Source organism: Hyaloscypha bicolor (assembly GCF_002865645.1).
Source record: "Hyaloscypha bicolor E unplaced genomic scaffold K444scaffold_60, whole genome shotgun sequence".
Lineage (NCBI taxonomy): Eukaryota > Fungi > Ascomycota > Leotiomycetes > Helotiales > Hyaloscyphaceae > Hyaloscypha > Hyaloscypha bicolor.
In genome coordinates this window covers 710,401-950,832 of record NW_020194562.1, presented here as the reverse complement: position 1 = coordinate 950,832, position 240,432 = coordinate 710,401, and the positions used below count along the sequence as shown (strand labels likewise).

The following is a 240,432-nucleotide window of genomic DNA, read 5'->3' as shown; positions in this document are numbered from 1 at the left end:
ATTATAAATATATTTTATATAAATCTCTCTTAAGATTTAGGAGAAATCTATTATATAGAAAATATTATTTATAACTAGTATAAAAATATAATAAAAAAGAATTTATATTTATATAATTATAGGCTAAATAAAAGGCTAAGAAATATATAGGAAATAGTAGAAAGCTTTAGTATTCCTAAAATAAATAATATATAAGAAACTTAGGCTTAAGTTTTAGTATTTCTTATATAACTAGTTTTTTAACTTAGTAGTCCGACTATATAATAGTATTATATAGACAAGTTTAGGGCCACTTTACTAAAATTATTAATTAGTAGTCTTATATAAGCTCTAGGGCTAATTAATAATTTTATTCTAAACTTGTCTCAAATAAGTTTAAAATTAAAGGAAATATATTATATAATAAAGGCCCTAGCTAAAATCATATAACTTAATTAGTAAAGAGTTTTAACTAAATATATAAATTAGATACGGACTTTTTATAAACCCTTTATAAATAATATAAGAAGGAAAATAGCCTATAAGTATATAAAGTTATTTATAAATAAATTAAAAACTAAATAAGATCTTATAATATTTCTAGATATACTATATTACTTATATAATTTATATTAGGAAATAAAAAAATATAAAGCCCTATTTATAAGATAACTCATAAGGCTATTATATAAAACTAGCTATAAGAAAAAACTCGTAATTATAAATCCACTTTTACTATCTCAAATAACTAGCCTTATAATTTATTAATAATTATTATAAAAGATAAAACAAGTAAAAACTACTTATAAAAAAATATAAAAGATAATTACTAATCTATAAACTAGAGCTTAATTCATAAAATTATCTATAACTAGCTATTAAAATTACTATCTAGTAACTATATCTGAATTAAGAATCTTCTAAAGCTATATATTAATATCTATAACCTATTATAAAGCCCTTTTTATAAATAGAGATTTCATAAAAATATTACGAGTATACTAATCTTAAATTATAGCCTAAAGAAAAATAGACCTAGTAAATAAATATTTTATAAGATCTCTAGAAATAATTCTATAATTTCAGGATTTGCCTTATTTATATTAGCCAAATCTATTATAAAATATATCTATTTCTGGCTAGGAAATATATCCAGGATTATTTAGTTAAGCTTATAAACTATATTATTTAGGATTAATAAGATTACTTATTTACTAAAGGCCTAGTAATTATATAGGGCCTATAAAAGTTGCTCTTATAAGTAAATATAATTAATTAGGTCTATAACTAACTAGATATATAGAATAAAAGACAAGAGTATAATCTATTTATTTAAAAACAAGTTATATAATAAATTACTAATCTAGTTTATAAAATCCTACTTAAATAAATTATTATAAACCCGTATATTAATCTATAATAATAACTAATAAAGCTATAGCTAGATCTATATCTACTATAAGTAGGCCCGTACTATATTAGCCTGCAAATTATATAAAACTACTAGTAAAATCTAGATAAAGTTCTCTCTAAGAATTACAAGTATTTCTCTAAAGAAAATATTATTTATAATTAATTATAAATTAACTATTAGCTAGTATATTATCTTAAAGTAATATTTATATTATATAAGTATCTTATTTCAGATAATTAGGTCTATAGAATATAAGAAAGCCCCGAGCTAGCTAGTCTTAGTAATTATATTTATAAATAATTTATTAAGCTTAAATAAAATCCGGAATTAGAAATAAGACATATATTTATCTAGAAAAAGAAAAGCTATAATACCTATTAATATTATATATAGAATTATCTTATTTTAGCTATAGTAATAGTAATAGAAAGTCTTATAAAGAAATGTTTTACTAGTTCTACTAGGGCCTTATAAATAGAAATAAGTAGTCTATAAATTATTTATAATTATTACTATAATTATCTAAAAGCAAGAGTACTAATCTATATTTAGCTAGGCTTATATTATAATTACTAGTAATGTCTTATAAGTATAATTAACTTATAAATTAGCTATATAATAGCTTATAATCTAGTTAAAGATATTTTTAGGTAAAGTAATATTTATAAGTATTTACTAGAGATTTATAAAACTAAGACTAAATAAAAAGAGGCTATAATTATAATAAAAATTAACTAAGAATAGTAGGAAATTAATTAACGGGTTATAAGCTAGCTTATAGGCCAAATTATTACAGAAATACTTCTTATACTAGTCCCAGATTACTTATATATTTATAATTAGTTATTAGTAAATATTTATAAGAAAAAATATTTATAAACTATAGCTAATTATTAATAAAATAGCCTTATTAAAATACTAGAACTATTTCTAATTATTTTCTACTAAGCTATAAGTAATATAAATAATATAATATATGAAATAATAAATACTCTTAATTAAATAGAGCTTATTAAAGAACTATAGACTATATATAATTATTAGTAAAAGCTATAAATAGAACTATTTATCTAAAACCGGACTATAATAATAAATATAGCTAATATTATATTCTTACTTATAGGGCTTCTATATTCGGGTTTTAGTAACTTATATAAAGTATTATAAAAACTCGTAATAAAAATACTAGTAATTATTCTTATATATTATATTATATTTAAAAAAAGCTATTAAAGTTAAATAAGTATTTATAGCCTAGTTTGCGATTTACTTAAATAAGAGATTATTTATAAAGCAAATTATATATTATTTAGGGAAGTAAATTACTAAGTACTAAATTAGGGGAAATTTCTAATATATTAGATATTTAAATAAGTACTAAAAAGCCTCTATAAGGCCTATATACTAAGCTTAAAAATATTAGATAATCTTATTATTTATTCCTGAGACTATAATAATTATATAGTTTATTTCTTTATAAATATACTTATAAATATACTTAATTACTTATATAGAAATATAAATCTTAATATTAATATAAAAATAGAACTTCTAAAGAAAATACGAGTTATATAAAATAACCTAATAATTATTATAAATAATTTCCTAGTCTAGAAAGCCTGGTTTATAAACTATAAATATATAACTATTATTCTAGTACTAGTATTCAGGATATTTATTCTTATAAATAATTATTATAATTATAAATATCTTAGGAAACTTCTTCTAATATATAAGTAAGGCTATAAGTATCTTATAAACTATATATAAGGCTTTTGGATTATTTTTAAGGCCATATAGTCTATAAGATATCTAACTAGTTATTATAGTTATAAGTTTACTTATAGGATTCTATAATAGATCTAAGAGCTTAGTATAAATAACTTTATTAACTAAATCGGGAATTAAAAAAACGGCTTTTTTCCTAAGAAATAAGAATAGATATATATATAGAAAGCTATATTTCTAATACTTAATTATATATATATAGCCTATATATAATCCAAAAAAGTAATTTTTTAGGTCTATAAATAGCTTTCTTACTTTTAATATAAAGATCTAATAAAGGAAATCCGAATAGTTAATAGCTTATTATTTATTTAAGAGGTAATCTATAATCTTAGACTAATATAAATTAGTTATAAAAATAATAAAAAAGCTTAGCTTACTAAAATATTATATAATAGCTATTAAGTCTTAAAAGAGCTATTATATAAAGTAATTATTACTTATAAAGCTTAATAAGAAAATAAAGTAATAGCTAATATTACTTATATAAATATTTTTATAAATTAGAGTATTTATAAATTCTATATATATATTTATATAAATATTTTACTAGTATAAATAAAGCTAATTAAGTAAAATAATCTTATAAGTAATATATATATTAATAATATATTACTAAAAAAAATAGCTAGTATAAAAAAATAGGAAAAAAGCTAAATAAATATAAAAATAATATTAATAAAAGACTTATTACTCTAGCTATATTTACTAATAAGTCTTATTATAGTCCTATAATTATAAACTATAATACTAGCCCGGGTTATTATATAGGAAAAATAAGATATAATAAAATAATATATATATTATATATATTTATAAATACTTATAGCCTATCTTATAAACTATAAGTACTAGATTATAGTAGCTTATATTTATATACTTATTTAGGATAAGAGCTATAATCTTATTACTTATTAGGAGATTCTTATAATAATAATTAGTATCTGGCTTAAGAATTAAGTATATTTACAAGTTAAGTAAGATCCGGAAATTAGTTTACTAGCTTATAAGATATTTATAGGCTATCTTATAAACTATAATAAATGGATTATAATTCGTAAGTATATTTATAAGCTATAAAAGAACTATATAATCTAAGTAAGGAAAGTTAGTAGCCCGTATATTAGTTATAAAGAGCGAATTATAAAAAAAGAGCTATATAAAGAAGAATTTAGTATATAAAATAGGCTATAATAGGCCTTAGAAATAAAAAAGCTTATTATAAATCTAAAAGTACTAGATTCTATAAAAGAAGTTAATCCGGGTATTTTTCTTATAACTAATTAATATAAAAGTAAAAATATAATTATATACCCGGATATTTATCTAGAAGGCCTAGTAAAGTAAGTTATTATTTATAAAGAGGTAAGAAAAATATAAAGGAAGCTTATAAATTAAAGAAAGTATTATATTACTCTTTTTATAATAGGCCTTAAAATAATTATTTATATAGCCAAAATAAAGGGCTTTATAAGCTATATAATAACCTATAAGCAAACTAGTTATATATATAAGAGCTAGCCAGAAGCGGGAAAGGAAAGCAGGAGGCCATATAGTAGGTAGGTTAGTAGGAGGGTTCTCTATAATATAAACTAGAGCCATAATAGATAATTAATAGATTCGTTACTAGTACTATAGGGCTAGCTCGTCTATAGAGATATTCGTAATTAACTATTATTATTACCGGGAGATAGGAAGGGTATTTGGATCGAGTTATTATAAGGCAGGGTACCGCTAGGTATAATTAGTAATATTTCGGGCCTATTAACTAGTTAATTAAGCCAGAAAAAGGAAAGGATATAAACTCAATAGTAAAAGCAAGTTTTATATAGCTTAGCCCGCTCTATAATAAAGTCAGAAGCAGGCCGGTTTTGCCTATAGGAAGTATAAAAGCGGGGAGGATCCATAGTAATAAAGAGAAGAAAGAGAGAAGAGTAATATAAGGTCAGGGTTTCTTTTCTTAGTGCCTTCTACGGAACCACTAGCTTTAGATTTTCCCCCGAGCTTTAAAAAATTATAATAAAAGCCCCTCGCATCTCAGAACTACTAAAATATAGAGAAAGGTACTCGAGTATTCTCTCTATAATCCTAAGCTAAGCTCTAAGGATTTAGACGTAATCGCGTTCCGATGCGCGATTCCCTAGAAGGGGGCGATTCTGGTATTCCTCACGTGACCAGTTTTTTTCCAGGAGCCCCGAGAGCCAACCGCTTAAGGGTGGTCCAAACGTACGATAATATAAAGAAGTGACGAGCTTACCCCCAACTTCACTCTGCGCTAACGTTAGTCGCGGCCCGAACCGCGACCTGACAGCAGCGGCCGAAAGCACGCGGTTACCGTGGAAGGAGCGAAATCGGAAGTAGTCTTAGCGACGCATGGTTGCCTTGTCAGGCTTCAGAGTCTACTTAGCTAGTTTCTCTCTCTATTCTCAATCCACACCCTTACATCCCCTCTTGATTCCAGAGATTTTCTGTTACAGCTTATTTTGGGGGCCAGGAGAAACAGCCTGCTGACTCTCCACCGGACAGCAGATGAACCTAGAACAGGATCCATATCGGGAAGGCAGGTCTATCTTAGAGAAGTGTTTGCACCGAGTCAGTTCTGGATTGTCATTGGACTTAAAGGTATCTCTTGCTCTCCACAACTTCAAAACTTAGTAGAGTAAGATGAGGGATGATGGTTGAGAACTCAGACGAGAATAGCTAGCTGCAGTTAGAATCACTGAGCTGTCAAGTTGCATGTTATCCCATGGAGTTACTCTAATTTCTCATACCTGTTGAAAGGTATAAAGAGTTCTGTCTTCGGTAGAACATCTTTCATTCTCTAATATCCATCAAACACCGAGATCATTTCTATCACTTTTCGATAGCCTCTCAATAGTGAAGATTTCTACCCTTTTCTCCTTTCCACCTGCGCTTTAGCCAGTCAAGTAACCTACAACATGACCCACAGCGGCGTTGATGTCCCCGTCGTCATGAAGGAATTGCATTGGATGGACAGAAAAAAGCATCTCAATAATTCCGCTCCGCAATCGAAACGGTCAGGTCCGATTAGTACAACCACGAACTGGGCAGGCGCAATCCAGAATTCGCCCGTCGCAGGATTTCCTTACCATCATTGCTGACTGGAGAGTGCCTGGAATTTACCCTCCTCCAGGTACAAGTGCACTAACCGGAGGCGAGACCTACTACTTGGTTGAGTGGGTTGGCATTGGTAGTGACTGCGGAACAATTATCCAGGCAGGAACCGGCCAAGCATTGACTGAGAATGGCCTGGGGCAAATTGCCTGGTGGGAATGGTTTCCAGACAACGCCATTACGACCATCAACATGCCAGGTGGGTGCATATAGAATTCGCACTGCCTTCTCGCTAGGAGTTAAATGCTCCCGATAGCCGCGCGACCGGAGATTAGCACACTTAGGCAAGACGGGTGAGTAGAGGTGAGACGAGGGACTTGGCACAAGAAGGCTGGTGAGGCCTGGCGAGGGTGGGTGAGGGCGGGTGAGGATGGATGAGGTTGAGGTGAAGCGAGGGTGAGTAGAGCGGCGAGATGTCACGTGCGAAGTGGCTTGGCGCACCCGCAATGTGAGGTGACGAATGGCGCGATACAACAGCTATACAGATACACAAGGAATCGCTGGTTGCACGTCCGCTCCTACATATTATACTAGCCTCACTGTTAACTCCGCATAGATACAACGAATCTGTACAGCTTGGAGAACGATATCTCAAATTCGACTCTCAGCAACTCCTGAAGGCGGCAGTCTCGGCGGTCTCAAATGAGGGTGCTCGGTATTGTACGTCCCTGTAAGAGCTGAGTATCGTACTCTTTGCTGATTTTGATTCCAGGCACGAGAGTTCTCAAGTGTCGTGAAGGACTCAACAATAAGGCTTACATACTCACCATGGACAACGGCTCCGAACTCTTTGCAAAGCTTCCGAATCCAATCGCCGGGCCTGCTTTCTATACAACAGCATCAGAAGTAGCTACTCGCCAATTCGTCAGTTCACTCACCACCCAAGAATCTGTGCCAAATCCCGACTTTGGTACAACTAGCTACGCGATGCATTGAATATCCCTACGCCGCGAATTATTGCCTGGTGTGCCGATTGAAACAATCCAGTCGGGGCAGAATATATTCTGGAGGAGAAGGCTCCGGGAAGGCCACTTGGAAGCCTATGGTATCAGTGGCCGATGCACTCCCGACTTGACATCATACGGCAGATTGTGGATATAGAGCAGAAGCTTGCTGCGACGACTTTTACAAAATCAGGCTGCATCTACTTCAAGGATGACGTCCCGGCGAATTTGTCCAGCGAGCTGGAGGTCATGACTGGTGTGCAAATCCACTCCTCGGTACTTGAGCCGTTCGAAATAGGCCCGCTAGTCTCGAGCGAGCTCTGGCGTGGCAAAAGAGCTGGTATGAACATGCATAGAGGGCCATGTGAGTGCGCTCTATTGAACTATCTTGTTTCTCTTATTCTGACAGCACAGATAATGAGCCGCTTGAGTTTGTGGGAGCCATGGCTGCAAACGCAAAGCGTTATATCACAACGCACGCCCGTCCTCGCATGAACTACCACCGATCCCTCACCGAACCCGAGTTACCTGAAGAAGTTCTCGATCTGCTAAACCGTTATCTCCGTCTCTCTTCATCTATGGTTCCTCCCCTGGGAACGGTTGACACACACTCACCCACACTTTGGCACCCAGACCTTCATCTTGACAATGTTTTTGTTGACCCGGACTCGAAGAAAATTACCCGCATAATTGATTGGCAATCAGCTTCCGTTATGCCTTTTTTCTACCAATGCGGCGTCGCTCGAATGTTTCTGTGTCCATGGCCAATTGCAAATGAGAATACCATACCGAAACTTCCTGACAACTATGACACCCTCGAAGCAGACGAGCAAGAAAAAATCGAAGCAGACCACAAGACCGAAGTCTCCTTCGTCTGTTACAAAGGCTTGACACAGCGGGAGAATCCAAGGCATTGGGCTGCCCTCCAATTACAAAAGCAAGGTCTCGAAGTGCGAACGCAACCATCACGCCTAGTTGTTAGAGTATGGGAGGACCACGATGTGTTCTTCCTTCGAAGGGCGCTGCTGGAAATAATTGGACAATGGGAGGACCTCTGTCCAGACGCTGGACCTTGTCCAGTGAGCTTCACCGAGCAGGAGTTGAAACTGCATGAGATCGAGGAAGACAGTCTGAGCGATGCTGCGGAAATAATGAGATTGTTTCGAGATAATTGGGGACTACCTGCAGATGGGATGGTGGAGCCCAGTAGGTTCGATGAAATCCGCACCGCTGTGGATGAGCCTAGGGACTCCTTTATTTCCGGGGCTGAGGAAGATGCGGAGAAAGCGGCGAAGATATGGCCGTATCAAGATCAGGATACGGACGTCTAGATGGCATATTGACGCAATGGTGTGCTGAGAGAGACGTCGTATGCCCTCAAATCTTAACGCTCAAATCAAGGGTTATAATATACTAGCTTATACTACTATTGAAAAATCTAACTTAAGATTTTTAAAGAGCTTAGGTAGCCAATTACAAGTCGTCAATACCCCTGCCCCAATCGACGCCCCCATCCCCCCCCCCCCCCCCCGGGGGGGGGGGAGGATTCGTTTTAGTTTTTCCCCTATTTCCTCCGCTGGAAGTAATATAGTAGTCGCGACGTTAAGTCCGACTATTATATTCAGGAAATTCCGCGTGTCATATTGCGCTCTGGCGTAAACATCCTTAGTATGCCAACACCCCTACAATGTAGATTAGAGACTGATCCGAGTTTAATAAAAGCGCCGAAGAGCTATTCGTCGTAAAACCTATTCAGAGTGCTTTCTTCCCCCGCCATAGAAAATGAAATATACAAGGAAGATAAAAAGGGGAAGTACCATCAGTGATTGGTTAGAAAACCGGACGACGGCATGACGTAATCCGACTCCACACCTCGGAACTTCACGTGGCTTTCCCCAGACGCGACTCTCTTCACTGTTTCAGAAACACAACTCCTCGACCGTTTGTCAATAATTTAGTACGTTCCAACTCTCGAGTGTATATATACAATATATACGGACTGCACCTACGAACTTGAGCCCTTTCCAGCTTCAGGATCCCCATCAAAGGCCAAGAGGCCACGGTTGCAACGCGCCACGGGAAAAGGGGCAACCGCATTCACTTGGTGTCAGGGTCATGAGGTTCAAGCCAGGATCGCTGCAGAATGTCCCCCACCAGCCCTCGTCCCAGTATTGATGAGAAGATCGCCGGAGGAGACGAATCCTACGATCTTGAAGCTCAAACCCGAAGCTATGAGGGCCTCAGTTCCACATCAGTCATCGATACCTCGTCACGCTCCTTTCTCGACAGACTGGAAGAGTCACCCGTGATCCAGAAATTCCTCGGCTACCCAGCCCCAGGCTCTCTAGAATTAAAGTCGACATCATGGCTAGATGGCGTCCGAGGAGTGGCCGCTCTGGGAGTTTATATCTTCCACGCAATGGGCCTCTGGGCATCCCTCGTCCCCGCCTGGCACGCGGATACACACCAAAACAATATCTTTCAGCTTCCTCTCATTAGAACGATCTTCGTCTCTGGCGGGGCAGCGGTGGCAGTCTTCTTCGCTGTCTCTGGCTATGTCCTCACCTACAAGTCTTTGAAATGGATGCGAACAGGCAAGAAGGACAAAATCTACCCCGCCGTCGCCTCTTCGATGTTCCGTCGTGGCTTCAGATTGTATCTCCCACCTGTGGTCCTCACATTCTGCGAAATGATAGCCACCCGCTTTGGCTTCACGCCCCCGTTAAACTTCTCGTTCGTGGCGGAGCCGACTCTTTCAGCGCAGTTTGTGGACTGGCTAAAAGATATGCACGGCTTCATAAATCCCTTGTATACCTTTCAAAAGGCGATGCAAGGAATCATCGTTCATCCGAAGTATGACGCCGTGCTGTGGACCATCCCCATTGAGTTCTGGGGTTCCTTTGTGCTGTACACCCTCTTACTTCTCCTGGTACGGATCCCAAGCAACCGCCTTCGAATGCTGTCGGTCGCTATATATGCCATCTTCTCCCTGCAAATGGGGAGCTGGAACATCTTCTGCTTCTCCTCCGGCATGTTGATCGCGGATTTCAACCTTGACCAAGAGGAGAGCAACACTATTCCGTCGCTTGACCGTCCTTCGAGATTCAGACTCATCTGGACAACCATCTTCGCAGTCGCGTTCTACGCCGCAGGGTTTCCAACCTTGGTATACGATGAAGCGAAGCAGAATCCTATGCCAGGTTTCGAGGTCCTAAGAGCAATCATCCCGATGAGCTTGGCTATGGAAGACCACTCCCGCTTCATCTGGTCACTCTCCGGCGTCGCTCTTCTCGCCTCCATATCTCAGCTCCCTATCAAAGGCATGTTCGAAACGAACTTCTGCCAATATCTAGGCAAGATCTCGTTCTCATTGTACCTGGTCCACGAGTTTTGTTTGATTCTCTTTGGTTTGAGGTTTTCGGAATTATTGATGGCAGTCACTGGAGTGGTACCGAAGAGCGGAACACTGGTCTATTGGATAGTTTGTGCAGTTTGGTTTTGGGCCTTTACGGCCATTGTTTGGGCACTCGCTGCCCAGGTGGAGAAGCGGGTTGACGCGCCGAGTGTGAGGTTTGCCAGGGTGCTGGAGAGGAGGTGTTTGAAGGTGTATAAAAATCTGTGGTGATTGTATAATAGAGTATAGACTTGTCAAGTTCTTTGTTGATCAGAGGTGTGTGGTTGAGTACGGAATATCCGCACGGCTGCCAGAGTCCATTTGGATATCCGAGTGTATCCGGAACTTGCATGTTCCCAGGAGCTCGGAGTATCATTTGTTCTTAAACAATTTTTCCCCAGCAGAATGGGCAAGTGCTACCCGCCGAGAATTTTGTTAAATGTTTCAGATTAAAAAAGGGAATGTTGTCCCGTTGTTGATTCGAGAATCATGGTCGTTAGCTTGAGAGTTCAACGCCCCGCTTCTGGCAAACTACTGTCATTTTCCAAGTAGACACCCTCTTTAGAGCTTTCAAAATAGACACGGCTCCCAAATCTCTTTGTACGCAATATTCCAAATTATATCTTGTTATATTAATATAAGCCTGCCCGAAAATAAAAGAGGAGCTATACAAGAATGAGGGAATATGTCACCTCACGTGATACCAAAGTTGATTCGATCTCAGAGGGCGATATAATCCCATCTTCTGTTATTCCCGAGGAAGCTCTGCTAGGAGGACTGTTGAACCGGTTTGCCGCCCCTGGGGAACACTCAGGCTGTCATCAAAGCTATTGCACTTTTCGACCCAGCTGCCAGCTTAACGTCAAATTAGGGCCTGTTTCGCACGGGCTCACGCAAGTTGGATACCGGATATTAGTAATATCGAACTCTAGCGTTCAACGCTCGATATTGAACGCTGGTATCGGTATAATTTAGACCCGTTTCTCAAGTCGTAGATACTCAGTATCCACTTGTAATTACGGGGCGTACAAACTAATCTCCGCTAGCCTATTGAGCCTCTTCTTCAGCCCCCTAATCTCCCCCTTCTAATTGAAACCTCTTGATTTATTAATCGCTTCCTTCTTTTGTAATCATTAAACTTAATTCAACTATAGTACGTACACGGAAAACTACAAATGCGAAAGCCCCAAATACCGTCGAACCAACTAGCTTCTCCATAATCTGGCCAGATAAACTAGAGACTGTACTAATTAATATTATGTAACGTTATATCGAGGGAGGGAAGCTGGCAGATAACGTCTTCAAAAAGATCGATTTTGTATCTATGGCAGTGGAATTACAGCCCGTTTACGTCTCCCTTAATATTAGTCCTGCTACTAATATTATTACCGGTTTGCAGATTAAAGGAAAGATCGAATGGGTACGTACTTTCCTGGTTCTATAATATTTTACTAATAAATTATATATCTAGTTCAAGAAGAAATACAAGCTATGGTTCGCACTTAAGGCTTTGACTGGTTTCAGATGGAAAGAAGAGCTATAATTAATATAGACTAAAGAGGAATACTGGGATGATTTTCTATTAGATCCAAAAAAACAAGACAGATTACGCCTGGTTTCGGAATCATATATACTACTGGGCACCCGATATCAAAGAGCTTTTGGGACCCCGATTAGCTACCGGTAAATACGCTTATACTACTCAATCTGCGAGAACTACGGCTTCCCTTACTGCGAAATCGAACCAAAGACCACCTATTTCACCTGAGAATAAACCGACTATAGAAGACTTCCTTAACGAAGACGGTATTCTCCAAAGGAACCGCTATCCAGAAGGTATACTTCTTCCAGGTAATAAAGATTATAATAAAGCAGACGATCTATTTAGTAATACTTATGGTATACCGAAACCATTATTATCTTTATTATTAATGCCTATACTAAGTTAACTCGTATAAGCTAGTATATTCAAGTATTCCTGCCCTCAGGGACTAGAAAAGAGGGCTTCTGGTAAGAGAGTAAAGATCTCTATAGGTATTAGTCTTTCTGGAGTAACTATATAAATTACGGATATAATAGGAGAAATACTAGCCTAGAGGAAAGAGGAATTTGACTTGAGATACCCTGAATATTAATATATAATAGATATTATCTATAAGATATATTAAGACTTGGTTAATAAACTTGATTTCAGGTTATAGATAGGTCTTTCGAACTTTATTAAGGAAGATATTCCTCGGTTATATAGAAGCTCTATATCTACTTATACTAGGTATATTCTTAATACTTAGGTTAGCCCTATAAGATATAATTTAATTAAGGGTATATTAAAAGAATATTAGAGATAGGTTATTTATATTATTTAGAAGGAAAGAGAGAGCAGGAGAGTATGGAAATAAGGTAATTAGAGTAAAAAGTATATTTTATTTACTAGTCTTATAGAAGCTTTTATAGCTAGAGATAGTAATAGCAAATATAATAGGAGTTCAGGTACTAGTAGCGCCCCTAAAGAATCGGATAACGGGGAGAATTAGGGGCTTTGGCTATACCTTTTCTTTTAGTTATATCCTTTCTTCTAGTCTTTATAGATAGTAATAAGAATGTTTTCCCTTAATTAGATATTTTTGGGAAGATATGGTTATATAGTAATTTAAGAGATTAGTAGTATATTCTCTGCTTTGAGCCTAATATTAGCTATATAAAGTACAAATTTACTTAGATAAGGATTTTTTTATAATTACTAATTGAAATAATATAAATTTTAGTATATTTAAATATACTTTACTTATTCTTTCTAATACTAAAATTATTAGTAAGACTAATTATTAGTAGTTAAATTAAAAATCTCAACTTAATATAGGCTATTTATAATGCCCTGAAAATTGGGGCTCTAGTATATAGAAGCCTAAAGCAAAGTCAATTAAGGTTTGAATAATATTTTCTAATTAGTACGGGAGCTCCTATAAGTACTATACTGCTTTCGTAAATTAATAATATTATACCAAATTATCTTATATAATAGCTTAATTTTAAGACCCTCTTTTGAAACTAAGTTTTCTTAATAACTACTACTATAACTATAGCTTAAATTATACTAAAAGATAGCCCCGAAGCCGGGCTATAATACTATTAAAAAAAAACTAGTTTGATTTTTTTTAAGGCTACTAGTAGATTTTGGGCCAAGGGTAAATATTAGGGGCTCTTATATAATACTAAATTAAAAATCAGAATAAAGTCCAAAATACTTATAAAGTAGTTTAAATAAAAGCCCTATATAAGAATAATAAATAGCTATAATATACTTTAAACCTATATAGAGATAGTAGTAGAGTTATAAAGTATTCTTCCTAATGAAATAACCCCGTATTATTCTATAGCTAATAGCGATTTCAACTAGTTTACTTTCTAGAATATATTTGCTATTACTCAAATATATCTTAAGTAATCTGGTTACAAAAAGTATCTATTCCTTAACTCGTAATTAGTAGAGCTTCCTCCTTATTAGCCACTTCTGGTTTATTAATCTTGCTATCTCTATTCTCGAATATATTATCTACTATAATACTATACTAACGAATATAATTATATAAGATATAAATAGTAAAGATAATATGTATTTATATTAATAAATTATACTCTATATCTGTTTTTAGAAAAGGAAAGTATTACTTTAGGATACTAAAGATATACTTAATCTCATTTCTTAATATTAAGTACTATAAATTAAAGAGTTCTTAATATATCTCAGGAACCTCTCTAGTAATAATAACTTCCTATAGATAGTACCTTATTCTTCTAAATAGAGTAAGAATAGTCCTAGTATTAATATATCCTGTATTACTAAGATAAAATCTACTATTAGAAATACGGAAGCTATCTCTCGTAATAGCGTCTTATAGTATCCTCTAATTATTTGCAGAGCCCTCTTATCCAGGATATATAAAAGTAAATTATAAATCAAATAAATAAGTAGTAAGTATATTATAAGAAAGATAACTATAGTAATTCCTAAAAGGAGCTTGTGCTTTAACGCCTGGATATATATTAATATGGGTTCTATTAAGGGTACTAATATAATTATTAAAATAAGGCGAGAATTAAGGGTCTTATATAATTTGAGGATATATCTCTGTGGCCGAATTAGGTTATTTTACTATATACTCGAATAGTAGATTTAGAGCTATAAGTACTTTATAGAAGATCCTATTTATTATACTATTAGAAATATAATAATAAAATTATTCCTATAATAAATACCTTAATACTATTGCCCCTGATTTTGAGAACTCCTCTTATATATTACGATTTAATATAGGCTATCTAATAATATATATAAAAATATATACCTTCTCCTTAATAGAGACGTACTTAGATGAGTGCAATTCGGTATTCTCTTGGCAGAATATAATTAATTCCCTGAAGGTTATAATTAGTATGCGTAATTACTCTTGATACCAGCGTGAATGGTTATAATTAAGAAGGTTTAGGGTCTTATAGTAACCTTTCCAGGGAGAGGTTCATATTAGAATCTTATTATAGTAGGTTGTCTTCTAGTATTCGATATTATTAAGTATGATTTATATAATAATTAAGTCAAATTCATAATCAAACTCGTCCCAGAATAATATGGTTATAGTATAGGAAGGTATAATTAAATATTAAATACAGGTATGGGATGGAAAACCCCCTAAAAAGTAGGGTTTAAGGTACATATGGTGGCCTAAGGCCGAGCGTTCAACTCTCAGTATTTTCAGAACGACCTACTAGAGGTCGTTCTGAAAATACTGAGATTAGTATAGGGGCAGATACTGGTATTTAAATACTAGCATTTAACTCCAGTTTCCAAAAAAATGCGAAACGCGAATATTCATAATATTAGGATACTAGTATTACGATATCGGCGATATCCGAATACTCGAAGGGTGCGAAACAGGCCCTTAGTCGTTACACGATGGATTTCTTGGAACCGTCATGACATAAGACGTGGAAACTATACGAGGTCGAATTGTTATCCGGCTGCATTTTAGGATGCTTGCTTCATTCACACTATTCGGATTTCTGGGGAAGTAGACACGTCTTGCTGTTAGGATTTCATGAAATGGATGCCACTTCCCCCATCAACCACTTGAAAGATTTCTATAAAAACCCAACCGCCACACCATACCAGCTTTTACAACAAGTTTAGGCCCGCGCGCCCGAACCGGCTTTCTTCGTGCTTCCTTCATTTTTATTAACTGACAAACTCTTCACGGTTTGCGAAGTCTCATTCCGAGGATTGGAATCCGCTTTCCTCACCGTAGCTTTTTCGAAGTGTCATTGCATGTCAGGATTTGAAATATTCTGGATGTAAGCATGCATAGCGTCATCATCGTCGATGGTATCTGTGTAGCAAAATATACTCCCCATTCGTCCTATTTCACGGCTACAAGCATCTGCCACGCAATCAGTTACTCTATTCTTATTACAACTTCCCATAAAACTCTAAATAGGATCTAGAGACGCTTATTTTTGCTTCACTTATACCTTAGTCGAATAGGAGGTTAAATTGCCGAGGGAACCATATCGGTTTTTGTCACCGTCGAATGGCTTCACTGGCGTGGCATGCATGGTTCCATAGGCCAATGATCAATGACAAATCCGATAGAATAGTTATGTTCTCCTGCATCGAAGTCGGTGGAAAGGGAATGATTACAGAGCTGACGATTGGGGCGAGCTGGTAGAATGTGGTCGCCTATACCCGAGAATGCTGTTGCGAAGCCACAGACCAAAAAGAAATTTGAGACCAGTGTGTCAAATGAGTAGAGTAGAGTAGAGTAGTGGGTCCTACTCATACTATACTCAGCCAAAATATGCCCTACTTATACTCTACTCAATACTCATTGAGTATATACTTAAGTAACTTAAGTAGTTTGAGTATTCCTTTGACACACTGTTTGAGACGCCGCGTCGAATTGTTTGATCAAGGTGATTGAGTAAAGAGATTCCGAGGATACGATACGGGCTCAAGAACGAGTGCGAATAGAGATGTAGAGCAGTAGGTTTACAGCAGTCGTAAACTGCTCTCAATGCGTCGTTTCTATTCTTTCCATCTATATTGGACCCGAGACGACGTGAGAACTCAAAATTACTTGTATGGTATTTCTTATTCATTACTGAAGTGCCTAGGAGTCCCAGATCCGGCATGTGGGCGAATTTGCGGCCCGGTGAGTATATGCTCGACTAATAATAACGAGTGCGGTTTAGGATACTCAGCCCTAGCTCCCGCCCCTATACTCCTTATAGAGCAAGCGAACGCCGCTCATCACTCACCATTGGCAGACTTAGGAGTTCTATAATTTATGCCATTCTTGGTAGCTTCTAGCTTACACAGCTTCGGTCTTACAGTTATCGTGCGTAATTTTGTGGTTAAACCATATCAATGCCAGACCGTCCCAGAAGCTGCTTTCCTCAAGTCCATTTCAAAATCGTAGATCCGATTTAGTTAGGTCCCAAGTATCTTCGATGCTGGCCGAGATCCGAGGGTATCTGATTGGTCTCAACTATTCAAGCCATCCTTGAGTGACACACTACTGGCACTAATGAGTACATCAGTCTATGGCTCCCCCAACGCTTGATATTCAGTTCGCTTAACTATAACCTGCCATACATATGACCACATTTCCGCCGGCTCATTCCTTCGTTCCACATCAAAAACCTCTCAAAACAATTCAATACTGTACTCTACAAATTCATTTTCAGGTTCCGCAACGGTCTTTGAACAAGAACACGAACATGAATAACAATACAAGCAACAACCCATCCAGCCTTGGATCAAATAACAACACGGGCGAGGGCAGAACTAGCAAAGTAACCAAGCCTCGAAGTGGCAACGACATGAACTGCAACGACTCCAGAGAAATGATTGGCATTTCTTCCAGAGGCAATGGGATGCGCAATGTCGGAAAAATTGCACAGCAGCGCGTTCGGAATAACCTCAACGTTAATGGTGGAATCAATCTCTTCGGCAACTTTGCAACTGACCCGGGACTTGGGGATTTATACACTAATCTTCATTGCATGAACGGAACGGGCGGAATAACACACCAGTCCGAGGCTCAGGGCAACGGATTGAGCAATTCCCTAACGGCTAATGCGAATGAGTGGTTCGAAAATATGGACAATGAAATATGCAACCTCTCGATGGATGAAACCCCAAATACGGACCACTACAGGAACCAACAACCTGCGCTCAAAAGCTTCCAAACGATGAACAGTACTCAAATGGATGATAGATCGAATGAACGGATTCCAACGACTCCGGTTAACGAAATGACCGGGAACGGCACGAGCCGTTTTTTCAATGATCACGTTATACACCAAAGTCCAAAAGGAAACATGGGCAGCTCCCAAGCGAACAGTGGAATGAGTGGAATAGGTCCCAAGTTTTCGAGCCATAGCGCGAGCAGCGCTCATACAACAAGAGAAGGGTTCGAACAAAATCCGAATGTCGTCATTCCCAGCGGCCATCAAAGCACCTCCAGAAATCCTCGAGTCAATCGTGGACAACCGAAGAAAGACCCAATGATGTTTCAAGACGAGAACGGCAGGTGGTTGGATCAAGATGGTGATGAGATAATCCCCACTGCTATTGTTATCAAAAGCATCCCCTTCGATCTTCGACAAGAGGAGCTGGAATCTATCATGGCGGAGACGAGGATGACCTTCCCCCACGCTCTCAATTATCATTTTGTCCGTGACGAATTCAAAGGCGTGGCTTTTGCAAACTTCGCGGATGTTGGCGAGGCGTGGGCAGCCATAGTCACGTTGCATGGCATGGAGGTCCGTGGTCGAAAGATTGTAGCTGAAGCCAAGAAGCTGCTGGACCCTGCCAAAAGGGAGGAACTCGAAAGGAAAAAGAAAGAACAGCGAGGGCAGCTTCGGTCACAACATATGCCTTATCCTGAAGGAATGAAAGTCCCAGTCCCTGATTTTAAATGTGCTCCGCGGCCATTGGGAGGCCTAGGAAATAGCCACACACAAAACCTACAACTGCCCAACAATGAGCGCCCTTTCAGGCAACCTCAAACTACCCCCGTCAGCTGTCCTTCAGCAAGTAAGTTATTCTTCCTTTTATTCCATTGAATATTTGACCGGATCTCAGACGTTTTGTACGCTGACAATTATCGATCAAACAGGCTCCAACTGGCGTTCTTCTCATCCTCATCGGTCTTCAGCACTCCGGGCACCCAAACAAGCAGCAGAGCGGTTACCCAACTCCTTCGTGGCGCAAGCATCAATGTCAGCTCGCCACGAGATACCATGGGCATCTGGATCCCAGATCTGGGGTTCTCGACGGGGAGCCACCGCCCAATCCCAACAGTTGGTTCCGCTCTCTCCCCAAACATGAGAATACTAACAACATGAATAGCACTAGGCAATATCGCGGACCTAGTTCTAGCGGGTACTCTCTAATTTCCCTTATTTTTACTTCACCTCTGCTAACGGGATCAGCTGCCCATCCCCAACAAGGAATTTTGGTCCGATTGGAGGACCCGTGATGTACGGGCACCCTCCCCTTCAAAATGTAAATCATGCTCACGAAATTTGCAGCGCACCAGCAGCGGTGACTGCAAATCCTGGAGTCGTAGCTCTATCTCAAGTGTGAGGCCTCTTCCCTGCTCCGTTTTTCATCTTCTTGTACTTACGAAACCAACAGCGCAGCCATGCCCGGCACTGAACCTGGATCCACACCTCAGGGCCAAAAAATGTATATCTCCTTCTTCTCTGTATTTCTATTGAAACACCGCTGCTCACAACCAATAGCTTAACCAAAACGGGAGTCACTGAGAACGCGACCCCCGCCGTCACCACCTTCTAAACCAAATTCCTAAATCCAAGACAAAGCCGTCAGATCGCTCGATCTAACAATCAATCAAGCTACCCTGTAATTGGCTAGGGCTCAATGATCGACGAGAGGCACGCTCAGGTCCTAAGTGTACGACTTAGGAAGGAACAATTAATATTTTTGACGGCGCTCATTGTAAGGCTCGGTTGTCATTCTCGGTGGTTGTTTACTAGTCAGATTTCGTATCAAGATTGCTTTAGGAGGTCCTGTTTTAAACATTAGAAACATAAAAAAATAGTTAGGTTGAAGTTGGCGTTTAATGTTTAGAAAAGGTTGTAATAATTAATAGAATTCCCCTTTTTATATTTATTTAAAGGTGTGTCCCAGCCCAACCATGAATTTTATTTATTCGCGAATAGACTTTATTCATATACAAAGGAGGCAACATTAAATATCGGGAATATAAGGTATTTTGACCCTGGTACTCTACGAAGATTGCGGCATAAAGTGACGGGATTACAGGGCATTTATGCTCGCGTAGGGGTCTTGGCGGGCTCCAGGGTGTGGTTTAAGGTACTACGCCCGCTATAAGCCTTCTAATTCTAGGCCTGAAGTCCTAAAACAAGGGCTGTGAGACATTTACAGGGTCATAGAAGATCTTCAAGGGTTATTTGTTGCTGGCAAAGCAACCACAGCGCTTGGGCGCCATGAGAGGTCCATTAGCGACCCTTCCCCTATAAGTACAGGGGATATGTCTTCTAACGAGCCCACCCTCAAAAGTCCGTGTTTTTAGGGCATTTCGCTAAGAAGCGAATGCCAAACCCAATTTTGTGCCTTTTATCTTATTCTCTAAATCGCTTTAAAAGAGTTTTAAAACCCACTCTAGCTTCTTTAATTATATGTATGTAAATTATAATAGGTCACAATTAATAGTTGTTGTATATTTGTCAAGTGAAGTGGGAGACTTTGGTTTTGCGATGCCTGAAAATATCGCTAAAAACACGGACTTTTGAGGCCGGGCTCGTAAAGGTGTGGTACCCGTTGTTTATAGTTTATAGTGTGCTTACGGGTGGGTAGCCTGGAAATATAGGGAACTTTAGTGGGTGAGTGTGGTAGAAAGTTGCCTGAAAGTGAACTTGCGGTACAAATGCCTGGTAATCCCGTCACTTTATGCCGCAATCTCCGTACCTTTTCAAACTATCTCACGCCGCCATATCACATTTCTAATATAACATACTGGCGATCTTAGTAAATTGGGATACAACTTCGTTAGAGTCCCGTCATGGTCTCCTGAGTTGCGTTACTGCAACTTCATTACCTGGAACGCATCGAAAGAAGAGTTTTAAAAATCCCCAAAGATGACGTCGTATTCCTTGAGGAAGACTTTGTCATGAAGGCCAAGTGGTGGGCCTTGGGTCGCACTTTACGGTCCCTAGAATAACGGCCATTAAGGTCCCGGATCATTTAGAGAATCAGATGCAAGGTCAATCGGAAGTACTGTCCGAAATATTTCAACTAGAAGGCGCTGGTTTAGGACCAATGTGGAGGGATGTAGCAGCTTCCATTACTCAGCTCGTGGGTTCGGTATCTTATGATTGCACGTACCGGACCCTTGCTGTGAACATGGAAAGATTGTTTCGACGTCTGACCAGCGCTCCAATATCGACGGCTAAGGCTAGGGATGGAATAAGAGATGGACCTAGTACTTCAACAACCGCTCGCCGAGCTCTCCTAGTTAGCATTTCGTCCACACCACTGAAACAATTCGTTGTCAACCACGATGGCACAATATTGTGGATAGTTCGATGGGATGAGGATATCAGATCAGGATGTTTTTTCTGTGTTATGAAGGGCTCGAAGTGTCATAGCTTTCTACGTCCTTCGCAACTGTCCTACCACTTCATTAGCAGCGCTGTGGTGGCCATAACCCCGCCAGCAACATCAATTTACCGCCACAGCTTTTTTAGTTCTCACGAGGTAATCGACTTCTATATAGTTTAGCCTCTAATTAGAGACTAGAATTGTAGTATGAATGTCTTTTCCGATGTAAACAACCATATAGAAGTAACCGTGAAACGTGCTGGGACTCGTAAACTGTTCCGCCTCAACTTTGTCCCATCTGCGTACTCTATTCGAAGTGCTCAGCAAGTGATCATCCGTCACATCGCTTTTCTACACTGCAACCCTGTTTCATTTTTCCATCTTCGGTACCCAGTAATGGTCAGTATATGCGAACTGGGTAAACCTCTGTTGCCACTCGAACGTCTCCTTACTCACGTCGCCCGATATTTTACATCCGCCTTGGGACTCTGCCATCCACCCTTCCATCAAAGATATGAAGCGGTTCAGAGACTAAGTCAACTGCTTCCTATTGAGCAATGAACTCCATTTGGCTACAATTGACAGTTCGCCAAGGATAAATTCACAAACTGGGAAATTCAGGGTTTTGAGAGTAGTACTCAAGTAGTAGCAATTCTGCGATGGCCCAGGTGCAGAATACAGGACGTACTCTTGAAATGAGGCTGGCATCGGGGGATTTTTCTTTCTTAAGTAAACAATGTCTTTGGAGAGTTCCCAATGACATTAATTGAGTTCACATGGCAGAAGCGAGAAGATCAAAATCATTTGAACCCGGATAGCCCGTATTGGGGAAGTGGGTGTTAAAACGTAATCAAAGATTTATTGCGAGATTTTGGAGACGTCAAATGGTGTAGGTATTGATTTATAATTAGGGAATATATGATTTGCCTTTTGGGCGATGGGCGACTTAACGATTTGGGCAAGGCGCTTGCCCATGTGGAATAGGCTTGACAAGGGTTTAAAAAGCTCATAGAGCCCCTACCGTACTGCGTATTCGCCGTTTCCAAATGAAGCTTAGATGTTAAGGTTCCCAGATGCGACATTTACTGCAGAACCAAGAGGTCAAGGGTTTCCTGACCTCCTGATCTCCTGTGTGCCAGCTGATCGATGCAGGTTTCCGCCCCAATGCTGTGTAAGTGTTACCGAGAAGTCTAGGCGATCCTGTCGATAAGAGCTGTCATCCTTCCCTTCTCAAGTTCAGTACTTTCTGATTATCCAGGGAGGTTGTCTTGCCAGTTCTATCGTCGCATAATTTCAACATCGATTTTCCCTCCGGCCCCTCTATTTGGCTAACCTGAGCCCCTGAAACGCAGCCGAACCAAGCCGAAGCAAGCGAGCGAACATTACCTCATTGGCCTAGAACTACCGTCGGTCATCCGGCAATCGACAAGGTTGACAATTATGTGAGACAACGAAGAATCCACTTAAATTGATAGTTTCGGAAGGTCGCCATTTGCACGAAATACTGGGGTCTGTAATTGGGCACAAATCCGCAGGAAATAAGCAAAATAGTGGAGTTCCGCCTCGCCGATCACAGCTCAGGCTGACGATAGATTTCAGGCAGCGAAATATATACTTCGTCCTGGACTTCAATTCTCACGATAAGAGTACCACAACACCTGGAGTCACCTTTGTCGCGTCACATCCTGCAATCTCTGAACATGGCCTCAGATGATACCCTGTCGGAAGAGGCAATTCCCATGCTGGCGGAAATGGATGAGGATCATCCGACACCTTCGAAGTACTGGTTTCAGGTACAACGACCGCGAACGATTGCGCTTCTCCTTTCCCTCCTGATCCTCATACTCAGTACGGCTAGCAGCTTAATGATTGTACCCACGACTCGGATCCTAGAGGACGCGATTTGTCGTAAACATTATGACGTAGAAGGGCAAGCAGATATCGATGAAAAATTATGCAAGAAAGATGAGATCCAATCTCAGCTTGCTTATTTGAACGGCATCGTTTCCATGCTGGAAGCTGTTTTCGGTTAGCAGGACCGAATCAACTGGTATTTTTAGTGCTAAGGTATGCAGGATTGATTGTTGCTTTCCCCTATGGTGTTCTCTCTGATAGGTATGCCAAATTCACTTTCACCATTCCCATTTCGCCATTTCTTTTTAATGGTGCACGTCAACCGCCAGTCGAAATCAGATGAAATGAATCGAATGCGCTCAACTAATTCCATGCGCGTTCCAGAATTGGGCGCAAGCCTGTGTTCTTCCTTTGCTTGGGCGGAACTATGCTGAATGTCACATGGACTTTTTGCATCCTTCGGTTTTGGCATACGATACCCGTACAGTTCATCGTTGTTGCCCCAGCGTTCCTCTTGGTTGGTGGGGGATATACCGTTGTGATCGCCGTATTGTACGCCCTTGCTGCAGACGTGGAGCCAGATGCGAATAGGTGTGTTTACCACGAAATCGTGTTTGAGCCTGCACTGATTGATCATACCAGAGCGTCGGCTTTCTTCCTCATGTCGGTTGCATATCTAACTGGAACCATGCTGGGAGCACTCGTAGCGTCCAAGCTTATGATGACCTTTTCAGCCTGGAGGCCACTGCTGATCGCCTACGTGATGATACCTCTGGGGACAAGCGTCATGATATTCATTCCAGAAACCTTACAAGCAAAGCCCGACAGCCACAAGGATGCCACTTTAGAAGAGGAAACGTTTATCTCGTCTGCAAAATCCCAGATACGAGAGGGTTTCATGCATGGAGTCAGATGCCTTTCCATGTTCAAGTCTGTGTCGCTGGTCTTGATCATCCTTACCTACCTCCTCCACTTCCCCAGCATCACAGCCAGAGGCCAATTCTTCGTACAATACTTTAGCAAGCGCTTCGACTGGGACCTGGCTAAAACCGGATATCTCCTAGCATTGCGCGGCGCTGTCAGTATCTTCATGCTCCTGGTTGCACTTCCATTACTGTCGAAGCTCCTCCTCTCTCCCTCGGTTCGCATGACTGTCGCAAGAAAGGATCTTGCCCTGGCCCAATTCTCGATACTTGCCACCACTATTGGAGCAGTTCTTCTAGGCTGTTTTAATATCCCGACTGTCATCTCGGGCGTTGTGATCGCTACCCTTGGCGATGGCCTCTCCCCGCTGTGCAGGTCGCTTGCAACCTCTTTCGTCGACTCCCGCCACACCTCGAGTCTTTATGTTTTGATTGGCGTCGTTGAGACGATTGGCATGATATATGCAGGGCCGTCACTAGCTTGGTTTTTCGCCACAGGAATGAAGCTGAAAGGGCTATGGTTGGGATTACCATATTTCTGGCTCGCATCGATTGCTGCTCTAGCCACGGTTGGGCTGTGCTTTGTGAAGCTTCCTGCTGGCTCGGTGAAGCTGGCTGAAGTCGACGCCATGTTTGATGAGGACGAATCGGATCTGATGGATAGAAACGAGGTGTAGACTCAGAATAGACGCGAATGAATAGAATTTTAGATTCAATACATGGGCATTTTCAACGTTTCTAACTTCCATTGGCCGCTATTCCGGGAAGACAAGCTCTGTATTAAATCCCTGAACCTCTCGAACTCCTTCCTCGATTTTCTTCAGTCCTATTTTAATCGTCCCTCACGCTCGGCACAACAGTATTCGCCCTCTCAATTGATGACGAATTCTCGGCGTACCCATCCTGTCAACGGCATCTTACTTTGGGGTCCTAGGGAAAGACCGACGCGTATGAATTACACACTCGGGGCAAGCCCTTACGGCTTCAAGATCAGTCTGAAGTTCTGAACCACCTCGAGCCTGCTTCTGAGGAATCCGAATTCCATTTGCAAAGCAAAATTGCCACAAAGTTTGTACCTAAGCGGTGATCCAACCATTCAGGCTCGTTCTCTGAGTAGTCAAAGAGACATTCGCAGTTTAGAGAGATATTTACATCCCCTAATTGTAGCAAGATTGCCGACACCACCAGATTTCTGTGATCCATCAAGGATTGGCTGTACGAAGATCACAGATGAAGTAACTGGATTACAGGGTATTTGGCCCTTTGGCATCCCAAGGGCAAAAATTAGGGGGCTGAGCCCGCTATAAGCCCTATGACTCTAGGCCGTACGCCCTAAGCAGATCTCAAGAGGCGCTATAAGACATTCGCAAGGTATGAGAAGATCTCTAGGGGTAAATATCGCTACTAATAGAGCAACAATAGTGCTTGGACGCTAAACTGGTATTATAATAGGGCTCTTTAGCGAGGTATTCCTTCTAAGTACAAGGGAGAAGCCCCAAAAAGGTATAGTACCCCTCGCTCCTGTCTTATAGCGTGTTTTAGGGTAATGGCCTAGAATTATAGGGCAATTTAGTAACTGAGTGCGCTAGAAACAGACACCGAAGTGCCGTTAAAGTACAAATACCTTGTAATCCCGTCACTTTATGCCGTGATCTTCGTAACAGCTCACTATTCATCTTCCCTCATAATAGCCTCCCGTTCTTCGACACTCTCTTTTCTCTTGTCCACTCCCGCTCGACCCTCACTTTGCTCCCAGAACGCCCAGAACTATGATAAGTTCTTCTTTCTCTGTTTCTCTCCTTCCCAGTGCCCTGGCTATACTCTTGGCTTTCTGGTTGCATATAATCCCGACTCACTTCCCTCCTGTAAACAGGCCTGTTTGGCATTTCCATTATTCGGTCGTCTCTCTTCCGTCCTCTACTCCTAGATCGATCGTCTCGTGCAAATCTGCCTCCTTTCTCCCTTCTTTTTTCAGAAACTGCATGCTGAGTTGTCGAAACCGGTGCTGTTCTACGTCGTCGACGGTGCTCCTTGGTCGATTCGGCAGTCTTGGCACCAGAGAATTGCTTTTCTCCTTTCATATTCTTCATTGCCATTGATAGAAGCAAGCTTTTTGTCCACTCGGGAGCTGGCCATCTTAAGGCATCTTGCACATCAATTACAATGTCTATCCAAAATTGCTGGCGACCACCATCGGCGGTTACGTGCTTTAGACATGCAGATACCGACTTTCCATTCCTCAGATGTCGTGACATGCGATCCAGAGGAGGACTTTGATGAGGCACATAGCTCTCAATTTCGCCAGTATTTTCGGAACCAGACGATGCAGTATGAGTCATTGTGCATGCCGCGACTACCGAGCCGACGTTCGATGCAATTGAAGTAGTCCCAACACATAAGTCAAAGAGAGAACTTGTAATATTCTCAAGTTTCTCATTCGAGTCTGGTGTTAGCATTAATAAGGAAGGGGCGTAACCATTTTCAACGATTATGGCCAAGACGATGGTTTCTCCAGTTCCGTTTACAAACCGAAGTCCAGCAACGATTCCATGGAAGCATTTGATAACCAATCTTGCTTCGTCCACCGAATCCTCTGGATTGAGTTTTAAGTCCAGTTGATCATATTGGGATATCGCAAACCCGTGGTCTTTCAGAGACGACAATTTGACAAAAAACTCCCAACCCTTTATGTTTAGTGAACGCTTGAGTTGATAGCTTCGTCCTTTGTTGACATAAATGTATTTGTGCGAGAGTCTGTTTGATGATCGCCGTTTGAGGTTTATATCATCATAGTTTAGCATCAACAAATTTTCAAAACTTCCGGATCGACTCGTAAATCTTGCCACGCGCGTGTATATCTCGACTCCTTCCACTGATTTCCGCAGCTGTACTGTTGGAATAAGATCCTCTTCTCCATTCTTGCCAGCCCATAAACATTTTAAAGGGGCTAAGAAGAGGCCTTCGTCAGATCTACGAGCCTGAATCAGAACTAATGATATATGCAAACCCTTATTGGTTATTGAGAAGGGCTGGGCGTCTCCGCTGAAAAGATCATTACCGCGATCCGTTCGTTTCAGTGGCCTGATGCTGCCCAAATTCATGAAGTATTTGGGTGTCGTTGCTAGGAGCCCAGAATTGAGATTCTGGAGCGTATCCACAGAACCCTCGTGATCCCACGAGTCATATCCCGCATCCCATGCAAAGATGGATTCGTCATCCGAAGTCCTCAAGATTTCCAGTTGTAGTCTCATGAAAGACCTCTCTCCTTCTCCGTAAAGAGGTGGCATATTCACATTAAACAGGCCCAAAAGACAGTATGCCATATCCTCAACTCTTGTAGTTTCTCTTTTGGCCACCCAGGACATTTTTTTGGCCACACAGGCTCCTTCGAAGTTGACAAAATCATCGATCCCAGTAATCTCTGAGATAATATCCACCAAGCTTCCCTTTGTACCAACATCGTTCCAGTTTGTATCGAAGAAAACAACCGATGAAGGCGCGAGAAGCTCTTGTAGAGTCCAGCCTCTTGTAAACCAGTTGCCTCCCCTCAAGTCGTCCTGAAGAGTTTCTCCTCTCCTGACGTCGGCCAAATATGCATAGCATACTTGTGACTCCTTGTACCATGAATACATGGAATTAATGGCTTCTGAGAGCCTGCACAATCGATCAGTCAGCAATTGCCTTCAAGAGACGATAACAAGAAGAAGAATGAGATAGCTTAACGCCTCTTCAGTCGGTCAAGGGACTCCTTGTTAGGAACGAGACGAAAAGGGTGTAAGAGGATAATAGATCAAGTTTGAGAAATAGAGAATGGCTCGTCCTACTCAGCACTGCTCGTTTTGTCAATACAACAGGAATCAATCCAAGCGTATTGCCACCCATCTAACTGTGCCTGAGCACAGCACCTCTGTATCTTGGAGTACGCGGCCATTTTTTCGCCTTCACCGTCTTGCAAGTCTTGGAATGACACTTCGACATCATTCCATCTGTGAGAGAGGATCGCATAATCTGGCACAGCCTTGCCAAAGAACATCTCCAGCGTGAGAGTGGATGTGTTGATAAGACGCATTCTGGCAAAAGGGGGACGTGAAGCTCCCTGAGACAAGTCCCTGTCAATTGAAGAGAAGAGTTGAAAGAATAATCACTGTCCCAACAAATTTGCTGCGGGTTTGAAGGTGGGTGGTCATCCCCATCGAGTTGGCACTGCCACTGGTGGCTGGAGGCTAAGCCCCCACCGCAATCTTCGCAGCCTCATGTTCACGATTGGCCATGGTCCTCCGACTCCTTCACATCCAGTGTTCCGACTAGGAAGTAAACAGAGTGCGAGGCGAGCTGCTTCCATGCGGTTGAAAATATACCAGGAGCGGGGCGACGAGTTAGTGGATCGCAGCACCAGTGCGACCAAACTAGAGGGGTCTGTGCCGGGACCTGTCCCTTGAAGCCCCTGTATTTCTAAGGTACCGAGTGCTGGACCTCAAAAGGTGCGGGATATAAATTAAGCGAAGCAGGAGCCTCCCCCAGAGCACATCTTCGCCGTTGTCCGGGGTCCCTCGGCTTGCAGAGCGGAATAAAGTAATGAAAATTTTGCCGCATTGTATCTATCTGGCTTATTTGACTGGAGAATGGTCCCTAATTCACTATTCCGTAATTCTGTGCTTCGCTTCCGACATTAACCGTAACCCTAAACCCTTCAAATTTGTAGAACACGGCCCCTATTTATGATCAAAAAGAGTCAAAATATTACAATTAGAGGTACCGAAATAGGAATTGTTTTATCATAAGAGAGCTTTGGGTGATGACGAATACTTGAAAATTTGAAGTGTTCTGGGGGCATTATTTGGGCCAGCGAAACGGCTAGTGGGGGATGGATGAACAACAATTATGCATCTGAACTAATTCGTGCTTGATAAATTCCCTGTTAAATGATGCAGCAAATCTCAAAACTTATATCAACAGGGCTTTCGAGACTTCTGTACATGACTTGGACATTATCAAGATTAACATCAATTTACCACCTGGTCGATGCTCCATCAATCAATGGCTCAAGTTTTAAATTATTCCTAGGGTGTGAGCACTCGAGGTTTGTAATTGAAAGGGTTTTACACAGGATAGTCCAAGTTGAGAGCTATTTCAACAGGCCAACAGTTGGCCATGCGTGTCTGTCATAAATATATGCTCCGATACCGGCGGTTTAGCCATACTAAGTTCTGTTGCACGATGACTCACTTCAATGCACAGGACTTTCTGTGTCTCCGCTCATGTTGTGTCCATAAACAATTACTTTCAGCCACCTGCGTAACACCACATCACAACTTGGCTTCAAATTTCCGAAAACGAACGAACCCTCTTGCTAAGCGTTCCCTTCCCCGCCCTCTAAAGTAATGATGATGCTCACCACAGTCGAAATGGCTCAGAGGCTTGAAGAGGCAGATGTGCTTCACTTGACTCGGCAAGTGGAAGCATGCAGTCAACTCTTTCCAGGCCAAGACATTTCCGCGCTGTCCGTTGGTGGGGGTGTAGCAGGATTCACTTTACCTTCGTTTGGACGCAAACTGAATCATATCGTTGGCTTTGGGGTGGGAGGGACAGTCTCTAGTGAAGAACTTGTGGCTATCGAGAAGTCATATTCGAATAAGGGCATCGATACCGAAATTGACCTCTGCCCACATGCCGATGCATCGACACTTCCAGTCTTGTCTACTCATGGATACACCGTCAATGGATTCATCAACAACTATGTTCGAATTCTCACAGATAACGATCTAGTGGGAGCAGGTAGCTTGGAGGCTTCGAGGATCAAGATATCTAGAGTCAATTCTGAACGCCTTGGCGAGTTCCCCGACATCTCGTTGGCGGGATACAGTGACGGCGGGCGACCAGAATTGCTTCTTAAGACGCTTGCTCGCATAGCAGCATCACGAGCAGACACACGTATATATTTCGCAACTATCGATGGAAAAATTGCGGGATCCGCGGGTCTTGCTCTGATCGAGACGTCAAAAGGAGGAGTTGCCCATCTGTATATTGACAGTACCTTGCCCGAGTATCGAGGACGAGGAGTTCAAGTTGCCCTACTACGTGCACGACTATCTGATGCAAGAAGAGCAGGTTTTGGTATTGCCTCTAGCGGGGCTCGACCTGCCAATGTTAGTTCTAGGAACATTGAGCGAGCAGGTTTCTGTCTGGCATATACCAAGGTGACATTTGCGAAGAAATGCGAATGATGAAAGGAGACAGAGACTGGTGCTGCTTGCAACTCATGTTGTAACCGCTCTTTACCTCTTACAGGCCATGGTTCTTTAACATACTTCGGCTTGTCACCTGATTGCTCAGTCCTATTGTGGTAACTAGGGGAGTTCCCTCGACTAGTAAATGTGTTCGAGCAAATCGTTGCACTCCCACACCACTGTGTCTAGTATCCTTACACAGCGGAGCTTTTGCGGCTCCCCGATTGGCACCAAACGACATAGAGTACTTCCGTACATAATTTAGCGGATCGGACAGACTGAGGTGGCCGTGAGTAAGCGAGATCCGGGCCAGGGAAGGACGGAGGCGTGGCCGAAAACGTGAACCTCCCTGTTGGAATTACTAGTATTCGTGGGTTATAGTTGCACTCACTCACTCTCTTGCCCGCAAGGAACCATTCTTCCTGGTCTGTAGCTACAAATAACCTGTTTCATCAATATATGCAGCGTGTCAGGCGAAGATCCTCCGCCTTGGGCCAGTACCCCAAGCTCTTGTGGCTGGCAGTCCTCCACACGTCTTATGCCAAGGGCTCCACCGTGGAGCGCAATTAAGCTTAAAAATAGAGGGGCTTCTTGGGGCTTTTCCGCCAGCCTTATCAGCCCGTTCCTTCTCTCCTTCGCGAGGGAACTTCAGGCGTGGCCCCCAAATTCATCCGCCAATCGAGGTTAGGCGGGCGAGCTACATCAGAGGAGGATCGACGCCCCTGGCAATGCATATCAAAACAGCAACGGTGCGTTTGCCCACAGGATGATTGGCTCGTCTCCATTTCAATATTTCCCAATTCTCAGCTGACCCCCGCACTACCCTGCAACCTCCTCATTTCACATGCGGCAGAGTGATTTAAGCTTAAGGTACAAGGGTACCTCACCGCTCCCCCCGACATCTGCTGGGAGTTGATTGATAGCACGATACTCGATCCCATGAAATCTCCTCGGACTGTCCCGGTAGTAAAGAGACGGGCGCGAGCGCCCAAGGTGAAGACGGGCTGCTGGACATGCAAGTTCGTGTTGCTATTCCATCTCCCTTTCCGTGACGCGCGTTCCACTGGCTAACCTGGATTAAGGAAGCGACGTGTGAAGTGCGATGAAGGCTTTCCTGCGTGCCTGAAATGTACCAAAACCGGACGGAAATGTGATGGCTATGAAGGGAGAGGGAAGGACGTTCTGGTGCCTCTCGATCGCAATGTATTCCTAGATCCGATCGCCCGTCTCCCATTCAGTTTCCCATGCAGTGACGACCAGGAGCGACGAGCTTATCAATATTTCTTTACCAAGACAGCCTCCGAGATAGCGGGGTTTTTGCCATCAGATTTTTGGAACAAGTTGATTCTCCAAGCCAGCCATAATGATCCGACGATTTTCCATGCAGTCGTTGCTCTCGGCTCTGCTCACGAAAACTATGGAGGAGAATCTCCAGGACACTTGAGACGGGGCGGAGTCACACGACAACAATTTGCCCTTCAGCAATCCAACAAAGCCATCGGCTATTTACGAGCGCCTCAATCCGGGGAATCAGTTCTCCTATCCTGCATACTTTTCATATGCCTCGAAACCTTCCAAGGCAATCACGAGGCAGCTCTGATACATCTTGAAAGTGGGCTGAAGATTTTAGCATCCTGGCTCCATGATGATGACGAGCACCAGCCAGTGCTCAGCTCCGACTGTGTATCCCGGCCTACCAGACAATTTCTCGAAGAGGAGCTTGTTCCTCTATTCACACGACTCGATATACAAGCGACGACATATCTTACTTCAAGATCACTCAGAGAAGTGAACCCTTGCTCGAGTACTGCGGAACCAAATATGCCCACGCGATTTACATCTCTGAGTGACGCCAACACCCACTTGGCTGATCTAGTACACTGGATGCTTTACTGCAACAATGGGGCACACAACATGATGTACTGGATGGTGAACAATCCGATGGCGCAATCGAATTTTGGTCCTCCACCGTCCTCACCTGACGATCCGATCCCCAAGATTCCAGGCGTGGTGCTGAAGAAAATTCTGAAGATCGAGACACAACATAGCCGTATCCTGCAACAATGGCTTGATGCACTGAATCTCTACTTGAAAGAGAATCCCAACTTGGACACCAAGGATATCCGTGGCGCCCTGATGCTCAAAATTCTGTACACCAGCACTACGATTATCAAAGCTGCGTCGCTCTACAACCACGACCTGGAATACGACAAATACATCCCTGAATTCGAACGCGTCATCACGTTAGCAGAGTCCCTCATTAAGTCCCAGTCAACTGCCAGAAACAAGAACACGCCGTTTTACTCCTTCGAGATGAATATCCTGCCACCACTGCATTACTGTTCAACGCGATGCCGAGATCCTAAACTCCGACGCAGAGCACTGGAACTTCTTGAAGACTCACCGAGGAGGGAGGGAATGTGGGATTCGGCGATGCTGGCTGCGATTGCAAGGTATGTTATTGCGGAGGAGGAAGCTGGACTGGGAGAAGTTTCTTGCGCCAGGGAAATCCCTGCGTCGGCGAGGATTTGTATTCTGAATAAGGTTCCTGTGTTGGAGGACAAGGAATGCGTGATCAAGTATTGCAAGGGTGTGAGGAATCCGTACACTAAGCTGGATATCAGGGAGGCGTTGATTACTTGGTAACGGCGAGGAACGCGTTCATAGATTAATAATGATACCCAATTTGTACTTCCTTTTCATTTACACCTCTACAAGTTACACAAATTGCCGGGTCCAGGCAAGCGTCAGTATTCAGCGCACTATTCAATCAATTGCTCAGCGTCGACAGCCTGACGATTACATCACCTGTCATGCGACAGGGATTGCTTAAACTAAGATTCCATATATACTAATATAATAAGTGAAGATAGTTGATGTATAGCTTGCCCTAAATTGAGGCCTCAGCTGCAGACTTTGTACCCGGTTCTCTTAACATCTCCGTCATTTTCTCAACTCCTTCTAGTCCATAGTCCGAAAGATTGTACTCGACCGTATCGATCTCTTGAAATCCATAGTGTTCATACAAGCGCCGTCCTTGTTCAGAAGCCTGAAGATAGCAAGGAAGACCAGTTGCACCTGACTGCTCAACCCCCCATTGTATAACAGGCTACCAGCACCTCGTTGTCTGTGCTGGCTGTCTGTCACCAAGAGAGCCAAGACTGTGTGTTTGAAGCTGTAAACTTTGAGATCTTTTTGCTCTCCTCTCTTCTTTCGCTCATCACTTTGTGTAACAAAAATCACGACTTACGTAAATGCGGATGCTTTCCCATCACCCCATTTCGACTGCAAAAATACTCATGAGCAGCCTCTCTCAACATCCCGTACCGATCCACCTGCTTGTCTGCGTCATCCATCGGTTGGCCTAGCTTGTCAAGGTCTGGGCGCCCACGAGGGTAGACCTCCCATTTCCCATAAGCGATCACTTCCGCCTCGTTCTCGGCATCCACAACTTTCAGATGGCGCACATGGGGGCTTTTTTTGTCAAGGTCTCTGTGGGCGGAGGTTTCAGCCTCTTGGACGTAGCCTGGATACGGCGGTGGGCGTCCAATGACGAGAGATCCAAGGCTGGCAACGCGGATCTCGATGCACTGGGCCACATCTGCATGCTCCACGGGACGGACAACTAGCGGCATTTTGCAAACTTGATTCTGGAAAATAGAGATGGCGAGAAGAGCTGCGCTAGTTGGAGGCCTCATGTCTAAGGATGAGGGGAGGCAACATACTAATGTAGAGACCAAGCCAGAGGTAACCCAAATCGGCTCAAGTAAAGACCCTCTTAAGTTTGACAGGGGATCGAGAACGGATACCGTCCCGGCATCTTCGGAGGTTTAAAGGTGTGTGTTGGAGCTAAATATAAAGCTTAGTGTCGGATTCGAATTCGGCTCCTGGGAAAATCGGTGCAGGATTAAGAGAAGCCAACACGGATTCCCTGCTTTGCCGAATTTTCCAAGAAATCACAACCGTGTCACAAGGAGTCAAAATAGGCCGCCAGGGTGCCAAAATAGATCCCTACCTATAGTACTCAGGATGCTAAGGCAGGACTCGGGAACACTCACCCTCGGCTCAAGTTAGAACGGCGATTGCTCAGGTCCAAAGACAAAAACGGACTTTGGTGAGCCCACTGGTCGTTTGAGATTATTGGCAATCTCGCTCTCGCTCCCTGGTCTCTCGCTTCGCAACTCACATGAGCCAGTAATTCCAAATAGCCGCCAACAAGAAAGTCGATGTTCAGCCTTGTTAGAGTCATAAGTGGAAGGCGAATATGAGTTAGGCAGAATGGCAGGGCAGACTGCCCACCGCGTGAGCAAATATGACGTTCCCCCGCGAGGCTGGGCAATCAAAATGATCAGGAGGGCTTGCATAATCAGGCAGCGGTGCCTACACCGCCCACACTCGGTGAAGAATTTGCCACGCCAGTATATGACGCCCGACAGTCAGCCAAGATTCTCTAGAATCCACATTCTTTTATCATTCCCAGAGCATCTTGCCGAGTATAGCTTCAGCAATCAGCGCCCGAGAGACTCGAACAAACCACAACCAATCCCTGCTTGTACACCTTTCCAAGAACGACGATGTGTAAGTGGGCAGCGACACTGCTGTATACAGCCCAGTGCAAGAATTACGGCACACCAGAAGGCCCGCATCAGTATCAGGATCGGGAGATCTGGCCGTGTAGATGGGCAAAGAAGATCAGATCACCGTCGGAGCAGTGGGAACCGTGTGATGAGTTTGTAGGGAGGAATGGCGAAGCCATCGAGCAAGGTTCTTTGAGTAATCGATCTTGCCCTGTCTGCAAGACTCTAGACCAGGCACGAAAGGATTACGATGAGACCATAAGACAGGCTGAGGCGAGATATCAGAGGGCCGTTGGGAATTCGACTATGATCACACATTATGTAGGTTTCCAAGATCAAACAAAAGATGCGAGATACTAATACAAGGCAGCGTTTTGATAAACCTAGACACCGGAAGTAAAGACGATTGATGGACGAGGGGTGGAGGAGTTTTGATTACTTGAGAGGGCGTTGCATGGGTGGAGGTTAATTGTTCGGAGTTCGCGTGTTTATTATGTTAGATATTGGAGATTCCGGGGTCCCTGCCTTTGGGATGAGAATGTAGGACTAGATTGACAGAGGATTGGATTCGAGGATTGGCGAAGAGGTTCACTTCTGCGATATATTTTAGACTATTTCGTTGATGTTCTGCTCGCTATGAACAAATTCGAGCTCATTCAATGCCCTTTAGCATCTCTTTGCTCCCTTTTCGAGTGTACAGCTGGGCAACATATGCTTCTAGAATGACCTGACCAGCTCCTAGACTGGGCGTGCGCCTATTGCACCATCTGGGTTCCCCAAACGTCCATACAAAATTTGAGAAGATAAAGTCATATGAAAAGACAATTGATAAGAGTCATTCCCGATTTGAGAGGAGGTGGGCTCTCTGGGCTGCCAGGATATCGGCACAAACGTCAGAAACTTTGTCGTAATCATCCATCCAGCATTTCTCAATGATAGCACGTATGGCAGGACAGCCAACCTGCAACAGAGGAAATTCTCTTTCTTGAAAACTCCTCCGTACTAAGGCATCTATCTTCTCCGCATATGGGGGCTGCGAAGTATAGATCTCGAATATAGTTGACCCCTGTAGAAGTTGTCAGTCAAGGCAAGAGACCAACTGCATAGCCGAAGCTTACAAGAGCAAATATCTCCGTTTTTGCCGTAGGTTGGCCAATTCGATAGTCAGGATGTTGACCTCGAATTTCGTAGCAAATTCGTGCGGTCTCGCCTGCCCTCTTAGATCCCGCGAAGTCGCAGAGTTTGAGGTGGCCTTTCTTATCCACCAATAGATTATGGCATCCAACATCCCCATGCATAATGTTTCTAGAATGTAAGAATCCGAGTGCCTTACAGGCTTGCACAAGCCACCGCATACGAACAGTAAACTTCGGTAGAGACTTCTCCCGGAGACGAAATCGAAGGGAACTTTTGAGACGTTCCAACACCAAACCATCTTCCCAAACTTCCAGAAACTTCACGATATATCGTGATCCTCCGTCTCTTTGCAATTCGTGATAAATCTCTCGTTCTCGGTCGAAATCAAGTTGCCCCTCTTCATCCTCCGAGAAAATCTTGATCACCAAATCCTGGTTGATTGCGAGAACGGATCCCGAGGACCCTCTCCCTACGCTCTGAGCATCGTAGAAACTGAACGACTCTTTCCAGTTGCCATCAGTTTTCGAAAGACTTTGAACAATCATTTGTAGTGTGTCGCTTTCAAAGTGGAAGGAATCAGGGATGCTTGGAGGAGGCAAGACTGGATGCAGGTTGCCCAACTCCAAGCCATCAAGGGGGTCGACGAGAAGTAGTAGAGAGACAATATGTGGAGTTAGGCATTCACGACAAGCTTAAATGACTGTTGATACCTGAAGGCTTCATGGACGACTCTTCAATCGTGAAAAGAGAAATACTGTCAATTTAAACAGGTGGGCGGGTGGAGAAGCTGCAAGCGCCCAAATTCTTGGGCGTGTTCAACGGAGGCGATCATTGGGATCGCTTGATATGCAATGCAGAGTGACTGCATTCGTGGCCAAATGCACCCTGTGACCAACTATAAGGCAGCAAATGACAGCACATACATTAGCTGATAGCGCCCAGCTAGCGAGGAAAGATCATGTTCTGCTGCATGAAAGCTGGGGAATTACGGGGCGCCAGCCCTATCGCATTCCACTTGAGGCTGGAGACCTGAACGGTTGGGGCACGCTTCCGCCCGAAGATGTGACAGTGAGCCTCACGGTTGCTGGAAGATATGCTTCTTACTCTTCTCACGCACCCCCTAAAGTTTTGCGCCCACCTACCTATATCAAATTGTCCCACAAAAGTTCGCACTTTCTGAAATATCTAGCTCAAAGCTCAGAATTTGAATGTAATCCTACATGATGAGAGACATTTACATACCTTGTTCTCATGGATATACTAGAACCTCTTCTATATAGAAATTTTCCGGAATTATTTTATACCTAGTAATAGCTGCAGCTCTTGTATAGAAGCTAGCAGTGCGAAGGGGGAGATAAGCGTCTTTTCGAGAATCACTCATATAATAGCTAAGATTTGTCTGGCAAGCACAACTTACTTGTTGAACTAAGGGTAGTATATCTCGACATTTTCTTGATTTTTTATTTGTTATGAAAAGGGAGAATCACATTTTTAGTGATTATGCTCGAAAGGAAAGCGAGCAGCGATCTCAAGTGGAGACAGGAGCCAAACGTTGGGCCACGTACTTCTCAAGAGCCCAAAAGCAGAAAGATTCTCGGGCGATTGAAGCATCAGCGTCAGAGGCGCCAGCAGTGAGGAAGACTACGCGCAACTCTTGTCGGAAGAACACGAATACACTCTTATCATGACAAGAGTATGCTCGATTAAACTCTTCGACAATTAGTTCGATAGGGATACCAGCGATCGCAGCCCATTTTCTCCAAATTGCTTCGTCTGCTGGGGTATTCCTATCAGGGGGTCCTCCAGACGTCGAGCCGCTGCTGGGACTTTCGCCAAAGCCATTGTTGCCGTTGGAATTCCCAAGAAATGAACTTCTGTTACAGATGTTGGGAACGGACCAATTGGGTCTCAAAACACCACCGGCATAGGGAAGCTGAATCCTCCATGGTTGAGTGCTATTGCTACCAATAAACTCGGGAATAATTGAGGCGTCAGTGTTGGGAGATGCTATGCCATGGAATAAGTTGACCTCCGGATACCGCCAAGTACCACTGTTGGAGGATGGTGTGGTTCCCGATAGAGTACCATTATTCGATTCAGCGCATATGTTGCGTAAGTCGTGGCGTGACTAATAAGTCGCTTGTTTGCCACATGCCCAGCTTTTACAACCTAGCGGCAAGTATTAGTAGTCGCAAAGCAGAGTAGGTTACATGTGACTTACAACTGCAATTGTTATGCCACCCGGCTCCAGTAGGTGAAGGAACTTGATGTAGTCTACCCCTTCAGCCACTCTTGCAAAAATAAATACCTTTCCCGCAGCGGGAGTTGCGATAATGAGCTGGTTGGGAAACCTGGCACGAGATTGATTTTTGATCCGTTGACTGTTCCGGCTGCTCCAGATACTTGCATTGCTGTAACATCACTTCCTTCACGGATACCGACTGAAGTATAGAGGTACGTCTCTATACCCAATACTGTAGTACTTTTGTACATGCAGCGTCGTCAAGTATGAACAATAGGTGACGTGGGCCTGCGGATCGGTGAGTCCTGGCATCAGGAAAACCCCTGCGCCGTCCACGACAGCCGCCTCATATGGATTTGCGTTCGAAATTATCCCACCGATCAAGACAACCGTATTTATAATTGAGGAAAATCCACAGCCATCTCGCAAATTTACGTCAGTGATGGCAGTCTTTTAAGTTCCGCTGATCTGTCATGGAGTTCTGGGACTCGCGGCGTAGAAACTAGTTGAAAAGTGGCAAGGCCGGCAGCCATGGCACGAAAGAACATTCTTAGGCGAGAGGGAGATACAATTCTAGAAATACAGACACATTCGGATTTCGAGAGGACGCAAGCCTTCTTGGGGGGGTCCTTTGTTCGTCTCCACGTTGATGGATCGATAGTTTCTCAACCACTCAACAGAACCCAATGGATATGCTCCAGAGATTCTGCAATTCTTAGAGATCAACCTGGAGAAGTTCTTTGCATAGAATCGTAATAATCTCATTTTAGATTGCAAGGAGACCCGGGCAATTTTCGGACATCAATGGATTCAAAGCCAGACTCTCCGGATATTCTTTAGCTTTTTCCGCCGGGATATCCCAGGATGCCTCATCATCGAGACTTCTTTGGACAAAGGGATCCCTTCACGATTGCATCAATACGTGGAAGTTCAATGTTCGATATTAGAAATGGGGTTAAAATTGTAACCAAGACTTGGTTGCGGCGAGTGCCAGAGTCTCGGCAAATTTAACGCTAGCCAAATTCAGAAAAGGGGGCCAAAACAGCCTTCTCCCACACATTCAGCCCAGAATTGCAAATATCAACATCTCTACAGTTTAGAAGAGCAAAGGAGATCATACCAACAAGCATTTTAAACCCCGACTTTTCGAATCAGCAAAAAGTAAGAGTTTAAAAGCGAAGGCATAATTTTATGTGCTCACGCGGAAGACCTCATCCAACGTAACCAATTGATCTGCAATGGCATTAGGCATAGACTCATCTTGCAGAAGGTGTAAGTCACGATACCAATTAATATCTTCGAAGACCATTTAAGCAATGAATAGGCGTGACTCAGCCCCGGACCGGCTTGAAATGGATGCCCGAAAAAGCGTGGATCGAATCGAAGCCGCACGTCAGCATACCAGCATCCCAGCAGAGCCCCATACCAACTCCCACACCCCTCCCCTAACTTCACAGCCTCCTCCGTGGTCAATTCATCCCCCGACAGTTGAGTTTATCACTGTCGTGTAACCACACTCATTTGCCCTTACCCCCCATCCACCTTTACCACCCCGCAAATAACAATCGATATCTAGAACCCTGCCACATATCTTGTGATGCCAGACAAGTTTTATTGCGGCTTAACTGACGCAGTAGTAGCCGGATATGTCAGCATCAAGATGCTATTCGCAAGGCAACCAGTTCGGCAGAATGAGATGATCTTTGCAGAGGCTCTGCTGATGGATGGAAAGGGGTTTCTGCAGCGGTTGGGCCGCAGCGGCCCAAGCTGTTTTTTGTATGATTTTGTTTCAAGCATCCAGGTGATACAATGTTCTGAGAGGTGCTAGTCCGATATCCCTATTTTAAGGGTGGGTTTTGTGCTGTTGTCAAGGCCTTTGCAAGATTTCTGAACTCTAGGTTATCTCACAGTCACTTGACGCAGCCGAATCCACCAACGCAAGTTGCATCTCCACAAATCAGCCAGCTCGAAACACTATGTGCAACTTTGGAGTGATAACCGTAAATAGCACACGCTGCAATGTTGAGCCCGCTCACGTGTGGTACAAGTATACATACATCCTCTGCAACGATCACGGCAAGAGATGTGCGGATGCTCAGCAGGATGGCAGCCAGATCGATCCCAACGCTGACAACAACTATACTGTGGGATCAAGAAGCTTAGGCCCATGCTACGTTTGTGACAATTTGAAGATTGCAGTTGATATTCGCGACAAAGCTCTGGCACGAGCTGAGGAGATCAGGACGCGAGCCTTGAATGCATACGGTGATGCAGAAGATCGAGCTTATTCGGAAGTAACTGAGGTACGGTAGACAAAATCTGATAACAAGTCCGATGGGTAGCTGATGACCAGAAATAGGTGAGGCCCGTCCAAGATGCAGAGCGTAACAACGGTCGTCGCGATGAAGGATCGAGAGCAGACAAGCATCGGGGAAGTAGATCCGGAAAGGAAAAGTCTCGAAGTCATAGATACTATGACGAGGAGAAACGTGATAGGAAGCACAGACATGCTGATGGATATTGAGAGAAAGAAACGATGCGGCAATAATTGTACGTTCCTGCACATGCAACATTCGCAGTGATGGCAAAAGTAGGCTGGACGGGTTTTGGACTTTTCTTCTTGGGTGATTCTTTTCTACCGTTGTCTCGGATAGGCTTTCACTACTTTGTATGAATTACACTCTCTACTTTTTCATTCCCCAGCGAAACGGTTACGAAAAAGCTACTTTTCTTGATTCTAGGAGCAGAACATATTCATTTTTCAAACTACGTAGCTTATTTTATGCGTGGTGCGGTCAATTTGAAATCAGAATATTTGGATCACATATTGATGGATCGCAATTTGTGACTCATTTGTTTGAAGTGATTCGTTCACATATGCACAAGCGACATGCTTCAAGGTTTTGCTTCCGATTATCAACTTCAGGAAGGAAAACTACGTCGAGTTCTTGTTGACATTTCAAACCGCGGAAATGCTGCTAATCTGGTAGAGTACTAAATTCAAGAATTGGTTTCACTGCCTCTAGATCTTCGCAGACTCCTGAAACAGTGTGGTAAACCCCGAGCCAGCATCTATGAATGACTCCTTTCATGCTCAAATTACTGATACTGCCAATGGGAAATTCTCCCACGCGGAACCTTTCTTTGACTACCGAATTCAGTTCAGCAGCGTAAGGAGGTTTTAAGGCCCAGATTTCAAAGAGGAGGGATCCGATCGCAAAAATCTCAGTGGTGATTGTGGGCTGTTGACCAGAATAGCGCACATGCTGACTTCGGATTTCATACGCCACCAGGGCATCCTTCTGTCCAATCTTGGACCCGGCAAAATCGCAAAGTTTGGCATGTCCGCTGGCACTGACCATAACATTCTGGCATCCAATATCTCCATGGATAACATCGTTGTCATGGAGAAAAGCAAGGCCTCGACAGCACTCCAGAGACCACATCAGAGCCGACGGGTGTGGGCTTTTGGAGTCGCCCGCAACGAAGGTTTTCAAGCGCTCGCGTAGCGTACACTCGAATCTTTCCAAAACTAGGCCAGAAGCCCATTGTTCCTTGCAAAATATGATATAATCAGAAAGAGCTGAAATTTGTAGCTTGTCGAAGATTTCTTTCTCTCGCACGAGATACGATTGTGCTTCGGCGTCTCTTCCAAAGACTTTGATTACCCATGCATCATTGATGGCAAAAACCGTGCCAGACGCGCCGCGGCCAATTGACTTCGCTGTGGTAAAGGAGAAGGTCTTCTTCCACTCGTCTTTTCTTAGAGGAGACTGCGAGGCTCGATCCGGAAGATTGTAAGGGACTGGCTCCACGTGTCGAGTATCAACGGAACAGCCCGGTTGCTGCATGGAAGTTGAACTCATGGTGGATAAGTGTGCTGGAGGAAACCGTGAGCATGATGTCTCCATAGGCCTTCATCTCAGCACTTGCTGAGGGACTCTGGGGCTGTGTGATATGCATACTTTGAAGGCAAAAATTGCTGTAGGATCCCACATTCAGGCTGCACTCTCAATGGATCCGTAAAGGTGGGAATCAATTGATGCCTAAGAGAGCGGATGGCATGAACTGAACATATTGAAGGTTGAAGACGGTGTCTTGAACTGTCCCGCCATTTTGGTACAGTGTGGTAGCACATGAATAAGACAAGAGTCAGCCGCAACTTGTTCGAGGTCGCAACACTTCCACATCCAAGATTGAGGCTCTGCACTGTTAGGTAGGACTGCCATAGGTACACATCAGGCCACGTTGGCCGCCCATTACGTGCTCCCTGGCTGCCACAGTCGCACAGAATAGAAAAGTTTGGGCACTTACAAGGTCTACAAGATAATGGATGGGTGCAGGATAACGGATGGGTGGGCGGGGTTTCAGCCAGTGAGCGGTGAAAGCTTCCCTGGCACGCGGGATATCGGCAGCTGACATCCCACTAACAACCACGGAGCCTCGTTGTACAGAAGCAATGATACTCTGAAGAAGAAAACATGGAATCAAGGCACTTGCATGGCTGGTGCATGTCCAACCCTTTGTCAAGTAGCCAAGGGTCGTATTCCTAAAACAGCCACTTGCCGAAGGCCCCGCGAATGAAATAGATAACCGCTCAACCCAAAATCACACAAACCGCCGGGCCAATGGTTGTGGTACTACACCCTCGGTTGGCTGGAAGAAGAGAGCGGAAGGGATTCCACAGAGCCTCACAGTAGCTTGCCACAGTGGGTAGGATTGCTCTCCAACGACTGGCTGGGAATGAAATGAGTTGACGGGAACAATTAGATTGGTTCAGAAGTTGCCCAGAAACCTGCTCTTTTTCAACAATGTCCTCAGTTGTGAAGATACATGCTGACCCTCCATGTCACTGGCGGACGAGACAGGACGAAATTCAATTCTCGATGCAACAGAACCTGATGTTGGAATTGTGACTCACTGAACCAAAACTCCCGAGTGACGGTGAGGCCTGATTGCTTTATTGGCTATCGGAGAATCGCGCAGCAAAGCAACTTCTCGAATGACTGGCATCGACCAAAGGTGCTTTCCGTGTGGCTTCATTCAACATGAGTGATTCGTTGCTTCGTTTTTGATTGTAGAGATTGACATCAATGGTCTTTGGAAAGAAATCCTGGACGATCCAGGACTAGATTTGCTTGCACCCTAGAGTGCCAATTAGGTTGTGCTTAAGTTTGTAGCTATCTCTGTCCATCCCCAAACTCGAATTTGACGACTCAGTTTGTCCTCTGGGATTTCAACGTCCGCTGTCGATTATGTGCACTGATCGGCCGCTCGTGGTTGGCAGGAAAGGGTGAGAGTGAGAATATCATTCAATCAGACCGGTCAAATATGAAATGCATACGTCGCTCACGTATTTCCATTCTTCAAGTAGTGCTTTTGAAATTGTAGTTTCTTATTTTGATTTTTTTCTTCCAATTGATATGATAAAGTCCACTGTCGAATCACCTTAAGGCGAGCCTCAGAAATATGCAGTTGAGAGGTGTCTCCTGCCAACCTGCCATGACGGTGTGCCAATCCGGCTGTAGCTCTTGTTGCGTGGTGATTTTCTTTCGATCATTTCCACTAGACAGAAGTTGAGATGCTCTCTGGCTCCCTTCTGGCTGTATGTCGAATTCCGTTGCGGAGTGCGGCTCCGGAGGTCATGCAAGATACCGCTAGGTCTTTCTTCATTGTGTTGCAAAAGCTGTCGACGGTTCGAGTATTCGACCTTTCAGATATCCATCTCTCCCAACTTCTTCTCTAATTTCGCCGAGCCCTCTCCCGCGACCCCATCCTCGCCCATCACATCTTCCTTCCCAGATCCCTCCTCCATCCCCTCATCCTCATCCCCCACTTCCTCCCCTTCCCGTTCCCTCTCCTCCCCACCAGCAACACCACTCTCCAACACCTCACCCCCCTCCTTCAACACCCATTCCACAACCTCCCTCTTATCATTAACCTCCGCTTCAAACACCGCATCATGACCCCTCTGATTCGTGATCGTCGGATCCGCTCCCTCCTCGAGCAACACCTTCACAGCCTCCAAATGCCCATTCAATGCCGCCCAATGCAGTGCCGTGTTCCCCGCCTTATTTTGGCTGTTCAAAATACTCAACAACTCTGGATTCTGGGGTCCGGTGGGTGCGTAGAGGGATTTGCAGAGTTCGCAGAGTAAATCTATGACCAATCTGTTAGCAAGATGGAAGTTTTGGAAGAGGAATATAGAGGGAGAAAAAGGGGGACAGTACCAGAATGTCCATTAGCAGCCGCCATATGCAAGATCCCATTCCCACTCTCTTCCTCCCTAGCAGCCTCCAGCAACCGCCCCTCCCTCACGTTTTCCCTCTTGCAAAGCTCATCTTTCAACGCGTTGAATTCAGCCTTGTCTCCTGTACGCGCGAAGTACAGCAGGTCGTCGATCTCGTCTTCTGAGAGCTTGGGCGCCATCTCTGTGTCGTCTGCGCCCTGTCCTTAAGCGCGGTTGTTGAGCTGTCCGAGTACGGAAAGCCGTAAGGATCAGAAGACCAAGCGATTTTCGAATCTGGTTTTCGACCTTCAATGTCTGATTTGTGGCACGTGCGCACCCCACCAAAAATCGCCTACATATTATGCCCTCTCTTCCTGTGCCTCTACTTATTATTACTACTTAAAATATTACTCTCTTTTTAATTCTTATTTATATATATACGAGAGAGGGGCGAGAGAGGGGTAGATGGGGATGGGGGTGGGGGGGGGGAGGAGATGGAGGGCGAGTGAAAAGTGAAAAGTGAAAAGTGAAAAGCGAAAATTGAAAAGCGAGCTTTAAGGCATGCGACTCGCGAGGAAAAGGAAGCCCTATAATTTTAGGCTACTTATCGCTAAATTTTAGGGCCACAATCACTAAATTATAGGCTATAGGTACTAAAAATTTAGTGCTTTGCAACGTAAATTTTTAGTGAGGTCCCCTTGCCCTGCCCTCCCCCTTCTCCCCTCTCTTATCCTTATACCTATAAAAAGAGCGAGAAGAATCAAAGTGAAGAAATATTTGAAGTAATAATAGAGGCACAGGGAGAGGGGGCATAATATATAGGCGTGGTGTACAGGTATTTGTGATTTTTGGTGGGGTGCGCACGTGCCACAAATCAGACATTGAAGGTCAAAAACCAGATTCGAAAATCGCTTGGTCTTCTGATCCTTATGGCTTTCCGTAGAGCTTCAAAATCATTTTATTTTTCTAGCTTATTACCCCGCCAATTGAATCACAATTGCGATCACGTGCAGCCCCTCCACGACTCACTTCCCAGCCTTCCAACTTTCTGAGACATCCTTTCTATCAACCTTCACTTTGTCACATTTCGCCTTTTGCTTGAGTTCTGAGCGATTGGACATAGGAGCGACGATGTCGGGTGACAATTCAGGTCTGGATACGCCAGAGAGGCCGAGGCATCTGTTACATTTGGAGGCTAGCCAGGAGATGCTTGCACATGCGGGGGAGGAGGTTGTGAATAGGGGGAAAGCGATGTGGTGAGTGTTCTCTCGGATGTGAACTCTGTGTTTGAAGGCTTCTGTGGAGAAAGATTGGGAGATAAATTATTGTCTTTTTTGAGGGTTGTATCTGGGGTATATATTGAGGCATGAAGACGAAGAGCAACGCTGACAGTTCGTAGGGCAGGATTCTCGGACTTCGCACTTCAAGATAATGTCTTAGAAGTAGCTGTTGGTTTGATGTGAGTTCTGGGTAAAATTTATTATAATTTCTCACAAGACTTTGCAAGTTCTTCATCTCAATCCCTCGAGCTCTCCAGCCTTCCAAAAAAAAATCTTTCACTTCCTCATCCCAAGCCTCCCCACAATCCCCCGACACCCTCTACCATACTCACATCATCTTCAGAATAGCAGCAGCCTTCACGACAGTGGTAACCAGTTTCGTCTCCGAGATACTTCTCCCGCCGCTCTCCCTAATCCCCGGCATAAACCGCAACATGGACTCCAAATTTGCGATCCTGCGGCGGGGACCCAACTTCAACAAAACCGATGGAATCGGGTACAACACCCTCGAGCAAGCTGCTGCTGATGGAGCGGTGGTTATGGCTTACGGGTACGCATCCCCTTTCTCCTTCCACTTCCTTGACTTCCCCCCGCCGCCCCCCGGCCCCTCACGCTTCATTATGTTAACAGAAAAACAAGAGCATTTTTGAACAAGATCGTAAATTTCCTCGGCGTAGGATTTGCGCTCTACGGCGTAGCGGTCGTGTACGAGATGTTCAACCAAAGCGGTGATCCCATCATCAAGCACATGGTGAAGTGTAAATACTGCCGCAAACGCATCTCCGTCAAGGTAATGCATTTTCCCTATCCCCCCAATGCCCTCTTCCTTTTCTCGCTCCTGTCCCCTTTCTTATTCCCCTCCCCCTTCTCGAAGGCCGTGAGGAAAATGTAAGAACTGACGGAGAATAGGCGAAGAGATGCGTGAACTGTACGAGCTGGCAGGACGGCCGCGAGGAGAAGATTGCTGAATCTGGGGATCTGTTGCGCTGACTCGGCTCACTGTCACCTCGATTCCACTTCCCTCCCTTCCAGGGACTCCATCTCGCTGCGTTGAACTTGTACATCTGTTGATACTTAATATGGGAGGCTGCTTATTTGCGTTACGTTGATGCGTTGAGAAGATACCACGGGGAGGTTGCTAGCAATGAAGTTGAATATGCATTGACCTTGGATGGAGTACATAACACGGATACAATATATATTGATTCCTACATCCCCCACCCCAGTCTCTCCCCTTTTATTTTCCTAATTTTTTTTTAACACACACAGCCACGCTAGAACTCAATCTTCCAATCCTCACCAATAGCAACCTTTGGCGCCCTCACCACCGCCCACGCGGCTTTGTTTCCCTCCTCAGGATGGAACTCCAGCCCCGCCTCTCCACCACCAATCTTAACACTGCTTTTCCCCTCCCAGCTCTTCGGCGCGCCCACAATCAGGATCTTCTCCACCCCAACAGACTTGACGCATCTCAAGAACTTTTCTGTCAACTTCCCATTCACACCAATATCCGAACTAACCAGAACCCCATCCCTGAACTCAAATTCCCGATGAACGTACGCTCCCTGCTGATAATCGAAAGTCTCGCCATCATCGAAATACAGCTCTCCTTTGGCTTGGCCTGATTTACCGAGGACCAGGACAAGAGTGTGGGGATCCCACTTCATGAGTCCTGAACTACGTCTTGGACGGTCTTTGCGCGGGATGATGTGGCCGCCTTGCATCAACAATGGAATTTTCTCCAACGGTGCCACAATATTGTGTTTGCCCCTTCCGGAATATTTCTCGAAAGTGAAGTAGTCATAATATTGTTCGTCGTCTGGGAGATAGATGTCTACTGATTCCGCTTTCTCAGTAACAACGGGCTTTGCGAGGAGACCGGTACCGCCGACGAAGAACTGGTCGTCGATCGCGAAGCCGGCCTCGTCAGATGGGTATTGGAAGTAATGGGGGCGGATGATGGGTGTCCCGTCTACGGACGCTTCGTGAAACGCCGTGTACCAGGCTGGGAGGAGAGAGTACCGGAGTCGAAGGGCTTGTGTGATTATGCCTGTGTAGGGTTCGCCTGCGAGATATGGCTCACGACGACGGGTGTCGATGTGTGCGTGCCCACGGAAGAAGGGATAGAAGGCGCCAGCTTGGTACCATCGGGTGAGGAGATCTTTCTCGGGGTTACCGAAGAAACCGCCTACGTCTGCACCGGCGAAGGGGAAGCCTGCTATACCGTTGTTGAGGATCATGGGGAAGCCGGCTGCGAGATGCTCCCAGCTTGCTTGGTTGTCGCCTGTCCACATAGCTCCGAGGCGTTGGGAGCCAGAGTAAAAGGATCGAGTGAGGACGAAGGGGCGCCGGATCTCTCCTTTCCTGCGCTCAAGCAGAGCTTGGTAGGTTGCGTTGTGGAAAGTCATTCCGTTGATGTTGTGGACATCACGGTGCTCCCAGCCACCGTGATGGATGTTGTCCTTTGGCATGGTCGTTTCTGGGCCGTTGAAGACGGAGGGCTCGTTCATATCGTTCCAAATGAAGAGGTTAGGAGCGGATCCCTTGAAATAATCGTACTTGAAGAGACCAATCCACCATTTGATGGCCGCTGGATTGAAACAATCAACCCAGTGAGACGATCCAGGCCAGCACCATCCTTCATATATGCCACCCCCCTTGTCGTGTACAGCAAGATCTTTCTTCTTCAGCTCTTCGACCACGTGATAACCATCCTTGTTCTTGATGTGAGGATCGATGATTGCCACAAGCTTTCTCTCGGACTGGTCCAGTTGTTCGAGCATTCCAGTGGGATTGGTGAAGCTCAGAGGGTCCCAGGTAAAGTATTGCTTGTCGTCGGTGTACTCGATATCCAACCAGATCACATCATATGGGATGTTGTGCTTTGACATTTTTCGATCGACATCCTTGACATCTTCATCACTGTTGTAGTTCCATCGGCATTGGTGATAGGCAATTGCAAACTCTTGTGGGAGCGCAGTGTAACCAGTAAGCTCTCCATACACCTTCGTAATGTCCTTGGCTGTAGGTCCAAGGAACACAAAAACATCGATGAGTCCACTCTCAGAGAACCAGTGTGTCTTTGTTTCGAACTTCGAGCCGATCCCAAGGCTCAATGGATTGTGTGCCTCTTTCTCCTTGATGACATCAATCCAGGTCTCAGCGGCATTCAACCAGAATACTCCGACGGTGGAGTCCTTCTTGTGGGCTTGCATGAAAGGGATTGATCCGTATAGGGTCATCGAGCTGTCCATGATGTACTCAAAAACATCAGCATTGTACAGTCGATAGGGATCGTTGTGATTCCCATCTCCACCTCGGGTCGCCTTCAACGAAAGTGATCCAGCATGCTCAGGTATGCCGAAAACATACTCGTATCCTGGGAACGTGATATCAAGACCAACACTTTCCGGACCTCTTGGCTTGGAGTCGGTGTTGCCACCAAATGTCTCGTCCCACCATGTACTCTCATCTTCCCCGGCTGGAACCTCTGGTGTTGGGGAAGGCTCTTCTCCTTCCTTCGTTTCTGGGGCGGGCTTATCAATCTTTTGTCGCCAATGTTCCAAGTTCAATAAACCACGATCATTGAATCTGACCTGAGTGGCATCGTCTCTCTTAAAGTCGATTCCGAAAGGAGCGTAGGTGATGACCGCTTCGAACTTTCCATCTGGGCCATATTTGACATGGCTCTTGGCAGACCCTCTATCTTCCGTAGCAGTCTTACTCAAGTCAAGACCTCCAACTATGGCCCACGATTCCGCCTCATTGTACCGCTCCTTGCGGATCTTGCTGTCATGTCGAAGCTCGATCTCGCCCTTCTGACGCTTCTCCTCATCAATCACCACCCTCGCAGAACCGGATTCGAGAAAAGAAATGGTGATTGGGAGCCGGACCGTCTCGCCATTGGCATTGACTGTCTTAAGAATCGAGCCCTGTAACTGTCCATTCTTCCAGCTCAGGGACTCGGGGGCTATTCGGTAAGGGGCTTCCCAGTTGTTGGTTCCCGCTGCGGTGTCGGCATACGCTCGATTGCGCTTGCAGAATCCTGACTGATCGCAGGTCTTGAAATTCTCATGCTTTACAGAGACTGAATAGGTGTTAGATGTTGTGGTCCTGGAAGGGGGAGCTTGCTTACTCGCTGGGCTAAAAAGGCAACATAATGCAGATATGACAACAAGAATCGCTGTCCACCTCGAGGACAGCGCAAGAGAGCGACGCATGACAGAATATGCAAATGTCTAGCAAATTCCGCTATTCACAAGTATAATTCGCGCATAGAAACTGGCCAGCAATTGCTGTGCTGCGACAAGGAGAGGGTGAAGTGGGATAGAGTGTTCAAGTTGTCCTCAGCCAGCCGTTCGCCATTCGCTGCTCGCCATGACCTCAACCCGGGCCAAAACAGCGCCAGGGGTCTTGGCAGCCACACACGTGCGTGCCTGGACTTTCAGGTCAAAACTGCTTGTCTCAGCGCCCCACCAACCCCTCCAAAAATATTCGACACCAGTACTTCGCTTCCCCCTAGATGACCGACCAACAACCCACCAAAGACCCCGAAATCTACAAGCACTTGAGCCCCAAAACTCAAGGATTTCTACGAGCATCTGCCAGTCAAAGAAACGAGAGAGCCAGACTCAACGACGACACCATGTCTAACGAGCAAACGTATGTTGATTCCTAGGAGCTGAATGTTCAGCGAGCTATTTGGCGGTGAAGCTGACATTTTGGCTTAGCTTCATTGCGATCAAGCCTGATGGTGTCCAGGTATGCTACGGTTATTATGGGAATGGATTGAGGATTGTGGACTGATTGATGGCAGCGTGGGCTCATTGGGCCGATTATCTCGAGATTCGAGGCTCGTGGGTATGTTGAGTCGGACTCGAAGCTGGAGCCCTTACTGACAGGTTATAGCTACAAGCTCGCTGCTATTAAGCTCATGACTGCCAGCAAGGATCACCTTGAGAAGCATTGTAAGGATATCATGGTCTCATGTTGACATTTCAATTGCTAATGAGAGCAGACGAGGATCTCTCCGAGAAGCCATTCTTCCCTGGACTCATCAAGTGTAAGCTCAATCCTCACGCCTGAAAGTCCCTATCTAACAGTTATTAGACATGGGCAGCGGGCCAATCTGTGCTATGGTGTGGGAAGGTCGTGATGCCGTCAAGACTGGCCGTGGTATGTCTCTCTAGCGTCCTAATGCTACAATCGTCTGATATGAGAACAGCCCTCCTCGGTGCCACCAACCCCCTTGCATCACCGCCAGGCACAATTCGAGGCGACTATGCGATCGAGACGGGCAGGAATATTTGCCACGGTTCCGATAGTGTTGAGAATGCCAAGAAGGAGATTGCCCTCTGGTTCAAGGAAGGCGAGGTCCAGACATACAAGTCCGCTCTGCACGACTGGATCTACGAGAAGTAGAGAATACAACGAGAGGCATGGAAAACATAGCAAGAATGGTGGACATGTCATGTTGATTACATTCAATTACGGTCTCTAGCTATAGTCTTTTGCTCAATGCAATCATTGAATTTGCTGATAAAATACATAAGCCCTCCGCTGCTAATGATCAATAGCCATCGTGATAGATGCTAGAGTGGTGTATGAAAACATTAGGCAATAGTTGATGCAGTTTGCGTGGCCGGAATGATAGTCAGCACAGCATAAACAGCCATATTCCTGCAAAGAAATGATTCCTTCCCATACCAGATAACCGACACCCCCCATTCGTAACCTTTTCGTATATGCCACATGTCCTTGCGCACTTCGACACTTCCTTATCGAAGCAATGGATCAATGACAGAAAGATCATGGGCGATTTGCTTGTTTTGTTGAGTGCCCATCTGCTCCACGGCCAAGCGGTCGTTGGGGTTTTTCTCCTGAAGCGGCAGTGCGGGCTCTGAAGATTGATCAATCGACGCCGTCCGTCTGGTTACTTTTTTGCCCGGCATCGAACCATCCTGCGCTAAAAGTGGCTTCTTCTTATCGTACACCTTCGTTCGAATCTTGACTCTTTCCTCTGTCTCTGAATCTGAATCATCCTGCACAGTCACCCTCTTCTTGCCTCTGACTTTCCCTGTTGCGCCAGGTCCGAACTTTGGCCCAAATTCGAGACCATAGTGTATCTCTTGTATGTGTTTCCAGGCCTCGGTTGCAGTCATACTCTGCTCAAAACTGCACAATGGATGGCGCGCTCCACCAGCAGACGATGCTGGGCAGTGAATCATATCACTGGGAGCGAGGTACCGAAAGTGCGTATGCATGTGTGGCGCGATCTCATGTGTCGGTGCTAGCAGCTGGTCTTCCGCATCGAGACGCTCGTCATGGAGGCAAAAGACACAGTGCGGTGGGAGGAACTCGTTTGGACGGCGTCCAGCGTGATTTGAACCCATAGAAACTCCTGCATAGCCGTAGTCCCGAACAGCTCGAATTGCTTGATCATAATGTGAAGCAAAGTGGGCCAGCCTCTCTGGCGAAGACTTGGTTTCGAAGATGTACTCGTTGCAGTAATGGCACCAAAAATACAAGCAAGTTGACGACGTCCAAAGCAGAATCCCGTGCTTGGAGTAGACATGTTGGCAAAGTTCTGCCTGAGAAGAGAAAGTGATCTTGCATCCGCCCCAGTAGCACTTATAACCCGTGGAGTTATTGTGCTTATGAAAATGCTTTTGGCGTTCTTCGGGGGTTGCATTTGTAAGATCGACCTTACAGGCTTTCGATGCTACCGTAGATGTCCAAGTGCATTTTGTAGGCACACTCGCGCAGTAGTCGACCCACAGTTGGTCTGCACGGGCTTTTGCCTGGGGTTGAAGGCATTGCCGTACGTGAGTGTAGCCGGTGTCGATTGTCAGCTGTTGACGGCAGACTATACATGTTGACTGGTCACCGGGAGAAAGCCAGTGAGTCGGGAGGTCTCTCATGTGGTGTTCGCTCGACAAAAGTTCCAGAAGCAGTGCCATGACCGTGCCGGAAGTGACGCCCTCGTCTTTGGCCACAGTCTCGTATCTTTCCCTCAAGTGGATGTAGTCATACGAGAACGATGACATCCCGGTCGATTGCCGCCCAATTGTCCCAACCATTGAATCGAGAGAAATTCGAAAGATGTTGTGATTGCGTACTTGCTGATTGAGCGCCTCCTGGACGACGTTTTCCGCGACTCCTCCCACCGTTGCATCATCAGGCACGGCAGCTATGATGGACGCCGTCTGTTCTGCTGTGAGCAACCCAACATCCTCAATTCGATCTTGAAGAAACCGCTCAGAGTCCTCACTGGGTCCTGTGTCATCATCTGCTTCGGCATCCAAAGCCCTGTAGTCGTCCATAAGCGGCAGCGTCGGTTCTGGATGATCTACCGGCTCGCTCACGCCAACGTTAAGTTCACCAACTGGTCTCGCAGCGGTCAACTCGCGAATGGATGCCTCTCGGAAGGCGCGGAATCTCAGCTCAGCCAGACGCTTCCATTTGCCGTTCTTGTTGAGGCTGAGGACATGGTATCTGCGAAACAGCTGGGCTGCAGCTGGTGATTCCTGGGCCGCCCGTCTGGTTTCCTGAAGGGATCCGAACTGACGATTGCACTCATCTCTCGCATCTTCGCATTCCTTCGCAGCCGCCACAAATTCTGGATGACAGTCGATCGCGGCCAGCTCTTCCGCGGGTAGGGTGAGAGGTGCGTCACTACACTTTCCCAGACTCAGGCCAGAGAATCGTGTAAGGTCGTATGATGACACACCACGAGCCAGCCCTTGAATGTCGGTGGTCGAGATTTTGGACAGATACGTCGAGAATGCAGCGGAGTCGGTCTGTTGCCCCATCAGAACACGCGCGGTATCACGGTCCTTGCAATGCTGTGCAAGAAGGAAAGCATCACCGTGTCGCAACTGATGAAGTCCAGTCTTTTGGGAAAATCCGGCAAGGCGCGACAACTTTCCAACAATCCTCTGTAGTTGACAGTATGTCCATGGGAGCATCTCTCCGTTGTCGTCTGCCTCCGTGAGAGACTGGACGCCGTCCATTCTGGAAATCCGAGGCACGAGAGGCATAAACACAGGGAGTTGCAGGCATGATGGCTTGAGCAGCATCGGACTTCCACTCCGGCTCGGCTTGCAACTGAGAAGCTCGTCCCAAGTGCGAAAGTCTCGGAAATAGCCATGATGCAGCGCTAACACCACTAGAAAGCGGCAAGAGTCCTGGAAGGCCAGATGCGGGGGAAGCAGACGCACAACGAAACCCTTGAACGCTTTGGGATCGTGGCTGTGATTTTTTAGCCATTTGCAAAGCACAACAATGTGGATTGTGATGGCATCCACGTCGTCTGATGGGGTCATGATGAAATCGAGGTCCTCCCATTTCAGATACCGCCCATTCTTCTTCGAATCAGTGTCTGTTGGGATGAATTCTCCAATCCTTGATGCACCGTCGACCAGAAAATTCAACACGAGAGTCGTGTTGAACATGGCTCGGATGTTTTTGAATACTGCAAGACTGTTGAAGCTCCAAATGGCCTCAATGAGTTGTTGTACATCTGCAGTATATGCAATTGGCTTCGTTTTGACCTCACGATTCAGGCCGAGCTCTCGAGAAAGATCGTTTCGAATCCAGAGTCTTGCTGATTTGACCAAATCAGAATCAAGGCTCGCGTTATAATAACCAAAGCAGCTGGCTAGAATCACCACGTAACGTTCGATGGTCCCGGTGGTAGCTCTGTACGTCTCAGTCATGGCTGATGGTGCATGACTCGACGTGTAAAGATTTCCGACCGATGTGTCGGCGGCCCAGAAGAGGAATTGGTGTAGAAGAAGTCGGTCAGGATGAGGTCCTCCCGATTTGAAATAACTTGGACCGTCGAAGCGATCCAGCTTTGTCTGAAAGAACTCACACCACATTCGCATAATTGAATCCATGTTGCATAGCCAGCGAAGAGTGTAGATTTGCCGGCCTCTAACGTCCAGATCATCCCGTTGCATGAGTCTCTGGCCTGGCTCCCGAGCTGATTCATTCTCGGCGTGACGGCTTGCTCTCTTTGACGCGTTGCGGGCACTGCGAGGTTGATTGAGGTCCGCTGGAGCCTGGTTTGGCTGGTTTGGTATTGGCTTGTACTTCCTGGAAAACTTCATGTCGTCAAGAGGGATGAATGGACGCTGTCTATTCTAGGAGATGTCAATCAAACAAAGCAGTGCGAGGTAGTAATGCCAGCAGAGGGGACCGCCATACCTTGCTGAGGTAGTGCTCGAGGGTGATTCGAGGGTGACGCGAGGGTGTCGCGCAGGCGTGGCTCCCGGTGCAAGACTTGACTAATTCAAGGAGAAGAATCGACGCCGCCGATTGATAGCGATTGATAGGAGAGTTGCATACCTCGCCGAGGTGTTGAACGAGTGTGGGTGTGAGGTTGGAGATGAAGTGTGAGAAGTTTGAGGAAGAGGGGAGAAAGATGTAGGCGTGACATGTAGCGAAAAAGGAAGGGGCGTCCAAGAACGAACATAACCCTCCGACCATCTCTTTAAGGAAAGAACATTACGGTCTTGAATCTTAGAATAATAGAAGGCCGTGATGAACATCGACACCGTCCATTAAAGCTTCCCGGACACAAAAAATTAGTAATTAAGCAGTACGAGGAACCCGATGGTACTCTTCCAGCATTTCGAGGTTAGTCAACGTGCAGACGCCACCTCCTCGCGCTGGGTATTGTCGTCGTAGTTTAACGTCATTGCGGACAAAGGTTAGTTTAACGTCTTTGCGGACCAATAATAGAAGACCGTGATGAACATCGACACCGTCCATTAAAGCTTCCCGGACACAAAAAATAAGTAATTAAGTAGTACGAGGAACGCAATGGTACTCTTCCAGCATTTCGAGGTTAGTCAACGTGCAGACGCCACCTCCCCGCGCTGGGTATTGTCGTCGTAGTTTAACGTCTTTGCGGACCAATCTCTTCAGCGCTATCTTCGATCGGATTCAAACTTACGAAGTAGCTGCAGGACTTGCTGCCGTAACGTGCTTTCTGGTTCCCATGTCGTATCTTGGTAGTCTAGCTACTTGATCTTGTAGAATGCTACTCGCTTTCTGACACCTGGACCATTCTCATTTCCTTCTGCTGGTTGTGATTCTGTGAAACTCCCAGAAGAGGATAGGACTATGGTATATACGCCCATATTCTTTAACTGAGGGGCTTTATGAGCTGAGTTGATCTTAGCGGTGGGAGACTTCCCAGATTAAGATAGAAATAGTAGAATATAATAAAAGGAGAGAAAGAGGTAGGAAGTTATACGGTTTAATGTTATAAAAGGGGGTTCTCAAGAGGCAGAGAGCCTTCTGCAGCCGGTACAGCAATTGTTTTTCGTAAGTTTTCGGTATTGAAAGTGGGATGTTCTGAATTGCGGGTTGGCGGGGCTGCGGGACCCAATTCTGCTTCCTTGCCTAGCTCCATGCAATAGCGCCACCACTCAATTCATCCTTTAAAGGATCTTGTGCATCTATTTCCCACTATAGGCCATACTTGATCGAGCACCTGCGGATGACGTTGAAGCCTCTGCACCCGAATTTGACAAGCTCAACTCTCCTCACATTACTGATCCCAGCCTGTTCAGAGAACTCCGAGTCTTTCACTGCCGCCATAGTTTGGGCCTCGAAGAAGCTGTATTCTGGATATTGAATGGACGGCGTCGGAAATTGGAACGTGACCGTGCGCTTCGCAAGGCCGAACTTCATGGAGAGGCCGCGGAGCTCGCGAAAGTCTCTCCAGATGTGTGAGAAGACTAGATGGAGATGGATGTTCGCGACTTCGGGGAGGAGCTGCATCGCGCTCATCCATTGTTCAACATGATCGTGCATACCGACATCTCGTCCGTGGGGCAGCTTGCATTCCACCCAGCCACCCAGCTTCCCGAGATGCTCCTCGCCCAAACCTTTTGCGAAATCCAACTCGATGTGCAGTTCTGGGACAACATCGCAGATGCTGGCATGGGCAGCAAAGGTCTCAGCAAATACCTCAAGAGCATGCGGAGTGTCGAACTGGAAGAGAATTTCCGGCAGCACGAGTGTGAGGACCTCCTCAGTGATTTCAGTCACCCGAACAATGTCTTTTGCGAAAAGCGTGCTCTTGCCAGCTTTGCTGATTTTATCCGGGAAGAAGGTTCGGACAGTGTCCAAAGGCGCGATGGTTCCATCTTCATCCACGGTCTTGAAGGTACGCTCCTCGGGATCAACGCCCTCTGGCAGCGCTGCGTGATTGTAGAGCATGTTGCGGACTTCCGGGGGCACCTTGCGGTGAAACGACATCGCCTTGTGGCGCTTTGGCGGGGGTGCCTATTCAGATTAGCTATTATTCTGATCACTTGTGCATTTGGTTGTACTCACGTTGTCGCTGTCCATCTTCAGGATGTATTGTGAGGTTGAGGTTGAGGTTGGCGTTGGCGAAAAAAGAATATCAAATCAGAGCTTTGGTCAAGTTCTGTTTGTTCAAGGCTACTGTTCTCAAGGTGAATGTGAGGAAGTCGCGACTTCTTCACTCTTCGCGCTTGCCTCGAGGAAGGCACCGCACTCTTCTTCTCTCCCATCTCACCCTCACTTTCCCGTCTCTCGGGCTGGATGAAGCAGATGGCGGGGATTCTCTGGCATGCCTCTACAATATATATAATATTGAAGGGGGCGTTGGTGACGCTCCGCTGGCCCTCCGGGGGCCACTGCCGTGGAGGCGGGCCTTTCTGGTGTGGTGGTGCCAAGAAGTGAGGTAACCGATTTCCAAGGTCAATCAATGCACACCCCAAGCGAATGCACACCCCAAATTTTCAGCCCACCTCGGACTTAATTAATTATTAAATAACCACACTATTAATCGGTCTAAAATTAAGATATAGAGTAATTGAACTAGGCGCATTAAGTTGGCTAACCAGGATTTTTTATTTGCTAAGACGTTAGGGTAAAATAATCTCGCTTCCTGATCGGGAAGTCTGCACTACCCCTATGCTGGGCATGCTGGAATCTTGAGTGTGTTGTGAAGCTTGATGAATTCTGTCTAGCGAGAAGTTGCTATCTGAGTAAGGCTAAGCGAGTCCCTCGTGATTACCTAGCACCCTATAGCTTTAGAATTGTCCTCCTCTATAATAACCGCTTCCTGAGCCCCTAAATTCGATAAAATCGAAGACCCTATCCTCAATATTACTATACGGGACGGTTTGGCTTTTTTAGTAGTATTTCTAGCTACTATAGCTGCCTTTCTTACAACTACTCTCTCTAAAACCTCCATTTTATACTTCTCTCTCTTTACTTTATTATTAATCTCTTTTTGCTTCGCCTTTCTTGCCTTCTCTACTTCCTTCTCCTGCTTTTCCAAGGTATCTTTTATTACTTTAGTAATCTTTATATCCTCCTTTACCTTTTACTTATCTAATTTATCTTATTTTGCCTTTATAGCCTTCGTCTTCTCAAATACTATTATAGCTAGTACTTTAGCTATTCCAAAGAACTGGGCCTTTTCTGCAGGCTTTCTTATTAAATTAAGCTTTTTCTCTTAATATCTCTTTTTCTTTTCAAGCTATAAAGCTTCTTTTAAGCCCTCTATATAATACTCTATAATAGAAGCCTTTACTATATTTGATTTATTTACTTTAATAAGCTTGCAAAAGGCCGCTTTAAATAAGTTCTTTATATAGATTTTTAAGAATTGCCATATATATTTTATAGTATAAGAAGTTATAATTATATTAGGAAAAGCTTTAGGAGAAGTTTATAGTCTTAATAAGGCAATAGCTAAAAGAATAATTAATAGTTAGTATAACTATATACCTGTCTTTTTTCAAATAAATAAAATATTTGATTTAAATATACTTTTATTCTAAGCAGGCTTAAAAACAGACTAAAATATTCTTTTTATTAAAGAAGAAATACTTTTACTAGTATTTAAAAGCCTATTAATCTCGGTAGAATAATAAATAGAAAGTAGTAAAAAGTAGCTTATACTAAGAGATTAAAGATAATATATCGAATATAAAAATAAAATAAAAAGCAGAATTTTAAAGTAATTATATATTTATATAAACTCTATATTAATATAACTAGAATACTTATTTATAATTAAAAGCTTTCTCTTATATCCTGCTTTTATATAAGTAGTAGAATTAAAAACCTGAATAAGATATATTATATTAATACTAAATATATTAAAATCTTAAGTATATTATAAAGCTTAATTAATTCTATCTAGCAAGAAGTTACTATCTAAGTAAGGCTAAGCGAGATTTCCTTGTAATTACCTAGTAATTAAGGATATTAAATAATTATTTATTTATACTAGATATAAACTAGATATATTTTTTCTTTTTTAAATTATCTAATTAGCTATTCTAAAGGTCTCTAGAAACTCTTTTATAAATAAGAGCTAATAGAATCTTTATACTATTTATATAAATAGAGGCAAATAAGCTAATAAATTCTTATAAGCTATTTTATTTTACTATTATAATTTTTCTACTATTATATACTTTACTATATATATAATTCTAATTATATATATTTTTTGCTATAATATTATAATTCTTAATTGCTTTAATTAATTAAATAAAAGAAAAGAGAAATATTAGCTATTTTATTTCTAAAGTAAATAAGAAATAAATTAAATATTAAAATTAAATACTACTAAATTAAAAAAGAACTAAATATAGGGCCTATATTCCGATTTTATTTATAGATTATTAATATTTTATAAATAAAAGCTCTTAAGATATATAAAATAGTATTAGATAAAACTAGCTATCTAGTTCTTATTTATATTACCTCTAATAATCTCCTCTATAAGGTTAGAGGAAGCCTATATATTATAAGTTTATTAATTTGATTAATAAAAGCCTCTTCTTATATATTAGTAAGAAGTTTATAATATAAAGAAGTTACTTTTTATCTAGAGATATATATCCCTTTATACCTTTATATAAGGATAGTATGCTTAATACCAAAATCCCTAGCACCTGGCTATAATTAAGTATTAATTGCATATTTAGCATATTAATCGCTTTCTCAATATCTTATTCGCTGACCATTTTATCGAATTTTGAAGATGGTGGGATAATTTTTGGGAGGGTGTACATTCAGTGTGGGTGTGCATTGACCTTGGATCTCGGTTACGAAGGCGACGGGCGAAAAAAACCGTCCAAATCCCTTAAGCGAGAATTTGCGCAATCTTAGCCTTGCGATAAAAAATTTGTCGTAATTGTAATTTGAATTTAATTCCAGCAAAATTGTTGTAAAAGATAGATCTCCTTCTTTTCTATTACACAAATTAAAAAGTAGAGAGTTTAGATGTTGTATTGAACCTTAGTGTGATTTTCTACAGGTAGCGATTTTGGTATTTCTCGCGATTTGGCAGGTGGCCGGTTTTTTTCGCCCGTCGCCTTCGTACTGTATTTTCGAGCGCAGCGAGGCCTGGGGGGTTTGGGGGGCTTGCCCCCCATAATGAAGTGAAGAAGTGTGGGGAAGATAGAGGTGGTAAGGGGACCATCCCGGGCGGCTGACGCCGCCGGGACGGTCGTGCCCGCCACTATGCCATCGACGTCGGTCGTAATGTCTACCACAGTTCCGATAGTGTTGAGAACGCCAAGAAGGAGATCGCTCTCTGGTTCGAAGGTGAGGTCCAAACATGTAAGTCCGCTCAGCACGATCGGATCTATGAGAAGCCATAGATGTTCCCCCCTGGCAAATAGCCTATACTATCAATATTGGGCATTACTGGAGGATAAACTGGTAGTTATATATGACATGACAAAAGCTTGATTTCATGGCATTGTGGCATTGCTTCTGTTCTTGGTCTATTTGTCATTCTATGTACTTTATGCTTCGTATCAAGGCCCCTTCCTCCCAAAAACACCCTTCACAGGCCCCAAAACAACCCTAGCAAACCACGGCGTCCCCCAAACACTCACCAATATCCTCGCAGGCAGCAAAACCTTGGTGATAGCATACGCAGTAGCAACCTCAACTAATATCCTGCCCCCGGCCTCACCAACATGCCACCTCTTCTCCGTCTCTTCCACTAACCCCTCTCGTGTTTTCCTTCCCGCTCCGTCCTCTGCTTCCCCAATAATATCCCCATCCCCAATTGTATCCCCAACCCGTCCGGCTTCAGAATCAGAGCTCGGGGCAGGACTGACACCTTCCCTAGAAAAGCCAAACCACCCCTTCCGCCCAAAATACCTCCCAAACCTCTCCATGCCCTCGGTAACCCATTTACCCTCGACGAAGCCAGCCGGAAGCCATTGTGTGTAGTGAAAAAGTCCCGCTAACCCCACTAACGGTATGATCGCGGTGATTTCGTGCAGGATCAGGAACGAGACGATGTGCGATACAGGCGCATTGCGTAAGCCGTCTGTGTATGGTCGTAGGAATTTGGGGAGGCGGTTCAGGACGCGATCGATTCTGGAGCGGGTGCGAGATTCGGAGGAAGAGGTGGAGGTGAGGCGTCGTGGGGGAGCTCGGAGGAGGTGGGGTTGGAAGGATGGTGGTGGGTGGGGATGGAAGAAGGATGAGGAGGGGAGGGGCTTCCTCAGAAGCTGCCGGAGGGACATCACATAGAATCGGTCTGCGGAGGAATTGGGACTTGAGAGGATGTGTGGCAGAAGGGAAGAGATGATGACACGACTAAAGCTTCATTAAATTTACGCCGCGCAGATCTCGGGTCAGCAATTCATTGTTCGACGAAAGAAGACCAATTGAGAAGCAGCGGGATAATGAAACACACCGGATTATGTGATCGTATTCAGGATGAGTTTTGGGAGTCAATTGAGTGAAAATGGGTTTAATTGGTGATTTTCGTTGGAATATCATCGCTTGGGATGATACTGAAGTCTTCCTCGAGTGACCTTCGTCCCATCTATGAGACCAAACGCCAATCCAATGCCCCATTTCTCTACCAATTCTACTCTAACTTTGTACTGTACATCTTCACAAAAGAGTAACAAGGAGCCTACTTCCGTAAGCTGCCAATCATATCCTCAGCCTTCATTCCCCCCTCACCAAGAACGCCCGCCTTCCTTAGCACATCCACCGTCTTCTCAATAACCTTGACATCAACACCCTTCGTACTCTTTGCAAACCTCACGGTCTTCAACCATTCCCTTGCATCACCCGCAGTATAATCCAACTTCCCACTAATATACCTCACACTCTCCTCCTTATTCCCCTCAAAATACCTGACCCCTCTATCAATCTTCTCGAACATCTCTTCCAGTCTCTGGTCCCCCTCTCCTATCCCGGTCCGCGCTACAATCTTCCAACTCGACCACGGCGTGTAGATCTCTCCTATCTTCTTTATCTCTCCATTGTCATAGTACTTTTTGGAGGTGAAGTGCTCCCACATGAAGAAGTCTGCAGAAGAAGCGTTGACGGCGGAGCGGAGCTTGTCGAAGGTTTGCAAGGGGATGACTTCGAATGGTGGTTCGGAGGATGAGGGAGAGAGCCAGCCTTGTTGATCGGCGAGCACGAAGCCCATTACATATGACCCGCTGCCTATTCTCGAGACGCCGATTTTGCTGTTCTTGAGGTCTTGGATGCTGTTTATTTTTCGTTTTGCGCCGGTTGAAATTGCCCAGCCTGCCATAACTTGTCAGCTCCAATTACTTCTCAGAGGAAGAAGAAGGGGAAGAAGCAGGTATAAGTAGGAAAGCAAAGGGGATGTACATAAAGGCGTCTCAACATAAGTCCCTACAATCCTATACCCCCCATCCTCTTCCACCCCATCTTTCCCCAATCCCGCAACCCAACCCTCCGTCAACCCTACCCCGACATCTATCTCCCCTGTTCGCAGAGAGGTAATCATATGTCCCGTGCCGGACGGGAAAGGGAGCAGCTCGGCGTCGAGCCCGAAGTGCTTTTCTGCGAAGTAGAGGGGCGTGGAGAAGTGCTCTGGCACGTAGCCAATTTTTAACTTTTCGGTGGACATCGTGGTTTCTAATTCGAATTCGAAATATCAAAGGGTAGTGGAGGAAGAAGAAGAAAGAGGATTGAATAGCCAGTATTCAATTGAGAAAATAGGGAGAATGTGAAACTTGAAGTTGAGATTGTTCAGAAGGTGTGATTCCCGAGGAGCTTCGTATCAATGACCAAATAGCGGGGCACTTGCAAGGAACCGAGCAGGGGTCCTTCTCAGCACTTCATGCCACCTTGACTTTCACCCCCACCGCCTCCTCCACAACACTTCCTCTTACAACCTCCACCTCTTACAGAAGACGGTCTTCACCATGGCATCAACAACCGCCCAACGGCGCCTCCTCCAGGAATACAAAGCCCTCACCAACAACCCACCAGAAGGCATCACCGCCGGCCCCGTCTCCGAAGACGATCTGCTGTACTGGGAGGCTTTGATCCAAGGACCAGAGGGAACACCGTTTGAAGGCGGTGTCTTTCCTGCAGAGCTGAAATTCCCGAAGGATTATCCGCTGGCACCGCCGAGTATGAGGTTCCTGGGCGAGGTGTGGCATCCGAATGGTAGGTTGTCGCGTGCTCTTCTTCCCCCCCTCCTTGCTCTCCCCTTCTACATAAATGCGCTTTGTTTTAATGAAAGGGTATGAGCAATCGGCTAATGGATGTTGTTTGGGTAGTATACCCCAGCGGTCTAGTCTGTATTTCGATTCTGCATCCACCAGGAGATGATCCAAATCACTACGAGCACGCTTCCGAACGGTGGTCCCCGATTCAGAGTGTGGAGAAGATTCTCATTTCAGTGATGAGCATGTTGGCGGAGCCGAATGACGAGAGTCCCGCGAATGTGGAGGCGGCGAAGATGTGGAGGGAGCAGAGGCCTGAATATGAGCGAAGGGTTCGGGAAGGGTGTAGAAGGATGCTGGGGCTTTGAATGAGAGAAGTCTTCGGGGACGGGCCAGGATGCTTGGGATAATTACGGAATGGAAGGGAGGTCTAAGGCGGATATTTCATAGGAGTGAAGAGTTGATACGGCGTATGGAGGCGTTGCTGGAGTGCTTCGGCGTCTGGAAATTTCACGGTCCCCTGGTCTGCTTGACTAGATGGATGCTCCGGGAACTATAGCTCACGGTCACATGTCCTCAAAAATATATTAAAAAAAGCATTGCGATGAATGGTTATGGAACCCATTCTCTCTTTCTCTTGCTTCCAAGCGGAGGCTAGGAGTGCGCACAAGCAAGTATTGCAAACGTGGGGAACGCAAACTGGTTAAATCATGCCAGTCCGAAAATGATCTACAAATGCATTTCTCTTAGTCGAGTGACTTGTCAACCGGCGTATATACGTTCTTGTGGTCTATCACAGCTTGAGAGTGAATCTTGATTTTCGAGGTTTTGTTGAGCAGCTTGAGATTATGGTTGAAGTGAAGAGTGAATCTTCAATATCAAAGTTTTACTCTCATCGCCTCAATATCCTACAAGTTTGGGAATGGATCTCGGATGGAGTTGTCTTGCATTGTGGAAAGGTATTATTGTGTTGGAAAAGCCACTGCGTATGGATTACCAAATAACTTGAAATGCATTGTTTACTTTTCTTTTCTTTTCTTTTCTTTTTTTGCTGAATCCGTCTTGCCATACTTCCCATCAAGCAGCCGTCGTTTCCAAGTTTCAGTGGCAAAGTTTAAATACACTTCTTCCGCCATCAACCAAAGAGGAATGAATGCAAAGTAAAAGGTATTTCGTATTTCCATCCCACCAACACTTCTGTAAAACCATTGCAAGCGAGAATAGACCCCCCCTCAGTTAGTCTACTAACCTCCAGTGTCTTCCTCACTATTAACTATCCGTGGCTTCCCTACTGTGCCATAAGTATGGAGGCTGCGCTACTTGAAGCATTCTACCCTTGCTTGACAGTTTCCAAAACGACGTAGCCCCACCATTCTCGAGGCAGTGTGCCCTTGAAAACATAGGTTTCTAGACTCCTAACACAACACGGCCACCCAACATAATTGAATCCTTCTAGCCCCTGCAATTTGTATTCCTTCTATTCATCGAAAGATTTCTCAATTGGTGTTCCCCTGTCGGACCTACGTCTCGGTCCAGCTGGTCGAAAGGGCAGACCAAGACCTTTAGGCTTGGAGGATGTGGACTCTTCCTTGTTCTCTCTGGAACACTCCCATGCCTCGGGTGGCTCCCATGGAATAGGCTGCCAGACTGGACTTATCATCGCCTGAGTTTCAACCGCCTTCTCTGTCATCGAACTTGACTCCTCTTCCGCCTCTATCTCGTCATCATTGTCACTCAGAAAATCCAATACGGTGGCTTGAGAAGGTCTGGTTTCATTAGTATCCCCATTCACATCCTTGGGCCAGTTCTCACCTTCTACCCGCCGAATCATGCGTGTGAATTATTCCACTAGCTGAGATATGAACCATTGTCGCGACTTGTTCTGCGTCTTTGATTGATTCTCTTGGGGACACTGTGATCTCCGTGCTCTGCGTCACAAACGAGGTTGGGCTCAATTGTTGAACTATCTTTCCCGAGCTGCAGATCGATTCTGCATTTAAGCTCCAGGTTGAATTCGTCCCAGAGTCCGACACTGCTTTTCGTCATTAACGGTGCGTTGAGACCATTCAAGGACATCTACCTTCTGATTGATTCGACAGTCTGCATGGATCATAATCGGAGGGGTATGAGTCTGAGAAGAACTCGTTGTCGGGAGTTCTTATTATTGTCGTCGATATTCTTGGATTCTCATGGAACGATGAAACCGAGCTTGCTGTAAAGCTTGGTTGTTTTCTAAGTGCCTTGGGGCCATCGATGCGTAGTGTTGATGATGAGTTTGTCTGTTTTCTTTTGGCCAAAGATTGCTCCTTCCGACTTGGCCCGAAGACATTCATCACTGGGGGCCTCATTTCTCCCGAGGTTGAACTCCGAGATGGAGGTACTGTTGGTCCATTCCTTGAGGCGCATGTAGACCTTTGTTGCTTTCTACTCTTCCGCTCTGCCACCGTCTCTCTTTCTGGGTCGGCCCAGGAAACCTCGAACATGATGCTGGATACGCAAGATCAGCACCAAGACTATCAATAAAGCAAATGGAGCTCTTAACTGACAAAAAATGGTCAAGAGCATCTGGGAGACATTCCACATGGGGATCAGACGAATGTTCATACAGAGGTTGTCGTGTGACTTGATATAATCTCCACGGGCACACGAGGCTCGAAGACAAATGCGCTGCTATCCCCTGAGAACTTTTCACCCACATGCTCAGCCCGACGCCATGGAAATACCCGCTCGCCACCCATCCTGTCTTTTAGCACATGAGAGACGGTACCCTCCGTATGCCGAGACCACAGCCCATCGGCTGGTCAACCTCAACATGGTATTCTCGACGTATTACAGGCTGTGGCGGGTGATACCCCCATCCACCTGGCCTTGGCGTTCGATAGCTCACCATTTGGGGCTTCAACATCACATCACCATCTCGGGGAACCGGGGACAGAGATCGCGGGAAGATTTGCTTTGGGGGGCGGTTGGTTCGATTCCGGGGAACCGCAGGAATAGGCGAGCTATCCGTGTCAAACACATCGGAACTTTACCCCTGAACCCCTATTGTGGCTTGCAGCTGCTGAAGAAACATGGTAACCTTAGCGAGTGGGAGAATTCCGCCAGAAGTTTGCCTTTGGGAGCACGCAGATTTCCTCCGGACTCGAAACACTTGAGCATAAGTCATTCAAAAGTGAGCTGTTCCGCCGACCGTCAGAATGATCGATTGTATCACGGCTTCTTCGAGGGGTCACAACATGCGGGGAACGATCTTGCCTCACATCTAGCCATCCCTCGAAGCCCAGTGCGCCACACACACCTCTGGTCACAATGTCATCCGATGTGGCACGCCCAAATCTCCCCCGAGTCATGTTGAGTTCCAAGTCGAAGGGGACTGTCAAAGCGCTGTGCGAACATCGCACGATTTTTCCATGGCGTTTTTGAGACTGCGGGAAGCCACAACTTCGAAACATCAAAGCTAAGACAACCCACCCACCTCGAGATTCTCGAGTCCACTCGCGATTAGTGATTCCACTGCCCGCTTCCCGCAATGCGAATCTCAGTTGTGATAAGATGCATATGTCTGTGCGGAATCCCAGGAAGCCCCACGAGGATCAGTGAGAATCTTCTACCCCCGGTCCGATATCATACCATGTGCCCACCTGGGCTTGAAGACATGCTCCGTCTATTGTCACTATCACAGAATCAGACTTCTCAATATGCTTTAGTGGCTCTCGTTCCTTCCCATGCCTCCACTCGTTGGATGGAAAAGTACTTTATATCATAACAACAATTACTGCTGCGAGTTTCCTCGCTCCTCCTTCGCGTTGTCACATGGCATTTATTATGGGAAAGCCACTTCAATAATTGTTCTGAGCTATTTCTATAGCGCCAGGACCCCAGGTGGATGCTTGGAACTTTTCCATTTCATCAATTCATGTCGAATTATTGGTCATATTTCGCACTTCTCTATTCTCCTTTTCTTTCCATACTCTAAGCTTCCAGGCTTTGTTCATCGAGCTACCATGTCTACCATTAGAAATGCTGCCACGGCGATCAATGCCCGCATATCGAGGTCGACGTTTGGGAGAGTCTTCCGCCTTCAAGGATCGGGCCACGTAAGTTCGGTCATCGCTGCGTGCGATGTTGTCGATTGGATACTCAACGTTTGTAGGAGAAAGAGCGCAATGGGTCTAGCTCTTGACCAAAATCAGAGCTGGTGTAACGGCGTTCTTCACCATGGCCTATATCATTGCTGTCAATGTTTGTTTTTCCATCCTCAAGCTTAACTTCGAAGCTAACCGAAAGGCATCTATCCTGACACAAAGCGGAGGCAAATGCGTATATATGTACCAACCCTGCCAATCCAACTTGTGAGAGAGATCTGCATACAATACGTGCTTGATCGGTCGGTCTTGGTTTATTCCTGAAAGTACAGGAGATAGACTAATGACTCCAGGTATCAAGAGAGATCCCACCACTGCCACTGCTACAATTACGGGTATCAGTACTATTGCTTTTGGGTTCCTCACTAATCTCCCCGTAGCTCTTGCGTAAGCTCTCTTATCCACCCTCCGCATTGCCACATCTCACTAAGCACCTCCAGTCCAGGCATGGGTCTCAGCGCCTACTTTACCTAACAAGTTGTCGGCTACCATGGCACCGCGAGCGTAAGCTGCCGTCTCGCGCTCATAGCCGTTTTCGTCGAGGGTTTCATCTTCATCTTCCTCTCTGATCGGCATGTGTCAGTGGCTCGTCAAAGTCATCCCAGCGAGTATAACGGTCGCAAGCGGAGTGGGCATTGGCATGTTTCTAGAATAAGGATCTAGTATAATATCTAGCTTTAGTATTAAATAATAGCCTCCTGGCGCATGAGTTATGCGGGCATTGGGCTGATTTTCGGGAGTCCTGTTACACCAACCAATATTGCAGGTTGTCCACTTCGGTATTTGAATCCTGAGACTGGGGCCTGTGATAGCCATAAGGTGAAGAACCCAACGGTGTGTTTGGCCCTTCCCTTAAGAGCGGACAGAGCTTGGAAGTGCATGATGCTAACGCATGGGACTTTAGCTTTGGATCGGTGTCATTTGTGGCGGGCTCTTGACTGCATATCCCATGGCCTACAGAATCAAATCAGCTATCATAATCGGCATCATAGTAGTCTCAATCATGTCCTGGGCGTGAGTCTCCGTCCACCTCATGTTCTCCTCTCGTCACCGCATTCCTAACATCTCATCCCAGCCGAAACACCATTTTCACCTACTTCCCCAACACCCCCGATGGCGATGAGATGTTCTCCTTCTTCCGCCATGTTTTCCCGTCCGTTATATTGGCGTTGATAGGGACTCGCTGAAGAGGTATCAGCTGTTCCGGCACGGTTCTGTGGGGTGATGTCTGTCTGCTTGGTTCCCGTCAGGCGTCGTGCGGATGGGATCGTCTCCACTACCTCCGTCACTTCCTTAAACGATGCCTTCGGGGGTTCCTCCAACTTGTTGCGGTTGAACTTGCTAAAGCGGTCGTCGTTAAAGTTATTGAAACTGCTCTGCTTGTTTCGGTAACGTGCGTTTCGCTGGAAGTCGTTGGCTGGAATAGCGTACTGGATTTGTGGTTGCTTTCCCGATACCAATTCCTTTATATCTTGGTTTTGCTTCTCGATAGTATCAAGGCGTGTTTGAAGCTGTTTATATTATTGTCTGGCTTGGTGTTCTGCTGCGTATACGTTGACTTGGAAGTCTTTCATTGTATTATTTGTTCCTCGAAGGGGGACTGCTGCTGCGAGTGTAGGGTCTAGGCCGTCGTGGATACGTCGGACAATATTATCTTGATTCGTCTCGCCAGCTTCTCTGTACAGTCCATACTTCCTAGAGATGTATTCTCTGACATCCATTTCCGTCTCATCGTCAAAGCCACCCCATCAACTCCACGCTCGCAGCCCAAGACTGGAACGTCGCCGCGTCAGGAGCACACTTCGTTCTCGCGCTCTTCACTTTCCTCTACGTCGACATCGTCGACGCAACCGCAACCCTCTACTCCATGGCGCGTTTCTCGGGCGTCGTCGATCCGGCATCGAATGACTTCCCTCGCTCTACGTTAGCTTATTGCGTCGACGTGATGTCGATCTCCATCGGGTCCCTCTTTGGATGTTCGCCCGTAACCGCATTCATCGAGTCCGGGGCTGGGATCACGGAGGGCGGACGAACAGGTCTCACAGCCATCATGACCGGTCTCTGTTTCCTGATCTCCTTCTTTGTCCCGATCTTCGCATCCATACCGCCGTGGGCTACGGGGTGTACCTTGATTCTTGTGGGCTGTATGATGATGCGCCAAGTCACGTCTGTGAATTGACTTTATATTGGTGACTGTTAGCGTGTCGTTTTGTTACAGTGTGGCGTATGGCTTGATTGCAGGGTTGTTTACGTATATGGTGTTGAATGGGGGCATTTATGTTACGCGGAAGGTGAGCGGCTTGGTGTTTGGGAGGGAAATGGGACCCCCGGATGCGGATAAGGGGGAATATTGGACGTATATGATTGGTTGAAGTAATCCGCCGGTGAGTTTTAATTCTATCCTTTTATATTTTCATCCGTTCCAACAATGGAGATATTCCTTGGGCTGGAAATCAAGTTGGCTAGCTTACTGATTCTCGCTCGCAGTGGTTCATTCGCGCAGCTCAAGGCCAACTTCGGAGGCGTAACGTCCATCCGAGTTTGTGGACGAGGATACGGGCGAGGGCACTAGGAGCCTAGGAGGCAGTGAGAAGGAGTTGGTTGAGATGCACGTGGCGAATAAATTGACCACAGAAGGGGAAAACAAGGAAGAGATAGCGAAGTAGGCTCGAAAATTTTACTTGGGGGAAGAGCGAAAGTGGGACTTATTTACTTCATGAAAATAAGAGCTGAAAACTTAGCACAGAAGAACAATTGAGGCTCCAAAAACGAGATGGTTCATCCGATGTCAACGTAGTGCAGGTCCATGTAACAGGTGCTTGCAAATCAAGACCTTGATATCTGTGGTCAAACAACGGAGTCTGAATCCATGATCCGATAAGCTCCTCCTGTGAGGGAAGTCTAGACCTCTCTTATGAATATGTTAGTGGAGAAAGGTTTGCTTTCCTGCTTTTGTTTCCATCAATCGCAAACAAGATCCCAAGATGAATTCTGATTATATAACCATCCACCATTGCCATGCACAAAGAATAGGAATATCTCCCGTTAAGTTACTTAGAAAACCTTTGCAAGGCGAGCTCGCTAGACATGTCCCCGGATCCTGCATTACTCATAATCCAGCTTCCAGCCTTAACTTCCAACTCCAACATCTTCGCAGAACACAAAACAACTATCCATCTCGCCTTGGATGGACGTCACGAGACAATGCAACGCATAATGTTCTCTGTACTTGCCCCTCCATCCCCTGACAAACTTCCTTTGCAGCCACTCCCCAACGTCCTAGCACATGTTGGCCAAGAGCACGGGATTTCCAAGATCCCCGTCGAAGCTGCTTGACACTAACTTCATCCAGATTATGGCAGCGCATCCGGTTGAGAAAGCTGCGTTTCATCGAGTGGTGGGGAATATTGCTTCTCAAACGCCATTTTGGTTTGCTCAGATCCTGATTTTGGAAGTATTCTCAGGACCTAGTCCTTCGACGAGAGAAACGACATTACTTGCCGACCTTTTTTGGGGGGGGGGCATGAGTGTATGGCGATTGTCGAGAAGTTTCTGGATTTGGAGGGTCGGATGGCCTTGCAGGACTTACCGAAGGTCGTTGAGCATGCGAGTGTGGGGGAGAGGATTGAGAAGATGGGGAATGATTACCTTACTGTACGGCAGATCAAAGGTACTTACTGATACCACTTTCCCCTCTCAAGAGAATGAGACTGGGAGGAATAGCTGATGTGTCGAAGGCGCGCGTAGGTATAATATGTGCCAGATCCTGCATTCCTACAACGGTGAAGTCGCTATCCGAATCTTGAAGGCTCGGCTCCCGGCTACAAGTGCAGACTCTGTTCCCTTGATTGATGACAAGGCTATTTCAGATGAAAAGGTATCTGGTGCGCCGAGCGTGTTGTCTGCTACTGAGTCAGCTTGACAATGTTGGCGATGTTTAAGGGGGTTGAGAGACGCGAGGCTCAGTGGAGGAAACTGCTTGATGATGCGGGTTACAGAGTTAATGCTTTGTAGAGGTATTCGGAAGATAATGGTTGTGTTATCTTTGCGTTTAAGAAGTGAAGGAATAGGAAGAATTTTGCGTGTTTGTGCAATGGGGAGGGTTGAGTACAATGTGTTTTCAGAGGCTGGGCGTGATATCAAACTGACATCATCATAGACGTAAGGCAAGGAAACCCCGAATGAAACGAGTCATAGAGAAAATATGAAGCGGTAGAGCAAGTATATATACTATTGATAAGCAGTAGTAACTCAACCAAACTCCTGTCTCTGATCATACAGCTTCAAGCAACTTCTTGTCTAGCCATTGTGCAAGCGCGTCGCCATTTCCCAAGATCTGAATCTCAGCTTTGACATTCATTATCAACATAACTTGCAATTCTCTCTTCCACTCATCATCCCTATCCTCGGCCACACTCTTCGCGAGCATTTTCAAAGCAATCTTCCGGTCCCGAGCAGTGAGATTCAACAGACCTTGGATCTCGTTCTCGGTGTTCAGGAAATCGCAGCTGCGGACACCGAGCCAACAAACCCATGGTACAGTAAGGTTAGTCTCGTGAGCGAGGCTCATGGAGCCGTGCTTGTAGGTTGACATAATACCGATGCCGTCGGGATCGAAATCTACCAGTGCAAATATGGGGATGGTGGGGTGCTGTTGGGAGAAAAAGTGGAGGAATTGGCGGGTTTGAATGTCAGGATAGCCTTTCGCCTGGAGGGAAGTCAGATCCAAGTTCCACGCAGGAGGAACAGATATAAGTACTGTGACCAAGACCCCTTTTCCACCAAGTGAGTCTCTCCAGTATTGATTTGTCGCCAGCGTGCGAAATGTTGCCTGCTAAGAGTCAGATAGGTAAAGATGGAGAACGTTTTAATAGCACCTCTTTCTCGATTACCAGAATCCATCGAGCATCGGAGACTTGAATGTTAACAATATCTTTGACCCCTGGTATCAAGATGCCCTACCTTCAATCAGCCAGTAACCGATGCCTTCCGGCAGATAATACCAACTTCGTGCTCGATGGAGTATTCAACCATAGAGTTATCCTTTCTCTTGACTGAAAAGGATCCAGCAACCAAGCCTTTTGCAGCTGCTACCTGTGGCAAAAACATCAAACCGGAGCACTTGATCAGATCGAGTATTTAAATACCACGTTCAGCGCATCTCGGCCCACTCCAAACGTGTAAGCAACATCATCAACGTATCTGTCCACCACAGCTTGCCTCATGAAGAGCTCAGGATCTCGGTAATACATATCTCTATCACACTGTCAGCACGGGATGAGTGAGAGAAGGTGTAATGATGATAACGAGCTTAACAAGCGAGGCCGTAAGACGCAACAACTCAAGAAGTGGAGCTCAACCTTTTCGTTGTAACATTTCCCGCGACCAGAGCTTCGTGGGAGAGTTCCAGAATCCGAAGAAGTGCAGCTGCATGTTCGTCAGTCACTGTAAAATATTAGACATCCTCCACTCACTGAACTTCCATGCTTCTTGTGGAGACTTGCTAGGGAAGGTGATGTTTCTCGTCTCGCTGTTCGAACTTCTGTTGACTTGTGTCGAGTCGTCTTTGTTAGCAGCGTTCTTCTTTTTGGCTCTGCTTTTTAGCGGTATCACGAGCTCCTTTCCATCATCGAGGATGCAGTCTGTAATGGACTCGAAGATGTCTTCAATCTTGGTGATCACTGCACCCCTTTGGTGAGGATCTGGGGTCCCAGCACCAACATTTCCTCTCTCCAATCCGGGGTTCTCGGCAATCTGTTCAGGGGTGAGCCTTCCACTGTCTTGTAAGTGGGAGAGCAATTGTGTTGCGCCAATGTCATGGCCATTGATGAACCCAGACAGCAGATCAAAGTCCATTGAGCGAGCTCCCTGAAGCTTCCAGTTTCGAGGGTTCACCCTTGAGTGTTTGTGAATGTTTGAAAATGGAGATGGGAAGAAAGAAAGGTGTCAGGTTGGAAGTCGTGATGCTAAAAGCAGCTATTTTTTAGCGTCGGAGCGGACCTGCGCCAACACTGTAAGGTACCAAAGTTGTCCCTGTTGACCGCGAATTCAAGTTCCTCGAATCTTCGAACAGATCACATCCCCTCTTGCCTCCTCTTCGTCACAGCAAGTATAACTGCATGAAGCGGTGCTTTCAGTGCTCGATCTGTAAGCATTGAGGGTCGTCTGCGCTCGAGACACCCAGTTGGTGCCGCTGTTAACGGGCACAAGTCGCCATGGCCCGCTCCAAGGTTGCCGTCAGTTCGGTAGATCTTCCATCAACATCACCACCATACACACCATCCGATGCCAGCCCAATTGAATTCACGAGCGCCGAAACAAAGTCCACTAAGGGTCCGAAGCTGTCGGCGCGTACTGACTACACGCGATGGCGACTGTTGGACGAAGCAGGGAGGCAGACATGGCATTACCTCGAGACCGACGAAGCGGTCAAGGCTTGGCCTCAATCAATTGCAGATAAATGGCATTTGAACATGTCAACTGTACGTTCCAATCCGCAAGATATTTGATATATATTGATTCACAATAGGGTCTGCCCGATCTTCCTACACCTAAGACACCCCTCGATTCAGTCAAGAATTCCCTCGAATTCTTCCAACACCTCCAACTACCTCCCGGAAACTGGGGCTGTGAATATGGCGGACCAATGTTCCTTCTTCCTGGTGTTATAATCAGTTGGTATGTCACAGAGACTCCAATACCAGATCATATTGCTACAGAGATGAAGAATTATCTCTTCGCACGAGCACATCCGGTAGACGGTGGCTGGGGGCTACACATCGAAGGGGAAAGTACGGTCTTCGGAACTGCAATGAATTATACTGCTCTGCGGATTCTCGGCGTCAGCGAGGAGGACCCGGTATTGATCAAAGCGAGAGGAACATTGCACAAGATGGGCGGAGCGATAGCTGGGCCACATTGGGCAAAATTCTGGCTCAGCGTGCTTGGTATATGCCAATGGGAAATTGTCAACCCTATCCCACCAGAATTCTGGCTTCTTCCCGACTGGTTTCCGGTTTCCCCTTGGAGGTGGTGGGTTCACACACGAATGGTCTTCCTCGGGTCTGGGTTCATCTGGTCTCAACGCTGGACAACTAAAGAAACCCCCCTGATCCGACAACTCAGACAAGAACTCTTCGCCGAACCATACGAATTGATTGATTGGATTGGCAATCGGAACACCATCTACAAGATCGACAATTACCATCCCAAGTGTTGGCTTCTGAACGTGATCAATTGGATCCTTGTCAATATCTGGATACCATATTTTCGAACTAATTGGGTCATCAAGAAAGCAGAGGATTGGACCTGGAATCTCATTCAGATGGAAGACAAGAACACCGACTATTCAGATATTGCTCCTGTGAGTATGCCTATGAATTTTGTGGCCTGCTACATTCGTGAAGGTCCAGACGCGTTCTCTGTGCAGCGCCACAGAGACCGGATGGCGGACTATCTATGGGTCAAAGGGGAAGGAATGTTGGTGAACGGTACCAATGGAGTCCAATGCTGGGATACGGCTTTCGCGATCCAGGCTGTGATGGATGCCGGACTTGCAGAGGATGCCAAATGGAGACCAATGCTTACCCGTGCTTTGGAATTCCTAGAGGACCAGCAGATGCGGGAAAATGTCGATGACCAAGCTATATGCTATAGACAACAACGAAAAGGCGGTTGGGCTTTCAGTAACAAGGTCCAGGGGTATGCTGTGAGCGATTGCATTTCTGAAGCTCTCAAAGCTGTCCTTTTACTCCAGCGCACACCCGGCTATCCAACTCTCCTTGAGGACCAACGAATTTATGATGCCATTGACACTTTACTCACTTATCAACATGCTTGGTCTGGGGGCTGTGCCTCGTACGAGCCAGCACGCCAAGGCGAATGGCTTGAGTTGCTCAATGCCGCCGAAGTATTTGGAAGAATCATGGTCGAGTATGACTACCCGGAATGCACCACTGCTGTTGTGACGGCTCTGTCATTGTTTTCGAAGCACTATCCAGACTACCGTGCGACAGACATCAAGACTTTTAAAGCGAAGGCAGTGGGCTACATTCGCAACGCCCAATTCCCGGATGGAAGCTGGTATGGTAGTTGGGGGATTTGCTTTACCTATGCAGCAATGTTCGCTCTGGAGAGTCTTGCTAGTATTGGTGAGTACTACGAGAACAGTGAGCATTCACGAAAGGGTTGTGAATTCCTAGTCTCTAAGCAAAGGGCTGATGGTGGATGGTCCGAGAGCTACCGTGTATGTTCCTTTCGTCGATTCTCTTTTCGATGCTAACGAAAGTCTAGTCTTGTGAGACGATGACCTATGTCGAACATCCAACAGGCTCCCAAGTCGTCATGACAGCATGGGCAATCATCGGCTTGCTCGAAGCTGGATATCCGCACCGCGGGCCTATTGAGAAGGGGTTGAAGCTCATTATGAGCAGACAGCAGCCAAATGGAGAGTGGTTGCAGGAAGCGATCGAAGGGGTTTTCAACAAGAGTTGCATGATCTCGTACCCGAACTACAAGTTCATCTTCCCGATCAAGGCGCTGGGGATGTATGCCAGAAAGTATGGCGATTCTCCGCTGCAGTGAAGTACCGGAGGCAATGAAGCATAATACTGCGGGAATTGCTACCCAGTGAGAGCCAGGCAATGAGATACGGAGACATCTCCCAGTCGGCATTGCACCCCCTGACATGGATCTCCAGAGGATGACATGTCGGCTATCTTGCATTAAGAATAATAGAAGTAAGACTAATTTAATCCAAGAACTCACTTCAGGCGTGGAATTTTGAGCTTACATTTTTGTTCTAAAAGCGACGATCCCTGGGCTGGGTAGATGTAAAGAAAAGGGGAACAATGAAGTCAAATGCATCACTCCATATATATGCCGAACTTGATTCACCTTGAGGACTAATGAATAGCCGTTGGACTCTATCTTCGACCCACTTATTAAATAAACCCCATTTATTAGGACGTTTGTACGAAGTATATTAAAATCGACCGCGTGGTAGATGGGGCAATGCACGTGAGTCGACCATTCTCAAAGGCGGCACGAGGCTGAACTTTTCGAGCCCTCGCAAAATCCAAATCGTCTGCCTGATCACAACCTCTTCAAGAACCCAACAGTCCCCCACAACCACACAAAGGTAAACTCCATAGCATCCACAAAAAAATAAAATCGCAACCGCAGCGATGTCCAACACCGACGCAACCAAAGGCCAAGCCGCGTTGGCTTCCTCCGATTACCCCACTTCAGTCTCGCACCTAACTAAAGCCCTCAATTCCCAATCCACGCCCTCGCCCCTCTGGCTCATCCAGCGCAGCACCGCGTACCAACGAACAGGCCAACACGCTCTCGCTCTCGCAGACGCGGATAATGCCGTATTGGCTGCGCATGCGCGAGGCAAGAGGGAACTGATCGCCACGGCTCATTTCAGGAGAGCGGTTGCGTTGCATGGGATGGGACGATACGGCGATGCGAGGTTGTGTTTGCTGTGGTGTCAGAAATTTAATGAGAAGGAGAAGGGTGTTACGATGTGGCAGGCTAAGGTCAAGGCGGATTACGAGAAAGCTGGGGGTGAGGAGGCGGAGTGCAACAAGGTCAGTGTGAAGGAGGTCCCAGATAAGGTTGAGGAGGTGCAGCAGAAGATTGGCGAGGAGGGGAAGGAGAACGTTCGGTCTTCAAAGGGAGAGAAGGCGAAGGTTGGTGTGGCCAAGGCTGAACCAGAGAAGGCTGCAGCGCCGGCTGCTACCTCTCAGACGCCGAAGGAAAAGATCAGGAATGAGTGGTACCAGTCCAATACGACTGTTACGATTGAGATCTTTGCGAAGGGAGTGCCTCATGATGCGGAAGTAGACATCCAAGAAGGCAGTGTAAGTTTACTTTCGACTTTTGATCCTGACGATGTGCTCCGACGACATCTGAAGGCACTGCTAACACGGCACAGCTCGAGGTCAGTTTCCCTATTGCAGCATTCAATACCACCTACGACTACACCATCAGCCCTCTCTTCTCCAAGATCGACAAATCGAAATCAAGCTTCCGAATCACCCCACATAAGGTCGAGATTGTCCTCACCAAGTCAATGCCAGGGCTGAAGTGGTCTTCCCTGGAAGGAACAGCTCTTATCGAAAGTACTATTGTTCCCGAGCCCGCTCCCAAGATCCCCGCCGAGGTCCTCAAGGCTCCCGCTTACCCCACCTCTTCCCGCAAGGGACCAACAAACTGGGACAAAGTTGTGGAAGGAGATGACAAGGATGAAGGCGAGGAAATTGATGGCTTCTTCAAGAAGCTCTACAAGGATGCGGATCCGGATACCAAGAGAGCTATGATGAAGAGCTATCAGGAGAGCAACGGCACAGCATTGAGCACATCCTGGAGCGATGTTGGCAGCAAGAAGGTCGAAACTGTCCCGCCTGAGGGACTGGAGGCTAAGAAGTGGGAGATTTAAGGGCCCAAATATCGAGCCTTTCGATCGTGGGGGAGGGCTGCTTGTTAAATTATTGATACCAGACCGCTGTGGCTTTTCTTGGAGCAGTCATTTTGCCTTTTGGCGGCATGGGATGGCGTTTGGGGGGGTGGGCAGACCGCGAGGCTTGACCGTAACAAAGCGCGGCCTAGTTGTATGAAGGGGCGTCCAAAATCCCGATCACACAGAGTTTGTTACGTGCATGGGTTCAGTGTGGGGACTAGAAGCTCCTGCTGGGGCGAGGAGGCGGTCTGCCACGTCGTCAGCGGCATGAATCCCCCTTCTCGTCCCAATGTTTTACCCTTCGTTCCTCCCACCAGTCCTATAAACACCACACTGCATCCCACCCGGATATAAACTTCCACAGGTGGCAGTGTACGGCACAATCTTCACGGGATTATAGTTATGGTGGGGTGCTTTTGCCTTGCCTCTCTGCCGACCGAGCCGCCCGGAGAGTTCCTGGCCTGAAGCCTGTTCGGTGCATCCTGCACAGCGATCGGCCTTTGGCGCTTTTCCCATTGGGTCCTGCGGCCCAAGTCTAGGTCGTGATGATCAACATCACCGAAGCCTGCATATAGTATTCTAAACTTCGATAGCGTAACATCTCGCTCTCCCCTTGCTCCCAATGAGACATCCCAATAATACCTTAATGTTATTTGGCGAAGATCGCTGACCACCGATCATCGGGTTGCTTCCAACAATCGCTGACAGGCAGGACTAGCTGCTTGGTATCGGAGCTGAACGCAGGAAGATCTATACGGAACCCGTGTCTCTCGGCCCCATTGAGCCTCCTCGTGTTTGCACTGCGTAGGTGGATTTGTCTTTGACAGTCTTGGATCACAGTGCTGTTATCGAACGATTTGGCGTCAGCATATCAAGCCCGTGCTCTACCCCTTTTCCCTTCGCAAAGTAATGAATGCTTTACGAATCCCATCTTTCACTCATAAACTTTTGATTTCCCCGCTTTCCTGCCTTGTTACGAAAGTCTCCGATCGATACCAGGATTCTTTGGATCCACAACACCGGAAGCTTTGAGCACATGTGATTGCGTGAGATTCGCGAGAGTAATCGAGGTCGGCGCCAAGTAAGAAGATGCTCTTCTGCACGTACTGCGGAAAGAGCTTCACGAGGAAAGAACATCTGGAGAGACACATACCTCGACGTAAGCTCCGCTTCCCCGGATCTTAATCCTGCTATCAAATATCAGATCTTGTTGCTGACAAGTGATACTCAGATACAAATGTGATGCCATATCGTTGTGGCTTGTGTCAGTTGTCCTTTCCTAGAAGGTATTGATACAACCCCCCAAGCAAGAATTCAAGTGCAGATACTGAGAATGAAAAACTCCAGAGACCTCGCCCAACGACATCACTCTGCGTACCACGAAACCAAAGACTCAATGTTGGCCTCGCCGTGCGACGTACCTGCCATTGCTTGCATCCATTGTGCAAGCGCGAAGACACGGTGTGATAAAAGAGTTCCCTGCTCGCGCTGTGCAGAAAAAGATTTACAATGCGAGGCTCGGTTTGCTCGTCGAAGACGTTCACAAAGACCCCCTATTCGGTCCCCTTCCACGAAGGCAGCTCTGAGTCCATTGTCTGGGAATGGCCTCGTTCAGATTGTTCCTCAAGAACCTCACACCGAAAGTGCCACAATACAGCCTAATACGCCACTACCGCAGCCACCTCAACGTCCAGACCTTCCCCAGCGGAAGACATATACCCTTCCTAACCTTATCACTGCTGGTCATGCCTTTGGGACACCACCCAACTCATCTGGCCGTGAGCTTGACGCCATCATGACCCTTGACGATGACCTTCTTGATGGAGAGTACCAAGATCTCATGATGTGGAACCAATATTCACTCTTTCCTGACACAGACGAGCTCCAAAATGTTCCAGGGATACCTCCTTCCATGGAGCTCAATGGAAGCTCATTAACCTCAGAGTCACTATCTCTCGGTTATTCCATGCCCACCCCAGGGGCCATAAGCTCCAATACCAGGAACGGCAGTCTGGAGACGGTGCCTTCTCTTACACCCTCGCATACCAGGACCGCCAGCATGGCTTCGCGCTTAGACTTCGACCAGCAGTTCGACATGGTGGATGTCGCCGTGGCCAGCATACAAGAGGTCATGACCCCCGAGCGAGAGATCGCCATTGCGGCTGAAGCAGCATGGCCCCTTGCACGATGTAACCCTCCAATCTTCTCCGGCTCTTGTCCCCGCACGGCAGTTATGCATCTCGAGGCTCTTGAAGAGCTTTCGAAGCACGAGACCTGGACGCGGTTAGCTCAGAATATTGCTGCCGCTGCAGCCGACTTCAACGGCCAGATAGCAGTTGTGCCCCTGAATGGGAGTACGAGAGATAGGATACTCGCTATTACCCAAAGCTTCTTGCACCGAGCGCTTGAAACCCACAGCGGTAGGATGAAAAGCTCGACCAAGACCTCGAGTGCTGAAGGTGGTTTCAACTTTCTTGTCTTGCCGCCATCCAATGTTCTGGAATATTTCCTTCGGAGTTCTCTTCGAAATCTTGGGCTTTATTATATGTTGATCCAAGAAGGTACCCTTGATCCCAACCACCTATTGCCTAACAGCCAGCGGTCCACTCTTCTCTTGCTGCTGATGATCGCTCATGGGGCCATTGCTGAAGCCAGAGTTCTCACGTCTGGCTTGATCGAGGCCTGTCGCATCTCCCTCTTTCATGTGATCGAGAAAGATGTCGAGCTATCGGCCGATCCCACGATCTTGCGATGCGCTTTGCTCTTCATCATCGTGGGGGCATGGAGTGGCGATGCCTGGCACATGAATATTGCGATGGGTCAGAGAGCGATGTATCTGGCGGTAAGTTTCAATCAACTCCTCGAGTCCGGTCATGTACTGACGAGTTGCAGATGCTCAAGCATGGTGGAATGTTGGAGCCATCGCCATTGATGAGCTTGATGAGAGACTCGTCGAGCACAGAACTCAGATGGAGAGCATGGCAACAACAAGAAAGCAAGAGCAGGTGAGCAACGCAACCCCCTCCTTATCTAGTTCCCCTATTCGCCTCCCTTCGTCATGTGTCCTAGCGACGGCCCAATAATATCTTCGTTCCACCACTCCGTTCATCGCTCGCCAAAACAAAAGCAGGCTAACCACCAATCAGGCTGGTCTATAACTGGGTGATGGTCGATCAGGAATTAGGTTTGTTTCATGATACTGCACCCATCCTATCAATCACGGAGCTCGGTACCCCCATGCCGGGCTCCGACTACCTCTGGGTTGCAAAGGACCCAATAGAATGGCTCGCCGCTATTCAAACGGGCAGTGGTACGAGTACAAACTGGATGAGCCCAACCTCCCTCCCGAGTCCGCCGATGCAGCCCTCCCTCTGCGATCTCTTCCAAGATTTACTCAACGAGTCCCGGAGGTTCGGTCAACTCTCTCCGCTAGAGCTAAGGCTCCTTCTCCATCCCATCCAGTCTCTCCTCTTCCACCTCCGTCAAGTCTCAAGCTGCTTCTCCGACCTCTTCTCTTCTCGCCGCGGCTCAAGAACCCTCACAAAAACATCCACTCTCCTCCGCCTGGAGGAGATCCAATCCTTACTGCAAAAATGGTACGAGCTATCCGCCCTCAACGCCAAACCAAACTGCCTCATCACCCAATCCAACCTCGTGCTCTACCACCTCATCTCCCTCAATGCCATCACCTCCTGCCCTGAGACAGAACGTCTCGCACGACGAGAAGCCTTCGATGGCTCAAGTCGGGAACTGCATGCGCGGTATAAGCGCTGCATCCACCAGCCTGAAGAGGCGGTCTTCCACTCGGGGCAGATCATCAGACTGCTGATGAGCATGCCGAAGGAAGGCCAGCCGTATTGGTGGTCCACGGCCTTGTATCGAGCGACGATGATCCTGTGGGTCGAGAGTCTCTTCCGTCTTGATCAGGATACACAAGCTGGGTTTGATGCTTCGGGAAGAGGAGAGGTGTTCCCGATTAATATGGTGATGGAGGATGATGCGTTGGTGTCGGCGTGGTTGGGGAGCGGAGAAGGCGTCCCGGTCTTGAGACATGGAGAGAGGGAGTTCAAGTTGTTGCCGGAGGAGGTGTTGGGTTTTAGCATTGGGGTTATTGGGGAGGGAGGACAGAGTCTGAGGGTCAGTGAGGGGATTGCGAGGAAGCTGCAGATGCTGGCGGGCAATTGGAGGATGAAGGTTTAGATTTTTCACGGTGTTCACGGAAACGGGGAGAGGGAACCGGTAATTATAATGAAGACATGATATCATGTATTGTATTTGGAAGACTAAATGATAATTTCTTGTGATACTACATCTTTTGTTTATGCTCGGTCAAGCGATTAAAGGGGCTGAGCGCAGTGCAGTGCAGTGGATCCCTTTCTGTATTTTTTTTAGCGAAGTCAAGCCTAGGATACGAGCCTGTGGCGCAGAGAAATTTTACTGCAGGCTCTTTAAATTAGCAATGCGGGGTCTGGAGCTCGAGCCTGTGGCTCTGGAAATTTGCATTCCAGGCCCGTTTAATTTGTCCCTACAGAGTCCGGCTTCAGGCTACAGGGCTGAAGGACAAAAGATCGGGTCCTATAATTTAGCGGTGAAAAGCCTGAAATTCCGAAACTGGGGCTCGCTAGTGGCGATCGGCGGGCTGAAGATTGGGTTTGCGAGTGGTTCGATAGAGGTCATTTTGGCGGTGGACCGTGACCTCTCGGCAAAGAAAGGGGTACATCACGGGCCTCAACAAGAACGTGGATATCAAAATGACAGACAATTATCCTTCAAAGACATTTGAAGATTGGATGTGCAAGTCTGTTTTTCTATCCTATACCACAATATCAACTTGATCAAAAGCTGTTTCAATTCTAAGATTGAGAAGTGTTTGCGGTGCTAAGCGTAGCTTATGCAGACTCGCTTAATTCACGCGACCCCTATCTCAAAGATCGTCATTCTTGCCTGATCCATTGTTAGTTCCTCCTGTTAACAAAGTTGCACGTCAAAGCTCGAGATTGACATCAAACACGAAAGCGTGATGGTACCCACCTTTGACACCCCGTTTGTGGAGGCTCGGCGGAAATCACTGCCATGCCGTGTTGCGGGATCGACAGCGACTAGTCCCGGATTCCTATTGGAGGATGTCCGAGCAAAACGGGAGAAGCTGCATAAGCCACAAATGGCAAACTTGCTTCTTCCCAATACAACACACGAGAAAAATGCTACGTCACTGCATCACCGAGTCATGCATGACCGAGAGGTGCAGCTCCTGAGCTCCGTGCCCTTCCACTGAGGACTTTTCCGCCAAGTCAAGCGGCCTGATCCCAAGCCACCAAGCAAGCTGTCGGTTTGGGCTGGACATATCATTCCGTGGCACGGCGTTCTCCTGCCCTTCCAGACCGATATGGATACCAGATGATCCGATGGCTCTACAAGACTTTTAACATTTGGGATGTATTCTCGACAAAGTTAAAGCTTTGCCTTGGCCTGTCTGTGCAAGGTGGCATATTGTCAATAATGAGTGCTGCCATGAGCCCTCGCCTGTTGCACCAGTGAGAGCTTATGCTGGATGATGCAAGGGCCTGGAATCCAAGAGATCCTTCACAGTCAGGTGAACTTCTCTTAGAAAGGGCGTAACATGGCGTAGCCTGGCGTACATGAGGAAATCAATAGTTCCATGAGTCGACCCTAGGATACGAGAAAGAGGGGGTTGCTGAACTTGAGTCTTCTGGGAACTGAGTCTCTGGGGTCCTTCTTAAGTCTGGCAGGTCCCTGAATGTTGCACGGTAAGGTGCTCTCCATCATATCTAATCTGATTCCATCTGATTCCTGTGCTTTGAGTTCACTCGTCGTCAACATGTCTCACACATTCGTTTTTCTTTTCCTCTCGTTGGTCTCGGCTGCGCTGGCGGGCACGGTAACTTATGATTGGAGCATTGATTGGGTCACTGCTGCACCTGATGGATTCTCCAGGCAAGTGATTGGCATCAATGGTGCATGGCCATGCCCGCCAATCAAGGCCACCGTCGGAGATACCGTTGTGGTTAAAGTTTACAATAATCTCGGAACCGAATCCACTGGAATTCATTTCCATGGCCTCGATCAGAGAGGAACCCAGTTTATGGATGGTCCATCTGGAGTGACACAATGCCCAATCCCTCCCGGATCATACTTTACCTACACCTTTCAAGTGAGCAAATTTCCGAGATTTTAAAATTAGGAGCTGATCTTTCCTCATCAGATTGATAAAGCAGGCTCGTACTGGTACCACAGCCACAACAAAGGACAGTACCCAGATGGTCTGAGAGGTGCGAATTCAAGAAATCAAGGAAAGTGGATCAAGATTGACATTGCCAGGTCCTATCGTTGTCCAAGATCCAGCGGATCCTTATGCAGGGCAATACGACGCGGAATTGGTTCTCACAACCTCAGACTGGTACCATAATACAGTCCCAGTCCTGCTCCAGCAACTGCTCAGCCCATCAAACACCAGATTTTTCCCACCATTACCAAACTCGCTCTTGATTAACGACTCTCAAAATGTCACGTTCCAGTTCACGGCAGGAAAAACGTACAAAATCGACATTATTAGCATGGCCGCGTTTGCCTCTACTCTTCTCCAATTTGATTCTCACACGATGAGAGTAATTGGAGTCGACGGCAGTTACATTCAAAAGCACGATGCGTACCAAATTCGGGTGGCTCCAGCACAGAGATACACCGTCCTTCTCAACGCGCAGCCAACTACGCGAAGAAATTACGCATTCTTGGCATCGTTAGATGAAAATAGAGATTACCTGAATGATCCAGCTCCCGCCTACCCCTTGAACATCACGGGATATATCGTTTACGATAGCACGAAACCGCTCCCCCCTCCATACGTCGTGAACAAATGGAGCATTGTGAACGATTTCACTTTTGTGGCGTTGGACAACCAGGCGCTCCTGGGAGCACCAGATGTCGACATCACGCTGGACTTCACTTTCTGCCTCGATTCCGGCGGGATCCCAAGGTAAGCAAGCCATTTCCCCCTCAAATTTAAGTCCGTGACTAACCGAGAGACAGGGCATGCTTCAACAACATAGATTACGTCACACAAAAGGTTCCCTCGCTCTTCACAGCCATTAGCACCGGAACTGAGAACTCCAACCCAGCCATCTACGGACAGGTGAATCCCTACGTCGCCAAGAAAGGCTCTATCGTGCAGCTCACGATCAATAATCTCGATGCAGCCATCCACCCGTTCCATCTCCACGGCCATCAATTCCAGGTTTGCGAGAAACCGTCCTCTGGGAAAGGGACATTCAATGGGCTTGTCAGAAACTTCCCCGCTGTTCCTATGAAAAGGGATACGATTGCTGTTAATCCGAACAGTTATGCTGTTATTCGGTTTGTGGCTGATAATCCGGGGGTTTGGTTGTTCCATTGTCATATTGAGTGGCATGTTATCATGGGTCTCACGGCAACGATAATTGAAGCGCCAGAGGCCCTTGTTGGATTGTCCATCCCGGATGATAATCAGGCCGCCTGTAAAGCTCAAAATATTCCGATTGCGGGTAACGCCGCCGGGAACACAAATAATTTGACTGATTTGACGGGCGCGAATACGGTTTCGCCCTATCCTGATAATGGGCAAGTCATTTCCGGCCACTTGACTTGGACTTGGCTAACAGTTTTGTAGGGCCGCGTATCCAAAGAAGAGGAGCTCTCAACGGACCAGACGCAGTCTGGAACTCAGTCGCGATGTCTACGTGGAGACTTAATGCGGGGTATATTTAATGTGGCGATTGGGAGTGTTGAACGTAGTTGTAATTTTCGAGTTCCTGCCGAGCAATTCAGCGATTGTTCATCATGTTCTTTGAACCTTGGCAACCCCCTGCCTAGTGATTGTAAATCATAATTCCATTTATAATTCCCTCACAGGACAAACACTCCCTGCATTTTGCAATTAGCAAGTACATATTTACGGCTTATATTACGCGCAGATGCTTGTTCGAAGGACACAGGGGGTTCATTTACCATGTCGACGTCAGCATAGAGTTATTTTTGTGTCCTCAAAGTAATCAAGGTTAAGTACATCTGACAGTAATCGAAATTGGCCATGGAGCATGGTAAGAATGTGCCAGATGGTTTATATAGCTGACATTAAATGGCGTTTGTTGACTCTTCAATAATCCGAACAGTTTGCGGGAGATCGGCGTAAGCACCGTTAACTCGGGAGTCCGTACTGGTACCTTCTCCGCTTTGAATGTCACTTGATCTTCACCCCGAATTGAGATTCCTATGGCTGGGTCTTGATGCATGACAGCTGTTGCGTCTGCAGTCCGATTGTCCTTGTGCGACCAGGGAGACCTTGGCCAACGCTAGCTAGGTTATCGTTACCAGGCCACTCTTTTGGGAACCTTGAGGTTGATCAACGGACGATCGAAATATGAATCAAGTAATGCGCGGCCAAATTAGGTTTTCAACCTTACGTCTAATTGGTTTATGACGCTTTTAAATGATGAACAGTTTGGAATTCCGCCACGTAGCAGTCCTTGCCAGCCACCGGGGAAGATTCCGCCCACCCATGGAGCAGCTACCGAATCAGACAACACCACTTGCTAAAAAGCCAAGGGAGCCTCTGACGCCTGCGGCTTTCACCCAACAAGGTAATTCCGTGCTCTACCCTTGCAGAAGCGTCTCTGGTCCAGGCTGACTCTGCTCCGCACAGGAGCCCCCGCATCCATCCAGCTCAATCATGACTCGATATGGTTGGTCCCTGCATCTCAAACCCAGCCTTCTTATCAATTTCTCCGTCCGAAGCTTCACTTACCTTACTCCCTTTTGATATCTGCGTGACGATCACGTTCAGATCAGGTCCAGAACTAAGACATTAACGTCTCTCCCATACGCTCTTTTGAATCCTGAAGTCACGGACGTCCGGCACCCCCTTTCATCCTCTGCACCACGAATGAGTTGAGGCAACTCATGAATATTAATCTGGTAGACAGCTTGTAGATCTTGCTACGCTCCGCAATCGTGCATCAAGGGTACAAGGAGATCATTGCCTCAAAGACAAGGACTTACAAGTCCCAATATTATCCCCATCACTCTTTCCTCGGACTCAACGTCCTTCACATCCGTTCTAACCATAATTTCAATCGTTTGAAAATATACAGTCGTTTCATCTACTGCAGCGAAGCCTCAAGGTCTTTTCCCCGTGGGAAATTTCACTTGACGATCTCTCAGACCCACAAGCCACAGGCAAGGACACGCCATATAATTATCCCCCAGCCTTGTCTCTCGCAGTCGGAATGTTCTCACGGGCTTCATCCTACTCATCTCACAACCCCAAGTTAAGGGCCTCCTGCGATACCTGTTTTTTGGCGAAGGTCAAATGCAGTAAGGGTCGCCCAATGTGCTCCCGATGCCTCGCTTTTGGAGCAGAGTGCAAATACAGCCCATCCTCTCGAGCCGGCAAGCCGAAATCAGAGCACAAAGGGAGCCGATCTTCCAAGAAGAATAGATCGATATCAGAAGACACAGCCGTTTTCAGCCCTACCGACTACTCACCACCGGCACTGAGCACCGACGCAGAAGATCCAGCATCTTACTTCCCAGAGACAGACTGGTCGACAACACCAACCTCTGAAGCCGACGGATATGAGACTCAGCGTTTTGTATCCCCTCCTCTCATACCGGTATATGGCGACCACTCATCTGAGTCAAACAGCGCAGCGAGTACTGTAGATACACACGACCCATATTCATATTGGACGCACTCGTCACCGACCTACGTCAATTCCCCATACCTCCACAATGTCGACTACTTGCACCCAGATGATGTCACTGAATCGTCCATCTCGCCAACGGCTCCCTGGGCTGATCACTCAAACTCGTTCCAGTTCTCAAATTCAGATCCTTGCGATCGACGACTCGGGTCAATGCCCAACCTCTTCATGGATGAGTGTTTGGCGAGAACGACGACTTGCAACTGCTTCAACTCGTGTCTCGAAGCACTCCAGACACTTCACAATTTTAATGCGGTACCACCTGCTTCATCTTTCGATATTGTCCTAACTGTGAACCAAAAGGCGATGGAGGTATGTTCAACAACGCTGAACTGTTCGATATGCAACTCCAGATCAGGCTCCAACCACCGTACCATGCTCTTAGGAACCATCCTTGGGAGAATTATCCTGATCTACCAAGACGCGTCAAGGGACTATTTTGGCCCGGCATCTGAACCTGGTAGTCACTCGCTTCCGCTCACTTTTGGTGTCTACAGAGTAGCGAGTGAGGACATTAGATGGATGCAGTTGGTGATCATTCTCCGGGATCTGAAGAAGTTCAAGGGATTGCTCACTAGGTTTCAGAAGACGGCAAAGGGGAGCGAGGCAGAAGAGGATATCGAGATGCATCGTGCAGTCACCAATCGCTTGTACCAGAGTTTGAATCTCACATGCCATGCGTTGAAGAAGCACAAGGACTTTTCATGGGGCCAAGTTGATTGAAGTCATGGATACTTTCAAGTTCAGTCTCTGTAGATCATTCTGCATTATAGCACAGGCTTTCCCGGAGAAATTGAGAGACTTTGGAAAGAGTCTTCTCCGTTCTCATTTATATACTGGAGGCTCACAATGAGGCAAGATATACGTGCGAGGCGTTGGGGAAAAAAGAAATTCTAGAATAATCATCTTGGCCTCATATCACTTCACTTCACCATGAGATTGCTTCCGGAAGACTGTATCCACAGTACCAACTTCCACCAGAAACCTCAACAGAATTCAATCATCAACTTTCAGGTTGCTGAGGCCCAACTTCAGCACATGCAAAAATTCATCCCAAGAACAGATCTTCGAACCAATTAGAAATGGTACCTGAAAAACAACCAATGCTCCTTCAGGGACCAGACGGCATAACATTGAACCGCAACACACGAACCACGACAATTTGCCACGACACCCCCCAACGCTGGGCATGCCACCACCTCAGCGAGGTCCCCGGACACGAGGTCCACGCTCCTCACCAACCTGCAGCCCAGCAGCTTCATCCGTAGTTACGCATATGGCAGATGCCGGTCCTTCTCGCTATTACAGCAATCAGGGACCCGCTCCTTATCGATGATCCTGCAGGGTTGATTTTGGGTTTGTGGCTGGCTGCGGGGATGTCGATCCTTCCGTAAAGCCCACGCCGCACCGGCTCGGTTTCTCGGCCCCCTTGACTTCCCAACCAGAGCTGAATGCGGGTCTCGCCGTCCGGGGCAGAACGATAAGGATATAATCCTTTCAATGGACTGTGAAGCTGTAATCGTCATACATATGTGTGGTATGTATCGAGAACCATGTGAGCACCCTTGGCTGTTGAGCCTAAGGGAAGCGAGAAGACGCAATCCCGCAGAGGCTTAGAGCAAAGAGCATTATTTGATGACTGCAGACTGCACTGGAATTGTACTCGTGTAACCCTCGGAACGAGGCTGATCCCTTGCGAGGAACCCTGCAGCTCTCTTATCACGTCTCTTAAAGATGTTGCTTATCACTACTGTACAAAGTCCCAGTTCTCTGTGAGTTGTAACCCATACCCTTACCCTGGGAAGGAAACAAGACAGCAAAAAGTATCATGCCAAACTAAGAAAACCCATTAGCTTGGTCTTGGGTTCGGAGACTTCGGATCTAAGTGGAGAATGCCAGGGTTGCTGCCTGTAGTCGATCAGTGTTCGCAGGAATCGGAGTACAAGGAAAGTGACCTCGTAATACGGGGATCAAAGCCTGCAAGTCCATCACTAAATTCGCTTGGTTTGTCTCGCTAGGGCGCAGGGCTGCCTGAGCTAGCACTATCAACGCAAATACGGGGTTCAAGGGTCTTGACCGTTGTTCTCGAGGTTCACAGGGCTGCCTCATCCCGGAAACGATATCACAATGAGTTACAGTGCAGCAACAAATGGGCCCAAAGCCTTGGCCATTCATACTGAGTGCAGGATATTTTTTTCATTTTGGCGACATTTTAATAAGCGTGTAAATGTTGATATAGCTTTTAGGAGAGTGACTTAGATTGCGCCTCAACGGCTGAACACGTAAGCGTGCTTGAGCTCAACCCAAGAATAGGGGGGTGGGTCATGTGCCTACTGCTACCAGACGAGGCGAGGGAATTGACAACGACAACAACTATACTGCTAATTGCAGGTTCAAATTATACTGCAAAGATCCAGTGCGTTCAGATATGCAGTTCTTGGCCTCTCATCACCCCTCTAAGCGCATAAAACGAAAAGCACTACTGGATTTTGCTGGCTAAAGTTTTCTCTCAAACTCTGAGCGATCTTTTATACAAAAGAACCTCAGGCCTCGACTAAGAGGCCAAAAGACTGGCCTATGCCTTTTGCCATTCTCTCTCCGCAAACTGGAGCCTAGAGAGCCTTGACTTTATGGTGGTTGTGAGCACCAGTGTAATAAGTGAAGCTAACATTAACTAATATGAGAAGTCCGTAAACAATCAAAACCGAGGGAAGACTTCAAAGCACTTGCAGAATAGATTCAACAACAAATACATAAACGATGAGACACATAGAGGAAAGATTATCAGAAGTCAATTTGAAGATTGCCACCCAGAGCTCTAGCATGGAATACTTTCCATTCACCTTCTCAGCCCTACGGCCACTTTTCCTCTGATTTCGAAGTTGCCACTCTCAAAGCTTATCCCAAACCTACAAAATCGCGCTTATAAGCAGGTGCGTCGCCGTAAATAAACTCAGAAGTTGTCAATTCGTAGATTTCGATACATATGCCATGTGGATTCCACCTCTAAGACGCATTCCTTCTAAACCCAGCCATAGTCTTACACTGACACTATTGTAGCAAGCTAAAGCAAAGTTGAGCATTCCCTGCCTCCGCTAACTCACAGGTCACCCTCACTCTATCCTCTAAAAGGATTTAGGCAAGCCCTCTTCCCTATGAATTGTCGGCCGGAAGAAGCTGGTGAAACCCAACGATTCTCTCCATCTTCCACCCCTTCTTTGCCGCTTTGCCTCCATTGACCAGGGCCACCACCTCGCTCGGATGCACGATATTGAAAATAACCATAACACAAAACATCAGCAACGAGTCAAACATGTACAGATACACCTCGTGCGATAGAAGGTACCCTGAGAATCCTTGCACATATTCCACCACGCGGAAAATGGAACGGACCATTATCAGCACGCTTGCTGCGTATAGAGCGACGAGATGTTTGCGCCAAGGCACCGCTATCCGAGCTTGGGAGTTCGGCACTTTGCGCATGACAACTTCGAAGTGCATCGCAACTGCAATGAAACAACCGAAGAAGACGAGCTGGACGAAGAGTCCGCCGACCACAAGATGCGAACCAGTTGCGAGACCAGACTGCGTGCCCGAAGCTTGGATGCCGCCTCCTTGAATTCGGTTGTGAGCCATTTGCTAACAGTGAGTTGTGGATTGTGCGGGCCACTTACCACCCCCCTGGAGGAGGAACGACACGACGTCTCCGCAAACGAAGAGTTTCGTGAGCCACTTTTTCTTGATTAACGCCTTCGACTCGCCATCCGCAAGGATGATCACCCGACTTAATTCCATGTAGATGCTTGCCGCGAAGAGTGCAGGTGCAACGAGGAGGAGAAGTGTTTGAACGAGGTATGGACCCAGTGTCCAATCTGGGGACTGTTGACTAGAAACCGCACGTGCAACATAACCAACCCATTCAACTATTTGGGTTCTATTAGCTTATGGAATTTAGTTTGCTGCAGGAAGCTCATGGGGTGACGCACAGAATCCTCCTACGACCATGGGAATCATGAACCATGTCCGGGTCTGCAGTAGTTGGTAGGAATGAAGGGATGTTGTTATGAGAAACACAATGGTGAAGATGACGGCTGCCGCTATCGAGGGGTCGTAGTGGTAGAATTTGAATTCGTTCGCCATTTTCGTGCTTGAAGTGAGGCACTGCTGGACTTTTGATCTTCAAGATTTAGATTGCCAGAACCAGAACTTTGGTCTCTGGGCAGAAATGAAGGGGAACTGTGAGACGGAGCAAGTCGGAATGGAAAGTGTATCCATCTTGTCATGTATGATACATCGTAGCAACTTATATGTTTGTGAGATTTTGTGAAGAGTGCGTATCTGCAGGTCCCGTAGGATGTGCCACAATACATTCTTCGTACTCTATGCCTATTCGAGAAAGATGTTCGGTATTGTATCCCAATTAGAGCCAGAGCAGCGACGAAGGGCATATTGAAAAGGGGGCGGCTTCACCTCGGCTATGTTCGCCTCGCATCGTATAGCATCGTACACTATCCCCAATATGGATAGAATTGTGCCCTCTGCAGCTGGCATCGCACATCCGTCGAGGCGGTGCAAACGCTGAGACCCTTGTGTCTCAACACTCATCATTTACAACATCTTCTGTATTAGAAAAACTCAGTAGATGTAGGGCATACGACTACTGGCGCACACACCCTAGACTCTGCTTCGGGATATGAGTAGACCAGGGCTATATATCACAAGCCTGGAGACATGTCGTCTAGACGCACGCATTCTAAATCGCGGCACGGCTGTTCGCAATGCAAATCTGCTCATATCAAGGTATGTAAATCCTGCTTGACCACCCACAATTCCCGACTTACTAAACGCAGTGTGATCTGGCTCAACCAACATGTGGCAAATGCGCGAGGACTGGAAAGAGTTGTCAATTTCCAAATCTGGTCAACGGACGGCTGCCAAACATTCCATCAACAATATCTCGCCACGGAAGTCCAAGAAGCTCATCGCTGCTGTCGACAGTTCCGCCTCCAGATGAGACGACCATTGCTCCAAGTGTGCTTTACCCGTCTGAGGTAGGGATCGTGGCTTGGGATGATCTAGAGCTCCTGCATCATTATCTGACTGTCACCTCCACAACGCTAGCCAATCGAAACGATCTCCGCCAAATGTGGCAGATCCAGATCCCAAAGCTGGCGCTGAAGCAAAAGGTTTTGATGCACAGTCTCTTGGGTGTCGCGGCATTACACATTGCCTCATCGCGCCCAGAAAGCCAGTCTTCATACATCGAGAGAGCCATCCGGCACCATAACATCGCCCTCCGAGAGTATAGCTGCCAACTTCACAGTATGACGCGGGAGAACAGCGCATCGTTGTTCGTTTGCGCAACTTTGATTGTTATTTTCGCACTCAACCTCGCCATGTCAAGGCCGCATGAGGAGCCCATGGGGCCCATCGAAGAGATCTTAGGTATCTTTACACTGCTGCGAGGCGTGCCGTTTGTCCTGGGAGAAACGTGGTCTTGGATCCAAGAGAGCGAGGTTGAACCCATGTTTAGAGGCAGAGAGGTGGATGACACGATTATACTAGCAGATGATATCGCAAATTCCGTCGACTTACTTGAAGAGCGGAATCGAATATCTTCGATTGAGTGTTCTGGAGCAGATACGTATGCTCGTGCTATTCAGGAGTTGAAGGTGTACTTTAAACTGTTGTCATCAAAGGATCTGGACAGGGACCATGGGATGGTGCTTAGCTGGCCGATTTCGGTTGGCCGGGAGTATATTGCGCTACTGGGTTCCCGGGAGCAGATGGCTCTGGTGATTTTGGCGCACTATGCTGTCATTCTTCACGAAATCAGAGATACCTGGTGGGCGATGGGGTGGGGGAGGAAGCTGATCCAGGAGGTGTGCCAGGTGGTTGATATTGAATGGAAAAGCCTGATTGCGTGGCCCATGGATAAGATTATGATAGGGAGATGAAGATGAAGGTGTTTTGGTATGACTCTCAATTTTTCACTCTCGTGAATGCTTCGGTTGTGATTTCCAAATCATGAGGGAATGAATTGACCACCACCACGGCTATTCTGCTAACTGCTGCGAGAATCTAATTAAACTGTAAGGACTGAGAGGATTTACGCATACTGGTCTTCGTATCTTCTCATTCTTCCAAGATCACAGCACATATAGAAAAGATTAGAGAGTATAAGATTCCCACTGTCTTTGATGCTTTTGGGTTGTGTTTCTTAGACAACAGCCTGCACTTATGTCTTCAAATATGAGATATTCAGTCTTTTGCTCCACTTTACAAATATAATTGCCCGTGTCCCCACTTTGTTAAGACTGCAACCCCATCCACTAAGAGAAGAAACTCTCAGGGCCGCATTGTATAATAAGTAAAGTCTTGGGGCAATGAGATTTGATTTGAACATTGAGAGCGTTGGTGATGACTGATTATGTTCTGTGGAGACTCAAAGTTGAGAAGTTTGGTTGCTGGGCTGAAGAGTACTTTCGGCGATATGTCTAGCCGAGAAGACTTTCCATATAGCTCCATAGCTGACACGAGGGACTAGTTAGATGAAATAATTGAGAACGATTCGGCCGGGACAATTAGAGCTCTGTGTTGCTCTATAAGAAAATTGTTCCGCTTAATGAGAATCTCAAATGCAGCGGCAGCGTCGTTACATGAGCCCCACAGCTCATTTTCACCCCAATTAGGCAACATTCAAAGCCTCATTTAACTGCAAGCGTTCCTATGGCTCTGTAAAAATAAAGTATTTAATCTATTTAAATCATTTATTTTCTATATTTTGCGTAGTAACACAGAAAGCAGTAATAGTTATATCTTGAAGTATTTAGCACAGTAGCCATGGGAGTACTTATGAATTCGCAAAGCAGCTGGGCCTTCCTCCCATTGCTTTGCAACTATTAAATCGATCACAGCAGGAGTAGGGAATTGCGACCTAGTAGTTTATAGTACGAAGGCGGCGAGCATTAAAATCTGTTCAACTGGCTAAGCGAGGATTTGAGAAGTCAGGGGGCTGCGCGGTTATAAATGTCTCGCAATTTCTCCCCAATTTTAATCGTTATAAAAATCTTGGAAAAGATTAACGGGCTATTTTGTATTACATAAAACTCTTATAGAAAGTTTTGGGTGTTGCGTTAGGGATTAATGCGACTTTCCGCACAAGGCAATTTTAGTGTTCTTGCGCGCACTTTGCAAATGGACGACGTTCAACGCCTGTCGCCTTCGTAGTAGAGTGGAGGCTATTTTTTTAGAAGCTGACGTTACAGCTTCCAAAAAGATAATTTGTGGCTATTTGCGAGAATGGACGAATATTGCTTCTGTGTTGCTGGGTACTTGTTTTCGGTCTGCAGGGTAGCGGCTAATTTTGTTCTTCGACATCTTCAAACCATCCAGTGGCCAATTAGTGAACTTTTGCGTCTATGCATGTCTTCAGGAGAAAGTTCGCCGCTGCCAGTATTCTGCTATCAAAGCTGGGTCCCTGAACAAGAGAGATTTGGCTGTTCAAGAGCGCCAGGAAGATACCATTCTCCGTACTCAAGTTGAGCTTGGTTACGTTTCCCCTTGACAAGACTCCTCCATACGATGCAGTTTCATACACCTGGGGTCGACAGGTCAGAAATAAGACTTTATATCTCGACGATGGTATATTAAAGACTACAAGGAACGTCAGTGGGATCGCTGGCAATCGTGCAACGTGGGAGTGGCCAAATTGGCTTTGGATCAACGCTGTTTGTATTAACCGGGACGACCTGGACGAGCAACCGGGCAAGCTCCGACTGATGGGCGACATATATCGCAGTGCATCACGAGTTCTGGCCTGGCTTGACTACGAGGAGGTGTCTCTACTTGATCTTACACTAATATCTATTCTCAGTCACCACTTCTGGTAAAAAAAAAGCTGGCATACTGCTGCTAATTAGTAGAATGAGTAGAGTGATGGATGGCAAGATCTTGAAGCGAATGTGGCGAGCACGAATCAAGTTCACTTTTCAGAGCTACTGGTACAAGAGGTGGCTCTGGCCAAAAGAATCAACATTGTCTACGGATATCGCGACATAAAGTCATGTGACTTCGGGGCATGCTTGGCCGAGATACACTATTCGTCCACTACAGGCTCAGATGATAGTGGATGCAGACGCTACAAGTCCCTATAACTATGCTCAGGCCCTATAAGGCGTTTCAGGGATTAAAAGATATTTATAGGGTATGCCCCTGCAAGTACAGGGACCCGGTCGCTAAAGTGCCCTATAAAACCTCCAAATTCCAGCGTCTAAGCGCTATAGCCACCGTGCCAATAGCATGGCGCGACAGCTACAGGGCACATGCACTGAAGTCGCATGACTTTAAGCCCCGATATCCGTATGGAGGTCAGATACTGAAATGGGATATTTCGACAGCGAGCCCATATTGGATCCCCCGAATACGCAGTATCGTATTATTGAGAAGTACATAGAGCATTATATAATTGCAGAAAGCGAAACAAGCAATAAGGGAGATGAAGCACCACAAAACCTTACGAAAGAAACTCGCTCACGCATATCCTCATTGATCGCCATCCGGAGTTTCATCCAAATCTGGACCGTTGCAACTGTTAACCACGCTTCCTCTGATGTCTGAATTCGAATTAATAAAGGACGATGGTTAGCTGATTTCACTGCTAGGTATAGTTAAGGAGTGTCCGGCGGCTCTACTAAATAACCTTAACCTTCCGACCAGGGACGTTTTTTAAAGGTGGCTCAGTATCTGCTATTATCTGCTCCGGATTTTGTTCTAACATCTGGTAGCATTGATTACTCAAGAAATATTGACAGCCTTGTGTCTTGGGCGCCTGATTGGTCAACTGTTTCCCTTCACAGGCAAGGTCCATCGCTCTTCACATGTAGTGACTTTGCACAAGTACCGGAGATAGCATCCGTAATAGGAAGTAGCCAGTATAGTTGTGGCATGCCAAGAGGTTCCCCCAGAGCAAAGCCAGGGGTTCAAGTGGAAGGTTTACAACTTTTGATAAAGAGCGTTGGAGTATCTCAAATATTCGAGCTGTCTCCACCCTTCGCGGTGCCGCTGCCGAAACATTTATCTGATATAGCTTCATTTCTCCGTCGTAAGAGCGAACTGACAGCAGTGAAAGAAGCAGAGAGGCTACTGAGGCACCTCCCTAGCTACTACACACATTCTTCTGGCTAGATCTCAGCCGAGGCCATCTGGAGGACTCTCAAAGGCAGCAGATGGATGAATGGGGATCCATCAAATGAGACTAGCACCATGACAGTTTCTCCAGCTTCAAGAACATTCTGAGAGAAGTACTCATGCTCCAAGCGCTGTCGGGAATTTCTGTAAGAAACATCAACCAGCCCATGGCTAACCCGATAGCGAGGCAGCTGCGTGATTTCGAGGTCCCAGCTGCGCTCCTCGCGATTAATATGAATTGAGCGCACAAGTTTATCGGCAGCATGGCGGTCTGGGGAAAGAGAGTGATGTTGACCAAGGATGCGCACCTCTGCTGAGTCCCACACATGTTTCAGAAAGGAGACCAAATCGTTGTTGTCAAGGGTCTTCAGCAGCTGTTGGCGCTTAGGTCCCTAATGTCAACTGGAGAACAATGGCAGCTCGTCGGCGCTTGTGGTGTTCATGGGACCATGAGGGGAGAACTCTAGGGCTCTTGGGAAGCTGGTCGATGGCAAGGTTTAATCGTCATATAAAATCTTAACGTACCATTTGTTCATATAATCTTACAACAGAAAGAGTTCTACCTTTATCTAACATTGCATATGCTCGTGCGTAAAAAGCTTCTGAAAGTAGAGTAAGCTATCTACCACTTGCCAAACCGATTCTCATGTAAATACATGACCAGACAATCGAATCATTAATCCACCCAAACAAGTATCATAGCCCATTTTCATCTGAGGTTTGTTTCCACGTCTCTTAGCACCAGCTGTCTTACGAAGTGGTTAGCTCAAACCCCAAAGAGATGCAAGAATGTAAGATATAGCTCACCTGTCTCGGTCCTCTTCGCAATACGGTATTGTTGAATTGGCTTTCTGGCAATAACTTGGTTAATGAAAGTCGCAGAACGTGCTATTCGGTTGTGAACTGAGAGACGGTTCTTGGAGAGGGGTAAAATCTTGGCCTGCGCTCAGTGGTTGAGGCGAATATAGAACATCTGTTGAAGTTTGCGGAAACTCGAATGCGCTAGCCGTAAATGCGTCGCAGAGCTGCTCTGTCTGATTGAATGTTGATTCTCGATATCCATCTGCCGTCATGGCTGTTCCGTTGCTGGAAAATGAAGGCATTTCATAGCCTTCAAACGTATTGTGCCCGTACTGGGGATTGATGTTTGTTGCGAATGTAATCTGACTTTGACAGGAAAGCCTAGACAAGTCAATGTTCATTGGGTTCATGAAAACTTGTTTAAAGTTAGCTTGGATTCGAGACGGAAGCAGATAGCCACTAGTTATCCGATTAGGAATATCTTTGCTGGTCCGGAACGAAACGTGGGATTCTCATGTCAACTTACGAACCTGAGCTTTGGGGAATAGCACCCTCGGATGGGGTGTTAGCATAAAATAAGTGGCCAGGTACTGTTTGCTCCCTGATGCCACTGGAACTTGGGCTGTCGAAGTGTGAATTCATTCGGGTCAAAGAATTCATCCCCGGCTGAAGGACGGTGGGAGTCGGCTCCCAGATCACGGTATTATAGGCACAGCATCCACGGCAATGGGGCCGCATTGATGGCCGCGTGAAACCCTGGTGTGTCATGCAAGTTCCTGACAATGCTGGCCTTTGCTGCAATCCGGCGCTGGGAGGTGCGCAAGGTTGAAATTTCGCCAGATATCCGGGGCTTCGACCAGGCCCTCCAGCGGGCTGGGTAATGTGCGGGCAAAAGTCGTTCTGCCCTGGAAGACATGCCGCCGTAGGGGGAGAAATTGGCGGCGTGGCATATTCTCTGGTCAATGGAGGGCTACCGTTCTTGGACAAATTATCACACTGTGACATTTGATCCGAGCTTGGAGGCAAGCTTGGGAGGTCCAAGCCATTGGCAGTGCCAGTCGAGTAAATATTCATAGAAGGCATTCCATCCTGTTGATATCTAGTCTCCAAATCTCTGTTCAGCAAGTCCCATTGACTGCTCAGCAGCTGATCTGCGCCGATCAAGGGACCAGCAGTGACACTTGTCGCCACTAAGCGGTCTTCCTCCAGGTTGGAGGTTTCACTATAGCGGCTCGCGGTAGATGTTACAGAACACCATGAATTCTGGGATTCTGACCGCTGAAGAGCGGTGTAGCTCCATCAGTGCCGATACCGCCGGTTGCATACTGTTTCGGTGGATGGCGACACTACTCATAGTCAGCATCTACTTTTTCTTTTTCTTCTTGGCAGGAGAGCATGCTTTCTCTTTCTTTCTTCGATGTTCTTCGCAAGCACCTCTTTTGCGGGTTGCTGCTACCTCCAACCTTTCCGCGTCAGTAAGATTCCGGCGCTGTCGCTTTTGCAATGGAGTCTTCTCAATCAAAACATCATCGGCCGGAAGGGGAGGGGGCATAGGAGGGCCTTCCACGGCTCGTGGCTCCTGCGGAGCACCGTTGACGCGTTTCCTTGGCTCTTGGGGCTTCCCAGCTTCCATGATCTTGGCCATTTCTCTGGTTCAAGTTGCAAATAGCGGCGAGGATTGGAAATAGCCCCCGGAAGAATGAAAGGGAGAACAGATAATACAAAGAGAACTGGAGACGGGGAATGAAGCCATCCTTCATCACAGAAGAATCGGTCTAGTATATGAGCTCAACAAACAAAAAGTAACGAGAGCATCAAAAGTCTAAGAGAACGCCGCTAATGGCACAACACCGGTGAACACCTCGCTGCTGAACCCGTAACAATTCCGCCCCGATCAGCACATGGCCCCTTGGCCAATTGTTCCAGCTCACCGGGCGCCTCGTATAAGTCGCTCTTGATATATTTTGTCGAAATCATTGAGAATATGAGAGATAACGGTGAATGGAGCTAAAGTTTTGAGGCTATGTGTGGGGTTGGTGATGAGGCCTGCAATGGCGTGTAAGGTGTTTCTGCCCAACCTGCCCAACCCCTAGCCGAGCAAGTCAGAGAACACACGTGTTACCGTTCGCAGCGGCCCCACAATTCGCCTTGTATTTCGGCTGGCTGTCCGTTCCACTCACTCACCGGCCGTTCGCCGGCGCCAGCCCTACTCCATTTCGTGCCGCCAGATAGGGGCAATTTGCCTATTGATCCTCACGCATCTGGTGCAACATACCTTGCACTGGAAGTAGTGTCAGTCTTCAACAGCTTGCAGAGGTAAGCAGAGGTGTTTCGTTCAAGGTTCACTAGTATGTCCTTCCCATCAAAGCTCCCATACTGTGCGACTCCCAGCATGTATCTCCGTGGTATTACTGATTCCAAACCCTTCTTATTAAAATAAAGAATAAAAAAAAGTCTTCGAAATGACCCGCAACCTGCGATAAATGAGCAATATTGAACCCGTTAAATCTTTCCAGGCACCCAGAGGATCTGTGAGCTCATATCACTGAATAGCGGTAATTCTGTCGCCGAATAATAAAAATCTAATTCTTCAAATACAGATATTTCCACATAATATCCTCTGCCTCAGCAGTCCACCTTTTCCGCCGCCACAGAGACGAAATTCATGCGTCAGCCACTCCTGTCTGTTTCACTCCATGATACAATTCAGCCAGCTCACTCCAGATCGTCAAGTTACAGATTATATCTACTAGAAGCCTCTCAAACTCTCCCAGCTTCGATCTCTCTGGATCCGGATTTCGGCAAATTCGGCTCTTCAAGCCGAATCCCCCTCGTTGCCAGCCCAAATACTGCAAGAATAGTAATAATAATAAACTCCATCAGTGCAGCCAAAACTACTCTATATACAAGAGGACCCGTGTATGCATTGATCCCTTTGTCGAATTGGGAGATGAGAGAATAGAGAATCCTAACACCAAGGAAAGGAAGAGCAAAAGGGATGGCGATAAGAAGCTGTGATCATGAAAAGGTCAGTTTCGCCAACCTTAATATGTGGACTACGCCAGTCCTCGCTACGGAGAGGAAGACTTACGCGTCTAGAATCAACGCCTCTGGCCTGAGAGCGCCAGGCCAAAACCGTCAACACGAGAAGAGCGACCCAAACGGCGACAAACAAAACATACCCTACTTTTGCTAGCGCCTTTCCATCTTTAATCCCAACAACTACCAACGCAAGGCCAGCTCCGACAATGAGATGCAGTGCTGCTTCCGCTGGCCATCTTAGCAACCACGATCGATACTCTTGTAGATAATGATTCGCTTCAGCCAAGACTCCCAAGACACCCAAGATGAGGGGCGAGAGCCCGACACCGGAAATGATTTGCGTAGCCTCGGATGTGGCATTTTTCTTCTCGTTGTTGATCTGGAGGGCCGAGCCAATGATGCGGAGCGAGCAGAAGGCAACAATGAAGAACCACCCTACCAGACCGTGCTTGCCGTGTGTGTAGAGTGCGTGAGCGCAAGGGATGATGAGAAGGAGATAGATTGCTAGCTCTGCGGCCGCGAGCTGCCCGGGTTGGGAGAGCATATTGAGTCGGAGGTGGGGTGGTGGAGATTATGTTTGGAAATTGGTGGGTACGGTGGGAGTGTAGGAGTTGACAACGAGTGTTTGGGGAGAAGAAGACGTTGAATTGAATTAAATTTAGGTTCAAGTGTGGACTATGGGTTCCTTATTATACTTCTCTTTAGGAAGAAACGCATTCGATGCGAGGGTCCACATCCCAAGGTATATTCCATTGCGAGCTGCGAGATGAGAATCCGAAAGCTTGTTGGTGCCGGCGATTTGCGGCGCAGTGGTCAGAAGAAAATACCACCTTGACCTTTGAATCCTAACTGTTAGAGGCTGAAGCAATAGTGAGAAGAGTCGCGGCACGGTGATCGCCGATGAAAGATTCAACGCGGCGGCGGCTGATCATTCAGCAGTGACGTATTCCTTATGATAAGCTGTTGTCAGACTCTCCAATACAATTCTATTCAGGTTAAGCTTTGACAGCTTGATAGGAAACGGAAACTGGTTGAGGACATGTAGTTCGGATCGTCGTGATCTGCGCTGTAAAACGAGTCGCTCGCTCCAGCCGCCCTCGGATTTCGCATTCAAACCTCGGATGCAAGGTCGCATTCGGATTCCCAAGCTTGGTGCGAATAAACGCGAAAACGCAATTTTGGCGTTTGTCAGACCTCGGATGAAGTGAGCATTGGGAGGTCAATTGCCTATAAAAATACTGGAAGTCCACGAGTTTGAAACCCCATTTAGACTGGTCAGCTTCGAGTTCGAGTCGTATTTGCGGTCAAACATATTCAGCGATCAAGGCCACTACATTGAGCTCTCAGTTCATTATATACATACGATTACACCATAAATCATACTCATTATGGGTCTCATTAGACTTGGAGCCTTAGGCGTAGGAGCAACACTGCTCGCCGAGAGAATCACCAAGTGAGTCTGTTTTTCTCATAACATTCAGCATTCACCCCCTGTCAGATATTCATGGCTTCAATTTACTGATCCCTTCTCACAAGTTCACATGATAAACGCGAACAACGAAAGGAAATGACAAGACAGGGGAATGCTGCGAGATATCAATCTCAAAACAACATCCCTCAGGAGTATCCAAACAATAGCCGTGACCCACCTCCCCAGTATCAAGCCACGAGGGATGGCTATCAAATTTTTTCCCAACGAGGATTTGATTCTCAACAGTGCTCATCTGATGGAGCTGCCAAAAATTAAAATCTAGGACTTGGAACCCAGCGATAGCCCGTGTTGAATCGAGATACTTGCGAATTTATATCTTCGGTTTTGGGATTCTTTCTCGGGACACTCATGGAGTGTATTGTGTGATATGGGTATGAATGACTGCTTTCTGCTTCCACATGGGTGTTGTTTTACATGTATAGGAATAAATTGCCTTAAATAGGAGAAACATGGACGAATGTTCACAAAGAGCATATATTTCTATTGGCCGATGCGCGTGCATCGGTAAGAAGGTCTAACACTCTGAACCTCGTCTTCTCGAGCGCCAGGAGGTTTATCATTTATCTCAAACGGTTGAACTCTTTGCCTTGAATATTTCCCTTCTCTTAGCTGAATGCATCACGAAGGGATCATCGTTTGTCCTTCAGCTTGCCTCGTTTGTAATGTCAAAGCAGCGAACCCAACCAACTTTTGCAGCGGCCAAGCCATTGCCCACTGCCACTCTTCCGGCAGTTTGGTCTGGATACCAAACACTTCTCTCTCAGCAATACCCCTCATCCACCAAACATTATCAACCGCCTTAGCCAGACAGAAAAAGTATGCAAGAATCACCAGCGCCCTTGGAATACCCTCGCTAAGCCTTTCGACGAAAACTGGGCCTACTACACTGGGGAATGCGTAGATGAGTCTCCGGATTTGGGATGCGTCCGTCTGACCACTTTCAATGCGACTGAGTACGCAACCTATAAAGCCGAGTGCGAATTGGTATGCATTCTGGCTCTCTGAATCCACAGTCTCGTCCGTGGCCCGCCAAGTTGTAAGTTGAGTGAAGGGCTCTAAATATATATTGAGAGAAGCTTCACTTATAAAATCGGCTATGTTCGGTTTGGCGGTCAGGATGCACATAACCTTGCTGGACTGAGATACCAAAGGTAAGCCTTGCTGGAAGATAGGGACATTGCCGGCCAGAATGTAAAATAGTTGTAATGGAGGCGAGTAGGAAATCAACTCCGTGCTCTGGAGAAGGATGAAAGCCGGGAGCGCGATGAGAACGGTGGATATTAGGACCGCCTCTGCATTGTACGTACTTATTTCTCGGACGGCGCGACGATGTTGACTGATTGCCGCATTGAAATATGTGCGATGAGTGTCGGCCATGTCTTGCCGCTCGGGTTGGATCTTGGCCAAATGAAGCGCGGCAACAGAGATTATGGCGTTCAGAAGAAAGTGGTGCTCAAATGCCAGAGTCGGAGCGTACTCCTGCCACATGTCTGAAACGTCCTGGTCATGCAGAGACAACCAATCTTTCCTTGTCGTGAATGAAGTAAATTGATGCATAAGACGCATTTCTAGAAGTCGACGTTCTGTGGACTCCACTGACACCGTCTTTTCAAAATCTCGCGCTGAGATATATGGAGGGGTGGGAGATGATGCTTGTGTTGCAAGAGGTGTTGATACATTGGATATTTTATGTCCGCCGCCCCGTTCAGACGGGTATTCGCAGGCTGTTTTGCCGCGTAAACAGGAAGCACATGAAGGGCGTGTTTCTGAGCACTGTATTTCGAAGCCAACAAATGGTCAGACGCCAAACACAGAAGGGCTACAGGAATATGTGTAATCCGTAAGAGAATACATGCTGATTGCTTACCTTCACTTTTCGGGCTTTGCATCGGCTACATCCTCCCCTGGATTTCGTGTGCGGCCTATGAGCTCGGCCTTTGGCTTGCGAGTCGCCCATGTAACTAGTCGTGCAGAGATAGTGACGATAATGCAAAGAGGCGTTGGCAGGTGTTCCAATTAGTATTAATCTTAAGCCTTGTATTGCGTGATTTGAGAGCGGGAACGAAGCAAGCTTCAACAATCTGGTTGTTCCCACGATTGAGGCGCAGCATTTCCCGAGGCAGTGCTGGGTATGACCCCGCCTCATGCATGATAACTTCAGACCTCGTAATTTGGAGAAGGAATTGACCCCTGCACAATTCACGAGCTGGTGGCGCGGATGCCCATCCCTTTGATTATGCCCTTTTCGCGACCGAGCAGCCTTTGGGAATAGCTCTCTGTCTCCCGAATTGGTGAGCATGTCGAGCACCGCAAGTGACATATTTGGTATCCGTGATGCTCAAGATTGTGTTAGTGATGGAGAATGAGAGTTCGTCGCCGGTTGAGCCGAAATACCACAGGCTCACACTAACTTTACGGTATCACCTAGCCAACCGTAGCCGAGATTACCCCCTTTTCAAAAGGGGGTCGTGATTTTGAGGATCGACTTATGCAGCTGACAGACGCTAAAAGAGAATTGATCATAATTTCCCATGGCAAACGAGAAAGGCTTTGACGGGTTAATTAGTTTCAGGCTTAATATCAGTTGGCTTTTGCTATTGAGAGTGAAGAGCTGCAGCGCAACATTCTGAGGGAGTTGTTATGAACTATCCTACCTATGCTCACTTGGATTCTGTACAAATGGCCTTTAAGTTTGAATGCAGGAATTTATTCTCCGTAATCATTGTGGTTGCACAAGCCTTCAAGCAGCTCCAAAAATCCGAGAACAGACTAGCGTTTGTCTGTGGCTTGTGTAAGAGGTGTTCTTGCTTCTAACCTTGGAAAAAGGAGGACTTATCTTCCCCGTTCTTACCTAAGTTGCCATTGAACTAGAATCTGTCATCAACTGGAATATTACTGTCCGCGGCATCACAAAAATTAATAACTCCAGCAGCATCCCAAGACGTTGGCGGCGACAGCCACTTTCTTGGATCTCCAGCCTCACGGGGATCCTGACCTTCGTGTACGCCGTCCTGCTCACCCTCTACACCTGGTACAATAGAATCCAGCATGGCACATGAGGAATTCAACGATAAGTCGCAAAAAGTTACAAACTCGAAAAATCGAGTGGACCGGTGAAAAGAGAGTCTGAAATGGGATGAGGGGAAGGACAAGGAGTACTATGGCTTTGACTACAGTCACATTTCCGATAAAAAACATAAAAAATAAGATTGGAGGATACGAAGCGGAAGATTGATGAAGCCTCAGAAACACCGTGAAGCAAGGAGCGCTTGAAGAGACGATCGGCTTTGTTGTGGGTGTGAAATCGGAGTTTTACCGGGAGTAAGATTGAGGAGGCTATAAGTGAACCTGACGTGAGAGTGAAGAAAATGGAGTTTAGCATGGTGGGACTGTGGGCTCACTGCTTCTGCTTGCTTACTGATGAATGCTGACTGCTAATCAGCTGTAGTGAGACCGACATTACGGAGATCACGGCACAAAGCACGGGAATGCAGGGCATTTTGACCCATCGTGCTCTACAGGGTACGAATTTAGGGCAAGAGCTAGCTATAAGCTCCTATATCTTCAGGCAGTTCTCCCTAAATGGGTAATAAAGAGGCGCTATGACATTCGCTGGGGGAAAGTAGACCTTCTAGGGTCATAGAGCTATTAATAGAGCAACGATAGCGCTCAGACGTTAAACGAGCAACTATTATAGGCGTCCTTAGCAAAGACCACCTTGTAAGTACAGAGGAGAAGCGCTGAAAAGGTGTGGCAGCCCTTGTCGAAAGCGCATAGGCTATTTTTAGGGCAAGGGCTTGGAAATATAGGGCCTTATAGCTAGTTTACTGACTTAATCTGTACACTAGACGGCCTAAAAGTTTCCTAATGCCCTGTATTCCCGGTACTTCATGCCGCGATCTCCGTATCAAGAACCTTATTCGTGGTACGAATATGAATGTGAGAAGTGAAATTGAGTTATTGCGTAGAGAATTAGTAAATGAGTTGCAGGTGGGAAGGGGATTAATGGAGTCAAGTTTGTTGCCGAAGGAGATTTGTTCATAACAATATACAGTTGAAACTTCAAGACTTTTGACTAATCATAAGGTTCATTACGTCGTAATTAACATGCAGACCTTTTCTCCTTTCTGAGAAGGTAAAATCAATACTTTTCTCCGCATCCTCCCACCCTAGCAAGTCAAGTCAGAAAAGAGCCAAACACCACAGCGCCACATCTCACTTCAACATCCATAGTTCGACACCATTTCCTCACGCACAGCAGCCAAGCCTCTAAGACAAAGTCAAGAGCTTCCACAAGAGCTTCAATCCCTTCCAGATCTGCTCAAGAATATATAGAATCGCGCTCAAAGTTCCAAAGAGAACAATCGGCATGAAGCTCAACGTAAAGTGACCAAAGAAGCCCCGACGTCGGGAGACGGTCTCCCAGATCTCCGTCTCCATCACATTCTTGGCACCCTCCCACTTCCACGGACCGGTGAGTCGGAACTTGGTGTTAACTTGTGCGCTCAGAGCCCAGGTAACTGCGACCTTCCAGCCCATACCCAGAACCTCAATGAATCCGGCTGCGGAGCCCATATCGCATGCCAATTGGTATGCATAGCTCTCGTGATCAACGCCGTAGTTGATTCTGCTTCCAGGTAGATGGTGCAGTTTGTAGTGATCTTGAGGCGACAGCGGAGCAGGGAGTCGGCCAAGTAGATTGAGGACCCAGAGTTGGGCTTGGAGTTCTGCCAGAGGAGGGATGGCACCAAATGACGGACGGAGGAAGCCAATGAATGCTACATCCTCAACACCAGCTTTCCAGATACCGCGAATGTCGGCGGAGAATGGGAGAGGGTAGGTGGAAGACAGGAAGGGGAAGGATTGTGTGTAGCCAGTTGCGAGGATCACAAGGTCGGGTCTGAGTGTCTTTGCCTTGATGCGCATGACTTCTGCCTCGGGACGCTTATTGTCAAGGAATGTGACATTGCACGTTGGGGAGAAGGATTGAGGGAAAGGGGCAAGGTCAATGACTTTGTTGCCTGTGGGAACGATGGGGATCTGTGAAACGTAAGAGCGCAGGGTGTTGAAGGGAGAGCCTTTGCGATAAGGAGCGCTAATATAGGGCATTGCTTTCGAGGATTTGTTGAAAAATACTTTATGTCAATTTTGTCAGCACACATCAGGCAGGCCGAGGTAAGGGAACGAACTCTTCGAAGCATGGAAGCGCTCAGGAGATATCTCGCCAATCCATTGATCGAGACCTGCTTTTGTGCCAGACACAAGCCAGGTAGTCCACTTGGCAAAGAGATCATAGTACCACCAAGGCAAGAATGAGTCACGGAGAAGTGGGTGGACGTAGGCGGTATCAAATAAGCTTGCAGCTCCGACATCGTAGGGGACGTTGCCTTGAGGGGTTGTGTAAGGCTTCATGCCAAACCAAGACGGCTCTGGAGCTCGCTATAGAAAACACAGTTAGCGATAAGTCATGGTGTCACTAGGGAAGAGAAGTACCTTGGGAGCACAAAGGAATCCATCACGGTGACACAAAGTAACAGACTTGGTCGGAGAGGTGATGGCCAGGTAAGCAATGTCCATGCCCGTCTCGCCACTGCCCACGATCAAGACATTCTTGCCAACGCCGAACTGCCTTCTCTCCTTGAATTCAGACGAATGAATAACAGTTGGGACATTCTTCAGTCCTTGAATGTCAGGGATGTTTGGAATGACGTGCAAGCCAGAGCATATAGCAATGGCATCGCAGGCATATTCTAATCTCTGACCGCCCTGGACGTACTCGACAATGTGTCCGCCTTTGATGCCCGGACGAACCTTAGTCACCGCCGTGGAGAGATTGATATATGGCAGCAGCTTGAACAGCGTGGCATATCCCTCCAGGTAGGTGCAGTACTCGGTCGCAAGGAGGAAGTCGGGAGACTGATGGTTATATCGGTAATCGGAGAAGGTGGTAAGTTGTCTAGAAGAGACAAGCTACAGAACAACACGCGTCAGCACATCTCCTTTGTATCTTCATTGAAGTGATTGTTGTAGCAACACGTTCCGAAAAGACAACGTACCTCTGCATCTTCATAAACTCGATGCTTGAAGGTGCCACCAATAGAGTCTTCCTGTTCAAAGAGCCTCGCTTCGACAGGTTCCGTGCCAGGCAAGAACTCATGGGCGGTGACAAGGGTCTTCAGTGTGACCAGGCCTGAAGAACCTCCACCAATGATGGCGACGCGCATTGTGCTAGCGTACTTAGCAGAGGTCTTCTAACTTAGTCAAAGCACATTCAAGAACAAGGAATTCACAACTGGGAAATGGCACGATTTGGAATCAAAGGCAGAAGATGGTGTTTGGTGTTGTTGGTGAGTGGTTTTTGTTTGAGAAGGCAAGTATTTATAGAAGGGACCGCGGTTAATCCCTGCCGAACGTGCTTTCCTTTAAATAGCGTCATCGGTGTCGGCTTGCCTCAAGCCGCTATGATCCACGTCTTTAAGATCTACTGGGAAGGAGCCAGCAGAGCTCTCTATTGAAATGTCATTGAGATACAGAGTACTGCTGCAACTATGGGGTGACTCTCAAGGAAGTGTCTGGGCTCCCCACTTGGGCCATTCACCGCAATCCAGGGACAAAACAAAAATTCTTGTGTAGATCATCATACCATAAATGCAAGATGCTACGGCAGGACCAGGTAGCTAGGCCCTCTGCTGTCAAATTAACGGTAATCCCTCTGCGGCTTTTCACCGCAACTCAACAGAGCCCTCCAGCAACTAACAAAACAAACTGCTTGTGTAGCCAAGCACAAGATCACAAGATAGATGCAAGAAAGGTCCAAGGCTCAACCGGGCACTCGGGTCCTCTGCGGTGAACTCAGCGGTGAACTCGGTCGCTGCAACCCGTCAAAGGTTTTCAGATGCCATACAAAAAGTAATTCTGCGTGCAACTCATCGAGCATTGGCAAAGCTAGCCTGCAAAATCTCCTGGCTAAATCCGGAATCAGGGCCCTATAACTGACACCAGACCATGGGAGACTTATCCAGGCCCCGAATGCGAACAAAATACGAAGCCTTGGTTCAACAAAGGGCTCATAAGCAGCATGCCACATTCAAAGCTCGGCCTGTTATCCGGGTTCCGTGGCTGTTGCGATTTTGTGACAGAACCTACCAAGCTCTTCCAGATGCCGGATTGACAGTACTTGTGTAGCTAAGCACAAGAGCCATGCAAGATCTCAAGACTTAACCGGGCAACCGGGTCCACTCAACCCCTCGAAGACTTCCCGGTGTCTTGGAATTCAACAAAAAAAAAACACCTTGTGTAATCCCATCTAGCCGTCGGAGACTTCCCCATGTCTCGGGTAGCAAAACGTAACAAAAACAAGCAAGATATTGCACCCCGCGAGGCCACAATACAATACGTTTCATGCACGATATCAAGGCAGACCCGGTATCTGGGTCGAGTGGCTGCTTCCAGCCAAGACTGAAGTTGGCCTTGACTTCTGTAGCCCCTTTGCATCAACCCATCGGACCCCGTCCCAGGTTTTGGTTACGGACAAAAGCAACTTCCTGTGCAGTGCGTCATATGTAACACAAGATACGCCCTAGGCAAGTGCTCATTTCACGACCGGGTACTCGGGCCCAAGGCGTCCTGTCCTTTGAGCTGCAACTGCGTTCCCGTTTCGAAGAGCGATCCTTGTCTCAACGCACGTCAGTGAAGATCTGACGCCCAGATTGGCGAGCTGAGGACTCTAGATGCATTCTATTTTCCCGGACCGGGAACATTGTAAATCAGAAGTGCAGGGTCAGCATTCTCCGGGAAAAGGAAGTTAAGCCATCTCACCCCGACTGTTGAGGTTCAGGCCAGGTCACAAGCATGAATCACAATAGATTTAGCCTTGTAGACTTGCTCGGAACAGAGGTCATGAATCCGCGAAGAAGCAAAGCCGAAATCAGAACTACATTGCAAAACCAATTCGGACATGCGGTAAGCACCAAAGACTCGCCAAGGCTTCAAGGCTCGGGCCACAAGCTATTATCATTTCTCAATCTACCTCCCCTATGTACATACCACCAACCAAAGCACCGTAAACCTGCTCATCCATAATGGTATCACAGAGCAAAAACGCCAATGCAATCTGCCATACCAGACAGAAATGATGCCCCCATAAGCCATTAGCAAATACTCCTAGATATGCAGCTTCGCCCCAGTCCCAATGTTCTGAAGTATGCTGTGCTATGATAAATCAAAAGCCATGCCGACAATGTCAGCAAAGGGTGCCAAATGTGGAGCTCAAGGCTCGAACATACGAGTCGTCAGTTTTGGGCCTCCATGATTTGTCCCAAGATGAGACTCTGGATCATGGTCTCGTCGTCAATAACGCGAATTCTCTTCGGCGAAGGCGTTGAATCTTTCGTGGCTGTAGGACCTCTCTTCCTTTTCTTCGAACCACCGCTCGAATTTGCAGAGCCAAAGACAGTGGCTGCAGCAGTCTCTTTTGGACTATCTGTGTAGAGCAAGTCCCAAGTTTCGGATCCCAACTTCGTGCGTGCCTCTGATAGGTCGCCAACTTGTTCAACTCGAGATGGGCCTAATGCACGAGTCAAAAAGATGTATGGCTTGCGTTTGTCGGCTTTGCCCCGGCTCGTGACCATCAACACCGACTTTCCCTCAAGAAGTTTGTCTCGAGCGTCCAAGGTCAATTCAAGGTTCGCTTCTGCGGCAGGATATCGTGGTAATACTCGGGACTTCATCACATTGCCGAGAAATGAGGACTGACCAGCGCAAAGGAGGTACGGTGACCAGTCCAGGATGGCACCTTTACTCACGCAAGCTAAGACCCACTGTCCAGATATGCAAGGTAGCCCTAGAGCTAGCGCTTGCATGTATTTGGTTTTTCTTGAATGCTCGTCTGCGATGAGAGCAGAAAAGCCGAGTGGTTTGTTCACCGCCGAGAGCATCAATCCAGCATCTGGTCCCTTCAGCTTCGATGTCTCGAACAAAGCATCAAAACCCTCTTCGAGAATTCTTCCACCATTGTCACGAATCGCTTTCGTCACCTCATCTTTCTCCTGGTCACGCTTCTGGTAAGAGACCGCAAATGCCATGTTTGCAAACAAAGACCCGGAAGGGCTCATTCTGGCGACAGTAGCGGCAGGGATAGGCAAAACCAACGGGTCTTCGCTATCTTCTTTTGCATCGCGTGCGATTGATTGACGTTTAGACGACCGAGTTGGGGCAACGGAATCATCCAAAATGGTAGGGCCTGACTTGCGTTTCGATGTTCGCTTCGGTAAAGAAGCTGGCGTACCCTCTTTATCTGCAACCGCGGACTTCCGTTTTGAGGCTCTTGTAGATGATGGAGCGGGTGCGGAGGGTGCGGAGGGTGCAGATGGTGGATTTGTAAATTCTGGATTCACATTTTTCTCCGCAGGAAGCGGGGCAGAAGCTTCAGCAACCGGCGTCGAGACTGGTGCCGTCTTGGTTGAACGTGAGCCAATGGCTTTTGCTTTTTTCAATTGTTTCGAAGACGGAGTGGTGCTTCGAGAGGTGGAACCCGATCGTCGTAATGCACGCGAGGGACCCTTGAGCTCACCTTTGGTTCTCAATCCCGTTCTTTTAGCCGATGGTGCAGGAAGATCATCTCCCGTTGCATCGTGTAAATCCTGTGTGACCTCACCTTTCTCTCCATCATGATCGGGTTGATGATTGTTATTATGTCGTATTTGCTGCTCGGTGGCCACGACTTCTTCGGGTTGTTCGGATAGGGCAGCACTGCCTGTCACCTCATCTAGTGGGGGCGCCTGCAGATGATGCTTCGCAGGTGAAGGATCCAAGGAAGCATTTGCAATTCCGATAGCCGCAACGTCTTTCAAGATAACAATAGCCTCGGAGACCTGCGCTGACGGGGCGTTTCGAGGCGGCACCCGTGGCGGAGGTTGAGGTGATGACCGAATTCGCATAGCATTCTCAAAGTCAGCATCTTGAGTGAAGCCAGGGATGTTTCCCAAATCATCGACCCCATCGCCCCCAAAAGAGATACTCGCAATTTCCCCCATTGGGCGAAGGCGCGCCTCCGGTGGACTGCGTTGCTCTAAAAGAGTGCGTTCCGGCGGGCTAGTCTCCGGGACTGTATCAAGACCATCAGAGAAAGGTTGGTTCTTGATAGCCATGGGGGTTCGCAAATTGTTCTGATTCCTCGACATCTCCTGTAAGGGCAGACTTGGTTCAGGTGCGCTGGCAGCAGTAATTGAGGCAGTTGGGGCTTCTTGCTCGGTATGGCCTTCAACCTGCTGGTCAATTGGCGATCTGTTGGGCGGCGGAAGATTGGCCACGGTCGGATCCTGGTGGGTAGGCTGTTCTTGTGAGCCAATTGCCGACCGGCTAGATTGGTCATCCTCAGGAGCACCCCGGGCATTCTTCGAGGATGGCTGTTCTTCTACAGGATCCTCCTCTTGACCAGGAACAGCTTGAGAGTCGGCAACCACATCATCTGGCGGGGTATCCTTGACGCCTTCTTCTTGGGTATCCTGGGTAGCTTGTTGTGTATCCCTCGCATCTATGCCCTCGCATTGAGCGATATATTCTTCTTGGACGCTTCTTCGTCGGCCTGTCGAGGGAACTTCAATAGCAGCTGAGCCTGTGAGGCTGGAGTGGGCCCCATCTTGTGTATTCCTCCTAGCTTTCGCTGTGCCTTCAAATTGATCTATCCAACTTTGTCGTTGACCAGTAGATGGCACTTCAACGGCCGAAGCAGAGCTTGGACGGCTGGATGTGGGCATTCGCCCGATGGTTGACAATTCTTGTCGAATTCGCCTTTCCCGCTCTAAACGCTTCCGCGGTCTCGCGTCAATACTAGAATCAGAGTCTGAATCTGTATCCGATGCTGAAAGGCCGTTCCGCATCTCCTGACTCTCTTGCATCGACAGATAAGGACGAGGCTCGTTGATTGTTCCAGATCGCTGGATCCACGGCCCTGCATCGAAAGACTGCACGCCAGATGTTCGTGGTTTTGTCGCCGAAGGCGCCTCCGTCAACACTGAGTTGCATCTCGCTAGTATGTTCCGCACTGACGACTGTAACGGTGAGGTATCATCGCCAGCTCCGTTTCGTGTTGCCGATGGCGAGGATTGCAACCGCGCTCGCTTGGGAGGTGAACTGAAGTCATTGTAGACATCTGGTGAAGGACGAGACGAGGTTGGGCTCACACGTCGTCCGACAGATGATGGTTGTGTAGCACCAAACATCTGCGACGGTTTCAGGACACTTCCTTTTCGGTTGAATGGGTTCATGGGAGGTGCTGGCGTCTGCGGTTCGTAGGATTGTGGCTGCCCAACCCGAGGAGCGGCAAACGAGGGGTGTTGCGATACTCCATCTTCATCCTCAGCGTCTGCGTCGACGATCGAGGAGGGTTCAAAATCAAGATGGATATATCTGGAGTCGTTTTCTTGGTAAGTGTGTGCAGTGGACTCCGTTCTAGTCGATGCATGTTGTCTGGAGTGCAGTGATCCCGCCGTCTGGGTTCGTGGTGGTTCGCGAGCATCTCCGTCGTCGGGAGTCGCAGTAGAGGGGTATTCGTCGCGAATATTGTTTTGGATATCGAATTGATCATACGCTGAAGGTGGGTTCTCCTGCGTCAACGACATAGCACTCCTCTGCGTGAGGTCGTCCAGCTCCATGGCTTGGGTGGTTGCCTGCTTTTGACGCTCTAATTGTTCCGAAAATTTGGAGCCTGGGACCTCATTCCCCTCTCCGTCGAAAGCTCGTAAGAATCCGTCGCTGTTCCGTTTAATTATTATCTTCTTGACAATGCTTTGTGTGTCGGAAGCTGCATCATCTCCCGGAGGTGCCAGCAATGAGGTGGGCACCGTGGGCTCAATTGATACGGCGGAAGGCTCAGCGGGCTTCGAGATGCCACCATTATCCTGCTGAGGCTTCTCGACTGCGCGGTCGACTTCAACCTCGTCCTTGTCGTTCGCCCTTGGTGGAGGAGGACTTGAATTGACCTTGTTGCTGAATGGAAAGACGCGATCAGGCGCGTCGGTCGGGCTTGACTAAATTCGCGTCAGTGCGATCCTAGTATGGGGCGCCTCAATGGCGAGGCTGCTGCAGATCCTTACAGAAAGGAACGCAGCCTGGAGGTCGCGGCACTGCTGTGTATCGAACTCTTCGTGTCCCTCGCCTGCGATGGCTGCTTTCTCAGCAGCCACGATACTGTGGAACATGTTTGCACATGCTCGATGGCCCGAGGAGAAGAGATGTCGAGGAATGAAGACAACGCGAAGGTTGAAGTCGCGATTGAATTTTCCCAAATGGGGCAAGCGTATTGCGCATGTTCACGTGCCAAGGTGTGGCTTGAAAATTGGCCTGGGCGGTTTTAGACTTGCTCTCCACCGCTTTGCTCTCCACCGCTTTGCTCTTCAATGCTGCTCTCGTCCTTCCTCCCTTCAGACATCGCGGAACTCACTTTCGCTGCTTCTTCGCTTCCACGCAACACCTCTCACCTTTCAATCTGGCATAACTTTCTCTGTTTCTCTATGAGGAGGCTTAGGAACGGAGATCGCGGCATAAAGTGACGGGATTATAGGGCCTTGGTACTGAAACTCCACTGTAGCACTCGTTTCTAGCGAGCTTAGCCGCTAAAAATCCTTGTATTTCTAGGCTACTGCCCTGAAAACAAGCCATAAGCCTCGGACAAGGGGTGCCACACCTTTTAAGGGTTTATCCCCTGTATTTACAAGGGCTTACTCGCTAATTAGCCCTATAAGAGTTATTCTTTTAGTGTCCAAGCGCTATCCCTTCGTCTGGCGAGATATAGTCCACGCTAGCAAGGGGGGTGTGGCTGCACGCAAGCCTCTTCAAGCGTAATAAAGCGAGGTGAGGCTTGCGTGCAGCCACACCCCCCTTGCTAGCGTGGACTATGTCTCGCCAGACGAAGGGATAGTTGCTCTGCCAGCAGCGCTAATACCCTTGAAGATCTTCGTAACCTTGCAATGTCTCATAGTGTGTTTCTAGGGCACATAGCCTGGAGATATAGGGCCTTATAGCGTGCGCAGCACCTGAATTGAACTCTACAGTGGGCTCAGTGTCGAAATGCCCTATAATCCCGTCACTTTATGCCGCGATCTCCGTAAGAGTGACCACCTTCCTCAAACGCGCAGGAAGGCAGGGGCTTGAATCTTTGAAGTTGTGGCTTGCCTGGAGATGCAACTCTCGGACGCTGCCAAGCAGAGAGCCCTTGGAAGACAATTCGCGGACTTGGAAGCGGCCGCACCGCCGCACGCTGGCATCACAGCATATAACTTCAAATTAATTGAGCTGCAAAGCCGTTTGAAAGGATGCAAGAAACGCGAGTACGTCTCAAGTCAAACGAATACTTTTATCCGATTTGTTGGGACAAAGTTTTGGTTCTTTCGAAATTGTGATGAGATCTATTTTGGAGGTCCTTAAGCTGGTCAGAATCGCGATTCCAGCCCCTTCCCGGCGTTTGGCCTTTCGGGGGCATTGTGAGATTGATAGTATATCTGACCATCCCCCGAGGTGTGCCCTAAAAGCACCAATAAACACAATAACACTTCCAGCCGTCGACCTCGTACAATACTCTGTAATTGTCCTTGTACACATTCCAGTGTTCCTGCAGGTTGCTTGCCGTGCCGACACGAGAATATGTGGGCAAAGAGTTCCCATTGGCAACAATGCTCCAGCTGACTTTATTGCCATCGGGGAAAGTTGCTGTTTCTCATTAGCCTTCTTGTCACCACGCCGCTCTCAGCCCTCAGACTCACCAGACCCAGGAGTACCCTCCCACAGAATATTCATCCCCTTCGCAACATCGATATAAGCCGTCGGCTGCTTCCCATCGTTGTTCCCCAAAAACGAATAGTACGCGATCCCGCTACTGACTTGATTATCCTTGAAGCAATTGACGAGATAGACGCCGTCGTTGGTTGTGCGGACGGGGCCACTGCGGGGATACCGCTGCATGATGAAGGTTTTGTCTTGGTCGCTGAGGACGCGGTTCCAGCCGGCGGACGAGCCATCAGTGGTCCATTCTGGGGAGTAAGGGTATTCCCTGGAATCAATCAGTAAAGTGCTTCATATATAGAAAGAAGGGAGGTAGAAGATGAGGGAGAAATACATGATGGAAGTTCTATCAAAAGCGGTCTCAATCGTATTTGCCTGATCAGCAACCGCAAAAACATTGGAATCGACCATCGCCTGGTCCCATCCATTACTCTTGAGATAATACGCATACACGACATCCTTGTTCCAAGGGATGTGAGCAACCGGACTGCTCTGCTCATGGATACATCCAATTGCATGACCGAACTCATGAATGATCACACGACTGAACTCTTCATCCGCGGTTGTGTCATCAAACCATCCAAAGTTCATGGTAGGTTCGTTCTGAGCGACCCCCTTAGAGCCGGTGCCAATGTATGACCAAGAACCGCCAGGTGTGACGAATACGCGAATGTCGGCGTCGCCTGAGTTTACGAAGTTGAAGGTCAGGTTGGCGAATTCGGACCAAACGTTGGCGAATTGTTGGATTTTGGAGGCGACGAAGGGTGATGCTCTGTGAGGGGTTAGCTGAGAAGGGATGGAGCGGGGAGAGGAGATGGGTACCCGAAGATCCTCACGGTAAGGACGGAGCCGTTGGGCCATAAGCTTCTGGTGTCGAGGGCGAGTTCTTCGCCGCTGCCGCCGATTGTCTTTGTCCGTGCAAGGAAAGGGACGGATATTTGGCCACAGCCTCTGAATTGGTCGACTTGAATGGAACCCATTTTGAACTTATTGCTTAATGGTTGGGGGCGTTTTGAATGTGGTTTTGATAATTTGCAGGCTGTGGAAATTATTGAAAGGTGAAGATGGTGAAAGGAAAGATTCCAAGAGAGGACTCGACGCTCTTATATAAAAGTCTTAACATCTTCTCAACTTATCTCACATGCTACCAGCTCATAAAAATCCTTTCCTGCCTTACAATTCCTCGCATGGCTTCATTGTGTTCACCGTCGAAAAGCCTCTAAGCAAGCCACGATTGATCCTATTATACTCCTCCACCACCGTGACCCAAGGACCAAAAGGCGGGTTCCGGACTCATCTAAGCTCTGTGGCTTTACGGGCGTCAGAGTACTTCTCCTGTCCTTTGACTACTCGTAAAACGTTACCTACTTCGTAGAGACTCAGCGACATGCAGAGACTACGCTCCGCCCTGATTTCGTGGTGTACCCTAAGTTTCGACGCCCGGCCAAATTGTTTGGATGCCAGTCCTCAAGGCTGCAGTAAGCAGAATTCTCAGCCATCATCTTGTGTGAAATGTGGAGTCCAACTGCATCTTGTCAGGAGCGAGAGGGTTGCGGCCGACCGGAAGAAAGATGACTGCATGAGTATCCGCATTTTTCATTCGAAGGCTCGCTGCGAGGCCTCAGCTGAACGAATTCGTTCGACAGGAGCGATATCCCCCTTGAGGCTGAAAAAGTACCCACCTTGCATTAAGCTGAGCTTATAACACTCTCGAAACAATCTACTGGCCTGTCGGGTGGACCTAGAGTATAGTGTTGTCCGCAAGCTCACCCACGCTTGTGGCGTCTCTGCAGAAGAGCGGAGTCTTGAACACTGCAAAACATGCAGAGAACTTACTATGCTCTTGGAAGAATGTAAGGCTGAATTGTGCACTGCTGCATTTCAAAGGGAATTGGTAGAAACAAAGTTCTTCGGGAATTCCATGTATGGCACGGTCAAGAGCATCCTCTACCTATAGCGTGACATAAGACGTAGGTAAAAGAGAAATCAAACGCATTCGTAGCAATTGGTACTAGCAACATGCTAATCAAGCTCGCAAGAATTGAACCTCAAATTGCAACTGTGATATAATCATGTGTCTCGCCCTGTTGGCGATACAACAAGAGTCAAATGTCTCTTAAGTCTGAAAATACATTTTACGCCACTCACCGATAATTGGAAGGTCCTCCGAGATTCTGATTGAATGTTGCACGGAGAGGGAATGCGGGACGGCTCGCGCTGGACAAGAAAAACGCCACAGAGCCTTCAATATCCCACGTCAAATTGTGCTATTTCAGATGTTTCAGGCCCCTCCCCTAACGAATGTCCCTCAGCTTTTGGTATATTCAGCGTCTACGGCCTTTAAATGCATGAAACTTTTAGAACATTGAAGCCCCCATCCCCCCGTTCATTTAATGTCTAGTATAAATTGGGACATTGAAAGTACAGTGCCACTTTCCTGTCCACCAAAAGGACGGGTAGTATTTTCAGACTTCTGGGCGGCACGAGTAGTGGACATGTGAAGTCCCGAGGAAAGGGCGATCTCGAACGCCACCGAGTCCTCCGGAGTTGTGCGACACTCCATACTTTCTCTTCGCCAAGATCCGTATACCCTGTGTGATCGAAGGAATTAAGCAAGAATTGTATGGGAGCGTGCCAAGTTATAGCTTTCATTCTGAATGCCTTAATCTGCTCTGACCGTATAGGTCAATTCTCGAAACTCTAGCTAGAACAAACTCCACCCCAATCCAAGGCTGAAATCAACGCCTGTTGTTCAGGCCAACTATTCAACCTTCTTCCTTTCCACATTCAGCACCGTTCTTAGATGCTCATACCTCAGCTTCACCCCCTTGTGCCTCGCAAGCAACTGCCCAGTCTTCAATACATTCTTAATCTGTCTTCCGTTGATATCCACCTCAGCAAGCATCCCCACCTCTTTCTCAGACAATTCATTCTCAATGCCCCGCTTCAGGAAATTCTGCCACACCTGCTTCCTCGCCTCCTTATCTAGACCCGGATACTCCATACTAATATGAATCCTGCTCTGGAATGCAGGATCCATATCCTCCACACGATTCGTAGTCAAGAACAGAATCCCCTCGTAGTACTCCAGCGTCCGGAGGAAAATCGAAACGATTTTGTTTCGCTCTAAATCGTGCTTTGATCTCGCCTCGAGGAAGACATCGCATTCATCGAGGAGTAAGACAGCATTCCATTTTGCGACCATCTCAAGGATATTCGTAATGTTGATCTCCACCTCATGACTTCTGATTCCCAGATCACCGGCACTCATCATGTAAAGCGGGACCTTCATCGTCTCTGCCACACTCTCAGCAGTCAATGTCTTCCCGATTCCAGGGCCGCCGGAGAGGAGCATGATGATGCCCTTCCCCTTCCCGGAAATCACGTCGTCGAAGTCATCTTTGAACTTCACTTGCGACATAGCGAAGGCCAGGATGAGTTCTTTCTGATCAGCAGGAAGCACGAGGTTCGCGAAAGCAGAGCTGTTGAATTCGATCTCGTTGACGACGTCGACGAAAAATGACAACCATTGCTTCGATTTGAGTGCATAGCCACGGACCAATGGTGTGCATTGGATGAGTTGGGCGTCGGTGAGGGGGATGTGTTTGAAGCCGCGGGACTTGGAGGAGTTGGCGTCGTTGGCGAAGGAGTACGCGTCGTCGTCGTCGTCGTCGGAATCGTACGAAACGTCCGAGTTGGCGTCAGAATCGTCGTACTCGTTTGAGGATTCACGGGCTGCTTTGGCTTTGGGCTTGAGGGGAGCAAGGGGGGCGATGCGGTTTGGGTTGAACTTGCCGAAAGCGAATGAATCGCTGTTTTTGTTGTGTAAGTAAGTGCGACGAATGACTGAAGAGAGTACTCACATTACAATACGGCTGTCGACCGTGACTTTGATGTCATCCCCACACTTGTTCTTGCCGATTGCAAAGGCCTTGTATGCCTTGTAATGATAGCCGTGGTAGTTTTCGAAAAGCCTTCCACGCTTGAGAAGCTCGGAGCTGACTTTCTCTTGCTCTGGATGATATTCCAGAGGAAAGGTGTCGAGGGAAGAGATAGGCATAGTTCCAGGGAATTCAAGAATTAGATTCTGAGCTGTGGCATATCCAAACTTGTCTCCATCCCAGTCGACCTTCTGAGCACTGAGGCCGAAGCAGTTGCCATACTTTGGGTGCTCAAAGTACGAACTCGATTTGAACCTGGAGCCGCAGTCGCGGTTCCATTCCGTCGAGTAAAGTGTAGTTCCTGGTACGAAGATGGTCCACAAGTGCTCGAAGGTGATGACTTTGTTCTTGATATAATCGAGTCTAGCAGAAATGATATCCTTGAGTTCAACTTTGAGGACCGTGAACAGCAATTCAAGATGCGTTTTCGTCTGTTCGTCCTCCTCTTCGTCGAGTGCAGCGGCAAATTCCTCCCATCGATGAACAAAGGGATTGAATGGTGCTTGGAAGACAAGTCTTTTGAGTGTGCAAGTGATGCCTGTGATTGTGTTAGCGCTCGATACATCTAAACTTTAGGAATGAATGATAGGACTTACCTGGATAATCTTTGAGGACTTTCGCCAATACAATTTTCAGGAGAGGACTTTGAACAACGATGCTGTCGATTTCAAGTTTCTTCCGAGAATCTTCGAAACTTTTCTTGTTGCGGACGAGGATAGCAAATTTGGCTGTCATGTCATTTTCTGCAGCTTCTTCGAGGTCTTCGGGATACTTGTCTGTCCAGCTGGTTCTGCCTTTGTCGTCTTCCTTCTGATAGAGGTGCTTGAGGTCGCATTCCATACCGACCTTGATTGCCTCCTTGACCTCTTCATCAGCTTCATTTTGAACATCGGCTTCAGCGGATTCGGTATTTGGTGCAGCTCCATCTTCCACTTTCTGTTCTGCAACATCTGTCTTGACATTATCTTGGGCTAGGGTATCCTCTGAGACGACGATGACGGGGGTGCTAGATCCGCTCTCTGCAGTGACTGGAGTCATCGTAAAATGGCTTGTTGTTAGGAAATCACGAGATGGAGTAGATTAATATTTAAGACAGTGAAGAGCAATTTGGACTTTATATTGCAATCGAGAATTGGCACTGGCTGAGGATTCTAGGCTTCAACCCCGCAAGGCTAACGGGCTGACTCACGACTCACTCGGCGTGCATGCTTCGAGGACCTGGGTGGGGGGAAAGTCCTGAAAGTATTGAAGATCTGCTCCAATGAAATTATGAAGGCTGAATCCTTCTCAACTTGAGAGATATTCAGTCACGGGCACGATCCAATGGCCGTTCCTTTTATGTCAACTCGCCGAAGCAGCGGAGCGGCTGCCTACGGGGACACCCCAGCGCCACTGAACTCCCTCGAATAGAGGGCTTTCGCCTTATCGACGGGCTGGATTTCGTTGCACGCTTGCAAGATGAGATTGGGGGCGGTCACTCACCGAGTACCGACAAACCTAGAGGTGGCGAGATTTGCGAGAGGGCTAAGTTCCTCGCTTACAGTGAGCTGAGATCACTAGGTATGTGCGGCGCCCCTTTCCCTTCCTTCCCCCGCCTTTGCATTATTTCGGAGACCTTTGAGCATAAAATATGACTGTATTCCTCCTGGCTGGCCATGAGAGTATTGGAAACACTGCAGCCTCGCTTTCTATTTTGCCGTTTCAGGATCTGCTTCAATCAATTTTCAGTATGAATGTATCCGAGAACCTTCCTGCGACCGCCTTCTCTCTCCCAGAATTAAAGATCAGCCCCCACTCCAGCCACATTGTAGCACACCATAAGTTTTGTGAGCTGAAATCCTTGAGCCATAACTTTGAGTCCCTTCACAGCACTTCGATTTTCTGCATACGACCTCCCTCTTACTCTTTCTTGAACAATGCCTCCAAGTGTTCATGATACGCATGACACGGCAGACGTTCGCCAAAAGTCAGGCCATCCGACTGGCTCTGTGCTCCTGGGCGGTACCAAGACTATGTTGCCTCGCTATGCTCTCTCAACCCGACCTTGGAAACTGAAGACCGTAGCAATACTTGGGCTCCCCTCAAACATCGAAAAGCCTGGATAAGTATTCTCGAAGTGAGAGAGGACGGACACCCCTCAAGGACCAACTTTGAATCGCAGATTGAGCTTCAGCATTACTACTCGCAACCCGAGACAGCCAATGCTGCAAAAGTCCCGCGACGCAGGATTCATATACTTGAAGGCCTCAATCTAGAATTTATATCCATTCTGGGCAATCAGTTTTCTATTGATCCTGCCTTTTTTGTTGATCAAGAGCGGACATCCATCTATGAAGTTAATCACGAAGGAGTTCGAATGCTAGGCAACATGCCCTCTTCGTCTGATCCAAAAAAACAATTTCTGATGAAATACTTTGAAGTGCGACACCTTTCAGCAGATCTGAAGCCTACAGATAAACCACTCTGTGGCCACACAGGCAAACCGATTGTCGTTCAACACGGATGCTCCAAATTTGGAACAGTAGATATCGTCCAACGGGCAACTTCAACTTAGATTCAAGAGAGCGGCGAGGGCTGGGACGGTGAGTGATTTGATTTCCTGTCGATCAATGTCTGACAAATCGTTAGCTGTTATTCTCTGTGACCCCACCTGTCTCGCGACTAATCTTAGGCCTTTTCGAAGGACAGACTGGGGACATCACAACCTGCGAAACATTCGATCAACCCTATCAAGGTGGCTTTAGAAATTTCATGAAAGCGCCGTTACCCCCTCACATGGTTACCGGACCGTCGCGTGTCTCCATGGCCGAAGACCTTTGCTACTACTTCTTTGCGTATTTCGAAATGCTGCCCGCCAATCGGCCACAACTGTATTTTTCAATATTTTTACAGAAAATAGTAGCATCTCACTATGTGCTACTCTTACAATACATTGGGTCAATTATATCTGATCTCGAGTGGGAATTTTCGCTGGTCAGCAGCATGAAGGGAGAGGAGTTCCCGAAGGCCGAGGTTGTGTGAAGAGGCCTATTAATGTGGAATACAAGGTGCTCTTGGTACCTATCTGCTGTGGAGGATAGCATGTTGAGCGCTGGTATACCTCTCGCCGAGCTTTCTTTCGAGAAGGCGGGAGACTGGATGGCCATCGACCAAGATTTCCAGCTCATTCATCGCAGGTTCAGGAGTTTGCAGACCAAGATGCAAAACCTGACCTCGCTCAACACCAAGTTAGCTAGTCGAGTTGGAAACAGACAGTCGGTACTAGAGGCCAAAAGATCTATTAAGGAGGCGAAAACGATGAAGGTGTTGACCGTTTTAGGACTTGTTTTTATCCCACTGTCTTTCACGTGTGGACTCCTGAGCATGAATGACAGGTACCTACCTGGAACTGGCCTCTTCTGGATCTACTGGGCAGTTGCATTACCCCTTATTATTCTTGTTTTTCTGGCAGTGGCAGTAGTCAACTTAGGCTTTGATGATGAGGGAGGCTGGAGTCGTGAGAGATATTTCAGGATTGTTTCTCGAATGTCGGGCCATAACTCTGAGGAATGGCGGGGGCTATAATTCTGACTGTTATTTTGGCCTGCTGGATTCACAATCTAATGTCCAGCACACCGTCGGTAGCAAATGCACAACCTCTCCATAAGCAAAACTTACGACGCTTATCCACTGTGGGCGCAATCGATGAGGCAAATAACAAGCAATATCATTCGCAATTATTTTGGCGTTGAAAGGCATACGTCCGTAGAGTTTCTGGACTCCAGTCTTTCGATCTACCAGTTCCCTATAATTCGGCATCCAACCAACCCTGCATCGCTTCATCAACGACCCAATCGAAATGGAAGAATCGGAGCCTTCTCCGAGCAAATCAAGCTCAGAAGCTAGGAGTAATTCCAACACTTCTGGTCGGGGGTGGCGGAAAAGTAGTGGACTACGCTCTGGTGTCGCGATGCCGAAGCTCAAGATCTGACCATCTTTCTTCAGTCATTAACCTATCTTCATTACAACGTCAATACTCTGGGGAAGTATTATTCTTCTCATTCGTTATTTCTCCCCCGCATTCTTGCCATCAATGACGCCACATAACTACTTATTCGAAGCTGGAAAAATGGATGCTTTCGGAAGAGTTTCTGTTTTGCTGTTCCGGTATTATTTATCTTATTGTGGGTTTCCCTGCTCTCGAACGCTCACCCTCATCAACCGTTATGAGATTCTAAATGTCGTTCGCAAAATAGCAGAGGTTCTCAAGCGGTCGCTCCTTGGCGCGTTTATCCTTCGTACTCTCGAAATAGGGCCAATTAACACAAAAACGCCAACAGCAACAGCGCCACCATTCTATGTCGTCCTGCCTGAGAATCAAGCCAGGAAGTCAATTTTGGTCGACATTAATCTACCGCCCGGGCAGTCTCCCTACACGACTTGCTGGTACCCAATTTCAGTTGGAGAACACTCCCTTCTCTCTTTACAGATACCAACCATACCAAAGGGGCAACTACTACCCCCTCCCTCGAGTCCTCTTCCATATGACGATACTGGGAACACTCGTACTTCCCACCACCCCTGGCTCCGTGCAGCCACTCTTGCAGCCTCCCTCACCTACTCCGGTGCAACAGCTATCCATGCAGGTCTCATATCCTGGAGCCGCAAAGCATTCGGCGGGCTTGCTACCACTCAAGGCCGTTGCAAAAGTTGTAGCACTCAATGTGTATCTCGAAGCAATAGGTATTGCTGTTATTCCTTTCACATTGCTGGTGTTGAACGTCACACTTTATCGAGCTGTACATTCAACAGCTACCGCAATGCCAAAACATAACGGTGCTTGGAGTCCTGATGCTGTTTTTGGGCTATGCTCACTCTCATTCTTCGTTGCTAAACGTCCAGATCAAGCACCACATCAAAGGATTTTGGGCTATGATATCGAACATTCTGCGAGGATCGAAAAATTGCCCAACATACCGGGAACGAAGTCATAAACGGGAAATTTTTGGAGCGTCCAAGCGTACACATTGCAGAAATCGTGGTTACTTCTTCACACAAACCTGACGGATTATATCATGGAGCAGAGAAATGACGTCCCGGATGTATTGCAGGAGGAGTGGACATACACCAAGAACTTCTGGGTGGATTCAGATGGCGAACTTGCCAAGTACCAGCAGCGAAAGCAAGATACTCGAGAAGAAACCGAACTACCGGTAGCCGTGTCATATCTGGCTTCGAGAGCGCCGGAGCCAATTCTCTGGCTGCTGCCAAGTAATTGTGGAATTGGGGTAGGGAAGTGGGGATGCATGGCGGGGTCGAAGGAAGCGAGTCAGCATTTACTTCGCTATCCATTCAAAACGAGGGGAGCCGTATTAACCATTATGTAGATTTCTTATGCCACCCTGATCGTGAAGATGTACATGTCGTGTTCAGCCCGGCTGGTCCTCCCCTCCTCCTTTCAGCGCCAGACCCAAACCCAATCGCTCAAAAAAAATATCACGAAGCCAATAATCTCCACCTCTGATTCAAACCGCCATTGGGCTCCCACACCACGATAGGATTCCCGTTCGTTGTTCCACCACCGGCCACATCCAGCACTTTCGTTTGATACGCGACGCTTTGGAAACTATTGAGCATGGAAGTTAGCATCGACATCGGATCTCACCTTTTCTGAGGAGCCTGAAAGGTGGAGTGGAAAATGACTTGGGGAGGGGAAGGATACCTGATACTATTGTCTGAATTTTTCACGATGGTGAACTGCGAATAAGAATCCCCAGGACTCCCCGTAGAGCCGCTACCATATATTATCGCAAGTGTGCTGTTGCTGGGATCTTGACCTGAGCTCAGGCCTAAAAGCTGTGAGTGAGATGGAGGGGTAAGCCAGCAGAAAAGCGACTTACCACTGGGAGCGGTGAGGTACGAGCTGCTTGCTATGTTGAAAATAGTTACGACGTTGTTGCTTACAGCTGATATCAACCACGCCTGGTGAACGTAACTGCTCGGCGTTGAGTGAGGATCCCATTCCCTAATCAAGCTTTTAGCAAATCCCTAATTATTGTTTGGGTGTCTGCAGCACGAAGGAGTAGAGTGGCTGACCAGGCTTCAATTTCTGTGCCCTTGGCTGTTCCTCCATAGAGCAGATCAATGGCTGTGTCCGTAAGGATGTTGATGATGCGGTATGTTCCTGGTGAGGTACTGAAAGGAGAGATTGTTGAGGGCGCAGAAGTCGATGAAGTCGATGTCGAAGTTGCAGTCGAAGACGAAAGGCTTGTAGACTGTTGCTGTTGTGGTGTCCCGGTGTTTGAACTCGAGGCCGACGGTACATGTGCAGCTTTATGTGATGCTGCTAGTCCACCGCCCAATCCTCCACCTAAGGCCGCTCCTACTACCAGGAGCGCAAGTGCAAACACAATCCAAAATGTACGCGTTGGAAGTCCACATATGCGAGGTGGTGGTGTTGATTGACCGGCGTATGGCGGTCCTTCCTTGGATGCTGCTTGAGTGTACGGAGACTGCTGGTACCCCACATGATCTGGCTGGGCAGGGGGCAAACCCACTTCCAGGCCAGGCTGGTCATAATTATATGGCTTGCTCATTTCAACATCCATGCGCTGAAAATAAACGCGAACGCGATCAGTTCAAGACTTTAAGGACGTGGGTTCGAGATGCAGCCGCAGATGTGGGAAGGGAAGAAAGTGTTAGACAAACAGGGATGCGGCAAAGTTAAATGTCGATCGCAGCGATCCTCCCAATCAATTCATATCGCACATGCAGTCTGCGCCAATTCTGTCATTTGTGCAGATTCAGCCCCCGCCCAAGGCCGCCCCAAGTTGCTCCGCCGCACGCACTTCCGCATGCTCGGCCAATGATACCCCTCCACAGCTGAAAGGATCTTCGAAGGTTATCCTTGTACGGTTTCTCTGGGGTCGCTTCTCAAACCATTTCGAATGTGGGCGAGTTCAGCTGCCCAGCCTTCAACACCGCCGCCAGGAGCTCGAGAAAAACGAACTGAGCTTTCACAACTTCAGTAAGTGAAATCCCACAAGAAAGAAGGAGGATACAATACTATGAATTAGCAAGCAGAATAGTATTCTGGCGGATCTCGCTAATACGGTGACGAAACATGAAAATTCAGGGGTTATGTCATGTGACCAGTTTTGACAGTTGAGATAATATTCCTGTGTGGGTATCTCCTGAGACAGAATTGTTAATCAATACTAAATGAGTAGTTCTTTATATCTAGTATTTTATTGGGAAGTGTTGAATAGTTATGTCTCCGCAATTTAAACAATCCAACAAGCTCTATCTTCCCCACGGCGCAGCTCGTTTTTCTGCCCCAGTCACTCCCACATGCATAAGATCTCCCCATCATAGCATTTATCAATTACCAATTCGACTCTCTCCCAAGGCCAAACATGAAATGCTATCATTTTCAAGATCAAACAATTTGTTTCCGTTGGCTGGAATAAGTAGGAGCTGAGGCAGAAGCCTCCTTCTCCTCCTCCATCTCCGTCTGGGCGATACTCGTTGGAGACGGGTTGTCGTCACGTGATGTAGAATTGAACATTACGGCCATCGAGAGACTTTTGCGGGTCTCAACGCAGATTGAGAAAAGTGGACCGAACTATCTTCTCTCTAGGTTTGGGCCTTCATTTAAGTAATCTGGGCACGGTGCTCCGAGGTTGCTTTCATGGAATGCGCCGAATTCTGGTGGGAGCACTGCAAGTCGCTTCTCGGTTCTCAAATTTGTGTTTTCTCCGCCGACCCCCGAACGGGAACGAAGCATCAATGTGCGCCTGGGACTTCTTCTCAACGATTTCAAAAGACCGGAGAGAAAATTTTCAGCGATGCCTCAAACTCCCACGGTCGAGCAACTTGGATCGGATGCTGGCCTAAGACCGCACTCTTGTTTGTCATGTAGGCAGCGCAAGGTCAAGTGCGACCGACACACTCCTTGCTCCAACTGCGTGAAGGCAGGGAAGCAATGCAGCTTTATTCTCCCTGTTCGCGGAAAGCGGAAGAGAACCAAAGTTCCCAAAGAAGGACTTCATGCCAAATTGCGACGATATGAAGAGCTGTTGAGATCATACGGTGTTAACATTGAACCCGCTGAGATTGAGGGCGACCACTCGGATTTGGAGGCAGGATCACAGGTTGACATGGAGACGGCTGAGGATACCGGGTATGAAAGAAGAGGCGAGATTGCTTCTATTGGGCCCGAAGAAAGATTCTTCATTGAAGGCGGGTCATCTAGATATTTCGATAGGTAAGATTACGTCTAATGTTCTTTCCGAACCAATTTGATAGTTTACTAAACCCCGGTAGTGCTCCTTGGTCTAACTTAGGAGACGAGGTGAGTTTCCCCTTCTCGCTGCTGACAATCTTTCTTCCTAATTATTACTAGTCTCATCATCCAGAAGAAGGCGGCATTGCTGAGTCCGCAGACGGGTCAAATTTTTCCGAGTCTGACCTGTTTGTTGGTACCCCTGAGCCAACTGGTCTTGTGCTGAATGCTCACTCCCAGGTCGAAGATCTCGCAAGCCTTCATCCTTCGTTCCAGATTTTGCCAAAGCTGTGGGAAATTTATGTCGATCGAGCGGATCCTCTAATGAAACTCTTACATCTTCCGACCTTCAGGACCTCGCTAACGAATGCACTTCATCATCCCCAACACATTTCGAAAAGTCTGCAGGCACTACTTTTTGCTTTCTATCTTGCTACCATCAGCTCTTTAGAAGAAGATGAATGCCAAAGTCTACTCGGCGGACCGAAATCGATCACCGTTACGAGATATAAACGTGCAGCCCGCCAGGCTTTGATAATTGCGGGATTCCTGCAAACCTCTAGCCCGATAACTCTTCGAGCATATGCAATATTCATTGTAAGTTACAGATCTCGGTGTTTTGTGTGGTACTTATTGAGTATATGTAGATGGCTATGAGAAGCAGCCACCGAAATGACACTCTGTTCGTCTTATCTGGGGTCGCGGTAAGACTTGCGCGCAAAATGGGTCTTCACCGAGATGGCGTTTCTCTTGGCCTCTCTCCCTTTGAAACTGAAATGCGAAGACGACTTTGGTGGCATATTGTCCACATGGACTTCCGTTTATCCGATGTCTTGGGCACAAAGCCATCCTCAGACCTTTTTTCTGGCGATACCCAGCGGCCCCTGAATATCGCTGACGAAGACTTCAGCCCTGATATGGTGGATCCCCCGCCGGAGCGCAACGGGATCACACCAATTGTTTTTTGCCTAATCAGATGCGACATCATAGAGTTCATACGCAAACTTTCACCGCCATTCGCGGATGATGTTCGTTTGGAAATAATCACCAGCTCTGATATCACTCTCGCCAAGAAAGACACCATGATAAGCCAGCTTGAGGATCTTTTGGAAAAGAAATATCTGCGGTATTGCGACCCTACAAATTCGCTTCATCAGTTCGCATCAATCATAGCTAGGTCATCTATATGCAAGATGAAGCTATTTGCTCACAACCCTCGACGATTCGCCAAGCACGGCATAAAAGCCCCCCAGAGTGAACGAGACCTTATCTTTGCAAATGCAACAAAGTTGTTAGAGTACGTCAATTTGGTAAGAGGGAATCCAATTTTCGACAAATACAAGTGGCAGATTGGCACGAGCCACCTCTGGAATACAATCCTCTACGTTCTCATCGAAGCTCGACACCGCAAATCAGGACCGGAGATCGACCGAGTGTGGCACCTGATTGGGGTGGTGCTCTCGAAATACCCACAAATGTTTGAAGAGGAAACCGGTGCTGTGTATACCACACTTGGCAAATGGACACTGGAAGTTTGGGACGACTATCTCGCTGCCACGCAGGCCGAGGGCCTTCCGGAACCCCAAACGCCTGAATATATCAACGCGATCCGTTGGTCCCGGCGACCCTCAGGAGGCCCTTCGTCTGAGTCAAAAGCTCCTGCAGAATCCGGACACGTTCCAGCGAACTCGACCGGCTATGGCAGCCTTCAATCTCCGGGACAGGATGGAGATCGTCTTCCTGGGTTCGACCCAATTGCCTCCTATGACTTCGCTGATTTGCTGTCTTTTGAAGTGGACCCGAATCAATGGGCGCGATGGGATGCAGCCCAGCTGTTGCCTTGACACCAACTACAACCAGCAGGTATTTCGTGGACAAATGCGAGGGGGAAAACTGAATTGAACTCTGTTCAAGAATTTGCTAGTCGCAGTGCCACAGTCTTGACCCAATGTTCAGAAGAAACAGATGCATTAACAACTACCTAGACTTGCTCCCCCTTCTCACGAGTTCGAGCACTCAGTGACAGGATCACCTAAGTCCATACTCTTCAGCACCGTGCTAAACCCGTCCAAACTCGTATCCCCCACCCCACAAAGCTGAGCTGCAGTAAACTTCATCTCACCCGAACTCTGCGGGTACTCAATATGAAAGACCGGTTTGTTGGCCTTGATGAATGGCTGGAAAGTTGCGCATTCCCCGTACTGTACACATTGCTCATTAACCTGCCATTGCATCATCGGCAGTGTCTGATTCACAATCTCTCCTGCATTCTTCAGCCCAACTGCCATGCCGAGTGAGTGCGCGCCGATGGCGAGGAAGGAGAGGTAGTCGATTGCGTCCGTGCTGGTGAGGCCGAAACCGCCGCCATTGTTGTTGTATGCGTCTACGTTATCAGGATCAACGCCGTCGCAACCTTTCTGCGCTGCGAGCTTCAGCCGCTGGGTCATGATATCGCGGACGTTGGGGGAGCTGGTATTGAGCCAGAACTCGCCTGGCCAGCCGTCGACGCCATGGCCTTTATCGGCTGCGGTGAAGTTGTTTGAGTCGGGGCGGTTGGGTTCGTAGCTACCGGCCGAGAAATAGCAGATGACTTTCCGGCCCATGGACTGGAGATTTTGGAAGGTGGAGATGGGGTTGGTGAAGAGGTCGACGTCGTAGACGGAGGCATTGGTGGTGGTGTTGTCCAATGGAGTCAGAAGCACAATCTGCCATGTTTCGCCTACTGCGGGCTTCCAGAAGGTGCCGCCTGTAGCATTGGGGTTGTTGGATGAGGGTGGTAAGGTTGGTGTGCTCGCCGGTGGAGGGTTGTCGCCTCCGCCTTGATTCAAACCGATGCCAAGTCCTACTCCTAAAGCAATGGCTATTACCACCACTGTAGAGACTGTGAGAATCCAGAACCATTTTCCGCGCCGCGAAATCCATGGTGAAGGCATGGTGGAGGTGTCACAGGCGGAGAGCGGCGAGTAGTATTGAGCAATAAGGGCAAGCGATTCGCATGGCCTTATTGGCTCTTTTCAAGTTTGATCCTGTGGACGTGACTGAACGCTTCTATCTGTACGTTACACACGCAGTCTCGCGAGATGGAATAGGTGAAGGTAGTCGAAATTCCCTGAATGAGCGTCAGTTGATTTTGTGGTGCCAACGAAGTGAATCGCGCGAATTTTCAATGCAATCTTGGTACTGGTGGGAACTTATGTCAAGCACCGTTAAGCTCTCGGCTCGACATGGGAATTCACGCCCTTGCAAAATCCAAAAAAGGGAACGCGAATGAAAGAAATGCACTTGATCTAGGCCACAGAACGAGGGAAGAGAGGGAAAGGGAGTGAAAAACTTGCCATCGGTACCTAGTTTGGACCGAGGAATGTAGGCTACTCGAAACGAGGTTCACGAGTCTTGCACCGCAGCTGGGCGAGGGAGGCACAGCCCCTTATTGTTTGGCTTCATGCGCTTGGCATGAGGCTGAAGTTGGGGCTGATGGGGCGAAGTCAGGCCACTATCAGACGAGCGCTACAGAGATATTCTCTCGCGCCAACAATGGCGCGCATAGGGAGCGTTCCAGTCTCTCTCGTAAGCGGATTGAAACAATTGAGGAAGATCGAGAATTGAGAAATTGTTTCTATAGCAGTCCTTTCATGCCACATTGGCAGACATAAGCCGGTGCTACGGAAGAGATCTGGACCCCTGCGCTCGGCAATTGCCCTGTCCCCTGAGGGCATTTTAACCGCCGGAAGTCACGCCTGCCTGCAGAGAGTTCAAACAATAACAATCTGGATATTATTGATGTGTGAAAGATTGCGAGACTTCATACCGGATCCGGCATTGTAGCTAAGTCCATGGCGATGGTGCGGTAGACGTGACCTCAGCCAGGAACCGCAAAAGTGAGCACTCGGCCTTTTTTTTATAAAAAAAAAATAGCGTTTCTTGATACGTTGTAAATCGTCTTCTCAAGAAAAGTGGAATCGGTTACTGGAATCGGCTCCAATGGAGTGAAGGGGATACATAAACACCTCAATGTCTCAATATCTAGCGGCGGGACATTGGCACATTGCTACGATGAGGAACAAAATTCTCGAGAACTGTGACATTCTTAATGTCCCAGGCTTTCTTAGGAATTGGTGAGATTTGTAATAAAATTTGAATAATGGAAAGAGGATTGAATGTGGAGCATTTAGCCGAAGAGCATTGGACGGTCACTTGCAAAGGTGAGCAGTCAGGATGAGTTGTATGTCGGCTGGTACGATTGTGGCGTCACGTGTCTCAGCCCCTTATTGCCACCCCTCGGCTTACGTCAGGTTCCACTGCTTTGTTCCATGTGATTCTCCTTACTCTCTTGTATTTAGCTTCTCTATCCTCCCTTGATAGCTCTCTAATTGATTATAGTTCAAGGTATCTGACATTACGCAGGCTTATTGATATAACAAGCAAGTGCCTTTGTTGCAATTCTCATAATGAGATTTCATCCTTTTTATTATGAGAACTAAAACTATTATAACGAATAATGCAACAAAACTGGACCTTTACCCCCGTTTTAACCACAATTCACCTTTAATATCGGGGAATTTCGTTGATATCTGATAGGTTCTATAAGAATCTTCTCTCTCTAGAGAATCAAGACTTGAGGGGGTGTCCGAGATCGAGAAAAGGAGATAACATGAAACCCAAGGCGGAGCTGATTCGTGCAGCGAGGAACTGGCCTACACTTGCCATGGGTGAAGACGACGAAGCGCCTGGATGCCCAATACGCTTCTCGAAAAATCAGGAAGAACGATGCATACGTATTGAGGCGGTGCAAAACTTCATTGATGTTCAAATGGAGAAAATTCGTGATCGGATAGGGATAATCACGGATGGCTGGACACCTCCAATGACATGTGAAGATACGCTCAAGCAGAACTGGCATGTCAAGAATGAAGCCTTTGAGAGGGAGAATGACGGAACGCGGAAAGAGATCCTCCAGAACAGGCCATTTGATGACCATGAAGGATAAAATTATTACAATATTCAGTGTGTCAAATGAATAGATTAGATTAGAATACTGGCTAGTAATCTAATTTATTCATCAAAAATACCCACTAATTATATTCTAATCAGATTCTAATTGAGGTAATCATGAATATTCATGAATACTTTGATTACTATACACGTGACTGTTTCACGTGATATACTAACCTAATTAGGTATGGCTCCCGATCTAGCATCGTCTTTGCAAGGCTTTCGACCCACTAATTAGGCAGCGAGGTGGCGCTAAGGAGACACTAGAGCGGGATCTCTACTTAATTAGGCTAGCGTATCACGTGCCATGGTCACGTGTAGAGTAATCAAAGTATTCATGATTATATATTCTAATCTAATCAAATTATTTAAGCATTGCGGTAATTATATTCTATTCAAGCTAATCATGAATATTCATGAATATTCGGAATACCTTGATTACTTTTTTGACACACTGACAATATTACACAACAGCCCGGTTCCTTCTGTCTCTTTTGATTCTGAACTTGATTTTGTACTCTACTCTCATCGAACAACGAACAAATCTGCTGCCTCATAGGCTTTTTCATGCCCCCAAAAGACCTAGTTGCCGCCACAACCAATACCTCCCACTCCCTATATCTCGTGTTATCATCGTCCGGCCCGGGATTAAGAAACTCCCGCCAAGTCCAGTATATTCTAGCCTATAAATTTGAGGCGTTGCAAAAGCAGAAAGTATGAACTGTCTATTTCTATTGCTGATACGTTGCACCCTGAAATACTTCGCGTTCTGGTCAAGTCGAATAAATACAAGATTTTGTGGCACGTCGTATTCGATTTGAATTTGTGTCTGATAGACAGTGCAGGTAAGGCGGTGTTGTTTGCAGTTTTTCATTTCTTTCTCGTCTGAAATACACTTTAGGCAAATATCGCCAATCATAACATACGAAGCAGAATTCTTGGAATCAGGAAGGCGGCGTGTCCATTCATTACCTTTGAGAGAGATTTATATCTATCTATCTATCTAGGGAGTGTTTTCTCAAATGGGCTACCTTCAAGTGATCGCCCTATGATCTAGTACCGATATCGTAGAGAAGTTCCAGGAGTTGGCACAGGACCTTCCCTATATCTCTCTGGAAACTCGGGGTTTCGGCAGAATCTTTTTCTGGCTTAGCGCTCTGCATTTCCCGAGTTCATTACTAAGGAACTAATTTAGCCTCACAAACCCTCCCCCCCGGCCGGGTATTAAATAGGAGTATTAATAGATTTTAGAATTTTCATAATGCCTAATTCGTTGCTTGTGCTTACTTAAGCCTTTCTCTCAAATCAAATTTCTTAATATAGGTATAAGGAAGTTTATAAGAGCTCTAGTTTTGGGGGCGTGGGATAGGCGGAGCAAATTGCCTATGAGGCAAATAAGTTCCAGGTGCTTAATCGCTGAATTTTTAGGCTCTCTTAGGGTCGACACCCCCAATTAATACCCCTAATTAATACCCGGGGAGGTATCGTTTTACATTTTCCCGTTTTGCAAGAGGTTAAGAGGAAATAAGAATTGCCACATGCCTATATGACCAAATTTGTCTAGAAACGACGACGACGACGACGTGCCATTAGGGCAAAGAATGCGATACGCGGATTAGGTGCCAATATACATTAATCTACACACATTAGTGCATATAAAGTAATGTATACGGGCACCTGCCACCGCCTGCTAATTTCGGTTAGTGTGGCCCCCAATCGACAACCCTAATCGACACCGAGGGGTTACTTTTTCCCTGTTTACTAAGCAACATTAAGGCAGTGTTCTCAAGGTGGCTTGGGGCTGATTATGCAACAAACATCTCCCACCCGGCAGGCTCTCCACTCTCAACAACATTCAATCCATACCCAACAGGCTCTTGGATATCTTGACTCCATTTATATCCGAACGAGTTGGCCTAGCTACTCACGATCACAACGCAACGGAGTCGGCTGTGGGAAAACTTGATCCACTGATCCTGGCGACATTCAACCTGCGTACTCTAGAGGCACCTCCCCTTCAATCTATTCGATATTCCGATTGTCTCTCGAGTAGCTGTCATTATGCGACTCTTGCAAACAACAACCTTACGATTGGAAGAATTCTTCGCGGGTAGTGCAATCGATCAGAGGCTAGGAAACCAAGGAATTCCCAAATACGCCATACTCTCCCACACATGTGAGTTGGCCAAGGCTCGTAGTTCCCTTGTATTGGCAAAAGACTCCGCAATAACTCATATTCTAAAATCAAAATGTCGATCTTGCTGCAAGCGATCCTGAGTTATACAGAAACGCGAACCGGCTGACTTCCTCGTTCTATCAGGGGGCTTTGAGGAAATCACCTTTCAGGATATCACGGGAGATAGAACCATTACACAGCACAAAACAGGATTCACCAAAGTTCGAGACAGTTGCAGACAAGCTCGTGCCGATGGCTATGCATATATTTGGATCGACACATGCTGCATCGATAAGACAAGCTCTGCCGAATTATCCGAGGCTATAAATTCGATGTATCAATGGTACAAAGGCTCTGCAATTTGCTATACATATCTCTCGGATGTCCTTATACATTCCAAGACCTCAAATTCAACCCACCACCCTTGGCACCCTTTCTACACGGAAGATAGTATGCGATACAGCTCATCGCCTTCCTACTCCCGCTGGTTTTCGCGAGGATGGACATTGCAAGAGCTACTGGCTCCGGTCAAGCTCCAATTCTTCGATAAGAACTGGAATTCCATCGGGATGAAAGAAGATCATATCAACGCCATTTCCGGAATTACTAACATCGATCTTTTTGCCTTGAATGGAGGGGATTTGCGACGACTAAGCATTGCTCGCCGGATGTCATGGGCTGCCAATCGTCAGACTACCCGTATCGAAGACATGGCGTACTGTTTGCTCGGAGTATTCAGCATCAACATGCCACTATTATATGGAGAGGGTGCCAAGGCCTTTATTCGTCTGCAAGAAGAAATATTGAAGATCTCGAACGACCAGTCACTCTTTGCCTGGAAATATCCAATCGTCGAATTCTATCGAGACAAGTATTCAGAGGGTTTCAAGCTTCAGGGGCTTTTGGCGCCCACCCCAGAGCTCTTCCGGCATTCTGATGCTATTTCACAATTCTATTCCGAAACTGCAGGACGTGCCTTTCCGGTATCTACCAATAAAGGAGTCCAGGTTGAATTCTTGATGTGTCAGGATATGGGTTACCCATCTGGGTTGGTGTATTTAGCGATGTTAAACTGTCCTGTTGGGCATGTTCCCGGACGGCTACCGGCAATTCATCTAAAACGACTTTCTCCCAGCAGCGAGCAGTATACACGTGTTGATATGTCTCAACTCTTCTTGTTCAGTTCCTATGACTCCGCGGGTCGGGTTGAGTTAGAGGGTTTCGACCCAAGGAAGCCGCAGCGTCAGTTGGTAGAGATTCGTTCAAGTAAGTCTGTTTTTGTTAGCACGGTTTCAATTTTCATTCTAACATTTCTGAAATGTAGGGACTTTATACTCGGACTGGACTGTCCAGACCATCTTCATAAAACAAGATACCCAATTTGCATTGCCGCCCGGATTCTGGTTGGTAATCCCTGAACCCTTTTCTGAGTCCGACATGGTGGTTACTCAAGCACACCCACGGGACCTTTGGGATCCAACAACTAGGTTCCTGCAACCTCAGGTTGAGTTCAGACAAGGGCTAGGGCCTTTGGAAGCCAGGAAATTGGGTGCACTTCTCATCAGATGCGAGTATTTTGATTCACGTATTGATCGATTGAAGATCACTTACTACGTTCTTATTTTTGGGGTTACTTGCGGCGGTTTCGTTCCCTGGTGCTATCTAAGCCCCGCAGAAGGATTTGATGGGAAGCGTCATAAGCAGATGAGTTTGGGGCCTCGGGAGCAGGCTGATTATTTCCAACAGCTTCAGATCGATAACTATCTGCAGCACAAATTTGACAAATTTCCTGTCGATCTTTTCTCAATCTCTACGGATATGGAGGCCGCCAGAAGACACGTACATATTTGCGATGATCTGCAGCTAGTTACTGTAGCTGAACTTAGAATTGTTTCGGGGAAGGAAGTTTACCTGCTTCACTTACTCACCATGTCGAAATATCTAGATGGAAAGTCTAGTTAATCGAATGTCAGAGGTTAGGAGTTCTAGTTGCTAAAACTTATGTGACAAAGTGAGAGCGTCTTTGAGGTTACCCCCGAGGAATGATTGAGACAATTCCCGAATACTTAGAACACTGCATCATGTGAACGATCTAGTGTTAAGCAGTTTCTTTGTTCTTTTTCCTCTCTGTCTCTGTTTCAACGGTGTTCTTTGAATTCTAACCCAGCCAGGAAATCTCGGGGTACATACTGTATATAGAGCAAAGGGTGCAACTTCGAGGTGGCACGCTTTCAGAACTCTGTCTAACGCGCATTTCCGAATATATTCCCATAGCTTGCTAGGACATAGAGAGTATAACTTCGAAACTTCTCTAAATGGATGCTTGATATTCAGTTCATTGTTTCTTGTATACATAGTCACATACTAAAGGGGATTGATAAGTAGTGGATAGTCGAGGTCCGGGTGGAAGAGGGGTAGATATATATGCAGCTGACTCAGCGTGACGATTGCACCACCAGCACTGTCGGAGATGAATTGTTCATTAAATGAAGCTCAGAATTGAGGGTAGAGACGATTATGATTGAGATCTCTGAAGTACAAGAAGAGCATTTTGGAAGAGAATCTATTTATGCTTGCTGAAGGGAGCTAACTCTATTAGGATGATTAGAATGAATCACGTGATGTCCAACTGACACAGCACCCAACGCCCTCAACGCAACATTCAGCATCTTGTGTGACATTCTGACTTGTGAGGCTGAATTACTACTACATAAGCTCTTTGACAAGAGGGATCTAAAATCTGCTCCGGCAGGAACCTGGAAGGGAGCAGAAACGGATTCCCGGGCGAAATTCGGTAAGGAAACTATAGCCGGTTACGCAGGAGGCCAAAATTGGTCCCAAATCATAGTGCATAGGCTTGCTGAGGCTCTGATCCGGCATGCTCACCCTTGGCTTAGGTAGGCTTACCCTCGGCTCAGGATAAAGCAGTAGTTGCTCACGTCTGCAAACTAAAACGGAACCAGCGAAAGCGAAAATTAATCCTGAGTCTATGGGTATTGCTCAACGTTTTTAACACTGGTCGAAGCGAATTCTTGAACTTTTCTCAGTCTTGGTACGCTTCAAGCATGTCACGTTCATTGAACTGTTGTAACGTGCTGAAAATGAGAAGATTTCGATAATGGATTACAATGATTGATTCTTGACTTTATTGGCGCTTCTGGTTAATTCACTGTATTCCAAGCTAGATTTCGCAAAAGATTCTGATGTAGCGTAACTGGGAGAGCGGAAGACTCGAGATGTCCGAATGCGAGGTCGCTCACCACGGGACTAATAGCCGGACTTGACGTCGCGCTAAAGGGACCTTTCATTTTAGTCAGGGAAAGCGAGTTGGCCCGCAACTTTTACTGAGGCTACAGTATTAGCGAGAACGCATATGCGAAAAGTGATTAAAAGCCTGATTTAGACTTGTCGGAAGCTGGGTTTTAGTTACACGCGGTGGGCTGGTGTGGCAAAAAATATCACGTGTCAGAAAATGTCACTGTCACATAATTTGTAAAATTAAGAAAATTAAAAACTTGTTCAGAAAGCTAGAGGGGGGTTTGGGGGGTCTCCCCCCAAGATTTAATAAGTATTCGTGCCTATGAAGGCAATTGTCTATGACTTCTGCTCATATATAATCCGAAAAAAAATCACGTGTTTGGGTAAAATCTGCTCGCTTAAGGGGGGCCAAGGAAAATTCTCTCCTTATTATTAATAAGTTTCTAGCTTTTTTTTCTACTTATAATATTTGTAATTAATATTTATATCTTATAGGCATATATATAAATTAAAAGTATAATTGACTATTACGTGGCACCAGTCACGTGGTGCCACTGCACGTGACTTAGCGTGTAGCCAGTGCTTTTAGCCCGGCAGGCAGCCTTCAGCTCAATTCAAACTCTTTACCACCACTGCAATATCACCTTATCGTGACATTTACTTAAGTTTATTTTTGAGGGATTTAGGAAAATTAAGGAGTATATTTTGGTAATTACGAATATAATATTCTTATTATTAATTTACTTGAAGAGATGGCAGGTGCTCTTGAGGCTAATAATGAATGGGCGTGTTTTACGGGCGTTCTGGGGCTCCTTTTATATCGTGGGGCGTCTTACAGGTCAGCAATTTTAATCTGGGTCTCTTTTATAAGTGGTGGGTGGGACTTTGATTATAAGGGTGGTTTTTAGAGACGATTTTTGGCTGTACTTATTCAGAACGGCCTTTTACAGCTCCGAAATGAAATCAATGCTTCGGAATCAGATCTAAATCTGGCTTTTACTCTTTGCATTTTCTTCCGCTAATGCGGCCCCTGGTTTTCTAATTTTTTTATTTTTGCACAGCTCTACCCCGCCTTACGGAAAGATAAGGATCAGAAGACCAAGCAAGCGTACGACTTACGACATACGAATTATGATTCGGCACGGGCTTACCCCACCAAAAATCGCAAACGCCCATACACCATACACTATACCCCCTCTCCCTATATTTCTATTATTACTTAAAAAATTACTCTCTCTCTTTAATTTTTATTTATCTATATACGTATACGGCTAGGAGAGAGGGGGTAAGGGGAGAGAAGAGGGGGCGGGGGCGAAATCGCGATTTTTTGGGTGTTCTTTGCGTTGTGGGGGTGGGGGTGGACCAGTGCAAAAATCAAAAAATCAGAAAATCACTTTTCGCATATGCGTTCTCGCTAATAGCCTCAGTAAAAGCTGCGGGCTAACTCGTTTTCCCCGACTAAAGGGGAGGGCCCCTTTAGCCCGACGTCAAGTCTGACTATTACGGTTTTGCCAGAAAGAGCCCACCGGAATGTGCACTGGATCCCGTGGCGTGTCCGACAAGACAAACTTGACGTACGATTATTTCATTCATGGATGGAACTTTGAGCTTGGGCTATCTCTCGTGCGGGGTAGCGGCGCAACTTCTTCACCATCCCCAAGCCCGGTCAATCTGGCCCTTCACGGCGCGGCAAATGCCTGAAGGTTGTGTAACACCGGCATCTTGATCGGCTACCAACCAGCATTCCTTAAAAGGACCGCCCCAACGTTGTAGTATTACGAAACTGTGTAGTTTGAAAACACCTTGTCCATTGGACGTTCTGCCACCGCAATTAATCTATACAGCTGCCATCGGCGCATCTACTTGCCCCACATTCCCCATTCCTCTACTTCGGAGCTCTCTTATCTGCTTCTGTGTTTAACCTGCCGGGGAACAAGAGCGTGGCCTACTTTCCATGATGATTCATCATTTAAATATCTCTATGCTTACCTCAAGTCTTCTCCTGCTTGTAGTTATCAACGTCATTTACAGATTGTTTCGTCATTATTCATCCAAGCTAGCGTCTATCCCTGGCCCTTTTCTGGCGCGGTTCAGTCGTTTTTGGCTTCTCCGTGAAACGTATTATGGGCGATTTCATCTAAAAGATGTCGAGCTCCATCGAAAGCATGGTGGGTACCCTCCGTTCGATCATATTCTACATTTAACTAACCTTTTTAAAGGACCTGTTATTCGCATAGCTCCTGGGCAATATAGTATCGATGACCCAAATTCTGTGCAAACCATTTACGGAAGCAAAGGTGGCTTTATCAAGGTGCGGTGGTTTCCAGAAATTATTACATTCGGTTCTGATATTTTCAGTCAACATTCTACCGGGCCACTGCTGTCCCTGGTCGGATACATGAAAACCTCTTTGCGGATCCAAATACAGAGAGGCACGCCGTTAACCGTAGGAGAATCTCGGGAGCCTACTCTATGACAACTTTGGTACAACTCGAGCCTTTCATCAACGAATGTACGGATATCTTGAAGGCAAGGTTGACCGAGTTCGCAAAGGCCGGCGAAGCGATCGACCTTCCCCACTGGCTGCAATGTTATGCGTTCGACGTCATTGGCAATGTGACTGTATGTAATTGGTGACCATTTCTTCCCCGCTAGCCACTGACAGGTATTTGAGCTTGGCAAACGGTTCGGCTTCCTTGACAAGGGCGAAGACATCAATGGCATAATGGGCTCACTCGAGATTCTTCTGTACTACTCAGCCCGTATTGGCATAATTCCGGAGATCCACCCAGTGCTCTTCTTCGCCAATGTTCTGTTATTCCCAAGCATGAGGGGACTGCAGCACCTTTTAGACTTCGTAGACAAGATCGTTGCTCCGCGCCTCAAGGGTCCACTTTTGGAGAAGAACAACACCGGGCCTTCAGACTTCATCACCCGCTTTCGCCACTTGCAAAGTGAGAACCCCGAGAAGGTCAGAGACAGAGATATTATGGCATCGGCGCTAGCCAATATCGGAGCCGGCTCTGACACAACTGGGATCTCACTCACCGCTGTATTTTACTACATCTCGAAAAACCTAAAGGTTCTCGACAAGGTTCGGCACGAGCTAGAGGAGGCATCCAACCGTGGGGAAATCAGCACTCCGATCAAATTCAAAGAGGCGCAACAGCTAAAATACCTTCAAGCCGTGCTCAAGGAGGCTTTGCGTTGTCATCCAGCAACGGGTTTGATCTTGGGTCGGGTAGTGCCCAAAGGTGGTTCTACTATCGCGGGTCATTTTTTCCCAGCCGGTGTAAGCTTTGCCGACACGCACATCCATATATATTGATACTGAAGATATACTACTAGGCTACTGTCGGTGTGAATGCGTGGGCCGCGCATGCAAACCAAGACGTCTTTGGGGAAGACGCAGATATATTCAGGCCTGAGCGATGGCTTGAAGCGCCGGAGCTTGTGAAGCAGCGAGAAGCATATTTCATGACAGTAAGCCCCGCATTCCTGCCACCCCAATCGTCACCATCCTGATATCTCCTAGTTTGGTAGTGGTACGCGTACATGTCTCGGCAAGAATATCAGCCTTCTGGAAATGTCAAAGGTCGTCCCGGAGATTATTCGATGGTACGATATTGAACCAGTCTTCCCAGAGCGCGATATCGAGACTACGAACGACTGGTTCGTAAAGCAGAAGAATTTTCCCTGCCGGATAGTGCGCCGAGCGTCTCAGTAAAGGAGTAAAATAATAATACTAAATCTCTCATTTCATATCAAATGCATGCCAAACCAACAACCGGGTTGGTGGATCGCTTGAAACTTTACATCAAATTAGCTTTCGCTAGTTTTTTGTAAAAATAGCCATTCGCCACCCACCAAATGTGCTCGAACCCCTCATCGAGTTCTACATGTCATTGTAGAAAAGTAGACAGAAGTCAAGGTGGGCTCGGGGGCTCGCTTATCGCCCCTTTTCTTTTGACGAGAATTATCAGCGAGTCCCTCACAAACAGGATTTTTCTCTGAAGATCGCAGACCAGCGTAGGCAAATTAGATGGCAACGGCAACGGCAATCCGATCCAAAGTTGTTCTGGGGGTTGATTTGGGACCGAGACTGGGACGTGGACTCCACTTGAGGATGTGTGCAACAGCCATTGAGGGCGTGGACGTGGAGAAGGAGGTTTCATAATTTCATTTGCCTTTCCCCGCTCTCCGCATCTTCTGATGCCACGACACTGGGTCGCGGGGTCCCCACCTTGGCAGTGGGGGATAGGACAAGTATGACAGGCTGGACCGGGATTATAGAGTTTTGAATGTTCGTGGGCTGTAAGGCGGGATTATTATATAATATACCTGTCTCCGCAATCGGATATCTTGAAATTGCCGCGTTTCTGCGCGGCCGGCATTATGAACTTCATCTTGCTCACGGCGTTTCTACTTCCCCATGCGGAGCTGCCTTGTGGGCAGAACGAACCAGCTAAGATGTGATTGTGATGGATGCGGCCGATAAGATGTTATACCCTTTGAATTCTCTCTTGATTATTCTTCCTTGAATCGTTTGCGAAGTTCCACGTCGGTTTGAGGGATTTCAACATGACTTTCTCCATCTTCTCTTCCTCGACAGCAATTATTGTCAGTATCGTTGTTGCTATTCTGGCCATTCTGTATCGTGCCGCGCTACCCAAACCAATACCTGGGATTCCCTACAACTATGCATCCTCCAGAAGCATATTTGGTGACATACCAAGCATGGTGAAATGGAAGAGAGACACGCGGGAGACATTTACATGGATGACGGAACAATGTAATAAGTTGAATGCCCCAATGGTTCAAATCTTTGTCAAACCATTCTCTGCCCCTTGGGTTATAGTTGTCGATGCGAGGGAATGCCAAGACGTTTTGACGCGGCGCTCAAAGGAGTTTGACAGGTCTTCGTTCACTACAGACGTTGTTCAGCCCATACTAAGGGAACACCACTTTCCATTTCCCTCGGGTCCAAAGCAGAGAGCCCACCGCGCTCTGCTCTCGGACTTGATGACCCCGGCATTTCTTAATGAGGTGTGTATACTTTCGTCTACTAGGGCACTGGTCAAAAGCTCACATTCCCACAGGTTGCGGCGCCTCAGCTTTACAGTGCAACTTTGGAACTGTTGCAGCTCTGGCGTAGGAAAATGGTTCTTGCTAACAACCACCCATTCCCCGCGGAAGAAGACGTTGCCAATGCAGCTCTGGATACAATCTGGGCTGCTGCCGTTGGCTCCGAAGCGGGCACTACCAGGTCTCAATTGGATCTTCTTACCCAGTGTTCTAAGGTCGAACTTGCCGACAATCCCGATCTCCCAGTTTCCTTCCCCCAGGCGCCCACGTCAGACGACGTTGTGTCCATTAGGACCGTGATTGACAGTATGGAAATCGGACTAGCTTCTCCACTCCCTGGACTCAGTTATTTCTTCTACCTAAAGATCCCTCGCATCAGGAGAGCATTTAATAGGAAAGATTTGATGCTTAGCAATGCTCTCAAAGATTCTCGAGACCGACTTGGAAATAGCGAAAGTGGCAACTTTCCAGTGAAGTCCGCCATGGACTACGTCCTGCGTCGGGAGATTCACCAAGCGAGGAAAGAAGGCAGACCGCCTCGACTAGACGCCACAGTGCTTAAGGACGAACTCTTCGGGTTTTTATTAGCTGGACACGAGACGACTTCTACGACTTTGATGTGGGGGCTGAAGTTCTTGACAGATCACCAAGATGTTCAAAGCACACTCCGTGAAGCCATACGAGACGCTATGCCTGACGCCGCCGCTGAGGGGAGACAACCTACTTATAGCGAGATCACTGACTCCAAGATGCCATACTTCAACGCTGTGGTCGAAGAGATACTACGCTGTGGAGGCACTGCTGCAACGCACGCCCGAAAGAGCTTAGTTGCAACCGACTTGCTTGGCGTTCATCTCTCCAAGGGCACAAATGTCTTGTTCATGACCAATGGCCCATCTTTTGTTTCTCCGCCTATGCCCATCGACGAGAGGTTGAGGAGCCAGAGCTGCCAGGAGGCAAAGGACAAGATTGGGGAGTGGGACCCCCTAGACATGGCCCAATTCAACCCCGATCGCTGGTTGAAGACAGATAGCGATGGTCGGATTGAGATCGACATGCAAGCAGGTCCCAATACGCAATTTGGTGGGGGTGCTCGCGGCTGTTTTGGTACGTTAAAAATGGATCCTTGATACCTTTTCCACTTATGAGATCCGACCAAATGAATCACTGGCTAATGCATTCTCCCAGGCAAGAAATTTGCATATCTGGAAATGCGCACCGTCTTGACCATCATTGTTTGGAACTTCAAATTCTTGCCAGTGCCTGCAGAGCTTTCCTCTTATAGTGCAGTCGACTCAGTTGCTCATGCGCCTCAGCAGTGTTATGTTCGGCTAGCCCCCGCTTGAGAGCGAATTTAGACAGAGCGCCCAGACTATATGTGATTGCCCTGGCAGGTTTCCAGAAGGGATATATAGTACAGTGTCTTCAACGGTCGGTCGTCTTTCGATAGTGCAGCGGAGACTGATCGAGATTGTAGACGCATCCAGGTCAAGGGAGGCAAGAGTGCAGGTGTGAATTTGCATCTTGAGCATCTGGATGAGTTGTGAAAATATGAGATGCACACTTCAAGGTGGGATAGCTCGCTATGTTCTGGTTATAGCATCTGAATATCTGTCACTCATTATAACGAAACGGGGGCTGATGCTTGAGCAGTGGTATTTCAATCTTCTTTTTCTAATCAAATAAGCTTGAGTAGTCGAAACCAATCCCCATCATCCTACTCTCACTGTCGACAGACTCTGTATACGTTTCCCCGTAATTGTTCGAGCTTTTGCTTTCCGTGCTGCTTTCCATCTCCTTGAGGTTGTGTTCATTGTCTCCCGACACGATTTCTTCATCTTCGTCTGAACTGCTTTCCTCTTCGCCGGCACTGGCATCATCTTCCAACCCAGCCTCTTCCTCTTCGACCCAGCCCAAGCTTCCTGGAACGCCCACACCGCGCGCAGGAAATGTGACAATCTCGAGAAGTTTGTTGTCTAGATACAGGATTTCTTCCACCTTCTCAAGAGAGATATACCGTCCGAGTGGGCGAGGGATGCTGATCAAAATTGACTTCATAAGAAGAAGTTGCTCCGAGCAGAATCTTTTGGAAGGGCGGGGCCCTAGACACGCCAGTGCCTGGTAAGTCCAGTGTATAGCTGGAAGGAGTGCCGACCAGTCCTCGAGATGTCGTAGACGAAGACAATGGTTAACCAGAATCCAAATCAGGTGCTGACGGAAGAGAGGGGCCAAGGTGACTTCCGAATTTCGAAATTCTGTGGAGAATTCTGTTCCTACATGGTCCCGTACTGGATTCTCATATCTTATCCCCTTCATCGCCCGGCTGAAAAGTTCAAAATAACAATCAATTAAGTCAAGTGCCCCCAAAGGATTTCTCTGATGGTTCATCCGTAGTGTCCCATCTGGCATTGCGATCCAATGGCCCGTTACATATTTGAGAAACCTATTAATTGACGCTTCCAACTGATTTTCGTGAAACCACGTAGCCCTTCTAAGAAGCCCCTTCGAAGAGGAGAGGAAGAGACCAGTCAACGAGGTCGTGGTAGAAGCGAGTGCTGCCCACAGTCTCGCACAATTGAACACAGAATTTGGCAAATCTCGGCCGGTAGAGGTACCAAGATATGTTAAGGTCTCAGTGAGGTATATCTCGGACTCGGGTCCAAGGACCGCCCCTGTGGTATCGTTGTATGACTGAACGGCATCGATATAAAACGATTCAGCTAAGAAACGCCGTTGACTTGTTCGAATATATCGGGCAAGGTTCATCATCCTATCGGTCTCCGGATTCCGTTTGGAGACAAAGTCTAGGGGAAGAAGACTGTCTATGAATGGGAGGGGCGCCCAAGTGACTCCAGTTAAAGAGGGTGGGTCTGTAGACTCACCCTGCGAATCTACGGGACCCTCTTCGGGAGTCTGGACATTTGGTACACCTATGCTCTCACCGTGGTTGTCGACAGCCTTTGGCGTCGAATAATCGATGTGCGGTGGTGTATCTACGCAGTTAGTGCGTGGAACAAAAAGTGAGGGGATGGATCGCAAGAGTCACCAGGTAATTCTTTCAAGCTTACGTCGTTGGAAGCCGTCATTCTCCGCTTCTTAAACTGCTCGATCTTGTTCTCATCAACTTGCATGCCGCTCCGATAAAACGTGGTGTCCTTCCCCTCAGCCTTTCTTTTCATGGATTTGGCGACCATGTAGCTCATATCGCAAGATGGAACGTTCTTCTCGAAACCCCACTCCTTGACCTTCTCTTTCCATTTTCTCTCGCTATGACTTGTCAGCAAACACCCCTACATTTAGTGGACTGGATGCTTGCCTCTTGACGAAGACATGCTTCAGCTCAAACCACGCAATTGTTGCTTTCAAAGTCATGTCTTGAGCGACGTAGAGGCTTCGAATTTCATTTTTATAAGCTTCCCAGATCAGGTTATTGCGCTCGATTGCTTTCAATTGGCGAGGCTTCTTCTGCGTCCTTGCTCCTACCTGACCAGCCTCGAGTTCACGAGAGACAAGGTCCATTCCATTCATCGACATGACTTCTCCTGTGATATTGATGAAGGTGGGTATGGATCGCGGAGGGGCCTGGCAGAACTGCTGTGACAACGGAGAGAAAAGGTCCTGAGTTTGTCGAAGAGAGGTAAAGGAATGAGTATGTAGGGAACGAAGAAGCGGGACGAGATGGAAGGCTGTGAAACCGCTGGAGAAGCCTGGATCGGCCGGTAAGCGGACCACTCAGACAAAGGTGCAATTTTTGAAGTCCCTGTCTGCATGTTCAGTACCTCCACAGAATGCGCCACGAACCAGCAAGCCACTCGTATCTGGGTCACCTCGTAACTGGGTGTGGAAAAGGTGCAAAATTTTGGTCTTGTCGGCTCTATTGCGGCACGATTCAAGTCGAGTGATGCACAGCCTTTTGATTTAATAGATAATCCGAGCTACTTGACCATTACCAAACATTTTCAATATCTACCACAACTTCGGTCCTCCACACTCTACCCTTCAAATCCGAAATTCCCCCATGTCCCCGAATTTCGCAACCCTCACGTCGAATCTCGCCCCCTCCGCCGTCATATTTTGAACCTCATCGCACCACTTCAGCTCTCGGTGATATTTGGGTCTCGAAGCATAGAACTCGGTCGCTACCCAGCGTGGAAATACTGTTGATTGAACACCCAGCGTGCCGTTGGTGCTCTGGTAGCAGTATTCGAATGACTGGCAGATTTTTCCCGCGAGGGTGGCGATGTTGTTCGTCGATGGGAAGGAGAAGCTGTGCTCGAAGTCAAGGTCATCATCGCAGCTGTGCTCTTGGCCGGATGGTGCGGATGGTGGAGATAGCGAGAATTTCCCTGGGGAGGGGAATGGGAGAGGTTGGGCGAGTCTGAGGGATACGTCTTGCATCGTGCGGTACAGAACTATCAAGCTTGACCAGTACAGCAGGAAAAGTTGCGCGATACTCAGCGTGAGGAAATGGAATGCGAGGGGGAATGTGTGAGAACCAGGTTCGTCTGCGGGGTTGTGGGCTATGGATGGATGGCTCGAGTATAGCTGGCTGGGGACGTGTTCTCGTAAGACTTCGCACCAAGCGAGGAGTTGGGCGTGTAGCGTTGTGCATCTTTGGAGCAGTTGAGCTAGTACAGTTCTCAAAGTGGCTTGATCGATAGTTGTGATCGTAAGGGTATCGAATGTTTCTAGAATTGGAGGTATCTGTATCATGAGGTCTTGGAGGTGACAGTATAAATCGGATATTTCGGCTTCAGTGGGAGATTGGACGTGTAGTCCTGTCAGGAGGGCTGTCTTGCGACTTCGGAAGGATTCGAATATCTGAACCTTGTTAGTCTCGCGCTTTGCTGCGCCTTTGATTGACTTACACCGATTATTCGTATTCGTGGGCAGAGTAGGCGGCCGACTGGACTTGAGGCAATGCTTGGATCAAGCACTCGTAGGATATGCGAGCCACCTCGAGCGTGGCTCACCCACCCCTGACTCCTCTCCGATGACCCGGAGAACAACTATCCATTTCATCAGATTGAGTAAGACATGCAACAAAGACAGGGGACCTCACCTCATATGTTGACAAAATGATAATGGTTGCCAGAGTGGCCTTTGGCGCATCCAGTTTCCGATGGCTAACTTCTTCTCTTAGCCCTCGGAGGGCGGAACCATACAAACGGTGGCTTTCCTTCACCAAGGCAGAGTCGTGGTGCCAGAGTCCAAGCTGTGTTAAGCACAAGGCTTTCAGGGAGATGTCAAATGTATTATTGCTCGTGGCTATATTGCCCAAACAATTGATCCACGTAGCCGGTGATTGACCGGGTACGGCTGGGTCTTGCGTTTTGGGAAGATATAGGTCAATAAAGGTGGATAATAACTGTATTCGGTTCAGAGTTTCCGGATTTGGAGAGTGAGGAATTGAAACGTTTTGCTTCTCGGGGTATCCCCCAAGAGTAGTCACAACTGAGATGGGATATATATTTTCTGGGGTCTTTAGTTTCTTCTTTTCAGAAGTCGTTGTTGATAATATATCAATTGCTTTCACTCGAGGATTCTTCAAATTTCGGTTGACGAAAATCTGGCCCCTCTGCAAGTCTGGATATTCACAACTCAGATTCAATCGCTTGCACCTTGAACAAGCAGGACGTAAAAGGTCACACTGTCCTGTTTGTCAGTAATTCGACCTGAAACTCTCCCCATAGTGGATTACCTTGATCTTGTGGCGCCGGCAGATTCCACACCGAGCGGCCCTGTTCGGGAGTCCCACCATCGTTTTCGGTTCTCGTGGCGACAACGATCGTATTGAGACCGAAGAAGATGGTTTCACATCGTTTGAGGTTTCCAGTGTGGTCAAAGTCTGTTATCGGAAGTGTTTTGCGACCCTCCACTGGAGGTGGTGACTTGTATATGAGGGGGCAATTGATGACAGGCGGGATAAACGTCGGGTTGGTCAGCTCGAGGTCAGTAGCAGTTCGCGATTTGCAGGCAATTGCCGGCGCGTTTTTGCGAATCGCATGATGGTTCCTAATCAGGTTAAGCGATTTCTCACAGAACCTGAGAAAAAGGGATGGGACTGACTGACGGTTATAAGCTTAGAAGTGCTTTAAAATAGCTGATTGGTATTGCGGGCTTCAGTTGGGCTATAAATGAAATGAATTACACCCTTGAATATGATGGAAAGCACACTTTGAGCATTGTTCGACTCGGCGCTCGTCACGTGAATACCAAGCCCCTCTGCTGCCCACTGGCACCCCGAGCTTGTCAGCTTTCAAGAACAGGAGCGCCAAGAACATAGACCGCCTCAGGTAAAATGACTTACGATCATATCAATACTAATGCTGGTCCTCATGTTCTCATCGTAGGTGCCGGAATAACAGGCCTGTTGATCGCACAAGGTCTGAAGAGGGTTTGGCTCTCACATCCAAACTTTACTCCAATGAGTTGGAAGATAACACTCGGATTTAGGCTGGTGTTGAATACACAATATTTGATGCGGAAACTCCAGGAATAAGTCGGCCGAGAGAATGGACCTTGGCAATCCACTGGTCAATACCAATTCTAGAGCAACTCCTTCCTACGGATCTTGCCAACCGTTTGTTTGAAACACAATGTGATCCTGGGCTCAGAACAGGTCTCGATCATACCATTGAATTCCGAAATAGCGAGACTGGAGATGTGCTCAAAACCATATCCACCCCGAACATGAAGCGTGTGTCGAGAAAAAAGCTCAGGGCTTTGTGTGCAGAGGGCATTGAAGTACAATGGAGAAAGACTCTTCGTGAGGTTGTTTACCGATCAGATGGGCCAGGAGTTAGCGCGCACTTTTCCGATGGATCAACTTATCATGGCGACGTGCTCGTGGGTGCCGATGGTCCGAAATCGAAAGTGCGGGAGATCTTACTCGGGCTCGAAAAGGCGAGGAGTACTCCCTTGGAAATCGTCTACAACATGTCTATTGTTAAGTATGGAGAGGCGGAAAAATCGTTGCATGTGAGGTCAGGACACCCACAAAATCTTTTCGGATACTGTCCAAAAGGCATCTTCAGTTTCGTAGCTAGTATGTATCCAGCCTCTGTGTCATAAATCACGAACAAATTATTGACCATGGCCTAGTCCAAGACATGCCCGACCCAGACAAACCCGAGACTTGGGCCTTTCAAGTAGGCTCTTCTTGGTTGGGACAACGAGATGCTAGCTTGAGCAATGAAGAGCGAATGGCAAGGGTCAAAAGCGCTGCCAGCCAGCTATCAGAACCTTTTCGATCCGCTAATCTGTGGATGCCGGATGATACGACCATCAACATTGACCCAATAGCGTACTGGGTTCCAGTACCATTTGAAAATCACCAAGGGAGAATCACTCTTTGTGGGGATGCAGCCCATCCACTTCCACCCCGTAAGTTGAGTGTCGTGAAACAAGTGCGAATAACTAGAACTAATCAAAGTCAGATCGTGGGCAAGGGCTTAATCATTGTATACTTGATGCTTCGAATTTCGTCGCCGCTGTAGTAAAGATAAACGACGAGCGGAGCAAGAAAGAAGAATCGATTGCAGAATACACTGAAGAGTTGATCAAGAGAGGCGCAGAAGAAGTCAATCTTTCCTTCAAGACTGCCTTGACGGTGCATGACTGGGCAGTGTTCATGGAGTCTCCGTTGATGAAGCATGGAGTAACGAAGATGAGTTGAGAGGCAATCTTTATTGTCCAAGGGAGATAAGGCATACCGGGGGAAACAGGATTCGGCCCAACAATGGTGACATAGCAATTGAGAATTAAAGACAATCCGGCCAAAGAATTCAAAAGACGAGCACATTCCATGCAGTGTGCAATGTTTCCACTACTCTGTACCGTTTCCCCTCGCGGACGGGACCGCCGATGGGCTGTCAAGGATGCGGAGGGAGGAAAATCAATTATTGCGTCTTGGCGTTCCGTGGTCTATCTGGGATTCCGGATGCATGTGGAGATCCAGGTCCGCCGTAGCGGTGATGTTGGTTTTTTATTGGCGCAGGAACGAAGCATGAACGAGGAGAAATGTCAAAATACTTTGAAGGTTGGAAGGTTTTCAGGGGGGGGCCGAGCCCCAGTTAAAGTGAGACATTTAGCGTGGGGCTAGTGCGGACGCTAACCAGTTTTGGGGCTAATCACGTGGAAGTCTCAACGTCTGGTCCTGCTCGCCAACTTCTCTTCTTCCATGGAATAACACAGCTCCCTTAGATCCAGGATGCATCAAGGATTCGTGCCAACCAGACAAGCCCTTTACCCGGTTGTCATACATCTGGGAGACGACCCTTGCCCTTTCCAGTCATCCCGCGTCTAGCAATCTTGCACATCATAAAAGGCAATATGATCCCCAGGGAGACATGGCGGCTTCCGGGCATTCGGAAGACTCGTCACGGATCCGATCACGAACCACTGGCCTGCGTGTATGAGGTTGCGCCCCAAACCTCCCCGAGATGTACTGTGCGTATCCATTCGTTCTTCTCTGGTTTGAGGCGATGCGCCTTCTTAGAGAGCCATCCCAGACCCAGGTTGAGACGCCTGGACCTGCAGCGAAGGCTAGACCTGCTCGTTTTCGACTGTTTATTATTGTGCCTCTTATCCGCACGATGTAGTCTTGTGGACATCCTGTTGTCCAGCCAGTATGCCTCCGAAATGACAGAGGCCAGCATCCAACCAGCCCTCGGTTTCATAGAGGTTCCAAGCGTTCTCTTGTGCTCAACACAAGTCCAAGATCACAATTATATCCTTGTTGCATCTCTTCGGGGTCCGAATATCTCACACTTATGGAACCCTTCTTTACTGGTGAGTCCCGTAGATCATATTTGGGGTTGAGGTAGGGTTTTGGGGGAGTGAGTACTGCCTTAGACTTGCGATGACGCCAGCCACCGCTAAGTATCTTGTCCTATATTTTCTCTCGCGTGGCAGTCAATCCTTTTCCGTCGGCTGCCTATGCCGACCCTACTCGGTTCCTTCCGTCCTTTAGGGTCGTATAGACGTGAACATTTCACCCTTGTTCGTGAGTTTGAGATATTTGCTTGTTTCTGGTGAAGGCATTCCTTGACCTAACGAATTGGTGATCTCTAGAGTTCACACCGGCACTTGGCCAGAGCTGTTGCAGCATTGGTGGCAATGGGTAAGCCTTCTGATCTCCGCAGATATGGCTCATCGTTCAGCGAGTTCGTCACCACCAATGACGACTCGTTCAATTCAATAACTAATAGCTCCTCTACAATTCAACAAACAATTATTGATTTGGCGCTTTCTCTGAAATTATCACCTGACGATCGATTGGGGGGCATTTGGGTGTTCCTTGGGCTTGACTCGGGTTTCAACGTCGCCAAGAGAGACGATTTTGGGCAGTATGTCATTGCCACGATTTAGCTTTCCTCGATATCTACGTCTCAAAGAACGTGGTTGATTTGATGGGCACTATCCTGCACGCGTTCCTCACATCCCGAGATTTCAACAGATGTCAATGCTTCGCCGTGGAGGCTGCGTTTGCTCGTTGGAACTTTACTCTTACCTTGCCCATGACCTTCCGCCACGGGTCGTCCAGGATATTGAATTGATGTCACCTGAAGGCTGCCTTCTTTTGTTGATGAGAATATCTCCGGCTCTAAATCCAGGCTCTGACATATTCCTCAGCGACCAGAAGTCAGCTATCCTAGAAAGACTCATTGACAAGCCATCCTGGAACCAGCTCAAACCCATCAACACAGTTGATTACCTCGATGGGGATGTCAGTATTGAAGATTTACTCGACTCCCGTCGTTAATGGCACTGCCAATCTCAAGGCGCTATCCCGACCTCCGCACAGCCCTTTTATTGTTCAAAGAAGTTCAAGCGATGGTCACGAATATTCTGAGATCTAGGAATCGAATTGATCTTCAAGCATTCGTCGACTTCTTGACAAAGCTCCTCGGCGACCCAGATTTCAACGCAACCAGCGACATCTTCGTCTTGGCAACATTTTTCGTTATGCGAGAGCTCGCACCCGAAGAGGTTTCTATCGAAATAACGGACCGGAATGCGCTTTCCAATGACGAAACGGATCAGGCCGCTGCCTTTGCTGCTTTGCAGAGCTTTTCGCTCTTGGCTCTCGTTGCGAAATTTATTTCGATGTATCGCCTGGCCAGTTTGGAGGATTTCAGTCAAAGAGCTACTACAATTACTATTCCAAACCTGAATATCAACCTCCAATTTTCAAAGAGACTCAAGCTGCACTACCTTCTGCCTATGCTAGAGGTCAAATAGATGTCGATTTGAACTCCGAACTGCACAAAATGCCGGCGTACAAACAATTCACGCTCCTCAGTGTCTTCGCTATTCCAGCTCTCGTCGATATTCTGATGTTGACCATGACCGGGCACGGAATGCATCTTAGAGTGCAGGTCTCATAACTTTTGAGGTGCAGCACAGCGCCACCACTGTCTTGATGACATCGCTCTTGCCCGCTGGGGCAATCGGAACGTGGATCACATGCTGTGGCACGTACTGCCTCACGTCGATGGCCTTTTCGGCCATGAATTACTTCGTAATTACCCGTCTTCTTGGCGGATTTGCCTTCACATTCATTGTCAAGCTCGTCGGCTTCATTGCATTCGCCTGCACAATCAGTGCCTACGCTGGCATCATTTTCTTTCTCTATCTTGTCGTCCTTACCACCCACAGCTACCTTCTTGCAACTCTTGCCAATTCCAATTCATGGGAACAGCTTTCTTGTCGGTCAGTATCTAATTTGTTGTCTCCCAACATCGGCGACATATCAACGGAGCATTGGCGTTGACCTTTAGGTCCGAGCAGTTATCATATGCCGTATTCCAGTCCTGTTCGTCTCTCCACTTGCAACGATATTTGTTCCGCGTCACGACATTATCATTTGCCTCGCGGTGCTTTACGTCTTTGTCGATCTTCTGCTACCCGGAGTCCGTTGGTCTGGGTCAAGGTGGACCACGTGGTATCAACAAATCAAATGAATTACTGATGCCGAAGTGAGGGGCTGGTAAATTGAGAAGCAGCAACCCAGTCGCAAAGAAAGTATCGAGAAGATATTAGATCCAGCAGTCCTAAGCAGTGTGTCAAATGAATAGAGTAAAATAGAATAATGGCCGTTACTCATAATCTATTCAAGTATAAACCCCGTTACTCATATTTTATTCATATATTACTCAAGTTATTCATGAATATTCATGAATAACTTGAATAACACACGTGATTATTACACGTGATATGGCTAGCCTAGTTAGGTAAGGCTCCCGGGGGGGGCCGCACCTAGTGCCACCTCACTACCTAATTAGGTGGTAGTAGCACTTAGTAAGTAAATTGAACCTTAGTAATACTTCAAGTTTATTATTATAGAAAATCAGTATATAAGTGCCCTTATATGAGCTTGCTTAATAAGCACCTTATTTATTTTTTAAAATTAAAATATGTGTCAATTTATAATAATCCCGTGACTTACACGTGACTATTCATGGTTATTCATGTTATTCATGAATAATTATTCTATTTTACTCAAGTTTTTTAAGCTGCTCATTACTTATATTTTATTCAAGTTATTCATGAATATTCATGAATAACTTGAATAACTTGAATAATCCTTTGACACACTGGTCCTAAGCCTTGCTCGCGAGAGCTTATTTCAAGAAGTTCTCAGCGAGCAGGAGAAATCCATACTCTCGTTCAGAACCAAGGACTCGCTGATAACTCAATTCGCGGAGTCCTTCGAGCTGACTTCTTTATTGATGGACTGGAGCTGTCTAATTAGCGGAGTCGCCAGACCCATCGTCTTCAGCTCAGCGTGGAATATGCAAACAAAAGTTGCGCTCTTCTCCCTGCAGAGGTCGCAGCTCGGTATTAGATTCCATAACAGCTTCCTCCATTGGCGTCAAGCTGATGATGAGATAGGATGCACAATGTTGTACTTTGTGTTAGCTTTGCTTGATACGGAGGGATTTAAATATGATTGGAAAATGGATGGCTGAGGTGGCCAGGGTGCTAATATCGAAAATCGACCTTTCATTTCTTAAGTATTTGGTTTGTTTTAGACCGAGATTCTCATGTCACTCAAATGATAGAATTAATTTGTGTTAATTCGTTAGAACTTAGAAGTGGTTTTCTATTCCTTTCATCTCTATTTCCATCTACCCAATCCAAGCCTTCGTCACCGCTTTCAACCCCTCCTGCAACCAAGGCGCCTCATATTCAACTTCTCCATCAAAACCATGCTCTCCCTTCTCGAACTTGGCCACCACCCTCCCCTTGCCAAACTTTTCTTCCCAAGCCTGAGCAAACCTCCTCGTTTCTTCAGCCGGCACAGCACTGTCTTCCGTCCCATGCATCGTAAACAAAAACGGCACCTTCTCCTTGCCACTCATCTTCTCTAGCACTCTCGCAGGATAGATTTCATCCTCCTTCCCCAGAATCTCAGGGAACAATCCGTTCTGCAACGCGGCAACAGCGAGCGGCATTCTCGCGTACGGGTCCGACTCCGTGACAATCTTCCCCCGATCCATGGTCGCCAGGTACTTATCAAGCGTTTCTTCCCTATTAATAGTAGGGATACCAAACGGATGTTTGTCCCCAATTTCTGCGTACCAGGGAGAATCAAGATATGTCATCGGATAACAAGCCACGACCGCTTTTACAAGATCAGACCTCATAAGCCCCGCCTGGATCGCTAGATACCCTCCCGCACTCTCGCCATACACCAGGACTCTTTCCAGATCCGGAGTAGTATCACTACCGATGCTCTTTAAACACCCCGCGAGATCGTTCTCCACCCAGGTTAGGAGATCTCGGATGTCGGAGAGAATTTCGAGACCAGTGGCTTCGGGTGCGAGGCGGTAGTTGGCGCTGATTCGGATGGCGTTGTGTTCCAAATTGTAGCGACGCGACCAAGAGGTCGACCAGTCGGGATACAGGGCGTTCCCCGCGAAGAGGAAACCCCCGTGGATGTGGATTATGATCGGTGCTGGTCCAGAAGGGAGAGTCTTGGGGAGGAGCACGTAGAGGGGTATGGGTTGGGAATTGACGGTTTTGTAGGGTGTGGTGGTGACGGTGAAGGGGGAGTAGATTTCTGCGTCCATTTTTCGGAGTATGTTGTTGGGAGTGAGAAGATATGATGTCTCTGGTAGGGTTGAAATTGGAGTGGTTTCGAAAATCGAGCGTTCGGTAGCCTTTAGTTTTTGCGTGGGATGGTGGGGTGGTGAATGCGGCCTTGATTTTTGGCTGCGGCACAGATGCCGATGAAGATTTTTTTTGATGCGATTGGTTTATTTAATGATTTGAAGATGCAAGGTGAATTTATGGGACGATAGACCTTGAGGAGGTCTGGGAAGGGTTTTTTTTATAAGAGGAAATTCCGTGAGGAGGTGTATGTAGCCTCGCTGTTCGGCCCTCGTTGGTTACCAGGCTGCGGAACACCCGAAAGGCATTATTAATATATTTCTGCTTGCTCATCGATAGAAATATCGTTTTACGAATCCACTCCGAGAATCCGTGTCAGGAAATAGTTCTAAGCACACTGCGCTTCCTTCCACCTCTGGTTAGCTACAACCAAAGTTGCTGCTGCGGTGTCTAGATATAGTTTAGAATTCTTCCAGATCTACCAATGACCATTGTGCCATTGTAACTTTGCAGCCATTTATAGCGATGCGAATGCCCGTTCGTGGCGGGGTTTCGGCCTCCCACCGCAGCCGGCCTCGCGCTCCGGACTTTAGAGATGTCGCCTCTCGGCTTTGGTCCGCTTTTACATGATGAGCAAATCACACCGCATTCGATGCGTAAGAACAGATTTCAGTGTACAGCCTTACCAGGGGAAGATCTAAATGCCGTAGAGATGGGAAAGCAGTGCTAAATCCGTGGATAGTATTTCAGATTACAAATTGAAAGGGTAAACAAAAATGACACTCTGTTATTGTAAGCTGGCGGTTACTTAAGTGAGAACGAGGAATAATAATTCCCCCGAGCTTAACATCTCATTCCTTAAGCAAACAGAGGTTCCTTTCATGGCAGAGAATATGAGAAATGCTGGACCCAAAAAGATGCCATGAGCCAAGAATAGTATTATGGTTTACCAGACTTGTGACCATACTGAGTTGTCACGCTGGAAGTATTTCGACTTAAAGGCATCGTTCACTGGAACTTTCAGTCTTTTAAAAGATTAAAGCTAACGGGCCCTTTCTCATAGGTTTTGCGCCTTGACTTCCCGCTATAGCATTCAGAAAAGCTGCGTTTTATTTTGCGCTCGATAATTGGCGAGATCTAGGAAAGATTTAGGGGAGTGCCCGCGGGGTAAGGTTAAATTTCCTCTGTTCATGGTGAGGGTAATCCCCTATTTAAGTGAGGACGATGACAGCACAGTTGTTCAGGCTTCGAGATGCCTTGCTATGCACAATCTATAATTTCAAGCAGCAGAGTGGATGATTTTGCGCTACGACCACCACCTCGTCTTGTTACCTCAGCCAAAAATTGTAGGTACACTGTTTTAAGTCGGATGTTTATAGAGTATTTTAATGACAAACACAGGAGCAAAATACGTGTTGTGCCAAAGAGTACGCTGCTTAACGTTTACGTAGAGAATTTGCATAGGCAATTGTATTTCGCACTATGCTGCGAGGGACTACACTTCATCTCGTGTGTAATGTTCCGATCTTTGCAGGAACTTGGTTAACACATAACTGTATATCTGGTATAACTCCATTAAACTTTTGGTTATCAATTTAAATCGTGGCATACCATGTGGGTCCAGTCTACTGGCGGGATTTTTAGTGATCCAGAATGTGTGACTTTTGGTAGGATATCCACGTCATGTCTGTGACTGTCTCTGGCGTTAGCTCGAACTTCGTTCTTCCGTCTTGTATTTAATCTGGTCTGCGCCCCCATTTAATCCCATATTCAGATAACATTACTTCGCGCAATCTTCAGGCACTACCATGTCTAAATCTTCGCCGCCAGTCCCAAATCTTCGTCAATGGCCCCCCCTTGACTTGATTATCGTTTACATACTCATGCTGCTAGTATACATCCCGTTCGTGGTCTGTATTGTGGCCTACTTCTTTTTGGGGCCCGGCGTCCTTGAACAACCAATCGAGATTGCAATATCTTTTCAGTCGATAATCCTATTCATATCCATGATGGTACCTCTCGTCACCTCGATCGTATGCGGCTATAGGTCCAACAACATCCAAGTTTCCAACGGGCAAGAAAAAGAACAATGGGCGGGGGGTCTAGAATCGGCATTCGGGACTTTTGCGCAGAAAGCAAGATTCCCTTTCGAGATGAAACACCCTGTGCATACCGAATGGTTTGCAAGATATTTAATGGTGGATTTTGCCCGATATCTCGCAAATCCATATCACAGTCTGTCGTTGTTTTCAAGGAGAAGACACACTTTTACGATAGTGTCGGGTCTAGTGCTGGCGCTATGTATTGCAGGCATGCCGTTCAGAGACTGGTTTGGGCACAACGGCATCACGACTAAAGGTGGCGAGACTTGTATGCAAGGATTTAGCTGCATTCTCGTAGTCTTCTGGTGTTACACTCATTGGGAACCCATGTGGAAAGTCGGATGGGTACTGAAGATGGGTGGTATTGCTAGACAGATTCGGAGGGAGTGTATAAAGAATGGCAGCGTCAAGGGGTCAGAAGAGGATGTTGAGAAATCTGGGGTAATCGTAGACCCCAAAGAGAGGCTTGAGTGGTGGATTCGAGAGATTTGGAAGGCTTGCGGGGATGGGCGCGATATTTCCCAGTCTGAACTTTCTCAACTGGAGGAGAATCGTGAGAAGCTATCCAAGTAACAAATTCTAACTCTTATCTAATAAAACTTAAACATTGCAACTCTTTATTTTGCGATTTCCACCTACTCTGATGGTGACTCCTGTGGCGGAACTACAGTGGGTGGGGATCACTCTGCAATCTCAAAGATCAAAAGGGGTTGGGGGGTATATTGATATATTCCGGAGTAAAGGGGTCAACTCGATAAGGTCTGCTCATCACGGCTAGGATCGTAGCAAGCGTCGAGGTAAATCCAGGTTTGTTTCGACCTTCGTCCATTGACATCGATGTTCACTGATATAAGCCGCTTGAGAATTTCGCAGAGATACTGCTCAACCCTATGCTCCATATAAGGCACCCATCAGGGAACGGCATGAAATTACGAGAAAGCCCAGAAATCGAGGATTTCATCAGCTCAGTCGTCGGAGTCTGTATCAGGATCTCCCTCCCGAGTCGATTTCCCTTTCCCTTCAGCAACGCGCCCTCAGTGTACTCAAGCCCGTGTTGCTACGCATCCTATACGATAACTTCTCGACCCAACCCACCACCCAGAATCAACAAACAAATGCCGCAATCTGTTCATCCTTATAATGAAATGTCCTCGGGCCGAACCAGGCACACAAAATCAACAAACAATCGCGGCTATTCGGTATAAACCTTACAGTGAATATTCTACCACCCCATATCCACCGCACACAACCAACAAACTAATCAACCTTACAATGACTACCCTTCAACCCACTCCACCAGGCAAAACCAACAAACAAGTCTCCCAAACGGGAGTCAACCTTGCACCTGCAATGAACGCACCCAAGCGCATCTGACCGCACAAACAACAGAGGTCTAGCTTGAAGACTCGCTTGACAAGCTCGGTGGTGCCTGCCCCCCTGCGTTCCCCCGAGAAGACGCAGTATACCCCGGTCTTACCCACGAAGGGGGTACCCACAACCAAGCTTGCCCTCCGAAGATCTCGAAAGCCGCAAGCGTTGCAAAACAAAACAGGTCTACCTGTCCAACTGACGGCGGGGATAGGATAGAGGCATGGTTTGAAACGCTTTGTCCTCCATCGCGAGGAGTACAGTACCAGCCCTCGCCAGCTCAAGAGCCGCTCCCATTCGCCTTGCACATCGTACGAGCGAGCGATCAAGACCAGGAATGCCACGGACGGTGCCTACCACACGGGGCCAGGGATCAACACATGGTCGATCAGAAAGATGAGAAGGGAGACACGCCACGGCATTTTGCGCTTCGTTTGGATAGGACGACATGGCTACCGCTTTGCTCGATGCAGGCGTCGACTGAGAGATCTTGGACAACAGTGGGTTTTACTCGCCGTTGCCCCTCGCGATCAGATACCTCTCTCCCCGCATACTGGGCTGCTACACCTTGGGCGTGGACGTCAATGCAAGAGATGTAGATGGAGATGCAGAAGACGGAGAATTGCCGCTGGCAAGTTGCACCCTGCGAGAGCAAAGGTGTGCATGAGCATCCCTTCTCCAACACGAAGCGCTCACTCATTGATATAATGTGCGAAGGGCCATACCGTACACCCCTCGTTGAGGCATGTCACCAGCGGGCCCGTCGACGGTGCTCGCGAGGCTCTCTCTTGCTCAACACACACTGGCGCCGATCCCAACTCTGCACACACACCACTGGGACCCCGGAGCCCTCGCCTCGTGTTGTCACCGCGACGAACAGAAACGAGAGCGCGGCGATGATCGGGCACGCTCCTCAGCCACGGAGCGCGGGTCGACGCGGAAGACACCCATCATTCTTTTTATTGAAAAGAAAAGCCTTCCTCTGGTCTGCGACTGGGGACTGCGCAGGCGTCGAGGCTGCTGAGCCCGAGCACGGGTACGGCGCATCTAGCTCGACGGCATGGCACTCCTCTGCGCTGCTGAGGCTGCTGATATCGAGGTTGCTCGGACTCTGCGCGATCGAACGACGATTGGACGGTGCTGGCAAGGGCTGCGTTCGGTGGGGATGGTGATCTGGTGAAGCTGTTGATGGGGCGCGGGACTACTGGCAACCCGACAGCGGCTGGCGACTGGACGTTCCAGTTTGATGCAGGTGAGTCCATAGGGGGGTAGATAGGCATCTCCTTGGAAACGGTGAGGAGGGTGGACAAGGCTTGGGAGGTGTAGGGGAGAGACTTTTGAGTCCGAGATAGAGAGCTCCACGGAAGCCTTCCTCGATCAACTTTAATTGTGTTGGTTTCCTCAGCTGAATCTACTACGCAGATTAACATCAATTAAGCGTTATCGAGTAACGCCAAGGGATTTGTTTTAAGGGATATCAACGCTTTGGGCTTGTCTTTTTTCAAGTGATGGTGACGAGTGGGGTTTCCGGTGCAATGGTATCGCTCCATTCCCTCGGGGCGTTGATTCTGACCGTGGATCCTCCGAGGGTGTTATAGTCTAGTCCGTTGTATGCCACATATGCGAGCTGTCCGTGAAACCTAGGAGGGGTAGGGAGGACGGTTTCCCGGAGTGCGTTAAACATCCCCGCTGGACGAGGGATATCCTGCGTAATTCTCTCAACCTCTTCCGTGCATCCTTGGTCCATGGCGCTGCAATTCATAATACCCTGTCTAATGCCTAGCAATCCCCCCCAATCCGGTTGTGGAAGTCAGCTATAGTTTCTTCGCCCGATTCGTTCGGTCCGGGCGCCAGAGTGTGAAGAATATGATCCAGATCGCGGATACTCTTGTGTTGCCACTTGGTGGCTGCTGTCACTTTGGGCGTTGTGGAAGGCGGCCATGTACATCTGGGCGGACATCAAGGCATGGGATAGAATATCAAAGGTAGGGATCTGTGGATTATAGCCACGGATTTGGAAGGATTTTAGTACAGAATAAGAAATAAATGAAAAAGCGCGACACTTTCACTCAATGATCTGGTTTTCTTTGAAGAAGAAATAGTGGTCGGTAATTGAGCCTTTCTTGCCCCCTTTCCATTACGCACGGGTGAAAGTTACGCGAGCTTACCCCTTTCCATGACCACACGACGTCAAGGGGAAACCTCCCCCGAATAACTTAATGGGTGGCATTTTTGATAAGAGGTACAGGTGCTAGTAATGGCAACCATACCTAGTCCAGTGAGGCAATAGGAAAGTTCGCCGTCTTTGCATAACCCTTCGAGCTGTCTTCTAGAGTGAGGCACTTTGGCGACTTCTCACGTGACCAAAGACGACAGCACGATGGTGCGAGCTACAATAATGTTCTTGAGTTAAGTTGCAGTTCTAAAAGACTTACAGAGGTTGCCGAGGGTTCCTAGATAGTCTCTTAGAACAAGGCTCTTCTAAATTGTCCGGCTATAAGAGTCAGGGTTAATTCTTATAGGCAATAATATTATGGGATTATATAATCCGATCTTTAAATAAATTTCTCGCGGAAACGCAATTTGAGTGCAACTCTCCGTCACGTGAATTGACGAGGTAGGGCGCGAATTTCTATTTACAAACAGGAAAATGGGAAAATGGCAGACCAGTGTCCTTCATCCTAAACAAGCCAATTTGTGGACGAGGTTGGATACCGTTTCTGGATAAGGCTGAATGCCTGCCGTTTGTGGAGGTTGGCGACTTCCGTGGGACGAGGCTTCTCGCGGAGCAGCCAGAAGAGGGTTTCAGAGCAACAGGCCAGAATTGGAGGCAGCGTCTTGAAAAGTATCAATATAGGCCTTGAAATCTCTCAATCTAATATTGGTATTCATTGACACTGGTCGTGAGTCAACTTCTTCCAAAGGTACATGCGATTCTTTCAATTCACTTTGCTATTAGTCATGCTTGAAGTAGACGCGTCTCGAAAGGTGAGGCGATTCAAGTGCGTCGTGGCTGAGAGGACTTGTCGCATATCTTGCTTGAAGACAATGTTTGCAGTATCACGTGAATTTGCCCTCTTTGCTCAAATGGTACTAGGCCAAATGTTGCAAGCTCAAACGTATTTATAAAAGTGGCCCCCAAAAGAAGGTCGGGGATGTAGGTAAACATCAAACCGTAGAGGTTGCTTCTTGCAGCGGACTGCGGGCGCGTAAAGGTTAGGTAGCAGACCCCAGCTTTGCAGAAAGAATTGATGATGAGTATATTTCTCTTCTCCAACAACGCTCAGTATCCCTGGCTATAAAATGTCTTTCACGAACAATTCTCAGTTAGATGTGCTCAACAAACAAAGCCGAGAAGCGACATCTCGACTCCTAAAGCCTTTCAAGTTCTGCAACAAGCGCTCGCCGTTTTCTCCTGCGGCCACTGAAGCAGAGCAGCCTATCAAACCAGACTCCAATATCTTTTGTAGCCTATCTGAGAACCAAAGTGGTGGAGTAGTGCCCACGAAGCGCAAGACTAACGATGTTACAACAGTCGGGGAATGTGCAGTCCATTTGGAGCTGCTCGAGGCTTTCCTGGTCTTGAAGATCAAAGTACTCCAGTCCAACGCGATTGACAGGGTGTTTGGTATCGCCGCATCAGTGGGGAAGAAGACTAACCTTAAAACCTTCGGGAGAGAAAATGAAAGGGGTATGTTGCAATGGCGTGATTTGATGTAAAAAATGGTGGCGGAATATCGATTTGGTTTTATCTACCGCCCGCAAAGAGGCCGTATCACCAGATGCCTGTCCAGAACTGACAATTTCGACACTCCCACCGTTTGATAGGAATTTGGATCTGTAACGATAATAGATAGTATAGATTGCTGACCTGCAAACCACCTGACTTTTGCCTATCTAAATCTAATCCTACTACACAAAGCTAAAGTCCTTATGCACTTATGTTTATGGTGCACACGTGGCGTTAGGCCTAAGGCTTTTAAGAAGAAGCTCTTAAGGGCAGCATTGACTAGCACAGTGAACTTCGTTCCCACCGTAACAATAACAGGTAGACCAAAACCCATGTTCATGACAATTTGGTGGATTATTACATTGGCAGTTCCCGTTTGCATCGACGCATTCGGCTATAGGGGGGTTGACGTCGGAACAGGTCTTCCTTGCATAAATCTGACTACCAGCTGAGGTAGCTACATATAAAAGGAGTAGGCCTGCAAAGGGTTTTTTGTTGTATAAGTGCATGGCTCTGGCAGATATCTTCTTGGTATATGTTAGGAATTTAAAATAATAGTAATTTAAACTTACATTAAAGAACAAGACACTTATAAAAAGGATAAGTATAACCTGTTAGAGGAGCGACCGTGTATTGACGATATAATAATATGCGAATGAATTGAATTGAATTGGAATGCCTTAATCTCTTCTATAAGGAATGAACTGGGTCCTTTATAGATACTAGTTTAACAGCCGAGTCGTATCAAACTATAGTCGGTCCGATTTAAAAATAATATTACGGGTACAATATTCAGGGCTTGGAAAGCAAGGTAGAAGGTCCCTTACGAAGATGATTCAAAGCTAAAGGAGGGAAAGCTAGAATACAGAAGGTTGCGAGGGTAAAGTGCAGCTGCAATAAGGTTGCGAGGGTAAAGTGCACCCGCAATGCGCTAGCCCGCAAGGGGCTTAGCGTTCTAAATATCTCCAAGCCCATTCCCATACTACTTGTTAAGTAACTGTATCAAGTAATCAGAACGTCGAAACCTGAACTGTAATAAATAATGCCTTTAAATTTTAATTTAAAAATTAATTAATTATTAGGTTATTTACTTTTAGGTATAAGATTTATTACTAATAACCTAATAAAAATCTTAGTAAAGTCTTAGTATATTATTTAATTTTAACCTCTTTCTTTTTACCTAATTAGGGTTAGCTTAGTTAATTAAATCAATTAGATTACTTAAGGAAATTAACTTATTTAAGGTTACTAACTTTATATTTCTATTTATAGTACTTATATAAGCCTCTTAGCTTAATTGTATTTAATAGGAATTATAAAATAAATTATTTATTATTAAACAATTTTAATTTATACTAATAGCCCTTATATAAGAGAACCTATAATTTTTTCAAAAAAAAAAATCACTATTTGAGGTTCGTTGAGGTTACAAGCTAAGCTATATTATAGCTCTTAGAAGGAATACCAAAATCACGATTTTTAGCAAAACCGGGCAAAGAATGCAGACTTTCGAAGAAAACGAGGCGACAATCATGCTTTCCTGCAAGAACCCTCATATTGCATGTCGGGACCCCAAATGATTTCAGAGCCTTGGATACAGGTCTCTCGCTGGAAAAAGGAAACCGCACTCCCCCCCCATTCGAAATTGGGGTGTCTCTTGGGAAACATTCACATTTTCACCAAGGGTTCAGAAACTGTCACATCACGTTATTAGATTTTTTTTTACAATTTTTACAACACTTTGCAGGGATTTCCGGCAAAGAAAACAAGTGACGGTTGGTGATGAAATCCCTCCTCCCACCAATCCACAAAGTCCGAAATCTCTCACGAAATCGGAAGACGAGAAGGGGCGTGTCCCCCCTCACCCAACTTTCGCCATCTGCCTCTTCCGAACTTTTGAAAAGCAGCAGGCGCTCAACAAAGCTGGGTCACGTGTGGATCACCAACGCGTCAATTAGGTTTCCCGTGTTGCATTGATTGCGAAACCGCTCACCTCCGAGCTGGATGGCCGCGTAATTGTTCGGCATCCGGAACCCCACCTCTTTTCACTGCATGAGAAAAAGAAAAAGAAAAAGATCCCGAGTCGGATCGGGGACCGTCAAAGGGTTGCTGTGCTGTGCTGTTGCTGTGCTGTGCCGGGGCCGCAGCGCATCGCGTCGCGTCGCCAGGCTGTCAGACACTCTCTGCATTTGAAGCATTTCCATCACTTGCTTGAAGCGAGAATTGGGGATCGGATCGTCGAGAGGCCTGTCTCACGACGTGACGCGACGAGTGCCGTCGTCCCAGCCAGACGATGTTTGGGATCCTGCGAGATCTATGGCATGATGGCGACGCGGCGGAGGGATGGCTCTGCCTTTTTTCCTGTGCCGGGGTGTGCGGGGAGACGGAGGGCGATTGAACAGGCAATCGCATGATCGTGCGCTTTACTTGCGCACTCACTGCGCGTGGCAATTATACCTTAGTGAGCAGGAGCATGGTTGTTGGGGAGAAGTGGAGTGGAGTTGCGAATAGAGGGACTGGAGTGACGAGTAAGACAGGCATGAAGTCGGTGAGCGAGGGGAAGCAGGCAATGGAAAGCAGGTTGGTGTTACTGTCGCAGTCACAATCAGTCCACGGCCACGGATTTGAATGCTGGCTCAGTGGTTCTGTGATCTGTGATTAAATGTGCAGTGTGCATTGCAGGGCATAAATTGTTCTTGGTGCTGTAAGGAGACCGATGGGGTGAAGGCGTGCAAGTCCGCGGTGGAGAAGAGAGGTTGGGGACGGACACCTCATGTACGGCCGGAACGGCATCGGTTCGGATGCAAGCAGACGGAAGGCACGTGAGAAGGGAATCGGACCGGGAGTGTGGCGGTGCAGGCATGCGATGATGCCGAGAGGTTCAACGCCGGCCCGATACTTTTCAGCTGCACGTCTCATCTCGAAAAGCGTTTGACCACGGAATTATTAATGCCAAGAACACGAGGGCGGTAGTCGTGAAAAGTTGTAACAATGACGGCGAGTGACGGTGGACGGATGACGTACCGGTATTTTAGTTGACGTGAGTTCTTGAGTTCTCGATGAAGATGGGATGGGAATCGAGCGAGGAATTCAGGAATGTCGATGGCTGGGGAGAACCTTGGTGACGAGGGCCGGGAGCGCAAAACTGGGCAGGAAATCATAGGCGACGTTGATATTGCATGTGGTGTGAGGGGAAGCTGTGGGCATCGGTGTTCGAGCTGGAAGCGGTGGAATGAGGGGCAGATAAAGTAAGATAGGAAGGTCCCCGTCCTGTCCTTGAATACTTGGTACTGTAATGCTATGCTGGCTTTAATCCGGGCTTTGAGCTTCTGGAGCCAGAAAAGAGTTCGTGCGAGTCTGGCTGGCCTGGCTGGCCTGGCTGGCGCTTAAGTAAGCGGATGAGGATGGTCGAGTTTGGAGCTTGTCGCGCTTTAGAGTTCTGAGTGGCGGATAAGCACTGAGGCATGACGGCGCGCCAGCACTGAGGCATCTCGGCGGCGCCGACCTGGAGATTTGATGTTGTCGGCGCCACTACTTGTCCTACTGGTACGAGATGCTCCGCCGAGCGCGACAGCACCGCGAGTGTGGCTCAAGGAATCGAGGGTGGGCAGCGATGTCGACGGCGCAGGCGGTGAGTGGATGGACGGGAAATCCGTGGTCCTATCTGTAGTCCTACGTCAGTCAGCCCGCTGCAGGCCCACTGTGCGGGGGCAGCATGGCGTCATCCCATTCGCGCAAGAGCCGCTGGTCGCAGAGCGGACTGGTCAGGATCGCTGCTGGAATGTGCTGCAGCCTACGTACTCTGTACAGTACTCCGTACAGCAGACGTTGTACGAAGTAACCTTAACCGTCGTGTGAGACCACCAAGACCTTGGAACTTCCCCAGCTGGAAGCCCGAGGGTGTCCAAGACTCCAAGGGAGGGGACCACACTACACGTTCCTGTCTTCCTGCCCTCCTGCCCTCCTGCCCTCGGCAGGCCCTCCTGCTGGGCCCCTGGAGCCCTATATGAGGCTGTTGATAACCCAGACCACCTTCTCTGCGTGACGTCCACCTTCAACTCGGAGCAAAGCTTGAGAAACCAACCCTGATCATCCTGGCTGGCTGGCAAGACACAAGTTCTTGACTTGAATGAATGCGAAACATACGTCAAGGTACAATCTCTCCATAAAACAATGCTCGCGCCCAAACGTGGCCCCGCCTGACCTGCAAACGTTCAATCTGCCACTGCATGGCTGGCTCTGCACCCCGTCGGATCCTCTCTATATTGAAATCTTGTCATTACAGTACAGTACAGTACAGTACTTCGAGACATCCTGCTCATCTTATCGCGAATTATTGCATCCTCGTTGCGGGCCTGCTCGCGGCCATCGTCCCCCCAGGCTGCTGCCACACTGGCCCCTTTTCCCTCAGCTCGAGCCTCGAGCTGACCGCGCAGGGCGTTCTTGAGTTCGTGCAGGAGGGCTTGCTCCATTTGGCTATTAATTATTTGGAGAAGAGGCGGGCTTGCGGCTTGAGCGCCCATCCTGGGCACCACAGCAACAGCTGATTAACTGCCACTCAAGAGGTGAGACCTTTCTGCTTTTTTGCGCGCTGCTCGTTTTATTACTTTTCGTATTATATTGAACACAACAATTGCTTCATTTTGCACGCCGAGGGGATATATGCACTCGCATCCCCACCTCTGTCCTCGTTGCTCCTCGACCGTCGGTATCGCCGTGTTTCTCTCTTCTCAGCTGCTGCTGCTGCTGCGGGTGTTCTCTCGCCGTGGCATGTCTGTGTCGGTGTCCATGTGGCTGATTCCGACGCTTGTTTAGATCGCGCTAAACTAAAGCATCAAACTCTCCGCCCCATCAAGTAAACGAAGACGAGAGACCCCCCCATCCACCTCTGCGACCCTGCCCACGAGGCATTTCGATCACGACCCTCAAACCTACGCCTCACATCTCCAACTCTCTTTTCCCTCCCTCTCAATTGCACCACCGCAATCGCTGCGCCCACTTCCTCGCCACGAATGCAATTAACTGCAAACGTCAATCTTGATCAACAACGAGCTACTGTTATCCAGCCATCCTACGCTACTGCTGTCGCCCACACTGCTGGAAAGACTAGACGGCCGCCAGCATCTAGTCTTCACCAGAAACAGCCTCGCTGGGAAACCAGCCAATAACACACCTCAGCTCAGTCATTGTGTCGGCATCGACATTTCCTGATTCCCAGTCATGATGGCCGACGTCCCTCGCAGGAAGCCCATGCCTCCTGGATATCACGGCTCTCAACCCCCGCAAACGTCGAACATCTACGGCCATTCACGGACCCGGACGACCTCCTCAAATACCTTCCCCACCATCCTCTACCCGCCTCAACCCCAACAACTTTACCCAAGCAACATGCAGGCCCACGCCTACAGCTCTCGCCGAACACCCTCAAATGCAACCTACTCCACCACAGCCAGCAGCGGAAACGGTCCTGCTCCCCTCCGACCAACCTCCCAAGACCTACGACGATCGACCTCCTCTCGATCTGGCGGGCTCTCGCCAGCAACAGGATATGTGGCGCTGATGCGGAGGCAGAAGGCCACAGTCTGGTGTGATCGAGCACAGCATGAAGATCCACGGTTACTTGCCCAGCAGAAGGCTGCCAAAGTAAGAGCGACAATGGAAGTCATCGGCGGACCTGGAGCAGGGCGGCTGCCCACAAGCGGATCGGGCAGCTTAGCAGGCGGCAACAGGGTCACAGCGAAAATCAGGCATCACGGCAAGTCCGGGCTGGTTGGATACAGTCCTGGGGACCTTGTTGGTGGCGTAGGAGGTGTTCCCATGCGATTAAGTGCCAGTGAAGTTGAGGGAGGGGACAGTGAGGATGATGCGGATAGTGGGAACGTGCAATACGGCGGGGTGTACCACCAGCGGACTGGCAGCGGGAGAAGCAGCGTCGGAAGCGGTGGAAGACGAGGCCTCACATATTCTCGACAATCGGGTGCCAGTTCTACGGTTGGGAAATGGAGCGCTGGGAATACTCCACCGAGCGAGAGTCAGAATTCGATCCAGGATCTGGCTGGGGCGGGCGAGACACCGGTTCCTGGTGGCCATGTACGGGCAAAGGACTACTTTGCCACGGATGGAAGCAAGGATGGGACACGCAGCACTGGAAGTGGGAGCAGTCAGGAGCGGGCAGACAATGTGGCGGAATTGGGCACGGCGGATGCTGCGAGACTTGCTAGCAACAGCCTGATGAAGTCTGCCATCACGCGGGAGAAGAGCGTGAAGAGCCCCGAGGAGCTGAGGAGAAGAGGCAGCGTTGATGAGAGAACGATGACGATGAGCGCCGGGCGATTGTATATTGCGAATCCGGATGCGGACAGCGATTGAAGGGGTACAGCGGAGGATATACCAAGTTTGAATACGTGAGCGGGGGCTCAAAGTGTATGCATTTCAGGAGTTTGGCGAGACTGGATACCGACTTGGGGATTTCTGGATTGGCATTACAGGTCTACGACCGGATGCATTTATTTGGCCGGCGGACTGAGTCCAGTGAGCGGCAACCTTCGTTTTAGCGGCATTGCATGCATAGGAAGCCCACAATGGCAAGTTGGGATACTCGAGTAATAAGAGAGACGCTTCAAAGGAGACTTTAAACATTCAGACCATTTCCACGATTGAATGTGCCATTTCCATTTTTTCTCTCGTTCACTTCCGATATATGATGATTCACATACAGCTTCTGCTATACAGAAATCATTTTAGATTCACAAATAGTTAATTAATTTGAATCGAGGTCGTTTTTATTTTTTGGCCCCCCTCGTCCGTTATTCTTTCCCCTTAAAGCGGCACTTACCGAAACGCGAAACCACTTTCCCGGGAAAACGCGAGGCGCGTCCATCTCAAGACCACCTCCACACATCAGAGAGCCTCAACAAACGACAACACCAATGGTCTCGCAGAAGGCGTGAAGGCTCGTTTCATCGCTCCTTTGATTGATTCATTGTCTGCTAGTCCACACTTACCTTCAACATCCACCTCGACGCGTCATGATGGAGGTCGAAGGCTCCCAACGCTCTCTGAAGAGGGATCATGACACTTTCGAAGACCTCGCCGATCTCGAAGAACCATGCTCTGTCCCTGCAAATTTCCTCGAAATGGTTGAGTCACAACGAGAGAAGGACGAGCCTGCGCCCGGATCACTCCCAACGCCGCCCGTCTCCATCGGCACGAAGAGAGACCCAAGCCCTGCACGAAGCACAACCGGCTCATTGACAGACATCGGCACTGCAACGTCCTCGAACAGAGGCCAATCACCAATGCTCGGCGTCCCGCCATCTTCCACGAACCTCACTTCCCCGTCTCCGTCGGCGTTTGCGGCACTCAACGGCAATGCTCCTCCGCCGGCAAAGAAAGCGAAGCTCACGTTCGCGGAGAAGGAGGCCAGGCGAATAGAGAAGGAGTTCAAGGACCAACAAAAGGCCGAGGAGAAGGCTAGGAAGGAGGCGGAACGAGCGGCACACGCGGAAGAGAAGGCACGCAAAGAAGCTGAGAAGGAGGCAGAGCGAAAGAAGAAAGAAGAGGAACGGGAAGCAAAGCGTGCTGCACAAGAGGCTGAGAAAGCTGCCAAAGAGGAGAAGCGGAGGAAGAAGGAGGAAGAGAAGCAGAAAGCTGAGGAGGAGAAGCGGAAGAAGGAGCGGAGCCAGATGAGATTGGGAAACTTCTTCAACATTCCGGCTACTGCGAGACCGAGAGGAGCGAGTGTCGATAGCCGTGGTCGGTCCTCGATGAGCCCTGCTCCGTCGAGTGCTCTAGCTGCTGCAAGTCCTGCTGCGTCTGCTTCGACACCCAGCAAGCCTGCACAAACGCTGTACGAGAAGCTCTTCCCGGATTTCTTCATCCAACTTAATGTTACACTTGCACCATTCAGCAGGTTTGAACGAGATGGAGAGGCTGTGGAGTCCATACAGAAGTCGATTGATGGCTACATACATGGCAGCAGAAGCCCGGGCACACAGCGTTTTTTCGATGCACAATCCTTGTTCCACCTCTCGAGCGTCCTTCCTCGTGGCAGACGATTGATGCCAGTCAGAGACATCATGACTGAGTTCTACTCGGGCAACGCATCCAAACCGATCGACCTTACTACCGATTCTCAGAACTCGCAAATCAAGCGGACGGGTGACCTCCTTCGAAAGATTCCCATGAAGCTCTTGCACTTCCGGGAAGATGTTCGACCACCGTATCGAGGCACATACACCAGCCGACCTGTGACTGGCATGATAAAGCTTGCGCGAAATCCAATGCGTCGAGACTTGCCAAACACCGACTATGACTATGACAGCGAGGCTGAATGGCAGGAGGATGAAGACGCCGAGGACCTGAAGAGTGAAGGTGATGAAGATGAAGAGGTGGACGATGATGAAGATATGGACGGTTTTCTGGACGATGAGAATGACGAGACTGCCAACTCGAGACGCCTGGTGCTACAGGGTGATCTGGAACCTATTTCTACGGGCCTGTGTTGGGAGGATCGGAAAAAGAGGAATACGAATGTGAAGATGGTTCCGTATCGGATGGAGGTGATTCTTGGTAAGTTCTTGATTACATGTGCAAATTACTTGCTAACCTATCCAGACCGGAGCATCAAATCCATCGACCCGTTCTCCAAGGCATACTGGGAGCCCGTTCCGACAGCTATGGATCCCCCGCGTATTCCCCTCAACACAATGAAAACCACCTCCGCCAACTTCAACGGCCCTACAACCACCTCCAAGACCGTCAAACCATTCTTCTCAACCGCCACCGACGTCCTGAAATCGTCACCATCCACCCTCTTACCCCCTCAATCGACCCTCCCATCCAACCCATCCCCAGGCCGCCCATCAACCAAGCCAGCAAAAGACCAAAAACCAAAGAAGCTCCTCGGCCAAGATGATATGCCCGCCTTCTGCGCCGCGGTACAGGGTTCAGATCTGAGTAAAGTCGGTCTCATCGAGGTGCTGAAGAAGAAGTTCCCAGGTCGGCCCGCGGCTGCTATCAAGGCTACGCTAGAGGCGGTAGCGAAGAGGGAGGGCGTTAAGGAGGTTGATAAACGGTGGAAGATCGTGTCCCAACCCCAGGTTTCGGCAATGTAAGACGGAGCGTACAGATTTCCGATGGCATCGTTGTGTGGAACGTGGACCGAGGAAGATTTGTTCATGTTGATTGCATTGAAGAGGAGCACGGCTTGTGCTGGAGGCCTATTCTGCTTTGCTGTTACAGTGGGGAGATAATACGGAATGGCGTTTTTTTGGCGTGAAGCGGAATATGGTATAAAAGGATGATTATCGATGCATAGTTTGTTGCTTGCCTGCCTGCTTGCTTGCCTGTGTTGTGGCTCTTTCAAAGACAAGAGTCAAAGGGTTCAAGAGAGAGCGGCGAGAGAAAGAAGAAAGAATGAGGGCAGATGTATTATACGGACGTTGGGTTGGCATTTACTAAATAGATCTGCGAATCGAGAAGCAGTGCGTTTCGCGTTTCGCATTTCGCGTCTCTCGCTTGAACATCACGTTCTTATGGCTTTCAGTAAGGGAAAAATGTAACCCCCTCCCCCCCCGTGTGTCGATTGGGGGTGTCAATTGGGGGCCAAACTAACCTGCAAAGATTGCGGCATAAAGTGACGGGATTACAGGGCATTTACATTCGCGTAAGGGTCTTAACGGACTCCAGGGTGTGGTTTAAGGTATTGTACCCGATAAGCATTGTAACTCTAGGCCTGAACCCCCAAAACAAGGGCTGTGAGATATTTACAAGGTGTTTGAAGATCTTCAGGGGTTATGGTATTGCTGGCGGAGCAACTATTGCGCTCGGACGCTGTGAGAGAGCTATTAGGACCCTTTAGTGACTCTGCCCCTGTAAGTACAGGGGATATGCCTTCTAAAGGTACGGTGCCCCTTATTTATAGTTTACAGCGTGCTTATAGGAGAGTAGCCTGGAAATATAGGCGGCTTTAGTGGGTGAGTGTGGTAGAAAGTGACCTGAAAATGGACTTGCAGTACGAATGCCCAAACTACTCCAAGTAACGCCTCCGGAAGTCCATGGATGTCCGTGACCGTACTCGTTCGGACCTCCACCTCGCTCAGCTTCGCTCCCAGTCTGCACCCAACACTCCCGGCTTACCAATTTCTCCATCCCACTCTCAGCACACGAAATATCCTCGCTTCCCACTACCCATCTACTCCTCCAACCCCTCAGCTACAGCCGAAGACGGCTATGCTGGAGCGCCCGGCACCCGACTTGTTGAGGCCAAGCCATCGTCAGCTCTTGCCGTAAAGCTCTTCGCTCCTCAAGCACCACCGATCAAGATTCACGGCACTATACCCAAGGTAGCGCAAACCGGGTTTGGAGCACCGGCTCTACCAAAGGAACGAGTGATTGAGCACATAGCCGCCGCCCCTGGCGAGCAAACCTACAACGCTATTCCCATCCCAGGCGCCTATACGAGCCCCTTAACCAGTTCCGGATTAGCACAACCGCACCATCAATAATTTGGAAGCGTAGCAGAGGCGATCACTAGCAATCAGCGGATAGAGAGTCCTTCAGGAAGCCCAAGGGGATAGAGATAAATAGTCGCATCTTCTTTTCTTATATATTAGGGAATATTAACGGAATTCGGGCAAATCTTGTAAAGTTATTAGTAGTATCTAAGATATAGAGGGATAGAGCAGACGAAATACAAGATAAATGTCACTCGCTAGTAGATATATAGTTAATGTGGTTCTACTATAGAATATACTTTGCTTTATTTAAAGTATAGTAAGTTAGTAACTATTATAACAATATTAAACCTATCTAATATATGCGATATTTTCCTCTTATTAGCGGATAAGAAACTACTTATAGAGTTATTAAGTTCTTTTATTAAGATTTAATATTATATAAAAGAAATTATAAGATAATATAAAGAAAACTTTTATATATCTACTTAAAACAAGAAAATTAGTTTCCTTAATTAAGTTATTTATTAAATTTCTAAAATTGACTTTAATTTATTTAATAGAAACTACTTCTTCTCTTAGCTATTTATACTAATTATTTTAATAGTATTTATAAGCCGCTCCTCTATAATAATTACTTGGCTCGAGATAACTTACTCGACTTTTTTATAAAAAAGACTTAAGATTAAATTTATAAATATCTTTTTAATATTTCTAATACTAAGAATATAATTATAATTAGGCTTACTATTCCAGTCTAGTTTAATATAATAATTGCTATAAATAATTAACTAGTCTATTAATTGCCTAGTTTCTTTTAGTAATTTATTTCTATACTTAAACCTAGTAAAAAGAGTATTATTACGATTCCCAGATACCCGGTATCTGAGATGCCTCGCCAGATGCCAGATGCCTCCTAGGCGCACGTGACGCGGCCGCCTCGCTAGGGAAATATGCTTGGAATACACTAGAGATATTTAGAAGGCTAAGCCCCTTCGGGACTAGCACACTGTGGGGTGCATATACTCCCTCGCAGCCTCCTGTATTCTAGTTTTCCCTTCCTTAGCTTTAAATCGTCTTCGTAAGGGACCTTCTACCTTGCTTTCCAAGCCCTGAATACTATACCCGTAATAGTATTTAAAGCTCACTTTCTTTAATCCTATAGAGGATTTCAAATAAACTAATTTAGAACTATTAGTAATATAGGTACCGCTAAGATAATGGAACCTCAGAAATACGAGTAATAGACTTTAGAATAATAAAAGCAAAAAGCTTTAGAATCCTTAGAGAAATCAGGTATTTATATCTTTATAAATATATACTAGTAATATATTAGAAACCCCTTCCGAAAACCCGAAAATTAAAGAACCTCAAATAAAGGCTACTCTTTAACCAAGTTCTAGAGTAATAGGCACTTATAGGCTAGTAACCTGACTACTACCCTCAAGCCCTATCTCATAACCTTATAGGCCCTATATATATACCGGTAATAAGACTACTAGGGAAAATATAATAAAAGAAAAATATAATAGATTAATTTCCTAAGATATTATATAACCAGAAACTATATTAACTTCCGCTAAGGCTTCTGGTAAAGCTCCTACTAGTTTAGGTTATCCTGTTAGTAGCCCTTCCTAAACCAAACGTCCTATTAGTATTTCTGGAGAATTTATAAACAAGTTTATAGAAATAGAACCCTTTGCTTTTATTATAAAGCTTCTGGAAACTAAAGACTATATTATTACTAGAGAATTATATAAATAGGCTAAGAAACCTAATACCTTGCTTTTAAATATTAATATTATTATAAAAAGCTATCGGGAAAATATTTAAAGAGCTATTTTATATAAGAATACCTATAGTTATAATAAAGCTATTCTCGAAAATACTAAGCTTTATAATACTAAGCTTAAGGATAATATTAAATACTATATAGCTATAGTAAATTAGCTTATAATAACTCTAACTATTTCTATTCCGGCTATTCCGGCTACTCCGAATCTTTCTTAAAAGAATTCCGAACTATTTCCTGCTTATTTCTATTTAGAATTCCTTATATCTTATACTTTCTTTAGAAATACTAGAATTACTAAGCTCCTAGATTTAACTTTCTTTATTAGAGATTATACTATCTTTAATAACTAGCTAGTTTAGATTAAGAATAAGCTATAAGGAAATACTAATTTATATTTCTTAGAGAATCTTAAGATTATTTATATTTCTAATAAACTTACTAGTAATACTCTTGCTCTAACTAATTCTTATATAAATAAAAATAGTCTGAATTAGTACTATTAGCTTTTAGAGTTCTACTTTTACCTAAAAAAACTATATTCTAATTCTAATAAGATATAGAATACTTATTATAATTTTAGTAAGCTTTAAATATATTCTAGTTAAGTATTTTAGAAGTTCTATATTCTTTTCTTATAACTATTTATAAAAGGTAATATTAGTCTTTAAGATATTAAGTATAAACTAAATAAGAAGCTTTTACTAAAGCTCTAGGAATTAGTATATATATACTATAATAATTCTTCTATTAATACTACTTGCCTTACTTAGTATTATATTACTAATAATTAGTAAATTAAGGCTATATATAAGAAAACTAAGAAATATAAGAAAGTAAAAGCTATTCTAGCCAAGTTTATTTCTAGTACTATATTCCTATATATTCCTAAGAAATATATTTCTAAGAAAGAGCCCAAGAAGCCTATATTAATAACTCTTATTAAGTATATATTCCCTTATAAATATAAGTAATATCTTATAAAAACCGAGAATCTCTTAACTATTAAATACTTTAATTATAATAAGTTTAATTACTATATTAGATACTATCCGGTTCTATATAATAAGGAAATCAAAATAGCTCTTTCTAGAATTAAGCCGGGCTTAGTTCTTATTTTACCAGAATATACTAATCTAATAAAGTATTTAGAGAATTCAAGCTCTAATTCTGGTATAGAACCGGGAAATAAGTATTCCTAAAGAAAGTCTTTACTTTAGGGGCTTATAATATAAATTTAGTAAAAATTAACTTAACTTATTTAATAGGAGGAAATACTCTTATAATATTCTATACTATTAGTATAAATAAATTAGAAATTAAATCTTTTTCCCTTATTAATACTAGAACTAATAGTTATACTTTTATTAATACAAAGCTTATTTAGCTTATAAAGTAATTCTTAGGAATAGAATTATAATCTTTTCTCTTATCCTATATTATATATAGTTTTAATAAAAAGCTAGCTAAGTTTATTAAGAAATATATAGAAGTTTTGCTTCTAATTAATAAATAAAGTATTAATATACCTATAATTATTCTAAATCTTAGAAATTATAATATTATTCTTAATAGAAAATAAGTAATATATATTAATATTCTAGTTAATTATAGAAGATACAGGCTTATATAGCTAAAAAAAAACAAGCCTAAATCTATATAATTTAGTTATATTATTAGTACTTTATAATAATAGCTAGAGAAGTAACCTAATAAGAAATATTAAAAGAATACTAATTAATAAGATTCTATTATAAGCTATTTCTAGAAACCTTTTATTCTAAAGTAATTTTTCTTCTTTTAGACTAATTAGAGAAAATTATATAAGACTATAAAAAAGAAGCTTCTATAGCCTAATTAAAATATAATACCCAAGTAAAAGCTAAAGAAGTAGAAAGAGGTCCTTAATAAAGAGCAAATATTAGACCTAGCTATTCTTATTTCTATAGTATTTAATTATATAGCTAAGAGAAAAGATAATATTATTAGTTAAATTTCTATTTACGAGATTAATAAGAAGCTTAAAGCTCGGAAAAAAGAAGCTATCTCTAGCCTAGAGAATTAATAACTAAATGAAATAGAGCTTTAGTAGCTATAGAGAATATTATTCCCGGAACTTAAGAAATATACTTTTGTTTTCTCTAAGAAGAAATCTAATACTCTTTCTCTTTATAAATTATATAATTATAAGATTTAGATTAAAGGCCTAAAGGAAATCGAGAGTATTAGATATTAATTCCTCTAGTAATAATTTACTTAAGAGCTTTTAGAAATCAAGTATTTCTTAGAAAATAATCTAGCTAAGGGCTTTATTAAAGCTAGTTAGGCTCTCTTTACTTTACTAGTTCTTTTTATAAAGAAAGTAAATAGAGGTTTATATTTTTATATTAATTTCCGCTACCTAAATAATATTACCCGGAAGAATTAATATCTTCTTTCTCTTATTAATAAGACTTTAAATTAATTATCTAAGGCCAAGATCTATACTAAATTAGATATTTACTAAGCTTTCTATTATATAGCTATAAACCTGAACTTTTAGAAGCTAATAATATTCCATATCTATTATAAAATATATAAATATAATATTCTTTAAAAAGGCCTTATAAATAGCCCGGCTATATATTAATACTATATAAATAATATACTCTTTAAGTATCTAGATAACTTTTATATAATATATCTTAATAATATTCTTATTTATTTAGAGAACCTAATAAAGTATAAATAATATATATAAAAAGTATTAGACTACTTATATCTTACTAGCCTTTAAGTAAATATTAAGAAATCGGAATTTAAAATTATATATATAAAGTACTTGAGCTTTATTATCTTTATATCTAGTATTAAAATAGATTCTAATAAAGTTAAAGTAATATATAATTAGTAATTCCCAAAAATAGTTAAGGGTATATAATTCTTTCTCGGCTTTTATAACTTTTATAAATACTTTATTAGAGAATATAAACAAATTATTAGATTTCTTATCTTATTTATAAAAAAGAATATTTTCTTTAAATAGTTCAAGTAATATCAAGAGGCTTTTACTTACCTAAAAAAAGCTATGATTTTTACTCTAGTTTTATAATACTATAATTCAGATCTGCCTATAATAATAGAAATAAATATATTTAAAGAAGTAGTTACTAGCCTATTTTCTTAATAAGACCCAGAAACAGGCCTTTAATATCTTATAGCTTATTTTTTCAAAACTATACTCCCGGTAAAGCTTAATTATAATATATATAATAAGGAAATACTTGCTATAGTTCGAGTACTAGAGAAATAGAGAGCTAAGCTAGAGGGCCTTTAGGATACTTCTTTTAAGGTCTATTCTAATTACTATATCTTAGAATATTTTATAACTACTAAGAAACTCTTTTCTTAATAAGTTAAATAGGCTAAGCTCTTATTTTACTATTACTTTAAGCTTATATATTATTCTAGAAAATCAAATAAGTAAATAAATACTTTATTATAAAAACAAGATAAAGTAAATACTTAGGGCCAGATTAAGAAAAAGCTATAAACTCAAGTACTTCTTTCTAAAAATAAGATTAATCCAGAGATTATCTATAACTTATAGCTTATAGTAATACTCTATAAGATTAGCTTACTTAATCCGGAATTCGGCCCTAAAAACCAAGTATATACTAAAAACTTTCCGGAAAAGAATATCCCTATTAGAGATATAATTCCCCTAGAAAAAGATATTCTCTTAGAAGCTTTACTAGTAAACTCTATTATAATAGCCCTTATAAAAGCACTATTAGAGGCTCCCGCTAAGTATAGTAGTTTATAACTTATAAATAAGATCCTATAGAATAATTATATATTACCGGATCTAGAAAAGCTATATATAACAGCCCAAGCTAAAAGTAATATCTAAATACTATAAGACAGCTTTCTTTTATATTATAGAAGACTCTATATTATAGAAAATAAAATAATCCCTAAACTACCTTTATAGATTATCCTAATCCGTAAAATATATAATAAATCCCTTTCTAAATATCCTAGATATATAAAGCTCTATTAGCTATTAAAGAAGTAATATTACTAGCTATCTATAGGCAAGAATATTAATTAATACTATAGTAATTATTATACTTATAAAAAATCGTATATATCCAGAAATAAGAAGCCTGGTTTGCTTTATTTTCTTCTAGTTTCTAATTATCCCTAGTAATATATTACTATAAACTTTAAGAGCTATTTAGAAAATAAAGCAGGCTATAATATAGTTATTATATTCGTAAATTACTTATCTAAGTACCTAATTATAATTCCCATATAAGATATAATTATAGCTAAGTAGCTAGTACCTCTATTTTTATTTCATATAATATACTAAGTAAGTATTCCAGAAATAATTATATTAGATTAGGAACTCTAATTTATATCTGATTTTTGAAGCGAATTCTATATGAGAATTAGTATAAAGCTCAAGCTCTTTATAGCTAATTATTCCCAAATAAATAAATAAATAGAGATTATTAATTAGTACTTTAATTAGAGATTATATCCGTATATTAATTATTACTAGGATAATTAGAATAAATAGGTTACTATAATTAATTATTAATAAGCCTCTCTTTAATACGAAACTATTAGCTAGTCCCTATTTATAACTAAAAAGAGCTATGAGCCTCGTACTTCTCTAAACTAGAACTTTCCTATTAAAGCTAATTTACCTAAAGAGAAGCTAAATAGAAATAAAGCTAAAGTATTAGTAAATTAATTATATAAATCATAATAACTTACCTAAGGCCATATAGAGCAAGTATAGGAATAATATATAATATAAGCTAATAAATACTATTATCTAATTAATTTTAAAGTAGGAAATAAAGTATAAGTTACTATAAAGTACTAGAAATCCAATTATCCGAGCCAGAAGCTAGGAAACTAAATAGAGAGCCTATTTAAGATTCTAGAATAGTATAGTTATTTATTTCTCCTAAAACTACCGGAAATTATAAAGATATATCTAGTTTTCTATATAGAGAAGCTATAAAAAGACTCCCAGAATTCTCTACTAGGTTAAGCGAATCCGGAACCGCCTCTATTAATACTAGAGAATAGTAAATAAGAGTATGGCATTAAACGGGTTATTATAGTTAAGCTAGTAAGAAATAAACTAAAGTATAGAATTTAGTAGGTTAGTTAGGATAAAGATTTAGTATAATATCTAGCTTTAGTACTAAGTAATAGCTCCCTGGTTTTATAGAGTTTCTATAATAATAATATTAATATATTAGGACTTTTATAAAACCTATAATACTAGCTAGATTATATAAAAAACAATACTTATCTAGAACTATACGGAAATAATAATAAACCCTTCTAGGTTATATAGTAAAAACGCCGGCCTTTCATATATAATATCTATATCCGAGATACTAGTTTTACTTTAGAAAGAAGCAGAGTACAAAATTAGATAAGTTAATAGCTTTTACAAAGCTCGGGAACAAGCTTATTATAAAGAGGGAAGTAATATTATAATTCCCAGATATCCGGCATCTGAGATACCTCGCCAGATACCAGATGCCTCCTAGGCATATGTAATGCGGCCGCCTCGCTAGGGAAATATACTTGGAATGTACTAGAGATATTTAGAAGGCTAAGCCTCTTCGGGACTAGTATACTATGGGGTGCATATACTCCCTCGCAGCCTCCTATATTCTAGTTTTCCCTTCCTTAGCTTTAAATCATCTTTATAAGAGACCTTCTATCTTGCTTTTCAAGCCCTAAATGCCGTACCCGTAACAAGTATTAAAGAACCCGTAAATTCCCTTATTTATAATTTATTTCTACTAGTTTCTTTTTTCTTAAAAAGTATAATTAATATAAGAGATATTAATTTTCCTTTTAGTTTTAAACTTTATACTTTAATATATTTTAGAGCCAAGCTATAATAGTTTAAAGCTCTCTTATATTAAATTATTTAAGGCTAAACCAGAAAACAGAAACTATTATATAATATAAAAGAAAGCATTTTAGTATATATAAATAATTTTGAGATTTCTTAAATTTAGCTTATTTACTAGAATCTTTCTTTAACTTTTAATTTACTAATAAGTCTATTTTATTAATATTAATTAGCCTAGTTCAGGAATATTTACCTAAAATATTTAAAGCTTATATATTAGTATTCTAAAACTAAAAGAAATTATAGAAGGCATTTCCTATAATAGCTAGTATAAGAATATAATCTATTAAGAATAAGATATTAGAAATAGGTATAAAATAAAGCTAAGCCGGAATTACTTGAGTGAAATAATACTAAAGATTAAGGTACTTTCTTTATTTTATTTTATAGCTTAGTATTTTCTAATATATAAGATTCTTTAAATTTTATACTTTTAATTATTATATTAATTCCGCTATTATATAATACTAAGCTTACTTAATTCGGCTTATAGAAGTAATATAATACTACTAGTAAAAAATCTATATTTATTCTTAAAAAGCAAAAATAAAATACTGCTCTTAATATTTAATAATCTCTTTAAACTATAAAGAACTAGAAAGCTTAGCTAGAAATATAATATTCTTTATAACCTAGTTAATTTCGAAGTCTGGCTTTTAACTAGAGCAAATAATACTCTCTTTCTAATAGTTAGCTCTTTATTAATATAAAAGAAGAAAGATACTATTTTCTATAATCCGGTTAATCTCGGAATTTAGCCCTTAACTAGAATAGATAATATTTCCTTAATATTAATAAGAGTAAAAGAACTGGCCCTCTTTTCTAATATAAAAAGAATTAGTTATAGTTTACTAATTTAAAACAAGAAAAGATAATAGTCGGTTTTAGTTTACTAACTTAAAATTAGATAAAATAATAATTAGTTATAATTTACTAATATTAAATAAGAAAAACCTATTTAGTACTTATCTCTATAGCTAATACTTCTTCTATAGCTACTATAAATAGCCTAGAACTAAATATTACTATTATAGATATATTAGATAAAAGGCCCTAATATAATAAAATAAAAAAGCCAGATTTCGATATTATAAACCTATATTACCGGGAAAGCTATTATAGTACTATTTCAGAAGAAAATATTAAGAAATAGCTAGCTAACTTAAAACTTAAAATTAGTATAAATATTCCGAAAATAGATAAGGCCTAATAGAAATTACTTATATGAGATAATCTTATTAATAAATACTATATTATAACTAATAAATAAATAAAAATACTACTAGAAACTCTATTTATATATTAACTAATTTACTAAAAAAAATTAATAAGCTAGAGGTAATTACTAGTTAATTTTATATAAGAAAGAGATTAGTATAAGAAAAGGCTATAAAATAAAGATTTAAATAGGCAAATATTCAAGAATATTATAAATCCCTATTAGGAGAACTATATAATAACTAATACTAAGGCTTCTTTCTATTTTTAGTCTATAGTAATTAATTATAATATATTAGAATTAAGAATTTCGCTTTATTTATAAACAAAAATAATTACTAGATTAATAACTAGATATTTAATATAAGAAATAAACTAATATAAAACTTTTCTAAATTTAATAATAAACTACTAAAAATTACTTATATAATATAACTAGTTACTGGAAATACCCGTAACTTTATTTGTAATTAACTAGAACCTGAATTAATTAAATAAATCTTAATTATTAAATAGATTTTTAAAATTCTTTAATAGGCTTATAGTAAAAATAAAAAAATAGAATACTAGAAAGCCAAAGAAATATACTAATATTTTAGATAAAGAAATAAGCTATTTCCGGTATTCTAGATAAAGTTTATTTATTTAATAATAAAACTAGGAAAGTTATTAAATAATTAATATAATAATTTAATAAATAAAATAAATCTCAAGTTATTTAAAAGCTTAAATAATAAGAAATTCGACTTGCTTAGAAATCTTATTAAATAGTATATAGAATAAGAGAATAGACTTCTTTTAATTAAGAATTAATAATTTCAGGAAAAATAATTAACGGGAATTATTCGTTATTAAATACTATTCTGAGCTAGAAAGCCTACTAGAAATTAAAGAGTTATTATAATTTCATATCTGGTAAATTAATTATAATAGCTAGTATTTTTATAATTAAAAAAAGCTATTTACCGAGAATTTAAAAAAAGATTAAACTAGTCCGAGAATTTCTATTATTATATTTATAGGAAGCCTAGATATATAAATAGAGCTTATTCTAATACTAATAAGATTATATTTATTAAAGAGAACTATTTAGAAAAAACTAATAATTCAGAAATAAATAATAAAAATACCGATTTTTATTTATTATCTAATAAGAAATATAATATTAGTAAGTCGGGAAAAGCCTAGCTTTAGATATAAAAGTAGCTTTTCTAGAATAAAAGCTTTACTAAAAACCTATAGATCTCACTTAACTAATTAGTAGAAACTAGTTTCTTATTAAATATAAAATATACTAGAAAAACAAAACTATAACTTTCTAATATTTTGTAAATACTAGAATAAATATATATATTCTAATTAACTAAAAGCATATTTGCCTTCTAATAAAAATATTATAAATGCCCTTATATAAACTCAAAACTCCTATCTCTTTATAAGGTTTTAATAAATGACTTACTTATAAGATATTTATTAGTAAGTAATAAGATAATAGAATAAATTAGTAAGTTATAAAACTATAATATTAAATTCAATATAGAACTAATCTCTGTCTTTCCTATAAGATCCAGGGAAGCCTTCTCTAAATAAGAGGCCCCGATAACATATATATAATTAGTAATTTATAAGCCTAATACTTATAATATAAATAGTAGTTAGTTATAATATTAAAGGGCTATTAATTTCCCTAATTAATACCCGCAATATCCGAGGTTCGTTATATGCTCTTAAGTCACGTGCGACCCTGTATATATTATACTAGTAAAACTATTTAATATATAGTTATAATAAATCTAGATATTAATTAGTATTTCTAAACTTAATAATATCTACTTATTATTAATTTCGGCTTTTATAATATAATTTTAAAAAGAAAATAGCTTATAAAATATAATATTTTACTAGATTATTAATAAAACTAGCTTTACTAGCCAGAAGATTATAAAATAAATAAGTTAAATTTTATTTAAAAAATCTGATATTTTAATAAGAAATATTAAAAAAAAATATCTAGAAAATATTCTAACTAGAATTCTAAAAGAAACTAATAAAATAAGACTAGAAAAATAAAAGAATATATCTCTTATTTCTTTATAAAAATTTTTTACTAAGAAAGCCGAATATTAAATAAGAAAGAAAAAGCTAAATCTTAATATTTTCGAAATAAATGAATTACTAGACTATTTATTTTATTTTATTAGAATAGCTATCTTCTAATTAAGTACTAGAGATTCTAATAATTTAATTAAATTAGTTATTATTAATGAAATTAATTATATATTTAAGAAATAAGGTTATAAATTAAAAAGATATTTATTATTACTTATAGTAATTAAATAACTAATATTATAATTTACTAGATATTATATTTAAACTAGTAATCTTATATATTTTCTAGATATAAATAAACTAAATACTTTTAGTAATACTTTATTTTTTAATTCTAAAAAACTTTAAAAGCTCCGAATATTTCTTCCTATATAGCTATATAATATAATTAAAGCATTTTATAAGAAAATAATAAATATATTCCTATAATTTTAATTCTTTAATTATAAGCTCTATTTTAATAAATTAGATTCCTTAATAAAAATAGCTTATTTTTATAAAATAAGCTTTTATAAACTCGAAAAAATAAGAAAATATCTTATTAAAAACCTAAAAAAGAACTTTATTAAATTATCTAATTTCTCTTTTTTATTATTTATTTTATTTATTAAAAAAATAGCTTATAATTTTATATTAATTATTAATAACTAAATATTATAATAAAAAAGAATTACTATTTCTTACTATTTATTATCGAAATACTTAACTAATTAGCTAAATTATTAGTATTTATTAAATTAGATATTTAATATACTTTTAATTAAATTTATATAGAACTAGCTTTTATAATATAAGTAGCTTTTAGGACGAGATATGAATTCTTTAAACTAATAGTTCTATTATTTAAATTCTATAATAATTTAATAACTTTTTAATAATAAATTATTTAAATAACTTTTACTTGGCCTATATTAATAATATATTTATTTTCTTTAAGAATAAAAAGAAGTATTAATAGTATATTAAAATAGTTCTATAAAAGTTTTAAGATACTAAATTATAAGTTAATATTTATAAATACAAATTCAAAGTTTCTAAAATAATATTTTTAGAATTTATTATTTCGAATTAAAATATATAAATAGATTTTACTAAAACTTCTATTATCTGAAACTAATATTAATCTATAATAAAAATAGAAATATAGTTATTTTTGGGCTTCTATAATTTCTATTATAGGTTTATCTAAGCCTATAAATATATCTTTTATTTCCTAAATTATTTAACTAAAAAGAATATTCTATTAAAGTTTATATTTAACAAAACCTAGCTAGATATCTTTAATTAGCTTAAGAAATTATTTCTTTTTTTTTCTAATACTTCTTTATTTTAAATATAATTAGAAAACTTGCCTGAAAACTAATTATTTAAATTTAGCTATTATAAATATACTTTCTTAAAAAAGTCTAGAGAATAAATAATAGTATCCGATTATATTCTATTTTAAAGCTTTTTAAAAAGCCAAAAACTATTATAAAATCTATAATAAGGAACTTTTTATTATTATTTAAGAATTCCGGAAATAATAAATAAAACTAATTAGCTTATCTAATTTTCTAATTATTACTAATTATAAAGCTTTCGAGTATTTTAATATTAAAAGGCTTTTAAATAGATAATAGATCTAATAAATAGGCTTTCTATTATAATTCTATTATTAGATTCTTTATTAGTTAGGTAAGAATAATATTATTACTAATATCTTATCTTAAAAGAATAAGCTTATACTAATTCAAAAGCAGACTAAGGAAATTAAGAAAACTAGACTAGTTATTTTATTAAATCTAATTCTCGCTTTTACTAAAATAAAAAATACTATTTCTATTTCTATTAAAATAGAAAAAATAAATAAGCTATTAGTTATAATTAAAGTTTTATAAATTAATTAGATAAACCCGGCTCTTAAAAATAAATAAAGAAAAGCCCGAAAGAATATAAATTTATAAGAAATATTAAATAGCTATTTACTTTATAATAAAAGACTTATTATACTAGACGGATATAATAATTTATAAATTAGGCTTTTATAACAAATTCATAATATAGTAATTACTATTTATTCTAGTTAAAATAAAATAAAAATCCTAATTTAGAAATTTTATTAATAGCTTATTCTTTTAGTAAATATTAACTATTTTATAATAAACTACTATAAATATTAAAAGTCTTATAAGCTAAGAAATGAAATATTAGGCCTATTATACTTTTTACTAGTTTCCCTAAAAATATAAAACTATTTATTTATAGATTTCTATATTTTTGGCTTTATAAATAAAAGATATAATAATATATTTATTATAATTAATTAATTATCTAAATAATATATTAGTTTATTAATAACTAAAAATACTATAGCTAGAACTATTACTAGTTTATTCTACTATTATATTTAGTAATTCCGAGGCTTTCTTTTTACTATTACTAGTAATTAAAGACCCTAGTTTATTTCGGATTTTATAAATGAACTAGTAAAATTAACTAGAATTAAGCTAAAGCTCTTAATTATGAAATATACTTAAACTAATAACTAAACGGAAATTATTAACTAGATTATTAATATTTGACTTTATTTCTTTATTAATTATTTTTAGAATAACTAAATAGATTTATTTCCGGTATTTAATACTATAAATACTACCTATTTATATAAATTAACTAGCTTATTTCCTTTAATAACTATTATAAATATAAATTCGGGCTAAATTTTAATTAGATATTACTAATAATAGAATTTAAAATACAAAAAAAAAACTTAATTAAAAAGAAATATAATAATAGACTAAAAGAATTAATATTATTATTAATTATATTCGAGAATATATAGTAGTAGTTCAGGAATATTAAGCTAAATAAGCTAATAAAAAGTAGTAAAAACTAGATTTCAATCTAAAAAATATAATTTATATAATTAAAAAAATATAGAAAACGAATTATTTATTTAATAAATTAGATTACTTTCTTATTAGACTTTTTAAAATTAATAAAATAGTAAACTATTTATATTAATTAGATCTTTTCCTATCTTATAAGATTTGGCTAATCTTTTATATAAATAAACTTTATAAGAATTCTATTAATCTATTATTTAGCCAAACTAATAAAAAGCCGGATTTTACTAAAATTAATAATAAACTCGAATAGGAAATTAAAAAAACTCTCTTTTCTAAGATATTTTATAATAAACTTTACTATAAGATTAAATAAAAGAAATAGAATATAAATAATAAATAATATCTTATATTAAATTTCAAAAACTTAATATTTGAATTATATAAATTTCATATATAGAACTCTAGTAAAGTAAAACCTTTTATTCAATTAAATAAATAAATTTAGTATATTAAGAAAAATAAGTTTAATAAAAACTATTCAAATAATAATAAACCTTAATAATAAGGCTTTTATAATTAATAAAAAAAGAAGAAAACCTAAATATTTCCCGGGTTTTATTTAAACTCTAATATATTTCCTTTATTTTATTATATTAGTATTTATTTTCTTTTCTAGAAATCTGGGCAAAATACTTTTCTTTATTATATTATATTATGCTTTATTATTTAGGCAAATTGCCTAAAAAAGTAAAATTTTAAAGCTAAGCCAAAAATAAATACTTATTTATATTAGTTTAAAATATTATTAAAAATTAAAGGAAATCTTTCTAATTACTTTAATTTTTATAATTTTAATTATTTATATTATTACTATTACTTTAATAAAACTATTAATAAAAGATAAAATAAATAAAAACTCCGGTAATGTATTATTTATAGCTAGACTAAATAAGGCCATTTACTAGATCCTAAATAGCTTTAGTAATAATAATAATATTTCAAGTTTAGTAGCTATAATTATTTATAATATAATTACTAGCCAAATTACTTTTATAAACGAAAATAGTAATTCTTTTATTTAAGAATAAATTAATATATAAAATATAGCCTATATAATTCTTAAAAATATACCTAAAATTACTATAAAAGCTATTTTAATAAAGTATTCTAAGAGTAATAAAATAAAGAATTTAGTTACTAGTAATAATAAACCTAATAGTCTAATAAATAAAATAGATAGTACTAATAAGAAATACTAATATATTAATTTTATTAAGCTAGTTATTAAAAAGATTAATAAGAATAAAAGTAATATATTTAAGAAATATAAGATATTAGATAATAGTAAAAAATCTAATAAAAGAAAAACTAATAATAGAAAGAATTCTAATAATAATAATAATAGCTAAACTAATATTAAAACGCTTATTATAACTAAAAAATATATAATATTAAGTAGTAATTATTATATAAAATACTAGTTTAAAACTAAAAGCTAGTAAAAGATCCTAAAAGCCAAAGTAAAGAACTAATACTTTATAAATATTAATAAATTAGTATATAATATTATTAAGTAAATCGGAAAACTCTTTAGAAATTCCTATAAAACAAAAATCTTAAAACTTAAGGCCCTGGAATTTAATAATAAAATAACTAAAATAGCCGGCCTTAATATATAAATTACTAAAATAAATAACTAACTTGAAAATATATATATTAAGCTCGAAAAGGCCTAAAAGTTAATTAAATAGCTTAGAAGCAGCTTAATTAAGCCAGATATTATTATTCTAAATAAAAAAAAACTATTATATTAAAGCCTATTTTAATAAATAGATTTGATTTATTATTTTTACTTAAAAACTACCCGATAATAATAGTTCTAGTATTAGCTATAACTTATATAATACTTTTAGATTATATTATTAATATAGGTATTAATATAATACAAGTAATAAATAAAAAGAACTAGCTAAAATATACTAGATGTTACGAAACCGGGCTCTGGGCTTGGAAAGCAAAGTAGAGTGGCTCTTAATCCGAGGATTCTAAACTAAGGAGGGAAGCTCTGAGTACAGGAGCTTTGGTGTTCTAAATACTAGCCAGCCGCATGCGTCATCGCGTGGTCACGTGACGCTAAATTTACTAGTGAAGCGGCAGAGCATAATACTAGAAACTGGATTATTTTAATAGAATTAAAACTATATTTCAATTATAAATAAGCGGCCGGAACTAGATAAAATAGAATTAATAGTTATTATTTCTCTTTTCTTATCTTTATTATAACTAAATAATTTCATAAATAAGGGTATTTAAACTTTTCTTTAGGAAAAAGTAATATAATAGCTAGTATAAGAATATAATTTACTAAAAATAGAATATTAGAAATAGATATAAAATAAAGCTAAGCCAGAATTACTTGAGTAAAATAATACTAAAGATTAAAATATTTTTTCTATTTTATTTTATAGCTTAGTATTTTCTAATATATAAGATTTTTTAAACTTTATATCTTTAACTATTATATTAATTCTATTATTATATTTCTCTAAAAACAAAAAATCTAAAAACGGCTTATATTAATATTTCTATTATTAAAAATTATTAACTTAATTCATTTATATTTAATATAAAAACTTTATTACTTATATAATTTATATTAGTAATTTTTAATTAATTTCATATTATATAATAACTAGTATAATAATATATTTAATAAGCCCTAAAATAAAATCATATATAATATTCTAGAAATAGTTCTAAAACTAATTTTGGCTTTATAGTATTTATATAAAAGAGGCTGTTTTTAAACTATTTTAAATATTACTTTTCTTTTAGAACTATATATTATTATAACTATTATTATTAAATTCATTAATCTTATTTCCTTTTATACTTTCTTTTAATTTTTAATATATTATAAAATATTTATATTTTTAATCTTTCTAATATTAAAGCTTATTTATATAATAATAAAAGAGTTATTTATTAAAAATACTTGTAATTTACTAATAAATTACAAAGAAATTTATAATAATAATTAATATATCTATAACGGCTAGTATTACATAGTTGGTTTCAGCCAAAGGGGTTGGTTTTAGCTAAGGTTCCAAGCTATAGTTCAAACTAAGCTCGCTTCCAAAGCTCGGCGTTTTAGTGGCCTTGGCCATACCTACTTATCCACTGCCACACCTCACTCCTCCTCCTTAGCTTTAAATTCTCAAGACATAGGAAATCATTAATCTTTGAGCCTCGTTTCATTGCTCTGTTCCTGCCGTTACAATATCTTTATTAAAAAATGTTTTTATATAATACTAGTTAATATTTCTTAAAGAAATTTATATAAAGTTAATAATATTTTAGATAATAAATTCTATTATTTCTTCTAAAGAATTTTTATTAAATTAGATTAATAAGATAATCTTGGGACTTTATTTTCTCTAATTTAATTTACTTTAATTCTTATTAAAGGCCTTCGAGTTTTTACTAAATATAAAACTATTATTATATATAATAATTCAAGAAAAACTTTTCGGATTTTTTATATAATACTTATAAATATAATAGAAACCCTAGAATATATTCTATTATTTAAGAATATTAAGTTATTTAAAGTCCAGATATATAATATGTATTTTAATAATAATTAAAAACTAGTATATTATTAGAAATTTCTTAAATTAGTAGAATTAGTAAATTTTAAATTCGAGAATAAAGAAATAAAATATTATTTCTTATAATAAATCTTTAATTATTATCTTTAATTATTAATAATAATAAATTATTTTTTCCAAAAAAATAATTAAACAAATTATAAAATATATTAGATTTAAGGTATTAGAAAGCCTAACTATTAATAGAATCTTTATTTCTAAAAAATAGCTTAAGAAAATTCTATATTTTTTTAAAACTTCTATAAAAAAATAAATATTAAAATTAGTAACTTTTAATAATAATATCTGTTTCTATATAATAAAACGCATTCTATAATAAGATAATTTATAAATACTTCGAATTTAAATAACTCGAAATCTATAAATATATTAAAATTTTAATATATTTTTACTTTAGTTATATTATATATTTTTCTTAAATATTTCTGGCTTATTAATTCCGAAAATTTTAATTATATTATTACTATTTATTTGAATTATAAAAAGCCTTATATTATAATATTATTATTAAACTTATTTTATTTTTTAAATTTATAAAATAATTAAATATAAATTTCTGAGTTTTATTATAATATTAAAAGATTATTTTTAGTATTATAATAGCCAAAACACGCTATATTATATACTATTATTATATAGGCTAATATTTCCTTTAATTAAATAATTAAGGATCCTAGTTAATAGCGGTATTATTATAATAAATACGAATATAAATAGTATATATTTAATAAAAAGAGAAAATATAATATAATATAAATAGCTAGAATTTAAATATAAGTAAATATAATTATATAAGCTTATATATAATTAGAGTATAATTACTATATAATATATATTTCCTAAAAAGAAAGAATCACGTGGTTTTCTATATATATATATAAGTTAACTTTATAAAAAGAATAAAAAATTAAATAATTTCTATTTAAAAAGTTTAAAAATAGCCTAATTATATTTAAAACCTAAAAAATAACCTTATCTAATCTTTTTATTCTAATTAGATAATTCTATTAGGTTATTTTTATATTACAAATACTTATTCTAGCTATAGGAATTCTAATATATTCTATTTCCGACTACTATTTTTATATATATCTTATTATTAAACTATTTTAAAACAGGAATATATAAATAAGAAATATAGAAACTAGAGAATTTCGGGTTTAATAAAAAGAAAATAAAAGGTTTTAGTAATATTATTAAAGCTAGAACTAGTAGTATCTTAAATCTAATTACTAGATTATATATAATTAATTATTTGGAATTCGTATTTACTATTAATTAGGCTTTAGTAATATTAATTAATAAAGTATCTAAAACTAGCCTAATTTGAGAATCTAGTATATTTTAAATTATTAGAATAATATGAAATTCGAATATAAAACCGGTATATTTAATAAAATAAAAGCAGATAATTAGATATTCTAAAATATATATTTTATTATATATTTGAAAATATATAAAATAAATCTTATTAATCTAATTAAGAATAATAGAAGCTAGTATCTTAAATTAGTTAATAAAAATCTGAGAAATAATTTCTAAAAATAACTATTTTAAGAGACGTTTTTATAAATCTAATAGTTTTATAATTTATTAAATTATAGTAAAACCCTATAAATAATATATCTATTATTTATTTATTTATATAAATATTTTTAGTATTTAGTTATAAGATATTAGTAAAGTTAAAAATATTATAGTAAATTAGGTATTTGCCTTTATAAATTAGTATCTCAGGCAGATATATATAAATAAATAATTTAAAGAGGCTAATACTTTCGAGTTTAAAAGAAAAAAGAAAAGGCAATTAATAATTAAATTAAGGATATTTGAATTTATCTAAAAAATGAAAAAGCTATTAAAAAGCTAATAGTAGCTACTATTTAATAGTAGAAGAAGCTAGAATAGGAGATATAGTTTAAAATCGCGAATTATAATAGCTAGTTTATAATTATATCTTATATAAAGGAAATTAACTTGTCCTAAATAGCTCGATTAATAATAGATTTAGTAATTGAATTAATAGTATTTAACTAATATTTATTAAATACTTTATTATTTATTTATTATAGTATTTGAATACTAATTTCTTGGCCAGGAATAGCTATAGCTAGCTATTCTAATAGCCCTAATTCCTTAGGATTAGGGAAAATTATAGGTTAATATTCGAGAGTCTTTAATTTAGTAATAGAAGCTTTGGGAGATATAATAATATTATAGTAGTAATATTAATAAATAGGCTATATTAGCTAAATTAATAATTTCTAGTTAATGGCTTAATTAAAAGATTAACTAATTGAATTAAAGCTTTAGAGAATTCTATTAGAGATATAAATAAATTCGCAGGTAATTAAAAGTAAAGAAACTTCTAATTAAATCGAATTAATAAGTATTACTATTATTTATTATAGTAAATACAGGTATAAATAGTATATATTTAATAAAGAAAAGAAAGGAAATATAATACGAGTAGCCAGAGCTTAAATATAAGTAAATGTAGTTACGTAAGTCTATATGTAACTGGAATACAGTTACTATATAACAGGTATAGTTATAGTAACTTCGGTAAAATTTTAATGAAATTTGTAGCTACTAACTAATATCTCTATATAGCAAGAATTCTCTAGTAAATAAATATACTACGAAAATCTCAATATAAATTAATATTATAAGGCTCAGAGTTTCCGAATATTAAGTTATAACTAATTTTTATTTATAATTATATATATATATATCTAAGAGAGCTTTTATAGAAGCTTTATTAATTATACTCTAATTATCTTTATACCTGATCTTATTATTATAACGGCACGTGCTTAGCCGAGCCTCGCTTAGCCTACTATTAGGGGCATTGGGGCTGAAACGGACTATAATTTTATAAGTACTCAAATAGGAGTTCTAGGAACTACTCTCTGTTTCCTTCTTTATCTTTTGATTCTCCTTTATATATAGGCCAATAAGTAGACCTATTAGTCTACTTAAAATGCACTACTATATGCCTCTTTAAGTAGCCTGTAAAAGCTTATACCGTTATAATTATACTATATACGAATTCTTAATACCTTAATAATATTCTTATAACTAGAATCTCTGGCAGGGTGAGTACAGTAATAAAGTAATTTACTTAACGTAGTTTGCAAGTGTTTTACTTCATTTTTATTCAAGAGGCGAGTGTCCAGGAGAAAATGACGACTGGGCTGTGGAAACAGCTCTCGTCTACAACTGCTCTGCTGCAAAGAGCCCGCTGCTTTTAAGAACAACACCGCCGCCTTTACAGCCCTGTTGTGGCTGAAGAGTCTTGCGATCAGGCAATCAGACTCACATTTTCTGAATGCACTAGTCCTATCGTGGTTAGTCGGATCTCACACCCTACTATCGCCAGGCGAGGCTGAAAGATGGGTTTTAGGCGTCAATCCTGCTCGATCCTTTCCTTTCTCATCATTTCGTTGCAATACAGTAGTTGTCAGGAGGATTGAGCTATTATCTTCAATAGCCATACGAGCTTGCCAAACTGCTATAAAAGCCTGTGGTTCGCCTAAAACCGCTAAATCAGTCACGTAAGTGATGGAAATGATCGACGACTCCGACAATGACTTCGACTTAGCCATGATGGAGCAGATGCCATGGCTGGAGACGCCGTTAGATACTCGTAGGCCCTGCATCAGGATCCTTAAGTTGCACAAGGGAACCAACGATAGTCCGATTACCTGCAGCTTGCAGGTTGCGGACTTGGATGATGACCCAGAGTACGAAAGCCTTTCTTACGTTTGGGGAGATCCGGCGGAAACCAAGCCCATCACTGTTAGTGGTGAGACCTTCAATGCAACAGAGAATTTGGTCGATTTCTTGCATTGCTTAAGGCTCCAAATCGCCGATCGGCTCCTCTGGGTTGATGCTGTTTGCATTAATCAACAGGACGATAAAGAAAAAATTGTTCAGCTACGATTGATGGCCAGAATCTATCGTCAAGCAAACGAGGCCCATATCTGGTTTGGATACTTTTCGCACTCATGGTCCAGTGAAATTATATGCGACTCGGGCAAGTATATCCGAGCGCGTGAAATGACACCACACCAATGGACTGAGGCAGAACGAATCTGTCGTGACGATCTGAGACATTTTCTAAAAGCGGGCGGCAAACCGGAACAACAACATGAACTGTTTTATTCAGAGAAACAATCCTGTGAAGAACTCCTATCTCAGACACTGGATGTACTGGACAGAGCCGCAGATGGGATGCATCTGCACGAGTTCCCAATATTCTTCGTCTCTCACAATGTCAGCAAAGGCGATCGATTTGCGATGAACAGGCATTGGCTTACGATTCTTGATTGCATACGATGGTTGCTTTCACGTAGGTGGTGGACTCGAGTATGGACTCTGCAAGAAGCCGTCTTGCCCAGGGTCGATTCTTTGATACATGCTCATCCATACTCATTCCGCATTTCAAGGCTGCTGAATGGCATTGATTCCATGATAAAGCACCGTCATGGATGTTGCAAGGACCTAGGAAGACTCTTTCTTGGAGAGTTTCAGAGCTTTCCGTTTAATCAGTATATTCGAGCTATCACTCTGCATGACCATCGTGAGAGGTTTACAGAACTGGAATCGCAATGGCTGACTCTTGAAGAAGCCATCAGTTCAACCCAGGCGCGGAAAGCTACAGATCCACGAGATCATTTCTTTGGAATACTAGGTCTGCTACCTCAAGAGTGGCAAGATATCTGGATCCGCGATTATGACTACTCATACACCGCTGCTGAAATATTTGGTCAATGCACCAAGTTACTTTATACCAATAGCTACAGTCTTGAAAAGCTCAGTAGTGCAATCGGTGTCAAAGGAAGCGAGTTTCCGTCATGGTCTATCGATCTCAGCAACCAGCTTCCTAATGGTGATAACGACCACCATCGATGGGTGCTCTACGATGCATCCGGCCAGTCACGCTTCGAAGGGATTCGGCTCGTGCTTGAACTGGCAGGCCCAAGTCTAGCGATCAAGGCAATCCCAATAGGAACAGTGGGTGCTTGTGCCAGACGCGTGTCTCATGACAGATTACATTCTAATATGGTGCTCAGCCACATATCTGAATGGCAGCGGCTCTACGAAGACTACACAGATCCTCTCAACACTGACAGATTTTGGAGAGCTGCCTTCATGGACAGAGATATCCAGAGAGATTGGCTACACAAAAGGAAACAACTTCCTCGGAGAAGACTGGACGATATAAATCGATGGTGGAGAAGCTGGAACGAAACTGGAGAAAGCCAAGATCTTGACTTAGATAAGCAGGCTGGCGACGGTAGCCGTGGAAACTATCACTATAGAGCGCTTAAACTCAATGCCGAGAAACATCGGTTCTTTTGTACGGCCAAATGCGAGCCAGCACTCGGACCGCATGATGTTCAGCCTTTTGACGAGGTATACGTACTTGCGGGTTGTCAGGCACCTGCTATTCTACGACGTGTTATGAGAGATGGAAAGGCTGCTTTCTTGTTCGTGGGTCTCTGCTTCGTTGACGGGTGGATGTACGGAGAGGCCACGTTCGGTCAGCCTGAATGGCAGACTGCAATATTGTACTGAGTCCGACTGCAGGACTTGTAACAATATAATAAGATTTAAATTGCCAATATTCTGGTGGGTCTCTTAGCCAGCTACTAGACTTTAAGTGGCCACCGTCTAAGTATTTCTTCGAGGAAGTAGTAGTAGAGGCCGTGGAAGCACAGCTGTCTGTAAAGATAAGGGACTGTGAGAAGCTGGGCTGGTCTTGACTACTGTTGAAGCTGTAACGTTTTCTTTCCGATGATGGAGTGTAGAATGAGGGACGTTGCCATGATCTGCAAGAGCACGGTATGATCTAGGCACGCCAGGAGGTACGCCTTGCGCTAGGACTTGACTGGCTCTGTCCATATTATCCCGCCGTCGCGATGGTGATGTAGGAGACGAGTGACGGCGCTCTAGTGCCCAGGCACCAGCGTGCTGCCACCTGCCGATAGAATGTTCGAGAAACCTGCTCTTACGCCACACGCGTGACTATTATACGCCACATACGTGATTAAGCCTGAGAATCGTGGCTAAGTAAAATAGAGCGAGCCCGGGCGTAAATATAGTAAATTTTATCTAGGCTAATATACATTACTAAGTACTAAAACATATAGACCCTCGCATCGCACCGGCGTAACTCCCGGACTATATCCCTTTCCTCTCTAAGTGTCTTTAAAATTTGGAGCTATATTATTTCGTAATAGGACCTTTTCTTAAATATTCCGAATTTTAAAAAGACTTTAATAGTCGCAATTAAATAGGAGAAATAGCAGAAGTAGCAATTAGTAGCATAATTAAAATAATTAATAATATAATTAATTATATTCTTTTTCTTATTACTAAATAGTTTCTATTACGGGTATAGTATTTAGGGCTTGGAAAGCAAGATAAAAGGTTTCTTATAAAGACGATTTAAAGCTAAGAAAGGGAAAACTAGAATACAGGAGGCTATAAGGGAATATATATACCCTATAGTATACTAGTTCCGAAGGGGCTTAGTCTTCTAAATATCTCTAGTATATTCCAAGTATATTTTCTTAGTAAAGTAGCCATATTATATATATCTAAAAGACATTTGGCCAGATATCTGGAAATTATAATATTATTTCCTCTTTTGGAATAAGCTTATTTCCGAGCTTTATAAAAGCCATTAATTCATTTAATTTTGTATTATTTCCCTTCCTAAAATAAACTAATATCTCGGATATAGATATTATATATAAAAGACAAATGCCTTTAATATATAACTTAAGAGAATTTATTATTATTTCTATATAATTCTAGACAAATATTATTTTTTATATAATCTAGCTAGTATTATAGGTTTTAGAAAGGTTCTAATATATTAATATTATTATTATAGAAACTTTATAAAACTAGAGGGCTATTACTTAATACTAAAGCTAAATATTATACTAGATTCTTATTCTAACTAATTTACTAAATTCTATACTTTAGCTTATTTTTTACTAGCTTAACTATAATAACCTATTTAATACTATACTTTTATTTACTATTCTTTAATATTAATAGAGGCGGTTCCGGGTTTATTTAATTTAATAGGAGATTCTAAGGGTTCTTTTATAGCTTCTCTATATAAAAAACTAGATATATTTTTATGATTTCTAGTAATTTTAGAAGAAACGAATAGCTATATTATTCTAGAATCTCAAATAGGTCCTTTATTTAGTTTCCTAGCTTCTGGCTTAAATAATTAGATTTCTAATACTTTATAATAACTTATACTTTATTTCCGACTTTGAAATTAATTAGATAGTAGTATTTATTAGCTTATACTATATATTATTCTTATATTTATTTTATATAACCTTAGGTAAATTACTATAATTCATATAATTAATTTATTAATACTTTAGCTTTATTCCTATTTAGCTTCTTTTTAGGTAAGCTAGCTTTAATAGAAAGGTTCTAGTTTAGAGAAATATAAGGCTTATAGCTCTTTTTAATTATAAATAGAAACTAGCTAATAGTTTTATATTAAAGAAAGGCTTATTAATAATTAATTATAATAATTCATTTATTCTAATTATTTTAGTAATAGTTAATATATGAATATAATCTCTAATTAAAATATTAATTAATAATCTCTATTTATTCGTCTATTTAAGAATAATTAGTTATTGAGAGCTTAAGCTTTATACTAATTCTCATATAGAATTCGCTTCAAAAATCGAATATAAATTAGAATTCCTAATTTAATATAATTATTTCTGAAATATCTATTTAGTATATTATATAAAATAAAAACAGAAATACTAGCTACTTGGCCATAATTATATCTTATATAAGAATTATAATTAGGTACTTAAATAAGCGATTTATAAATATAATAATTATATTATAGCCTACTTTGCTTTTAGATAGCTTTTAAAATCTATAATAATATATTACTAGAAATAATTAGGAATTAAAAGGAAATAAAGCAAACTAAGCTTCTTATTTCTGGATATATATAATCTCTTATAAATATAATAATTACTATAATATTAATTAATATCTTTGCCTATAAATAACTAGTAATATTATTTCTTAAATAGCTAATAAAACTTTATATATCTAAAATATCTAGAAAAAAGTTTATTATATATTCTATAAATTAGGATAATATATAAAAGTAATCCGGAAGTTATTTTGTTTTTCATAATATAGAGTTTTCTATAATATAAAAAGAGGCCGTTTTATAAATTCCAGATATTACTTTTAGCTTAGGCTATTATATATAGTTTCTTTAGATTCGGTAATATATAATTATCTTATAGGATCTTATTTACTAGTTATAAGCTATTATATTTAGTAGGAGCTTCTAATAGTACTTTTATAGAAGTAATTATAATAGAGGCTACTAGTAAAGCTTCTAGAAAAATATTTTCTTTTAGAGAAATTATACTTCTAATAGAAATATTTCTAATAGAAATATATATTTCAGGAAAGTTTTTAATATATATTTGGTTTTTAGAACCGAATTCCGAATTAAATAAACCGACTTTATAAAATATTACTATAAGCTATAAATTATAAATAATCTCTGAATTAATCTTATTTCTAGAAAAAAATACTTAAATTTATAGCTTTTTTTTTAATCTGGCCCTAAATATCTACTTTATTTTATTTTTATAATAAAGTATTTATTTATTTAATTTTCTAGAATAATATATAAGCTTAAAATAATAATAAAATAAAAGCTTAGCCTATTTAGTTTATTAAAAAAAGGGCTTTTTAGTAATTATAAAATACTTTAAGATATAATAATTAAAATAAATTCTAAAGAAAGTATTTTAAAGACTTTCTAGCTTGGCTTTCTATTTCTCTAATACTTGTATTATAATAAATATTTCCTTATTATATATATTATAATTAAGTTCTATTAAAAATATAGTTTTAAAAAAATAAGCTATAGAATATTAAAGGCCTATTTCTGGATCTTATTAAAAGAATAAGCTAGTAATTATTTCTTTAGATATATTTATTTCTATTATTATAAATAAATTTAGATTATAATATTATAGAACTAGAATAGAAATTATAGTTTCTTTTAGATAATTAAAAACCTTTTAATATTATTTAGGCTATTTAAAAGAAATATTCTTTTTTTATAAATAAGATAAAAGGTCTAGTAATTTGTTTATATTCTTTAATAAAATATTTATAAAAGTTATAAAAGCCGAAAAAAAACTATATATTCTTAACTATTTTTAGGAATTACTAATTATATATTACTTCGATTTTATTAGAGTTTATTTTAATACTAGATATAAAAATAATAAAGCCCAAATACTTTATATATATAATCTTAAATTCCGATTTCTTAATATTTATTTAGAGGCTAGTAAATTATAAATAATTTAGTATTTTCCGTATATACTATTTATATTTTATTAGATTTTCTAAATAAATAAGAATATTATTAAGATATATTATATAAAAGTTATTTAGATATTTAAAAAAAATATTATTTATATAATATTAATATATAGCCGGGCCATTTATAAGGCCTTTCTAAAGAATATTACATTTATATATTTTATAGTAAATATAAAATATTAATAGCTTCTAAAAGTCTAGATTTATAGCTATATAATAAAAAGCTTAGTAAATATCTAATTTAATATAGATTTTGGCTTTAGATAATTAATTTAAAGTCTTATTAATAAATAAATAAAAATATTAATTCTTCCGGATAATATTATTTAAATAGTAGAAATTAATATAAAAACATAAACCTCTATTTGCTTTTTTTTATAAATAAAACTAGTAAAGTAAAAGAAACTTAACTAGCTTTAATAAAGCTTTTAGCTAGATTATTTTCTAAAAAATACTTGATTTTTAGAAGTTCTTAAATAGACTATTACTAAAAAAATTAGTATTTAATATTTTTAGTTCCCTTTAAGCCTTTAATCTAAATCTTGTAATTATATAATCTATAGAAAAAAAGAATATTAAATTTCTTTTTAGAAAAAATAAAGGTATATTTCTTGAATTCTGGGAATAATATTTTCTAAAGCTATTAAAGTTTTATTTCTTTTGGTTATTAATTCTCTAGGCCAGAAATAGCTTTTCTTTTTTAAGCTTTAAGCTCTTTATTAATTTTATAAATAGAAATTCGACTAATAATATTATTTTCTCTTTTAGCTATATAATTAAATACTATAAAGATAAGAATAGCTAGATTTAATATTTACTTTTTATTAATAATTTCTTTTTGCTTTTTCGGCTTTTATTTAAATATTATATTTTAATTAGGCTATAAAAGTTCCTTTTTTATAGTTTTATATAATTTTCTTTAATTAATCTAAAAAAAATCGCTTAAAAATAGTAAATTTCCAGAAATAGCTTATAATAGAATCTTATTAATTAATATCTTTTTAATATTTTTTATTAAATTACTTCTCTAGCTACTATTAAGAAATACTAATAATATAATTGAATTATATAGATTTAGGCTTATTCTTTGGCTATATAAGTCTATATTTCCTATAATTAACTAAAATATTAATATATATAGTCTATTTTCTATTAAGAATAATATTATAATCTTTAAGGTTTAGAATAATTATAAATATATTAATATTTCATTTATTAATTAGAAATAAAACTTCTATATATTTTTTAGTAAACTTAGCTAGCTTTTTATTAAAACTATATATAGTATAAGATAAAGAAAGGAATTATATTTTCATTTTTAAGAATTGCTTTATAAGCTAAATAAACTTTATATTAGCTCTAATATTAATAAAGAAAAAAGACTTAATTCCTAATTTATTTATATTAATAATATAAAATATTATAAGAATATTTCCTCTTATTAGATAAATTAAGTTAATCTCTATTAAATCTATATTATAAGCCCCTAAAATAGAAACTTTCTTTAGAAATATTCGTTTTCCGGTTCTATATTAGAATTAGAGTTTGAATTCTTTAAATATTTTACTAAAACAGGAATTAGATATTCTAATAAAACAGAAACTAAGCCTGGCTTAATTCTAGAGAGAGCTATCTTGATTTCTTTATTATATTTAATTAAATAGTATTTAATATAGTAGCTAAACTCGTTATAATTATAATATTTAATAATTAAAAAATCTTTGATTTTTATAAAATATTATTAATATTTATAAAAAGATATATATTTATAAAAAGATATATATTTATAAAAAGATATATGTTTATAAAAAGATATATATTTATAAAAAGATATATATTTAATAAAAGTAGTTAATATAGGCTTCTTGAATTCTTTTTTAAAAGTATATTTTTTAAAAATATAAAAGAATATAATATTAGAAATAAACTTAGCTAAAATAGCTTTTATTTTTTTATATTTCTTTTAGTTTTCTTATATATGGCCTTAATTTACTAATTATTAATAAGATAATACTAAATAAAGTAAATAATATTAATAGAAGAATTATTGCAATATATATATATATTAATTTTTAAAGCTTTAATAAAAGCTTCTTATTTAGTTTATATTTAATATCTTAAAGACTAATATTACTTTTTATAAATAGTTATAAGAAGAGAATATAGAACTCTTGAAATACTTAATTAAAATATATTTAAAGTTTATTAAAGTTATAATAAGTATTTTATATTTTATTAGAATTAGAATATAGCTTCTTTGAATAAAAATATAGTTTTAAGAACTAGTAATACTAATTCGAACTATTTTTATTTATATAAGAGTTAGTTAGGGCAAAAGTATTATTTATAAATTTATTAGAAATATAAATAATCTTGAAATTCTCTAAAAAATATAAATTAGTATTTCCTTACAATTTATTTTTAATCTGAATTAGCTAGTTATTAAAGATAATATAATCTCTAGTAAAGAGAATTAGATCTGGGAGCTTAATAATTCTAGTACTTTTAAAGAAAATATAAAATATAAGAGATTCTAAATAGAAATAAATAAAAGATAATTCGAAATTCTTTAAAAAGGAATTTAAAATAACCGGAATTATAGAAATAGTAAAAACAAATAGAATAAAAGCAGCTAGAGCTATTATAAACCGATCTATTATAGCTATATAGTATTTAATATTATTCTCGAATTTAGTATTATAAAGTTTAATATTCTCGAAAAGGCCTTTAATATTTTTATAATTTATTTTATATAAAATAGCCTTTTTGAGATTCTCCTAATAGCTAATAATAATCGAATTAATATCTAAAAGCAAATAATTAGTTTTCTTGGCCTATTTATATAGTTCTTTAATAATAATAAGCTAATTAGTATATAGGAGCTTTTTAATAAAAAAAGAAGCTTCTTTTTTTATAGATTTATTTAAAAACCCTCTAGAAATATTAATGAAATATTTAATTCGGGAAAAGCTATTAATGAAATAATCTAAATTAATAGAAGCCTTAAAAGAAATTAATATTATTCCGGATTATATAATATTCTGGGAAATTAATTTATTATATTTTCCCTAATAGTCTTATTACTAGTATATATATAGAACTTATAAAGTTACAAAATAGAACTTAAAAATAATAGTTAGATTACTAGTTTATAGGTATTTATTATTTTAGAACTTGATTAAAGAATAGCCTTTATATAAGATTCTTTAATTTTCGGGATTTTTAAAGAAATTTCTAATATATTATTAGTATATATTTATAAAAATATAAATACCGAATTCTTTTAAGAATTCTAAAGCTTTTTGCTTTTATTATTCTAGAATCCATTATTTGTAATTCTAAGGTTCTATTATTTTAATAATACTTATATTTCTAATAATATTAAATTAATTTATTTGAAATCCTCTATAGAATTAAAGAAAATAAGCTTTAAATACTATTATAAATATAGTATTTAGGACTTAAAAAGTAAAATAAAAAATCTCTTATAAAAATAATTTAAAGCTAAAAAAGAGAAAACTAGAATATAGAAAGCTATAAGAAAATATATATATCTTATAATATACTAGTCCCGAAAAAGCTTAGTCTTTTAAATATTTCTAGTATATTTCCCTAATAAAGCAATTATATTATATATATTTAGAAAATATTTAATTAAATATCTGGGAATTATAATAGTTTCTTTAGAAAATAATATATTAATAATGTTTTTATAAACTTATTAAAAAAAATTCATAATTCCGAAATTATAAATTTGTTTTATAATAAAATATATTTCGAAATATAAAAATAAATATTATATTATTTATTAGTTTTATTAGTTATATTTCAAATAACTTTTCCTTAGATTATATTTGTTTTAAAAATATTTAAAAAGATAATAATAGAAAAGAATATAAAGTATTTAATTAAATAAAACTTTATAAGAAAAATATATTAAAATCTAATATTTTTAATAAATTACTTATATTAAATCTAATTAAAAGCTAGAATAGAAAACAAGAGCTCTAATTCAAATTTATTCTATAATAATTAGAATATATTAGAATATTAGTTCGGTATTATAAGTTCTATTATAATATAAATATATATTTATATTTTTTCTTATTCTAATAGCTTTTAAAATAAATTAAAATTAAAATAGAACCAGATATTACTATTATTTAAGTAATACAGGAAATTAGTCTTTTAAAGAAATACCTTAATAGACTTAATAGAGACTTTTATTTAAATTTATTAATACTTTTTATATCTGAACTATTATTTAATAAAGTAAATAAGTTCCCGTTTTAGCTTTCTAAATTAGATACTAAAATTAGTATTACTATAAATAGTAATTATTTATTGCCTATTAAGAACTAAAACGGGCTTTTAAATTATATTAGTCTAATAGTTCTTTAGATAACTACTAAATAACTAAAGCCTATTTTAATAGCCTTTTTATATATATTATTTTATTATATAAATTATTTATTTAAAACCTAAGCCAAATATAAATAATTATTATTATTCCTTATTTAATAATACTTTTATTATTATATTACTAGCTCTATTATATTCTAAAATAGAGAATTTTATTTTATTTTTTATTTATTTTACCTTATTTAACTCTATTATATTTACTTATTTATTTGGGAATATTAGGCTTTAAAATATTAATTTATATAGCTTTATATTAAATATAATAATTAATATAACTAGAGTTATTAATATTATTAATATATTATTTATTATAAGTCTTTTTCTATTTTATTACTTTAATAAAACTAATTTATATTTTTATAAATAATAATAATTTCTTATTAAACGTTTTCTTAATTACTTGACTAGAATTTCTTATAATAAATTACAAGTTTAAAAATATTAGTATTATAATAATAATAATTAATAATATAATTAAGAATTCAAATATTATATTTCTAGTAAATTTGCCCCAAACTTTTATTATAGCTAAATACTTATATTTTAATTAATATAGCCAAGCTAGATATTAAAATAATTTTAGGAAAATTATTTGTTTTTATTATAATAACTTGCTTTTTAAATTATTATAAAGAATTACTTAATTATTTATTTGCTTTTATAGATTTTTAATTAGGTTTATATCTTAGTATTATTTAATAATAAAAATTTAAATATATTAAAATCCTATTCATTATAGGTCGGTATTTCTAAAACGGATTAATAGATATATATCTTATTCTAGCTATATTAATTATTAGTATTAAAATAACTAAATATGAATTTATTTCTTTATTAATTTTTCTAAATACTAATTATAATATTTAAAGATATATATTAATAATAGTTACAAAAATAGTAATTCGGTTTATTATATATAAATAAAGTACTAAAAATAGAAAAATTAAAGTCGGCTATTTAATTAGAAAACCAGAACTAGCTTCGAGTAATTTCTTATTAAATATTTCGTTTTGAAACCTTAAACTTAGACTTATATAATTATATATTTCTGCTTATATATAACTATAAATCTATTCTAGAATCTTATAGGAAATATAAGAGAAAATATATTTAATAATAAAAACAACTAATTATAATTTGGAAGCTACTAATTATAAGCGAGTTTATTTTTAAATTTGATTTATTTAAACTAGAATTCATAAAGCTCTTATATTAAAATAACTACTACTTTCTTTTTAAATAAATATAAAAAGAAGTTTTTTCTAGCTAATTAAAAGTATATTCTTATATTTATATTCTTATGCTACTTTATATAAGACTTTAATTTATTCTATTTTTTTATATTAAATTTAATTATTTATTCTAATTAGTTTTATCTAATATATCTAATTTTAAAATATAATACTTAATTACTACTATTATTATTTTTGCTTTCGGTTCTAATATTATCTATTATAGTTTATTAATTATCTAATAATTCAATTCTCTATTACTTTAGAATATTATAAATATTTAGAACTAATAGATATTAAATACTAATAAAGTTTCGTAATTTCTTTTAATTATAGAATTATTTAATTCAAAAGATCTAGTTTCTTAAATAATAATTATACTTATAAAGAAAAATTAAAAATTAAACTATAAGGCTATTTTTAATAACTAGTTTATATTTATTTTTAATTCTAATAAAAATATCTAATAAATAATATATTTATAATTATTATTAATAGATTATAGAATCTAATAAATAATAATATAAATACATTACTAAATAATATCTTTACTACTATTTAGTCTATTAATATAAATAGATATTTACTTGTTTTTCTTTTAATTAATATCTAGAAATCTTTTTAATAATAGTATTACTTTCCTTATTAATAAACCTAATAACTACCTATAATAAGAATATAAAAATTAAGGAACTATATAAAAGGCTAATAATTAAATATAGATATAAGTCTGGATTATTTATTTATTTAAATATAAATAAATAAATAAATTATTTGCATTTTTTACGAATAGAATTAGACTATTATATAGTTATTTTCAAATAGCTTTAAAGTATTACTTTACTTTATATATTTGAGAAATTAGTATAGGTTTTTAAAAAAGCAATTTTTATTATTATATATTTTTTTGGTTTTAAAAATATATTCTTATATTTTTAATATTAAACTTATAATTTATATAAACTTTTTAAATTATTATATTTTCTATTATAGCTTAGTAAATTACTATTATATATAATTTCAAAAAAAGATCTATATTTAAAATAATCTAGAATTAGTATTTTTTATTTAAATATTATAAAACTAAAATTGGCTTTTAGAAAACTACTTTAAATATATTATTTATAATCTAATTCTAGGTATTATTATAACTATAATAATAAATATTATATAATATAAAAATATATTAAAATATACTATTTCTAGAATAATGTATTATAATACTATTTTTATAATTCTTATTAAAATATTTAATTAATAGTTTTAACCTGGCTCTATATTTACTTAATATTTTATTAAAGTATAAATATTATTACTAAATATCTAATTAAATAAAAAGAATATAAAGAAAGTATTTAGAAAAGCTATTTAATATAAATCCGATTATAATTCAGGTTTACTAAAATATAAAGAGTTTAGCTTAAAGTTATTATTTTAATAAGGCTTAAAATAGTTAATTAATTAATTTCTTATATTATTTTTTAATTAAAATAATAAAACTAATTTATTAATTATTAAGTTTCATATTATTAAACCAAGTATAACTATATCTTAAACCCTTTTATAATATAATATATTTTATATTAGTAATAATTTTTTTTATATAATTATTAGAAGTATTTATATAGGATATTATATTATATAAAAAAGTTCATTCGGAATTTTGCTTATTATTTATAAGATATTTATTAATAAGTAATAAAATAATAAAATGAATTAGTAAGTTATAAAACTCTAATATTAAATTTAATATAAAACTAATTTCTGTCTTTTTTATAAGGTCTAGAAAAGCCTTCTCTAAATAGAAAGCCCTAATAATATATATATAATTAGTAATTTATAAGCCTAATACTTATAATATAAATAGTAATTAGTTATAATATTAAAGAGCTATTAATTTCTCTAATTAATACCTATAATATCTAAGATTTATTATATATTTTTAAGTTATATATAACTCTATATATATTATAACTATATTTCTTTTCTAGAATCTTATTTATTCTAATAAAATATTTATTTATTTATTTATTTAATTAAAGTAAACTTCTAATATCTTAAAAAGTAGTTTTACTAATATAATCTAAATAATAAATATAAAAATTATCTAATTAGATTAGGGCTAAATAAGTAAAAAGAAATAATAATTATATTTCAGATATAGAAGCTAGTTAGTAATTACGATTTTATTTAGGAACTAAATATTCTAATTAGCTTAATTTAAAATACTAAAATACTATTTTATAAAATTAATACTATTTATTATATCTCGTATTATAATAATCTAAATAGCTTTATAAAAAGAATTTAATATAATATTTATATAAGAAATTCATATAAATATTTCTAAAATTCCAGAAATTATTTACGGGTTTCTAGAAACATATATTAATTAGTTATATTAATTTCTAATTAGAACTAGTACGAAAACTAGTAATTAATTTAGATAGTTCTCCATTTCTATAAAAGAATCTTTTTATATTATTATATACTCTTTTTCTTTCTAATAATTATATATATAATAACTTTTTTTATTATTATTTTCTAGTTTTTTCTTTTATTCTTCTTATAATCTTTTTTAATTATTTTTAATTAATTCTATAATATTTTCTGGCTTTATTATTTACTAATATAATCTCAAATATAAAGGTAACTTTATAGCCTTTTTTCTTATTATTAGTAAATATTTGAAATATTTCAAATATTTATTTATTAAATCTTTTATTTTATATACTATAATATCTAGTAAAAAGAATTATAACTATTATAATAAAGGCTTTAAATCTTGTATTTTAGTAAATTCTTTAGTTTAAATATTTATTAAAACTAATATAATTCCAAATTTCTTATTATTTATTAGAAGTTTATTAGTTCTAAAAAGATATTATTATAATTTTTGAGAAATTTCTTAAAATATATTCTAAATAGTATTATACTATTAATAATGAGCCTACTAATTAGGTTTTTAAAAACTAGAAAAGTCTATTAAGTTTCGGAATTCTATTTTCTATTTTAATAAAGCTAAGGAAAATACTATTTGAGTTAATATTTCAAAAATAAGTTTTTTCTAATATATTTAGGTATTTAGTAATTTTCTAAAGAAATATTATAAAGTTTACTTTTAAGGTACTAAACTTATTATTAAGCTTATTACCGAGATTTTTATATAGTTTATTATTAGTATTTCAAGTACTAATAATATAGTATTTATAGCTATTCGAGATTTAATTTTAGAAATTCGAGTCTTTTATAAAATATATATAGCTAATATAGATTTCTTATTTATTTATTTTAATATCTTTAATATTAATAATATTATAGTATAATTATATTTTATTAAAAAATAAGCGGATTCCGGAAAGTATTACTTAATTCTTTATTAAATTAAATCCTAAATAGAACTAATATTTAATATTTTAGGAATTAGGAATTAGGAATTTATAGGAATTAGAGTTTATTTATTTGAGATACTTATAGCTAATTTACCTATAATAACTTTTTTTTAATTCTAAATCTTTTTCTAATAATTTAAATATAATTCTTATAAGCCTTAATAAAATCCTGAAAAATCTTTATAAATAAAAAATTTCTATTATTATTTCGGGCTCTTTTTAATTATTTAGGTTCTTTTTTTTAAAATAGCCTTTTTTTTAATAGTCTAGAATTCTTTTTAATCTTAAGAGATTATTAAAAGATAGTTTCGGATTTTAAGCTATAGTTTTAATTATATAATTTTAGAAATTCCTTGAAATTTTTAAGATTAGAAAAAACAAATAATTAGATATTATAATTTTCAAATCAGGTTTTCTATTTAATTAAATATTATTATTTCTTACTTTCATTATCTTATTAATAATTAATATTAGCTTTTATTTTCTATTTTTATTCTTTATTCTTATTTACTAATACCGGAAGTTTTCTAAAGAAATATAAATATAGCTTTTAATTCTTTTTTATTATATATTTTTTTAAGAAAAGAAATATAAATAATTATATATATTTAGTAGTTCTAATTTATATACTAAATTACTAATATATTTAAGAACCTTAAATAAACCTACAAATTTTAGCTTAAGCTTTCTTATCTTAAGTTTAATATTTCTTATTAATAATATTATCTAGGCTTTTTTAAAATAATATTTAATTAACTAGTATTTATTATAATAGATTTCTTGATTATTTTATATATAATATTATAAATTCTTAAGTTTTCTTTATTTTATTTTAAGGGTTTCTAGCCTTTTATATATAGTTAATATCTTTTTTATAATCTTATTCTTATGATTTTATAGAAATTAAAAATAGTATTTATAATATATATAGAAAAATATATTTTATAAAATCTAATATTTTAAGTTATTATATATAAATTTTATAAAAAATAACTTCTTAAATTAGTTATTCTTTTAGGTATTATAATAATATTTCAGGTAATATTCTAGAGCCTAGTTTTGCTTTTCTATTTAACTATTTATCTAAAAAAAATAGTAAGCTATACTTAAATACTATTTATATATTAAATAAAAGCAAAAAGCAAACTAGAACTAGCTAATAAATACTATTTCTTAATTAGAAATAATTCTATTAAAAGAACCAAAAGTTAAGAAAATATATTCTTATATAATCTTAATAAGCTTTAAAAAATTAACTATTTTATAATATATAATATACTTTACTATTTTAAAGTACTAGTTAATAACTATAAAAATTATATTAAAATCGGGACCTTTTACTAGATTCTTATATAATAATAAACCTATAATAAAATCTATAAAAATCTTATTCTAGAATCTTTTAGGCTATAGTAAACTACTAAGTAAATTATATAGTAAATGCCTCTTGGCTTTAATTCTCTAGTAAATATTATATTCTTAATAATACTTATAAATATTTTCTTTTATATTTTCCTAATATTAGAATTTTTTAAAAAGCTCGAGAGTTTTCTTTATTTTATAATATCTAGCTATTAAATTATTATAATAAAGCTTTATAACTTTTTAATACAAAGCAGAATTATTAAATATAATAATTCTTAAATAATACCTAAATAGGCCTAAATTATTTTTCTAGATTTCTTTTTTCTTAGTATCTCTTTTATTAAGCCTCTATTTTAAGATATTCTAATATTAAGAATTATTTCTCTAAATTACCTAGATAATATCTAGAAAAGATTTAAATAAAAAGACTAATACTATAGCTCTTTTAATAGCTATATATATTTATATATAGGGAATTAGATATTTATAATTATTTAATTTAAAAACTCGAGAGATTAAAAAGTCTTTAGTTCTATTAAATAATATAGTTATAAATATCCCTATTACCTTAGCTATAATAATAGAGCCTTTAAAGTATTTCTCTATATTTTGCTTTTTAATTAATTCTATAATTAAGAGATTTATAAAACAATCTATTTATTTGTCTTATAATAAATATTAAATAATACTTATTTTAAAAAGGAAACTTTTTAGATATTTATAAGAACTTCTAAATTATAATTATAAAAGCTTTCTTTAATTTATTCTAAAAAATTAAAAGCCAAGTTATATTAATAAAACCTTTTTTATAATTAGATTTTCTACTAGATTTATTTACTAGATTTAGGATATTTTTATAATAAATAATATTAAAATAATATATTATAAAATATATTATTTAATATATTTAATAGCTTTCTAGATATTTTATTTCTATAAAATATTAAAGATTATTATAGTTTATAATAATTTTAATTATAAACCTAGATTTCTTAAAGTAATAATACTAATATTTAAAAGCTTTAATAATTATAAGTAATTTCCTATTATAAATACTATAATTATATTTAGCTTTAAAGTATTTCCGGAACTAAAATATTATTAGATACTAGTATTTTTTTAGGCTATTATTAAAATTAACTTATTATAAAATAGTATTAGTAATTGCGAATTTTAATATATTAGTTTTAATATAAATTTTCTTAAAAGAATTAAAATAGACTAAAATAAGTATTATAATAAAAGCTTTTAGCTATTTTATTTATTTATATAAAGAGATTAGATTTCTGGCCCTTTTTTATTTTTTTTTAAAGAAATCTATTAAGCCTATAATTACTTAAAAGTAATAGTAAATAAACCTATAGTAAAAATTAGTAAATTCAAGAAATATTTAGATATTATAAAATAATTCTAGTTCTAGCTATTTAATAATATTACGAACTTACTTAGAATTTATATAAATATCTTTTATTTTAATAAAAAGCCTAAGAATTCGATTTTTTTAATATTAAACTCGTATTTATTAAGTTTATAAAATAGGTTATTTTTATATAATCTAATAAATATCTAGTAAATATAATTATAGTATTTATTTTTATTTCGAGAATAAATAAATAATTATAAAATAATTCAGAAGTCCTATAAATATAATATTAATATATACTTGAAATATAATTAGTATATTAGCTAATTTAAAAGATATTATAAGGTATTTAAAATAGCTATAATAGATTCTAAAAGCCATTTTCTATTTATATTCTTTATAAATTCTTATTTAATAATATATATTCTTAAAATCTAACTTCATAAAAATCTTGGCTTTTTAGAACTAATTAAGGGTTTTATTAATAAAAGAAAACAAATACTAATTCTTAATTATAACTTAATTAAGTCTATAATAATTAATATAAAGATATAGCTCTTTATTCTTTTTAGAAACAAAAAGAATAAATACTTTTATAGGGCTTTTATTAGGCTTTATTTAATATTTATAAAATATATTCTATAAATATGAATATAATATTTCTAATTAGGTCTTTAATAAATTATATAAAGGTTTATATAGAACTATATTATCTATATTAATAAAATATTTAATATTACTAAAATTAGGAAGTTCTAAAGCTTTATTAGAATTAAAAACCTCTAAGAAATTTTTATATTTATTATTCCAGAAATATATAAGTATTTCTAAGGCCTCTTTCTAGAAAATATTAATTTACTATATTAAAAACTCTTATTTAATATTACTAGAATTATATAATAAAACAAAAATCTAGTAATTATTATAAATATATAAAATCTATTATCTAGGATAATTATATTTGCTTTTAGTTAAAAATAAAACTTGAGATATTAACTTAGGATATTAGTTAAGCTTTTTACTAAACTCTTTTAATATTATTAGGGTATATAAATATATATATCTATTATTTCTTAATATAGTTTATATATTATATAAGAATTACTTTATAAAATTTCATATTAAAAATAAGGCTATAAAGCTAATATTTTTATATTTATAAAACTAGAGCTTAAAAAAAATATTTTATTATAATTATTTATAATAAATATATTAAGATTATAGGCTTAATAGACCTTAAATCTGTTTTTATAAAAGGTTATAAATTCTTAATTATATTTAGCTAAGGTAATAAAGCCTTAGCTTTAAGCCTAATTATTATTAAAGAAATTATAATCCGATTTAATATTATTGAATTTACTATATATTTCCAAAATACTTATTTCTAGTTATATTAATCTTATTTAAATAATTATATAAAGTAATATGCCTTTTTTATTATAGCCAAAATTATTAATATTTAAGATTTAGTCTTTTTTTCTTCCTATTTCTTAAAAGAGTTTCTTCTAGAATACTTTTCTATAATAATAGTATTAACCTGTTTTTATAAATACCTTAAGTCTTTTATAATTTTGGTCTTATTAAAGTTCTATTAAATCTATTTATTATATTTAAAATATATTATATTTTCTAAAAAATATCTTTTCTAATTATAAGTCTAATAAACTATATCTAAAATAAAACTAGTATTTAAATAGAATCTAGAAAAGACTAAAATATTACCTGAGAATTTCTTATATAATTTTCGGAACTTATTTTTCCTTTTTTAATAGCCTTATAAATTAGAATTTACTAAATTAGAATTCTTAGAAATAGAATTACTTTTATTAAACTTCCCCGTTTTTATTTTCCTTAATTTAGAATAAATAATATATTCTATTTTCTAAGCTTTTTTAAGCTATTCAGAAATAGATATTATTTTATTTCCTAAAAAAATAAAAATAAATATCTAATAAGTCTTATAATTAGATAAAGTAGTATTAAGAATCCAAATCTAATCTTTCTTAGAATATGAGTTCTAGTTAATTTCGAGACTAATTATTTTACTATTTCTCTAATAAAGATCTCGAAGTTCCTTAAAGGCATTTTACTAATGGATTTAAGATACCTGAAATATATTAGCTAAATAAGCCTTAAATTACTTCTAATAAATCTTATATAATAATAGACTTCACTTTATTATAGTTTTTTAAATATTATAAGATTTATTTCTAAAAGTATTTATAATAGAATTAATTCTAGAAAAGTATTTATTATAAGTTTAAAATTAGATTCTAAAAACTACTTTCTAGGAAAATATAAATATTCTCTATTTCTTAAAAGACTTTTTATAATATAAGGTTAGGTATTCGAATTTTAAAAAGCTTTTTTTAGTCTAAATATATTTTTAGAATATTATATAATAGCTTCTAATAAATAGTATTAAGATTATTCTTAAGATTTATTATATTAGGAAAAGAAATAGATTTTAATTCTATTTTAGGGAATTCTTTAATAGAAATTACTAAGAAAAATAAAATAGATTTATAAATAGAGTTTTTATAAAATATAATAAATTATAAGATATTTCGAAAAGTATTCTTATATTATTTTAATTATAGAATATATTAATTAATTATATTTACTAATTCTTGCTTTTATTAAAGTATTTTAACTTTAGTATATAAGTCCTATTCTATAGCTTAGATAATAATAACTTGGGTATTAATCTTAGTATTTTAATTATTACCGGAATTATTTCTATTATTATTACTAGCTTTTAGAGGCTTTTAAAAAGCCCTATTAAAAGTCTTAGATAAGCCTTTACTATTACTTATATTAGAGGTAATTTAATTAATTTCCTTTATAGAAATAGCTTTAATAAAGAATTATAGATTTTATAGATTTCGAAATATAATTATTTATTAGTAAATAATAAAATAATAAAATAAATTAGTAAGTTATAAAATTATAATATTAAATTTAGTATAGAACTAATTTCTATTTCTTTTATAAAGTTCAAGAAAGCCTTTTCTAAATAAAACGCCCTAATAATATATATATAATTAGTAATTTATAAATCTAATACTTATAATATAAATAGTAGTTAGTTATAATAGTAAAGGGCTATTAATTTCTCTAATTAATACTTATAATATTCGAGGTTTATTATATATCTTTTAGTTATATATAATCCTATATATATTATATAAAGTATATTAATAAAAAATAGATCTTTTATTCTAAAATTATAAATTATAAACAAGAGTTTATATTTAGAATAAAAGCCTAGTTTTCTTATATATTTATTAAATATATTTACTATATTATTTTCTTCATTTTCTTTCTAGAAAAAGAGTAAATTAAAAACCTCTAGATTCTAATATAATTAAAATATCTTATTTCTAAGCAAGTTAAAACTAAAAAGCTTATTTATAGTTTTATAATTTTTAAAAACTCTCTTTATAATAAATTTAGTAAAATATATAAGAATCGGATTATAAAAGAGTAATTAAAGTTATAAGCTTTTATATAATAAATATTTTAGTTTATTTTATAATTAGTTTTTAAAAAATAGCTTTAAAATATAAAATAATAGAATTTTATTTTTTATTTAGTTTAAATATTATATTTTTAATATCTCTTATAACTTGTATTATAAATTTTATTCTTTTATTTTTATTTCGAAATATCCTAAAAGTAATATTTAAATAAAATAGCTATTAGTTATTTATTAAACCTCGGAATAATTTAAGAATATAAAGAACTTATATAATAATAAAGGCCTTAATCTAATCTAAAATAGTAATTTAATTATATAAATTTATTAACTCTTACTAATATAAATACTTATATTTATAATTAGCCTTAAACTTCTAATCTAGTTCTTGATTTCTTATAAGAATATTAATTATTTAACTAAAATTATATTTTAAGATAAATAAAGTAAATTATTATACTATATTTCCTTTCTTGCTTCTTATAATATAGGCCAATTTCCTTTTATAAAAGGCCTTTTATAAACTATATTCTATTAGTAATTATATATAATAATTTAAAAATATAGATATATTATTTCTAGTATTTATATTTGAAATAGTAATAACTATTTTAGGGTCTATTTTTAATTTCTATTTAGCCTATTACTAGCCTATTATAAGATTCTTCTATAAGTAAATAATAAAGCCTAGCCTAGTAATATTATTATTATAGGTATTTATAATATTATATATAATATATTTAGCCTAATCTTTTAATATCTTTATATTATTTAAAATAGCTCTAGGGTATTTGAAATCAAACCTATTTAATAAAGAAATAAATATTAGAAGAGATATTTATTAGAGATTAGGAAATAGCTTTTACTAGTTTTATTATTCTAAAATATAAATATAGTTTTTTTTATTTCTAGTTAAAAATTTTTTTTTATTAATAATTTCTAACTTAATACTAGAGCCTTTATTATAGAATTATATAAAAAACTCTTTTATTAACTCTTTTTTAAATATTAAGAATATTAAAATAATAATTTATATAAAGTAGTAAATAGAAAGTAATTAATAAAACGAATTTTATAAAGAGATTTAGGAAATTAATTAAATAATAAAATTAAAAAAAGAGATATTTAGATTAAAATAAATACAAAATAGAAAGGAATTTATAAAAGAAAAAGAAGTACTTCTCTTAGGAATATTTATATTAATCTAACTTATACTATAAGTAAAGTATTAAATATATTTTTGGAAAGTATTTATTTTGGGTTTCTTAGAAACTTATTTAGGCTTCTTAAGTATTATTATTAAAACTTAATAAAAGTAATATAAGAGAATAAAGGTCGGATCGAGTATAATTAATTAAAAAGCGAGAAATTAATATATGTGATAATATGGTAAATCTTGCTTAGGATACTTAGGCCTGCTCAGGTAAGCTACTCAGGGTGCTTAGGTAAGTTACTCAGGGTGCTTAGGTGAGTTAACTAAGCCGAGGGCGATTAGCGCCTGAGTAAGAGCGGCAAGTTCACTAACCGAAAGCGAAGTCAGAGAGAGAGAAAATTAATTAATAATACCCTGTAATCCCGTCACTTTATGCCGCAATCTTCGTAAAGCAGAGAAACGCCAAAAAATCTGGCTTTTCTTTAATTTTAATTTAGTATATAAAAGAATTATTATAATTTTTTTTTTATAAAAGGCCTAATAGCTAATAGAAATATTTTCCACAAATATTTTATTATATAATAAGTAGTAAAATCTTTCAATAAAAAATTAAAGGAAAATAAGAAAAGTTGAAATTTTTAAAGCTTTAATAGCCTGAAAATTTAGTAATAAAGCACTTGGAACTTATTTACCTCGCTTATCCCACGCCCCAAAACTAGAGCTCTTGTATATAAACTTCCTGATACGTATATTAAGAAACCTGATTTGAGAGAAAGGCTTAAATAAGCATAACAACTAATTAGGCATTATTAAAACTCTGAAATCTATTGATACGCCCAATCGATACCTGGGGAGTGTCGTTTTACATTTTCCCTCTGTAAGCTGGGCTTTTCATCGACAAATCTGCCTTGGCGCTTGGATAATCCAATCAACGCAAGATACATGTTTTTAGGAAGTTTGGCTCCCTCCTTCCATTGCAGTTGCCAACTCAGAACTGTCAGCCTAGCATGCCGGGACCACCAGTGCGGGAGCGCATATATATGCAAGCCCCTCCTTCGCTTGGCTCTAAAATCGATAGGTTCCTTTGCGTAACTTTTCTCACGCGGCACTGTAGCTCATAGCCTTTCCGTAGCAACATTTACGATTATCACTGCCCCTTCAACTCTTCGTCCACGGGGCAAATATATATATTTAAATTATGAACCGCCAATCTCATTTCACGAGGGCAGAGTCAAATCAAAAGCCGCAATCCACACCCTCAGCTTCGCTTACAGCTCACGGTCGAAGATCATTTCGGCAATCCGTGTTTCTTGACACTCCTGTTCCAACATCAATCCTTGATCATATTACCAATGCTGAGGACATCTACGAAACTAACCTCTTTTCAACGGGCTCTCTGTTGAGGGTCTTACGAACTAACTTAGACTGGGAAACCAAATTGTTAAAGTCTTTCAGTCGGAAACCACTCGAAAAGATCGACAGAGCCACGTCTCTCAGCATCCCTGAATTCTTAAACAGCTGGGCATCCGCGCTAAAACAAGGCAATGGAACTGCAAGACAATTTTCTATGTAAGTCATAATACATGACAGCTACTAAACTTCGACGTCGTCAGTGTGTCAAATGAATAGAATAGAATAGAGTAGTGGCCACTACTCTATTCTATTTATCGAAATTTACCCACTACTCATATTCTATTCATATTCTAATCAAGGTATTCATAAATATTCGTGAATACTTTGAGTAGTAGTACGCACGTGATTTTGCATGTAAGCAGCTAGCTATATTAGGTAAAGCTCCCGCCCGCTCCCGCTCCCGCGCCACCTCACTACCCAATTAGGCGACGGCGAGGCTTGGTAAGTGAACTAAAGCACAAGATTCCGAGGAGAATAATTAGTTTATTATTATAGAAAATTTGTACTTAGCCAGTAATATATAAGTCTTGGCTTAGTTTAGCCAGAGCTACTAATAGGCGCCTTAGTTATTTAATAATTATTAAGTAAACCTTGATTTTCTATGGTCACGTGACCAACAATCACATATTCATGAATATTCATGAATATATATACTACTCTACTCTAATTTTTTTGAGAATTACGCTACTCATATTCTATTCAAGATATTCATGAATATTCATGAATACCTTGAATACCTTGAATACCTTGAATACCTTGAATACCTTGAATACCTTGAATACCTTGAATACCTTGAATACCTTGAATACCTTGAATACTTTTTTGACACACTGGACGTCGTCTCTAACACCATGCTGTAGACTTCTGGATGGCGGGTTACATGGGAATGACAGCGATGTGGGACCATTCGCAATCTCATCAAATAGTTGCGACGAGCTATTCTCTTCGTTGAATATGTGTGTGCCATTCTTGCCTCGTCTCTGGACGACGAAAAGAGCCTTTGGTTCTCGCAAATTTGAGTACACTTTTGATGAAGTCCAGTATCGAGTAACAGGTAAGGTTCCCGCTGTATTCCATATAAAACAGCCAGTATTATGTATTATCAAATGCTGATGAAAACAGACATCTGGTACACTGTACCCGTATCAGTCACTCTCAAGGGCGAGGGCAATTTCTCGCTTGCCTCGTCCGCCATCTATAGTCGCTACGTTTCCGGCACTCCTCAAACGTCTCTTGTAATGGTCTTTCTCAGATACAATTGGCAGAAGGGAAGTCTTAACAATCGGCCCACGCATGATTTTGAATCCCTCCTTGAGGAGTTCAAAGTTGGTCAAGAAAATGAATGTAGCCGAAGGCCGCGCGAGCAATGGCTGCCAGTGGCATCTAGGGCCACAAGTAGCAGTCTTTGGAATGGCTCTTGGGCTGTGGCACGAAGGAGTGGAGTTCTTGAACTCGTTCACACACGATGAAGTGAGATATGGCGAGCTTAAAAAAATATTGATTAATCGTTCGTTTCACTGACGTGACATCAGGAGAGAAAGATTCATCTCGAATTATCTAGCGATACCAAACAGACTACCACGAAAGTCGGACTCTAATCTCATCCTCGCTCGTTCCGTTTTAGTCTCCGAATGTGAGCAGCTGCTGCTTTAACCTGAGCTGAGGGGGAGCATACCCGGGCCGAAGGTGAGCGTACCTGATCAGGGCCTGAGCAGAAGTTTGTATCGCATAGGGCAGTTTTTGGGCCTCGGAACACCAAAGTCACCCACTTCACTTAAAATCCCCTAAAAACCATGCAGTATTATTACTTGTGCTTCGATATTATAATAAAGAAGAAGATCTTTTAGTGTTACAGGCGGATGGAATCATTGACATGTTAACTAGGCCGATGTATTCTACAGATGAGAAGTTGAAGTAAACTCTAGCTCAAGAGGTTATTAGGAGTATTATCAAGTGCTATCAAATGTTCGTGATTTGGCCTCGAACGTGTCTCTTCCATCTTTCAGCAGAAGTTTAAGTGAACTGCGCATTAACACAAGCAGATCCCGCAGTGCAAGCCTGGTAGAGACTCAACCACGAAGAGCCACCGCAGTATTGGGCCGTGTTGCCCCCGCATGGGTAGTTACAGTTTGCCAGACTCGCGATCGTCGTCTGCGGCTCTCTACCAGGGGCGACGGAATTGCCACACCAACATTCCCGGGCATACTCCGTTCCGGCAAACGCGTACCCCTGCGAGCTGCAGAAGGCCATACACTCCCCGTCCGTCATGGCGTCATCCGCGTAGAGGGTTCCAGTAAGAGTACGTGCTGGGCCATCGTCGGCGTTACTCGCCTCCGGGGCGCAGCCCACAAAGGAAAAGCCGTTGGCCGTCATGTCGGTGTATGGAAGGGGGCTGCTACCAATAGCAGATCCAAGCTCATACATCTCAAGTCTAGAACCAGCACCACAGTACTCATAAGGATTTCCAGGGCAGATAAAGCTGCAATCAGTAAGAGCTGCTAAGACGGATCCAGCATTAATAATATTGCCGCAATAACCTATCTTCTGTATAAGCATAAGGACTTTGATCTAGAGGGGTAACATACATTCTCCTCCATACTCAATACCAAAATAGGTATAACCAATGCAATTAGCCTCGCACTCTTCTACTGTCATTCCAGGGTAATCGTAAGAAGACTTGGCAGAAAGAGCACGCCCGGTAGTAGCTTCTGTATAGCAACCTAGAAATGAATAGGGTCCAACGATAGGCTTGTGCTGTAGCGTTGATGCCGTGGTAGAGCTTGAGGCGCTGCTGCTGGTGGTGCTTGACGTTGACGTGCTAATAATGGATGGTGAGGTCGAGGACGATGACAAGGACGATGACAAGGGTAAGGACGATGACAAGGACGAGGACGATGACAAGGGCGAGGACGATAATGAGGACGAGGACGATAATGAGGACGAGGATGACGAAGAAGTCACAGAGACAATAGCAGATCCAAGCTCATACATCTCAAGTCTAAGACCAGCACCGCAGTATTCGTAGGGATTTCCAGGGCAAATAAATTTGCAATCAGTAAGAGCTGCTAAAACAGATCCAGCATTAATAGTGTTACCGCAATAACCTATCTTTTATATTAGTATGAAGACTTTAAAACTATTAGAAGGGTAACAAACATTCTCCACCATATTCAACACCAAAATAGGTGTAACCAATGCAGTCGGCCTCGCACTCTTCTACTGTCATGCCAGGGTAATCGTAAGAGGACTTGGCAGAAAGAGCACGCCCGGTAGTAGCTTCCGTATAGCAACCTAGAAATGAATAGGGTCCAACGACAGGCTTGTGCTGTAGCGTTGCGGATGCCGTCGCAGAGCTTGAGGTGCTGCTGCTGGCGAAGGTAGTGCTGGTGGTGCTAGTTGTGCTGGGAGTGCTTTGTGCAAGGCTGGAGGTTGAGGAGGAGGGGCCGCTGGTAGGGTAAGTGCTCGCCTCGCCCGCAGGTACCACAACCATTGTCACCGGAATGCATTGACCTGGGTCAATCGCTAAACGCAAAATCGACTTAGCAACGCGATACCAGCATCTCGTTCCCCCTGGTTAAGGCGACTTACCAGTATTACCCGGAGGCGAGTATCGAAACTCATAACTATTGTCGTAGGACGGTCGTACGCAGATCAGCCCACCATCCCCAAAGTCTTCACGACCCTGAAACGCAAGTACGACCTGTAGCTCGTCGTTATCTGGATCACAGGCGTACACTGGACTAAAGTAGGCCAGATAATCAGTGCGTTCCGTCATGAATATCTTGGTCGTGTTGGCGACTGGGTCATACTATAGATGAATCCTTACTTGAGCCAGGTTTCTTCGTATGGTTAAGGGATACCGGCAATCTTACCTCGCCATCGATGACCGCGTGGATGACACCCTGTTCGAGTACACCTTCGATGAGCACTAGGTTGAACGCAGAATTGCCGACTGGCGGCGATCCAGCAACGAACCAATGCATGTCACCACCTCCAGCGGGGTCTAGCATCATATAGTGGTCATGGATGGCAGGAAACTCAGGATTCTGGATCAGGATCCCGAAGCCATCAGTGATGTTGTTGGAGAGGGTGTCAGTAGGGAGTACGCATGCTGTAGTAACAGCTGCACCTGCCAGCAAAGCTGAGATAAACAAGTGTTGCATCTTTACTGTTCTTTTGAGACTTCTGGCTCCGAGTTGCTAGTTTCGGGCAGACAGTCAATCACTTATTATACGTCTAGTAGCCCCTTTCTGCAATGCACAACATAAAAAATTGCAAAAGTTGGGGCATATCGTTCTTGGGTTTACTCATTTCCACGGGGCAACGCCACAACGCCCCAACCAAAAATTGACACCTTAAATGCGAACTACATCAAATTCCATCGAAAATAATCGCGTTTTCATGTAAATAACATTTAAAAGTGTCATCGCAAGTAGTAAGATGTTTCAATAAAAAGGTTGGATTATAATAATATTATAAGTTTAAACTAATCCTAGCTCTCCTTTGCCTTAATCTCTCACTTTTGTGCCGAAATATCCTCCCCCTCTAACTTAAATGTCTGACTACCTTACCTCCACTATTGTAGCGTTTAGTTTTTCAATTACCTCTGCTCTAATGCTGCTTTTCCTTTTTGTTTTTGTTTTTGTTTTATTGGTTTAGCGGCCATGCGGGCAGTTGGATGTGAGGGGCGTTGGCCCGTGGAAATGAGGGGCGTTGACCCGTGGGAATCAGATCGTCAGATAAGATTACCTCCTATCTTTGCGCGCGTGCGTTGCCCAATCCGGTTAATCCAATATGATATACTGAGGCATGAAGGTGGGTGGATCGGTCGGCTTTGGGCTCTGGTCTGTCGGCGGGTTCTATGTGCACGGCAAGTCCCACAGGGCAATGCAGAGCGACATGGCCGCTTGCGACGTGAACGTCTCCTTCTCCGCACTCCTCGTCAACATCAACCGCCCCTGGCTGTACGGCGAGCTGTTCAGCGACGTCGACCTCGAGGTCGCGGACGGCATGAAGCTGAGCCCGGGCCCGCTCAAGCTGCACCAGATGATCAAGGGCCAGAAGGTCGAGGTCATCGCGCTGTGGAACCAGTTCCCGGCGTAACCTTACCCGACCTCCTTCATCGTCGCCGCCGACACCACCATCGAGTTCCGCGACGCCACCAAGCACGTTGAGGAGCACTTCGACTCGCACAGCAACTCCTCCCGCGGCGCGTCGGTCGGCTACGGGCCGTGGTCCGTGTCGAGCAGCTTCCATGAGTCAGCGAGCGAGCAGAGCATGCAGGTCCGTTCCACGGCCACCGGCTGCAAGATCAGCTTCGGAGCGCCGCAGGCCATCGCGTGGGTGAGCCAGATTCTTCCGCCTCTGCCGCGCGACCAGAAGTTCGACCCTCTCACATAAGACGGTGGGATTCCGGTGCCTGCAGGATCTGCCTGAAGCAGAAAACGTGTGATAGAAAGATTGCTTACGTTGTTTTTATTGAAGAATAATATAGGAAACCAGTTGATCAACCACTTTGAGCCTTGATAAAGCAGTGACTTCAAGCTGAGCTCTTTGCGTCTCAGTTGGCCTAAATGATAATCCGATCTATATTAGACAGCCCTTCCAAGTACCCTTTTCAAATCCTTCCACTTGATCAGATATTTAGTGGTAGCCCTCAGAATTCGATAGGAAGCTGAGCGAGAATTGAGCCAGGTCAAGACTACCAATTCGATTTATAGCAAATAGCAGCAAATTTCTCTCTTTCAAATAAAATACCTATTTGCCGTAGGTAGTAGCCTATGGCATAACGTAATCTATTTTTTTTTTAGAGGTCTTATTCAGGATCCTTGAAAGCCTCCTTGGGCCCCAAGGAATAATCGTTAAAACTTGACAAAAATAACATAATGCGTGCCCTAAGCCAATATCTAGCCTCATTAGTTAGGTGGGTACTGCTCAGGTTGCTCAGGTTGCTCAGGTGAGCTGACTGAGCCGAGAGTGAGCCGAGGGTAATTAACGCCTGAGCAAGAGCGGCAAGCTTACCAACCGAATGTGGCACGAAGATTGAGGAATTAGAGTTCAACTACCACAGTATGTCTCACCGGGCGAAGGGACAGAGTTATTCCTCAGTGAAATGTGCGCAAAATAGCTGTTTTTGGTAGGGATTTAGCCGACGGGCCCTTTTTAGTGTCCCCTAACTGTAGCATCCCGCGTCACGTTTTGGCAACCAGGTTTGACCCCACGCCTCGTGAGGCTGAGAGTTCTTCAACCACAAAAATGGAAGACAAGCGTCACATTCATCAAGCGCCCCTCCTTGCATGCCATTATCTTGTCGTTTTTGCGTAGTTTAGCGTGATTCTCTTCTTATTTCGATCATGGCACAGCTTCCTATCCCCCTTGGAATCCTGGGGAACGCCGCAGCTAAACCCTCTTGGAGGAACAAACCGTCCTCCTGCCGCTCCTCAAGCCCAAGGCCAACTTCAAATCCAACAGCAAATCCAGCCTAATGCGGGTGCTGGGAACCAAGGCAACCAGCAGGCTCAAGGTCAGCAACCATGTGCCCAAGGTCGTTTGTGCCAACAGCATGCGGCCGCCCCGGGCCCAATTGTTCGTTGTGTAAGATTTCTTGCCTGCTGGGACTGTGAGCCTATCGGGACTATCATCGCCGCTGGAGCATTTGCGGCTGGGACCGTCCTGACTTTCTACGCTTTTCGATTGGCCATCTGGACTGCTATAAAAGACTATCTCGAACACTGTCAATCTGATGTGGTGAGGAATATACCCCAATGTGACAGCAAGCTGGGTTTCGACTAACTCAGCGAAAGGAAGCCGATCGGGCAACACGTCAGTGCCTCAAAGCGGCCAGCCAAGAATTGCCTCCGCCGCCTTTTTACAGAGACACCAATCCCTCGAACAGTACTCTCTATCGTCGAACGGTGATAAGGAAGATGCTAGGGGCTACGGAGTCCAGGACACACAACGGTAGCTACATATGGGGATATGCTGCGTTGTGGCATGCAATCAGTTGGTGGTTCATGTCGAAGGCCTGCCGCCTTGCCTTGACTATGGCTAGAGGATTCCGATTTGGGGAAGCAGACTTTAGTTATGTTGTCATACAAGCTGATATCGAAGCACTTCTGGATGGACTTGAAGCTGCTTATCGCATTGAGCGTTCTAGTCCTGTGATCAACGGCAACCCCGATAACGGCCCAATAGCGTCTTCATCTGGAGCAGCAGTCAGCAATAACGACATTACTTCTGGACTACGGTTGCGCCGTCGAGCAAAGGCTGTGGAACTACCCCTCCGACTTTTTGAGGAGAATACTGCTTGCCCTTTAGCAAATGACGTAAAAGCTACTGCAAAGTCTTTGGAAGACCGAGGTAACCTTTTCAAAAGAGGAATATCGCACTCATATTGGCATGCCGACTCGACCCCCGTAGCTGGAGCATATGCTTCTGTCTTCTCAACTTCAAAGAAACAAGCCAAGGTGACTCTGAGGGAAGCCTGGCTCGAAAGCTGGAGGCACAATCCAAACGAGCGGAACATCCAACTTCTTCGCAATCTCTACGGACTAGAAATATCGGCGTGTACCGGTAATGCAAGAAGAGTTTCTATAGTTGATTTGATGATGACAGCTTCATTTCGGCCTCTTCTCAGATCATTTCCTTGGTCCGACCCGCTCTGCAGGCAGACGATTATGGAAATTATCGAAGACCATGACGTGGATGGCTTTATCAACTTTTATATCGAAAATCCGGACTGGCGAGAAGATATCGGCCCGTTTATCACGGCGTGTCTTGATATTCTTGACCAAACCGGGGTCGATCGTTCCGCAAGAAATCTCATCGCATTCCGGGCGCATGGGGAGGACCCTATGTACGTCGAATTCCCATTCAAGCTATATCACTGGGCACAGATTCTGATCGAGTCAACTCAAACCGTCACTATGGCTGTTATCACAAATATATGCCTTTCGGCTTAAGGTATTCGACACGGGAAGACTTGCACTGATGGCAAGTTTTCCTCTCACAAGCAGACCCTCTTAGAAACCCAAATTCTCATCAAAGATCCTGAGCTTGTAACAATAAGAGAGCCTGCACCAAGAGAAGGAGAGATGTATTTCTTGAATGAAGCAAGAAGAGGTCCCTGAGGGTGTTTGAAAGTTCTAAAATTAGTGGCTGCCCCTGATGCAAAGCATCCTTTCGAGTTCTGCGTAGCAACATGGAGAAAATTATCAATACCTTTCCAGCTTATACAACGGAGTAGAGGTTTCAGGCGTCAGGTATTTCAAGAAGAGTTGGGTCAAGTCAAAACGTCGCGACCGTATATGACATACGTGATGTCTGAATCCCGTTCAGATAGAACGGAAGAGGCAAAGGAGGGAAAACGCGACTGAACTAGGAGTAGTAAGAGAAACTTCACCCCCCTTCTGACGACTTTTGATGTTATTTTGTGACATGGGAGACAAGAAGAGGTACCGAACCAAGGAATTCAAGGAGCAAACCAACCAGCCTCCCAACCAACCAGAGTACTCCAGCCCACCAAACCAACCAACTAAAAGCCAAAATCTCGGACGGCTGGGAGTTCCAATTCTCTGACGTTAAGGTAAGCCTATTTCCACATGACCACAAAAAGTATCATTAGTAACGTACCGTATCCAACAGACTCACCAAACAAATCCCATTTCGATAACCTCCGCAACCTCAGCCACCCATTCAGACCACAGGCGTCGACTAGGAACTCTGCACCTCCTTCGATAATGAGTACCCTACACAGCAACGAAGGCATCAACGGCCGTGGCGGAGGTGGAAGAGAACTCGCTTCCCCAAAACATAGAGTTAGCGCAGGACATTGAAGGTTTCACAATTGATAACCAAGAGATCTAACAGAGCGAGAATTGCCTTGGAGAAGAATAGAAGGCGGAGAGAATGTAGAGACAGGGTACTTATTGATGTATTTAACATTATGACTTGAGCCTAAGACTCAACGATTTGTATACCATGATCCAGCCCTGACGGATCTCATCGATTAAACAGGGTCCAGTCAAAAGGCCAGAATCGTGCCAAATTCCAAGCTTCCAAGCAAAACAACAAAGCAGAGATCCATTCAGAACCAGTCTCGTAATATGTAACTAAGTATGTAAATCAATTTTGTTGTTGTATATCATCCTCCCACACTCTCACCGACTTTTCCAACCCCCAACCCTCCAGCCACAGCTCCCCAAGGCATCCCAAGTCAAGAGTAAGTAGATCAATAACGATCATACTCTCTCTCCTTCCTCGGGTGCTTAATGACCGTGTCAGGCGGATGATCCTCCTTGGCAAACCTACACCCAAAAGCCGAACAGGTTCTCTGCCACCCACCCCCATCCAGGCTTGGCGATATTCCACCCTGGAACGTTCCACGGAACGTTCCGGCCGGTATCGACTAGTATTAGGTAATATCGGTAATAGAACGTTCTAATCATTCCAAAATAGCAGGGGTAGGGCGATAATAACAGGGATAGGCGAATCCACCGCTAGTTCTTTTACTATACTCCCTTTCTTACTTTTTATCTATCCATATAATTAATTTACCTTAAGTATATCCTCAAAATATCTTCTTTAATTAAACCAGACTATTCTCTTATACTATCCGAGATAGTAATGTCTTCTATAGACTATTTAAAGAGAACTTCCCCGATTTAGAAGTATTCTTATTATATATTACCTAATAAAAATAAAGCTTTACTTTATTATTTATATTATTAATTAGACTCTTTCCTATTATTATATAATACTACTATTATAGGGAACCTTAGAAAGCATATTCTAAAGTATTATCTACTTATTATTCTTGAGTCTACTAATTCTAAGAACTAGGAGAAAGTTACTTAATAAATTTAAGGGCTTTATTATTAAGCTTAAGAACTTGGAGATATAGAGGAATTTAATTTACAAGTTCTTAAATAGCAAATTAATTAAAGAGTTCTTATAAAAGCCTTAATTACTCTTATTATTATATAAAACCTCTTATATAATATAGTAAAATAGCCAGAGTTCTATATACTTTACTAGCTTTTAAATAAAGCTTATAAAAATATAATTCCCATATCTTACTTTACTATTTTTATTAAAGTTAAAGAATCCTGAATTTAATATAAAGATATTATATAATAAGTTCTCTAATTAGTAATCTTATATATTTATATTTCCTTAGATATTTAGACTTCCCTAAATTACTTTCTTTTTTTAGCTATTTATATCTATTTTATTTTATATAAATTTAAGTATTAAAAGGTTTTTCTTGCTCTTAAACTAGTCTATAGCTACTCAGGAGAAAAGTAATTCTTAGTTCTCTTTCTAGTTCTAGAAAACTATAATATTATATAAAAGCTTAGAGCTATTATAAATAATAATACTAGAACTAATAGAATTCTTTATAAGGTAATTCAAGTATACTAGAAATAAGAGCTTAATATTAAATAAAATATATAGCAAATATAAATTCGCTATATTAGCTATATTATTAATCTTATAATATAAGCTTTCTTATTCTCTAAATTAGTTGAAATAAAGGAATTTGAGTTATATAAGTAATAGGAATAGATTTAAAAAATTAGTAATAATAAAAGAAAGAAAGTCAAGTTTAGGCTCTTAGATTTACTTAGTAAAATATATAATATTATAGCTTATATTTATAAATTACCTGCTTATATAACTAAATAAATAGGATTTATAAAGAAAATAATTCTAATAAATAATTATATAAGATAAAATAACTAGTATAAAATGCTTTTTATTCTTATTAAGAAAATAAAATATATAAATAAATATTACCGGAATTATAAAAATAATTTTATAAAGGATTTCCTATTTTATAAAAACTAGAAAAAGCTTTATATATATAAGGTATATAATAGTAGGGTAATATACAAGTAGTTAAGGTAAATAAGCTATAGAGTAATACTTATAAGTATAACTGATTCCAAGAATTAATTCTAATAAGAGACTAATTAATGCCCCTTCCAAAGCTAGGAGTGTCTTCCTATATATTCTCTAGTACTTAGCCAGGCATATAAAGCCCTTTACTTAATTAGGAAATCCTATATAATCCATATAATTCCGATTGCAAGCTATACCCAAAATAGGAAACTAGATTTATAATATCTGATACCTGTCTATATACTATTATATATACCTATTATATTAATTCCTTCTCTGGGCCCTTGTCTCTAAGAGGCCTGGGAAAACTATAAATAGCTTTATAAATATTTCTCTGAAACTTTCCTGACTACTGGCTTTCCCTAAAGACTTCCTATAATTACTCTATTATTATACCAGATAATAGAGTTGAGAATATAGTTTACTAACCCTTTCTAGCTGGTTTATAAATTACCTCTGGTAATTCCCCCTTATAAAGGTAGTATAAATATAGTATATACTATCGGATATAAAGCTTATCTGATCTCCTAATTAGTTTATAAATCCTAACTTAGCTTCTATTTGCAAATAAATTATTATTCTATAGGCCCAAGAGTTTGGAAAAGTTAATCCGATCTTCTAATTTATTTATAAATCCCTTTTTTGGAATTTTCTGGATATTCCTAGTATAGAGCCGGTTCCGAATTTATAATTACTATTCGGGGAAAAGGTATTATAAAAAGATCTCTCTTTTTCTACTAATTAATCTTCCTTTTCCTTAACTATAATACCGTATCTAGTTCCTTCTTATCCCTTATCTTCTTTCTTTAAGCCTTTTTTAAGCTCCTTTAAGCTCCTTTAAGCCTTATTTAAGCTTTATTTAAGTTCCCTTCTAATTCCCTTTTCTACTTCTTTATCTATTAAAATAAATACTTCTCTTAATACTTGTTAGCCTATTACTACCCGTTTGGCCAATATTCCTATATCCTTAATTTGCTCTTACTATCTTTAATATTCCAAGAATATTACCAAGTTTCCTGATCTTACTTATATTAAGAGTAATAATTGCTCGGTATATAATTACTACTATTCTAAAAATAAGAAATATAATCCTATAAGTTGTAAATTCCTTCTTTTATTCCTTATTCTAATATTATCTAAGGTTCCTTAAGTATATATAGTATAGTTAAACTGCCTTTTTTAAGCTATTAATATATATAAGTATCTTCCCTATTCTTTATCCAAAAGGAAAAAGGCTATTACTACCTTTCTTTTATACTAAACTATATATACTTCTTATATTAAAGCTATTATTCGAGGCTAACGGATTTCTCTAATAATCTAAGAAATAGGTTAAGTAATTCTTACTAGCTTAATATAAGTATAAAGTACTCTTAATAGTATAGTTAATATTTTTCGGTATTAAATAAGCTTATTTCTTCTTTATTTCTTACTAATAGCTAATAGCTTTATAGGCTAATTTATTACCTATTTCTCGAAAGGATCCTAATAAGAATAATAATAAAGATAGTAGAAAGTAGTTATAAGAATAGGGTATTTATAGGATATAGAAATTAGAGTTTTTAATAATTTTTATATAGTTTTTCCAAGAATAAATATATAGTTTTTTAATAGTTTCCTAATAAAAGTATTTATCTTTTATATCTCTATTTGGCTAATAGTATTATAATATTATTCTTTTCCAAATATTCTTATAATTCTTAAACTATATTCTCCAGATTACTTGGTAGTTCCTATATATTATCTACTAGTAAATAGCCCTTCTAATAAACGAGATATTCCCTTTCTTTTCTATTCTTCCTATAGGCTATAATAGATTCTATCTCGAATTCCTCTTTACTTTTAATCTCGACCGGCTCTAGTTCTACTATAGTACCAGTTTATAGATACTATAATTCCAAAAGAGAAATATAGAAAATATTATAGATCTAATATAATAGTAGTAATTCCAAATAATATATCTATTTATATATTTCTATAATTTCTAGAACTTTAAAGGAACCGAGATATCTATCTGCTAGCTTTATACTAGGTTATAGCTATTAAATATTCTTTATATAAAGTATAACTTTATTATATATCTTGAATTCCTTATTAATATATTTCTTATTATAGTACTTTTTCTATATATCTACTACTTCTTATTATTGTTTCTCTAGTACCTCCTATTCTACTTGAATTCTTTATACTCTTTCCTATATTACCGGTACCCCTTCTTCTAGAATATTATCTTTAATATATAGTTTAATACTAGAATAGAATCCGTATAAGATATAGAATAGAGATATTCCTATTATTAAATATATAGAGTTATTATATATAAATTCTATAAGAATAAGCTTTATTACCTAATTGTCCTACTAGTAGCTAGTATAGTATCTTAAATATTATTCTAGAGTTTGGTTTAGATTCTCCGTTTATCTATTAGTTTATAGGTAGAATACTATATTTAGCTATTATTGAATCTTTAAGTAGAAATATAGACTTGACCAGAACTTGCTTATAAAAACAGATCCTTTATTAGAGGTTATATCTATAGGTATACTAAAGTCTTTAATAATATAGTATATAAATAGCTCTACTAGTTCAGGAGCCGAGACCTCCTTAGTAGTCGGAATATATTATACCATTTTTATATATCTATTAATAATAATAAATATAGAATTATATACTTTACTATAAAACCTAGAAGGAAGTAGTCCTATAATAAAGTCTATAGTAATTTCTTACTATAGCTTGGAAGGGAAAGAGAATGAACTAAATATACTATATAGCAGATATCTCTTTACCTTGGTCCGTTAATATATAGGACAAGTTCTAATATAGTTTTTTATATTCTTTCTTATATTCTATTAGAAGTACTTTCTCTAGAGAATCTCTAGTATCTTACTAGTACCAAAATACCTATCTATAGGATTATTATAATTAGTTTATAGTAATTCTTTTTTAAAAGCCGGCTTATTTAGTATATAGATAGTATTCCGATATTTTAATAACCCAGATATATTAAGTTCCCAAGTCTTAATAGCTCTAGTAAAGGTCTCCTTTAAGAACTGTTTATACTACCGGTATTATACTAATAGATTGAGCCTTTAATACTATAATAGTAGTTCAAATAATATCTCTCTGCTTTCCTTATATACTATTTCGGACCTAGCTACCTATATAGCTAGAATCCGTAATATATACTATTTGTAACTAGCTATACTAGTAATAGGCTTAAATAGTAGTATTTCTAGTATTATTCTATTACCAAAATAGACTTCTTCTTCGGAATTCCTTAATATTTTACTAATTAAAGAGTATTTATTTCCTCTCTCCTAGGCCTTATATTATAGTATTATAGAAATAGTATAGTATTCTATTACTGCTATTTATAAAGTTCTCTATTCTATATTCTATAGCTTATTATAAAGTATAGATAATAAAGTATCTTTATCTATACCTGCTATAAAGTCTGGCTTCTTTAATAGCCTATTAGCAGAATTACTATACTCCGGCCGGTATTTTAAGACAAAATCAAAAGTAGCTAGCTCCTTTATCTATTTTATCTATTAACTATTTAGTTTTCTCTTAGTTATAAAATATTTCAAGTTATTATAATCTATCTTAATAATAATAGTATACCGGATATATACCAGATAATACTACTAAATATAGAATACTAGAATAATAGCTAAGAGTTTAGAATTATATATTTTATATCTATTTTCAATTATAGTTATCTTTTTTAAATAGAAAATAATAAGATATTATCTGGCTTCTGCCCTCTTACTAAAGAGCTGGGAAATTATATCTATAATTATAAATTCTGAAATATCTATTTCTATATAAATCTTTAAAGCTGGATTAAAATAATAAAAGATTAATACTATTATAAATATAATTTATAGCTCCCTAAAAGCCTTATTTATCTTATCTATCTAGCTAAACTAATATAGTAGTTTTCTGCTAGTTTTTAGTAAATTAGTTAACTTTTTTACTATTCTGGAATATCTATAGATAAACCTCTAGTAAAAGTTAGTAAAACCCAGAAATACTTAAACTTCTCGGATATTATTTTTTAGGGCCGGTTATTCCCTAATAGCTATAATCCGGCTAGCCTCTATTTCTATACTATCTAGGCTAATTATAAATTCCAGAAACTCTATTCTTTCTATATTAAACTTGTATTTTACTAAGTTTATAAAAAGCTGGTATTACTATAACTACTCGAGTATATATTAGACTACTATTATATATTATTCTGGGTTCTCTAAATAAATTAAAATATTATCCAGATAGACTATATAAATAATATCTATAAGGCCTACTAGTATATAATTAATATATATCTGGAATATTACCGGAATATTAGATAGTCTAAAGGATATAATATAGTACTTAAAATATCCATAGTATATTCGAAATACTGTCTTCTATTTATTATTCTCCTATATTTATAACCGATAGTAAGTATCCTTTAAATCTAGCTTTATATATACCTTTATTCTATAAAGCCTATCTATTATCTTACTAATAAATAGTAATAGTATTCGGTTCTTAATAGTAATTCTATTTAGATTCCGGTAGTTAATATATAAATATAGGCTGCCTTCTTTTTTTGGAATAAATATAATTGAGATACTAACTAAACTAGTAGAATAATAGATCTATCCCTTTTCCAAACTAATATTAAGATATTCCCGAAGAACTTCAAGCTCCCTTTCTAATAAAGTATATATAGGACTATATAATAGTTGGAATCCTGGTTCTAGATCTATATAATACTCTATTATATAGTAGTCGGGTAATATACCTATAGCCTCTATAGAAAATACTTAAAAAAGGTCCTAATACTTCCTGGAAAATATAGCTATTCTATTTATAATAATAGTAATAACCCTTTAGCCATCTATTATAGGATAGGCAATTAATAGAAAAATATATATTTTATATTTTATTACTTTAGTAAACTTCCTGGTATTTAGAATTTCAATCTTCTATAATTGAATCTGGTATTTCTATATTACCTTTCTAAAAGAAATTAGGGAATTAACCTAGTAGAGCTATAGGAATCCAAATATTATATTAATATAGTTCAGATCGAAATTATATAATATAAAGTATATATTGGCCTTCTTTCGGTTCCTTAGTATATCCTTGGTAATAATCCCAAAAATATAATTTCTATATAAATAAATCCTCCTTCTCTCTAGTAAAAATAAGAGAATTACCCTTAATATTAATAGAATACCTATATCTAAGGCTAATCTCCTCTTTATATAATTAGCCTCTATATCCGAATTAATTAATACTCTAACTCTTTGCCTATCTTTCCTCGTTTTAATAGTAACCTTAATTACTATTCTTGTTTTAAGGGCCTTGCCCTCTATAGTATAAACGAGTATAACTACTACGGGATATACCTGTTTCCCGGCTTCTTTAGTTCTGGGTACTTATATATCTTATAGCCAGACTTATTATAATTATAGTAAATCGGTTTTCCCTGATTTGGGCAAATAGTAGTATAGTAACTTTTTTTCTGGCAGGTAAAGCAAGTTATATCCGGTTTTATAGATCCTAATACAGGTACTATATTAGACCCTATTACTATACTTTTACTATCCCGGTTATATAAATCTTATAACAGAAATATACTTCTCTTCTATTTCCCTTTATTATTCCCTTTCTCCTTTTTCTAATTTCCTTTCTTTTATTAACCTATTAGCTTATTATTATATTCCCGTTAAGTAGACTGGTTTAAGTTATTCTTAACCTTTATAGCTATAGAAATAAGCTTTTCTCTTTTTTATAGAATATTCCCTTAGTAATTAATCTCGTCCCGAATCTTCTGCCTTAAGCTACTAAATAAATTATTTTACTCTTATAGTAAATCCGTATATTCCAAGTTATCTAATAGGCTATCTAAATAGAATATAAAGCTTTGGATACTCTAATCTGGCTACTATTTTGTATTTTTAAACTTGGTAAGAATATTATTACTATGGTTCTCCGGATCTAAGATAGAATTCTTTATAAACTTAATAAAGGTCTCCTAATCTATAGTATTAATACCTACTAATTGCTTCCTATATTTCCAGATATCCCTGGCTATATCTTTAAAGTAGGAAGTATAATATATAACCTTTACTATATCTATAGCCCAGGTAATTCTATTATCTTTATACTATTTCAGCTCCGCCTAGTAGAAGAAGTTCTAGGCTTCCTTAATACTCTTCCCCTTATAGGTTAGTAATTCTCGGGTTTTTAGAGTCCTATAAACCAAATATATTACCGGTAGTATAATAGGTTCTATAATAGATATCCGAATATTCTTAAGATAGTAAATCTGAGCTTCTAAATCCTCTAGATCCTCCCTCTATTATATCTCTACTTCTAACTTAGTAATATAATAATAAGCCACTGCTAGCTTCTCTATTATTATTATCCTGCTAGCTAGTTCTGGGAATATCTGAATTCTATTTTCTTTTCCTAATTAGGCAGTAGCTAGAGTGGCTAACTGGGTACTTCTCTGGGTACCTGACTGGATTGCCCCAGTAATAGCAGAGGCGCTTCTTCTGGTTAATATTTTAGCTATTAGTGGTTTTGTCTATTAATGGCTTGACTACCTTGTAATAAACTACTCCCTAAAGGTTGGATTAATTAGAATATAAGATATATAATAGTAGGGTAATATATAAGTAGTTAAGGTAAATAAGCTATAAAGTAATATTTATAAGTATAACTGATTCCAAGAATTGATTCCAATAAGAGACTAATTAATACCCCTTCCAAAACTAGGAGTATCTCTCTATATATTCCCTAGTACTTAGCCAGGTATATAAAGCCCTTTACTTAATTAGGAAATCCTATATAATCTATATAATTCCGATTGCAAGCTATACCCAAAATAGGAAACTAGATCTATAATATCTAATACCTGTTTATATACTATTATATATATCTATTATAATATAACTAGGAAATTTCTTACTACTTTTATATAAGTAATTCTTTTTATAAAAGGAAATATTACTTTTATTAATTATATATTCTTTATAATAAATATTTTAATTAAATACTTTTAAGAAATAATTATAAGTTTCTTGCTTTTCTTTTTTCTTTTTATATAAGCTTAGTTAAATATAATATAGACTGAATTTAAAAAGAAAAAAGATAATAAGAATAAAGAATTCCTTATATAGCTTAATATTATATAGCTTAATATTATATAGCTTAATATTATATAGCTTAATATTATATATATTATATTTAATAAATATTATACTAGAACTAATCTCTTTCTCTTTTATATTATAGCTTTAATTCTTAATTCAGGCTTCTATATAAGATATATTAAGGCTAATTAGCTAAAGAAATATATAATTCTAGCTTTTATAAATATAAAGAAATTTTGGAAGTATTATAGAAATTAAATTATTTCTTTATTATTAAATAATATTATTTCTTTCTCGTATAATAAAGAGCTATCTTAAGAGCTATTAATACTTAACTTCTTTAATTAAATTACTTAATTTCTTTATTTAGTTATATAACCCGTAAGTAAAAATAAATATAAGAATTATAACTTCTAGGAATTATATAATATTAGTAAGTAAGGGGCCTTAGCTTAGTAAAGCTAGGATATATAAAGAAAATACTAGCCAAGGCTCTTATTTATAGCTATTAATATTCTTTTAATTCCTCTAATAAGTAATAAGTCAGAGAGAGTCTTTTTAAGGATATATTATATAATAAACTAGAATAAAGGACAAATAAAAACAGAAATAATAGAGATTAGAAAATACTTAAAATATTAGAAAAGAACTAGGATCTTATAAACCTTTTTTGAGACTAGCTAGTTTAAAAGAAATATATATCTTTTAAGATTCTTATATAATTAGAGAATCTTCTAGATATTATCTAAATTTTCTAAATTTCCAAACTATAACTCTTATTTAAAGGCTATCTTTTCCGTTTCAACTTCCTCTTTCCTTTATTAATATTACTATTACTCGTATAAGAACCTTTTACTTCTCTTTACTTCTTATAATTATATTAATTATATAATAATAATATATTAAATAATCTAGTTTCTAGTAATAATTCCTTTATATAACCTCCTGCTTCTAGTCCTAGTCCTATAAACCCAAACTAGTAATAAGCTTTTAATCCTTAATTCTATTTATTATATAATAGCTAATATCTTTAAAGGCTTATTTCTTTTATTACTTTTAGTACTAGTAATACTTCTAATTTTAATATAAACTAGCCTTTTCTTAAAACTAATAGATAATAGGTATTATAGGCTAATAACTTACTCTTTTTATATAATATCTTACTTTTTACTATATAATAAAGCTAACTAGAATATAGTATTATAATAATTAATAATAATAAGCCCTTACTTTTTCTGGCTAGAATATAATTATTAATTTAAATTATATTATAATTAGTTAAGTCCTTATATAGTAATAGTTCTATATTAATGCTTTTCTTATTTAATAAGAAATAATTAATATAATGGCTACTTCTTATACTATATATACTTATATAAGACTTAATAATACTATTTTCCCTAAGTATATCCGAATTATAGATATATAAAATAGTTACTATAGTAATTATAAATAGCCAGATTATACTATAAGCTATTACTAGAAAGGAAATAATAGTAATAATAATAATAATAGAGTGATTAGTATAAGAGATTATAGAGAATATAGTAAATATAGTAGATATAGTAGAAGTAGTAGGGATAGCTATATAAAGTAAGAACGAATTATATAGTATAGTATAGTAAGAAAGATATTGAAATTAGTATACTACTATAGCTAGCTTACTAGTTCTTCTAGTACTAGGTTTAACTACTAATTTAGGGTTCTTTACTCTTATTTATTATATATTACTTGCCGAGCTTACTAAGCTTACTAGTATATTATTATTTTAATTACTTTTGGTTTATTAGCTAATTAATAATATATTAGAGAAAGCGGGTTTAGTATTACCGGTATTACCAAAGGGTAATAGGAATAAATCCCTTACTTTAAATACTTTTCCTCTATTTCCAGAACTCACTCTTCGGTATCTAGTTATTCTATAGTCTATTAACGTTTAATAAATCGATTTTCTATTAATAAATCAATTACTTTTTAATAGGTTCTGAGCCCGGCTAGTACTTTACTAAGTAATCCGAACATTACATAACCTTAGTACTTACTTGTCTATTCCAAAACCATTTCCAAAATCATTAAAATTGTTAATTTTGGTGAATTCCACCTATTAGTTCGGCTTTGTATTAGCAGAATTTGCTAAAAAAACACAGCCATTTTCGGCCAGAAATTCTCTGCAAAATCCAATATACCGGATTCCAAAAAATTAACTCATATTACCTATAAAGGTACGAAAATTGAGCCTCTCTCGGATAATAATATCTACTCCTAGATAGACGATACTATAAACCTCTTTATTATTAAAGATCTATAGCAAATTTATTAATCCTAATTAAGCTCCTGCTCTTATAGAAGCAGGCCCAAAGAATAATAAATCAATTACTTATTAAGTTATAATTACTAGAGCGGTACTAAGTTTATTTATTACCTATAATATCTAGTAATAATTCAAGGAAATAAAGCTCGTATACCAAATTTGGAGCTAGATTCAAGCTAAAGCTAAATAGCTAAAAGCTCAAAAGAAAGCCCTATATCTTTAATAAATAAAAACTATTATATTTAATACTACTATGGGAATAGATGACTTTATTAACTATATTAGTTATAAAATAGCTAAAATCAAGGGAATAAATAAATTAATTTTGGATATTTCTATATCCGGATATCTAATTTATAGCCTCTTAAAGAAATATAACTTATATAAGCCCCTCCTAAATTCTATTAGAACTAATATTAATAAATTAAAGCTAGAATTACTTAAAGCAGACGCTTCTACTAAGGAGGAAAAGCTTAGGGCTAAACCTCCTGCTTTTAATTCGGATATTACTTTAAAGGTATTAGCTATCTAAAGGAGTAGTGAAAATTAATTAAATAATAAGCTAAAGTATAAAAGAGATCCAAATAGCTATTATATATTCTATAAATTTAAAGAATATAATATTAAAGATTATATTATATATAAATTAGCCCAGGATTACTTTAATTCTAATAAAAGAACTCTAATTCTACTAATTAGGAGGCGCTATTAGCTCTATTAACTCTACTAACTATTTATAAAAAAGCCTATATTACTAAAAAATCAACTACTAGAAAATTGATATTTAGTATCTTACTTAGTAGCTAATATAGGAGGGAAACTGTAATAAGACAAAAACCTATATAAAGTATACTAGAGTATAAA

General features: G+C 41.2%; 66 protein-coding genes across 66 annotated transcripts; 38 read left to right on the top strand and 28 right to left on the bottom strand.

Moving 5' to 3' along the window:
- Window positions 1–5,934: 5,934 nt before the first annotated feature.
- Window positions 5,935–6,662, top strand: K444DRAFT_394432 (uncharacterized protein). Its single transcript, XM_024872470.1, has one exon. The coding sequence runs from the start codon at window positions 6,121–6,123 to the stop codon at window positions 6,301–6,303; it is 183 nt and encodes a 60-aa protein (XP_024737408.1). The 5' UTR covers window positions 5,935–6,120; the 3' UTR covers window positions 6,304–6,662.
- A 24-nt stretch (window positions 6,663–6,686) lies between these two features.
- Window positions 6,687–8,745, top strand: K444DRAFT_652672 (uncharacterized protein; the record flags this gene model as incomplete). Its single annotated transcript, XM_024885820.1, has 5 exons — window positions 6,687–6,712; window positions 6,873–6,976; window positions 7,029–7,184; window positions 7,304–7,624; window positions 7,675–8,745. 5 exons carry the CDS (start codon window positions 6,687–6,689, stop codon window positions 8,589–8,591), a joined length of 1,524 nt encoding a protein of 507 aa, XP_024737407.1. The 3' UTR covers window positions 8,592–8,745.
- Window positions 8,746–9,156: 411 nt separating this feature from the next.
- On the top strand, window positions 9,157–11,260 carry K444DRAFT_612652 (uncharacterized protein). Its single transcript, XM_024880178.1, has one exon. The coding sequence runs from the start codon at window positions 9,404–9,406 to the stop codon at window positions 10,883–10,885; it is 1,482 nt and encodes a 493-aa protein (XP_024737406.1). The 5' UTR covers window positions 9,157–9,403; the 3' UTR covers window positions 10,886–11,260.
- A 6,165-nt stretch (window positions 11,261–17,425) lies between these two features.
- On the top strand, window positions 17,426–19,511 carry K444DRAFT_629446 (uncharacterized protein; the record flags this gene model as incomplete). Its single annotated transcript, XM_024883053.1, has 5 exons — window positions 17,426–18,746; window positions 18,829–19,012; window positions 19,244–19,294; window positions 19,350–19,400; window positions 19,457–19,511. The coding sequence occupies 5 exons, from the start codon at window positions 17,426–17,428 to the stop codon at window positions 19,509–19,511; spliced, it is 1,662 nt and encodes a 553-aa protein (XP_024737405.1).
- A 3,275-nt stretch (window positions 19,512–22,786) lies between these two features.
- On the top strand, window positions 22,787–24,801 carry K444DRAFT_663275 (MFS general substrate transporter). Its single transcript, XM_024886811.1, has 4 exons — window positions 22,787–23,327; window positions 23,375–23,414; window positions 23,538–23,744; window positions 23,796–24,801. The coding sequence occupies exons 1-4, from the start codon at window positions 23,000–23,002 to the stop codon at window positions 24,751–24,753; spliced, it is 1,533 nt and encodes a 510-aa protein (XP_024737404.1). The 5' UTR covers window positions 22,787–22,999; the 3' UTR covers window positions 24,754–24,801.
- A 651-nt stretch (window positions 24,802–25,452) lies between these two features.
- Window positions 25,453–28,284, bottom strand: K444DRAFT_561075 (HET-domain-containing protein). Its single transcript, XM_024876922.1, has 2 exons — window positions 27,901–28,284; window positions 25,453–27,730 (listed from the first exon to the last, which is right to left on the bottom strand). Exons 1-2 carry the CDS (start codon window positions 28,143–28,145, stop codon window positions 25,759–25,761), a joined length of 2,217 nt encoding a protein of 738 aa, XP_024737403.1. The 5' UTR covers window positions 28,146–28,284; the 3' UTR covers window positions 25,453–25,758.
- Window positions 28,285–29,326: 1,042 nt separating this feature from the next.
- On the top strand, window positions 29,327–30,300 carry K444DRAFT_652670 (uncharacterized protein; the record flags this gene model as incomplete). Its single annotated transcript, XM_024885819.1, has 1 exon — window positions 29,327–30,300. The coding sequence occupies exon 1, from the start codon at window positions 29,458–29,460 to the stop codon at window positions 30,298–30,300; it is 843 nt and encodes a 280-aa protein (XP_024737402.1). The 5' UTR covers window positions 29,327–29,457.
- Window positions 30,301–31,110: 810 nt separating this feature from the next.
- Window positions 31,111–33,085, top strand: K444DRAFT_561070 (uncharacterized protein). The gene is made up of 2 exons (XM_024876921.1): window positions 31,111–31,322; window positions 31,386–33,085. Exons 1-2 carry the CDS (start codon window positions 31,243–31,245, stop codon window positions 32,947–32,949), a joined length of 1,644 nt encoding a protein of 547 aa, XP_024737401.1. The 5' UTR covers window positions 31,111–31,242; the 3' UTR covers window positions 32,950–33,085.
- A 108-nt stretch (window positions 33,086–33,193) lies between these two features.
- On the bottom strand, window positions 33,194–33,938 carry K444DRAFT_643053 (uncharacterized protein; the record flags this gene model as incomplete). The annotated part of the gene is made up of 3 exons (XM_024884816.1): window positions 33,194–33,381; window positions 33,417–33,464; window positions 33,554–33,938. The coding sequence occupies 3 exons, from the start codon at window positions 33,936–33,938 to the stop codon at window positions 33,194–33,196; spliced, it is 621 nt and encodes a 206-aa protein (XP_024737400.1).
- Window positions 33,939–35,715: 1,777 nt separating this feature from the next.
- Window positions 35,716–36,562, bottom strand: K444DRAFT_528281 (kinase-like protein; the record flags this gene model as incomplete). Its single annotated transcript, XM_024874708.1, has 2 exons — window positions 35,716–35,946; window positions 35,999–36,562. 2 exons carry the CDS (start codon window positions 36,560–36,562, stop codon window positions 35,716–35,718), a joined length of 795 nt encoding a protein of 264 aa, XP_024737399.1.
- An 898-nt stretch (window positions 36,563–37,460) lies between these two features.
- On the bottom strand, window positions 37,461–38,510 carry K444DRAFT_721776 (uncharacterized protein; the record flags this gene model as incomplete). Its single annotated transcript, XM_024888532.1, has 2 exons — window positions 37,461–38,068; window positions 38,326–38,510. 2 exons carry the CDS (start codon window positions 38,508–38,510, stop codon window positions 37,546–37,548), a joined length of 708 nt encoding a protein of 235 aa, XP_024737398.1. The 3' UTR covers window positions 37,461–37,545.
- Window positions 38,511–40,235: 1,725 nt separating this feature from the next.
- Window positions 40,236–40,783, top strand: K444DRAFT_629437 (uncharacterized protein; the record flags this gene model as incomplete). Its single annotated transcript, XM_024883052.1, has 2 exons — window positions 40,236–40,562; window positions 40,619–40,783. 2 exons carry the CDS (start codon window positions 40,236–40,238, stop codon window positions 40,781–40,783), a joined length of 492 nt encoding a protein of 163 aa, XP_024737397.1.
- Window positions 40,784–41,187: 404 nt separating this feature from the next.
- K444DRAFT_561064 (kinase-like protein) lies at window positions 41,188–42,389 on the bottom strand. The gene is made up of 2 exons (XM_024876920.1): window positions 42,225–42,389; window positions 41,188–42,139 (listed from the first exon to the last, which is right to left on the bottom strand). Exon 2 carries the CDS (start codon window positions 42,123–42,125, stop codon window positions 41,238–41,240), a length of 888 nt encoding a protein of 295 aa, XP_024737396.1. The 5' UTR covers window positions 42,126–42,139; window positions 42,225–42,389; the 3' UTR covers window positions 41,188–41,237.
- A 1,583-nt stretch (window positions 42,390–43,972) lies between these two features.
- K444DRAFT_643052 (ankyrin) lies at window positions 43,973–44,688 on the bottom strand (the record flags this gene model as incomplete). The annotated part of the gene is made up of 2 exons (XM_024884815.1): window positions 43,973–44,418; window positions 44,490–44,688. The coding sequence occupies 2 exons, from the start codon at window positions 44,686–44,688 to the stop codon at window positions 43,973–43,975; spliced, it is 645 nt and encodes a 214-aa protein (XP_024737395.1).
- A 748-nt stretch (window positions 44,689–45,436) lies between these two features.
- On the top strand, window positions 45,437–47,058 carry K444DRAFT_394204 (putative ion channel). The gene is made up of 5 exons (XM_024872469.1): window positions 45,437–45,744; window positions 45,888–45,947; window positions 46,112–46,318; window positions 46,408–46,558; window positions 46,678–47,058. The coding sequence occupies exons 1-5, from the start codon at window positions 45,620–45,622 to the stop codon at window positions 46,756–46,758; spliced, it is 624 nt and encodes a 207-aa protein (XP_024737394.1). The 5' UTR covers window positions 45,437–45,619; the 3' UTR covers window positions 46,759–47,058.
- Window positions 47,043–49,988, bottom strand: K444DRAFT_528449 (glycoside hydrolase family 31 protein; the record flags this gene model as incomplete). The annotated part of the gene is made up of 2 exons (XM_024874724.1): window positions 47,043–49,855; window positions 49,904–49,988. 2 exons carry the CDS (start codon window positions 49,986–49,988, stop codon window positions 47,043–47,045), a joined length of 2,898 nt encoding a protein of 965 aa, XP_024737393.1.
- A 302-nt stretch (window positions 49,989–50,290) lies between these two features.
- On the top strand, window positions 50,291–51,189 carry K444DRAFT_528208 (NDK-domain-containing protein; the record flags this gene model as incomplete). Its single annotated transcript, XM_024874702.1, has 7 exons — window positions 50,291–50,430; window positions 50,499–50,529; window positions 50,585–50,628; window positions 50,677–50,735; window positions 50,786–50,830; window positions 50,878–50,943; window positions 50,993–51,189. The coding sequence occupies 7 exons, from the start codon at window positions 50,291–50,293 to the stop codon at window positions 51,187–51,189; spliced, it is 582 nt and encodes a 193-aa protein (XP_024737392.1).
- Window positions 51,190–51,367: 178 nt separating this feature from the next.
- Window positions 51,368–55,374, bottom strand: K444DRAFT_394156 (uncharacterized protein). Its single transcript, XM_024872468.1, has 2 exons — window positions 54,979–55,374; window positions 51,368–54,914 (listed from the first exon to the last, which is right to left on the bottom strand). The coding sequence occupies exons 1-2, from the start codon at window positions 55,258–55,260 to the stop codon at window positions 51,546–51,548; spliced, it is 3,651 nt and encodes a 1,216-aa protein (XP_024737391.1). The 5' UTR covers window positions 55,261–55,374; the 3' UTR covers window positions 51,368–51,545.
- Window positions 55,375–61,717: 6,343 nt separating this feature from the next.
- Window positions 61,718–62,692, bottom strand: K444DRAFT_528256 (uracil-DNA glycosylase-like protein; the record flags this gene model as incomplete). Its single annotated transcript, XM_024874706.1, has 2 exons — window positions 61,718–62,343; window positions 62,431–62,692. The coding sequence occupies 2 exons, from the start codon at window positions 62,690–62,692 to the stop codon at window positions 61,718–61,720; spliced, it is 888 nt and encodes a 295-aa protein (XP_024737390.1).
- Window positions 62,693–62,917: 225 nt separating this feature from the next.
- K444DRAFT_652664 (ubiquitin-conjugating enzyme) lies at window positions 62,918–63,993 on the top strand. The gene is made up of 2 exons (XM_024885818.1): window positions 62,918–63,237; window positions 63,351–63,993. Exons 1-2 carry the CDS (start codon window positions 62,991–62,993, stop codon window positions 63,602–63,604), a joined length of 501 nt encoding a protein of 166 aa, XP_024737389.1. The 5' UTR covers window positions 62,918–62,990; the 3' UTR covers window positions 63,605–63,993.
- A 260-nt stretch (window positions 63,994–64,253) lies between these two features.
- K444DRAFT_663261 (uncharacterized protein) lies at window positions 64,254–65,808 on the bottom strand. The gene is made up of 4 exons (XM_024886810.1): window positions 65,783–65,808; window positions 65,317–65,723; window positions 65,049–65,268; window positions 64,254–65,002 (listed from the first exon to the last, which is right to left on the bottom strand). The coding sequence occupies exons 2-4, from the start codon at window positions 65,717–65,719 to the stop codon at window positions 64,714–64,716; spliced, it is 912 nt and encodes a 303-aa protein (XP_024737388.1). The 5' UTR covers window positions 65,720–65,723; window positions 65,783–65,808; the 3' UTR covers window positions 64,254–64,713.
- Window positions 65,809–67,240: 1,432 nt separating this feature from the next.
- On the top strand, window positions 67,241–69,753 carry K444DRAFT_643045 (uncharacterized protein; the record flags this gene model as incomplete). Its single annotated transcript, XM_024884814.1, has 12 exons — window positions 67,241–67,333; window positions 67,413–67,478; window positions 67,524–67,556; window positions 67,596–67,623; window positions 67,675–67,768; window position 67,885; window positions 67,965–68,023; window positions 68,092–68,215; window positions 68,286–68,395; window positions 68,457–68,534; window positions 69,122–69,547; window positions 69,582–69,753. The coding sequence occupies 12 exons, from the start codon at window positions 67,241–67,243 to the stop codon at window positions 69,751–69,753; spliced, it is 1,284 nt and encodes a 427-aa protein (XP_024737387.1).
- Window positions 69,754–70,894: 1,141 nt separating this feature from the next.
- Window positions 70,895–71,395, top strand: K444DRAFT_528555 (S-adenosyl-L-methionine-dependent methyltransferase; the record flags this gene model as incomplete). The annotated part of the gene is given in 3 exon segments (XM_024874736.1): window positions 70,895–71,051; window positions 71,119–71,281; window positions 71,299–71,395. Coding segments are annotated over 3 exon segments (417 nt in total), but the record flags the coding sequence as incomplete, so codon positions are not given.
- A 196-nt stretch (window positions 71,396–71,591) lies between these two features.
- On the bottom strand, window positions 71,592–72,761 carry K444DRAFT_612632 (DNA topoisomerase IV, alpha subunit). The gene is made up of 4 exons (XM_024880177.1): window positions 72,389–72,761; window positions 72,259–72,339; window positions 72,141–72,212; window positions 71,592–72,089 (listed from the first exon to the last, which is right to left on the bottom strand). The coding sequence occupies exons 1-4, from the start codon at window positions 72,488–72,490 to the stop codon at window positions 71,655–71,657; spliced, it is 690 nt and encodes a 229-aa protein (XP_024737385.1). The 5' UTR covers window positions 72,491–72,761; the 3' UTR covers window positions 71,592–71,654.
- K444DRAFT_612629 (uncharacterized protein) lies at window positions 72,344–73,291 on the bottom strand. The gene is made up of 3 exons (XM_024880176.1): window positions 72,856–73,291; window positions 72,529–72,808; window positions 72,344–72,475 (listed from the first exon to the last, which is right to left on the bottom strand). Exons 1-2 carry the CDS (start codon window positions 73,235–73,237, stop codon window positions 72,723–72,725), a joined length of 468 nt encoding a protein of 155 aa, XP_024737384.1. The 5' UTR covers window positions 73,238–73,291; the 3' UTR covers window positions 72,344–72,475; window positions 72,529–72,722.
- Window positions 73,292–73,403: 112 nt separating this feature from the next.
- On the top strand, window positions 73,404–76,249 carry K444DRAFT_663259 (oxidosqualene:lanosterol cyclase-like protein). The gene is made up of 3 exons (XM_024886809.1): window positions 73,404–73,863; window positions 73,911–75,626; window positions 75,674–76,249. Exons 1-3 carry the CDS (start codon window positions 73,597–73,599, stop codon window positions 75,962–75,964), a joined length of 2,274 nt encoding a protein of 757 aa, XP_024737383.1. The 5' UTR covers window positions 73,404–73,596; the 3' UTR covers window positions 75,965–76,249.
- A 317-nt stretch (window positions 76,250–76,566) lies between these two features.
- Window positions 76,567–77,825, top strand: K444DRAFT_528207 (SGS-domain-containing protein; the record flags this gene model as incomplete). Its single annotated transcript, XM_024874701.1, has 3 exons — window positions 76,567–77,001; window positions 77,068–77,247; window positions 77,322–77,825. The coding sequence occupies 3 exons, from the start codon at window positions 76,567–76,569 to the stop codon at window positions 77,823–77,825; spliced, it is 1,119 nt and encodes a 372-aa protein (XP_024737382.1).
- A 1,354-nt stretch (window positions 77,826–79,179) lies between these two features.
- K444DRAFT_629422 (uncharacterized protein) lies at window positions 79,180–82,046 on the top strand (the record flags this gene model as incomplete). The annotated part of the gene is made up of 3 exons (XM_024883051.1): window positions 79,180–80,688; window positions 80,739–80,851; window positions 80,993–82,046. 3 exons carry the CDS (start codon window positions 79,180–79,182, stop codon window positions 82,044–82,046), a joined length of 2,676 nt encoding a protein of 891 aa, XP_024737381.1.
- A 1,639-nt stretch (window positions 82,047–83,685) lies between these two features.
- K444DRAFT_643041 (multicopper oxidase) lies at window positions 83,686–85,509 on the top strand (the record flags this gene model as incomplete). Its single annotated transcript, XM_024884813.1, has 4 exons — window positions 83,686–84,018; window positions 84,070–84,136; window positions 84,186–84,840; window positions 84,894–85,509. 4 exons carry the CDS (start codon window positions 83,686–83,688, stop codon window positions 85,507–85,509), a joined length of 1,671 nt encoding a protein of 556 aa, XP_024737380.1.
- A 1,615-nt stretch (window positions 85,510–87,124) lies between these two features.
- Window positions 87,125–88,324, top strand: K444DRAFT_629420 (uncharacterized protein; the record flags this gene model as incomplete). The annotated part of the gene is made up of 1 exon (XM_024883050.1): window positions 87,125–88,324. The coding sequence occupies one exon, from the start codon at window positions 87,125–87,127 to the stop codon at window positions 88,322–88,324; it is 1,200 nt and encodes a 399-aa protein (XP_024737379.1).
- Window positions 88,325–90,553: 2,229 nt separating this feature from the next.
- K444DRAFT_561028 (RTA1-domain-containing protein) lies at window positions 90,554–91,900 on the bottom strand. Its single transcript, XM_024876919.1, has 3 exons — window positions 91,588–91,900; window positions 91,276–91,524; window positions 90,554–91,215 (listed from the first exon to the last, which is right to left on the bottom strand). Exons 1-3 carry the CDS (start codon window positions 91,739–91,741, stop codon window positions 90,755–90,757), a joined length of 864 nt encoding a protein of 287 aa, XP_024737378.1. The 5' UTR covers window positions 91,742–91,900; the 3' UTR covers window positions 90,554–90,754.
- Window positions 91,901–92,190: 290 nt separating this feature from the next.
- Window positions 92,191–93,866, top strand: K444DRAFT_612621 (uncharacterized protein). The gene is made up of 2 exons (XM_024880175.1): window positions 92,191–92,401; window positions 92,452–93,866. The coding sequence occupies exons 1-2, from the start codon at window positions 92,333–92,335 to the stop codon at window positions 93,556–93,558; spliced, it is 1,176 nt and encodes a 391-aa protein (XP_024737377.1). The 5' UTR covers window positions 92,191–92,332; the 3' UTR covers window positions 93,559–93,866.
- Window positions 93,867–95,124: 1,258 nt separating this feature from the next.
- Window positions 95,125–95,493, top strand: K444DRAFT_528369 (uncharacterized protein; the record flags this gene model as incomplete). Its single annotated transcript, XM_024874719.1, has 1 exon — window positions 95,125–95,493. A coding segment is annotated over one exon (369 nt), but the record flags the coding sequence as incomplete, so codon positions are not given.
- A 3,261-nt stretch (window positions 95,494–98,754) lies between these two features.
- Window positions 98,755–99,377, bottom strand: K444DRAFT_393504 (uncharacterized protein). Its single transcript, XM_024872467.1, has 2 exons — window positions 98,991–99,377; window positions 98,755–98,937 (listed from the first exon to the last, which is right to left on the bottom strand). The coding sequence occupies exons 1-2, from the start codon at window positions 99,234–99,236 to the stop codon at window positions 98,836–98,838; spliced, it is 348 nt and encodes a 115-aa protein (XP_024737375.1). The 5' UTR covers window positions 99,237–99,377; the 3' UTR covers window positions 98,755–98,835.
- A 656-nt stretch (window positions 99,378–100,033) lies between these two features.
- Window positions 100,034–101,369, bottom strand: K444DRAFT_393490 (uncharacterized protein). The gene is made up of 2 exons (XM_024872466.1): window positions 100,683–101,369; window positions 100,034–100,603 (listed from the first exon to the last, which is right to left on the bottom strand). The coding sequence occupies exons 1-2, from the start codon at window positions 101,175–101,177 to the stop codon at window positions 100,352–100,354; spliced, it is 747 nt and encodes a 248-aa protein (XP_024737374.1). The 5' UTR covers window positions 101,178–101,369; the 3' UTR covers window positions 100,034–100,351.
- Window positions 101,370–102,511: 1,142 nt separating this feature from the next.
- K444DRAFT_612620 (uncharacterized protein) lies at window positions 102,512–104,146 on the bottom strand. The gene is made up of 2 exons (XM_024880174.1): window positions 103,993–104,146; window positions 102,512–103,898 (listed from the first exon to the last, which is right to left on the bottom strand). The coding sequence occupies exons 1-2, from the start codon at window positions 104,080–104,082 to the stop codon at window positions 102,744–102,746; spliced, it is 1,245 nt and encodes a 414-aa protein (XP_024737373.1). The 5' UTR covers window positions 104,083–104,146; the 3' UTR covers window positions 102,512–102,743.
- A 2,135-nt stretch (window positions 104,147–106,281) lies between these two features.
- K444DRAFT_589040 (FAD/NAD(P)-binding domain-containing protein) lies at window positions 106,282–108,349 on the bottom strand (the record flags this gene model as incomplete). Its single annotated transcript, XM_024878088.1, has 4 exons — window positions 106,282–107,260; window positions 107,315–107,564; window positions 107,619–108,095; window positions 108,182–108,349. 4 exons carry the CDS (start codon window positions 108,347–108,349, stop codon window positions 106,395–106,397), a joined length of 1,761 nt encoding a protein of 586 aa, XP_024737372.1. The 3' UTR covers window positions 106,282–106,394.
- A 1,624-nt stretch (window positions 108,350–109,973) lies between these two features.
- On the bottom strand, window positions 109,974–114,333 carry K444DRAFT_612618 (uncharacterized protein). The gene is made up of 2 exons (XM_024880173.1): window positions 114,221–114,333; window positions 109,974–114,154 (listed from the first exon to the last, which is right to left on the bottom strand). Exons 1-2 carry the CDS (start codon window positions 114,323–114,325, stop codon window positions 110,417–110,419), a joined length of 3,843 nt encoding a protein of 1,280 aa, XP_024737371.1. The 5' UTR covers window positions 114,326–114,333; the 3' UTR covers window positions 109,974–110,416.
- A 1,314-nt stretch (window positions 114,334–115,647) lies between these two features.
- On the bottom strand, window positions 115,648–116,884 carry K444DRAFT_528548 (zincin; the record flags this gene model as incomplete). The annotated part of the gene is made up of 4 exons (XM_024874734.1): window positions 115,648–115,832; window positions 115,886–116,172; window positions 116,239–116,676; window positions 116,727–116,884. The coding sequence occupies 4 exons, from the start codon at window positions 116,882–116,884 to the stop codon at window positions 115,648–115,650; spliced, it is 1,068 nt and encodes a 355-aa protein (XP_024737370.1).
- A 1,742-nt stretch (window positions 116,885–118,626) lies between these two features.
- K444DRAFT_612616 (P-loop containing nucleoside triphosphate hydrolase protein) lies at window positions 118,627–121,119 on the bottom strand. The gene is made up of 3 exons (XM_024880172.1): window positions 120,442–121,119; window positions 119,768–120,383; window positions 118,627–119,716 (listed from the first exon to the last, which is right to left on the bottom strand). The coding sequence occupies exons 1-3, from the start codon at window positions 120,881–120,883 to the stop codon at window positions 118,666–118,668; spliced, it is 2,109 nt and encodes a 702-aa protein (XP_024737369.1). The 5' UTR covers window positions 120,884–121,119; the 3' UTR covers window positions 118,627–118,665.
- A 2,544-nt stretch (window positions 121,120–123,663) lies between these two features.
- On the top strand, window positions 123,664–124,779 carry K444DRAFT_393272 (uncharacterized protein). The gene is made up of 2 exons (XM_024872465.1): window positions 123,664–124,008; window positions 124,081–124,779. The coding sequence occupies exons 1-2, from the start codon at window positions 123,918–123,920 to the stop codon at window positions 124,656–124,658; spliced, it is 669 nt and encodes a 222-aa protein (XP_024737368.1). The 5' UTR covers window positions 123,664–123,917; the 3' UTR covers window positions 124,659–124,779.
- Window positions 124,780–125,226: 447 nt separating this feature from the next.
- On the bottom strand, window positions 125,227–126,530 carry K444DRAFT_612613 (carbohydrate-binding module family 13 protein). Its single transcript, XM_024880171.1, has 4 exons — window positions 125,921–126,530; window positions 125,725–125,849; window positions 125,547–125,673; window positions 125,227–125,450 (listed from the first exon to the last, which is right to left on the bottom strand). Exons 1-4 carry the CDS (start codon window positions 126,418–126,420, stop codon window positions 125,321–125,323), a joined length of 882 nt encoding a protein of 293 aa, XP_024737367.1. The 5' UTR covers window positions 126,421–126,530; the 3' UTR covers window positions 125,227–125,320.
- Window positions 126,531–127,671: 1,141 nt separating this feature from the next.
- Window positions 127,672–129,952, top strand: K444DRAFT_643036 (putative C6 transcription factor; the record flags this gene model as incomplete). Its single annotated transcript, XM_024884812.1, has 4 exons — window positions 127,672–128,090; window positions 128,150–128,177; window positions 128,229–128,705; window positions 128,756–129,952. The coding sequence occupies 4 exons, from the start codon at window positions 127,672–127,674 to the stop codon at window positions 129,950–129,952; spliced, it is 2,121 nt and encodes a 706-aa protein (XP_024737366.1).
- Window positions 129,953–130,108: 156 nt separating this feature from the next.
- On the bottom strand, window positions 130,109–131,041 carry K444DRAFT_643035 (glycoside hydrolase family 114 protein; the record flags this gene model as incomplete). Its single annotated transcript, XM_024884811.1, has 2 exons — window positions 130,109–130,854; window positions 130,939–131,041. 2 exons carry the CDS (start codon window positions 131,039–131,041, stop codon window positions 130,109–130,111), a joined length of 849 nt encoding a protein of 282 aa, XP_024737365.1.
- Window positions 131,042–132,612: 1,571 nt separating this feature from the next.
- On the top strand, window positions 132,613–133,106 carry K444DRAFT_612611 (uncharacterized protein). Its single transcript, XM_024880170.1, has one exon. The coding sequence runs from the start codon at window positions 132,760–132,762 to the stop codon at window positions 133,093–133,095; it is 336 nt and encodes a 111-aa protein (XP_024737364.1). The 5' UTR covers window positions 132,613–132,759; the 3' UTR covers window positions 133,096–133,106.
- Window positions 133,107–134,928: 1,822 nt separating this feature from the next.
- On the top strand, window positions 134,929–137,337 carry K444DRAFT_589033 (HET-domain-containing protein). The gene is made up of 3 exons (XM_024878087.1): window positions 134,929–135,276; window positions 135,421–136,542; window positions 136,601–137,337. The coding sequence occupies exons 1-3, from the start codon at window positions 135,162–135,164 to the stop codon at window positions 137,236–137,238; spliced, it is 1,875 nt and encodes a 624-aa protein (XP_024737363.1). The 5' UTR covers window positions 134,929–135,161; the 3' UTR covers window positions 137,239–137,337.
- Window positions 137,338–140,515: 3,178 nt separating this feature from the next.
- On the top strand, window positions 140,516–142,261 carry K444DRAFT_643034 (cytochrome P450 family protein; the record flags this gene model as incomplete). Its single annotated transcript, XM_024884810.1, has 6 exons — window positions 140,516–140,702; window positions 140,754–140,845; window positions 140,893–141,156; window positions 141,209–141,826; window positions 141,883–142,017; window positions 142,070–142,261. The coding sequence occupies 6 exons, from the start codon at window positions 140,516–140,518 to the stop codon at window positions 142,259–142,261; spliced, it is 1,488 nt and encodes a 495-aa protein (XP_024737362.1).
- Window positions 142,262–143,115: 854 nt separating this feature from the next.
- On the top strand, window positions 143,116–145,269 carry K444DRAFT_589029 (cytochrome P450; the record flags this gene model as incomplete). Its single annotated transcript, XM_024878086.1, has 3 exons — window positions 143,116–143,580; window positions 143,634–144,726; window positions 144,808–145,269. The coding sequence occupies 3 exons, from the start codon at window positions 143,116–143,118 to the stop codon at window positions 144,963–144,965; spliced, it is 1,716 nt and encodes a 571-aa protein (XP_024737361.1). The 3' UTR covers window positions 144,966–145,269.
- A 1,199-nt stretch (window positions 145,270–146,468) lies between these two features.
- Window positions 146,469–147,394, bottom strand: K444DRAFT_393056 (uncharacterized protein). The gene is made up of 3 exons (XM_024872464.1): window positions 146,936–147,394; window positions 146,688–146,886; window positions 146,469–146,612 (listed from the first exon to the last, which is right to left on the bottom strand). The coding sequence occupies exons 1-3, from the start codon at window positions 147,151–147,153 to the stop codon at window positions 146,550–146,552; spliced, it is 480 nt and encodes a 159-aa protein (XP_024737360.1). The 5' UTR covers window positions 147,154–147,394; the 3' UTR covers window positions 146,469–146,549.
- Window positions 147,395–147,618: 224 nt separating this feature from the next.
- Window positions 147,619–149,380, bottom strand: K444DRAFT_643032 (uncharacterized protein; the record flags this gene model as incomplete). The annotated part of the gene is made up of 4 exons (XM_024884809.1): window positions 147,619–148,440; window positions 148,488–148,628; window positions 148,682–149,269; window positions 149,321–149,380. The coding sequence occupies 4 exons, from the start codon at window positions 149,378–149,380 to the stop codon at window positions 147,619–147,621; spliced, it is 1,611 nt and encodes a 536-aa protein (XP_024737359.1).
- A 540-nt stretch (window positions 149,381–149,920) lies between these two features.
- Window positions 149,921–151,364, top strand: K444DRAFT_652651 (FAD/NAD(P)-binding domain-containing protein; the record flags this gene model as incomplete). The annotated part of the gene is made up of 4 exons (XM_024885817.1): window positions 149,921–150,016; window positions 150,076–150,667; window positions 150,724–151,005; window positions 151,059–151,364. 4 exons carry the CDS (start codon window positions 149,921–149,923, stop codon window positions 151,295–151,297), a joined length of 1,209 nt encoding a protein of 402 aa, XP_024737358.1. The 3' UTR covers window positions 151,298–151,364.
- A 455-nt stretch (window positions 151,365–151,819) lies between these two features.
- On the top strand, window positions 151,820–153,023 carry K444DRAFT_392969 (uncharacterized protein). Its single transcript, XM_024872463.1, has 3 exons — window positions 151,820–152,412; window positions 152,504–152,626; window positions 152,695–153,023. The coding sequence occupies exons 1-2, from the start codon at window positions 151,954–151,956 to the stop codon at window positions 152,591–152,593; spliced, it is 549 nt and encodes a 182-aa protein (XP_024737357.1). The 5' UTR covers window positions 151,820–151,953; the 3' UTR covers window positions 152,594–152,626; window positions 152,695–153,023.
- On the top strand, window positions 152,905–153,864 carry K444DRAFT_663239 (uncharacterized protein; the record flags this gene model as incomplete). The annotated part of the gene is made up of 1 exon (XM_024886808.1): window positions 152,905–153,864. The coding sequence occupies exon 1, from the start codon at window positions 153,385–153,387 to the stop codon at window positions 153,862–153,864; it is 480 nt and encodes a 159-aa protein (XP_024737356.1). The 5' UTR covers window positions 152,905–153,384.
- A 1,802-nt stretch (window positions 153,865–155,666) lies between these two features.
- Window positions 155,667–156,927, bottom strand: K444DRAFT_612605 (alpha/beta-hydrolase). The gene has a single exon (XM_024880169.1). It carries the CDS (start codon window positions 156,696–156,698, stop codon window positions 155,754–155,756), a length of 945 nt encoding a protein of 314 aa, XP_024737355.1. The 5' UTR covers window positions 156,699–156,927; the 3' UTR covers window positions 155,667–155,753.
- A 1,619-nt stretch (window positions 156,928–158,546) lies between these two features.
- Window positions 158,547–159,413, top strand: K444DRAFT_721726 (uncharacterized protein; the record flags this gene model as incomplete). Its single annotated transcript, XM_024888531.1, has 1 exon — window positions 158,547–159,413. The coding sequence occupies one exon, from the start codon at window positions 158,547–158,549 to the stop codon at window positions 159,411–159,413; it is 867 nt and encodes a 288-aa protein (XP_024737354.1).
- A 1,013-nt stretch (window positions 159,414–160,426) lies between these two features.
- K444DRAFT_392957 (uncharacterized protein) lies at window positions 160,427–161,460 on the top strand. Its single transcript, XM_024872462.1, has 2 exons — window positions 160,427–160,865; window positions 160,926–161,460. The coding sequence occupies exons 1-2, from the start codon at window positions 160,808–160,810 to the stop codon at window positions 161,378–161,380; spliced, it is 513 nt and encodes a 170-aa protein (XP_024737353.1). The 5' UTR covers window positions 160,427–160,807; the 3' UTR covers window positions 161,381–161,460.
- Window positions 161,461–163,511: 2,051 nt separating this feature from the next.
- Window positions 163,512–164,597, top strand: K444DRAFT_629398 (uncharacterized protein; the record flags this gene model as incomplete). The annotated part of the gene is made up of 3 exons (XM_024883049.1): window positions 163,512–163,899; window positions 164,137–164,256; window positions 164,518–164,597. 3 exons carry the CDS (start codon window positions 163,512–163,514, stop codon window positions 164,595–164,597), a joined length of 588 nt encoding a protein of 195 aa, XP_024737352.1.
- Window positions 164,598–167,046: 2,449 nt separating this feature from the next.
- On the bottom strand, window positions 167,047–168,461 carry K444DRAFT_721723 (uncharacterized protein; the record flags this gene model as incomplete). Its single annotated transcript, XM_024888530.1, has 3 exons — window positions 167,047–167,610; window positions 167,740–168,040; window positions 168,242–168,461. 3 exons carry the CDS (start codon window positions 168,459–168,461, stop codon window positions 167,370–167,372), a joined length of 762 nt encoding a protein of 253 aa, XP_024737351.1. The 3' UTR covers window positions 167,047–167,369.
- A 697-nt stretch (window positions 168,462–169,158) lies between these two features.
- On the top strand, window positions 169,159–170,307 carry K444DRAFT_528441 (uncharacterized protein; the record flags this gene model as incomplete). Its single annotated transcript, XM_024874723.1, has 1 exon — window positions 169,159–170,307. One exon carries the CDS (start codon window positions 169,159–169,161, stop codon window positions 170,305–170,307), a length of 1,149 nt encoding a protein of 382 aa, XP_024737350.1.
- A 767-nt stretch (window positions 170,308–171,074) lies between these two features.
- On the top strand, window positions 171,075–173,054 carry K444DRAFT_528183 (uncharacterized protein; the record flags this gene model as incomplete). The annotated part of the gene is made up of 2 exons (XM_024874697.1): window positions 171,075–172,509; window positions 172,555–173,054. 2 exons carry the CDS (start codon window positions 171,075–171,077, stop codon window positions 173,052–173,054), a joined length of 1,935 nt encoding a protein of 644 aa, XP_024737349.1.
- An 863-nt stretch (window positions 173,055–173,917) lies between these two features.
- K444DRAFT_612601 (uncharacterized protein) lies at window positions 173,918–174,647 on the top strand. Its single transcript, XM_024880168.1, has one exon. The coding sequence runs from the start codon at window positions 173,997–173,999 to the stop codon at window positions 174,444–174,446; it is 450 nt and encodes a 149-aa protein (XP_024737348.1). The 5' UTR covers window positions 173,918–173,996; the 3' UTR covers window positions 174,447–174,647.
- Window positions 174,648–195,417: 20,770 nt separating this feature from the next.
- On the top strand, window positions 195,418–197,810 carry K444DRAFT_612600 (HET-domain-containing protein). Its single transcript, XM_024880167.1, has one exon. The coding sequence runs from the start codon at window positions 195,516–195,518 to the stop codon at window positions 197,532–197,534; it is 2,019 nt and encodes a 672-aa protein (XP_024737347.1). The 5' UTR covers window positions 195,418–195,515; the 3' UTR covers window positions 197,535–197,810.
- K444DRAFT_392833 (uncharacterized protein) lies at window positions 197,551–197,892 on the bottom strand. Its single transcript, XM_024872461.1, has one exon. The coding sequence runs from the start codon at window positions 197,859–197,861 to the stop codon at window positions 197,631–197,633; it is 231 nt and encodes a 76-aa protein (XP_024737346.1). The 5' UTR covers window positions 197,862–197,892; the 3' UTR covers window positions 197,551–197,630.
- A 23,188-nt stretch (window positions 197,893–221,080) lies between these two features.
- Window positions 221,081–223,391, bottom strand: K444DRAFT_392823 (WSC-domain-containing protein). Its single transcript, XM_024872460.1, has 5 exons — window positions 223,068–223,391; window positions 222,784–223,003; window positions 222,352–222,717; window positions 221,781–222,299; window positions 221,081–221,732 (listed from the first exon to the last, which is right to left on the bottom strand). The coding sequence occupies exons 1-5, from the start codon at window positions 223,356–223,358 to the stop codon at window positions 221,209–221,211; spliced, it is 1,920 nt and encodes a 639-aa protein (XP_024737345.1). The 5' UTR covers window positions 223,359–223,391; the 3' UTR covers window positions 221,081–221,208.
- A 296-nt stretch (window positions 223,392–223,687) lies between these two features.
- K444DRAFT_392818 (uncharacterized protein) lies at window positions 223,688–224,604 on the top strand. Its single transcript, XM_024872459.1, has one exon. The coding sequence runs from the start codon at window positions 223,860–223,862 to the stop codon at window positions 224,367–224,369; it is 510 nt and encodes a 169-aa protein (XP_024737344.1). The 5' UTR covers window positions 223,688–223,859; the 3' UTR covers window positions 224,370–224,604.
- A 1,308-nt stretch (window positions 224,605–225,912) lies between these two features.
- K444DRAFT_392793 (uncharacterized protein) lies at window positions 225,913–227,196 on the top strand. The gene is made up of 2 exons (XM_024872458.1): window positions 225,913–225,942; window positions 225,999–227,196. The coding sequence occupies exon 2, from the start codon at window positions 226,122–226,124 to the stop codon at window positions 227,154–227,156; it is 1,035 nt and encodes a 344-aa protein (XP_024737343.1). The 5' UTR covers window positions 225,913–225,942; window positions 225,999–226,121; the 3' UTR covers window positions 227,157–227,196.
- The last annotated feature ends 13,236 nt before the right edge of the window (window positions 227,197–240,432 follow it).

Coding starts and splice junctions, on each gene's coding strand:
- K444DRAFT_612600 (XM_024880167.1), top strand. CDS start 195,516: ATGGAAATGATCGACGACTCCGACAATGACTTCGACTTAGCCATGATG.
- K444DRAFT_392957 (XM_024872462.1), top strand. CDS start 160,808: ATGGAGATGCAGAAGACGGAGAATTGCCGCTGGCAAGTTGCACCCTGC. Junction 160,866..160,925: donor TGCACCCTGCGAGAGCAAAG/GTGTGCATGAGC, acceptor TAATGTGCGAAG/GGCCATACCGTACACCCCTC.
- K444DRAFT_652664 (XM_024885818.1), top strand. CDS start 62,991: ATGGCATCAACAACCGCCCAACGGCGCCTCCTCCAGGAATACAAAGCC. Junction 63,238..63,350: donor CGAGGTGTGGCATCCGAATG/GTAGGTTGTCGC, acceptor TTGTTTGGGTAG/TATACCCCAGCGGTCTAGTC.
- K444DRAFT_393490 (XM_024872466.1), bottom strand. CDS start 101,177: ATGCTCTCCCAACCCGGGCAGCTCGCGGCCGCAGAGCTAGCAATCTAT. Junction 100,604..100,682: donor GAGGCGTTGATTCTAGACGC/GTAAGTCTTCCT, acceptor TCATGATCACAG/CTTCTTATCGCCATCCCTTT.
- K444DRAFT_612611 (XM_024880170.1), top strand. CDS start 132,760: ATGAAACCCAAGGCGGAGCTGATTCGTGCAGCGAGGAACTGGCCTACA.
- K444DRAFT_392969 (XM_024872463.1), top strand. CDS start 151,954: ATGATCCCCAGGGAGACATGGCGGCTTCCGGGCATTCGGAAGACTCGT. Junction 152,413..152,503: donor TATGGAACCCTTCTTTACTG/GTGAGTCCCGTA, acceptor GCCACCGCTAAG/TATCTTGTCCTATATTTTCT.
- K444DRAFT_392793 (XM_024872458.1), top strand. CDS start 226,122: ATGCTAGGGGCTACGGAGTCCAGGACACACAACGGTAGCTACATATGG.
- K444DRAFT_589033 (XM_024878087.1), top strand. CDS start 135,162: ATGCGACTCTTGCAAACAACAACCTTACGATTGGAAGAATTCTTCGCG. Junction 135,277..135,420: donor CGCCATACTCTCCCACACAT/GTGAGTTGGCCA, acceptor TCGTTCTATCAG/GGGGCTTTGAGGAAATCACC. Junction 136,543..136,600: donor GTTGGTAGAGATTCGTTCAA/GTAAGTCTGTTT, acceptor TCTGAAATGTAG/GGACTTTATACTCGGACTGG.
- K444DRAFT_612601 (XM_024880168.1), top strand. CDS start 173,997: ATGGATGTCCGTGACCGTACTCGTTCGGACCTCCACCTCGCTCAGCTT.
- K444DRAFT_612621 (XM_024880175.1), top strand. CDS start 92,333: ATGTCGTCTAGACGCACGCATTCTAAATCGCGGCACGGCTGTTCGCAA. Junction 92,402..92,451: donor GCAAATCTGCTCATATCAAG/GTATGTAAATCC, acceptor TACTAAACGCAG/TGTGATCTGGCTCAACCAAC.
- K444DRAFT_393056 (XM_024872464.1), bottom strand. CDS start 147,153: ATGTCGATGAATGGAATGGACCTTGTCTCTCGTGAACTCGAGGCTGGT. Junction 146,887..146,935: donor AAGCATGTCTTCGTCAAGAG/GCAAGCATCCAG, acceptor GACAAGTCATAG/CGAGAGAAAATGGAAAGAGA. Junction 146,613..146,687: donor GAATGACGGCTTCCAACGAC/GTAAGCTTGAAA, acceptor CTAACTGCGTAG/ATACACCACCGCACATCGAT.
- K444DRAFT_561070 (XM_024876921.1), top strand. CDS start 31,243: ATGAAATCTCCTCGGACTGTCCCGGTAGTAAAGAGACGGGCGCGAGCG. Junction 31,323..31,385: donor ACGGGCTGCTGGACATGCAA/GTTCGTGTTGCT, acceptor ACCTGGATTAAG/GAAGCGACGTGTGAAGTGCG.
- K444DRAFT_392818 (XM_024872459.1), top strand. CDS start 223,860: ATGCGGGCAGTTGGATGTGAGGGGCGTTGGCCCGTGGAAATGAGGGGC.
- K444DRAFT_561075 (XM_024876922.1), bottom strand. CDS start 28,145: ATGCGTCTTATCAACACATCCACTCTCACGCTGGAGATGTTCTTTGGC. Junction 27,731..27,900: donor GACAAAACGAGCAGTGCTGA/GTAGGACGAGCC, acceptor TCGATTGTGCAG/GCTCTCAGAAGCCATTAATT.
- K444DRAFT_612629 (XM_024880176.1), bottom strand. CDS start 73,237: ATGGACTTTGATCTGCTGTCTGGGTTCATCAATGGCCATGACATTGGC. Junction 72,809..72,855: donor ACAAGAAGCATGGAAGTTCA/GTGAGTGGAGGA, acceptor ACGAACATGCAG/CTGCACTTCTTCGGATTCTG.
- K444DRAFT_612632 (XM_024880177.1), bottom strand. CDS start 72,490: ATGTTTTTGCCACAGGTAGCAGCTGCAAAAGGCTTGGTTGCTGGATCC. Junction 72,340..72,388: donor AATACTCCATCGAGCACGAA/GTTGGTATTATC, acceptor GATTGAAGGTAG/GGCATCTTGATACCAGGGGT. Junction 72,090..72,140: donor GAAAAGGGGTCTTGGTCACA/GTACTTATATCT, acceptor ACTTCCCTCCAG/GCGAAAGGCTATCCTGACAT.
- K444DRAFT_394156 (XM_024872468.1), bottom strand. CDS start 55,260: ATGGTCGGAGGGTTATGTTCGTTCTTGGACGCCCCTTCCTTTTTCGCT. Junction 54,915..54,978: donor TCGAGCACTACCTCAGCAAG/GTATGGCGGTCC, acceptor GACATCTCCTAG/AATAGACAGCGTCCATTCAT.
- K444DRAFT_561028 (XM_024876919.1), bottom strand. CDS start 91,741: ATGGCGAACGAATTCAAATTCTACCACTACGACCCCTCGATAGCGGCA. Junction 91,525..91,587: donor CATGGTCGTAGGAGGATTCT/GTGCGTCACCCC, acceptor GAACCCAAATAG/TTGAATGGGTTGGTTATGTT. Junction 91,216..91,275: donor GTTCCTCCTCCAGGGGGGTG/GTAAGTGGCCCG, acceptor ACCGAATTCAAG/GAGGCGGCATCCAAGCTTCG.
- K444DRAFT_612605 (XM_024880169.1), bottom strand. CDS start 156,698: ATGGACGCAGAAATCTACTCCCCCTTCACCGTCACCACCACACCCTAC.
- K444DRAFT_612616 (XM_024880172.1), bottom strand. CDS start 120,883: ATGACTCCAGTCACTGCAGAGAGCGGATCTAGCACCCCCGTCATCGTC. Junction 120,384..120,441: donor AGTCCTCAAAGATTATCCAG/GTAAGTCCTATC, acceptor ACACAATCACAG/GCATCACTTGCACACTCAAA. Junction 119,717..119,767: donor GTCGACAGCCGTATTGTAAT/GTGAGTACTCTC, acceptor CAACAAAAACAG/CGATTCATTCGCTTTCGGCA.
- K444DRAFT_663275 (XM_024886811.1), top strand. CDS start 23,000: ATGGCCTCAGATGATACCCTGTCGGAAGAGGCAATTCCCATGCTGGCG. Junction 23,328..23,374: donor CATGCTGGAAGCTGTTTTCG/GTTAGCAGGACC, acceptor TAAGGTATGCAG/GATTGATTGTTGCTTTCCCC. Junction 23,745..23,795: donor GTGGAGCCAGATGCGAATAG/GTGTGTTTACCA, acceptor TGATCATACCAG/AGCGTCGGCTTTCTTCCTCA.
- K444DRAFT_393272 (XM_024872465.1), top strand. CDS start 123,918: ATGACGCCACATAACTACTTATTCGAAGCTGGAAAAATGGATGCTTTC. Junction 124,009..124,080: donor CCGGTATTATTTATCTTATT/GTGGGTTTCCCT, acceptor TTCGCAAAATAG/CAGAGGTTCTCAAGCGGTCG.
- K444DRAFT_393504 (XM_024872467.1), bottom strand. CDS start 99,236: ATGGCCAAGATCATGGAAGCTGGGAAGCCCCAAGAGCCAAGGAAACGC. Junction 98,938..98,990: donor ATCGAAGAAAGAAAGAGAAA/GCATGCTCTCCT, acceptor GACTATGAGTAG/TGTCGCCATCCACCGAAACA.
- K444DRAFT_612618 (XM_024880173.1), bottom strand. CDS start 114,325: ATGTTCCACAGTATCGTGGCTGCTGAGAAAGCAGCCATCGCAGGCGAG. Junction 114,155..114,220: donor TCCAGGCTGCGTTCCTTTCT/GTAAGGATCTGC, acceptor ACGCGAATTTAG/TCAAGCCCGACCGACGCGCC.
- K444DRAFT_663259 (XM_024886809.1), top strand. CDS start 73,597: ATGGCCCGCTCCAAGGTTGCCGTCAGTTCGGTAGATCTTCCATCAACA. Junction 73,864..73,910: donor GGCATTTGAACATGTCAACT/GTACGTTCCAAT, acceptor GATTCACAATAG/GGTCTGCCCGATCTTCCTAC. Junction 75,627..75,673: donor GATGGTCCGAGAGCTACCGT/GTATGTTCCTTT, acceptor ACGAAAGTCTAG/TCTTGTGAGACGATGACCTA.
- K444DRAFT_612620 (XM_024880174.1), bottom strand. CDS start 104,082: ATGGGCGACTCGCAAGCCAAAGGCCGAGCTCATAGGCCGCACACGAAA. Junction 103,899..103,992: donor GCAAAGCCCGAAAAGTGAAG/GTAAGCAATCAG, acceptor TTCGAAATACAG/TGCTCAGAAACACGCCCTTC.
- K444DRAFT_612613 (XM_024880171.1), bottom strand. CDS start 126,420: ATGAGCAAGCCATATAATTATGACCAGCCTGGCCTGGAAGTGGGTTTG. Junction 125,850..125,920: donor GGCACAGAAATTGAAGCCTG/GTCAGCCACTCT, acceptor AAGCTTGATTAG/GGAATGGGATCCTCACTCAA. Junction 125,674..125,724: donor GTACCTCACCGCTCCCAGTG/GTAAGTCGCTTT, acceptor CACAGCTTTTAG/GCCTGAGCTCAGGTCAAGAT.
- K444DRAFT_663261 (XM_024886810.1), bottom strand. CDS start 65,719: ATGTTCGAGGTTTCCTGGGCCGACCCAGAAAGAGAGACGGTGGCAGAG. Junction 65,269..65,316: donor ACTGTCGAATCAATCAGAAG/GTAGATGTCCTT, acceptor GACGAAAAGCAG/TGTCGGACTCTGGGACGAAT. Junction 65,003..65,048: donor CATGATTCGGCGGGTAGAAG/GTGAGAACTGGC, acceptor TAATGAAACCAG/ACCTTCTCAAGCCACCGTAT.
- K444DRAFT_394432 (XM_024872470.1), top strand. CDS start 6,121: ATGACCCACAGCGGCGTTGATGTCCCCGTCGTCATGAAGGAATTGCAT.
- K444DRAFT_612652 (XM_024880178.1), top strand. CDS start 9,404: ATGTCCCCCACCAGCCCTCGTCCCAGTATTGATGAGAAGATCGCCGGA.
- K444DRAFT_392833 (XM_024872461.1), bottom strand. CDS start 197,861: ATGGACAGAGCCAGTCAAGTCCTAGCGCAAGGCGTACCTCCTGGCGTG.
- K444DRAFT_392823 (XM_024872460.1), bottom strand. CDS start 223,358: ATGCAACACTTGTTTATCTCAGCTTTGCTGGCAGGTGCAGCTGTTACT. Junction 223,004..223,067: donor ACGCGGTCATCGATGGCGAG/GTAAGATTGCCG, acceptor ATTCATCTATAG/TATGACCCAGTCGCCAACAC. Junction 222,718..222,783: donor CTCGCCTCCGGGTAATACTG/GTAAGTCGCCTT, acceptor TTTTGCGTTTAG/CGATTGACCCAGGTCAATGC.
- K444DRAFT_394204 (XM_024872469.1), top strand. CDS start 45,620: ATGTCGGGTGACAATTCAGGTCTGGATACGCCAGAGAGGCCGAGGCAT. Junction 45,948..46,111: donor GAAGTAGCTGTTGGTTTGAT/GTGAGTTCTGGG, acceptor CATCATCTTCAG/AATAGCAGCAGCCTTCACGA. Junction 46,559..46,677: donor GCAAACGCATCTCCGTCAAG/GTAATGCATTTT, acceptor GACGGAGAATAG/GCGAAGAGATGCGTGAACTG.
- K444DRAFT_561064 (XM_024876920.1), bottom strand. CDS start 42,125: ATGAGTTCAACTTCCATGCAGCAACCGGGCTGTTCCGTTGATACTCGA.